We start from the raw sequence: 288,358 nt of genomic DNA on the forward strand, positions 1-288,358 counted from the left end.
ACACAAACTTGCCATACAGGCAAAAGTTAATAATAAAACCATTTTCATTAAAAGCAAGAAGTCAGTGGGGCCATTAGATGAGCATTGGGTAAGGCGATCAGAGAACCTAAGGCCATAGGTGAAATACTAAATATATTTTTTGCTTCAGCCTTTATTGAAGAGAATACTGGGGAAATATCCCTGACTGAACCATTCTTTAGAAGATGATGATTCAGAGGAACTGCCCTATTAGTCCTTTCTAGATATTTAAAACAATCAGGTTCTGAAAGCAATGAGGTGGTATTTTTCAGATAGAATCCCTCAGGCCAAAAATTCTGCTCAGGAAATGTTTAAAATTGTGAATATTGTTTGCAGTCTTTTGTGGAGCCTGAGAATTTGCCTCCCTCAATATTAAACTGAGAGAGACTGGTGATTCATTTTTCTGATAAAGTGGTCTTAATTAGTTCAGCACTTGAGTCTTCAGTGATGTGACGTCTCCCACTTTTGTGTCACCAAAGGAAATGAATGAATTTCAGGTTGTTGCAAAGAATACCCTAAGGGAGATGATTAAGAATTAAAATCCTTCCACCTCTCTGTTACATCCTTGCCCCTCATTATTGATTAAAGGAATGAGAAAGGATGTATGGAACTGGTTGAAGTGAATTATTAACACAGAGTGAGAATATTTTACCAGAGCCCTTTAAAGAAGCATTTGTGTGGCCTTTATTGAAGAAACCTTCTTTGGACTTGTAGGAGCTAAATAATTTACAACCAGTTTCCAATCTCCCATTCCTGTCTAAGATAATTGAGAAGGCTATAGTACTCCAAATGACGAAGCATGTTGCCTTAGTTTATTATCTTGATCATCAGCAGACATGTTTTAGGAAGAAATATAATACAGAGAGATTAGTATTGGCATGGATGATGACTTGAGAACATTTATTTATCAATCTTACATTCTGTAAATCTAGTATAACTAATCAGTATGGATTCCAAATAATGTAATATAACTAATACAATTCAATAAAACAAAAAACATAACATAAGAACATACATATAATATCACTAGTTGACAAACTTTGCCCATATACTTGCTTAAATAAAATCACTTTTACTTTTTCCTAAAATGCAGGTAGCCTCTTTCATCCCATAATTCTTTGTCAGTGTCTAATGAGTTCCATAACTTTGAACCTGCAATTGCAAAGCTCTATTACTTGTTTCCTCCAGTTTTCGGAGCGGCCTCGGAGGGAACTCTCTTTCGCCCTCCCCTCACCTTCCCCTCCCTTCCTCTACCTAACCCACCCCCCGGCCCTATCTAAACCCCCCCTTACCTTTGTGCGTAGATTTACGCCTGCGAGAAGCAGACGTAAATCTAAAGCAGACGCTCCCGGGCCGGCGCCACGCCCCTGGTCCTGCCCCCGAAACGCCGCGCCCCACCCCCGAAACGCCGCATCATTGGGTCACGCCCCCGACACGCCCCTTCCAAAAACCCCAGGACCTACGCGCGTCCCGGGGCTCTGCACGCGCCGTCGGCCTATGGAAAATAGGCACGCCAGCGCACAAGGCCCTGCTCGCATAAATCCGGGCGGATTTACATGAGCAGGGCTTTTAAAATCCGCCCGTATATGATCACAATAGATCAGCTTCTGAAATATATGCATTATATGATCACAATAGATCACACCATTCACCCTTCACCAACATACTGACCACATTTTGGACCAATTGGAATGCTTGAATTAAACCTTTAGGTAACCCGAGTTGCAAGGCATTTCAATAGTCTATGACAAAACACACTTTTGTACTACTGGTCTAAGATTTGATCTTGGGATAAAGGATATCTGCACTGGTGATTTTTCTTGATTTAAATTCTTCCTTTAATATGGATGATCTTTCCATTTTGGGATTGGGATGAACTATGCTCAAGTGGTGTTAGTCTGTCCTTTAGAATCAGGTTCAGAAAGTAGCTCTTGGTGATTTTTGATCAATAACGCATCTGCTTCAATATGGGGCCCTTAGGGAGGAGTACATTCTGTCTTACCTGTTGTTCAATCTGCACCTGAATGCTTAGTGGATTTGTTAAGAAGTTATGGCCATACATTTATGCAGATAATAATCGATTATTTATTTCATTAGATGCCACAGTGAAGGAAGATTGAACCAACAAAGGTTTAGGTCTCTCATTTTGGATGGTTTGTAACGTACTATTATTGACCCCCTTGCAAAATGGTGGTGCTTCTTTTAGGAAAGAATGTTGAAATTTCCCTTCAGCTGGATGGTGTTCCATCACCTTTAAGCCACAAGATAAAAGCCTGGGAGTGCTGTTGATGAGAAACTCTCAATGGTGCTATATATCTCAGGAGTCTGTAATGGTATCTTTTATATTCTAAAAGCAAAATGCAGATGAGGAGCAGTTAAAGAAAAGCTGCTACATGAGGCAAAGCACGAAATGGTGCTCCTTTCTCCCCCAAGCTGCAATGTAGGGCAAATAATCATGAAGGCCAAGGAGGGGGAAGGGGTCCACCTTCCAGTCTGGTCCTTTGGATGATTTGTAATGGGGGAAGTAGGGATGACGATTCTCAGAAGAGTGGCAGATAGAACGTTAGTGGTAATATTTCTAGGAAGCTGGCAACCTTGCCACACTTTCAGGAACCCTACCACCTGCTTCCTACACTTTCCCCCAACATCTGCCCCCTGGGGATATGGGAAACAGGTGAATGGTGAGAATCTGTGTGTGATGCACTCTCTTAGGGCCAGTGCAAGGGAATTAGATGAACCTTACAGCTTTCCCATCCTCTCTCCCTGGACTCTCCCCACACACAATTAAAAGTTATGCATTTAAGTGAAATGCCTTGACAAATATCATCTATATGTATTTTTTCTATCTTCAGTTTAGGAAGAAGCTCAAAGCATTTGTATTTTTAGAAGGCTTCAAAACAAGTTGATATAGTACATGGTTCTTTTGCATGTTTTTATTATTTATGTGCTGTGTATTTCTCTTTTGATTTCTCTTTTACTGTAATCCACTTAGCACATGAGTTTTTGTTATAAGCGGGATATAAATGTTTTAAATAAATATATTTATTTTCATTTTAAAATATCTTAACCACTTCCCCAAACCCTAAAGGGAGATTTTGCATGTAAAAGTACAGTCTTCTGAGGTAATAATATTCCAAGCCTTTATGAATGACCTCTTCCGATATTTATGTGTTCACGTGTCATATTCTACACAGACAACATCCTAATCTGCTCTCCATCTCTCTTTATGCACTGCAGCCATGTGACAATAGTCCTTAAATGATTAAGAGACCACGGTGTTTAAATATATGCACTGTTCTGGCACCAACCAGAAAGCCCTGTAAAAAAAGATACTTGAGATCCGTATGGTATTAAACCTATCATAAAATGCATTGGATGTGTGCTTGGCTGGCCTTCGGAAAGCTATGAATAAACTGAACTACAATTACAAATAATAAATCTTGCATGCCATAACTGTCATCACTCAAACAGTAACAACTCTACCTGTGAAAAAGCAACACTGCAAATATTACACCAGGCCCTACACCAATAAACCCCCTATTAGGAAAATAGAACAAGCCAGGCTGCTATAGAACACTAAACTGAAACTAGTGGTGTACAGAATACAAATTATTGTTTCAGTTCATTCTTTCATTTTGTAGGTCACAGTCATTCACAGGTTAATCTCAAATGAAAAAAAAAAATGTTTGTTTCATTCAATTTTTTTGTTTTACATTGAAATCAGTGTGGGAAGCAATTTATAGGACCCATTGTTTTCACAGTAAAAGAAAAAGTGGTCTGGGGCAGGGTCCTGTCGCTAAGGCCCAGACCTGATGTAGGGACCCTCCCTTTATGGAGACACAGGACACGACCAAATATGGATCCCCTTGCCAAGGCTTAGGCCTGGTTTTATGGTACTGGGGGGAAGGTGAGCCCTTGTGCCATTGTTCAGTTGGCACACCCTGAGCCGTACGGGTCAGGCCAGAACAGGCTTCAGTGGATGGGAAGGACTGAAAGCTGGAGCACTTAGAGAGCGAGATCTGGCAGAGATCAGGGCAGGAGGTAGCAGGCCAGGTCACGGTAGGCAGTGTTCAGGTGAAATCTAGGTAACAGGCACAGGTCAGGGAATGCAGTGTTCAGGTGAAATCTAGGTAACAGGCACAGGTCAAGACAGGCCAGGTTTAGGCGAAATACAGGAGTGAGCAAACGTCAGAACCAATAGCATATAGGCAAACTGATACAACTCTATGACAAGGCAAAAGGAGACCTATTGTAAAGGTGCTGGCTCTGTGCAGAGAGCTTCCTTATATATCCAGGCAGTGATGATAGCTACTGACACAGGAATTCCTAGATCCAAGGCCTATATAAAGGCTCAGGAATTGCAATGTTGCTTTCCTGGAAGCAGTGTTGTGCTAGGAGCTGAGTCAGAGGATCCTGTGGTCTGAGGGCACAGTTGGAGCACAGGAGAGGTAGGGTGTTTAAAAGTACCCCTCCTCCTATGCCCTCCATAGGGCTGTCCCCTCTGGGCTTATAAGGAAAGAGGCAATGGAATTTTATGAGCAAGAAAGGAGGAGTATGAAGATTAGAGGCAGGTTGCTATGATCTTTCTTCAAGTCCGAAGCCCTTCCGATCTATGAGCTAATATAATGTACTCATCAACTTGGAATCAATAATGTTCTGGATCTCAAATTCAGCATCAGGATCATTATCCATAACGATGGGCTTCTAGACCTTTTTTGTTCATTTCCCCAGACTTAAAGATTTCAAGAAGGATACGTGAAAGGAATTACAGATCAGAAGGTATGCTAGTAATTTGAGCTGGTATATTATCAGTTTGAATTGCTTCAGAACAGGGTAAGGTCCAATATACCTGAGTGCAAGCTTAGCTGATGGTTCTTTTAATTGGATGTGTTTGGTTCTCAGCTACACTTTGTCACTGGGAACAAATTGTGGAGCTGGCCGATGTCTTCAGTCGATGCTCTGCTTGTATCAATCGGTGGCCCATTTTAGGGGTTCCTGGGTCTTCCTCTATGGACAGCTGTTTGGCTTCTGTGGCTTATGTTGATAGCCAGAGTGGCAATGGCACTTTAGGATGTTGGCTGAATACAATGAAGAATGGGAAAGCCCCTGCAGATTCATTGGTGAGGTTATTATAGCTGAATTCAGCTCAAGGGAGTAGTTGGGCCCGATCATTATGTTGGGAGAAAACAAAGGCCCATAAGAAGCTCTCAAGGATTTAATTATTTCTCTCCCTCTGGCCGTTGGTCTGTGGTTGGTACACAAGAGAAATCCAAGTTGACTTCTACTTTAATGCAAAGGCTCTGCCAAACCTGGAGGTAAATTGTACTTCCCATCACTTACTTTGGATTTGGGGAGACCATGCAGAAGGAACATCTCCTGAAAGAAGTGGTGAGTCAGACATAAGGCCTTAGGTAATGCTTTGAATGGTATAAAACATGCCTTCTTAGAAAATCTATCCACCATGACCCAGGTCACTGTGATAAAGTCCATCACTTAGTTTCTCAGGTATACGTAATGAGGAAGGAGGTCAATGAGGGGTCTTATTGCAGGTGCATTTGATGCAAGATACAATATAGAGGCATATGTTACTTACATTGGCCAACCATGTTTATTAAAGAGGATGTTGGGGAGATAACCTTCTCCAGAATGGGTTTCATGGGTAATCATTCAGATGGACTGAACCAAATCACGGTAAACCTAGAAGATGTGGTAGGCCTTATTGACAAATTGAAGAGTAGTAAATCACCTGGACCAGATGGTGTACACCCCAGGGTTCTGAAGGAACTAAAAAATGAAATTTCAGATCTATTAGTAATAATTTGTAATCTATCATTAAAATCATCCATTGTACCTGAAGACTGGAGGGTGGCTAATATAACCCCAATATTTAAAAAGGGCTCCAGGGGCGATCCAGGATAATACAGGCCAGTTAGCCTGACTTCAGTGCCAGGAGAAATAGTGGAAAGTGTTCTAAAGATCAAACTCACAGGCATGGTTTAATGGAACAAAGTCAGCATGGCTTTACCCAAGGCAAGTCTTGCCTCTCAAATCTGCTTCACTTTTTTGAAGGTGTTAATAAACATGTAGATAAAGATGAACCGGTAGATGTAGTGTATTTGGTTTTTCAGAAGACATTTGACAAAGTTCCTCATGAGAGGTAAGTGACGGAAAGTCAAATTCAGTGAAGAATAGAGCCCCTGGCTTGATGGGAGCTTAGGCGTTTGGTGGTCTGTAAATATAGGAGGTTTTTATGATCTGTAAAAATGGTGACAAGATGAACCACCTCTCCACTGGGTGATGCCATTCTTCGAGGGCTTATTTGATGGTAAGAAGTTCCCTATCTCTGCTGTTGAAAATGTTTTGGAGAAATAAATCACTGGTAGTAACCTGCCATAAATAGAAATGAGGAGTAAATTAGGATGTTGTCTAAGTAGACTATGAAACACAAATACATAGCTATCAGAAGACTTCATTCATAAAGGCTTGGAATACTGCTGGAGCTTTACACAAGCTGAAGGGCATAACGAGGAACTCGTAGTATAACATCCCTCGTGCTGAATGCTGTTTTCTACTTGTCCTCTTCTTTGATTTGAATCAGGATATATGCCCCACTAAGATCCAATTTAGTGAATAAGAAGGCAACCTGAAGCCTGTTGTAAAGCTTGGATATCAAGGACAGCTCTCGATAATCTATATAGGGATATAGGGAGTCATCCTTCTTCCCTATGAAAAAGAAGCCTGCACTAGCAGGGGATTATAAAGGCTTAATTAAACCCTGTTTGAAGTTTTTCTGGATGTATTTTGTCATGGCTTGTGTCTCCAGGATGGGCAAGGGGCAGATTGTCACTAGCAGTGTCATCTTCCTGGGACTTCCTGCCTGCTCTACCAAACCCCTCCAGATGGTGCTGAATGCCACAGCAAGAATTCTCACCAACGCCAAAAAACGAGACCACATCACCCCGATCCTCCAGCACCTTCACTGGCTCCCCATTAAATACAGGATACAGTTCAAAAGCAGCATGATGATGCATAAGGCCCTTCATAACATATCCCCACTCAACTTAACCTTCAAGCTGCAACTACATACTTCGGACAAGCCGACTAGAAGTGCATACCAAAACAGAATGATTACTCAGCCCACAAAATCCTCACTGAGAAAACGCGCGCTATCAACCGCGGGCCCGTCCCTCTGGAACTCCCTACCACCAGACCTCCACCTGGAGCCGTGCCACACCACTTTTAAGGCGAAATTAAAAACTTGGCTCTTCCTGCAAGCATTCCCAGAGAGCTAAGAACTAACTGATATAACAACCCTTAATTACCCTGATCCATTGGTTCTAATGTATTTTTTCTCTGCACTACTTAGCTAAGACTAAATTGCCTTACTTATATGTTTAAAGTTTGAAACTAGTTAGTTGGTTTGCTTATTCTTCTCATATCAAGTTCTGATTTGTTCCAATGCAAAAAAAAAAAAAGGGGTTCCATGTAAACTGCCACACGGCAGTAGTTATTACCGTTTAACTGTGAACCGGAGTGATATGTATTGTATACAGGAACTCCCGGTATATAAATCCATAAATAAATAAATAAATAAATAAATAAATAAATAGCACAGTCATATGGGCAATGCAGAGGCAGTGTCTCAGAATGGTTTTTAACAGAACACAGCAGCAAAGGGCACATAGCTTAGGGTAGTCCAGGTACTGTAGGGAGACTGGCTAGAACAAGGTGAACCAGAGGGGAGAGAGTCTGCAAACATTCCTGAAAACAGTATGTGCCCCTGGAATTAATGTCTCTGTTTTACAAATTAATGATGGGGTCATGCTACTATAGCCAGAGAAATCCAAGAAGTACTAGTTTCACAGCCTTCCAGAGTACATGGAACAAGACTCGCTCTTCAAGCAGGAGTCCTACTCTCAGGGTCATGGGTTCCATGATGAGTCAAATGGATCCTGGCAGGATTTCCCAGAGACAGAAGAGATACAAATGGGCCTCTCAAGGGGCACCATGTAAGCGGAATGTCTAGACAAGGGCTTCTTAATAAAGTTGCCTGCAGCCCAGGAGTCCACAAAAGCCTTGAAAAAGAAACCCTTCAAGCTGGTGCTGAGGAAAACTATTAGGACAATATTTTGCAGAGGAGAGGTTCAGGTGGTGCCTAGAATCACCTCTCCTATTGTCCCTAGGCTTGGGAGTTTCTAAATTTCTCCGGGCAGCCTGAAACACAGTGGACCGAAACTGCATAGTATAGGCATAAGTTCAGTGTACATTATTGAAGCTTCTCTTTCTTGGGTATTTTGGACCTGCTGAGTTGCATAGGCTCCTCCTTGGAAAATGCCCATGGCAGTGACTCGGTTAGAAGCAGTAGGGGCCTATGAAACTTGGGGGCCAAATGCATGGTTCCTTGACATGGGTTCCATTCCTGAGTTCTCTCCTGAAAGCAGATGTCCATCTTGATGCACAGGGAAATAAGATCGTCCAAGGTGGTGAGAGTTTTGGAGTCCACTCAGGAAATTTCAAAATGTTGACTAAATAACTTTTGAAGAGATCTTTAGAGGATACTAATCTTGATTTAGGGAAATTCAAAAAACCTCAAGTTAGGCCTTCTCATCTCATTTTCAATAGACTCCATTTTATTCATATATAAACTCTGATTTTATGAGATTATTTTGCACCTCTTTAACACTCTTTATTTCAAGATCCATTTCCTTCAAAGTTGTTTCCATACAGATAATTTTATTACCTAGAGTTTGTACCTTACTTGCATTTTCCTTTAACATCATTGTTAAGGTATTTATAGATTTGTCTATAGATGTTAAGACTTTCCAAATTTCTTCCAATGTGATTTTAGGAGGTCTGGTCAAAGTATTTTACATTGCAAGTATAACTGGAACTTTTACTCCTACCTCCAGAAGGTCTCTCCCTCCGTCATCTTCATCAAGCCTTGCCTCCTCCCTCAGGCCCGTGGAGCCCTGAATCGAGCTCTCTGAAGAAAACAGCATTCCGTCATCTCTTCTCGGGGCCTCAGAAGTCTTTAAGGCAGCTTGTCTCACCGGCGTTTTAGTTGGTTCTTCCTCCTCCGATCTTCTAGGAGTTCCAAACGGCGGATTTGGAGTTGTTGGTGCTCCGGAACTGAGGGATGTTTCCTCTGCCAAGGCGTTCAGTGTCAGCACCTCACCGAGATTGCCAGCAGCTCCTCCTTCTGGCATCAAATAGGTGGGCCACGCAAACACTTCTTCAATCTGCTGTTGTTTTGCATCGAAGATCAGGGAAGAAGTAATGTTTTCTCTAACTTTTGCCTTTCTTTTTGTGTGAGGCATCTTTAAAAAAGGAAATTACACAGTAAAGAAAAAGAAAAAGGCTTAAGTCAGAGATTCTCCCGCGGAGCCGAGGTGCTTGCGTGGAGTCTATGCAGCGGCCATCTTGGTCTCTCCAACAACCTCCGATTTTATGTGTGGAACCATTTGAAAATGAACCCCCTAACGACGTTACTAGTTTTATGATATAGACTTACCATAAAATGTTATTACAAAGATGTTATATTTCCATCTGAATTGTAAAGTATAAGTTTCAATCACTGGTCCAGATGAAAAAGATCAAAACTTTCACACTTTTTACAAAGTCAGAAGGTAACAAAATTCACAGCAGCTTGTAGCTTTAAAATGATGGAAACTTCAAGTGATGAAACAGTCTGTGATTTGGCATACAACAATGCAATTGCAGCTGAGTGTCAGGCTGTGTTTTCCATTTCCAATCTGCATTAGGAGATACAACTCTGAGTCAGTGAAAATTTCATCATTAATCTCTCATCTAAAAAAGGATTAGTGAACAGTATAGGAAGGATAAATTTAGATCCCATTATTTTCATAATATATGCCAACTTTGAGAAATAATCCCAAAGATCCCACACATTAATGTAACTCAGCCCAGGTCTGTATTTTTTAGTGAAATAGCAGATGTGCATATGTTATTGTAGAAAAAAAAAGGAGAAAAAGGCATTAATTATTCAGCACTCCTATTTTTTGATTTAAGGCAAAAAAAAAAAAAAAATACCCATCCCAACATTATTGAGTGAATCAATCCTAGCAATGTCAGTCCATTTAAAATGTCCAGCTATTTCTGCAGAATCAGTAAAAAATCTAGCATTTCTGCTTTAAATATTTAATTCTCAGCTTGCTATAAACTTTTATAGTGGTTGACAGATGTTCATGTACATTTCCAGCTCTGAAGCAGTCAAAAAGCCCCTGTCAAAAGGAAACCTGAAAAGGAAATGACAAAAATGCCAAGTCCAAATTTTAATATCTGAGTAAAATGTAAAATTTAGTTAAAATTTATAATAGTTGTGGATGTTGTGATATATTTAACCAGGGCATCAAAGTGCTTCCAAGTTTTAATAATCATTAGGGCCGGCTTTTGGGGTCTTCTACCTGTGTGGTCACATGGAGCATCAAGCACTGGGGGGGGAGGGGCACCAATGCCACCTCCTGATGTGACTGCTGGGCCAAAAAAGAGTGGTGGTCTCTCTTTCAATAGGGCCTTTTTGGTGGCCCCTTCCCTTGTAGTCCATGGGGTTGAAGTGCTCCTAATGCTGACCCTGCTAAAAGGAGAGCAGCACTGGGGCCCAGCCCTTCTAATTGTTGCTTCCTGCCACCAGTGCTTCTTTGTCCCACATGGCACGCTCTTTGCAGGAGAGACAGAGAGTCGCTGCTAAGATATAGAAGTGCTAAGCCCTCAGCACTGCTTTCCTGTCAGTAGGGGCAGCAGTTTCAGCACTTTGGCCTTGTGGGCCACAGCAGGAGGGTAGATATGTGGCAGCAACTCTTCTTGACCTCATGGGATCTATCAGAAGGGGAACCTCAGCTCTTTTTCATCAGGATCTGGGTTGGGAGAAGCAATGGAGGGTAAGAACGAGAAAGGGAAGATGGAGAATGTGGGGGGAGAAGAAGGGATGGAATATGAGGGGCAGAGAAAGATGGCAAGAGTAGGGATGGATGGTTCCAGAGGCAGGGATGGAAGAAGGGCAGGGAAGAAAGGTGTAGGCAGATGGAAATGGAAGTTAAGACCAAAATGAGGAGGATGGAAATTAAGAACAAGGCTATAGGTGATGGAATGAGTAAAGCTGATATTTGTCAATGGGGCGAGGATGCCAATTTCACTTTTTGCATATTATACCAGTTAGCTTACAGACAGTCCTGGTAATCATGGCTTTATTGTATTTAAAGTTAGTTTGATGTTGATTTTGTGATCCACAGATCAGAAACCTTGAATCCCTTGCTTAGTGGATTGTTTGCAGATTGGAATCACTACTAAAATAAAAAATCATTTTTGGAGATGTATATTGAGGGAATAATATTGTATTATTATTTTTTAAAATAGGTTTAATTATTTTAATGTGTTTTGAAATTTTATAATTTTATTGTATGCTATTATTGTTATGTTTGAAGCCACCAAGTCTTTGAGAGAAGAGCAGCATATACATTTAAAATAGAATTTAAATTAGAAATAAAATATCACAGAGTACTTACTTCACCCACAATCATTTTGATCTCTGGCAGGCAAACAGTGGGAAAAAATATGAATAGCAACTCAGGAGACTCAATTATTCAGGAAATATTCAGCAAAGGAAAGAAAATATTCATCACAAAGCACAGAGGAAACGACACCATAGATGTTGTATTTGGTCTCCTGCACTAATTTCCTCCTGCCTCTTTCTGGATTTGTGAGCATGTTCTGTTAAAGGAAAAGAAGAAAATAAGCATAGGTATTGTGGCTAGTGCCAGTGGAAAGCTGTTTAGCTGCCCTAGGCGGTGGTGGCATCACGTGATCTCTCTCACTCTCTCAAATCACAAATGACCCCAGGTCCTCAAAGAAATACATACTCAAAACCAGAAAATGCCCTTCAGTTCCATGCCTCACCCACACCTGTTCTCATCTTGTCTGTCCTTTCAAAACTGCCACCTTTACTGGCTACTCTGCTGTCACACCCACTTCCAGCATCCTAGGCCATTGCCTATCCTGCCTAATGCTTCCACCAGCCCTGGTTGTGGCACATACATGCCATGCAAGTGCCATGCATTTGGCTGGCACTTGCATACTCCTTTCAATATTGTTCATCTCCAGGAGTATGAGGCCACTATGACCTGCTCCCCACCCAGGTGAATAGGACCACCTCAACCTTCCAACAAGCACAATGAGTATCCAAGGTTAACATCTTGATTAGAGATGGGAGCTCTGATGGAATTTGTAAATTGTTTACTGGCCTGCTGCTTGTCATGCATTTGTGTAGTGGGATCCCTTCCATCAGGCCAAAGATGGCTCCTGGTCGATAATGCCATAGAGTCTTTCCTCCACTCTGCTCAGTCACGGGCTGATACAGTAAAAATTGCGGGAGAGCGGGCGAGCGCCCGCTCTACTGGTGCGTGCACAGGACACTCTCCTGTGAGCATGATACAGTAAATAAATGTATTTAAATTAGGCCCGGTGGTAAAAAGAGGCGCGAGGACACTAGCGCCTCTTCGGACAGGAGCGGCGGCTGTCAGCGGGTTTGACAGCCGACGCTCAATTTTGCCGGCATCGGTTCTCAAACCCGCTGACAACCATGGGTTCGGAAACTGGATGCCGGCAAAATTGAGCGTCCGGTTTTCAACCCGCGAGCCGCGGGCCTATTTCAAAATTTTTTTTTTACTTTTCTGTGCACTTTCCTGGTGCCCGGCTTGGCTGCCCATTTTACTTACCAAATCGCGCAGGAATACCTAATAGGGCCATCAACATGCATTTGCATTATTAGGTTTGGGGGGGTTGGTCATGCATTTTAGACACGCTATTACCCCTTACTGAATAAGGGGTAAAGCTAGCGCATTGAAAACGTGCATCCAAACGCCGGCTAACAGTGTGCTCCATCGGAGCGCACTGTACTGTATCGGCCTGTCAATTTGGCCAAGGATTGCCACCTCCTATTTTGCTTTGATGTTGCTGTATCTTGACAGCTTTTAGAGATGGAAGATAAGGCCATCGTGGAAAGATTAAACAATTTATTTCCTTCTGTGTTTACTGAAGAGGATGTTGGAGAGATTCCCGATCTGGAGATGGTTTTCAAGGATAATGTTTTAGAAGAACTGAACCAAATCTCGGTGAACCTGGAAGATGTGGTAGGCCAGATTGACAAACTGAAGAGTAGTAAATCATTTGGACCAGATGGTATACACCCTAAGTACTTGTGACCTAGATTGGCCACTGTTGGAAACAGGATACTGGGCTTGATTGACCCTTGGTCTGACGTAGTATGGCATATCTTATGTTCTTATCTTCAGCTGGAAAAGATTGGGATTTTTTTCAGTTTACTTCATTTTTGTTATTTGTTTGGGTGGTAATTTTCTTTTGTTTTAGTGCACACTAAAAACAAACAAACAAAAATGGAACATCCGTAACAGCCTTCTCCCAGATGGCAAGCTTCCCGTACTGGTATTGGGGAAGGCAATATTAAAAAAAAAGAATTTAAGCACCTAATTTAGATGCCTAAGGGGGTCATTCATCATTTTGCTATAGGCTATTATTGCGTGCATTATGGCATTATCGCACGTGATAACACCATGATAATAGCCTATTGTAAGTCACGTATGCAAATTAAAAATGTATTATTAAACAGGGAGGAGTTTGGGTGGGGTTTAGGGAGATTAGGGGCTCTAAGCACTGTGTGCAATAAACTATCGCACACTAGCAGAGCAATTTTATGGGAAATAACTACACCTTTTCCCGGGGAGCTACAGGGGTGACAATGATTAGCGCGGCCAATATCACCACATATAATAATGCAACGCCTTGTGCCTTTCCATACACTGTGATGCAGCTGGCTGCTCATTTGCCTCCCCACACCCCTTTTTCTACTGTGGGTGATCATTTCGCTATAATTATAGTGAAATTTTGAATCTAGGCCTGAGTTAGGTGCCTATTTTCAGCTGAAATTAGGAGACTTGGTTGAAAATTCATAAGCATTTAGGAGCCTAGTGATTTTAGGATCTAAAATTTACGTGATCAGCCCTGGTCGATTTTCAAAAGGACCAATTTAGGTGCTTAACTCCAAAGGTTAGGAGCCTAAATCATTAGAAGATTGACCCCACTGGTGTTTAATATGCTTGATTGTCATGAGAGCCACTCCTAAACTGCAGACTTCTGCTGCTATTTCTTTCTAGTTGTGTTTGTTCACAACCAGGGGCTTCTGTAATCTTGCAAATGCATTCCAGGTTCTGGTCATTTTGCTCTTCGCTGTATTAGAGTATCTGCAACTGCGTCATTAATTCATAATTATGACCTCTCCCTTGTGCTTGTCTCACCCTTCTCCCTCAGCTTATAATTCATCCTCAGCATTCCTATCATGTCCATATTTGTAGGCAGTCAAGCGCACCTGCACTGCTCCATTCTCTTCACTCTCACACAAGCTGTTACTTCTTTTTTGAAAACCTAACACAAAGACTTACATCATTTAACACTAGCAGAGAACAACACAAACTCTGATCCTCACTAACAGAGTAGAAGACAGTGATCAAACAATAAGATGGAAAGAAGCAAAAGAAAACTAGGGGTGGGCATTCGTTTGAAACAAAATAGGAAATACCAATGAAAAGACCAAGAACCTGCCCAACCCTTTCCCTTAATAGAATATTGAGCCTCCCCCCCCCCCCCCCCCATGAGCAGAAAACCCTAGCCCACCCTCCCAACCCACCCAGGAATCATCAGTACTGCCCTGGTAATCTAGCAGGGAGCCCGAGAGTAATCTCCCATTCCCAGGCTGGCAGCTGCTATTAGTCAAAATGACGCCAGCCGCCTTTTGCCCCTATCTTGTGAAAGGAGCAATGGGCAGACCATGCCATTTTGAAAAAAGGCAGCTAGCAGCCCAGAAGTGGGAGAACGCTCCTGGGCCCCCTGCTAGACTACCAGGGAAGTATTGATGAGTCCCTGGGGAGTTGGTAAGGTGGGCTAGGGTTTTCAGCCGGTGGGAGGGCACAATATTCCTCTAAAAGGGAAGGACTGGGGCAGGTTTGAGGGTTTTTGTTTTTAAAACAATTTAGGAGTGGATCTGAAATGGCCCACCCCCAAAACGAAAATAAAAAAACAATGACATTTTTTGGGGGCTACCAACCCTAGAGTAAATAAGAAGCACAAAACTGCATACATCAATCTTCTGCAATATCTGAACCCCTCCCGACTCCCATCCCTACTCTACTGAAACTCACCAAAATCTCCAAACCAAGCCAGGAGGTGGTAGAGTCTTACCATACTTTTGGCATTCAGCACTACCCTGATAGCATTGTTGTTGATAGAGTATACTACTAGTGTTACTGTCAGAACAATGCTGGACACCATCAGAAGGATATCAACCTACAACCCTCCTGGGAGTGTATAGTGTTAATCTGAGAACAACACTGAACTTTGGAAATGCAGTAAGAATCTCAGGGCTGCATGTTGAGTTGTGCGACCTATGTAGTTGCACAGGGTGCCGTACTCAAGGGGGCATCACTGCCCCATTCCTCCTGCAGGCAGAAGACTCAGGAATGCTGTGCAGGAAAAAGGAGGCTTCTCTCTGTGGTGGTAGGTGAAGAATCAGCCTGCTGGGAGGAAGAGATGAAAAAAGAATGCGTTACTGATGGACAGGAAAGGAAGAAGAGAGAAGAGTATGCTCAGGAGGAGGGGGAGGGAGGATGTTGCTGGGCACTGTGGACAGGGGAAAAGGAAGTAGGGTGGAGAGGAGTCTGGTGCTGCTTAGAAGGTAGGGGGAGTAGGGGGGAGGAGAAAGTGGTGACTGGGACCACCATCAGCTCCAGCTCAGAACTTCCAAGGGAGTTCTGAGCTGGAGCTGCTGCAAAGGAGACCCAACAATTTCAGCTTTAACACAGTTATCCTAAATCCAGCTTTGAAGACTCTACCACTTCCTGGCTTAAGTTGGAGGATTCTGGATGGGGAGGAGAAGTCCCTTGTGATTTTATTTAAATATCTAGTAAATGAGGTTTGGATGGGGGGATTCAGGCACAAGTTTTTACTTTAACTAAGGAGATCTGGGTGGAACAAAGGAGGAATCCGGCACAACACATTTTGCTTTATCTTTTCGCTGGAAAATAAGGGGGAGCCTGCAGTGGGCTGAAATACCCCCTCCCTCTGAAGTAAGCTTTTATTATTTAACCAGATTATTCAACTAACCTTAGGCCTGAGATTTCCCCAACCACATTTAGCTGGATAACTGTACCCACCTAGTGCTAAATATCAACACTAGCTGGATACATTTAAGCCACACCTCCAAAACAATTCTGCCCTGCCTCTTTTTTATCTGGCTAGATTTTAGCCAGGTAACGATTTACCTGGCTATATCGTAACCACTCAGCACAGTGGGATATTTAAAACACAAGGTTTATCTGGCTAAGTCCCAAACTTAGCTGGACAAACTCTTTTGTCTATCTAAGTCTGCATGTCATTGCATTAATGAATAGGACGCTAAATGCAATTTTAGGGTGCATGCTAAAAAAAAAATGTACCTCAATGCTAAAATATTTAGTGTGAACTTTAATGAATCAACTTCTCTATCTCAAATTCTTCTAATTGATTTCTCATTCATTCCCTGGAAACCGTATCAATATCAAGAAGGAAATGTGAAGACCTTGAAACTATCACTCACTTTGTATCTAGGTTTTAATAAAATGGAGAATCTCATAATGCCTCTGTAAGTATCACTCCATGGTAAGACCGCACCTTGAGTAATGTGTGCAATTCTGGTCACCACATCTCAAAAACAATATAGATGCACTGGAGAAGGTACAGAGGGGATGGAACAGCTCCCCTATGAGGAAAGGCTAAAGAGGTTAGGGCTGTTCATCTTGAAGAAGAGACGGCTGAGGGGGGATATGATGGAGGTCTACAAAAGCATGACAGGTTTAGAACAGGTAAATGTAAATCTGTTGTTTACTCCTTCAGATAATAGAAGGACTAAGTACTCCATCAAGTTAACATGTAACACATTTAAAACAAATCGGAGACAATTACGGTATTTTATACTCAATGCACAATTAAGCTCTGGAATTCATTGCCAGAGGATGTGGTTAGGGCAGTTAAGTTAGTGTAGCTGGGTTTAAAAAATGTTTGGAGGAGAAGACTATAAACTGAATTGACTTTGGGAATAGCCACTGCTTATTACCAGCATTAGTAGCATGGGTTCTATTTAATGTTTTGGGTACTTGCCAGGTACTTGTAACCTGGATTGGCCACTGTTGGAAACAGGATGCTGGACTTGATAGACCCTTAGTCTGACCCAGTATGGCAACTTCTTATGTTCTTAATTGTTCTATTTATCAATAAATTAGTTTATTTTATCATTATTATTTGGTAAAGTTATTTTCATGGGAAATATCTGGGCTGTGATTTTTCTTTTTACTTTATTTATTTATTTATTTATTTATAGATTCTTTTATACCGCGGTACATATAGACATACATCACCTCGGTTTACAGTGAAACAATAAATTAGCAACAGGCTTTACATGTAACAGTTTAAAAAAAAACAGTAAAACATTTAACTTTAATAAATCCTATGATTTTAGCAGTAATAATTACAAATGGGGGCCTTCTTGCCTGGAGTTTTCTATTTTTCAAATACCCAAGTAACCTTTTCCATTTTTTTTTTTTTTTACCTTTGGATCTAAAGCAACACCAAGTTAAAATAAATACAAGAAATCTAGTCAATGAAAGTGCAAGAAGGAAATTGGATATCTTTAAATCTTTTAATATAAACATTAAGCATAGCACTTATGTTAATTTACAGAATATCAATCAGAAATAGAAATTTACAGACTATCAATCACTAATGAAATCACTACTTCATTTCTAGAAGCTCTAAGATATAGTAAATATGCATCCAGTAGTCTAATTAAGGCCAGTGTAATGCAGATTTTCTTAACAAGCAACAGTATTGACATCATGAACTTAATGAAGCTTAACCATCCTTCAGGAATGAAAAACATTTCAAAGACGAGTCACTGAAAATCTTGCCTTCTTTATCACTCAAAAGTCCCTATAGACTCTGCTAGGCATGAGGAAGAAATTACAATCCATGCCCTGCAATCAAGACAGTAGAAGCTTTGCAGATAGCATATAAAATTTTGGAAGATAAAAACAAGAGTTGCAGAATTCCTTTATCAAAACTGTGACCTACAGAAATTCAAATTGAGTCCTACAGTGATAGATAGATAGATAGACAGATAGATAGATAGATAACCTGATCAGAACAGACAAACCATAACATTTTTTCTGAACATTATCACACAGCAATAATTCTGTCTATACTCTTTCAACATTTTGTTGCCTCTATGATTCATTTTTACTGCTGCCCAATCAAAATACCTTTAAGGGATATCCTGGCATTTATAGAGTAATCATCAAGCAGGCCCAGATTTTCCACCAGTTGTGGTGAATGAGATGCCTTCTTCTTTGACCCAGTAGCGCTTTCAAGTGCCAGTTCAACATGAGCATAAAATTCCTATCATAACTGCCCCCTTCATAGTGCAGGGGCTGCCAAGTTGATAACATTCAGAGCCTTGTTAAAGAGAATCATTACTGGCCCACCTGTGCACTTTTATGGAGTCTAATACAGGATGTTATCATATAAGTTAAACATTGAGGGCCACTGGGATGCAGGAGTTGGTGCCCATTTCATCATGGAGCATCCTTCCCACTTTTGCACCTAGAAGTACTTAAGACATAAATCCTGCTCTCCCATCAAACCTCATGTCAAGAAAACTCTGTAGTCTGCTTTACAGAGTGGTACAGTTGCAGCAGAAGTAAAAGCATATCTACTGAATGATTTTCATACCAGTACACTGTATTTGAATTATAGACAGTACCTGAAGCCTGCAAGAGTAATCTCATTTAGTGAAACCACATTTGAAACTATATAGGGGACTATTTACTAAAGGTATTTATCTTTAACACCCTTATTTAAATGTGAATTAACACAGGTGTTAAACTCATGCTTATATATTAAGCATGTTAATTTGCACCACTTGACCTACTGTCAATGAATGGGCAGTAATGCTAATGTGCTTGAATTCATGATATATTATAACTAAACATACTATCCAATGTTATTATCTATGAGGAGTAATATGGCCGAGCTAATGCTGGAAAGTTAGCTACAGTTCAAGATATGATGTTTGCAGTCTTAGGCCTGGATTTATCAAAATGCAGTAAATATCACATGTGATAAGAAAAGGGGTGTGTTTTATGGTAATAGCCTGTTTATTGCAAAGTGTGCTATCTTAGCACAGAGAGAGAGCGAGAGTGAGAGAGAGAGCGAGAGAGAGAGTAACATCAACCTAGGTAGAGAGTCCATCAAGCTAGGTTGAGAGAACATTGGACAAATCTCATCTTTGGGTGAGTTTCCTCACTCTGAAGGACATCAAATCTTCGCAAGAGTGTACTGTTCTGTTCATATGTCTCACTCTGAAGGGTCAAAATGGCCCTTAACCCCTACACTATTCCTAAACCTCACCTCGAGGTACTAGGTGGGCCTCATATAGAGGTATAAATACCTACATACTATAAGGGCCTTATAGTTAGGCACTTTCTCTCTCTCTCTCTCACTCCCTCCCAGCAGTTTAAAATAGTGAAAATGCTGTTTGTGAAAACATTGCGAAGTGTGATGAAGCCATATCACACAGCTTAATGCAAATAAAAAAGGTGTAGTTAATTCCCACATTAAAACTGTGCAATATGGATTTGCAAAGCAAGCCCACTTGGCCAGAAATTCCACCCCAAACGTTCCCCTTTTCCTAATTTGCATCGCGCCATGCATTATGGTGCTTTTTGCATGTGTTATGGCGTTTTTGCATGTGTTAACGCATGCGAAAACGCCAGAAAGCACTTTGATAAATGACCCCCTTAGTAGGCCATGTTAACTCAGCTCTCCAGGGCCCAAAGCCCTCACACTCCAAAGCATCAAATTGGGTCTCTAGGCCCCCATACTAAAACACATGGTCCATTGGGTCCCCCTCACCCCTTTATATATCATGTAGGCCTACTTTCCCCCATTAGAATAGTCAAAGCTGTTCCATGTGTCCATTACCTTTTCATAACAGAAATTGTCCAATGTCGTCAAACTGATGCCTTTCATGTGAAGCAAGTACAATAAAATATATATATATATATATATTTCTTTTTTTTAAGTAACAGAACTAGACCTTTGCTGGTATAACAGACTCCTGGGAAACATCCTCTGGAATCTTTGCTAGTCTGCCCTAGTTCCTATGTACTTTCATCTCTACAGTCTAATCTATTATTCCTGCCCTGCAACCAGCCCTGCTGTCCTGCTCCAGTGTTCCTGCTCCATGCCTTTTCCCAGGGTTCTTGATCCTGAGCTTGTTCCAGTGTTACAGCTTCATGCCCAGATGCTTCTGAAGCTAGGCACCTGAGCATGAAGCTAGGCATTAAGAACATAAGAACATAAGAAAATGCCATACTGGGTCAGACCAAGGGTCCATCAAGCCCAGCATCCTGTTTCCAACAGTGGCCAATCCAGGCCATAAGAACCTGGCAAGTACCCAAAAACTAAGTCTATTCCATGTAACCATTGCTAATGGCAGTGGCTATTCTCTAAGTGAACTTAATAGCAGGTAATGGACTTCTCCTCCAAGAACTTATCCAATCCTTTTTTAAACACAGCTATACTAACTGCACGAACCACATTCTCTGGCAACAAATTCCAGAGTTTAATTGTGCGTTGAGTAAAAAAGAACTTTCTCCGATTAGTTTTAAATGTGCCCCATGCTAACTTCATGGAGTGTCCCCTAGTCTTTCTACTATCCATTCACTAATTACCAAGCATAACCCTAAGAGTCCCCTCTTCCCCGAAAGTGGATATAGGCCTTTGGGCCTATATCCACTTCCCTCTCCTTCCCTGATCATCAACAGGACCATCCCATCCACCCATCCTTTCTAAACATTAAAGGGGGCCTCTGGGACTCCCTTAAATACAATTCATCCCTCTAAATCAGGGGTGGGCACTTCCGGTCCTCGAGGGCCACAAACCAGTTTGGTTTTCAGGATATCCCTAAGGAATATGCATGAGAGAGATTTGCATGCACTCTGCCTCAGTTGTATGCAAATCTATGTCATGTATATTCATTAGGATATCCTAAAACCTCAACAGGTTTGTGGCCCTCGAGGACTGGAATTGCCTACCCCTGCTCTAAATTCTTTTTGGAATCTTATCTGGCAGAAGGGAGTTAGGCTCCCTACAGCTTATGAAGATTCCAACTTTTTGGAAGGATGAATGGAAATGGGAAGGGCTGAAGGCCTCATGTGTATCAAAGATAGTTGGGGCAGGGGTGGCACAATAATTTCTTAGAAGACTTCTTTGCTGTTAGTGGGTGGGGTATTTATTGTTAAAATGTATTAATCGCTTGTAATGCCTGTATGATATACAGTGAGATAGAAGTTAGGAGTTATTAGCCACTAGAGTTGCCAACTGACTCCAGATTTGTGCAACAAGGTTGATCCAGTCCTAGGCTTACCCCATTGAATGCAGAGGTTTGTAGTCTGTTTTTTTTTTTTAAGGACCAATAGAGAGATCAGAAGTATAACTCCCTGCATGCAATAGGATAAACTCAGGGTTGGATCAACCCTTGCAGACTAATATGGAGCCAGTTGTCAAACTTAGGGTCCACAAACCTCCTGTGATATTTTGAGGGAGTATCAGATTCAGGAAGAGGGTGTTTGGATGGATTTGGCTTCATAATCCTTAGGGCCGGATTTTAAAAACTTATGCGCGTAAAACCCCGGGGTTTACACGCGTAGCCGGGCCTTACGTGTTTTGGGGCAATTTTCATGGTTGCTGCTGTGCTGGGTGTCGCGTGCCAGCGCGTGCATATTATAAAATCACGCGTCCATGTGTGCGCACCGGGTAGTGCATGCACATGGACGCGCGTGTGTAACGTTTGAAAATCTACCCCTAAATGTTTATTTTAAGGGGAGCAGAAAGCCACTACTTTGCCAAGAAATCCCTCACTTCATGCTGGGTCCTCTGCAACCTGCAGAATTCTGCCAGATTTCACAAGAGTCAGATAATGTAGACTGCCAAGAACACACAGAATGTGGAAGTGTTAAAGTGACTACATTAAGTATATGCAGCCATTGCACTCATATTAACAAGCTGGATTTAACATAGCATAGTACAGGGGCAGCCAACTCTTGTAATCAAGAGCCAAAAGCAGGCCTCATTTTCAGGATATTTACAATGAATATATATGAGATGGATTTCCATGCACTGTCTCCATTGTATGCATAACTATCTCATGCATTTTCATGTTGGATATCATGAAAATCAGGCCGTTTGTGGTTCTTGAGGACTGGAGTTTGCCACCCTTGGTATAGTGGATAAACCCATTAGTAGTTTGTCAGTGAAAGTCCCTTCTCATTGTTTTAATTTATTATTCTTGCCATCCAAACTGTTAATCACTTACTTATATCTCCTCTGCATTATTGATAGATTAATGATTTTTTACATTTACTACCAAAAGGAGTGAACTACATTCTTGGGGAGGTAAAGAGAGATTAGTTAGGTAGAAGTTTGGGTTCTGCTATCCCATGTGGGAAATAGCTGGATTTACATGCACAGGGGGGTTACACGCGCCGAGCCTATTTTGCATAGGCCCAGCTACGCGCGCAAGCCCCGGGACGCGCGTATGTCCCGGGGCTTTAAAGAAGGGGAGGGGTGTGGGTGGGGTGGGGGCATGGCCAGAGGCCTTCCTAGGGCTGCTAGGCTGGGGGATCGCGCACCAGCACTCGGCCGGCGTGCGCAAGCTACACTAGTCCGGAGACAGGAGCAACTTATAAAATAAAGGTATGGGGGGTTTTTAGGTAGGGCTGGGGGGCGGGTTAGGTAGGGGAAGGGAGGGGAAGGTGGGGGGTGGAAGGAAAGTTCCCTCCGAGGCTGCTCAGATTTCAGAGCTGCCTCGGAGGGAATGGGGAAAGCCATCGGGGCTCCCCTAGGGCTCGGCAAGTTGCACTAGTGTGCACCCCACTGCGTGCGCAGACCCCGGATTTTATAATCTGCGTGCGGCTGCGCACACATGTTATAAAATCGGGTGTACATTTGAGTGCGCCTGGTTGCGTGCACAAATGTACGCCCGCGCGTATGTCTTAAAATCCGGCCCATAGCCATTATGCCCTGTCCCAGGGAAGCGTGCTGGCAGCCGGCAGGCATGTGTAACTTACTTCTACTCCTAAGGAGCAGGTAAATTACAAAAGAAAACAAAAAAAAAAAAATCAAATTAGAGTTAGTATAGGGGTTGGGGAAAAGAGGGGGAAAAGGGAGGAAAGGTAGATAGCAGTAAAGGAAAGTTCTCTCCCAGTCCGCACCTTAATTGGAAGAGACTGGAAGGGAACAGGACAAAGGCCCAATTGTGTCGCCATGCATAGATTACAAACTCCCCCCCCCTGCACACGTGAGTTGTGGGTCACAGGCAAATGCACGCGCAGATTTTAAAATTGTGTGTGCAGCCAACAGATTTTATAACATGCGCAAGCCAGCACGCGTCCATGTGCACGTGCCAAGAACCACGCATACATGGACACACATGCCGACTTTTTAAAATCAACCCATAAGTAACTTATTGTAGGAATATTTCATTTTCAATAGTGCAAATAAGTCATATGGGCATGCATGGGTTATATGTGCAGCCTCCAGCTGCAATAAATGTGTTGCTCATTATTGTGGTGTGAACTGAGTATTGGCGGGACGGCGATTTTGAGTCTCAAAATGGCGCCGATCACCTTTGACCTCACTATGACGGCGATCGGCGCCATTTTGAGACTCAAAATCGCCGTCCCGCCAATACTCAAAATGGCGCCGATCGCCGTCATAGTGAGGGCAAAGGCGATCGGCGCCATTTTGAGTATTGGGATCGGACGGCCAGCGTGCAAGGAGGTCGCTCCCGGACCCCCGCTGGACTTTTGGCAAGTCTTGTGGGGGTCAGGAGGCCCCCCCAAGCTGGCCAAAAGTCCCTGTGGGTCCAACGGGGGTCCCGGAGTGACCTGCCGTCCGACACCAGTACTCAAAATGGCGCCGATAGCCTTTGCCCATACTATGTCACAGGGGCTATCGGTGCCATTGGTCAGCCCCTGTCACATGGTAGGAGCACAAGATGGCGCCGATGGCCATGTGACAGGGGCTGACCAATGGCACCGGTAGCCCCTGTGACAAAGGCTATCGGCGCCATGATGAAACTAGCACCGGGTCTGAGTGAGTTCCCGGACCCCACCGCTGGACCACCAGGGAGTTTTGGTAAGTCTTGGGGTGGGTCAGGAGGGTGGGGGGTTGTAGTTAATTTAGTAGTAACGTATTTACAGATCGACAACTTATTGAATTCTCCATACTTCCGCATGAAATGGAATTGACCCCCCACGAATACGTATCGCGTACGCATCGAAAACTTTTTGCCTGCACATCCCTAGTTGCCTCTTCATATGATGCATCATTCCAAAATTAGACAGATGTCCCATTTGCTTGCCTCTGCTAATAGCCCTGCCACAGTAATTACACCGAGCAAAATGCGGGTCCTCTGTCACTTTAAAATGGCTCCAGATCACAGATTTCTTTCATGATCCTCCCTTCTGTATAGCCTTGGGAGTGGATGCTGGCACTGGAGCCGAATTAGTGGGTACACCCTGAGAAGCAATGCAAGGGGCATCAATCACACTCTGTACCTGCACTGACTGCTCTTCCTCCTCATCATTATCAGTTTCATCTCTCCCCTGCTGCACTGAAATGGAGGCTAAGACAGGACTAACAAATCCTCCTAAAACTTCGTTAGCTATTACTTCTTCCATTTCTGATGAGAATCCCACACAAGATGATTCTTCATCGGAATCAGAAGCAAACAGTGCCTGTGCTACATTGTCAATGCTAAGTAGAGACTGCTGTCCCACTGCTGCTTTTGGGTGTCGACATTTTGTCTGGCATGACTCAGCCTCCCCTTCCCTCACCTCCAAAACTACAGGGTCAGAAACAGGTGGTGGCAATGCATCATGTTTAGATTTCATTTTTTTCCGGATGGAACTGCCTGCCCCTCCAAAGAGTTTAGATTGTAATAGTTCCCTTTTTAACTTTAATGGGGGACTGGCACTAGTGCCTTTTGAAGTGCCTCCTCTGCCAGTCCCAATCACTCGACCACATCTAGCTTTCCCTGACATTATGGATTTAATGTCACTGCCTATTAGGGATTTCAATTAAAAGAATTATTTCCAAAGGAGGCCCACTGGGGATTTGGCTTCACAGACCACTGCTGTCCCAATATACTTGATTCTGCTAAACTGCCTGCCCACGGGCACAGTTCCTTGATGTGCACTAATGTAATGTGTGTGCAAACAACAAAGTGGTAACTACAAAAGAGTCCCACTGGGGATTTGGCTTCACAGACCACTGCTGTCCCAATATACTTGAGTCTGCAAAACTGGATGCCCATGGACACAGTGCCTTGATGTGCACTAATGTAATGTGTGTGCACACAACAAAGTGGTAACTACAAAAAAGGCCCACTGCGGATTTGGCTTCACAGACCACTGCTGTCCCAATATACTTGAGTCTGCAAAACTGGCTGCCTACAGGCGCAGTGCCTTGATGTGCACTAATGTAATGTGTGTGCACACAACAAAGTGGTAACTACAAAAGAGGTCCCTGGCAGAGAAAACAAGATAGCGCCCTGAGAGGAAGTAACTCCATTTGCTCCGGTATCTCAGATTTCTGAAATTTAAGCTAACGCACTTTTCCTTAAAAAAAAAAAAAAAGCCTTATAAAAGAAAAGGCAAAGTCCAGGTTTATCCACCTGACCCGGACAATGCCACGGGACAACGACTAATATCCAAGTTCACCTCAGCCCTACCTGTTCTGAGGGCTTCTACCCCTGCTGGAGAGTCGGCGAGAGGAGAGCCATATTCTCCTGGGGAACTTTCGCTGAGCCCTCCTGACTTGAAAACGCCAAGGGAGAGCATTGCAACAATCTGTCGATGGAGGAGCTGGGGCGCGGAACGATGATGTCATTGAGTCTGCCCAGCTGGGTAGCCCAGAAGCCGACGGGCTGGTTGGAGCGCTTGGAGGAATTCTGGAATCCCAAGTGACTGTGTTGCTGAGTGGAGAAGGAGAGGAAGCACCAGATACCCCCAAGTCACCAGGAGAAGGTTGTGATCACACCGAACTCGGGGTAAGACCTCCCCCCATGCAATTAATTAAACCCCAGGTTGTGACCCTCGATATAATCTGGGACCTCATGATGAGGATGTCTTCTAAAATAGACATTCAAACCCTGAAACTGGATGATATAGCCGCTAAAGTCAGGGTTTTGGAACAGGACACACAAGAAAAATTCATGGAATATGACAATTCATTAAAAAAGATAAATGAGGATATAAAAAGCCTCCAAAATGTAAATGCCACGATGACATCGGAAAAGGTTTCCTCTTTGAGAAGACTTAAGTCAATTGAAAACTATAAGAGGCATTTCAATTTAAGACTTCTTAATTTCCCCATTGTTATGGGAGAAATACCCTTGATAACTTTTAAGAAATATGTTTTGGAGACTTTAAAAATTCCCCAGGAGGAGATACCAGCAGTTAAGAAACTCTTTTTTCTTCCTAAAAGAACCAAACACCCCTTCAGTGTTTCCTAGTGTTCAAAGTGTAGATTTTCAAAATCTCACCGAATATTTAGAAAATTCTAATGCAGAGATTATAGATCATGCTGTGCTCCTTGTTACTTTTTTTGATGAATCTGGCATCTCAAAAATTATGAAAAATTACTTCAAATATATAAATGTATTGTATTGTGGTGGTCTTGTACGTATATACCCTGACTTAGCTAAATCTACGCAACAGCGTAGAAAGGATTTTCTACAGATGAGATCTGAGACCTTAGCACTAGGGGGTAGCTTTGTTTTGCGCATTCTTAAACTGGTCAGGAATACTTATATTTTCTTTTTACCAGACCAGTTGAGGGGTTTTTTGTCTGGGAGGTGACAACCTGGCGAGGCTATAAGGGAAGAAATAAATTAGGTGGGCAATTGGGTGCCAAATATGTTTATGTTTCTATTAATATACTCCTCTTTATGTTTCCTTTCTCTCCAAGTTTCCTATGATTTAAGAGAAATAAGCGGTTTCAAATATAAACTCCTTAAGGTATAAAGGGTTATTTACTTTGCTTAAATTTTCTTTTTTCTATCTCTGAAATTTCCAATGCAAAGATTATTTTGTATATATGTTAAAAGATGATAAATAAACAATTAAAAAAAAAAAAAGAGGCCCACTGGGGATTTGACTTCACAGACCACTGCTGTCCCAATATACATGAGTCTGCTAAACTTGCTGCCCATGGGCACAGTGCCTTGATGTGCACTAATGTAATGTGTGTGCACTAGGGATGTGCAGAGGGACGCCATACGTTGCATTCGTGATTCGGATTCGTCGGGGAGCAGATACGTTGCATTCGACCGTATGGCGCCCCGATGCGTTAATACGGCAATTTCTATTCATGTGCCAGCTAAAATTCAAATTAACTACAACCCCCCACCCTCCTGACCCCCCCCCCCTCCCAAGACTTACCAAACCTCCCTGGTGGTCCAGCGGGGGGTCCGGGAGCCATCCCCTGCACTCACACCCTCGGTGCCGGTTTCATCATGGCGGCGATAGCCTTTGTCACAGGGGCTACCGGTGCCATTGGTCAGCCCCTGTCACATGGCCATCGGTGCCATCTTGTGCTCCTACCATGTGACAGGGGCTGACCAATGGCACCGGTAGCCCCTGTGACATAGTATGGGCAAAGGCGATCGGCGCCATTTTGAGTAGTGGCATCGGACGGCCGGAGTGAAGGAGGTTGCTCCGAGACCCCCAGGGACTTTTGGCCAGCTTGGGGGGGGCCTCCTGACCCCCACAAGACTTGCCAAAAGTCCAGCGGGGGTCCGGGAGCGACCTCCTGCACGCCGGCTGTCCGATGCCAGTACTCAAAATGGCGCCGATCGCCATTGCCCTCACTATGTCACAGGTACCGACTGTCGGCCTCTGTGACATAGTGAGGGCAAAGGCGATCTGCTGCCAGTATTCAAAATGGCGCCGATCACCTTTGCCCTCACTATGTCACAGGTACTGACTAGCTAGAAATTTAATATATCTCTCCCACCCACAACACCCAAATGGCACTTGCAACCTACCCCAGGGGGTGAATTAAGCAGCAAAATGACACTGCTAACAGCTTCTCTCCGTGGCACAGAGATACCACTTCAGATCAACTAAAAAAAGTGCTTTAAAAAAAACAGGGGTAGCTGGCACTGCAGCCAAATGCAGAACAAAAATCTTTTTCTACCTAAGTAGCTAGCCTAGCTAGCAATTGAATACAGATTTGAGAACTTGGACTAGCTCTGAGTACAGCCACCTTCCGCAGAGACCACTTCCCAAGATCACTCCTGCAAAGAAAGTGTGTGGCACGCTGCGTTCTTGAGTATATATAGTGCTGGGTCATCAGCAAAAGCGTCACCGACCACTGAGTGAGAGCGTGATTGGCTGCATTGCAAAAATTCTTATCGCTGATACATTGCATTCTGGTCTCCTTGCCAACCTGTCCGACCCACTCTGACAGGGCTGTGAGGTCACTGATGACTCACAGGAAAGGGCTGGTTTTTGGCTATGGATACACCTAAATGGCGGTCTTCTATTTGAAATGGCCACTAAGAAATCACTGAGAGTGCGTGGTGCCAAACGTATGGAATGGATGATATGTTATATTCGTGGGGAATTGCGATATGTTTCGCCACCCCATGAACACAACAAATATGGACATATATGTTGCGGATTGCCAATTCATTGCAAATGATTGCACACACCTAGTATTACTATTAACCGCTGTAATAAGCAGCTACCCCCACAATTGTTTACCCAGATTGTGAAGTTCAGTCCTTGTTGGTTGTTGCCTGAAAGTAAATCCTGTTTTCCACTTTTCCCCCTGCCGTAGAAGCAGAGAACAATACTGTATATGTATTCAAAGTGATGTATCAGGCTTAATTGGTTTAGGGTAGTAACCGCCATAATAAGCAAGCTACACCAATGCTTATTTGTTTACCCAGATTATGAAGTTTAGTCCTTGTTGGTTGTTGCAAGCACAAGGAGGGGATTTAAAATACACGCACAGCAATGCATTTGGCCCTTTGCCCAGTTCCCTCCCAGTCTGCTCAATTAAAGGAGCGGACTGGGAAGGAACTCTCCTAACCCCCTACCTATCCTTCCTCCATTTTCCCCTCTCCTTCCCGACCCCTAAACCCATTCTAATTCAGCTAATTTTTTTTTGTTTTGGAACTTACTTCATCTGAAGAGATGAAGTAAGTTCTGGTTTACCAGGACAGTGCCTAATGGCTGGCCCTGCTCCGGCCAACCCCTTTTCAAAACCCCAACTCTTCCACACCTACTGAGAGATGCGTGCGTGGCCGGGCCGTTTTGAAAATGTGCTTGGCGCACGCTTGGCCCGGCCACACACATATCTCCCGGGATTTCTGTGCACAGAGTTTTAAAAATGTACTTGTTATTTAGAGTGATTTTTTTATCTTTATATTCTTGTTTTTAAATTTTTATAAAAATTCTTCAAAATAAGGACTAAACACATAGCAATATTTAGAGATGCATAGAAACATGAAAGGGAAAACCTCAGACAGTCCCCACAGAATAAAATATGTGATTATACATTCTTGTGTTACTCAGCTATTTAAGCTACCATCACGGGGAAAAATACCCTTTTTATAATTTATCACATTGCCTGAAATGCTCCATGCATTGCATCAATTTTTTTTCTTTAATAAACTTCACATTATCAAAAGTGCATGAGCATAAAGTCCTTTAACTAGTACTTATCTCTAAAAAAAAAAATAAAGCCAGCATGGCCATGTTTCGCAGATACATCTGCTGTTTCAAGGTGATCTTTTCAAAGCAAAGAGTTAAAGCGACTAACATCTGCTTCCACTTCCGTGGCTATCTTGAATGATCTAAAAAAACAAGAGACACTTTTAAAGACCTCTATGGTCTTGTAGATTAGCCAATCAGAAGACACAAAGATGCACACTCCACCACCAATGAGATTATGTCTTCTTAATCTGACTATGCTTCCCAAGAAGGCTACTCAATTTAAAAAAATAATGCCTGTCTATTGAGAGATTTAAACCCTGTGGTACCAGAGAACCCAGTCAATAAATCCATTACTGCTCCCACTGTAAGATCTGAAGTCCTTGCTCCCCACCTCGAATGTGTGCTTTCACCGTTTCCAACAGACAACATTGAATATCAATGAATGAATGACTCTTTTTGGATACAATAATAAATACAGGGGCTTCAAGGCATCGATTTAAAAGGCAACTTTTATTTTCAGCCAAATGGGATTTTTAATTTTTGTGTAGTTTTGCCCACATAATCAAGTCTACAGGGAAGATGTAATAAGACATGCCTTGATAACAGGCACTTGTATTGAGCACACATTTTCTTAATGCACATGCAGTTACATCCCCTGGGCACTGAATGCAGTATTTAAATGAGGGGCTGCATAAAAAAAGACATGCTAGGGGAGAATTGTGCAACCCTAGCACTCAAATGCATCAGGTACCTACAATTGCAATGGGCGCTCAATAGGACTGTTCGTTTTTATTCCACTTCTTCTGGCCAATTTTGCTGAGGTTGCTGACGACCCCCATAGCTAAGTGCCATTGCTATGGGCTTCTAAATTGTTCAACCAGAATTTATTTTTTTTTATCAAGTCAATATACATTTATTTTTCAACACCACAAGCAGTAAATTTCAGTGTCACAACAATACTAAGTAGAGGAACCACAGAGGACTGTATTTCTTAATTTTTCATGAACTGTTGACTCATAGATTGACTTTGTGCCACTTCTGGGGCTGGAGTTAAATTAGCCATGTTAAAAAGTATGCATTGGGTGCCCAGTGATTTTCTGCATTGGGGCATAATAACTAATAGCCTCATCTACATGGAATGTACATGTGATGGGCGTTATCAGCTAGGCTTTAGTTTGTGTGCATACTTTGGATCCACTAATCTCTTTATTGCATCAAGTGCTAGTCTAGAACATCCAAAATATGCATCCAACCACATGTAAATCTGTGCACTAGACTGGGCACAGTTTATTGCATCGGCCCCTACATAGACAAATCAAGGCGGTCTGGAGAATAGGGAGGGGTGGGGCTGGAGGCGGCCAGTACAGCAACAAAACAAAAATAACAAAAGGAAGGAGAAAGGGTTTAGGGAGTGGGGAGGAGAGGGGAAGATGGACAGAGTATGGGTAGGGGGGTAGGGAAGTTCCCTCCCAGTCCGCTTCTTAATTAGAACAGACTGGGAGGGAACTCGGGGAGGCCCGATTGCATTGCCGTGCATAATCTTATAAAATAGGCCACCCCTGTGCGTGCCGCCTGCACATGTGCACGCGGAATTTAAAATCCTGCATGTATGTGCGCATGGCCATGGGATTTTATAACATGTGTGCGCCGGTGCACGTATGTTATAAAATCAGGATCTCCATGTGTGCGTCGGGAAGCGCGCACACCTTTTAAAATCTACCTCTAAATGTTTCCCTGCTAAAGTGGCTCTGCATTGTCCTGTAACAGCTAATACCTTTGTTTACATGCGATTTGCATGCACCCATGCTAAGCTTACCATGAGTTTGGCAAGTAGCACATTTTAAACAAATTGAATAAAATTATTTTTCACCAATACACACTTAAGCTTTGGAATTCATTGGCAGAGGATGTGGTTAAGGCAGGTAGCATAGCTGTGTTTAAGAAAGGTTTGGACAAGTTCCTGGTGGAGAAAGATGTCCATCACCACCTCTTAATACTGGCATTAGTAGGATGGGATTTATTTACGTTTTGGGTATTTGGCAGGTAGTTGCATCCTGGATTGGTCACTGTTAGACTAGTAGCAAAATCACAGGGGGTACTCAAATTACATCAAATATCCTTACAAAAAGTTTTTATTACCAAAATTGTAATCTTTACAAAAAGTTAAAGACTATAAAATAGTCATAACATACATATAACAAGTAACAAGTCATGTATATATTCTCATATATATTGATAAGGTGCACACTTATCAACTATATCTTTTTCTAAACATCTTTCTAATTAACAATTTAATATATCACTTCATCCAAAAATCACTCATAACATATCAATCTATCATACCTTCAATCATACTCATGTGTCCACATACATAATAAAATAGGTCTTATATAAAATCACCCACAATTTGCTAATCACCCAAAATTTTCTCCACACAAAACGTTCCCAACAAGGTCCCTTGTTTCACCCATTTGGGCTTCTTCAGGGGAATGTATCACTCAAATTCTCAAACTGCTTCACAATATCAGGCCAATTTTTAAAGGCCCATTCGTGTAAACATTGGGGGTCGCCTGCGTGGCCGGGCCCTCTGCGTGCACCATGTGCATTTTCAAAGGTAATTTGTCTACCCCCTGTGTTTTTGCTATTAGTGTACATAAATCTATAGAGGGTAAAATATACTTTATGTGTTTGTTCCTGATTGGTCGCTGTTAGAAAAAGGATGCTGGGCTTGATGGACTCTTGGTCTGATGTATGGCAACTTCTTATGCTCTTATGATATTCTTAACATGTTTTTTTCAGTGCTAAAACCCATATTACATATGTACCCATACTAGAACAGGAGTAAAAACCTGTGGTTGCTCAATGCTGCTTATTACATAAGCCCTATAGAGTGACAAAGAAAAATGCTTCTCATTACAATGCATTACCAGTAAACCCTTTTACATGGATACAGTAATGCATGATAGAAGAGAGTAATCTTTCCAGGCTATCACAAAAAATATACTATGTGTCTCATTGTTGTATTGAAAAAAGGATGTATGTGATCTCAAAAGCTTATGCATTACCACTTCTTATTTGCTGGATCAAGAAAAGATATCACAAACTTCAAATATTCCAAGATTGTAAATATATATGTAACACTTGGGTGGGAAAATCTAGACAATGGAGCCAAAGACTCGTCATCTTAACTGTGTAATGTTCTCAAAAAGTGTTCAAACAAATCTGAGTGTCCAGAGCCTCTTCTGGGAGGGAGCTTAACTTCAAGGTCCTTTTGCATTGGTTATTATTATGCAGCTCCTTCAGTCCCTCTGTAAAGAGCACCAATAAGATCCAAAGTCTATAGCAGCAAGAAGTGATTTCCAACTTCTTTGTACTGATAGCTGATAAGATAAATGAAAAATTCTTTATAAATCTTTGATGTTAAATCCAATTGATGAAAATGTAATAATTTTGCAATCTTACTCTTCCAGCAAAAGTCTTTAGAATTTATGAAAGCCAATTTCTTAATAATTTAATGCCTTGGACTCTCTAATTAATCAGATTGAAGAAAATGTAAATCTTCTCCTAAATTTTCAAATGTTCTAGTAGATTCTTCCCATGGTGGAAGGTTTAGCATTTTAATCCCAGTTACTTAGCAGAGGTTCTCATACCTCTCCTCTAGTCTTCACTATTCTCCTTGCTCTCCTCCTGGCAGAACCAAATTGCCACTCTCCTCCCAAGTGTATGCAGCACATCTGGGTCAGCAGTAAAAATAATATTCAATGATACTTTCATAACTCCTCTCTGGCAATGGATGTGAATCCTTTCCTTTTTGATGACACAGCTTCTCCTCGGGTCCTTTCTAGTGAAAGACTCCTCTTTCTCTATATAACCAAAAGTTTGAGCACCTGGCCCCAGTGTTCTTGGCCCATAAAAGCACAGACAGAAAAGTCATACTCAAAAGGGAACCAAATGAAAGAAAGGGTAGAAAAACTTACTTCTCCAGAAACTAAAGGCTATCCAAAAATAACAGTGCATAAGTTCATAATAAATACATAAAACCAGAAACAAAACAAACAAAACCCTAGCAAACCAAATTAAAACAACCTGAACACTAGATATGTACATTCGTTGTTGCCGAATTGGAAAATTTCAACAAAATTGTCCAATTCAGCATGTTTTGGGGAGCCCGAAAAATGATTGGAATTTTCCTATTTTTTCATGAAAATTCATTTAGCGGATTGGTGCACACTAACGGGAGTTAGTGTGTGCTAACTCCCCGTTAGCGCGCACTAACAAAAACTAACAAAAAGTAACAAAAAATAACAAAATCTAACGGTTTTTGTTAGTGCGCACTAATAGGGAGTTAGCGTGCACTAATGGGAGTTAGCACGCACTAACAGGGAGTTAGCGCGCACTAACCCAAAAAATGATTTTTCGTGAAAAAAAAGACCTGAACCAAAAAAAAACGACATTTCCAGTGGCGGCCGAAAAACGAAGAACGATACAAACACAAAAAATGATTCACATCTCTACTGAACACATGCACCAAAAAGAAGACAAAACAAATGAATGAACTAAACCAAAACATTTTTAGGGCTAAAACAAATGGAAGAAGCAAAATTAATTTTTGTTATATGTGTTGTCCTAGTCAGAAAAGTCTTATACAATTTGTAAACAAAGGCCCATTAGAAAGATCATTTCAAGGTGTATCACTACCAGTCTTTAATAAAAATCTGTTCACACTAGTGTCCCGATATTTTGTTCTAATAGTAAGTAGAAAATGCTAAAGAAACAAAGTATCTGTACCCTGTTCTAACTAGAGTACTTACTTATGACTGAAGGTATTGCTAAGCAAACTCCCTCTAAATAACTAATATTTCCTCTGGAGATTAGTGTCAGGAATAATTGGGATAATTAACCACACTGAAGCCAATATTAAAAACAAAAAAGAATGGGTAACCTCAGCTAAATTTATCCAGAGAAGTTATCCTGGGCTTTCTATGAGATAAAGAAACTGCTGAATATCCCTGATTAAATTTATTCAGCTTTCTTTAACTAGATAATTCTAAACTAACTGGCTATTTTTTTTAATATTATCAGGTTTGGTTTACAGTTATCCAGCATTGTGTGGCTGGATAACTAGCTTTACCAGCTATATTCAAAAGAATATAGCCAGTTAAGCAGCACTGATTTTTAAAATAAAGTAGCCCATGGGCCTAGTGGTCCAATCACTGACCCCCTTCCCCTAAGCTCTAATTCATGGGCCCTGCTGGGCCAAGCCTCCCCTCTGTTAGGATTTAAATTGGCAAAGTTGATGGGGCCTGGGACCAGGTCTCCTTTCCCCCACCCACTCCCTGATTCATGATAATGCTGCACAAACTAGTCCTCCAATGCTTCCTGCCTTCCCCACCCCAACCATATTCTTCCCACCCTCCCAGTACTTTGCAAATATAAATCTTCAGCCCAGATCTCAGTTCACTGCTACTGTGATCCATCCTCTAAGCCTTTAGTGCTGCCCCAAGTATGCTATCAAAACACTTTTGAATATAGCAGATTAAGGCTAAAGTTGTCCGGGAACATATTCTCAAACAGTGGTGGAAAGCAGGAAAATATCAGTCCAGGAGATTTTTTCAAAACCAGTCCATGGGGTATCTGACTCACTCATATGTTTACCTCACCTCAGCCTGATACAGGCCCTCATCAAATACAGTATAAATGTTGCACTCGGGGGTGGACCCTTGTCCTGGAGCAGTGTAGAATGGCTCCCTGGTAGGGGCCAGGAAGCACCTGCCCCCAGGGGGTGGAGCACTGGAGGAGACAGAGGCTTCGGAAAGCTTCATTACTGGAAGCCCGTGGTCCCCCAGGTGGAGCCCGTAGGGACCCGGGCCACTTGGACTTAGGTGGGCCTCGCAGGGTCTACTGGAAAAGTAGTAGACAGGCGTGCCCACAGACAACAAGGGAGTGTGGTCAGACTCGAAGATGTAGGTCAGATGGAGGAAGGAGGACCAGAACAGCGTCGGCAATGACAAGGCAAGGAAAAGAGCCAGAATCAGGAGATGTAGTCAATCACGCAAAGATCAGAATCCGAGGGTCAGTCCGAGGAGTAGTCAACAAGGCAGAGGTCAGAATCCGAGGGTCAGTCCGTGGAGTAGTCAACAAGGCAGAGGTCAAGTTCCAGAGGTCAGACAAGGTCACAAGGCAGGCAGAGGTCAGAAGGCAGGCAGCAGGCAGAGTGGTCAAGGAATAGGCCGAGGTCAGACGAACACTGGAACAGAAGGACGCTGGAACAGTAGGACGCAGGAACAAGGCTGGAACAGTAGGATCCTGGAACGAGGCTGGAACAAGACTTGAACAAGACTGAAACGAGACTGGAACAAGGCTTAGAACACAGTGACAATCTTGCACACAGAACAATGCCGACCCGATTGCCAAGGCAAAGAAGTGCAGGCAGGAACTTCCTTAAGTAGTTCCTTCAATCAGGGTGTGCTGCAGAGCTAGGACCCGCCCCTGGCCCTACAAGAGGCTGGGCGGTCTGCGTGTGCACGCACCTAGGGGTGTGGCCAATGCCACGGACGACGCCAAACTCCGGCATGAGGCCTGGTGCGCAGTGGAAGGCTCGGCGACCACTGCCACGGGATGCCGAGGCCTGGAAGAGCTTGTGGCTGCCGCTGGGGAGGCCGACCCGGGACCTGCAGAGAAGCCAGAGATATGTGCAGGCCCGTGCGCGGGCCGGACGGGGATGGGGCGCACAACAATCAAGACACCATAAAGAATAAGCAGAAATGTGCAGACAAAAACTAAACTGTAAACTGCAACAAGCCAGATTCTGCATGAAGTGCAACAATGGATAAAAAGTAACCATTCCACATATAACATCAAATAAAATCAAGAAATATAAAATATATTAGTAAACCATACTAATCAAATGAATGAATATTTCAAAACAGCTACTAAATAGAACTTCTAATAAATAAAAACTTATTAGGAAATGTTTAAAATATTTCCCAAACACCAATAAAATATTTCAAAACAGCAGACAAATCAAACAACTAATAAAAATTTAAAAAATTCACCACTCTCCACATCTGAGAATTTTTATTCTAGTCACCAAAAAATGTAAATATATGTGCAGACTAAAAGTGAGCTGGAAACCCGCCACAAGACAGATACTGTTATATGAAAAACAAAAACATTAGGCATCAAACCCCTACAGATGGTACAAAATGCCGCAGCCAGAATCCTAACTAACACTAATAGAAGAGACCATATTACCCCCATCTTGAGCAACCTCCACTGGCTACCCATCAAACAGAGAATCCTATATAAAACCTTAACCATCATTCATAAAGCAATTCATAACGTCGCACCTATATCTCTACAAACCCAACTTCGTCCACACTTATCTTCCAGACCCATCAGAAACGCCTACAAAGGCACATTAGTCGCAGCTCCTGCCAAATCAACACTAAGAAAAAGAGCACTCTCCACTGCGGGACCACACCAATGGAATGCGCTACCACCAGACCTACGACTCGAACCCAATCTACCAGAGTTCAAAAAAAGGTTAAAAACCTGGCTCTTCAGGCAAGCGTTCCAATTCCCAGAGTGTAACTAGGCACCCTCCTGACTTTCAGATCCAACCTATGCAGGGTGTCACTAACACCTTGACACTTAATTTCATACCCGTACTTGCTTATTCGCATGTCTATTTAACAGTCATTAGTCTCCTTTATATTACCGCTTACTGCAGACCATTTACGCTACTAAAGTTCCTTGTAAAAAATGTGAACACACACATACTATTCAAACCACGAATAAGGTTATTTTGTTATTTGATAATATTTGTTAAATATTATTGTTACTTTCAATGTTCCTTGTAATAATATTCAATGGTTGATTAGTTATTGTTCAATGTTCTATGTAAAATTACCCCGGTCTAACCTCCCAGACCAGGGCAACCTTTTCGTTACTTGTAAACCGGATTGATTTGTATTGCATACAGGAATTCCGGTATATAAAAATTAAAAAGAAATAAAGAAATAAATAAATAAAACATCAAACAATAAAACTAAGAAATATAAAATACAATTGTTGCGCATCCTGGCCGCATTGGTGCTGCGATCGGGCCTGCTCACCTCACGCTCCCTTCCGCCAGCTCTGGCTCCTTGTCTCTAGCAGGCATGGCCAGCTCCCACCGTCCGCAGTGCTTCCAGGGGTCCCCAGGCCTGCCGGGGCCTGACTTTCAGTGCTCCTCACACCGGGGCTCGGGGTCCTCCACAGCATCGACCCCACTCCTAGGCGCGCGCGCACGGACCGTGCGTCCCTTTAAAGGGCCCAGGGCGGGAACCCAGTCCGCAGCGCCCGATGATGACATCGCATAGTCCCTGCATAAAAGGCAAGGCCCCATCCCCAGAACCTCGCCTTGGCAATCGGGTGGACACCTTGGTGTAGCTAGTTTGCTGTTCCTTGTTTCTGTGCCTCCTTGATCCAGTCTCGTTCCAGTGCTCCTGCATTTCTGTGTTCCTGTCGTGTTCCAGTGCTCCTGTGTTCCAGTGCTCCTGCATTCTCGTGGGCCTCCTTGTGTTCCAGCGTCTCTCCTGATTCTTGCTCTTCATTCCTTCTCTTGTTGTACCTTCTCGGACTAATTCACGGTACTGACCTCTGCTTGCCTAACTACGTTTGACTGCTGCCTGGAACTGACCACTGCCTGCCTACTGACTACATTTGATCGCTGCCTGTAACCCATGAAAGGACTTCATCTCCTATCTCATCACTTTTTAATTTTCTTGGAAACCTCTCATGAGGGACTTTGTTAAACACCTTCTCAAAATCCAAATACTATATCTATTGTTTTACCTTTATCCACTTGTTTATTAACCCCTTCAAAAAAATGAAGCAGATTTGTGAGGCACAATTGTACACAGTACTCCTGTGTACAATTCTGGTCGCCGCATCTCAAAAAAGATATAGTTGCAGTGAAGAAAGTACAGAGAAGGGCAACCAAAAATGATAAAGGGGTTAGAACAGCTCCTCTATGAGGAAAGACTACAGAGGTTAGGGCTGTTCAGCTTGGAGAAGAAATGGTTGAGGGGGGATATGATAGAGGTCTTTAAAATCATGAGAGTTCTAGAATGGGTAAATGGGTAAATGTGAATCGGGTATTTACTCTTTTGGATAATAGAAGGAAGTTAGCAAGTAGCACATTTAAAACTAATCAGAGAAAATTCTTTTTCACTCAATGTACAATGAAGCTCTGGAATTTGCTGCAGAGGATGTGGTTAGTGTAGTTAGTGTAGCTGGGTTTAAAAAAGGTTTGGATAAGTTCTTGGAGGAGAAGACCATTAACTGCTGTTAATCAGTTGACTTAGGGATTAGCCACTGTTATTACTGACATCAGTAGCATGGGATCTTCTTAAGTGTTTGGGTACTTGCTGGGTACTTGTAGCCTGCATTGGCCACTGTTGGAAACAGGATGTTGGGCTTGATGGACCCTTGGTCTGACCCAGTATGGTAATTCCTTATGTTCTTATGAGTACTAGGGATATTCAAAATTCACCATTTAATGGGATAACCTGTGAATTTTCTGGATAAATGGCTTCAAATATTGGTATTACAATTGCCTACACTGTAATTAAAATGAACAACAGAGAATTAAGGCATTCTAGATGAAGTAATTTTATTATACTGGATACTTTAATGCTAGAAAATGGAGTGTAAGCATTCAAATGTTTAATTTACATATTGCACATTCTTAAAATATGTTAATCTTAAAAATAAGATATGGTTAATATATAGTAAAAGAGTAATTAAGTTATAAAAAAATACCTATATTAAAAATATATTTCAATTAAAATTCACTCCATGTTCAAAAAGTGCTGTTTTGATGCAGCAGTGTCACTGCAGAAAGGTCATGCTCTTATATCCGAAAGCCCAAGATTCTCATCCAGGCATCCTCTTCTTCAGCTTGCCAATGATTTGCTCCTGTTCTCAAAAGCCTGGTTGTTGAAAGGAGATTTTTCTTTCAGACACAATATTTGTTAGATCTGGATACTTGTATTGAATTTGTATTCTTATTTAAGAAAGAACCCAAGAAATGCATGTGACTTTAAATTTGTTTTATCTAAATATTAATACTCCTGGAGGTACTAAGGGTTCCTTACACATTTCCTTCCTGACCACATTATTTCTCCCTTTGACCTCAGTTTCTACCCACAAAACTAGCACACCCTAGAATGACTATCCTTTAATGGACTAAAGAATATATATGTAATATTTATTTAAAACAGCTTCAGTTGAAATGGACTGCAATGTAAACCAGTGGAAAGCCAATACAAGCCTACGGAGAGCCTTCGAAACCTGGGCAGGCTTCATGCTGCACACCAGCCCTCTAATTTAGGTCACCTTTTTTTCATTTTAACAGACATGTTAAAACGAAATGTCTCATTAGATTTCCCTGGCAACAGAGGTGGATATTAAAACGTCTGCCGAAATAAACGGGATTTTTTGATTTAGACAAATTCTAAACATACAGATAGAGTACAGATCCAAGACCAGCATTATGAAAAAGAGCAGGCTTTTCTGTTTAAAATAACAGACATGTCATGTAAAACCTCAGGATTGTCAAGTCTCTTTACAGGTTTTTCTAATCCCATGGACATCAATAGGGCCAATTTAAATGGGGATCCCATTTAAAAATAACAAAACAAAACAAGCTTACATTATGAACACTTAAAACTATAGATTAAAGGGATTTTCTGTCAAATCATACTGTTTTGGTGACTTTAATTTAAAATGGCTCACCATCACAAGTTTTTATTTATTTCTAGTCATTCCAGTGCTCTCTGGATTCCTTTCTTTACCTAAAATATGTAGGCCAGTGTGATTATGTCATCACACCCACAGAGAAGCCGATGCCATTTGAAACTGGAGGCTGAGAAATGATTGCAGTATTCTTGGTGCTGTAAATCCTGCAGCCCAAAATGTGAGGCTCCCTCTGCAACATCTTGCCTCTGCTGCAAGATGCAGCTGTGACCTATGATCTCTCAGCTCACAAACAGGCTGACCCACTGTACCCACACAATCATGAGTAGCCAGAGATAAAAAAAAAATAGTAATTAAAGGCTGGATGGCCACACTGCAGAGTGAGCCTCACATTTTGGGCTGTAGGATTTGTAGCACCCAGAGAAATGCAATCATTTCTCTACCTCATTATACTGATATCATCACCCTGACCTAAGTAGTTTGGATAATGAAAGGAATCCTGGGAATGGCCATGAATAAATAAATATTTGTGATGGTAAGCCTTTCTTAATTAAAGTCACCAAAACAGAATGATTTGATAGAGAATCCCTTTAATCAACTCTAAAACACAAACATGATTTCTATGCTATGAAAATCCATGATTACAGATTCAATCCCAAAGCGCTTTTCTTGTATGTCTCAAGTCTCACTAAGTCCATCCCTCCCACTATACCTGACTCTGATGCAGCTTCCAAATGCGAAAAACTTGCTACCTACTTCAGAGCAAAATAACAAACCTCCTCTCCAGATTCCCCGCCTCCCCCAACCCACCCACCCCTTCTCCCTCTCCACCTACCCTGCACCCTCCCAGCCTGCAAAGACTGCCCTCAACTATACTTCTCCCAAAGAAGTAGAAACCATCCTCAAAAAACTCAAACCTGTCTCCCACCCCAATGACACCATCCCCCCTAAAGCACTATTGGCTGTCCCTAACGCCATAGCCCAAGCCCTAACAGACATCATTAACTGCTCACTCTCCCATGGGACTGTCCCTGACATACTCAAACATGTGGTAGTCAAACCTCTCCTCAAGAAGCCCTCCCTAGACCCGAAAGACCCTTCCAATTTCTGCCCTATCTCAAACCTCCCATTTATTGCCAAGCTTATTGAAAGAGTTGTTAATACACAACTTATGAACTATCTTGAAAATCACTCGATCCTCCACGTCTCGCAATTCGGCTTTCGGAAACATTTCAACTCTGAATCGCTACTTCTCACCCTATCTGACCACCTCCTGAGAGGAATGGACCAAGGTCAGAGCTACCTCCTCGCCCTCCTTGATATCTCTGCGGCTTTCGACACCATCTGCCATAATCACCTCCTTACCCGTCTAGAAAGCATTGGCATCTCAGGCCTAGCCCTTGCCTGGTTCAAATCCTACCTCTCGAACAGAAAGTTCTCTGCTAAAATTGGTAATGCCTTATCCATCCCCCATCCTCTACAACAAGGAGTCCCACAAGGTTCATCACTCTCATCCACCCTTTTCAACATCTACCTCACCCCACTCTGCCAGCTCCTCTCTGAACTCAAACAAAGTTCTATCTATATGCAGATGATGTCCAGATCATCATACCTATTCAAAACTCTATCTCTGACACCCTGAGGTACTGGGAAAACTGCCTCACGGCCATCAACTCTCTACTCACCAACCTCCACCTCTCACTCAACACCAACAAAACTGAACTTCTACTTATTTCCCCCACTCTCCCCCTTCCCCCCCCCCCTGTCTAATGACCCCAATCTCAACATCACCACAGGCCAACCCTTCGTAAGGGACCTTGGAGTTCTCCTTGATCAACAACTCAGCATGAAGAAATACGTCAGCTTCATACTTTTTATTTATTTATTGTTTTTGTTATACCGAGTTTCATGATAGGCATCACATCAACCCGGTTTACAAATAACAAGGAGTGTAAAGCATAACGTAACGTAAAAAACAATATTTTCAATAAGAACCTTGAACTTTAAATACAGTGAATCAGAAAAAGGGAGAGGGAAAGTTACAAAAAACATCTGTTGTTACTTAAAGAAGGTTTCTTCAAACTCAATGTCCTAAAAAAACTTAAACCACTACTTTACACCCAAGACTTCCGCACAGTGATCCAAGCCACTATCTCCTCTAAATTGGACTACTGTAACTCACTCTTCCTAGGGCTCCCCTACTCCACAATAAAACCCCTACAAATGTTACAAAATGTGACTGCTAGAATCATCTCAAATACCCGTAAATCTGAACACATCACCCCTATCCTTAAAGACTTACACTGGCTCCCTATCCCCTCCCGAATTCACTACAAAACCCTGACCATTGTACATAAATCCACTCATGCTCACAATTCCAACTGGCTAGACATTCCTTTTAATACTCATCAGCCTACCCGGCCCACCAGAACTGCCAACAAAGACGCTCTACTAGTACCCTCCCTTAAAACAGCCCACCTCTCCTCCACATGCAACCATGCCCTCTCAATTGCTGGCCCTTCTCTCTGGAACTCCCTCCCTCCAAACATGCCTTGAACCATGCACCATCAAATTTAAAAAGAAGTTAAAAACATGGTTATTTAAACAAGCCTATCCAGATTAGCCCTCCCCCTCCCTCCTACATTGCTATACTATCTCCCATATAGACTATCCTATATTCCTTATATTAAGGAGCTCTATGTTCGCCTGTTGTTAAGCTTTTATGTTCATCTGTTGTTAAGCTACATTTCTACGCTGCTCTTGTGTTATCCCCCTCCCAGTTCTTTCTCCCTGTTAATATGTACTTTCAAACCTGCTGTTCAAATGTGAACCGGTATGATCACCCTACTAATACTGGTATATTAAAGTCTCTAAATAAATAAATAAATAAATAAATAGTTTGAAATGTATTGTTCATAATATAACAGTGTGATTTGACAGAGATCTCTTTAATCCACAACAGGATGTGTTTGAAGTGTTAATACGTGTTTCTTTAGAATCTGAAGTGGATTGGAGTCGATGAAGAATGGAGGTTGCCTACCCCTGTTTACAAAGGCCTCTATTTTTTTTATTTTTTTTTAGTTAATTTTTCCTTAGCGGTTCTCCTTATCTTTCAGTTTCTCATCCAAATATTATTGGGCCAGATAAAGTTTTACTTCAAGATAGAAGCTGTTCCAGATGTATGAATAGAAATATCCCCATACATTCAATGGGAAAACATTTGTGCAAAACTAGAATTGTTTGCATTGGTGCAAAACTTTAATTAATTTACCAAACTGTATATAAAAACTTTCACCTGGGTCTTTATTCCAAAAAGGACTTTTCCTCATTCTGTGCCTATAGGAAAAAATGTATTTATTGAATAATGTCCTAGTAACTTTAGCACTTATGTTCAGGTCTCTCACAGAAATACTGATCATTACCATAAGCTAGCAAAATTGTATCTAGTTTTGCCATCTAGAAAGTCAATAAGTAGAAAAATGCATGGTGCTCCAAAACTGTCTGATTGCCCTTTATGAACCACTATGCTAGAATAAAAGCCACAGTTACTCCCTGGAAAGTAGAACAAGCATGCAAGGAAACAATATGCTGCATTTTAAGCTTTTAGCTTTCTGTCAATGCAAGCCATTGTGCTATTTTCTTACATACAATAAGTGCCACTGTAGGTGGGAATTAAAGGTTGGAGTTGGAGATAGACTACCATAGGGCTCTATGAACTATTTCCCAACCTCGACTCATGAAGTACTTTGCCAGGATGTCCACCTCCTGATGACTGCTGCTTTGAGAATCACAGGTTCTTGAGAACTGCTGTGACACAATAACAGTGATTCCAAGGAATCATCATTTTAACTAACCAAGTGAAACATTTTTTTGCTACCTGTGCATTCCATGAGCGGTCTGCAGACAAATCAGACTGTTTGGAAGGCAGGTGAGGAGAAGTCCAGCCTGCCCTTTATGAACATGGTGCTGGGCTGCTGTCCTCCTCCCCTTAAAACCCCTTCACCCCGGCCCCTTCTATGATAGTGATTTTTACCCCTGCCCTCTTTTCACATGGGTGTCAGCATAGGTTTAAAAATTAAAAAAAAAAATAAAAAATAGAAGGAAACTAGCAGGATCCATTTCCAAGGGGATGTAACACCCATGTGCAGATTGGAACCAAGCCAGGATTTGCTTGTTACTGAGTTGGTCAGTTTGCATAAAAACTGAATCCTGGTTAAGTCTCCAAGGGTATATATATTCAGGATACTCTCCTCCCTCTCCATCAGGATTTCTCTTCCCATTATTTCCCTCCTGTTTGTTCTTCCCCTCTCCCCCTCCCACCCATTTTTTCACCTTGTTTTGTTCTTATCTTTGGCATTGTTCATTGCAGTTCTTGCTTTTTGCAGTGGGTGGTAACCCAAGCCATGATTGACTATTTATGTACACTTTGTATTGATGCTATGTTAACAAAGTTTAGGGGCGGGGCTGGGGAGCTTGGAGAAGCTTAAAACCCTGGAGCAGACATAGTGTGGTGGCGTCAAATATGTTGCAGGTCCTTCCCGGCTGGACCATGGCAAGGAGGGACTGTTGAGGTGGAGGAACGCTGGCTGGATGGCAAGAGGGGGGAGGGTAGCTTTGGAAGCTGGGTAAGGTTGTTGACGTTACTGCTCTTCAGTGTCAGGCCTCCCCAAAACTTGGCCAGATGTAGGATAGGGCTATAGATGAAGTTGGCATAGATGTATTGTAATGACTTGCCCATCGGGCTCGGATTGAGTTGTGAAGTTGTCAAACTGTGGCCTTTTTAAACCCAATATGCGATTGGCTTCATCTGACTCATTTGTCATAGGTGAGAGGATCCGGAGGCAGACAGCGAGTCCGACATACCCATATTATTGTATCCATATTAATTTAGTAGTAATTATACTCAAATGTGATTTCTTTTCTCATGTGGAGAAAACAGAACCATTTATTTTGGAAATAAAATAACTTTATCATTTTGCAAACCTGTTTTTATTAAATAGTTAAGTATAAACATCTAACAAGAAAATATTCCTGCAGAAACGAAACCCATTTTTCTGAAGTAAACTATAGTATAGCAGACAGTGAACTTTTATAATATGAAACCTAAGTATATAACTTGTTTGACTTTTCATTTTTGGCATTTTAAAATCATTGGGTTTACCATGTTTTTGTTTTTTTTCTTTATGTATAAAAAAATGCCACGTTTAGGTGGCAGCTAGCCAAGCCCTGTGCTCAGATGGTGCTGGCAATGGGCACCACGTGTCTCTGCTGGTGCATTCCCTCCACACACACATCGTGTCACCAGCCGGGCTCCTTCCATTCCATTTCCTCCCCTCCCCTTTTGCCCTGGAACTCACCCACCCCATCCCCGGTGTCTCTGGAGGGGAGGGGTAAATACGTGCCCCAGCAGGGGCCCAGGTCCCCCCACAGACCGCATGGCGTTGGGCCTCTTGGCAGTGCGTGGCTTCCTTCTGGGAGGGATCCCATTGGACCACGCAGTGCATGACGACATGGGCGGCCAGCCCAACGTGTCCCTCCATTAGCCAGTTTTTCGGGGGGAAGGGGTACAATCTTTGGAGTACAGGTATATCTTTCCAATGGTACACTTAGAAGCCCAGCAGGGTTCCCTTTTTTTCTTATTTCTCTTTTTCTTTTTTCTTTCTTTTTCCTGTTTTTTCTTTTTTTTAATATTAATTAATATTGCACATTTGCTTTGCACAGTCGCTAGAAGTACTATTGCCATGAATTATTCTACAATTTGAGAGGCATCAAACATTAACCACAGCTGGCAAGACGTTTTTACTAGAATGACATTCTAGTAAATTAAAAGTTTTTTCAAATGGTCAATTTAAGCCAGTCTGGTCATGCCATTTACTTGAGGTTCAGTGCTTCCTATAGATTACTGGCAACAGTTACTAAGTGCTAGCCTCATTTCTTTCTTTTGTTTTACTAAGTTTTATAGCGTTGTCTTTTACAAGCAATCATAATGCTGCCGATGAATACATACATGTCTAAGACATTCAATTGTATGAGAGGCGTTTCTCAGTCTCCTTGATTCTTTTTCTTTATTTTCTTCTTTTCAGTTTTAGTTTAATTTATTAGTTATTTCTACTGCTGTACATTATAGCTGTTAGTGAGCAAGATGTGAGGACATTTGTTATTTTTTGTGTCCCCTTTTTGTAGTTGTATGATGAATCTCTTAAAATTTTGACACTTAATTTAATTTTTGTTTATTGTTTTTGTATTTACAGCTCTAACTGGTTTATTTAGCCGTGCAGCAATCTAAGCTTAGTTATACTTTCATCTCCCCCTGTGGTTGTTGTGCGCCCCGGCCATGCTAGGGTTGTGACCGGCCCTGCTCACCTTCCAGATCCAGCCTCCACTGCTCCTCCGGTCTCCCCCATGGTCGTAGCTAGTCGTCTGCGCCCTCGGGCTCCGAGCATGTCGGCCTCCTCAACTCCGGACCCGGTTCCCTCCTGCTCCGGTGCTCCGTGACCCTTGCAGCGTGGAGAGGCCCGCGCCATACCTTCCTGCAGTCGGCCCCTACGCACATGCGTGTGCGTACAGGGCCAACCTTTAAAGGTGCTGCGGCAGGAAACTGCTTTGTGGTGCCCTGCAATGATGTCACCTGAGTCCTGCATAAAAGGCAGGGCTCAGCCCTCCATTTCTTGCCTTGGCAAACAGGTTGTCACATTGTGTGAGCTAGTTGCAGTCCTCATTCCTGTGTTAGAAACATAGAAACATAGAAATGACGGCAGAAGAAGACAAAACGGCCCATCTAGTCTGCCCAGCAAGCTACGCACTTTATCCATTTTTTCCCCTTTTTTTCTCTCCCACCTGTTACTATTGGATTCCAGTACCCTCCAGCCCTAATTCCCCTCCACCCCACCACCAATTTAGAGAGCAGCGCCGTATCTGCATCCAAGTGAACGTCCAGCTCAATTAGGGGTAGCAACCGCTGTAACAAGCAGGCCACACCCTTACCCCATACTCTTACCCACCCCTGTTTTTATTTTTGTTTGTTTTTTTGTTTTTTGTTTTTTGTTTTTTTTTTTGGAGATAGCAGCCCTCCATCCTTCCGCTCCGTGAAGGTGGAACACCAACTACTGGCCACTGGCATCCCGCTCCGTGAATGCCTCTGTGGCTACTGCCGCTCCGTGCAGTGTTTGAATGCCTCTGTGGCTACTGCCGCTCCGTGAAGTGTTTTGCTGCCTCCTCTTTATTCACGCCCTCTAGACTTGATGGATCCACAGTGTTTATCCCATGCCCTTTTGAAGTCGTTCACAGTTTTAGACTTCACCTCTTCCTCTGGAAGGGCATTCCAGGCATCCACTACCCTTTCCGTGAAGAAATACTTCCTGACATTGGTTCTTAGTCTTCCTCCCTGGAGCCTCAGCTCGTGACCTCTGGTTCTGCTGATTTTTTTCTGACGGAAAAGGTTTGTCGTTGTCTTTGGATCGTTAAAGTTTTTCAAGTATCTGAAAGTCTGAATCATATCACCCCTGCTCCTCCTTTCTCCAGGGAGTACATATTTAGATTGTTCAATCTCTCCTCGTATGTCATCCGATGAAGACCCTCCACCTTCCTGGTCGCCCTTCTCTGTACCGCTTCCATCTTGTCCTTGTCTCTTTGTAGATACGGTCTCCAGAACTGAACACAGTACTCCAGGTGAGGCCTCACCAAGGACCTGTACAAGGGGATAATCACTTCCCTTTTCTTACTCGATATTCCTCTTGTTCCAGTGTTCCCGTGTTCCTGTGCTTGTTCCAGTGTTCCTGAGTTCCTGTGCTTGTTCCAGTGTTCCTGCATCTGTTCCTGTGTTCCTGTTCTCACTCCAGTGTTCCTGCATTGTTCCTGTGTTCCCATGGTCCTTCCTGTGTTCCAGCACCAGTTCCTGTGTTCCTTCGTTCCTGAGTTTGTTCCACGTTGTGCAACACAGGTTGTACCCTCTCGGACTGATACTCGGTACTGACCTCTAGAGATGTGAATAGTGTCCTCGATCGTCTTAACGATCGATTTCGGCTGGGAGGGGGAGGGAATCGTATTGTTGCCGTTTGGGTGTTTGAAGTATCGTGAAAATCGTGAAAATCGTGAGCCGGCACACTAAAACCCCCTAAAACCCACCCCGACCCTTTAAATTAAATCCCCCTCCCTCCTGAACCCCCCCCCCCCCAAATGCCTTAAATTACCTGGGGGTCCAGCGGCAGTCCGGAACGGCAGCGGTCCGGAACGGCCTCCTGCAATTGAATTGTGTTGTCTTCAGCCGGCACCATTTTTCAAAATGGCGGCGAAAAATGGCGGCGGCCATAGACCAACACGATTCGACTGCAGGAGGTCGTTCTGGACCCCCGCTGGACTTTTGGCAAGTCTTGTGGGGGTCAGGAGGCCCCCCCAAGCTGGCCAAAAGTCCCTGGGGGTCCAGCGGGGGTCCGGAAAACGATCTCCTGCCGCAAATCGTTTTCCGTACGGAAAATGGCGCCGGACTTGCCAAAAGTCCAGCGGGGGTCCAGAACGACCTCCTGCAGTCGAATCGTGTTGGTCTATGGCCGCCGCCATTTTTCGCCGCCATTTTGAAAAATGGCGCCGGCTGAAGACAACACAATTCAATTGCAGGAGGCCGTTCCGGACCGCTGCCGTTCCGGACTGCCGCTGGACCCCCAGGTAATTTAAGGCATTTGGGGGGGTTAGGGAGGGTGGGGGATTTAATTTAAACGGTTGGGGGTGGGTTTTAGGGGGTTTTAGTTTGCCGGTTTTCCTGCCCTCCCCCCTTCCCCCGATTTACGATTTTTTGACGATAAATCGGGGGAATTGGTATTGTATCGTGGCCCTAAAGATTTTTGACGATTTAAAATATATCGTTCAGCGGCGGTCCGGAACCCCCGCTGAACGACCTCCTGCAGTTGATCTCCTGCCGGCGCCATTTTCCGTACGGAAAACGATTTGCGGCAGGAGATCATTTTCCGGACCCCCGCTGGACCCCCAGGGACTTTTGGCCAGCTTGGGGGGGCCTCCTGACCCCCACAAGACTTGCCAAAAGTCCAGCGGGGGTCCGGAACGACCTCCTGCAGTCGAATCGTGTTGGTCTATGGCCGCCGCCATTTTTCGCCGCCATTTTCAAAAAATGGCGCCGGCTGAAGACAACACAATTCAATTGCAGGAGGCCGTTCCGGACCGCTGCCATTCCAGACCGCCGCTGGACCCCCAGGTAATTTAAGGCATTTGGGGGGGGGGGGGGTTCGGGAGGGTGGGGGGATTTAATTTAAAGGGTCGGGGTGGGTTTTAGGGGGTTTTAGTTTGCCGGTTTTCCTGCCCTCCCCCTTCCCCCGATTTACGATTTTTTGACGATACATCGGGGGAATTGGTATTGTATCGTGGCCCTAAAGATTTTTGACGATTTAAAATATATCGGACGATATTTTAAATCGTCAAAAAACGATTCACATCCCTACTGACCTCTGCTTGCCCTCTGACTATGCTTGGACTGATACCTGGAACTGTCCTCTGCTTGCCCCTGACCACGCTCAGACTGTTACCTGGAACTGAATCTTGCTTTGGCTGACCTTCCTCGGACTGATACCCTGGCTTTGACCCTTGCGCTCCATTCAGACACTCTCTTTGCTTCCCCTGAGACCACCAGGCCCACCTGCCTTGACACTGTCTGTGGCCTTCCTCGAGCTAGACCACTAGGCGCTGCGTAACCTGCCCAGAGAACCTTCAGTTCCTGCCTTGTACCCGTGATCTCGGTACTCTCTGTTCCTGTCTAGCTCGTCTGTTCACTGTCAGCTGTGCACCTCTACTCCTTGAGGGCACACCTCTCCACCATCTCTCCGGGAGAACCAGAGGCCCACCTAAGCCCAGACAGCCTGGGAATCCAAGGGCTCAACCCATGGAGCCCCTGGCCCATTATTGGTGAAGCTCCAGCTTGCCTCTGTCTCCTTGTGTGCTCTGCCTCCTGGCAGCAGGCTCTCTCTGGGATCCCTCAGAGGGCCGTACCAATCCTGCACCAGGCCAAGGGTCCACTTCCAGTGCAACAGTGGTGGAATTGAGGGAGGTTGATGAGGTAATTTTTCTTAGATGTATTCATTTTAAGGATTTCCTAATTATTTTTTAGTATAGTATTATCTAGTTTGTCTTTTTAGATGGTAATTTTAGAAAAGATTAGTCAGTTTTGTATTAAGCTAATAAGATTACACAGAGGGCCGGATTTTAAAAGCCCTGCATGCGTAAATGCGGCCGGATTTATGCGCACAGGGCACTCGCGTGCCGGCACGCGCACAGCCCCGGGACGCGCGTAAGTCCCGGGGCTTCGTAAAAGGGGTGGGGAGGGGGTGTGTCCGGGGGCATGTCCGGGGTCAGGGGGCGGTCTGGGGCGGGACCAGAGGTGTGGCGCCGGCCCGGGGCATGGTCGAGGCCGGGTGATGGCACCATCTTGTGCTCCTACCATGTGACAGGGGCTGACCAATGGCACCGGTAGCCCCTGTGACATTGTAAGGGCAAAGGCTATCAGTGCCATTTTGATTACTGGCAGCTGACGGTGCCATCTTGTGCCGAGTGGCAGCCGACGGCACAAGATGGCACCGGCCAGCCATTGCTCCTACCATGTGACAGGGACTTCTGTGACTCCTGTGACATAGTAGGTCAAAGGCTATCAGCGCCATTTTGAAATCGGCAGCCGAGGGTGTGAGTGCAGGAGATGGCTCCCGGACCCCACGATGGACCACCAGGGAGTTTTGGTAAGTCTTGGTGGGGTCAGGAGGGTGGGGGTTTTGTTTAAATTGACTCCTTTAGATGGCCGAATAATTCGGCAAAGATTTGTTGTATTCGTGGGGAATCTCGATACATTTTGCTTCCCCACGAATACAACAAATATGTCCCTATACGTTGCAGATTGCCAATTCGTAGGGAACAAATGCACATCCCTAACTAACACTAGCACTGGGAACTTCACTCCACTTTGGGCCAGGAGGTAAGTTTCCAATGCTAAGATAGCATGAGGTAAGTCAGTGCAACTCTGCAATGGGTGGTAATAGCTAATGTTATCATTAGTATGGCATTTGCATGAGAGGATTCTAACCTGTATACATCAACTGTAACATTTGCACACAATAAATGTGCGTACAACTGCATATTAAAATGTGAACGCCTTGTTACATCAGCCCCTGAGGTTGTGTGTTTAAATGAGGATGTCCTGCATTTAAGTCTCTGTTAATGAGCACATATGAGGCTCAGTGAAGGAAGTGGCTGCCAAGAAACAGGCAAGTTGGTATTTTCCATAATATAGTTAGTATTGCTGCTTTAATATGATATTTTTCAGATTAGTTTATTGAATTTTACCTGCCATTGTAATGTCTTATCCCTATTTTCATTGTTATTTCATTAATATGAATTTTCTATTTCCTATTGGACAATCATATGTACTCCACTTGAGTTAGACAACATATTCGGTCAGTATGTTCTTGAATGGAATAAATTCTAAGCTATTTTTTTTGTCCTGGTTCACTTTCTTCCACACTGGATCTTCTAGTCAAGCCAGAATATGCCTCAGCCTGGGGGATGGTCTAAAACTGGGGTGTATCCATGGGCCTTCATTTTTGGCAACCATATATTCTCTCTAGTTAAAATGCACCCTTTATTTACTATAGTCCAGCTAATGCAGCAAAAGTTCTCAGTAGAGGACCAAAGAATACCACTCCCTTTGGAACCTGGTCATGTATACTCTGAATTTCACTCAAAGTTGACACCACTGTACAATAATGAGAACTCTCCCCTTTTCCACTGGGAACTGTAAACACTGTCTCCACTCTCAGTCCTTGCCAGTCCAATGATCAGGGGTTAGATCTGGGTCAAACCTGTGTTTTCTGTCATTGTTCTAGGACCAGACCAAATAAACAAAATATATTCTTGCTGTTTGGCAACAAGAGCTTTCTTTTATACAACTCTAGACAAAACTATTCAACCTTCTAGTCTTTTATCTTCATATTAATAGATTTTCTATACTTCCCAACTTTGAAGATAAAATAATTCATAGCCATAAAATATTTTCCAATTATGATGTGTTTAGTCAAAATTCTCTCTTAACTATAAATGTTTCATTTGAAGAAATGATTAAGCAGCCTGTGTTATGTCTAATCTCCTTCCAAATCTTGCTACCTGTTATTTCTTACATTGGTTTTCCTCTTAGTAAAAGAGCTATGCCTAATTAGTTTTTAGATAATTATGGGGTAAAAGGGGCACTAGGGGAGGAAAGGGCCATAGTAGAGAGATTAAATTATTTTTTTGCTATGGTCTTTACTGAGGAAGATGTAAGGAAGATATCAAAGCCAGAAGTGATATTTAAAGGTGATGATTCAGAGGAACTGAAACAAATCTCAGTGAACCTAGAAGATATAATAGGGCACATTAACAAACTAAAGAGTAAGAAATCTGGACCAAATGGTATATATCCCAGAGTGCTGAAAGAACTAAAAATGAAATTGCAGACCTATTATTAGTAATCTGTAAACTATCATTAAAATCAACTATGGTACCTGAAGATTGGTGGGTGGTCAACATAACACGAGTTTTTAAAAAGGGTTCCAGAGGTGATCCAAAAACTACAGACCTGTGAGCCTGATTTCAGAGCTGGGAAAAATGGCTGAAACTATTATAAAGAACAAAATTATTGAACATATAGTTATAGTTTAATGAGACAAAGCCAATATGGATTTAGCCAAGGCAAATCTTGCCTCAGAAATCTTTTACATTTTTTTTGAAGGTGTGAATAAACGTGGTAAAGGTGAGCCAGTTGGATTTTCAGAGAAGTTTGACAAGTACATCATGAGAGACTTTTGAGAAAATTAAAAAGTCATGGGGTAGGAAGCAATGTTCTATTATGGAATGAGAACTGGTTATATAAAATAGAGAATAGTAGGGATGTGAATCGTTTTTTGACGATTTAAAATATTGTCCGATATATTTTAAATCGTCAAAAATCGTTACAGCCGCGATACAATAACAATTCCCCCGATTTATCGTCAAAAAATCATAAATCGGGGGAAGGGGGAGGGCGGAAAAACCGGCACACTAAAACAACCCTAAAACCCACCCCAACCCTTTAAAATAAATCCCCCACCCTCCCGAACCCCCCAAAAATGCCTTAAATTACCTGGGGTCCAGAGGAAGGGTCCCGGTGTGATCTTTTACTCTCGGACCTCCTGTGCGTTGTAGAAATGGCGCCGGCGCTACCTTTGCCCTGTCATATGACAGGGCAAAGGTAGCGCCGGCGCCATTTTGTTTTTTTGTCCCCAGACGGCAGGAGCATAGGAGATCGCTCCCGGACCCCCGCTGGACCCCCAGGGACTTTTGGCCAGCTTGGGGGGGGGGCCTCCTGACCCCCACAAGACTTGCCAAAAGTCCTGGGGGTCCGGGAATGACTTCCTGCACGCGAATCGTTTTTTCCGTACGGAAAAACGATTCACGGCAGGAGATCGCTCCCAGACCCCCGCTGGACCCCCAGGGACTTTTGGCCAGCTTGGGGGGGCCTCCTGACCCCCACAAGACTTGCCAAAAGTCCAGTGGGGGTCCGGAACGACCTCCTGCAGTCGAATCGTGTTGCCGTACGGCCGGCGCCATTTTGCGCCATTTTGCGCAAAATGGCGCCGGCCATACGGCAACACGATTCGACTGCAGGAGGTCGTTCCGGACCCCCGCTGGACTTTTGGCAAGTCTTGTGGGGGTCAGGAGGCCCCCCAAGCTGGCCAAAAGTCCCTGGGGGTCCAGCAGGGGTCCGGGAGCGAACTCCTACGCTCCTGCCGTCGGGGGACAAAAAAAACAAAATGGCGCCGGCGGCTACCTTTGCCCTGTCATATGACAGGTCAAAGGTAGCGCCGGCGCCATTTCTACAATGCACAGGAGGTCCGAGAGTAAAAGATCACACCGGGACCCTTCCTCTGGACCCCAGGTAATTTAAGGCATTTTGGTGGGGTTCGGGAGGGTGGGGGATTTATTTTAAAGGGTCGGGTGGGTTTTAGGGTTGTTTTAGTGTGCCGGTTTTCCCGCCCTCCCCCTTCCCCTCCCCCCACTGGACCCCAGGTAATTTAAGGCATTTTGGGGGGGTTCGGGAGGGTGGGGGATTTATTTTAAAGGGTCGGGGTGGGTTTTAGGGATGTTTTAGTGTGCCGGTTTTCGATTTACACGATATTTAAAAAACCCAAACTGCGACAATCCGATTCCCTCCCCCTCCCAGCTGAAATCGATCATTAAGACGATCGATCACACGATTCACATCTCTAGAGAATAGATATAAATGATCAATTTTCCAATGGAGAAAGGTGAATAGGGGAGTTTCCCAGGATTTGTATTGGGACCATTGCTTTTTAACATAGAAACATATAGAAACATAGAAATGACGGCAGAAGAGAACCAAACGGTCCATCCAGTCTGCCCAGTAAGTTTCACACTTATTTTTTAATACTTATCTGTTACTCTTGTCCCTTTTAAGTAACTTTTTGGTTCTATTTCCCTTCCACCCCCACCATCAATGTAGATAGCAGTGCTGGAGCTGCATCTATGTGTAATATCTAGCTAATTGGTTTCGGGTAGTAACCACCGTAATAAGCAAGCTACTCCCACGCTTGTTTACCCAGCCTGTGCAATTCAGTCCTTGTTTGGATATAAATCCTCTTTTCTTCATTCCCCCTGCCGTTGAAGCAGTGAGCTGTGCTGGCTATGTATTCCAAGTGAAGTATCAGGCTTGATTTGGGGTAGTAACTGCCGTAACAAGCAAGCTAAACCCATGATTATTTGTTTTACCCAGACTATGTAATTCAGTACTTGTTGGTAGTTGTCTGAATATAAATAATCTTTTCTTCATTCCCCCTGCTGCTGAAGCAGAGAGCTATGCTGGATATGCATTGAAAGTGAAGTATCAGGCTTATTTGGTTTGGGGTAGTAATCGCCATAACAAGCAAGCTACTCCCCTGGCTCCCCTGCTTTTTTGTGGATGCAAATCCTTTTTTTTCACATTTCCTCTTGCCATTGAAGCATAGAGCAAGGTTGGAGTCACATTAACCGTGTGTATGTTTATTGAATAAGGGCATTAACCATGTGTATATTTATTGAATAAGGGTATTAATCTCCAGGTAGTAGCTGTCATTCCCGCAAGCCACCCCCATGCCTCTTCTCTTCATTCACATCCTCTAGACTTATGGATCCACAGTATTTCTCCCACACCCCTTTGAAATCCTTCACAGTTTTGGTCTTCACCACTTCCTCCGGAAGGGCGTTCCAGGCATCCACCACCCTTTCCATGAAGAAATACTTCCTGACATTGGTTCTGAGTCTTCCTCCCTGGAGTTTTAAATTGTGACCTCTGGTTCTGCTGATTTTTTTGCAACAGAAAAGGTTTGTTGTTGTCTTTGGATCATTAAAACCTTTCAAGTATCTGAAAGTCTGTATCATATCACCCCTGCTCCTCCTTTCCTCCAGGGTGTACATATTTAGATTTTTCAATGTCTCCTCATAAGTCATTCGATGAAGACCATCCACCTTTTTGGTCGCCATTCTCTGGACATCCTCCATCCTGTGTCTGTCCCTTCGGAGATACGGTCTCCATAACTGAAAACAGTACTCCAGGTGATGCCTCACCAAGGACCTGTACAAGGGGATAATCACAATCAGGTCTGATTTTCAGAATATTCACAATGAATATGCATGAGATAGATTTGCATGCATGATCTATACATTATGCAAATATTTATAATATATTTTCTTTATAGATATTCTAAAAGCCAGATCCATTTGTGACTCTTGAAGACTGGAGTTGGCCTCACAGAATAATGTTTACATACCACTTCTAGCTACAGTTTTTCCTATCTTCCTTCAATGGGAAGCTATTTATTTAGAGATGTGCAAATGTCCTTAAAATAGGTCAGTAAACCATTTGATGAGCATGGAAAAATTTTAAAGTTTAGTCTAGTTTTTCAAACCTTCTGAACATATAGAAAATTTGCTTCAGATTTTCAAAATATTTAAATTGTATTTCAACAAAACTAAAAAATGGATTTCAAATTATCCCTCAGTCATTTTAATTTATTGCAACTTTTCCGCAAATCTACCAATAAAAATCTATTAGACTTTCCCAGCAGATCTGGGCAAAATCTAAAATTTCTATCTAATTTAAAACAGGCTGAAAATTGTTTTGCTTGATTTTAAATTGTTCATACATCTCTAAGTTATACCACAATCAATTACTGGAAGTAACGATTACTGTGTTATCATTTGCCTTGAGGCTGTATCTGTTTAGACTCTTGATCTATATAATGTTATTTTTTCACCAGTTCAATAATATGGTAAACTGTTAAAGGCTTGGTCAATCCTGATTGTCAAGATATTCAAAAGCTATAATTGATTCAAACTGGGACCCATCCTTATCTCTTTTGAAACTTCATTCATTTTATTTCTGTCACCCAAGATTCTTACTTTAGAATGCTTCATATTAAGGTTATCATTTAGCCAGTCTTGTATGTTCTTACATTCAAATTGCAATGTAAGCAGTAAATCAGTGGTATGCATGCATCTTTTTATAGTTTAAAAATATTAAATCTACAAAAATGAGACAAAAACTAATGGAAACAGAAAAAGAACCCACAGGGAAAGCTGATGTTTTGAAGATCTGAGTAAGTTCTGCAACTGCAGCTTTAAGAATTACTTTTTTTCCTGAACTTATCTTATTGGCCCACTTCCAGAACTATCTTTGCAGTTTGCTCACAAACTTAGATGGAAACTTGATATCTCAAGGGACTGAAGTATTAGAAGTTTAATTATTGTGGCTGTTGTCTTGAATTATGACAAGGTTTGCTGGTATTCTTCAATCGAGAGCATTTTATTTTTTATTGGTTTGACTGTTCGAGTCTTCCCACAGGGGAATAGGAAGGAATGCAAGAAGGGAAGCAGTTTTTCTGAAGTAGTAAGAAATGAGACTTTTAGAAAGATGAAATACATATGTTAATCAGTAAATCAGGAAGAAAGAGACGGTTTAAGTTTCTGATGCAAATTTGCAATCTGTGTTATAATATTTATTATCTAACATTCTTGGAATTTAAAGACAGGCTTCTCAATGAACAGAGCATCTTCTGCTATTATCCAGAGCCGATGGAAAAGTACTATAACTTACAGCAATATATCAAGCAATAAAATTCTCGGATACCTCCATATCTTGACATCTTGGTGACAAGTTGGGTTTTTTTTTTGTTTTTTTTTTTTTTTTTTTTAGCAAATACAAATTGGAACAAAGTAATTTACTTTCATGAGAAGCATGGTAATAAAACCAGGAGATGGTCAAAATGAAGCCATTTCAACACAATCTTCAAGCTCAAATGTCATGGTCACTCTGCACAGACATAAAATGGGTTTTGCTGACCTGCAAATTCTGTTTGGACCTGAAGAAGAGAATGTTATCTCTGGAAAGTAAGTTGAGAAATGTGTTGTTAGTCCAATAAAAAGATATCACCTTATTTATTTATTTTTTATTGACCTTTATTTCCATTCACTCAAGTGTACAAACACAGATACCATACTGCTCTATCACAAAATAATCTACATGAATAAAAGTAGCAGGAAAGAAAGAATGATTTTGATGTCTTAAAGAAAGAGTGACTAGTATGCTTTCCGATGTTGTTATCAATGTGTACTTTTTCATATATTTATTTATTTGCTGATTTAGATTTTTATATTCTGCTTTTCACACTTTTTTCAGCACTTCAAAGCAGATTACATTCAGGTACTGTAGGTATCGGGTTTGTGTTCCATATTTATGTCTTTCACCAAAAAGTCATTGAATTCTTTAGATTATTTTTTAAATTGTATTAGAATATCGTGTATTATGCAGTACATGAATTTAACTCTTGTATCCTTCATGAGGTTAATATTCAAAGCACATACAGTGCTATTTAGCCAAATAAGTGGGACTTATGCAACTAAGTAGCGGCCGCTGGATATGCATGCACATTCAGCAGCTGCTGCTTAGCTGTGTAAGTCCCTTATATGGCTAAAAAGTTAGTCACATAAATTATGGGTGGGCAGTGGGGAATCAGGGTGGGGCGAGTTCGGCTAACTGCTGATATTTGGACTTAGCCACAGAAGTCATTTGGCTACGCTAGATGTGCAATAGAGCAGGTCTTAGCTGATTAGACTTCTATGGCTAAGCACTCAGTTATAGGCGTATATTCAGTAGGGATGTGAATCGTGTCCTCGATCGTCTTAACGATCGATTTCGGCTGGGAGGGGGAGGGAATCGTATTGTTGCCGTTTGGGGGGGTAAAATATCGTGAAAAATCGTTAAAAATCGTTAAAAATCGAAAAATATCGAAAAATCGAAAAACCGGCACATTAAAACCCCCTAAAACCCACCCCCGACCCTTTAAATTAAATCCCCCACCAGATAACTTAAATAACCTGCGGGTCCAGCGGCGGTCCGGAACGGCAGCGGTCCGGAACGGGCTCCTGCTCTGAATCTTGTCGTCTTCAGCCGGCGCCATTTTCCAAAATGGCGCCGAAAATGGCGGCGGCCATAGACGAAAAAGATTGGATGGCAGGAGGTCCTTCCGGACCTTTTCGTACGGAAAATGGCGCCGGCAGGAGATCGACTGCAGGAGGTTCGTTCAGCGAGGCGCCGGAACCCTCGCTGAACGACCTCCTGCAGTCGATCTCCTGCCGGCGCCATTTTCCGTACGAAAACGATTCGCGGCGGGAAATCGCTCCCTGACCCCCGCTGGACCTCCAGGAACTTTTGGCCAGCTTGTGGGGGGCCTCCTGACCCCCACGAGACTTGCCAAAAGTCCAGCGGGGGTCCGGAAGGACCTCCTGCCGTCCAATCTTTTTCGTCTATGGCCGCCGCCATTTTCGGCGCCATTTTGGAAAATGGCGCCGGCTGAAGACGACAAGATTCAGAGCAGGAGCCCGTTCCGGACCGCTGCCGTTCCGGACCGCCGCTGGACCCGCAGGTTATTTAAGTTATTTGGGGGGGGGGTTCGGGAGGGTGGGGGATTTAATTTAAAGGGTCGGGGGTGGGTTTTAGGGGGTTTTAGTGTGCCGGCTCACGATTCTAACGATTTATAACGATAAATCGTTAGAATCTGTATTGTATTGTGTTCCATAACGGTTTAAGACGATATTAAAATTATCGGACGATAATTTTAATCGTCCTAAAACGATTCACATCCCTAATATTCAGCACTCCTGCCCTCATCCTCCCTCCTCCTCCTCTTCTCCCTCCTCCCCATCCTCTCCTCATGCGTCTTTTCTTGCCTCTCACTCTCCATCCTCACCACTCCTGCACAGCACCATGCCTCACCATTCCTCCTCTGCTTCACCACCATGCCTCACTACCACTCTTCACCACTTCTCATCCGCCAAACCACTACTATACTTCACCACTCCTCCTCTGCCTCACCACCATGCCTCACCAATCCTCCACTTTCTCACTACCATGCCTCTCCACTCCTCCTTGCCACTCCTCCTCTGCCTCACCACCTCGCCTCAGCACTCCTCCTCCACCTTTCCCAAACACAAAGACAGACAAATAAATAGGACAAGCTAACAAAACCTTTCACACACACAGATCAGAACAATAGACAAACTACAACTACCACCTACTCTTCTCTCCTCTCTTCAAACGCCTTATACACCCTCAAGGAGGCAGCTGCAGGAAGCTGGTATATATAATCTAGAAAATAACTGTCCACGCACTAATCTATGCATGGCAAGTAAAATGACGCGTGACGTGCTGACACAATGCAGTACACACTGACACAATGCGCGACGTGATAACACAACATGCCATGCGTAATTGCCTATGTGATGCGATAAACAGGAAATTAGTCTAACCACGCCCTTTTTTTAATCATAGGGGCTATTTCTGCTATATTTATGGCAACTTGATGAATCTAGGTCTTAGCTAGTTAGAACCTATCCGGCTAAGTTACAAAGTATATTCAATGGCACAGCTATGCTGGGGAAGGTACAGTTGGAGGCTTGGACATGCATTGTAAGATCTGAGTAAACATGCTGGTCATGTTGTTGAATGATGTCACTACCATTGTCAGAGCTTATGAGTGTCCTGCCATCTGATCACACAGTGCCTGGGTTTGATTGTTGACAACCCATCTCAGGCGCACTAGCATAGGGCAGTATATGGTATGCCTCCTTTCCAGCTGCTCAAGCATTAAGGTCAATGTTGGTGCTAGTGTTAGTGATGGTGTTGGTGCTGGTGCTGTTGCTGGTACTGGAGGCAGTGCTGGTGTCAGTACTGTATTGCTTGTGGCATGAACTGATGTACTGGCCTCCAAAAGTGGCATGAGGGGGGGCTGGTGGCCTGCTTCTGCTGAGAACCTGCTGCCTCATGCTGGCAACATGGTGTGCTCGAGAGAGGTTGCAATAGCTCAGTTGGCTCCCACTGCAGGCTGTGCTTCTCCATGAAGGCTCACATTGAATGGGCTTGCTGAGCCAAGGAGTTATAGCATCTGCCTGTGCTCAGGAGGCTGATGCTAATGCTCCTCTTCCTCCTCCTCGCTCAACTGTGTCTGTGCATCCATTAGCAAGGGGGCATGAAAATTGCTGCTGCGCTGCTGGTACCTGGGAGTTGATGGCTGGGAGAGCTGTGGAAAGAAAGAAGAAGTTGCAAGTACCAAAGCCAAGAAGTTACCATGTACCGTTTGACATGAGATCTGCACTTTGCATCTCAATCAATGTGAGTATCTTAAGCCAAAAGATGCGGACAACAGTAGCAGCCTTGCCATTTACAAGTGAGGTGAACTTACCGGCTCTGTTTCGCTTGGTGTCCAACCACTCAGCCATGCCCTCAAACACAACTGGTCCCAGCCATTGAGCGAGATACTCCTCCTTCAGTATCAGTACTATCAGAGAAGGAGCTTCTCCTCCAGTCTGCTGTATATATATTTGTTCCTGATTTCAGGTGGTCTTTTATATCACAGTATTGGTAGGCCACCTGCTCCCCACTCTGCTTCATGCCGCTGTGCCTGGATATAGCCTGGACAATAGTATGCCAGATCTGGCCCTTGGATGCTCTCGATGACCTGGCTGCATGGTTACCGAAGAGTATGGTGTAATGTTTGAGGACCCCTGCAATAATCATTTTATTGCCCTCCACGCTGATCTGCAAAGCCCTCAGATGAGCATGCCCTGCTGCTTGGCTGCCAGATCGGGGAGCCACTTCAGCTTCCAGAGAGGTTTCCTCCCTTTCCTCTCTCTTGCTATCACTCCCACTCTCCTGTCCCCTCCCTTCCTCACCCTGCCCCTGCCCTACAAGCTCCCTTCACCTCTTCCCTCTGTCTATCTCTAGCTAACTGTTCTTCTTCCTCCATATTTGCCTACCTATCTTCTTCCCCTTCCACTTCCTATCCCTTCCCTCCTGCTTATCTCTACTCCTGTCCCTGATCCTACTGCTACCCCTTCATCTAGCACTCCTCCCCCTTGCCTCCCTCCTCACTCCTCTCCTGATGCCTGTCCACTGCTCTCTCTCCATGCCTCTCATGCTCCATCCTCTCCACTCCTCAACACCACCACACCGCACCACTCCTCCTCCACCTCACCCTACACCTCACCAACATGCCTCACCACCATGCCTCACCACTCCTCCTCTGCCTCACTACTTCTCCACCTCAACACCACAACTCACCACACACAAAGACAGACAGATAAACAGGACAAACTAACAAAAATGTCACTTCAATAAACACAAAAGATCAAGGGAAAGGGTAACAGATCACAACAGAAGACAAGACAAATCATTCAGGTAATCAGAAAAAAGCTACTCCACTAAACCACTAGACCACTCACCTACTCTCCTCTCTTCCCTCCTCATGCCTGACACACCTTCAAAAAGGCAGCTGTAGGAAGCCAGTATATATAAACCTGAAAAATAACACACTATTCATAAATCAACACATGCCACATAAAATGATGCATGACGTGCTGATGCCACACATGGTGTGCTAACGCAATGCGATAATATATCACACTTTGTGAAAATTGCCTATGCAATGTGGTACACAGGAAATTAGCCTAATCACGTCCATTTTTTTTTTAAATCACGGGTGCTATTTCTGCTACATTTATAGCAATTTGATGAAACTAGGCCCAGGAGAGATCAAGACAGGAAGAGATCTCCAATTCTCCATTCTATTACTAAAAGGTGAATTTTATAAGTCCAGCACGCACCAAAACCAGAAGATATGTGAATATGTTGGGCTGGCACATGCGGAGTGAATTTTAAAATGCTCTCATATATGCATATGTCTCCCACTATGTGCACAAATGAAAAGTCCCAAAAAAGAGGTGGGGTGTGGGCGTCATATGGGTGGGGTATGTACGTTCCTGGATTTCAACTTCAAATTGTATATAAACACTTTTGCGTACAGGCATGCACCAGGAAGCCCTGCCATGTAACTTTACTTCTGCTATGGAGGACGTGTAAGTAAAAAAAAAAAAAGAAAGTAAGAAAAATGCAGATTGGCAGGATTTTAAAAGTAGGGCTAACGTAAAATGGGAGGCTATTAAACTATGGGGCTTTGGAAGTCCAGTCCCTTACCTGGGTGAACTGGGAAAACTGAAAATGACATTGGTGCAGGGGGTCCTACTAAAATCTCCCTTTTACGTGGTAGAAACAGTATTTGCACACATAGGCACGCACTTACTTAAACTTGTGCCCAAATGAGTGCACAGTCAGTCTATTTTATGACATGCATGCTTATATGCGCATATGTTGTAAAATGGCCTTGGCACTGGATGCGGGCCAACGAATGCCCGCACATGTGCACTCGCAAGTCTGTTTAAAAGTTATCATCCCTGGTCCTTAAGTATAAGTGTACTATTATAGTCATACTATACTTGTGGGTTTCTATGCATGTGACCCATAAGGTACTAAATCAGATCTCCCACCCATTGTAAAGCAAAATCTCTTCACTCCCAAAACATCTAATGCTTCTGATTTCTCAAGATTCAATTTAAAACAAGGGACTAGGGTCAGTATAAATAAGGAGGATAGGGGACACCATTGTTGGGTTCTTTTAGTTCAATTCCACCTTGCAATGTAAATACAAAAAATGGGCCAAATGAGGAACACTGTCCTCCTGAATAATCATAGGTACATAATCAGTGGACTCAAAATATTATAATTACAAAACAAGTCCAAAGATCCCACAAAATTAATTAGTACCACTGTCATATTTTATATACATGAAAAACATACTCTAAAAATATTAAGGGAAAAACAATGCACTCATACCTAGGCCAATATCTGTCTGTACATTCTTACAACAGTGTTGGGCTATTTGTTTCAATCATAGCACATTGAAAAACACTTTGCAATCAATTGCAAAAAAAATCCCATTCCTCTCCCTATTCAGTCAAATATCTTTCTGGCTTTTACCATCACTTTATCCATCTGTTTGGCCATTTTAAGATCATAAGATATAATCACCCCCAGATCCCTCTCTTCCTTTGTGCTTAGAAGAATTTCACCTCCAATACTGTAGCTTTCCCCTGGGTTTTTGCATCCAAAATGCTTTACTCTGCATTTTTTAGCATTACATTTTAGCTGCCAGACCTTAGACCATTTCTCGAGATTCACTAGATCCCTCCTCATGTTTTCCACACTTTCCTGGCTGTTAAACCCTGTTACAGATTTTGGTATCGTTGGGAAAAAAGACAAACCTTTCCCCGACAATCTTTCCATTATGTTACTCATAAAAATGTTGAAAAGAATCAGTCCAAGAACCAATCTCTGAGACACACCATTAGTAACTAGGGTTGCCAACTGGCTCCAAATTCTCAGGACAGGTTGATCCAGTCCTGGTTTTAACCCATTGCATGCTGGGACTTATTCTGATTTCCCTATTACATTCTCCAAGAAAAGCAAGACTATAAGTACCTGCATGCAGGGGAGTAAAACCAGGACTGGATCGACCTGTCCTGAAAATATGGAGCCAGTTGGCAACTGTATTAGTAACAATACCCTCCTCAGAGAAACTCCATCTACCACTAGCCTTTGTCACCTCCCACTCAACCAGCTTCTAAATCAGTCAGTTACTCTAGGTTCCATACCTAGGGTGCTCAATTTATTTATAAGTCTTCTCAGTGGAACCATGTCAAAGGCCTTGCTGAAATCCAAGTTCAGTCTTAACATTTTCCCAATGCAGGATGCCAGCATAATGTAAGCTCAGGGGAATAGGAACCCAAATTATGGAACCTTGTCACATCTATGTAATATTTTATTATTATTATTATTATTATTATTATTATTATTATTATTATTATTTAGTTTTATAGTCTAACTTATCCACTTAATCAATCAAATAACATTCTTGGTGGGGTAGACAAAATACCCATTGGGATCCACAATCATAATAAAAAAACAGCAGTATTTGTAATCAATAAAAATACAAAGTGAATCACCACACCAACAGCACAAATGTAAAATGAGCAAAGACAGCATAACAATATAACATCCCAACATCCCATGAAACAGCCATCCCCCAAAATAATAGTGCAAAAGAATCACCTCCCTGTAACAGTCTTGAAAAACAATCTGATCAGAACTAATCAGGAGAAGACCAGTTGTATGTTTCCAAAACTGTAGATAATCTGTATGCTGTCTGGCCTCCAAAAGATGGCTATTTGAGGTAGCTGGAGTCTCAAATCTAAATGCTCTTTGGCATGTGGCACAAAGACAAGCCATTTGCAGAAGTGGTGTTAGCAGCATTTCACACTGTGATGAATGTATTTTTGAATGGAGAGATGACACAACTGAATAGGCAAGTAGGCTGGCCCCAGTCCAGGCAGCACCTTATAGGTTATACAAGCTTTAAAAATGATCTGGTAAATAACCAGCAACTGGTGCTGATCAGAAAGAACAACAGTTATATGGTATCTGTATATTGTGTCTGTGATCACACAAGCAGCAGCATTTTTTACCAATGGTAGAGGGTGTAAATGCTGCTTCAGCAAATCAAATAATAGGCTGTTGCAATATTTAAGTCTGGCAAATACTAATGAGACCATCACTGTCTACAGCTGTGCAGTAAACCTTTTGTGTGTGAGTGAGAGAAAGAGAGAGACTGACTATCTATAAAGCCTTTATAGTAGCCAGGTATAGGAGGGCCATCTAATAGCTCGAGATGAGGTGGCGGTTTAAGGTTTAGGGGTCAGTTTTTCATGCAGAGTGAGATGCGAACAGCACAGTACACTTTGGTGAAGATTTGATGTCATTTGAAGTGAGGAAAGTCTCATAAAGATGACCTTTCTACTAGAGTGCCAGAATTAGTATTGCATTTCTGTATATAGCACAAAGAAACATTTATATGAGTGACCATGTAAAACCTGTGAACAATGCTCTGAAATGTACGAGCAATCACTCACACACTCAATTAAGAGGGAACTATGCTCTCAGGTACTGCCAGTGCTGTCTGTAGTGCCTCAGGGCTCTGTAATCTCTTGATTTATGTTTCATTTGTACATATCACCCCTCTGCCAGCTGATAAAAAGTTTTAATATAAAATAATTTTATGCAGACAAAATTTGACTATGCATCCCTTTGGGACACAATGTTAATTGTACCCCTGATTTTCATAAATCCTACCCAAACTCCTCCCTAATTCTGCCCTTCCCAAAATTTGCATTTGCACCATGTGCTACCGTTACTATCACACGTGTTATGGTGTTAACACATGCGTTAATGCATTATGGCGTGCATTAACGCCATAACACATTTTGATGAATGACCCTGTTAAGTTTAGGTGGAGAAAATTACTGTAGATCCAAGGAGTTTGGTGGGGTGGGGGGGGGGATTTATTTTGTACTATGTTATCTCACCCCAGCTTGATGGTCCCCTTTATAGAGTCCATCAAGCTAGGGTGAGAGAACATAGTAGAAAGTAGAGATGTGCATTTGTTTTTGCAGAATTGGAAAATTTCAAAGAAATTGTCCAATTCGGCATGGATAGGAGGACCCGAATCCCGAGATGGATTTTCCCTGAACTTCGGGGAAAATTTGTTGTTCGGGTTAGTGTGGGGGGGGGGGGGGGGGGGAGGGGCACCTTATTAAAAAAAAAAAAAAACCACCCCACCCCTTAAAATTTAGTTTATTACAACCCCTCACCCTCCAGAAACCCCCCCCCCCCCAAAAAAAAAAAAACGTGTCTAAGATCCGTGGTGGTCTAGCAGGGGTTCCCGGGAGCGATCTCCTGCTCTCGGGCCATTGGCTGCCAGTAAATAAAATGGTGCCAGTGGCCCTTTGCCCTTACCATGTGACAGGGGCTACCGGTGCCATTGGTTGACCCCTGTCACATGGAAGGAGCAATGGATGGCCCGTGCCATTTTCTAAGGTGGACCAACTGCTGGACCACCACAGAATTTAGGCAAGTTTTGTGTGCGATACCAAGATGGGGGCGGAGTCGGGGCGGCATCAGCCCAGGAAGAGGAGGAGTTGTTGCGCCAAATAACTACACCTTTTAGGGTGTAGTTATTTGGCACAATGCCAGCTGTGATCGCACCGCAGAGGTGCGATCGCTGCCGGCTATCGCACGACCGCCCCCCCGTTTCGCCCCACCCCCACCCCCCATTACCGCGGGATTCACTATGCCTTCCGGCATTAGTAAATCCAGCCCTTAGTCCCTCCTTGGAGGGATCATTGGCTGAGAGCAAATGGACTGTATGGACACAAATTAGGTCTGAGTGGATTAGAAAATCTTAAACCAGCTATAGACTTTACCTCCATCCCTAAAGTTCTTAGTCTCACAAGCAAGACTGAATGGTCAAAGGTATCAAAAGCAGATCTGAGGTCCAGGATCATCAGTAAGCTATCTTCAGTCTTCACCCCTGGCACTACTCAAAAAAAGATCATCAATCAGAACCAGTCCAATTGAATCCCAATTGATATGGGTCAAGACAGCCACTCTCTTCTAGGAGTGCTACAGTTCTCTCAATTTTCCCCAAGTAGGGCATGTTAGCCATTGGTTGAAAATTATTACAATCTTTAATATCTAGGTTTGGCTTTTTCAATAAAGCCATATCATGGCTATCCTAAAAGTCACAGGGATTATACCTTGATCCACTGAGAAATTGACCAGTTGAGCTAGTGGCTTGCTGAGGTCATCCCTTGTCATTTGCCTTAAAGAGGAAGGACAAGGATGCAGAGAGCAAGTGATAGGCAGCATACTTGCTAGGAGAACTTCAACATCATACTAAATGACATTTTTCCCAGCTAATCTTACCAGTAAACACTGGCTAATCAAATGCTTTCTAAGATTAATCACCTTTTCATTTAAAAAGTGCATAAAGGCCTCAAAGCACTCAAATCATGGCATAGACACACTGTCAGATTTCTGTACATTCAGCTATGATCTGAGGACATGAAAAGCCCCCTTAAGCCTATTAATGATACAATCAATCTCAACGGTAAAGAAGACCTTTTATCATTTTTTTTTAATAAACTTTTTATAGGATTCTAGCTAACTTCTATTCCTTCCTGGTGGACTTATTCTGAGCTTTGCACCAGCCTTGCTCCATCTTTCTGTTCTGCTGTTTCTCTTGTGAGCCATGGTGCTTTACAGGAAACTGGGGTGGAGCATGTTCTTCTTACTGGGGCTGGTGTCCATATGCTAATAAATTCATCAATTGTTCAGTTCCATTTCCATATTCATTAGTTGGTTTTAAAAAACAATCTAATAGTTGACACATTAGAGATGAAAACCTTTAAATGGAAAAGCATTCGTAGAAAAGAGATAAAGATCCTTATTTACTAAGACTTTTCTCTCATTCTTAGTCTATGTGAAAATGGCTTAATGACTAGTCCCAAAAAGAAACTATGCTGACATTGCACTTATCTCAGGACAAGAGGAGAGGAAAACTAATCTGACTTTGTGTTGCTTTATTTCACTTTAAAATACTATGAAGTGAAATTGCCTTTAATAATCAAATTTGAATTGTAACAACAAACAAGCCCGTTTTAAAATTTTCAGCTGTTAATTATGCTATCAACCATACAAAGACATGCTAATTTGCTATTATAAGTAGGAAGAGAGCTAAAAGTAATCTAAGATCACTGAACTTCTTTCATATTTTTTTTTCATCCTCATTTATTTATCCAAAGTTAAAGGTGAAGTGCTAACATTTTCCCTTGAGGACGATTCTGCTGAATTTGCATGAGTTGTCTAAATGATAAATAAAGATTACTTGAAATATAACACTGGTGATCTTTGATCATATTCAGGTCAGAAAGGCTAAGGGGATTTCAAGGTGGTGCCAACGGAAGACCTGCTATAAATTATCTGAGAGGCAGAAAGGGAGGATATTGCAGTTCAAAGTGAGTAGAGATTGTCCCTATCAGTGATCTCACATTTGGCCTAGAGAAAGAGAACCTTTCTTATAAGCAGAGGCGAACTTGGCCCCATGCTTAGCTAATGCTGGGCCTCCCCTTAGATATCTTTTAATATACCCAGACAACTGGCTGTTTGACAGGTACTAGCATTTGGTGCAAAAGTGAAAAAAAAAAAAGCTAAAGAAATGCAAATACTTAAACCCAAAGCTCAAAAGTGCTAAGGAAATGTTTACATTTTTAAATGGTCCTTTATTTTATATAGGATTTTAACAAGGTATCCTTATTGAAGTCATGTAAAAGCTAAGTCTTTGCTAAGAATGCTACCTTCACATCTTTTTTCCTCTCATGATTTGTGACAAGCGGATGTGTTTAACAATGAAAACAACTGAAGCAAGTCACTGGACTTTAATATTATAGACTTTTACTTTGCATACCAAACTCAGGAAAGCAACTTCAATATGCAATCACAACTACTCAAATAAATGCCTCAAGAGGATAACAGCTCACATAAGTTATGGGTTGTTACATGCATAAATTACACCAATATTCAAACGGACCTTATGCACATAAGTTTGCTTTGATGTTATTCCCGAAAAGTTACCACACAAGTTACACCTGCCAATTTGTGTGGGGAGGTTTCCCCCAAAAGCTTGCATGCATACTTTTTGAAGTTGAAATCCAAGCCCTGCCCAGACTCAGTGCCTAGATGGGCTTTTTACCAGAAGGGTAATTTTATAACAGTCTGCATTGGACTAAAGTCTGTATAATGAATGTACAGACAGACTATAGCCCAAATTTTCAAAGTGGACTTACGCATATAACTAGCTAGAGCACACATACTGTGGTATGTAGCCGCGCGTATCTTATAAAATCTGGGGTCGGCGCGCACAAGGGGGTGCACATTTGTGCAACTTGCGCGCGCCGAGCCCGGCGCCCACTGCCTGTTCCCTCCGAGGCCGCTCCGAAATTGGAGCGGCCTCGGAGGGAACTTTCTTTCCTCCACCCCCCCCCCCCCCGCACCTTCCCCTCCCTTCCCCTACCTAACCCACCCCCCCAGCCCTATCTAAACCCCCCCCTTACCTTTGTTGGCAGATTTACGCCTGCCAAAAGCAGGCGTAAATCTGCATGCGCCAGTGGGCTGCTGGCATGCCATTACCCGACCTGGGGACTGGTCCGGAGGCCTCAACCACGCCCCTGGGCCGGTGCCACACCCCCGGTCCTGCCCTGAACCGCCCCCTGACCCCGGACATGCCCCCTCCCCCGCCCCTTTTACAAAGCCCCAGGACTTACGCGCGTCCCGGGGCTGTGCGCGTGCCGGCGGCCTATGCAAAATAGACGCTCCGGCGCGCAGGGCATTTAAAATCCGGCCCATAATTTTACTTTTGCATTGGCCAGGACATTTTCAAAAGGGCTATTTCTGCAGGTAACGCTGTGTTTTACCTGCAGAAGTCCCTCTGAAGGTAATTTTATTGCTGTGCAGGCAGTCTGCATTTCACTTGTACTCACAGACTTTAACCAGCAATTTGAAAGGAAATTCATGTGCAGACATTTGCTTTTTAAACACTTATGTAATTGGCCCGGTAAATGCATACATTAACTTGATATAATTATACCTGTTTGAATTGATAACTTATGCAAATTAACATATGCACATGCTTTTCAAAATTAAAAAGAATGAGTGTAAATTCCAACTCTGCCCCAACTTGCCCCTAGACCTGGAATGCCTTGCTGTGCTGTGGTTCACATAAAAATACACTCATAATCCGATTACACTTATACTTTTATTCTTGTAGATCCCCAGTCTATTATGTCATTTATAGTATGCACATAAAACTGAGCTTTATCCATATAAATGGCTTTGAAAATCAGGTCTTTAAAGATCAGAGAAAAAGTTGTTAAAATCAATAATTCAAAATCTATTAAAAACAGCTGAACTAATTGACAGTACAGTACATACAGCTTTACTCCAAAAGGTCTCAAAAACTGGAGCATTAAAAATATAAACATATTTGGATAAAAAGAGTCCAAATCTCATCATGGTACAGACCCATTGTGCATTTTTATTCCAACATGAGTCTCCATTAGTAGAGAGTTTACCTCCATATAACCATTATGTTGAGCTCAACTTGGCATCCATGTGACAGCAACAGAGAATATCTGATAAGGAGCCAATTAGTTCCTTACCAGTTAAGAAATGTTTAATATACTGTATAATCGCAGCAATATCTTTTATTGTTTTTCAAAAGGATTTTCCAAATCCTAGGCAGCTAACGAAAACTCAAATCCTAGACTAGATTGTATCCCATTGCAGTCCAGCCAACATGCAAAATGAACATCAAAAGTCAATCCCTGCAATTACAATCATAGTAATGATAGCAGATAAAGACCAATTGGTCCATCCAGTCTTCCCAAGAATTTACTTATGGTAGTAACTGCCGTCCCTTGAAGATTATCCCCATGTGTTCCATTAAGGTTAGTAACTGCCATTCCATGCATGTTACCCCCATGAGAAATGTTACACCATCTCTTTCTTCATGCCTTTAGGGATCAGCAGTGTTTGTCTCATGCTCTTATGAATTGATTAACTGTTCTTATCTTCACCACCCCTTCTGGGAGGTCATTCCATGCATCCACCACTCGCTCCATGAAAAAATATTTCCTGGCATTGGTTTTGAGTCATCCCCTCTGGCGTTTCATTTTGTGACTTCTAGTTCTACTGTTTCCTTTCCAACAGAAATGGTTTTAAGTTTGTGCATCATTAAAATCGTTCAGGTATCTGAAAGTCTGTGTCATATCTCCCCTGCCCTCCTCTCTTCCAGGGTATACATATTTAACTCCTTCAGCTTCTCCTCATAAGTCTTCTTATAGACTCCCACACCGTTTAGGTCACCTCTCTCTGGACTGCCTCCATCCTGTCTCTATCCTTTTTGAGGTACAGTCTCCAGAACTGAACACAGTACTCCAGCATTCTTCTGGCTTTAGCTATCGCCTTGTCAAATTGTTTCTCCACCTTCAGATCACCAGACACTATCACTCGAAGGTCCCTCTCTTGGTCCTTACTAGGGATGTGACTCGGGCTTCGGATGATTGAAAATATCGTCGATATTTTCAAAATCGTCAGAAATCGGGGGCTCCCCCAAAACGATAGGAAAACCCCACGATATTGTTCCTGGGGGTTCTCTTATCATTTTGGGGAGGGCGGGAAAAACGGCACACAAAAATAACCCCTAAACCCTCCCTGACCCTTTAAAACTAATCCCTTAGCTTCCCCCACCCTCCCGACCCCCCAAAAAACATTTTTACAGGTACCTGGTGGTCCAGTGGGGGTCCCGGGAGTGATCTCCTGCTCCCGGGCTGTTGGCTGCCAGTAAAAAAAATGGCGCCGATGGCCCTTTGCCCTTACCATGTGACAGGGTATCCGTGCCATTGGCCGGCCCATGTCACATGGTAGGAGCACTGGATGGCCCGTGCCATTTTTAAAGATGCAAAGATGCATTTTGATTAGTGGCAGCCGACGGCCCGGGAGCGGGAGATCGCTCCCGGGACCCCCACTGGACCACCAGGTACCTGTAAAATGTTTTTGGGGGGAGGTCGGGAGGGTGGGGGAAGCAAAGGGATTCGTTTTAAAGGGTTGGGGTGGGTTTTTTGTTTATCGGCTCAGGCGCAGCCGATAAACAAAACCGCGATCGGGCCGGACGAAAAAAAAACACGATGTGAATCGGAACTGGAATCCAAACCGATTCCGGTTCTGTTTCACATCTCTAGTCCTTACACATCAATCTTTCTCCCTTCATCACATACACCACATCCCAGATGCCTGATTCTGCATTTCTTGGCACTGAATCCCAGCTGTCTAGCAGCACACCTAAATGAACTGTATTATTCAATTTCAACAAAATAAAATACATCAGTGGCAGAACATTGAAGATGCTTTCTTGACTTGGTCATGTTACTGTAAAGAGGGCTTCACCTCTTTATCAATTATTTCCCTATTTTCTGGATTTTAAAGCAAAGACTCAATAAGAAAGTGTATTTTTCAAACCAGTGACCACTTTCTTAGCAATAAAATGAGGTTGACAGTTTCAAATCAAAACAATGTCTTTGGTAATCACATTCTGCAAGGACAAGATAGCAAATAGCACATAAAATTGTAAATAAACTGAACAGCACATTCAGGGCCTCATTTACTAAGCATTTTTCCCATAGACACAGAATGGGTGGAAAGCCTTAGTAAATCAGGCCTTCATTGTAGACCTATACATACTTGTAGGCTGATGCAATACTGTGCGCTGGCTGCAGTGCACAGCTCAACCCATGATTGGATGCACATTTTGGACACAAGCCCATAATCCCCAATGAAAAACCACAACCACCACTCCTCCTCACTCCTCCTCACCACAACTACCACACCTCTTCACTTCTCCACTCCTCCTCAACACAAAAAGACAAGCAATAGCTTTTTTACACATAAAAAGACAAAAGAAACCAAGGAAAAGGGAAACAGATGAGAACATCAAACAGGACAGCTCATTAAGTAATCTCAAGAACCTCCTAATCTCCACTATCCACTAACCAGCAAATCCTACTTCTGCTCTCTCCAACTCCCGTCACATCCTCAAAGAGGCAGCTGCAGGAAGCCAGTATATATAAACCAATAATACTTCTGGTCTGAGTTTCCAAGTTGGTATTTTTAAACAATATCCATTTCTGATATAAACTTTTGCAGTTTGGGTAGTTTTTTCTGTTTTCCTCATGTTGTCAAAGTATCACTTTTGAAAGTTAAATGGAAGAGCAGTAGATTTACTAAATGTTCTCCCTCCAGTCATTAACTCTAATTTTATCACATTATGAGCACTGTCACCGAGCACACCAAATCCTGTGTTCCACTACGAATTAGGTCTAAAATGACTCCCCCTCTCATCAGTTCTAGGACCACTACTCCATGAAGCTGTTGTGTTCCGTGGCCCCAGACGGCAGCGGCCACGGCCCCCTACCTGACTCCTGACGGCGGGCCTCCACGGCAGCATCGGAAGAAACTGCTGGAATCTGGTGCCCATCGTTCTCACTCGTCGGCTGCCGCCATCTTAGACGCGAGGCCGCTCCTCCTCACAGGATTTAAAGGGACCTCGTCCCTTTAATTGCCTACACCTGATTCCAATGAGCCAGAGCAGAGGAAGTATATAAGGAGACTTCCTCTGCTCATTCCTTGACTTGGCAACGGCTTCCAGCATTGTTCGAGTCTGCTTGCTTCGGTGAGTCTTCTTGTGCTTTGGATCCTTGCTTCCTGGTTCCTGTCTTGTCTCAGTGATTCTCTGGTTCCTGACTTCGGATTGGCTAGCAGTGATTCTTGGTGTGTGACTTCGGACTGGCAAGCGGTGATTCCTGGTGTGTGACTTCAGACTAGCAAGCAGCGATCCCTTGGTGTGTGACCTCGGACTGGTAAGTGACGACCCTCTGGCACTTGACCTTGGACTTCTTCTGGACCATCATCTCCACGGGCCCACCTAAGTCCCAGCGGCCCGGGTCCCTACGGGCTCCTCCCAGGGGGACCGCAGGCTTCCAGTGGCAGAGACACAGTTGGCTTCCTCTATGTCACAACTCTTCCTCTGCCTCCACGGTTACCTCAATCTCCAGTGCCGAGGGTCAGCCAGTCACATCTTCTGTTCCACCTCGCCACCTGACGGGAGAACCTAAGGATCCACCTCTTAAGGTATACCATCCTCCCTTCGGCCCAAGGGTTCACAAGCCTGAGTATAACAGAAGCAGTCATTCATTTCGAATAGAAACTTTACCTTTCTAGCATATCTTGATGTGGCATTCATCCAGTCAATAATGGGTAATTGAAATATCCCATTATAACTGTGCTGCCAAATTTGTTTGCTTACCTAATTTCTGTTAGCATTCCATTGTAGGGAATTGAATCGGGCTTCGGACGATTGAAAATATCGTACGATATTTTCAAAATCGTCAGAAATCGATGGCTCCCCCAAAACGATAGGAAAACCCCACGATATTGTTCGTGGGGGTTCTCTTATCATTTTGGGGGAGGGCAGGAAAAACGGCACACAAAAGTAACCCCTAAACCCACCCCGAACCTTTAAAACTAATCCCTTAGCTTTCCCCACCCTCCCGACCCCCCCAAAACTTTTTATAGGTACCTGGTGGTCCAGTGGGGGCCCTGGGAGCGATCTCCTGCTCTCGGGCCTTCGGCTGCCACTAATAAAAATGGCGCCGATGGCCTTTGCCCTTACCATGTGACAGGGTATCCGTGCCATTGGCCGGCCCCTGTCACATGGAGGGAGCACTGGATGGCCGGCGCCATCTTTAAAAATGGCGTGGGCCATCCAGTACTCCTACCATGTGACAGGGGCCGGCCAATGGCATGGATACCCTGTCATATGGTAAGGGCAAAGGCCATCGGCGCCATTTTGATTAGTGGCAGCCGACGGCCCGGGAGTGGGAGATCGCTCCCGGAACCCCCATTGGACCACCAGGTATTTGTAAAAAGTTTTTTGGGGGGTCGGGTGGGTGGGGGAAGCTAAGGGATTAGCTTTAAAGGGTCGGGGTGGGTTTTTTGTTTATCGGCTCGGGCACAGCCGATAAACAAAACCGCGATCGGGCCGGTCGAAAAAAAAAACACGATGTGATTCGGAACCGGAATCCGAACCGATTCCGGTTCCGATTCTCATCTCTATTCCATTGTCTGTCTGTTCATTTTGGCCAGGTGGATGGTAGTATAACCCAGTGACTATCAGGACAAATACTTCTATCCCCTGGCTCTCTTCTTACTCAGATGGAATAAAAAATAATCACATATAAGTTTGCTGCAGTAAGTACCTTGCTCTTTTATTGGCAATGGGTACACAGAGAAGTGCCACAAAGAAAAGTATCATAGCTCTAATTAATAACAGAAACCGAGCATCATTTTTTTATCTTTACAAAGTTAGTGTATGTGATTCCCTTACCATAGCATTTTATTTCAGTGCAACCAATCACATTCTCATCTTTCCATTTTATTTCAGCAATATATTTCGCACATCATTATATCCATCATACGAATAATACTTTTTCTACAGTTACATACTTTTTTCTGTGATGCTAAGCATTATTAAAAGTCAGCACCTTTCCTGCTACCTTGACCTAATGATCTCCTTCTCCTCTGCAATATCTATGATGTCAAATTCTGAAAGAGAAGCCTTAAGCATTTTCAGCAGCTTCAGGTAAACTAGAAATTTCCATTATACATATCTATTAATAGTTAGATTCTTCCTCGCAATCTCTACATTTGGCCTGCTTTGATAGTTAAACTGTATAGGTACACAAAAAGCCTTCTAAGTTCCCACACCCCCACTTTTATACTCTTCCTCATCATATATGGAATTTCTACCCATAACAATTATGCTGTGCATTTGGTTTCTTGCAGATCTTTATCCTGTTGAACTCTATGCCATCCCTAACAAAAAGCACCACACCCCGACCAAGCTGATCCACCCTATCATTGTGATATAATTTGTACCCTGGTATAGCTGTGTCCCTTTATTTATCCTTCTTCCACCAGATCTCTGTGATGCTATCTCTTCATTCAGCCAAAAAGGTTTCTGACCCCTGGTCTAGATGATGGTGATCCTCCTCCAATGTGGTACATGAGATGCCAGAATGGAGTTGGGGGCTTGGCTACTATGTCCCTGAACATCTCCTCAATATACCTCTCTGTCTACCTTGGCTCTTCTAGGTCTGCTACTTTAGCCTCCAGAGATCAGATTCATTCTCTGAGAGTCAGGAGCTCTTTGTACCAGGTGCACTGGAAAATAATCATGGGAGGCCACTATAGTAAGATGCAGACCACTGCTGGACTGTGGTCTGCATCTTACTATAGTTGTGTTCTTAATTTAAGTTGCTAAGGAAGTACTTTAAACTATAAGGTGTATTTAATGTTAAATTTGACAATGGCCTGCAAGGGGAAAATAATTAATCTATTGATAAGGGCTGGGTCACTCCCTAATTGAATTTTGGTGTGAAAATGTCTCTTGTCCTCTTAAATGGAATAAGAGTTTATAAATCAAATAATATACTTAGCTGTGGATGAGAGGTGGTGTGGGTGGGAAGGAAAGAAAGATACATATTTACCTAAATTTCCTTTCTTTCTGTCAAGCACAACACACAATAACCTGCCTTTCTGTTCTTTTTCTCAGACACACACATTTACAATTATTTACCCTTCCGTTCTGTCTGTCAGGCACACACACACTTCCTTTCTAATGAAGCACACAAACAAAGATTTACCTCACATTTTCACGCTCCCCTAAACTTTAATCTCTAAATTACCCAGTAAAGTAATACTCTATCAGAGTCTGATTAAGACACAGGCACAATAGGCTCACTTCATGAGCAGTTATAATGAAAAGAACATAGTCATACAGACACTGTGCTTTCTGTCTTACAATAATACGGTTGAATAAACAGAATTGTCAAAAGGCTTCCCTTACCAGGCATCCCATGAGTGAGGTCCAAACAGCTTGAAAGTTCAGTACAGCCCTCTTCGGACCCAACCCTAAGGATAGGGAAAAATGTGCCAGCAAAGAACTCTCTGTTGACTAGAGCTTAATACAGCTGAGCTACACAGTTGGGTCTACCTTTGAGCCAATAAGCCTTTGGCTGGGCATAACCCAGCCCACAATACCTGAAAGGTAATAGCACTACTGCTGCTGAAGCTTTCTACCATAAACATAGCTCACTTGGAAGGGCTTCAGCCTACTATTCCTAGGGTCAATAGTTCAACAGCTTGTGGGTTTTTACAAAATTCCTCCCTCCCAAAAGGGACCCCCATGCACTTTTAAGTTTCATCCCTTAGAGATCAAAATTACTTTTAGACTTTTTGTCGTATCAAGCCTTCCATACCCGACCTTCCAACTCACCAAGTCTTCCTACAGCCGAGGAAAGTACTATTTGCAGATATCCATTAAAATCTGAGTCAATTTCTTTTTCTTTTCATAGCCTAAGCCTTAGCAGCCATCACCATGGAGGGATGTGATGGTGGCTCTGTTGACCATGTGGCACAATTGATGTGAGGGAGGATCTGGATCGGCTCCGATAGGGTGAGCCTTGATGCTGAGTCTGTATACCTCAAGTCCTCCTCACTGATGTTTTGATCAGAGGAGTCTTGCAAAGATTCCATACTTGGAGCCCTCCTTTTCTGTGCCTTTTATTTTCTGTCAATGGCCAGATTAGTCCTTTGTTGTCGGCTTCTTCCTCTTTTGTAGTGAAAGCCCCCCACAAAAACAGGGCCCTGAGGATTTTATGCCGATGCTCGCAGGACCAGTACTTCTGTTAGGCAAAGTAGGGGGGTCACCTAGAGCACCAAAGTTCGGGGGGCAGCACAATCCTTCCAGAACGAGGCCCGGAGGGGTGCTGTGCCAGAGCAAATACTGCGTAAAAGGGAGGGCTGTTCTGGAGTCATTGCCTAGTAGGAGGGAGTGCTGTGCTAAAGGTAAGTTGGGGGAGGGGGGTGCATCACTAAATGTTTGCCTAGGGTACCAAATACACTTGGACCCTGCCCTGGGTACCTTGGCCTCTGCTGCAATCTCCTCAGGCTCTATAGGCATCAATCCTTGTTGAAGTCCTTGGAATTCAGCCCAAAGATCTTTTTTACATGTAGTAAACTACTTCATCCAATTGGGTTACAGCAGACTGGACCACTGCATCCAGCTTGTCAAGCTTGTCCAACTTGGACATAAGGCCTCACTATTTCCCCCATTTCTATCATGCAGCCTCTCATGGGTTTGTTCCACTAATTCAGAGTTTTGGAGGAGATCCCTTTGCCTGGCTTTTGCTACTTGAGACTGCACTGTATAGGCAAATCCTTTTCCCCTTGTCCCTTGTTCTGTTTCTGGGACAACCTTGGTCTCATATGTCCCTAATAGCTCAAAATCCCTCTACATGGGGTGGCATGTTACTTTGCAGTGCTACTTTGCAGAGGGGGCACCGGTCCATAAAACGTCCCAAGCCTTCGCACTATAGGCACTGAGTATTGCTTCCTGAATTTGGCTCCCAGGAGGGGGCAGTGCAGACTTGCATAGGTTTGGAAATGCCTTGTTCATCAGTTGCAGGTGAAGAATTCAGTAAAAGGGGGGCACGGCTATCCAAATACCCCTCTTCGTTCCTCTTGACATTCACCTAGGTTTATGTCTATTCGGACACAGCTGTTAATCAGGTCTTCCAGTGAGGGAGGAAATTCAATTCAGACCAATTCATCTTTAATTTCTTCTCTTAGACTCAGACAGAACTGATGCTACGAAAGTTCCTTGCTCTATTTCACGCCCGCTTGTAATTGGTGGAAGTGAGCTACATTAGAGAGGACAGAGCCTATACTTTGCCACAGCTGTAATAAGCCTCTCTTCACAGTGTGCTTTTGATGCGGATCAGAAAACATTTTTTTAAAGCCTTGAAAGAAATGTATTCCAGTTTATAACTGGTTCTCCTTCCATCTGGGAGGTGGCCCATTTCAGGGCATCCCCTGTGAATAGGATTTCTACCCAGCACAGCTTCTTAACTTCATTATTAAAATATTCTGGATACAACTTGAAGTGCATTTCATACTGGTGCAAAAATCCAAATAGCGCCCACTATTTCAGATTCCATCAAATCGCTCTTGAGTCAATGGGCTGGATCATTCTCTTTTATTGCAGCCTCTAATTCTAGGCACTTTTGTTCATTTGTGTGCATGCACAGCTTCCCGCTGCTGACACTTATTTATGTATTTATTTATTCATTCTTATAGACCGCTCATGCAGAGAAACCCTGATCGGTGCGGTGTACAACATATCAAAAGCCTGACAATAAAACAAATCTTAAAAAAACAAATTACATAATCTTCAAATATAAAAAAATCAATAAAATTATTAAAATAATAAAACCTATTACATTCAAATGTAAAATGTGAAAAGCCAAGATTTCATCCTTTTTCTGGAACAATAGGTAATTTAACTCCATCCGCAACTCTTTTGGTGCTGAGTTCCACAGTTCTGATCCTATAACAGAGAAAAACTGCATCCTGATTGCCTTTCTTGATATTTCCTTCACTGTTGGTACTCTAAACAAAATCTCTGATGCAGCGCAAAGGCATCTCCTGGCTGTGCAGATTTCAACCAGCCTCTGTAAGTACTTTGCTCCCTGGCCTTTAGACACTTTAAAACATTACATTCTTAATTTTAAATTGTACTTTTTGCTGAACTGGAAGCCAGTGCAGCTGCCTCAATAAGGAAGCAGCATTGACCTTTCGAGGGCATCCATAAATCAACCTTGCTGCCATATTTTGCACAACCTGCAACCTGTGAACACTCTGCTGGTAGTCCCACTAACAACCCATTACAATAATCGATCTGAGGCAATACAATAGTCTGAACCACCAGCCAAAATATAGCCAAAGAAAGAAACATTCAAATCCTTTTCAATAATTTGAACTTAAAATATCTGCTGGACTGCCAACGAAATATGAAATTCAAATCCTATTGATCATCACGTCACCCCCAAATTCTTTACTTCTGTTGCCATAATTGGGATACCTCCTCATATTGTCCGAACCTGTTATAGCAGGAAATGAATCTGTTGTTGCTGATTTTCCTCCTTATATCAGGTGATGTACGGAGGAAAAAAAATCCTATAACTTTTAGGCAGCAAAGTTAAATTATGTTTTTTTATTAAAACCTGGAGCTGGAGTTTCATGGATCAGCAGGCAAGCAAAATGCAAAATGTGGTTCACTTGTTGGCAAGCATTGCAGTTGTGGTAAGATTCTCACTGCCTTCAACTAATCAAAAGAAAACTATGGAAACAAACACCTAACTCAGCTGGGCTCTTATTTAACTGGATTTATTTTCCTCTCTACTCAGGCAGGAATAAGTCATTTAGCCTGTATAGGAAAAGGTAAAGAAACTGCAGCCAGAGTTAACCAGAAAGTAAAAAAAAAAAAATGTCCTTCTAAAATCTTGGATCTGTAGGAAGGGCTGGCACAATCTATCAGTCTGATTAAGACACAGGCACAATAGGTTCATTTCACCAGTAGTTTTAATGACAAGAACATAATCAAACATAATCAGAACATAATCAAAAAGCTTCCCTTACTGGCCAAACCACAAGTGAGGACCTAACAGCTTGAAAAAGTTCAGTACAGCCCTCTTCAGACCCATTCCTAAGGATAGGGAAAAACGGTGTGCCTACAAGGGTGCATCTACCTTTGGGCCAATGAGCCTCTGGCTGGGTGTAACTCAGCCCACATTACCTAGAATGTAACAGCACTACTGCTTCGCCAGCTTTCCACCATAAACATAGCTCACCTGGAAGGGTTTTACCCTACCATTCCCAAGATCAGCAACTCAAGGCTCTGTGGGTCCTAACAGATGTGTCGATCCTCTTCAGCCATCAGTAAAAAGTTAGCTCTCAGTGGTCCTTCAGACAAATGACTGTAAGATTTTACTGTCACGTGGCTTACTTGATCTTTGGTCTTCTCCCTCCCTTCCCTGCTAAGGTCCCTTTAAGTCTATCCTATCCTATGCATGCTTGAATTCTGTCACTGTTTCAGCTGTCATAACTTCCACCACAAATCTGTTCCAGGTGTTCACCTCCCTCTCAATAAAAATGTATCGCTCATATTCCTTTTGAGCATCCCTCCTTTCTGATTCAGATGATGACTCCTTGCCCTTGAACTTTTTCATTAGATGGAAAATGCTTTCTTCTGTTAATCCATTGAAACCTGCAAGATATATTAATGCTTGAATTATATCTCCCTTTTCCTTTCTTTCTTTGAGAAAGAAGATATTTAACCCCTTCGATCTCTCTGTGTATGACATACACTACAAATAATGAACCATTTTAATGGACTTCCTTTGAATTGCCTGTATATCCTTTTGCAGATACGGTCAGGGAACCCGTTTCTTGCAGCAGAATTTTCAAGACTCGGCAGAAAGAGTTAGCAAATTCTGCAGCAGATTTTTCAATGCTCTGTGGCAAATATGTGGAGAATTTGCATAATACTGCATAAAGATTTATACCTCTGACTATCCTCCACGAGCCCTAACTCTGTCCCCTACTGATGTCATCCTTGCGGAGGGGGTCAAGAGTCGGCAGTAGATGCAGGAGGCGCCATGTGCATGAAGGAGAACAACAAAGCAGCTCCTTTGTGCACTCCTTCATGCACACCAAGTGGCGCCATGGATTCCTGTATCTCCCCTTGTTCTTCTTATCAATTCTCTTCGACCATACAGATCCCTGTCATCATAGAGAAAGGAAGGTACCGTGACATTATGTTTCATAACCGTTCTAGAAATTTGCATGCTTCTCCATGTCTTGTTCCTATTAGACATCAAGCTTCAGTGGGTTTCCCACCTCATAATCAGTCCATTAACAGGAAAACACCAGTGTTATTGTACTTCCTTATTGACCACCAACCAACCTTTTTTTGTATCACAGAATTCTGACTGTTGGACAGTGACTTAACAGTGATTAATAAAAGCTGTCCTGTTGGTTATACAGCTGTTTCTCTATCTAGAAAATAGCAACATGGTGGAGACTTTCAATTATCTATAAAGACGGCTTAAAGAGGTCAGCTGATAGGCCCAGTCAGGCTTCTCCTTATGAGATGATAATTTTAACTTCTAAAGAGTTTAGTTTATGTTTAGTTTACTTCTCTTCAGGTTTGCTGTGATTAAACTAGACCCTTCTACTGGAAATGCTAATGGAATCAAATGTTTACATCTATTAACTATAACACAATTGTATTAGGTGATTTAAGTCTTCATATGGATGCAGTACCTTTGGCCATTCCGACTGCTCAATTTATTAAGGCATTTCAATATCTTGGCTAGAAGCAGATAGTCCATGAATCTACATATATGATGGGCCCTATATTGGACCTTGTTTTCATTAATCATTCTGCATTATCTTAAATTCTCCTCAGTTAGTTGGGTTCCATGGTCTAAACATTTTTAAATTTAATTTAACTACTATATTAACAGAGATCATGTTGTTGCATCCTCATCTGTAAAGATTGTTGAGAAAAAGGGACATAGTGATCCTGACCTAATAAAGCAATAATTGGCATCTGGATTGGAATCCTTGCCTCTTGATAACATTGGTAAAGCTGTCAAAGATTGGGATTCCCTACTATCTGACATTCTGGACATCCTATCCCCTATTAAAACTTTTAAGTTCAAGTTGCGTAGAAAGAAATTTGCTAAATGGTTTAAAGAAGAACTTCGAATGTCAGATACTAAAGCAGAATAAAAGACTCTGGAGGCGCCATCTTGTTCCTGATATGCTTGCTACTTATAAAACAGATAATTATAAAACAAATGGCAAACCCCAAATAAATGATATAAATAAAACCTTTATTGAATACAATATATCCACCAATATACAGAAATATATATATGCATTTAAAAATATAAAAATGTATCAGTCACTCACAGATAAATACAAAAAACATATCCCACTCATACACACAAAGATAAAATTTACCAAATCACAAACACAAGTAATACTGAAAACATATGCATTCCCAACCTGATATTTACCAAGCTGACAGGGTCATTCCTCAAATCGTGATGGGCCATTATCGCGTCTTTAAATTTAAATGAGGGAAAGAAGAGGGGTTTGGGTGGGGTTTAAAAAATTTAGGGCCCGGCAGACTGTGGGCGATAATGTTATACACATATTATCGCCGGCAGTACCGCTGGAAATAACTATACCTTTCCCATTGGCAGTACAGGAGCAAACGTGTGCGGGAGAAAATGCACAGCCACAATGCGGCCCCCTGCTCAATATCGCCCAGCCCCTTTTTTTCCTGTGGCTCATCATTCCGCTATATGAATCCAGGGGTAAATGTGATACCATTAAGAAAGCTTATTACTCAGGGGGAGGTGGAGCTAAGATGGCGACGGGCATGTAGCAGCAGAGCGGAGCTGACCATTTTCCTTTTTTTCTTTGCTGTTGGAATCCCCTGAAAGAATGCCTCCCAAAAGGAAAGGCAGAGTCAGGGTGTATCCCTCGATGCCCTTAACACTGCCCGGTCAGAAAACGATCCCTGAACTGACCGCAATTTATCCAGTTGGGGGAGCGAGCTCCACTGATGGAAAGCCGGTGGGAGCGGCAAATCTATCTGGGGAGACATCCTTAAGCCCCCCAGATCTGAGAACTCCGGTAGCGCCAGGACCCCACCAACTCCCTGAGCTGACGCCGAGCGAAGCGGCACCAAAGAGTATCATGAGCAACACCAAGGGAGCAGCTATGGAGCTAGAGGGCCCTGGATCAACAATGGCGCTGAGCGAGTCTGACCAAACAGGAGCAGGCTTTAGTAAAGCTGAGATCATGCTATAGCGTTATACTACGGGACAGACTTTAGAAATACACCGTAACAATGTTGTACCCCTGAAGAAGCCCACGAAACACGGATCGTGTCTGGTCAGGCCGGTGTTGGGTAAAAGCTGTCACTACTTACGCTACGCAAAACGATAAGTGTCCTGTCTCTAGAAATAACATAACATAAAAATGAAAAAAATGAAAAAATGCAAAACCTAGAATGTGGATACCAAAGATTATAAATAAGGTCAATTGCGTTAAACCAGTCTTTTAATATACTGGTTAACGGTGTGTATGTTTGACACATTTGTTGTAAGCATTCTCTGATAAATATTGAGAGGCTCAATTGTTATATAAGGTATCACATTCTTGATATTTTCAAAAAAATTTTCTTGGTTCAGCTTGTATTTATAATGTTGCATGAAATATTAATCTATTGATACATCATAATCGTACAGTTCTTATTTTCAATTTGCGTTAGAAGAATCAGCAGAGTCAACTCAGAATGTTTGTGCAAAGTTAATTCAGGACAAACAAACTATGTCTAGAAAGCTGGAAATCATGGAGAATAAAATGAGAAGATTAAACCTAAGAGTTTTAAACTTCCCAAGAGTCATTGGTGAATTACCACTTGTAACTTTAAAAAAGTACCTAATAGAAGTATTAAAAATACCTAGTGAGAGTATACCATCTTTCAACAAAGTGTACTTTTTACTATTTAAGAGAGTAGGGGAGGTTAGTCAGCCATAGCTAGATATTGGAAATCTGACAGAGTTCTTAGAGTCCTCACTTGAAATAATAGAAAGATCGACTTTACTTGTTTCTTTAATCATTAAAAGTGATGTAAGTCTGATTATGAGATACTACTTTCAACATTTAGGTGAAAATTTTCTGGGACAACCTGTCCAAATATTCCCCGATATGGCTAAAATAACACAGAAGAGGAGAAAAGCCTTTTTTGCTGATGAGACAGGAATGTAATTCAATTGGGGCTAAGTTTCTTCTAAGGTACCCGTGTAAATGCGTGGTAACATATAACAAAGATGTCTTTATTTTTTTTTGCCCTAGAGCAATTAAGAATGTTTCTTGATACTTGAAAAAGGAGTTTGTTAACATCTTCCCCTAGAGATTGCCCATTGAATGTCTCAGACAATGGTAATGAAGGATAAATAATTATCATGCCTGTAAAGCTAATTACTGATATTTGATTTTCTTATCTTGTATTTTTCTCCCTTTAAATCTATATGTACCCCCACCAAACACAGATTGTGGTTAAATTTTATTTATATTTGAAATTTCCTTTTGAAGTAAGATGTAATACTGGCAAGTTTGCTGAGTTTCTGTCCAAAGTTTTTGTTTGCTTTGTATTTGCTAAAGATTAATAAAGAGAGAGAAAAAAAAAGAAAGCTTATTATGCAGCTTAATTTGAGAAATCTGATCACAATCCTTGACAGTTGTTCTGCACGGTTAGAAGGCTTGTTTTCCAGATTCTGTAATCTAGATCAGTGTGAACAGTTTTCTGTTTATTTTTCACATAAAATATCTATTTTCTCTTCATTTTCAAATATTTGGAATTGTTATCCTGACCCACCAAAGGGTGTTTAGGAGATATGGATGCAATTCCTTAGAGATTGCGCAAATTATGTAAGAACATAAGAACATGCCATACTGGGTCAGACCAAGGGTCCATCAAGCCCAGCATCCTGTTTCCAACAGTGGCCAATCCAGGCTATAAAAATCTGGCAAGTATCCAAAAACTAAGTCTATCCCATGCTACTGATGCTAGAAATAGTAGTGGCTATTTTCTAAGTCAACTTGATTAATAGCAGATAATGGACTTCTCCTCCAAGAACTTATCCAAACCTTTTTTATACCCAGCTACACTAACTGCACTAACCACATCCCCTGGCAACAAATTCCAGAATTTAATTGTGCATTGAGTAAAAAATAACTTTCTCAATTAGTTTTAAATGTGCTACATGCTAAGTTCATGGAGTGCCCCCTAGTCCTTCTATTATTAGAAAGAGTAAATAACTGATTCAGATTTACCCATTGTAGATCTCGCATGATTTTAAACACCTCTATCACCTCCCCCCTCAGCTATCTCTTCTCCAAGCTGAACAGTCCTAACCTCTTTAGTCTTTCCTCATAGGGGAGCAGTTCCATCACCTTTATCATTTTGGTCACCCTTCTCTGTACTTTCCCCATCGCAACTATATCTTTTTTGAGATGTGCCGACCAGAATTGTACACAGTCTTCAAGGTGCGGTCTCAAAATGGAACGATACAGAGACATTATGAAATGTTTTGTTTTATTCGCTATTCCCTTCCTAATAATTCCTAACATTCTGTTTGCTTTTTTGACTGCTGCAGCATACTGAACTGACAATTTCAATGTATTATCCACTATAATGCCTAGATCTCTTTCCTGGGTGGTAGCTCCTAATATGAAACCTAACATTGTGTAATTATAGCATGGGTTATTTTTCCCTATATGCATCACCTTGCACTTATCCACATTAAATTTCATCTGCCATTTGGATGTCCAATTTTCCAGTCTCACAAGGTACTCCTGAATTTTATCACAATCCGCTTGTGATTTAACTACTTTGAATAATTTTGAATCATCTGCAAATTTGATTACCTCACACGTCATATTCCTTTCCATTATAAATATATTGAAAAGCACAGGTCCCAGTACAGATCCCTGATGCACTCCACTGCCCACTCCCTTCCACTAAGAAAATTGTCCATTTAATCCTACTCTCTGATTCCTGTCTTTTAACAAGTTTGTAATTCACAAAAGGACATCGCCACCTATCCCATGACTTTTTACTTTTCCTAGAAGCCTCTCATGAGGAACTTTGTCACATGTTTTCTGAAAATTCAAATATACTACATTTACTGGTTCACCTTTATCTACATGTTTATTAACCCCTTCTGTTGTGTTCTGTGCTCGTGGAAGGCCACGAGCACGGTCCCCTACCTTGCCCGTGACGGCGACCTGCCACGGGAACTCCGGGGGAGACCCCTGACCCGATGCCCGTCACTTCGGTGCGGGCCCCCGCTCTGGCCACCGGGTAGGGAGCCGTCCCTGCTCCTCCCTCGCGGCTTCCTGCAGCATTTCCTCCGCGGAGGAAATCTAAGATGGCCACCACCATCTTTAGGCGCGAGGACGCACCTCCTCATTAGATTTAAAGGGACCTGATCCCTTTAACCAGGTCCAGCTGTTCCCTATGAGCCAGAGCAGAGGAAGTATAAAAGGAGACTTCCTCTGCTCATTCCTCGACTTGGCAACTTTTGGGTTAGTCAGGTCTGCTTGCTTCAGTGAGTTCTTCTACTTCGGATCCTGGTTCCTGTCTTGTCTTGGTGTTCCTGGTTCCTGACTTCAGATCGGCTAGCGGTGATTCCTGGTGTTTGACTTCGGATTGGCAAGCGGTGATTCACTGGTGTGTGACTTCGGACTGGCAAGTGGTGATCCCTTGGTGTGTGACCTCAGACTGGTAAGCAACGACCCTCTGGCACTTGACCTTGGACTTTCTCTTGACCATCAGCCACCTAAGTCCCAGCGGCCCGGGTCCCTACGGGCTCCTCCCGGGGGGAACGCGGGCTTCCAGGGGTGAAGCTTCAGTCAGCCCTTGCACCGAACTTCTTGACCTCTCAAAGGTCCACCTAAGTACCAGCGGTCCGGGTCCCTACGGGCTCCTCCTGGATGGACCATGGACTTCCATTGGCAAAGTCACACATCCTTCCTCGACATCTCGACACTTTGTCTGCCTCCACAGTCACCTCTAACTTCAGTGCCGAGGGTCAGCTGGTCACGTCTTCTGTTCCTGCCTCGCCACCCAACAAAGAACCTATGGATCTTCCTCCTAAGGTATACCATCCTCCCGTCGGCCCAAGGGTTCACAAGCCTGAGCATAACAGATTGCCAAGTCCATGGACCTGGCGGAGGTATCTGCCCGCCAGGCCATTCCTGGAATGGCCCAGCGCCTGAAGGATCAGCAACAGACCCTGGATGCCCTTGTCTCTGCTGTGGAGGGCCTGACCCAGCACCTCGAGGCGTTAGGGCCCATGAACCCCACGCTGCCATCCCCGCCCATGTCTCAAAGAGGCCGCCCTACTCAGCAAGGTGCCATCCAGGCCTCCACGGGCGATCTTGGACACGGAATCTCCATGCAACTCCCGGCACCCTCTCGATATGCCGGAGACACGAAGTTGTGTTGGGGATTCCTTAGCCAGTGCCAGGTCCGTTTTTCCTTGCTGCATGTGCAGTTTCCTAGTGACCTGGTCAAAACCAGTTATATTATGTCCCTGCTCGATGGAAAGCCCTTGATCTGGGTCTCTCATCTATGGGAGAGAAGAGACCCGGTGTTTGGAAACTTGAACCAGTTTCTATCCGCTTTCAGACAGATATTTGATGAGTCTGTCTGTAAACCCACTGCCGTCTCAGAATTGCTTTGGTTGCGACAGGGTACTCGGACAGTGGCCGAATACACAACAGAATTCCGCACTCTAGCCGCAGAGCTAAATTGGAGAGAAGATTGCCTCCAGGGGATCTTCTTGGAAGGGCTAGCCTCGCGCTTCCAAAATGAACTAGCAGCGAAGGAACTGCCGGACGACCTCAATGGCATGATAGAATTAGCCAACCGAGTGGACCGTCGTATGCAGTTTCGCCTTCCAGAGGTAAAGGCAGTGAGAAGGCTCTCACCTCCCCCTAGGAGTGCATCAGGAGTCCTGCGAGCACCTGCCGAGGAGCCCATGGAGATGGGTCATGGGAGAGTCTTTCCACAGGAGTGCCGGCGGCGAATGAAGGAGGGACTCTGTTTCTACTGCGGAGCAGCAGGCTATCAGATAGCCGTTTGCCCAACATGGGCGGGAAACTCTCGGGCCTAGGACCTGAAGGAGGTCTCTTCCTGGGCCATATTTCACCTGCACCTCCACTAATGCTGCCAGTGGCATTAACCTTGGTGGATGGGGAGTTCCACACGCTGGCTCTTTGTCTTCAGTGCCGAGGGTCAGCTGGTCACGTCTTCTGTTCCTGCCTTGCCACCCGACGGGAGAACCTACGGATCTTCCTCCTAAGGTATGCCATCCTCCCATCGGCCCAAGGGTTTCCCAAGCCTGAGCATAACACCTTCAAAAAAGTGAAGCAGATTTGTGAAGCAAGACTTGCCTTGCGTAAAGCCATGCTGACTTTGTTCCATTAAACCATGTCTTTCTCTATATGTTCTCTGATTTTGATGTTTAGAACACGTTCCACTATTTTTCCTGGCACTGAAGTCAGGCTAACTGGTTTGTAGTTTCCTGGATCACACCTGGAGCCCTTTTTAAATATTGGGGTTACATTAGCCACCCTCCAGTCTTCAGGTATAATGGATGATTTTAATGATAGATTACACAATTTTACTAATAGATCGGAGATTTCATTTTTTAGTTCCTTCAGAACCCTGAAGTATATACCAACCAGTCTAGGTGATCTACTACTCTTCAAGCCTACTACATCTTCTAGATCCACAGTGATTTGGTTCCATCCATCTGAATCATTACCCATGAAAACCTTCTCCAGAACTGGTATCTCCCCCACATCATCTTCAGTAAACACCGAAGCAAAGAAATTGTTTAATGTTTCCGCAATGGTCTTATCTTCTCTAAGTACCCCTTTAACTCCTCGATCATCTAATGGCCCAACTGACTCCCTTGCAGGCTTTCTGCTTTATGAGATATATTTTTAAAAGTTTCTACTGAGAGTTTTTGCCTCTATGGCCAACTTCTTTTCAAAGTCTTTCTTAGCCTGTCTTATCAATGTCTTATTCTTAACTTGCCAATGCTTATGCTTTATCCTAAGAACAAAAGAACGTGCCATACTGGGTCAGACTGAGGGTCCATCAAGCCCAGCATCCTGTCCCCAACAGTGGCCAATCCTATTTTCTTCCGTTGGATCCTTCTTCCAAATTTTGAATGAAGATCTTTTGAATAAAATAGCCTCTTTCACTTCACCTTTTAACCATGCCGGTAATCGTTTTGCCTTCATTCCACCTTCCTTAATGTGTGGAATACATTTGGACTGTGCTTCAAGTATGGTATTTTTTAACAATGTCCATGCCTCTTGCATACTTTTTACCTTTGTAGCTGCTCCTTTCAGTTTTTTTCTAACTATTTTTCTCATTTTATCAAAGTTTCTCTTTTGAAAGTTTAGCACTAGAGCCATGGATTTTCTTACTGTCCCCCTTCTAGTCATTAATTCAAATTTAATCATATTATGATCACTATTGCCAAGCAGCCCCACCACCATTACATCTTTCACCAAATCCTGTGCTCCACTGAGAATTAGATCTAAAATTGCTCCCTCTCTCATCGGTTCCTGAACCAATTGCTCCCTTAAACCGTCATTAATTCCATCCAGGAACTTTATCTCTCTAGCATGTCCCGATGATAGATTTACCCAGTCAATATTGGGGTAATTGAAATCTCCCATTATTACTGCACTAACAATTTGGTTAGCTTCCCTAATTTCTCTTAGCATTTCACTGTCCGTCTCACCATCTGGCCAGGTAGACAGGAGTATACTCCTGTCGCTATACTCTTCTCCAACACACAAGCAATTTCTACCCATAAAGATTAGATTGTGCATTTAGTCTCATCCAGGATTTTTATCCTGTTGGACTCTATGTCCTCCTGGACATAAAGCACCACCCCACCGCCCAGATGCTCCTCTCTGTCATCACGATATAATTTGTACCCTGGTATCGCACTGTCCCATTGGTTATCCTCCTTCCACCATGTCTCTGAGATGCCATTTAAGTCTATGTCATCATACACTGCTATACATTCTAATTCTCCCATATTATACTTAATCTAGATACGCCTTTCCACCCGCTCCCCATCCCCTCTTTCCCATACCCCCTCCCCCACCGCTCCCTCCCCCCTTCCTCCCCCCGCCATCCTTGCCCCTTTTGGTTCTTTTTGTATTCTGATTTTTGGTTCTGTTATTAATGTTATATTGTTATATTGTTATATTGTTACATTGTTTCATTGTATTTCCCGCCTGAGTTCTTTGTAAACCGGCATGATGTGCTTCACGAATGTCGGTAAATAAAAGTTAATAAATAAATAAATAAATAAATATTACTTCTTAGACTTCTAGCATTAGCATACAAACATGTCAAAGTGTGTTTTTTGTTTGTATTTTCATTCTGCTTTTTAATTGGTAGGGATAAATTGGAATTTTTTTGTTCAAATGAGTTTTTAGTTATAGGCACTTGGACTAATTTTCTTATTATTGGAATCTCACTGTCGGAATGCCTTAATTCTAATGCATCATTAGTATCCTTTGAAGATACCTCCCTCCAAACCATGTGCTGCTGAGCCACTGTTGGCTTTCCCCTTTGTTCTAGTTTAAAAGCTAGTTAGCGTCAGCAGTCTAGTTCCACCCTGGTTAAGGTGGAGCCCATCCCGTCGGAAGAGACTCCCCCTTCCTCAAAAGGCTCCCCAGTTCTTACAAAACTGAATCTCTCTTTCTTGCACCATTGTCTCATCCACGCATTGAGACTCCGGAGTTCTGTCTGCCTCTGGGGACCTGCGTGTGGAACATTTCAGAGAATTCTACCCTGGAGGTTCTGGACTTCAGCTTTCTACCTAAGAGCCTAAATTTGGCTTCCAGAACCTCCCTCCCACATTTTCCTATGTCGTTGGTGCCCACATGTACCACGACAGCCGGCTCCTCCCCATCACTGTCTAAAATCCTATCTAGGTGACACGTGAGGTCCGCCACCTTTGCACCAGCTAGGTATGTTACTCGGGTGATCCTCATGCCCACCAGCCACCCGGCTGGCTTCATTCCTAATATTCAAATTACTAACTATGATGACTGACCTAACCTTTCCTTCCTGGGCAGTAGCCCTGGGAGACACATCCTCGCTGCAAAATGACAATGCACCACCTGGAGCGCAGGTCCTTGCTACAGGATCCTTTCCTGCTGTACCAGGTTGATGCTTTCCAATCATGAGACCTTCTTCCTCCAAGGCAGCACCAGGGCTGCCAGTCTGAAATTGGGCCTTGGCTACTATGTCCCTGAAGGTCTCATCTATATACCTCTCTGTCTGCCTCAGCATCTCCAGTCTGCCACTCTAGCTTCCAGAGATTGGACTTGTTCTCTGAGAGACAGGAGCTCTTTGCATCAGATGCACACATACAACTACTCACTGGCGGGTAAAAAATCATAATTGTAACACTTGATGCAAAAGACTGGGAGGCCCCTCTCTTGCTACTGGACTGCTGCCTTCATCTCAAATTTGTTCAGTTCCTAGTTGTTTTAGGTTGCTATGGGAGTAGGAATGTGTCTAATTATCGTCTTTTAAATGTATTAGTGTATTCACTGTATGTCTGGTAGTTTCCTACAGGGGAATGATCAAACTTTCAATAAGGTGTGGGGAATTCATGATGTGAAGATTAAAAGGCTGATTTTATTTTTTATTGTGAAAGTGGCACCTGCCTATAAATTAAAGGATGAGCTAGGGGTGGGTGGGAGGGTTGGTAAATACAAACACACTAACTTCTGTTTATTAGCTGCCTTACTTACTATTAAAAGCACAAATACACTAATTAATATAGCCCAATAGCTTACTTCAATACATTTGGAAAACATTTCCCAAGCAAAACTTACTGATTCCTTTCAGCCACCAGCAAGGTGATCCTCTCCTCTCAGTGCTCCCACTGAGACTTAAGGTACTAGAGCAGATAACTGTACTACCACTCCAGAACAGTAGAAACAAGGAGGAAATAGAATACTACAGACCTGTTTATTTAACATCATTAACGAGGAAGGTGATATATTCACTATTGAAGAATAGAATATTTTATTTATTTATTTATTTAACACTTTTCTATACCGACCTTCATGTGTTAGGAGCCGCGCACGCGGCGAGCCGCGACCGAAAACCGCCGCTTACCAGCGCGGCAGACCGCCGCGTTTACCTTGAAGATGTGCTGGGTCTTGGGTCCGGGGCTGCGGACCGCGGCACAACATGGCCGCGGCGTTTCAGCTCCTCTTCCGGGTTGCTGGCTCCGCCCCTCTACAGGGGCTTACATCGCTGCCTCTGATTGGCTGCAGGATGCCTCCTGCTTCAGGATTGGCTCTCCCCTGGTGTGCCAGCTGGTGGGAGCTATTTAAAGGCAGTTCCTGCACCTCAGACCTTGCCTTGACTTCATCTTGGCTCCTGGCTTGTTGCTGTTGTGGTTCCTGATCCTCGGTAGTGACTTCTGACTGGCTGTGGCATCTTCTCTGGCTCCTGACCCCTGGATCGGCTGTGACGTATTCTCTGGTTCCTGATTCCTGGATCGGCTTTGGCGTATTCTCTGGCATCTGACCCCTTGACCGGCTGCGGCATCTTCTCTGGCTTCCGACCTCTGGACTGGCTTTGGCGTATTCTCTGGCATCTGACCCCTGGATCGGCTGCGACATCTTCTCTGGCTTCCGACCTCTGGACTGGCTTTGGCGTATTCTCTGGCATCTGACCCCTGGACCGGCTGCGAGGTACTCTTTGGCTCTCGACACTTGGACTGGCTGTGGAACTCCCTCAAACTCTCATTGCCTGAACTATTTTACCTATTGAGTCCACGACCTGCTGGAGGTGCCAGTACAGCGTTACTTTCCACGACCTGCTGAGGACATCCACCTCTGAGTCCACGACCTGCTGGAGGCGCCAGCTCAGCTTTACTTTCCACGACCTGCTGAGGACATCCACCTTCGAGTCCACGACCTGCTGGAGGCGCCAGCTCAGCTTTACTTTCCACGACCTGCTGAGGACATCCACCTTCGAGTCTACGACCTGCTGGAGGCGCCAGCTCAGCTTTACTTTCCACGACCTGCTGAGGACATCCACCTTCGAGTCCACGACCTGCTGGAGGCGCCAGCTCAGCTTTACTTTCCACGACCTGCTGAGGACATCCACCTTCGAGTCCACGACCTGCTGGAGGCGCCAGCTCAGCTTTACTTTCCACGACCTGCTGAGGACATCCACCTTTGAGTCCATGACCTGCTGGAGGCACCAGCTCAGCTTTACTGTCCACGACCTGCTGGAGGCGCCAGCTCAGCTTTATACCTCGCCCTGCTGGAGGTGCCTGCATCCAGATCTCCGTGATAGTCCGAGTCAAGGTTTCGCCAATCAGCGACTGAACATTCGTTCTTCGCTGGACCAAGGGTTCACACCCCGGAAGCATAACAGTAAGTCAAGGCCATGGACCCGGCAGAGACCTCGGCACTACGAGCAATTCCCGGCCTAGCACAGAGGGTAGTCAAACAACAGAATATGTTAGAAGCCATGGCCGCCTCCATCGAACGACTTAATGCCCGTCTAGACGCTGTGGTCGCTACGCAAGCTACTCCACCCGCAGTCAGCCCACCAACTGCACCTGCTACACCTACACTGCAAGGACTTCCTCGTCCGGTGGTACCTTTACCGGTCCCACCTCGGTATGCTGGAGATCCACGCTTATGTTTGGGATTTCTGGACCAATGCAATATGCATTTTCGTCTACAATCCTCTCTCTTCCCGGACGATGTAACCAGAACTACTTACATATTATCGCTGTTGGATGGCAAAGCCCTAGCATGGGGTTCGGCCCTGTGGCAGAGTGCTGATCCAGTACTACAGGACTTCTCTCGCTTCACGGAGTTGTTACGTTTGGTATTTGAAGAACCAGGGAAAAAAGCAGCAGCTGGATCCACCATCCTACACCTTCGTCAAGGAGGGCGCGCCCTCATGGACTACAATATTGAATTCCGAACACTGGCAACAGAGCTTCAGTGGGAGGAGGCCACCCTGCGAACAATTTATTTGGAGGGTCTCTCTACTAAAATCAAGGATGAACTAGCAGCCAGGGAACTTCCTGCCTCTTTAAATTCACTTATTGAATTAGCCACCAGAATTGACCGGTGAATTCAGGAAAGAGTTCGGGAGGGCCTGGGAGTTAGACGACGCCCGCCCAATTCCTACTCTCAATCTCCACCTCCCACAAATACCTGAGAAGTACATTCCAGTAAATCCACTACTGAAGAACCCATGCAACTCGGCAGAGGACCTCTGTCTCCTGCTGAACGTCAGAGACGACGTAGAGAAGGATTTTGTTTATATTGTGGAGGCTCCGGTCATCGGATTGCAGGTTGTCCTATCCGACCGGGAAACTCCAAAGCCTAGGGTCCATGGGGGGAGTAACCCTAGGTCTTACATCTCCAGCTCCCCCACTGACGCTACCTGTCACCCTCACAGTTAAAGGACATGCATTTACCACCTTGGCCCTAGTGGATTCCGGTGCCGGTGGAGAATTTATCTTGCAAGAAATAATCGAACAACTACGAATTCCTACTCGACCCTGTCCTAAACCTTTAGTCATCTCATCTATCCACGGGGATCCTTTACCAAGGACCATTACACATCAGACGGAACCTCTGGATTGTCATATTGCACCAGATCACCGGGAACAAATTACGTTTTACGTACTCAAAAAAGCCATTCATCCAGTGGTTCTGGGCATTCCGTGGCTACAGGGTCATAATCCCCAATTTGATTGGACTACTCTAAAACTGAAGCAGTGGGGATCTAATTGTCTGGGAGCATGTTTAAATAAGACTTCAAGCACACAGAGTTTCATTTGTACCTCTGACCTAGGGAAATTACCCTCTCAATATGAACAATTTGCGGATGTATTCTCCAAAGAGGCCGCGGACATCTTGCCTCCTCACCGGGAGTTCGACTGTGCTATCAATTTGATTCCGGGATCCACACCACCTCGAGGGAGAACGTATCCCTTATCCGTTTCAGAGACTCTAGCCATGTCCGAATATATCCAGGATAACCTGCAGAAAGGATTCATACGAAGATCTACCTCCCCGGCGGGAGCTGGATTTTTTTTTGTCAAGAAAAAAGATGGGACATTACGACCTTGCATTGATTTTAGGGGGCTCAATGCTATAACCGTCAAGGATAGATACCCGCTACCCCTCATCGCAGAGTTATTTGACCGGTTACAAGGAGCTCAAATTTTTTCTAAACTGGACTTACGTGGAGCCTATAATCTAGTTCGGATTCGTGAGGGTGACGAGTGGAAGACGGCTTTTAATATCAGGGACGGACACTATGAATATTTAGTTATGCCGTTTGGCTTAACTAATGCTCCAGCCGTCTTCCAACACTTCATCAATGAAATCTTCAGGGATCTACTCTACATCTGTGTGGTGGTTTATTTAGATGATATATTAATTTTCTCTAACGATTTACCAGCTCACCATCAACATGTTCTACAGATTTTGCAACGTTTACGGGAGAATCATTTATATGCTAAATTAGAAAAATGTGTTTTCGAGACTGAATCTGTCCCCTTCTTAGGATATATCATCTCTCAACGAGGATTTCAGATGGATCCGGCTAAATTACAATGTATACAGCACTGGCCTCAACCAACTGGTCTCCACGCACTGCAGCGGTTCCTTGGATTCGCCAACTATTACCGCAGTTTCATCAAGGATTTTTCTAAGCTCGCGGCACCACTTACTGCACTCACTCGTAATGGAGCGAATGCTAAATCCTGGCCAGTGGAAGCTATTGAGGCATTCCAAACCCTTAAAGACTCCTTTTTATGACAGCCCTGCCTGCATCACCCGGATCCCAGACGTCCCTTCATTGTCGAAGTTGATGCGTCCACTGTAGGAGTAGGTGCGGTATTGAGCCAAATTTCTGTCTCTGGCAAGTCTCATCCCTGCTCTTACTTTTCGAAGAAATTCTCACCCGCTGAGCGCAATTATTCTATAGGCGACCAAGAGTTGCTCGCCATTAAACTTGCTTTCGAGGAATGGCGACAGTGGCTGGAGGGGTCTCAACATACGATCACGGATTTTACGGACCACAAAAACCTAATCTATTTACAGCAAGCTCAAAAGCTCAATCCACGTCAAGCCCACTGGGCACTTTTTTTTACCCGTTTTGATTTTGAAATCCGATATCGACCCGCCAGCAAAAACATTAAAGCTGATGCATTATCCCGATCTTTTGTCAGCGAGGATATCTTAGAGCCCATTCAAAACATCATTGATCCTGCTCGCATCATTCTCTCTGCATCCTTCACGGTTCCTGTTGGCAAGACGGTGGTACCTCAAAGACTCCGCAACAAAGTATTGAAATGGGGACATGATTCCCAGGTAGCTGGGCATTCTGGGCAGAGACGAACGCTTGCCCTTCTGCAGAATCACTATTGGTGGCCAGGAATGCGTAAGGACATTTGCGCCTACGTAAATTCTTGTCCTACATGCGCTCAACATAAGGATCCTACAGGAAAGTCTTGGGGGCTATTGCAACCTCTTCCGGTACCTACTAAACCTTGGTCTCACATCTCCACGGACTTTATTGTTGATCTGCCGCCCTCTGAAGGTCATACGGTCATTTGGGTTGTGGTAGACTGCTTCTCGAAGATGGCTCATTTTATACCTCTACCCGCCCTTCCATCTGCTCCACGTCTGGCTCAACTCTTCATGTTACACATTTTTCATCTCCATGGTATTCCACAGCACATTACCTCTGACCGTGGATCTCAGTTCAGTGCAAAATACTGGCGGACTCTTTGCACTAAATTTCACATTGCTCTAGATTTCACCACGGCGTTCCACCCTCAGGCCAATGGGCAGTCCGAAAGGACCAACCGTTCCTTAAAACAATTTCTATGAACTTACGTTAATTCTCGACAAGACGACTGGTCGGCCCTGCTGCCCTGGGCTGAGTTCTCCCACAATTTTCACACTTGCACGTCTACGGGGGCTTCTCCTTTTACAATCGTTTATGGACAGCAACCCGCTCCACCGATACCATTACCCTTGCCAGTTGCCTCTCCAGCGGCCCAGTTTACGGCTCTACAATTAAGGCAACTATGGATCCATACGCAACAAATGTTAAGAAGGGCAGCCAACACTGCCAAGAAATTTGCGGATCGGCACAGACGGCCGGCGCCACGATTCCTTCCAGGAGACAAAGTGTGGCTAAGTACCAGACACATTCGTTTACGGGTTCCCTCCATGAGATTGGCTCCTCGATACATTGGTCCCTTTCCAGTGATCAGACAAGTGGGTCCTGTGACTTATCTATTACGCCTACCTTCCACACTTCGTATTCATAATTCATTTCATGTATCCCTTTTTAAGCCCGTACTTCTCACTTGGCCCTCTCGTAAGACACCTGTTTCTCCGTTGGTAAGGGCCGAAGAGGATACCATTTACCAAGTTCGTGAAGTCCTGGATGTGCACAAACGAGGACGTAAATGGGAGTACCTTCTTGCCTGGGAGGGTTTTGGACCGGAGGAGAATTCTTGGGAACCAGCTACTAATATCATGGATAAAGATCTTCTCAAGACCTTTCATGCTTTTCATCCCGAGAAGCCCAAGCCTTCTAGAGGGAGGCCTAAAGGAGGGGGTACTGTTAGGAGCCACGCACGCGGCGAGCCGCAACCGAAAACCGCCGCTTACCAGCGCGGCAGACCGCCGCGTTTACCTTGAAGATGTGCTGCGTCTTGGGTCCGGGGCCGCGGACCGCGGCACAACATGGCCGCGGCGTTTCAGCTCCTCTTCCAGGTTGCTGGCTCCGCCCCTCTTCAGGGGCTTACATCGCTGCCTCTGATTGGCTGCAGGATGCCTCCTGCTTCAGGATTGGCTCTCCCCTGGTGTGCCAGCTGGTGGGAGCTATTTAAAGGCAGTTCCTGCACCTCAGACCTTGCCTTGACTTCATCTTGGCTCCTGGCTTGTTCCTGTTGTGGTTCCTGATCTTCGGTAGTGACTTCTGACTGGCTGTGGCTTCTTCTCTGGCTCCTGACCCCTGTATCGGCTGTGACGTATTCTCTGGTTCCGGATTCCTGGATCGGCTTTGGCGTATTCTCTGGCATCTGACCCCTGGACCGGCTGCGGCATCTTCTCTGGCTTCCGACCTCTGGACTGGCTTTGGCGTATTCTCTGGCATCTGACCCCTGGACCGGCTGCGAGGTACTCTTTGGCTCTCGACCCTTGGACTGGCTGTGGAACTCCCTCAAACTCTCATTGCCTGAACTATTTTACCTATTGAGTCCACGACCTGCTGGAGGCGCCAGCTCAGCTTTACTTTCCACGACCTGCTGAGGACATCCACCTTCGAGTCCACGACCTGCTGGAGGCGCCAGCTCAGCTTTACTTTCCACGACCTGCTGAGGACATCCACCTTCGAGTCCACGACCTGCTGGAGGTGCCAGTTCAGCTTTACTTTCCACGACCTGCTGAGGACATCCACCTTTGAGTCCACGACCTGCTGGAGGCGCCAGCTCAGCTTTACTGTCCACGACCTGCTGGAGACGCCAGCTCAGCTTTATACCTCGCCCTGCTGGAGGTGCCTGCATCCAGATCTCCGTGATAGTCCGAGTCGAGGTTTCGCCAATCAGCGACTGAACATTCGTTCTTCGCTGGACCAAGAGTTCACACCCCGGAAGCCTAACATCATGGTTGAAGAACATATCAGATCGGTTTACATCGAACAGGGGAACTGTAACAAAAAACAGAAAAAGTAGTAAATAGCGCAGGAAGAATAAAGTTACATTTAACAAGGTTGGTAAACTTGGAGGCATAGACCGCCGGAAGGAAAAGGCTTAAGAACGCAGTAAACCAGGAGTGTAAACAATATGATAAAAGGTCTTATTAAGTAATGGAGGAGGTACAGTGATCCATAGTTCATGATGATGTTCGGTCGTCTAGTGTGTATCCGGGGGGTCTGAGAAGGCTTGGCGGAAAAGCCAGGTCTAATATTGAATACTGTGTGCAATTCGTTGAATAGTGCAATACGTTGAAGTCAGTGTGTTACAGGGTTATAGCCAATTATATTTTCATAAGAATAAAATCCAACAAGCCCAGTATCCTATCTCCAACAATGGCCAATCCAAGTCACAAACAACTGGCAAGTACCCAAACATTAAATCGGTCCCATGCTACTATTTCCAGCATTAAGCAGTGATTAATAGTAGTTTACAGACTTCTCCAGGAACTTATCCAAACCTATTTTAAACCTAGCTATATTAGCTGCCTTAACCACATCCTCTAGCAATGAATTCCAGAGCTTAATTGTGTTTTGAGTGAAAAAGAATTTTCTCTTATTTGTTTTAAATGTACTATTTGCTAACTTCATGGAGTGCCCCCTAGTCCTTGTATTATCTGAAAGAGTAAATAACTGATTCACATTTACCCATTCATGTCTGTTCATGATTCTGTAGACCTCTCTCATATGCCCCATATGAACAGCTTTTACCTCTTTAGCCTTTCCTCGTAGGGAAGCCATTCCATCCCCTTTATCAATTTGGTTGCCCTTCTCTGTAATTTCTCCAGTGCAACTATATCTTTTTTGAGAGGTGGTGAACAGAATTGCACACAGTATTCAAGGTGCAGTCTATCCACTGAGCGCACAGAGGCATTATGACATCCTCTGTTTTATTTGCCATTCCCTTGCTAATAATTCTTAACATTCTGTTTGCTTTTTTGACCAACACAGCACATTCAGTCAACAATTTCAATGTAATATCAACTATGATGCCCCAATCATAAGAACATAAGATATGCCATACTGGGTCAGACCAATGGTCCATCAAGCTCAGCATCCTGTTTCCTAATAATTCTTAACATTCTGTTTCTTTTTTAATCACCACAGCACACTGAGCCAATGATTTCAATGTATTATCCACTTTGATGCCTAGATCTGTTTCCTGAGTGGTAACTCCTAAGGTAGAACCTAACAATGTGTAACTACAGTAAGGGTTATTTTGTCCACCTTGCACTTGTCCACATTAAATTTCATCTGCCATTTGGAAGCCCAATCTTCCAGTCTTGCAAGGTCCTCCTGCAATTCATTACAATCTGCTTGGGATTTAATTACTCTGCATAATTTTGTGTCTTTCGCAAATTTGATCACCTCACTCATTGTACCCCTTTCCAGATCATTTATTTATTTATTTATTTATTTATTTATTTATAGATTCTTTTATACTGCGGTACGTATAGACATACATCACCTCGGTTTACAGTGAAACAATAAATTAGCAACAGGCTTTACATGTAACAGTTTAAAAAACAGTAAAACATTTAACAGCAACAGGCTTTACAGAAACAAGGGTTTTAAAGATAATATGCATACATCATTAAATATCAAACAATAAAATATAAATAACCATGTATTCGCAGGAGCAAATTAACTGTCAGCAGCGAGACCAATTTATAAATATATTAAAAAGCACTGGTCCAAATATTCCAGTGAGGCACTCCACTGTTTACCTTTTTCCACTGAGAAAACTGACTATTTAATCCTACTCTCTGTTTCCTGACTTTTAACCAACTTGCAATCCAGAAAAGCATATCTCCTCCTATCTCATGAATGTTTCATTTTCTTAGAAGCCTCTCATGCGGGACATTGTTGAATACCTTCTGAAAATCAAAATAAGCCACATCGACTAATGTACCTTTGTCCACATGTTTATTCACCCTTTCAAAAAAAATATAGGAGATTTGTATCGCAAGACTTCCCTTAGGAAAATCCATGCTGTGTCCCATTAAATCATATGTATTTATGTGTTCTGTGATTTTATTGTTTATAATAGTTTTCATGATTTTTCCTGGCACTGAAGTCAGGATCATCAGTCTATAATTTCCAGGATCACCTCTGGAGCCCTTTTTAAATATCAGGATCAAATTGGCCATCTTCTAGTCTTCAGGTACAAATTACTTGTAATAGGTCTGAAATTTCATTTTTTAGTTCTTTCAGAACATACCCACACCTAAAATATTCTTTAATGGTGGAGATTATAAGCAACTAAAACAAATATCTATGACAATGGAGGATGTAATAAATCAGATTGACAAACAGTAACAAATCACTGAAACCAGATGACATCCACACCAGGGTTCTAAAAAAAAGAAACATGAAATTGCTAACCTGTTACTAGTAATCTGTAACCTATCATTTAAAACAATCACATTTCCTGAAGACTGGGAGGTTGAATATGTAATACCAATTTTTAAAAAGGGCTCTAGGGTTGATCCTAAAAACTACAGAACAGTAAGCCTGATGGTACCAGCAAAATGGTAAAAACCATTGTTAAAAACAAAATCATTGGCTATATAGATATAGACAAGGTTTTATGGGGGAGAGTCAACATGGTTTTAGCAAGGGGAACTCTTTTCTTACCAATCTTTTAGAATTTTATGAAAGTGTAAATATGCAAGTAGCTAAAGATGAGCACATTGATATAGTGTATTTGGATTTTTCAAAGACATTAGATAAAGTTCCCCATGAGAAACTTCTCAGTAAATTAAAAAGTCATGGAATAGGAGGAAGTGTTTGATGTATTTATTTATTTATTTTAGTTGTAAAATTTCTATTCTGCCCATAGCTGAATAACTGTTCTGGATGGATCACAATAAAACATTCAGAAAATCATGAAATAAAAAACAAATGCACCACCACAAAACAAATATAAAGCTAATTTAAGCTGCAATAATTGCAAAAACAACTATATCATGTAAATGCTTCTTGAAATAAATGAGCATTTTAACTGTTTATGGAATGCTATCAAATCAGAAATCAAATGAAAATGTAATGACAAAACATTCCATAAAACCAAATAGGGCCCTGACTCAGGTTTCATGTAAATGAGCCTGTTTTAAAGAAGGTATAACTAACAGACATTTATTAGCTAAATAAAGAGAAACTAAAGGATCATAATTTGCAAGCAAAGTGGCCAAATCAAATGATGCCCTCTTATATTTAGACTTAAAAATTAAAACTAAAAGTTTAAACTGACTGCAGTGGGCAGTCAGTGCAATTCCTTCATCAGTGTGGTATCATGCTCCCAATGAGAGCCCCACAAAACTAATCTGGTGATTGAATTTTACAGTATTTGAAGTGCTTTCATTTGTAGGGTAAGACCTAAGAAAAGGGAAGATCAATAATATAGGAATGTTAATAAAATGGCTTGCACCAAAACACAAAAGTCTCTTTGAGATAAAATATGTTTAACGTGTCTAAACAACCAGAATTTTAAAAACCTGCTGTTATATTGTTAATCAGGTCTTAAATGAAAGAGGCTCATCAAAATAAAACCCTAAATTTCTTACTGGATCTATAAATGGAATAAGAACCCTATTCAACATTGGATCAAAAGTACAAGGCCGAATAGACTTAGAGAATCATATGGCTTCTGTTTTAGCAGGGTTTATAATTAATTTATTAGCACACATCTACCTACTAATGTCCTGTAGACAATTATTAATTTGCTTCCAGTCCAAACAATGATCTTGTGAGAAGGGTCAAAAAAGCCGAATGTCATCAGCATAAAGTTTTAAAAATATTCCATGAGCTTCAATGATTGATTATAAAGGACATACGTAAATGTTAAACAGGAATGATGAGAACACCAAACCCTGTGGAAGACCAGATTTCAGCTCATACCAGGCAGAATCATTATTCCCACATTTAACTCTCTGTTTTCTTTCTGAAAGACAGGACTTATTGCCATCTAGTCCAAAGCTCATCAGCTTATCGATGAAAAATTGTATGAGTCACCGTATCAAAGGAAACTGAGAAGGCCAAAAAAATTGCTAACACAGCTATGCCTTATCCAGTTCTTCTAATAAATAATCTAACACCAACGCTAAAAGAGTCTCTGACCTATAGAGTATTTTCAAAAACCACACTGTTATGGATGAAGAATACCATTTTCTACCATAAAATCACTTAATTGACCAATCATTGTTTTCTCTAAGACCTTCCTTAATGTGGATAAAGTGGAAATGGGTCTATAATTTTATAGCAAAATTTGTGGCGTCAGCTTTTTTTAAATATTGGCCTAACTATTGTGCTTTTTAAGATCTTTCGCACCTCTTGTTTGGAAAGGGATAAATTTACTAGTTCCTGAAACAATTTGAAAAACAGCCCTTTAACTGCATATAAAATAGAAAAAAAACATGGATCTAACTGACAGAACAAATTTTTCAGTTTTGATACCATAGTTCCAAAATCTGTCACTGAAACAAACTGGAAGGTCTCCCAAGTAACTCTAGCAGCCACAGATTCTAATACCAGCTCCAAATGGCGGCTTCTGGACAAAGATCCCTGGAATAACTGGGATGCTGCTATCCCCAAATCAGCTGCTTTCGTCATCCAAAAATTTGCAAATAATTTTGGATCAAAGGAACAGATAGCCCCTTTTCTGGCAGCTTTAAAATTCTATTAACAATTGTAAAAAGATCATGAGGATGAGTTAAAGAAGGCTGGAGATGAAAACTAAAATAAGCCTTCCTAGCCTTCTCATTAACAATTTTATAGTCCAAATGAGCTATAACAGTGAGAACTATCATCAGGGAATAATTTTTGCGACACCTTCTTTCTGCCTTCCACATAATTCTTTTTTTTACTTGTTAAAGCCAAATTAAACCAGGGGACTCTATAGTGACAATAAATTTGTGACTTAACTCTCATCGGGGCAATCTTGCTAACTGTAGATTCTAACTTTTCTAACAAAGAATTAACCAAAGCTTCCTATTATCTGTAATAAAGTTATCCTTTACGTTAGCCAATTTTAATTTAAACGTCTCTAAGTCAATGGGATCACAACCTCGTACCTGATCCCTTTTACTTTTTGATCTAATAGGACCTAAGGCAACAAAATAGTAAAAGTAATAAAATAGTAGTCGGACCATTGGACTAGTGCCACTGCAAGATTGCTAATCCTTCCATTATTAACCACTGAATGAGAAATTAAAAGCTGATCTAATATATGACCCACTCTATGAGTAGGTACTGAAATCATTTGTTGTAAATTAGGTAAGGATAATAAATCCTGGAAGGTATCAAAACACTACTGGATCTACTGTCCACATGAATATTCTGCATTGTTATTGGCACCTACATCACTCACCATGGTGCAAAACTTTTACTTTTCCCAAGGTAAAAGATTAGCAGTGTCAACCCTGCCACTCAGGGCTCTGAAGGAGAAATTCTTTTTCCCCACCAGTAAAAGTACCAGCCCTGGAGTCCAAGAGACTAGGAGCTTTTGGAATTGGAGGCAGCCCTGAGAAATACAAATTCTTTTATGACCCCATTGGTAGGTAGCTGCCACCCTAAAGGAGGGTTATGCACATAAAAACCAATAAGGCATTTGGACAACCAGAATATCACAACCATTGCCAAGGGCAAAGTTCATTTTCTAAAAGGACAAAACATCTTTAAAAACAATAACAACTCCACCTCCCCTTTTTATACCCAGATGCACAATGAAAGTAGGTTTGGCCTACAGGCACAAAACACTTAAAAACTAGGGGTATGCAGGGATGAAAAATTCATTTACGTTTTTCTGATAATTTTCTGGAGGGTTTTTTTTTCCCCATGAATTTCAGTTCGTGGAATGTTTGATTCATTTTATTTGTGTGAAAAAAAAAAATCAAACAAAAAAAAAATACCCAAAAAAAAAGAAAATGAAATTCTCCAAGTCTCTTTTGCCCTGTATATTTTTGTCATAATTAAATTGTAAGCTCCACTGAGAAGGGAAACTATCTGTATAGTTTCTCTTTGAAAATTAGTTTAAAGGTCCATAGGTAAAAAATGACCAGCTCTGCCAGCAATTGCCCCTGAAAGGACCAAATTCAATCATAGTTCTGACAAAGTTACTGCTACTGATAAGATTGGCAGCTCATTTTAAGAAGTCTTATAATTTCAAATCAAGGAAACCTGGTGAAATTCAGAGAAAATATATTACACAATGAAATTGCACCTTCAGTTTACAAGGACACTTCAACATAAATAAAATTCCTATCTTGTGTATACATTTTATTTTTTGTTGTTGACTGGCTCAAGCAACATGTAGAATTATCCTAACTTTCATCCCTAAAAAAAAAAAAGAAATCACACTTTTTCTGGAACAGTCTATGGACTGAATTCTTATCTAGCTCCAACAGAAAAACTACAAAGTAGCCATACCCACAATTGTTTCCTCAAGGTTTACTAAATCTTGTGTTAAATTAGGACCTAAATCAATTTCAGTGGAACTTTTGTTTGAATTGTATTAGAAATTCTCAAATTGCTTGTCAGAAGATAAAAGCTTTTAAAAGAGGTAGTGATGCCTTCTTAGAAATTAAAAGTATTGTCAGAGGTCCATTCAATCACTGGCCAGCTAGCAAATTTAGGCCAGGATTCATCAAACTATTGCATGTGATAGGAAGAGGAGGGGGGGGGGGTGTGTTTTATGGTAATAGCCTATTTATCACAAAGGCCTGGATTTATCAAAATGCACTAAATATCACATGCGATAGGAAAAGGAGCTTGTTTTATGGTAATAGGCAGTTTATCACAAAGTGTGCTATGTCAGCATAAGTATTACTGCAAACTGGAATAACTTTTTCACACTTTGCAGTAAGTGCCAGAATTGTTATAATTCCTACCTACAACCACTAGGGGGAGGAGAGAGAGAGAGAGAGAGAATGAGCACCTAGCTATAAGGCTCTTATAGTAGTTAGGTATTTATACCTCTATATGAGGCCCATCTAGCAACTCAAGGTGAGGTTTAGGTAGGTGTGTAGGGGTTAGGGGCCACTTTGACATTCAGAGTGAAACATATGAACAGAACAGTGCTCTCTTGTGAAGATTTTCTGTTCGAATGTCTCACTCCCCTTTTTCTGATTTGCATCGCACCATGCGTTATGGTGCTTTCACATGCGTTAAAGGCATTTTCGCATGTGTTAAAGGTGCTTACACATGCGAAAACGCCATATAGCACTTTGATAAATGACCCCCTTAGTGCTTTGCATAAGTGTTATCACAGAGTGTGATAACTTTTTCACACTTTGTGGTAAATGCCACAATTATTGCAATTCCTACCTAAAACCACTGGGAGGGAGAGAGAGAGAGAGCACCTAGCTATAAGGCCCTTATAGTAGTTAGGTATTTATAACCTAGCAACTCAAGTTGAGGTTAGGTAGTAGGTTAGGGGTCAGGGACCACTTTGACAATCAGAGTGAGATGTACGAACAGAACAGTACACTCTTGTGAAGATTTGATGTCCTTCGGAGTGAGAAAACTCACACAAAGATGAGATTTGGAGAATGTTCTCTCAACCTAGCTTGATGTTACCCAGGTTGAAAGTCCATCAAGCTAGGTTGAGAGAACATTGTACAGATCTCATCTTTGTGTGAGTTTCCTCACTCTGAAGGACCTCAAATCTTCACAAGAGTGTACTGTTCTGTTCATACGTCTCACTCTGAATGTCAAAGTGGCCCCTAACCCTAACTATACCTCACCTCGAGTAACTAGGTAGGCCTCATATAAAGGTATAAATATGGCTTCGCAAAATGCGAAGCCAGCCCACTTGGATAGAATTCCTTCCCCAACCTCCTCCCCTTTTTCAAATTAGCATCGCACCATGCAATAAGGCATTTTTCGCGTGTGAAAAGGCCATAACGCGGCTTGGAAAATAACCCCCTTAGGGACCTATTTACTAAATATTTTTCTCATAGACACAATTTAGAAAATAGGCCCCTTAGCCAGATAAATTTATCCAGCTAACTTTGCAGGGATATTTAGCGGATTGGACGCACCACTGAATGTACCCTATGAGGAAGGACTAAAGAGCTTAGGACTTTTCAGCTTGGAGAAGAGACAGCTGAGGCGGGATATGATAGAGGTGTTTAAAATCATGAGAGGTCTAGAATGGGTAGATGTGAATCAGTTATTTACTCTTTCAGATAATAGAAAGACTAGAGGGCACTCAATGAAGTTAGCATATGGCACATTTAAAACTAATCAGAGAAAGTTCTTTTTCACTCAACACACAATTAAACTCTGGAATTTGTTGCCAGAGGATGTGGTTAATACAGTTAATATAGCTGTGTTTAAAAAAAGATTGGATAAGTTCTTGGAGGAGAAGTCCATTACCTGCTATTAATTAAGTTGACTTAGAAAATAGTCACTGCTATTACTAGCAACGGTAACATGGAATAAATTTAGTTTTTGGGTACTTGCCAGGTTCTTATGGCCTGGATTGGCCACTGTTGGAAACAGGATGCTGGGCTTGATGGACGCTTGGTCTGACCCAGTATGGCATGTTCTTATGCTCTTATGTTCTTACCCAGCTATGTTAAGGTTAGTCAGACAGGATTAACAAGAAGCCAGATCTGCCTCACCCCCATGCTAGCCAAATAACTTTTTAGCCAGGTAAACAATTAGCTGGCTATCTCTGGAAAGAGAGCATGGTGGAGTTTTCAAATCTCACCATTTGTCTAAGTTAGAACATACACTGTGGAAATCTATATTTCTATATATATATTCAATGTTTTTCTCTCCTATTTCATAATAGTTTGTTCAGATTTTAATAGCCTACACGTCAAGTGGAATTAAAATGTCTCAGCACTCGGAAAGAGATTTATTTTGGTGGTAGGTTGGGGTTTCATATAATCGTGTAGGCAACCCTGCCTCTTTTGAGCATGTTATAATCATAAACTTGCCAACCTTCTCCCGTTTTTTTTATGTATATATGTGTTCATGCAAACAAAGCTTTTTTAGTGAATAATTTAAAAAACAATTTCTTCATTCAAAATACATGGGACATCCAGCGAAATGTATGGACCTAGAAAGGTCTTTAATGGTGCTCCAAAAATGTTTTTTTAAAATGTCACTTCACCACCGCTCTCACACTGTTGGGTATAATGTGATTCTCTTATGTGTACTTGAAGTCACACTCTTTCGACATAATGAAAACTCTCTATCCGTTCTATCACACCTCAGAATATATTATAATCCCAACATGTACATGTTTCAGATGACCAGCTTCCTTCTTCAGGGGGTGTACCAGCAAGTGGTGTCTAATGCTCTATATGTGAAAATTGCAATTTTAATTATTGCAATTTGTTTCTTCCCTTGAAGTTGCACGACCAAAGTCTCTATCACGAAATAATTTTCCATAGTTGATTCGTATTTTTCTTGGGTAACTTCAAAATATGCCACGGTGAGTTGCTGTTGTCTTCACCTTTACCTCATCTGGATGTTGACTGAACCTGTGTCTGAAAGAACTCCTTTATATCCAATGCATTGTACGCAAGTAAAAACCAATCGGGTAAGATTTGCAAGTTCTTCTGTCCTATAGGAGATCACTAGATTCCCCAGTGGTTTTCTTGAAAAGTGTGTGACCACTCCCACTTGTACGTGCTGTTGTACGTACTCCGGACTTGATAGAAAACTGCCAAAGGCATTTGATGATAAATGCAATCCAATGTTCGGACCTTACTGAAACAATCCAAAAAGAGTTTTGATTTTAATTTTAGTATTAATAAATAAAGGAAGGGAGGGGAGTGTAAATTTTTAGTCTGATGGTAAACCCCTATTGCATGAACACATATATACATAAAAAAAAAAACAGGAGGAGGTTGGCAGGTTTATGATTATAACATGCTCGAAAGAGGCAGGGTGGAAGCTCAGCCGGACCCAGTGTCCGGCCGAGCAAGGTAATGTGGGCCCCGGGCCCACCGCGAGCCAGGGAGGGGGGGGGAGCCGGGGCGTGTAGGCGAGGAGGTCAGCGCGCGGTGAAGGAGGGGGGGGGGGGGGAGTAAGGACACCAGAGGGGGCCGAGGGATTGGCTGCCTAGGGCGCGTTGCGATAGCAACGAGAGGCCTGGGGCGGCGCGTAAAGGGGGGGTCACGTGGGGGCAGGCAGAGCGCGAGCACGGGCTAGGGATTCGCGCGTCGGCGGAGCGTTGGGAGGAAGGGTTTTCCTCGTTGTCCCTAGTGCTCTTGGTTGGGGTCGGCAGCGGCGGCGGACGGGCGGTGCGGCGGTTCGTGTGTCCGGTGGTGTCGGCGGTGCGGGGGGCGCGAATGGCGGACTGGGAGCGTGAGGCGGAGGACCCGAGCGGCGCGGAGTCCGAGGAGGCGGCATGGTTGCCGGGACTGGAGGCGGAGGACAGCGCGGAATCGGAGGTGGACAGGAGCGGCCTGGCGGTCTACCGCAGGGGACTGGCGGTGATGGCCGGGGTGAGTTGGGAGGCTGTGTCGGCGGGGGTCTCGGGGTCTCAGGGCGGGCTCGGGGGGAGTCTGGGGGAGCATGGGGGCGGCGGGGTGGCAGGCCGGGAAGGCATAGAGCCGCGGTGTGTGGAGGAGCCCGAGCGGCTGGGACGAGGACGAGGGTCGAGGACCATGCGCGGGCGGGGGCGGGGAAAGGGGGCGGGGCGGATGAGATCCCTGGCGTCACCGGTGGCAGTGCGGGCCCGAGAGCGTGGCAGCAGTGTGGGGGAAGTGCGGCGTGAGGGGGAGAGCAGGCCGCGTGTGGCAGTGGGGGTTGAGGTGGGGGGGGGCTGTGGGGCGCGGCGTGCCGCGGAGTCGGGGACCGAGGCAGGGGGGCCTGGAAAGGGTGGATGGGTCCGGGCTGCCTGCTAGCTGGGGGCGGCCGGCGGGGGGAGCCGCCAGTGGGCAGGGGGCGGGGGGGGGGGGGGGGGGGGGGTCCCGGGGCAGCCGGGTGGTGAGGGGCGGGGCGCCGGACTCTGGGATTCCAGCTTTGGTAGCCGTTGGCCGGGGCGCGGGGGGGGGCAGGCGGTAGGCCGGTAGGGGGGCCCAGCGGGCGGCGGCGGAGGGGGGAGTGGTCTGAGTAGGAGGGGGGTTGGCGACAGGGACCGGGGGGGCCTGGGGTGGCTGGAGGTACATGGGGAGGCAGCCTGGGGGGCTTGGGGGGGATCCAGTGGGGGTTGGGCCTCTCGGCACGGGACGGGGGAGAGCCGGGGGGCGCCGGCGGCGGTCGGGGCTGAAGGGGCGGGCTGGGTGCCTTCTCCGTCGCTTGCTGTGATGTTGTTGCAGGAGGCGGCGACGGCGGAGGACCTTGATGAGGCGGGCTCGTCCAGGCAAGAGGCGTGGCGGAATGTGGAGCCGGGGACTGGTCGGTCGGGCCGGACGGCCTGGACGCCGAGGCCTGAGGCTGTGCGGGGTGATCTGATGGCGGCAGGTGAGTTGCTCGTCTTCCCGCGACCGGTAGTGGGGGTGTCGGCTGGGGCGGCGGGGCCCGGTCCCGGGGTGGTAGGGGTCGGCGGGGTTTCGGAGTCCGCCCGGGGTGCCGACGGGGTGCGGGAGGCAGACGCGACGGCGGGGGGGGGGCCAAAGAAAAGCGAGGCGGGAGGAGAAAAAGCCGGAGGCGGCGGAAACGGGACAGGGGGAGTTCATCTGACTCCTCGTCGTCTACTTCTTCCTCGTCCTCTTCGTCTTCCTCTTCCGAATCGGTGGGGGCGGCGATGGCGGCGCCGGTTAAGGGGTCGGCGGCTCAGGGGTCCCCGGCGCTGGTGGCCCTGACGGAACTTTGGGAGGAGGTGCCGCGGTCGCTGCGGCGGCGGATTCGGCGCCGCCAGTTTATTGACATCTTCCAGCTGCTCGAGGGGCGCAGGGGGCGGCGAAAGGGGAAGAAGCGGCGCAAGAAAAGCGAGGGGGTGGGGGGCGCCCCACAGAAGGTGGCACGCACGATCCATAATTGGATGCGTGCGTTCCTGCGTCTGGCTAGCGTAGTGGGGCACAGGGACTCGTCGCAGTATGGGCCTTTATTGGCTTATGCGGACGCGATATTGGCGGCAAGTAAGACGTACGAGGGTTGGTCGTGGTTAAACTACGACGAGCGTTTCCGCGACCGCATGGAGGAAAACCGGTTCATGTCCTGGGGTTCCCAGGATGTGGGGCTATGGTTAACTCAAATGGCTGCCAAGGTGTCGACGGGGGCGGCCGGACTGGGGGCGCCGGGCTTGGGGGCGACAGGGGGGGGGGGCCGCGGCCCTTTCGAGGCAGGACACCCGCGGGGGGAGCAGTTAAAGCGGGTGCGGGACGCAGTGACGTCTGTTGGCGGTATAATCGCAACACCTGCATTTTCCCCGATTGCAAGTTTCGCCACGCCTGCTCCATCTGTAGCGCGAATCACCCCGCTGTGCGATGTGGGAAGCAGCAGGCGGAGGGTGCGGGAGCCACCCCGGCGGTCAAAGCCCCCGGCAAATAGGGGGCCGAGCCTAGCTGCTACGCCGGTACGATTGTCGGCCATGCGGCCCTGGCTGCAGGGGTATCCGGAGGGGCAGGTGTCGGAGCTGTTGTTGGGGGGGTTTACGGAGGGTTTCCGAATACCGTGTCAGGCGGGGGGTGTCGTGGGGGGGGGGATAATTGCCCCTCGGTGCGGCGCCTCGTAACGGTGGTGTGGGACAAATTGCGGGGGGAGGTTGCGTTGGGCCGGATTGCGGGCCCGTTCACGGTTCCCCCGTTTCCGAATTTAGTGCTTTCCCCGCTGGCGGTGATCCCGAAGAAGGAGGCGGGGAAATTTCGTCTTATTCACAATCTGTCGTATCCGGAGGGGCAGTCGGTGAATGACGGGATTCCCCGGGAATTGTGCGCGGTGAGGTACGCGTCGTTTGACTCAGCGGTGCAGGTGGTGCGGCGCTGTGGCCGTGGGGTGTTGATGGCCAAGGCGGACGTGGAGGCAGCATTCCGGCTGTTGCCAGTGCATCCGGACAGCTTTCCGCTGTTAGGTTTCCGTTTCGAGGAGGAGTTCTATTACGATAAGTGTATGCCCATGGGCTGCTCGATCGCGTGCGCGTATTTTAAAGCGTTCAGCACCTTCCTGCACTGGGTGGTGGCGCAGCGGTCGGGATCAGCGGATATTGTGCACTATCTGGACGATTTCCTTTTCGTGGGCTGAGCATCGTCCGGAGCGTGCCAGCAGAGTCTGGGTTGTTTTCAGGAGGTGGCGGCGGAGTTCGGGGTTCCATTGTCCGCTGAGAAGACGGAGGGGCCGCGTACCAAACTGGTCTTCCTTGGGATAGAGCTGGATTCGGTGGATATGATGTCGCGGTTGCCCCGGGACAAGGTGGAGAGGCTGCGCAGTGCGGTGGCGGCAGCGCATTTGCGGCCCAAGTTGACCCTGGTGGAATTACAATCCTTAGTCGGGAGCCTCAACTTTGCGTGCCGGGTGGTCCCGATGGTGCGAGCGTTCCTACGCCGCTTGTCCCACGCGATGGCGGGGGTTCGTAGATGGCACCATTGGATACGGATCACTGCGCCGATGCGTGCAGATTTGCGGCTCTGGGACATGTTTCTGCAGGACTTCAACGGGGAAGCCCTATGGCAATCGAGCCCCCTGGCCAATCACGACTTAGAGTTGTGGACGGACGCGGCGGGGTCGGTGGGTTTCGGGGCGTATTTGCAGGGGGCCTGGTGTGCTGCGAGGTGGCCGGAGGACTGGGTGACGGCGGGGGACACCAGTAATATCACGTTCTTGGAACTGTTTCCGATCGTGGTGGCTCTGCATGTCTGGGGGGAGCGGTTGAGGGGCACGTGAATGGTGTTCTAGTGCGATAATCAGGGAGTCGTGGGGGTCATTAACAAAAGGGCGGCTCGGTGCTTGCTGGTCTCGGAATTGTTGCGGGAACTCATCTTACGTTGTATGCTGATGAATGTAACTATTTGGGCCCGGCATGTGCCGGGGGTTGACAATAGTGTGGCTGACTCCCTTTCTCGTTTCAAGTGGGAGTTGTTTCGAGAACTGGTGCCGGAGGCGGACCTGTGTGGAGCTCCTGTACCGCCTTCCCTATGGAAGTTCGGTGCCCTGAAGCATGGAACTTGCTGCGGGCCTCGCTAGCCCCATCTACTTGGTCAGGTTACATTGGGGGCGCCAGGACAGTGGCAGCGTTTTTTGCTGAGCGAGGGTGGTTGGGGGGCCCAGTATCGGACGCGGCATTGGCGTCGTACATGGTGTGGGCTAAGGGTGAGGGCCGCTCTAGGGCGGCGGTGGGGAGGCAGTTGGCGGGCTTCTCATTTTTTATGCGGGCCCACGGGTGGGGTTTCCCCTCGGGCCGTTTCGTGGTGCGGCGTATGCTTGCAGGATGGCTGCGCATGGCGGGGCGGCCTAGGGACTGGCGCTTACCAATCACGCATGATGTTTTGTTGCAGCTTTGGGATGTGTTGGCGGGGTTGTGTTCGTCGGCGTATGAAACATCGCTGTTCCGCGTGGCGTTCGTGTTTGCTTTTTTTGGCGCCTTTCGGGTTGGCGAATTGGTGGCGCGTTCGGTTAGGAGTGCGGACAGTCCGGGGTTGCTGGCGTGTCATGTGGTGGTCACCAGTAGGTCCGTGATGATTTGGATCCCGCGGTCGAAGACGGATCAGTTGGGCAGGGGGTTGGTAGTGGCACTTACGGCGGTCCCGGGGTTGCGGTCTTGCCCGGTGGCCAACGCGGTCCGGTACTGCCTGGAGCGACCGTGTTCCCCATCAGCGTTCCTGGTTCACAGGGATCAGCGGCCGCTTACTCGCTACCAATTCGGGATGATCTTGCGACGGGCTTTGGTGGCGGTGGGATTGGATGCGAGGGATTTTGGGACTCATTCCTTCCGGATCGGGGCGGCGACTGCGGCAGCGGATGCCGGGCTGGCGGCGGGGGTCATTCAGAGGATCGGGAGGTGGCGGTCGCAGGCGTTCTGGGGGTATATTCGCCTGGGGCCTGGGGGTTCCTGGTGAAAGACTAACGCTTGTTTCCTTGCAGGTGCGGCGGCCGAAGGGAAGTCCGTATGGATCGTGGGCATTCATATGTGCACTGGGCCTACAGACACGCCTGCGGACGACCTTACGGGCCAAACCTGGATTTGACTTGCAGAGGGGTGCGAGTGTACTGGTTGGGGCGGCGGGGCATGGGCTGGGATGAATTGATCCCGTGCGTCCGCAGGGAACGTGAGCGGTTGGGGCCGCCACGGGCCCTAGTGGTCCACTTGGGGGGCAATGATTGGGGTACAATGCCGGGAAAGCATTTCATTAGTATAGTCCGTAAGGACTTCATGACTGTCTCTATCCTATTGCCGACCACGGTGTTGTGTTGGTCGGACATCATTGTCCGACCAGCGGCGGGTGAGCGGGTCATCTGGCGCAGGAGCCGGTCGAAGGCCAAACAACAGATTGGGGCATGGTTGGCCCGATTGGGTGGCCGGCATATCAAGTACGACTGGTCTTGGGGGCAGACCATGGGATTGTTCGGGACGGATGGGGTTCACCTCTCCTTTTTGGGGATGGACCTATTCCTGAATTCAATTCAGGAGGTCCTGGAGGAACTATTCCCGCGTTAGCGGGGGCCGCATCTTTGGGGGGGCACGGGCATAGGTTGCCCGTGTCTATGGCGGTTGGCCCGAGCCATAATGTTGTGTTATAGTTAGACCAATGGGGGTTTCAGTTGGTAATGGACGGAGGTTGACAGCTGGGGGCTGCTGTCAGCGATGGGGGCTCCTTGCTGGCAAGGCGGCGGGAGACTTTGGGGCCCGGCTCCTTGCAGGTTGGCGGCGGGAGCCCACCCGGGTTCGGCTCCTTGCAGGCAGGTGGCGGGAGTCAGACACTAGGGTGTGAGGCCGGATCTTCGAGCCGGACGGCTGGTATGGACTATCCTGCCGGGCGGCGGCGGATGGTAAAGGGGGCTGGATGCTGAAACCGTGTTATATTGTATTGTATCAAATGATGGCTCGGGCCTCTATGTTAATAAAAGCTGCGGCCTATGTTCATCCAAATAATGTCTGCGGGTCTTTATTGAGGGGTGATGGAGGGGGGCGAGTGGGTAGTCACGGGTGCCCATATTATTGCCTACACGATTATATGAAACCCCAACCTACCACCTAAAAAAATGTCTTTCCGAGTGCTGAGACATTTTAATTCCACTAGATGTGTAGGCTATTAAAATCTGAACAAACTATTATGAAATAGGAGAGAAAAACATCGAATATATATATAGAAATATAGATTTCCACAGTGAATGAACCTGCAGGTTCTCTTTTTGGATAAATTTTTGATTATACATCACTGTGTAAGTGGCCAGATTTTTATAAGTTAGAACATAGCCAGACAAATGTTATTGAATATAGACTTCCATGTGTATATCTTTCAAATAGATCAACAGCATATATATTGTAACAAATCTGAAAACTAATATACCTTGAATTTTTTTCATTTTAGAAAATCCTGCCATTTTTTTTTTGATACTTCAAAGCAGATTATATACCAGTATTTCCCTGTCCAGAGAGGCTTACAATCTTAAGACCTGATTTATTAAGCATTTTCCCTATAGACACAGGATGATGAAAAGCCTTAGTAAACCAGGTCCTAACAGGGTCATTTATCAAAATGTGTCAGGGAGTTATCGCACACGTTAGGGCCCTAATGCCCGTGATAACGCCGTAATGCACAAGATAAATATTACATCGCAAAATGCGTTCGCAAATTTAATTTAGTATTTGAGTGGAAGGAGTTTGGAGTAAATGGAAATGAGGGTCAGTTAATGTGGAATGCGATAATGAAACGTATGCTATTATAGGATTTAACACCAGAAATAACTACACCTATTTTCTCTGTTATCAACTGAAACTGTATTCATCACAAATGCCAGAGAAGGAGAAGGAGAGGAAGAGGGAGAGAGAGAGCCTCTGTGGAAACTCCCTTATATTTGAACTTTTTATACCACTGTAAGAGGGGGCATTATGAACTCAGGGTGAGGTTTGTAGAGCTGGGATGGGTTTTGGGGGAGCAGTTTTACATGTTCAGTTATATGTATGAACAGCACAGTTGCCATCAATGAAGATTTAATGAAGATTTGGAGTGATAACAGGTGAAAAAAGAATAGATTTGTATCATGTTCTCTCTACCTAGCTTGATGCACTCTCTACCTAGCTGCAATCAAGCTAGGTAGAGAGTAAATGGTTCAGATCTACTCTTCTTTCACCTTCCTTGCCTTTTAGCAATTTGTTTGACTGTATTGCACAACGCTGGATGACTCCCGGCAGCTCACTGATTCCCGGTGGTTTGCTTACTTACACAAGTCTCGAACTATTTCTAAGTATGTCATTGTTTAAGCTCCTTTGTCCTGTAGGGGACTTCCCTGCCTGGCTCGTTTATTATTATCTAATCCATCTTTAGACTTCTGAGATGTGGTCACTTTTCATTCCTGACACACCCCGCCTATCAGGTTTTGGCAGTTTGTCGCTTGAACTGTTCTACTCTCCTTCCTAAGGTATGTCTACATGTCATATTACTACTTATGTTCTCAACTTTTCCACATTTCTTGTTCTGCTCCACCACCTTGTTAGCCTTCTCCGATTGGAAATCCTTTCTCAGTCCTGCTCAGTCCAGTCTGGAGTCTTTGTAGTTGTAGTCTCCTCTTATAAAATTATTTTTAACAATTTTCAGCAATTTTTGCCCTTATGACTGTTGCCTAAAACCCTCTCCCATTGTTTTGAGCAACTTTTGTGCCATTATAAACCTTTTGCCTTATGGTCTGTCCTCTCATATCAATTCCTTATGTTTTGCCTATGAATATGTGTCCTTATTAATAATCTTTTTCTTTGAGTTTAATTGTTTCCTTTTCTTTTTGTAATCCCATGAATTAGCCCGAGTTTAACCTTTTTAAATGTAATTTTTTTATGTTTAAATCTTTGTGAATATTATTATTTTTTGTCATTTATTTCTATTTTAGTTTAAATGTACCCTTATCTTTGTATTCCCGTGAATTAGCATGAACTTCACTTCTTACATGTTATTTATATATATTTTTGAATGCTTAACTTTTGTGATTGCTTTCTTCTTCTTTATTATTATTTTTTTGTCATTTATTTCTATTTTAGTTTAACTGTACCCTTTCTCTTTGTATCCCTGTGAATTAGCCTTTTAAAATGTTATTATATCTTTCTGAATCTTTTACTTTTTGAACGTTAGATTTCATTTACTTTTATTTTAATTTTCACTTTTGTAACTGGTTTATAGCCATACATTTTTGCTCCTGTTCTTTGATTTCAACTGTCTATATTTTATATTTTATTTTCAGATATTGTTTTGGGTTCCTCCCGACACAGACCTTCTGGCAAAATACAGCCATGTAGGGGGACTGTACTATATGTTGTATATCATATCTTGTGTTACAATTAAACTTCTTAGGTGGTTTCTGAAGTTTGCAATTATTTATTTGAGATGTGAACAGGTCACACCTTATTTCACACATTTCCTTTCTGTCTTGTTGATTTATACGTGAATTATTTACCCAACCTATATTTCTTGCATACTACCTATTCAACACCATCTTGATGCATTTATCTTCAGTGACATTGGCTGGCAAGTTCTAATGAACTAAAATACACAGGGGAAACATCTGTACTTTGCCATCACCCTCCTTCCTTCTCTCCCTTTTTGATTTAGCATATTTTAACTGCTAAATGAATTATCTTCAAAAACTGTTTTACTAGTAAAGTAGTTTTTATCCTTTTTGTCAGGTTTCATAGTATCCTTATCATGTCTCACAGTGTAAACAATCCAAAGGTCACAATGACTCTTACTTTTTACCAGCTCTCAGTGCTCTATTATTTCTAATATTTTATGATGAGGCATATTTTTAGAATGCTGAATATAAAAAATAGTGGTAAATCTATAATTGACAAAAAAACAGACTTTAAAAGAAAACCTTAAAGGTAGTAAGTATAATAGTTTAGATAATTTTGTAGTTGCAATTTTTAAGTATAATATAACCATTTTGATTCAGATTCACACAGACAATGTGAGTGCTGTTTGTCAAACATAGCTTTGGAAATAATGAACTGGATTAGGCCATACTATATACCCAGACAAAAAAACTAACAAGAAAAGTATACAAACTATAATTTGGACTGATTGATCCAGAGTAGGAAAATCCATAAATATAGATTTATTATGCTATATTTCTTTAAAAGAATATGAAGCTCCTGTTCTTTCAGAAATATGTTTTCATATAAAACCATCTAAGGAAGTCAAAGACTTAATAATACTGTTCTATAAATACACATGAAGCTCTACATGCCAACTTTTATGTCTAGATATCTGACATGAGTATTGATATTATAAGTATGTTATGATATATATATTTTTACTAGGTGTGTGCTTATGGCATCTGGAAAGGAATTACATTTTCTGCAATTCAGTAACCAAGACTAACTAGAAAGCTAAATCACAGGTCAGGAAAATAAATGGCTTCCAATGCCAGACCAGTGTATTGCAAAGGGATATGCACACTAATATTTTTTTCAACTTCATTGCTTTTTTTTCTTTTTCAGAGATTTGTTGTTCATTTTTCAATTGGGTTTTTTTTTTTATTTTTGTTGCTATTTTAAGGGTGGATTGTGTGTTTTGGGGAAATGAGCAATATTTGCAAATAGATTTCACTATTAGCAAATAGTATGCCCTATTTGCAAATAGGGGAAATTATTTGCTAATAGGGCAAACTATTAGAATATAAGGTGCACTATTTCCAAACACTGATGAAATATTTTTGTGTTTTCTTAATGTTTCATTCCATTTGGAATGCACACATGGACGCTCCATGCACATGCATGCCGGATTTTATTATCCTTGCACACATGGGGGGTAAAATTCTGCAAATTCATGTGGTGACACATCACAGCCTTCCCCAGTTCCCTCCCAGTCTACTCCAATTAAGGGGCGGACTGGGAGGAAACGTCCCTACCCCCTATCCTAACCTCCCTTCCCCTTCCCCTCTCCTCCCCAACCCCTAAGTCCGACTGATTTATTGGGTTTTTTTGTTTGTTTCAATACTTACTTCAGGGCCCAAGCTGAAATAAGTTGTGTGCGCCGGCAGCTGGCTGGCGCGTGAGGGTCCGGTACAGCGATGAATGGTGCTGTCCCGGACCGCCCCTCCTCGCCCCCGGGACCGCCCCTTGGAAGAAGCCTGGCTCTTGTGTGCATAATGGGGGTTACACACACAGCTGGGTCTCTTCTACAATGCGTGCAGCACGCGCAAGGCCCAGCCACGTGCGTAACCCCAGTTTTTCTTGCGCGCAGGGGATTAAAAATCAGGCCTTAAGGATTTAAGCCCTAGATACATCAAAATGCTATAAATATAGTGGAAATACACCCGCAAGAAACATGGGCATGGTTAGGCAAATTGCAGAATATCATATCACACATTATTTGTTTTTAACACATGCAGGAGAAAGAGAGAGAGAGAGAGAGATAACAACTCTGTATAGAGTCAATGTGAATTGCTATGTATATACTATTATAAGAGGGTACACTTTTGACTCAGGGTGGGTTTGGGGGGTGCTTTTACCTATACAGTGAGAGGAATTAACTGCAAATTAGATATGACTGATGAATTTCTTTCAATTGAATCAATGAAAGGTGCCAACAAGAGGAAATGATTACTACAAAGGGCATTGAAGTGCAGCCAAGAGGACCTGGAAATGATCATCGCTGGGGTCCTTGAAAATTATGCCATGCTGTTCAGCAACCATGCAGCCAAGACCTCGAGGGAAGCCAAGGGCCAGGCAATCTCAAGGCACAACAGATGGAGTGGGGAGCAGGTGGTCCACAGATACAAGGACATAAAGGTCCAATTAAAGACCAAGGTGGCAAACCACATGTTCATTCAGCAGACCAGCAGAGGAGCCCCTTGTCTGAGTATGTTGATGCCCATGGAGGAGTGCTCATCCAACGGCTGGGACTGAATGTGTTCAAGGGCATGGCTGAGCGGCAGGACACCAAGTGAACCAGAGCCAGTAAGTTTACCTCACCTGTAAATGGCAAGGCTGCTACAGTTGTGCACATCATTTGGCATAAGATGCTCACATTAATTGACATGCAAAGTGTGCATCTCATGCCAAACAGTCTATGTGTGTACCTCTTGGCTTTGGTACTTAGGTCTTCTTCTTTGTTTCCACAGCTCTCACCCAGGACTCTACCAGTCACAATCGTGCAGCCCCAGAGACCAGCAGTGAAATCCAGGGACAAGCAGTGAGGAACCAGGGACCAGCAATGCAGCATCATTTTTCCATGACCCCTTGCTTATGGATGCTTAGACACAGTTCAGCGAGGAGGAGGAGGAAGAGCAGCAGCAGCAGCCTCCTGAGTACAGCCAGATTCTGTAAGCCCTTGGTTCAGCAAGCCCACTGAATGTGAGACTAAATCTTTCCAGCTTCAAAGAAGAAGCCCATGCTGTAGTGGTACACAATAGAGGCAGTACAACCTTGCTCTAGCACAGCACATGGAAGCTCGAGGCAGCACTGACCAAGATGGAGCAGCCCACCAGCCTCCTCATGCCACTTTTAGGGGCTCAAACCTCCACTCCGCCCATGACCAGCAGAGCACCAGCACCAGCTCTGCAGCCAGCTCAGGCATCATCACTGACACTAAGCAAGGCTTCAATGCACTAGCAGCTGGACTGGCTGGAAAGGAGCCATGGTGTCCACCTGTACCACATACGGACAGAGCTAGTGTGTCTCAAGAAGACTGTCAACAGGCAGACCCAGTCCATGCATGACTAGATGGCAGCTCACACTCAAGAACCTTAGTGAACCGGTATTATATAGCTCCACATGCCAGGCCAGTACTGGAGAGGCAGCCAGCCTGTGGACGACTGCCTGCTACCAAGCAACATCAGGCCTCCTAGCTATCTGGTCTTGGCCTGTGGGATTTTTCCAACTACACAACTCCCTCAACCTTCTTCAGTTGTCACACAGCTGCTGTCACAGAGTTGGAACAGCCAGAAAGTAGAAGACATATTGTTTAGTGAGGAACCTCAGAAGGGTTTTGTCCAGATTGCCTTTTAGGTGGAGTGAGGACCTAAGTAAGAGTCCCAGTGTTACATCTTGTGGGGTAATTTGCCCTTAACACTACACAGCCTTTACATGTACACTGTGTACTCTCTGTCCCAGATACTTGCAGCTGCAGATTTATGCTCACTAGAGATAAAACCCACCTAGGGCTTTATGTAATTTTCAAGAAGCCTTCTGACTGAAGACTTAGGTTCCATATTAGGTGCTACTATCCAAGAAAGAGATCTAGGCGTCATAGTGGATAATACATTGAAATTGTCGGTTCAGTGTGCTGCGGCAGTCAAAAAAGCAAACAGAATGTTGGGAATTATTAGAAAGGGAATGGTGAATAAAATGGAAAATGTCATAATGCCTCTGTATCGCTCCATGGTGAGACCGCACCTTGAATATTGTGTACAATTCCAGTCGCTGCATCTCAAAAAAGATATAATTGTGATGGAGAAGGTACAGAGAAGGGCATCCAAAATGATAAAGGGAATGGAACAGCTCCCCTATGCGGAAAGACTAAAGAGGTTAAGACTTTTCAGCTTAGAGAAAAGACGGCTGAGGGGGGATATGATAGAGGAGTTTAAAATCATGAGAGTTCTAGAATGGGTAGATATGAATCGGTTTTTTACTCTTTCGGATAACAGAAAGACTAGGGGGCACTCCATGAAGTTAGCATGTGACACATTTAAAACTAATCGGAGAAAATTCTTTTTCACTCAATGCACAATTAAACTCTGGAATTTGTTGCCAGAAGATGTGGTTAGTGCAGTTAGTATAGCTGTGTTTATAAAAAGATCAGATAAGTTCTTGGAGGAGAAGTCCATTACCTGCTATTAATTAAGTTGACTTAGATAATAACCACCGCTATTACTAGTAATGGTAACATGGAATAGACGTAGTTTTTGGGTACTTGCCAGGTTCTTATGGCCTGGATTGGCCACTGTTGGAAACGGGATACTGAGCTTGATGGACCCTTGGTCTGACCCAGTATGGCATGTTCTTATGTTCTTATGTTAGCATGTATTAACTCTACAATTACTACAGTTATCCAAATAACCAATAGAACCATAACTAATTTAATAGCCATTCACAGTATCATTGCACTAGACATATCTACTTAAGATGTACATGGCTTAATCTTTTACAGAAACATTTGCTATTAGTAGGATCAATCAGGTAGCCATGCTTCTGACTGGCTGTCTTTGAGGTTCTTTTCAAATCCCCTTCCCTTATGGAACATGCCAACACTTGATCTTAGCCTGTTCATTCATTGCTTTGCTCATTTTCTGCACCACTCCTCTGGCTTTTGTTACTTTTCTTCCTCCCACCTCAGTCCTCTAGGCACACCTTTGAGGTTTTTTAGCCACTCTTCTTCCTGCATTGCTCTGCTTCCACTGTTTCTATTTTTAAACGCCAACACCACTGCTGCTACCATTGCTCCAAGCCAGTCTTGATACCTTAGGGTGCTTCCTCCTTGGCTCTTGTTGTCTTCTTTGTTCTTTCCATATTCCCTTCCCCTATGGTACTTGATGACTGTTGGTCTTACCCTGGCCATCCAATGCATTACATTGGTCTTACCCACCCAATTATCTTTTAATGTTTTCATTCCCTCTTGGACATTTTATTCAAATTCCATTCCCTTACAGATTTAGTGAGCATTGGTGTCTCTAGTCAGTAACATCTTAATCTCCAGTGAAGACCAACTCCAAGCCTGAACAGCTAGCTCCTTCACATAATGATGCCAAATGAAAATGATATGTCTCCCTCAGGGATTTCCTCTAGGATTTCCTGCCTAGGCCTTTCTACCAATTTGGTTGTTGCCCTTTGCCACTCATTTGGAGCCTTGTGCCATTCTTGACATTTTGGGTGGTTGCTTTGCATCTCTCAAAATGCTTTGAGGTCTTCAAACCATTCTTTCAGTTGTTTGACCTTCTATCACTGTCTTAGGAGGGGATGTTTTGCCTTTTTTAGTGCTTTGTTCCCACCTTCATGGTCACTTGAGCTCTTCATGGCACCTTTGATGCTGCTTTGCATCTCTCTTGCAGCCTTCAGGGTTTCATTCCACTGTTGCTGGTGTCTTTTACTCCACTTTTGCAACCTTGGGATGTTCTTGATGCAACTTTGCTCCTTTGATAGTGTCTTGGAGAACTTCTGCCATTGTCATAGTAACATAGTAACATAGTAATGATGGCAGAAAAAGTTGAAAATGGTCCATCTAGTCTGCCCAGCAAGCTTCCCAAGGTAGTAACTGCCGCTCCGTGCCGGTTACCCCCATGTTTCTCTTAAGGGTAGTAACTGCTGCTCCGTGCCGGTTAAGCTTTTTTATTTATTCCCATCCTCTAGCCTTTCAGGGATCCACAGTGTTTATCCCATGCCCTTTGAAATCCTTCACAGTTTTAGCCTTCACCACTTCCTCCGGAAGGGCATTCCAGACATCCACCACCCTCTCAGTGAAGAAATATTTCCTGACATTGGTTCTAAGTCTTCCACCCTGGAATTTCAAATCAGGACCCCTAGTTCTACTAAATTGTCATACAGTTCCCTCAGCTCTTCATGCCACTTTTGGTGCCACATTGACACTTTTGATGCATTGGCATGTATTCACCTTTCTGATTATATCTACCTACCAGTTTCATTAGAAATGATTAGAATAGCTCAATTTGGGAGCCCAAAATATGCTGCATTGCTTCTCCGATTGACTGTAATGGTAAACCAACGAACAAATAAAATGAACATATGATTTTTTTTTTTTTTTGAATGAGCCAAACTGAACGAATGACTGTGACCTATGACACAAATGATCAAACTGAAAAGAAATCTGTGAATCCCCTAGTTTCATTTGTTCACAGGAAAGCCTTCTAGAACACTCCTCACTCTTTTCCAACTTCTATATGCCGCTAGGATTCCTCATAGTGCCTCACGGGCACATACCTCAAAAGCATATTGGAACAGGAGTGCATGAAGCAAAGGCAGTAGCCGCAGTACCAATTCTGGTTGAGAGCATACATTTAAACATAAATTTAAAGAGCCCCAAATGGGCCTTACATCTTTTAATTTAAAAATAAATAAATACACTATAATTATTCCAGGTAAACTGAACAAAAACATATGGGATATTTCAGAATACATTCAAGTGCCACTTTTGAAAGAGTGAATACTTTTGTATAAAAATACTGGATATTTCTATGCTCCTCTGCTACTTTTATTTTCTTGATCTAGATTAATGAGAAAAAGCTTTACCAAATCTCAATTGCTGCTCCTTTAATTGGACAGAAAATTATTTATACTGTGACGAAGATGGCAGTAATCCAACAGCTAAGTGCATTGCCTTTCTAACACATTCAGTCTTTACTGGCTATTGCCAATCCTAAAAATGCCTCTAATTGCAGGAAATAATTCTTTAGTCCTTTAAACACCTGATGTTTATTTAGCAATAGATTACCTTTAAAACTACAATTCATTTGCACCTTGAAAGTTTTTTAATTTAGTAAAAAAAAAAACCAACTTGTTTTAGAAATGTACATTTCAGGAGTAACTAATCTACGTAAAGTAAAAATACTGAGTTTTGGAGATGCCACAAACAAATCTGTTTAAAAGACAACAGATAGGTAAAATTGGTATGTGAGATCTTTGCAAACTGATGAAGCAAATTATTATCCTTATAAACCATACTGGACTTCAACATTACCTGAATTTAAAAAGTAGCTTAATTTGATCAGCCTGCACCTCAGAGATACTATTGATGGTATTTTTTTTTTCAACCTGGATAATGGTGGAAGAATGATGTTGTCTAACGCAAAGATAGCAACTGAGCCAATGTTTGTAATGGAGTACTTGCAAGGAGATGCTAACTTTAGGACAGCCCTATGGGCCAACCTGAGTTAGCTGCATTAATCAAGTGGCTGAGCCGCAAAACTTATGTGGCTAACTGTGGCCCACCCTGAAAGGCCTCCCACCCGCCCCCATCTCAAAGGGCGTGTAGAATTTAGGCACTCATGGCAATGAATATCCCCAGCTAGCCATTTAGATGGATACATTTTCAGTTATCTGTCTAAATGGCTTTTGAATATCGACCTCCAAATTACTGACACTATCTGCCTCAGCTCTACACCCATGGGAACCCTGACTACGGTCTCCTGCCTTCCCTCCTGCCCAGCATTTGAATTCACCAAAAGGCTCAGGCATGGGCCCCCTCTACTCGAACTCTTCTCAGCAAACAACTCAAAGGTGCTCCCTCCCTCCCTCCACTTCACTTACCACCCCCCCCCCCCCCCCCCCCCCCCACCACCGAGGCTCAGCAAACTCTGAGAAGGTCCCACCACCACCATTGCCCCTGGCCTTCTTGGCGATTTGAAAAATTCTTTCTTGCCCTTCTCTTTGAAAAGTTTAGGAACCTCAGCTCTGAACTGTTCTAAAGACTGCCATCATCATTATCATCATCATGAGAAAAACATAGGCATAGGCAAGAAATAATAAATAATATGCACATTCTGCTTAGATCAAAATCCCTGATGAGTTACGCAGGTGCACTGGATTTGACTGCATTATTTAAACATTAAATCAATGCCAAGGTCAGTTTTGCCCCAACTTCGTGATGGGAAATAAAAGGAGAATTTCTCCAGTCCCTTTGAGGTAAAGCTAGCACCACTACTACCAGCTGCGTCAAGAAGCAAATCCTTCTCTCCCTCATGTGTCCACTTTGCCAAGAAGCCTGGGTGGCAGCTCATCATCAGCCTGACAGTGATAGAACTTAAATCAAATTGTTTTTGACAGAACCTCCTGAGGCCAGAAAAGCAGCAAAATCCTATTGTAACAGGCACAGCAGCAAAAGCTCAGGAAGGCCATGAAATTTAAAGGAAAGAATGGGAGGAGAAAATGATAACGCAGGCTCTGCTCCTGCAGTTGTGATACAGTGAGGATGTTGCTGTCTGATATTGTTCCTGTGCTGTTGGGAGAGAATTATACAATATACACCAGGGCCTAGATTCATCAAAATGCTATAAATATAGCACCTGTGATATATATGCGAGAAAGAGAGAGAGAGAGGGAGAGGAAAAGAGAGCCTTTGCATAAGGTCGGACTGACACTCTATTTATAGGCACCACTGTAGAGGGGCACTTTGAATCGGGATGGGTTTTCGGGAGGTGGGTTGGAGTTAGGGTGATCGGTGTTACAGACACATTCAGAAGTATTGATTGCAAAATTACTATCACTAAAGAACTTTATTCCTTAAAAAGCGATGAAAAGAAGTTAATTTGTACAATGCAGCTAGCAGAGACTGCAGTGTACTAATCATCTCCTCTTGTTAGACTTTTCACTGCATATAAAGACTAAAATTATTTAGTAATGTCAATTTTACAATGAATACCTCTGACTGCGTCTGCAATACCACCCCCCCCCCTGACCCCAACTCACCTTCCATAAACTACCCCAATTCAAAGTGCCCCTCTGCAGTGGTGCCTATAAATAGAGTGTCAGACTGACCCTATGCAGAGGCTCCCTCTTCCCCTCCCCCCACCTGCGTGAGCAAATAAGATATTTGTGTAAAGGCTGTCGACTTATGCACGTACTTTATTAAAAGCATATATTTGCTTGCGTTGCAATACACAAATTTCTTTTAAAACAACAGTTAATGAGGGAATAACATAAGGTATTTCAAATGCCTCACGTTATTTGAGCCCCAGCACCCTGCGTATTTAAATAAACACATTCATTTCGTGTTTAGCTTTAGTTTTATAAAAAAAAATGTGCAGCCCGCTACATCACAAGTTTTGAAGCGGATAAATATTATACATACATAATTTTTAAACACAAAGACACAACAAGAACAAAATAAAACAGGCAACGACATTAATTCCATACCTTCTGCAGATTTAACAATTATCTCTTTCTGCCAACAGAAGAACTTCTAAGAATGCAAAGGCCTCCATAAAAAGCACTAAGATACACTAATACTAGGGATGTGAATCGTTTTAGGACGATTAAAATTATCGTCCGATAATTTTAATATCGTCTTAAACCGTTATGGAACACAATACAATACAGATTCTAACGATTTATCGTTATAAATCGTTAAAATCGTGAGCCGGCACACTAAAACCCCCTAAAACCCACCCCCGACCCTTTAAATTAAATCCCCCACCCTCCCGAACCCCCCCCAAATAACTTAAATAACCTGCGGGTCCAGCGGCGGTCCGGAACGGCAGCGGTCCGGAACGGGCTCCTGCTCTGAATCTTGTCGTCTTCAGCCGGCGCCATTTTCCAAAATGGCGCCGAAAAATGGCGGCGGCCATAGACGAAAAAGATTGGACGGCAGGAGGTCCTTCCGGACCCCCGCTGGACTTTTGGCAAGTCTCGTGGGGGTCAGGAGGCCCCCCACAAGCTGGCCAAAAGTTCCTGAAGGTCCAGCGGGGGTCAGGGAGCGATTTCCCGCCGCGAATCGTTTTCGTACGGAAAATGGCGCCGGCAGGAGATCGACTGCAGGAGGTCGTTCAGCGAGGGTTCCGGCGCCTCGCTGAACGACCTCCTGCAGTCGATCTCCTGCCGGCGCCATTTTCCGTACGGAAACGATTCGCGGCGGGAAATCGCTCCCTGACCCCCGCTGGACCTCCAGGAACTTTTGGCCAGCTTGTGGGGGGCCTCCTGACCCCCACGAGACTTGCCAAAAGTCCAGCGGGGGTCCGGAAGGACCTCCTGCCGTCCAATCTTTTTCGTCTATGGCCGCCGCCATTTTTCGGCGCCATTTTGGAAAATGGCGCCGGCTGAAGACGACAAGATTCAGAGCAGGAGCCCGTTCCGGACCGCTGCCGTTCCGGACCGCCGCTGGACCCGCAGGTTATTTAAGTTATTTGGGGGGGTTCGGGAGGGTGGGGGATTTAATTTAAAGGGTCGGGGGTGGGTTTTAGGGGGTTTTAATGTGCCGGTTTTTCGATTTTTCGATTTTTCGATTTTTCACGATTTTTAACGATTTTTCACGATATTTTACCCCCCCAAACGGCAACAATACGATTCCCTCCCCCTCCCAGCCGAAATCGATCGTTAAGACGATCGAGGACACGATTCACATCCCTAACTAATACGTCATAACTAAGACACACTAATACGTCATAACGACATTGGCTCCTTTGCCTCCCTCCCACACCCTCACCTGTATATAGTACACTATCTCTGTTCTCCCCCCTTTATTTTCCTATCCCCAGTTTTTGCTCCCTTGTTATAATGTAACTTTATGCTTCATCAAATTTTGTCTTTTGTTAATTGGTTATGGTTAACTGCTTGTTCGATGTAAACCGAGTTGATTTGATTTGTATCAAGAAAGTCGGTATATAAAAGCCTTAAATAAATAAATAAATAAATAAATAAAAAGAAGGGTTATGAAACCCTTTTTAGAGGTGTAGCTGAACTATCATGAGTTGTAGCTAACTTCTCCTGAGATGTTCAGAACACGAATGCACATCCCACAGCTCCTGAACCCCCTTTGTTAAAGCAGCTGATGGCCCCGAATCAGCCCCCTGCAAAAGAACTCAAAATCCTGGGAATCTGCTGAGTCCCTCATCCCAACCCCCTCCCCCCAACTGCCCCTGGAGGCGGCCATAGTTAATAAAAAATTGTTTCGCCAATTTTAAGTGTGGCACAGGCTCCACCACCCAAGCTCCAACTCCTCCCCTTCCTAAAAAAAAATCTCTACTCCCACCCTAGATTGCGTGATGGGGCAAAAACATGGGTGGCTCCATTTTGAAAACTGGCGGCCATAGGGCCCAGAGCTTAGGGAGTGCCCCAAGCCTCCGGGCCACCAATGTGACTTTTGTGAGTTTGGAGTCTGGGTTGAGGTCCAGGCCCGCGGTGGCAGGATATTATTGTTGAAAGGGAGAGGTTGGGATGGCGCTTGCATTGCACTTAAAATTTACTCAAAATGATTTTTTAAACTATGGCCGCCTCCAGGGTTGATTGAGAGAGTTGGTGGTATGGGCAGGATTTTTGAGTATTTTTGGGAGAGGGGATTACTCAGACCCATGGACCCTAAGACAGGTCCTCAAAAGCTTCAGTATGTCAGTTATTGTCCCAAAGCTCCTGTGGGGAAGTCAGTTAAACTTTTTTATTTGTAGCTAACTTCTAATCAAATAATGCAGCATGCAATATTTTCTGTAAACCTCATTATTTGATTTGCATTGTTTAGGATATTTATGATCTCATTATCATGCATTTGCATGCTAAAGTGCTCATTGAAATACACACAGTGCTAGGGCTCAAGTATTGAGAGATATTTGAAATATCTCACATTTTCCCTGTATATCCCCTGGTCAGGATGGATCCTCTGCTTGGCAATCAGGGGAACATAGAAAGAAAATGTAGAGATGGACCCTTTCTGCACAACTCCTTTCAGTTTCTATACAACTCCTTCTCCTGACCGGATAGTTTTCATCTGAGTCCAAGAGTTCCAATATTTGGGAATGAACCATACCGCTTAAACCCTGCTTTTTTTTGCAGTTAAATCCATTTCTGTCCTTAGTTATTAGCATCAACAATTATACAGTCTTAACATCCAATAAATACACAGCAGAGGAATGGTGGATTCCAACTTCTTTACTGACAGTTTCATCAGATGATTGAATAATATCTATACTTCTCTAATTTGACTGATTAGCAGCACTAAATAATGACAACAGACAGAATAAACTTGTGACTCCACTTCTTCTAGTAAAGTCCCTACTTCTAGTGAAAGCTCTATATTTACACAGAATTTCTCCTTGCATCCAATTCCCTACTTTTGTTTATTTTTTTTTAATTTTTAATTTTATGAATTTTCAATATGCATTACAGGAAATAACAATCTTGTCATATGTAATATTATGAAAACATATATAAAGGTAATAAATACATACAATCACCTTTTTTTTTTGTTTTGTAATTGTATAATAATATTATCTCATATGCAAGTCTTTTACCAAAACCGAAGATAAATCTAAGTGATAACCACAATATAGAGCGATTTATATTTAATATATGGATATCATTTGTAAGAAAAAATGTACAATTTACTTCTACTTTACTATCTAACCGGAGTTAATCTACAAGAAGACCCTTAAGATGGTCAGGATCAGTAAAGAGATATTTTTCCCTTTATAATCTATGGCACACCTGGGGCCTCATTTTCCAAGCAGTTTACCGCGTGCGATAAATTCGCAAATCGCGCTAACAGCCGTTAACGTGATTTGCGAATGCAAATTAGTAATTTGGTAGTCAGGGGGCGGAGCATATGTAAAACGGGAACCAGTTTTCCAATATCGCATTGGTAACGCATTAGGGGGCGTTTCCAATGCAAATGAGGCTTCTTTCGTGCAGCGGGGAAACATCGCGTGCGGTGATGTTTTCGCCGTTTATGGCGCTAATGTTTTCGCAAACGGCGAAAACATCACCGCACGTGATGTTTCCCCGCTGCACGAAAGAAGCCTCATTTGCATTGGAAACGCCCCCTAATGCGTTACCAATGCGATATTGGAAAACTGGTTCCCGTTTTACATATGCTCCGCCCCCTGACTACCAAATTACTAATTTGCATTCGCAAATCGCGTTAACGGCTGTTAGCGCGATTTGCGAATTTACAGGAAAATTAGTAACTCTTAAGTTTAAAGCTCTTAGGGGTGGATTTTCAGAGCCCTGCTCGCGTAAATCCGCCCAAAACCGGGCGGATTTACGCGAGCAGGGCCCTGCGCGCCGGGAACCCTATTTTACATAGGCCTACCGGCGCGCACAGAGCCCCGGGACTCGCGTAAGTCCCGGGGTTTTCAGAGGGGGCGTGTGGGGGGGCGTGTCGGGGGCGGGCCCGAACCGCGCGGCGTTTTCGGGGCGTGTCGGGAGCATTCCGGGGGCGTGGCTACGGCCCAAGGCGGCCCAGGGGCGTGGCCGCGCCCTCCGGACCCGCCCCCAGGTCGCGTCCCGGCGCGCAGGAGGCCCACTGACGCGCGGGGATTTACGCCTCCCTCCGGGAGGCGTAAATCCCCCGACAAAGGTAAGGGGGGGGTTTAGACAGGGCCGGGCGGGTGGGTTAGGTAGGGGAAGGGAGGGGAAGGTGAGGGGAGGGCAAAGGAAAGTTCCCTCCGAGGCCGCTCCGATTTCGGAGCGGCCTTGGAGGGAACGGGGGTAGGCTGCACGGCTCGGCGCGCGCCGGCTATACGAAATCGATAGCCTTGCACGCGCCGATCCAGGATTTTAGCGGATACGCGCGGCTCCGCGCGTATCTACTAAAATCCAGCGTACTTTTGTTTGCGCCTGGAGCGCAAACAAAAGTAGGCTATTTGCGCTCGTTTTAAAATCCGCCCCTTATTGAATTTTCTAGATTTACAAATCTTTTCTGGTACTCTATTTCTGTTTTTAACTGCTGGCTCTGAATTTTTTCAACTTGTGTTATACGATTTTCCATCTCTCGCATTTCTTTTTGTTGATATTCTAACTTTCCAGAATTTTCCTTTACAGAATTATTAGTTACCAGAGCAGCTTCAGTTAAATTTGTGGTTGCGGAATCCAATTTTGCTATATAATTCCACAAGGATTCTAATGTTATATTTGCTGGTTTTCGAATAGCCACTTTAATAGTGGTAGGTTTTGAAGCTAACACTAAGGGGTAGATTTTACATAATTACGCACACGTGTACCTTTGTTCGCGCACCAGGCGCAAACAAGAGTACGCAGGATTTTAATAGATACGCACGTAGCCACGCGTATCTGTTAAAATCCGGGATCGGTGCGTGCAAGGCTGAGCAAAATCAGCAGCCTGCACACGCCAAGCTGCACAGTCGGCCTCCGTTCCCTCCGCCTCCCTCCACCTTCCTCTCCCTTCCCCTACTTAACCCACCCCCCCAGCCCTATCTAAACACCCCTACTTTTATTCGGGGGGGGGGAGGGGGAGAATTTGGCTGGGGACACCATTTGCGCACACACTTTCGATTTTTGAACGTACGCGCATAAAACTACACGCACATGTTTACACTTCCCGAGATGCAGGTATAACTGTGTGTGCCAGAGTTCCATGCACAGTCACTAACTTTCAAAGAGGGCTTATGGTCCTAAATCCGTTTTGAAATTCAGGCTAAAGTCTGCATGTTACTTCAACCTGCAGTCTTTAGTACGATGCATGTGTTATAAAATTCCCCTCCTACATCTCAGATGGACTAAGAAATATACATGCAATGGATTTTATGATAAAGTGATTGGAATTTGGTAATGATTCTGTGCTGTGGTCCTAAATAGTTATATAAAAGTGGTGGCTACATTTGGTTACAGTTTAAAGCTACATAAACTCAGATACAAGCAAGTGGCCTGGGATTGAGTTGGAAAAATGTGGTGCACTCTTTAACAGTGATCCATTCAAATCAATGGTTAGTAAAGAGCTGTCAAAAGCAATGTCATTACATCTAATAAGAATGGATGAGCCAGTTCATATTAAATCTAAACTCTGTCCAGCAAAAATAGGAATTGGATAAGGGTTTCTAGGGTTGAGCTTTCATTTAAAATGAAATATAAAATGTCGATCACATAGTCCTATTTAGTTTCATTTTTTTTTGTAAACAAAAAAGAAAAAACAAATTATGTATTTCATGTTTCTTTTGTTTAATTGAGTTCCTGCAGCAACCCATCTCTCCCATTGATTAAAACCACTGCCAAAGGGAACAGGAGTAAATCATCCTTAACAATAAATGATCAAATTATTCCCAAATCAGATTTACATTTGACTATATTGCATTTCAGGAGGTCTTGCATGAGAGACTCTAGACAACAGTCCATCCCTACCTGTGGATGGATTTAACATTTTTTGACCATGAAAATGATTTCTACACATCAAAATATATGCTTATTTAAATCAGGATGAGTGAAACAGGATCATGGTTATATGCATTATTAATTACTATCTATGGATTATGCATAAAAAGCTATTAATTATGACGGAAAATGTCATAATGCCTCTGTATCGCTCCATGGTGAGACCGCACCTTGAATACTGTGTACAATTCTGGTCGCCGCATCTCAAAAAAGATATAATTGCGATGTAGAAAGAACAGAGAAGGGCTACCAAAATGATAAGGGGAATGGAAAAGCTCTCCTATGAGGAAAGACTAAAGAGGTTAGGACTTTTCCGCTTGGAGAAGAGTCAGCTGAGGGGGGGATATGATAGAGGTGTTTAAAATCATGAATGGGTAGATGTGAATCGGTTATTTACTCTTTCAGATAATAGAAAGACTAGGGGGCACTCCATGAAGTTAGCATGGGGCACATTTAAAACTAATCGGAGAAAGTTCATTTTTACTCCATACAATTAAACTCTGGAATTTGTTGCCAGAGGATGTGGTTAGTGCAGTTAATATAGCTGTGTTTAAAAAAGGATTGGATAAGTTCTTGGAGGAGAAGTCCATAACCTGCTATTAATTAAGTTGACTTAGAAAATAGCCACTGCTATTACTAGCAATGGTAACATGGAATAGACTTAGTTTTTGGGTACTTGCCAGGTTCTTTTGGCCTGGATTGGCCACTGTTGGAAACAGGATGCTGGGCCTGACCCAGTATATCATGTTCTTATGTCTTATGTGTGTGTGATTGTAAGCGAAGATGCGTGATTCTGTCTATGTAAGTGTATGAGATAGAGAAGGTGCATGGTCCTGACTGTCTGCATTTGTATGTGAGAGAGGGTGCCTGGTTCTGTGTGTGTGCAGGTGTGAGAGAGGGAGTATGATTCTGTCTGTGCATGTGTGTGAGAGAGAAGAGGCATGTTCTGTCTGCATGTGTGTTTATGTGAGAGAGGGAGCATGGTTCTGTCTGCATGTGTGAGTGAGAGAGAGGAGAAGGTTTGTGCACCTCCCTCTCCTCTGCGAATCCATGACAGTCTTAGGATGAATGGAAATCAAAGGAATATAGAGCATATGATTTTTTTATCTTTACTATTTTAATTTATTGGATATTATTTGCTGTGTCTCACATACATCAAAAACATAATAATAATTGTTTTTAATTAGTGAATATTCTATTCATCAGCTGTTTTGAAATATTTATTATATAATATTTATTATATAATATTTTACTATTATATTTTACATTTCTTGATTTTGTTTGCTTTTTTTTATGAGGAATGATGATGTTTGTTTATCTATTGTTGCACTGTATACAGAGTTGGCTTGTTGTGGTTTCCAGTTCAGTTTGTGTCTGTACATTTCTAATTATAGTTAATGTCTTTTTATTCTGTATTTGCTGAGGATCTGTGTTCTACCTGTCAGACCAAAGTGAGATTCCTTTAGCATGTAGTTTCTGTCCTGGGGTCTATAGCAGTTTGGCTTGTTCTGTTTTCCTAATTGGAATTGTATTGCTGCTTCAGGGTCTGGTGTAATATTTGCAATGTTTCCTTTTCTTAGGTAGGGTTGTTACAGTTTGAGTGTTGGAAGTTACTGCTTTTTTGTTATATGGGAATTCTACTATATTGTAATTCAATTAGTTTACTCATGGCTTTCTGCAGGCTAAGCCCACACCTAATGTATTTTACAGTAGGCCTAATACCATATGGGTTCCATGTATCTTTTTATTTTTTGAAGGGTTTTCTGGTTGGCACCACAGCAGTGCATGTAAATATAGTAAGCATGTTGTGATATTTATATTTCAGAAGACTCTTCTAGGAATGCACATTTTTCATGTAAAATCTTATTACAAATGTACAATTTTTTATTGTGTATGTGGAAGATGGGGTTGGGACTAGAGGGTGCGAGTCTGTAAGGTTTTGCTAGGGTTCCTGAAGCCCTGGCAGCACTGGTTCCATAAGTGAAAGCAGAATTCCACCTGGAACTGTACTGTCATGGGCCAGGCTCTCCCTAGTCTCAGCTGTAGCGGTGATGCACATGGTCTTGGCCAGGGCTTAATTTTTCTTTCTCGTAAGCCCTGGAAGAAGCTGGCAATATGGATACCCCCACCTCTCAACCAGGAGTAGGTAGGCAGAGCAGAGCCTAGGGCAGTATTTCTCAAATAGTGTGCCTTCAGTCCTGATCAGGTATACCACAGAACAGTAGGGATGTGCATTCATCCTGGTTCAGGGAGCCCAAAACCCGAAGGAATTTTTCCCGAAATTTCGGGAAAATGAGTTTTCGGGTTTAGTGTGCACTAACTACCCTTAGTGCGCGCTATTGAAAAAATGTCAGTGTGCACTAGCGGGCGTTAGTGCGCACTAAAATGAAATTCGGGCCTCTCCAATTTTAAAGGCCCGAACCATGGGAAATATGAAATTTCCCACGGCGGGCCGAAAACAAAGCTCGAACCGATAGGTTCGGGCTTCACATTTGATCTCAGCACCTTGCAGCAACAAGAGGCACCAGCAGTGGTTCTTAAACTGGTAAGAACTCCTTTATGAAAACATGGGTAATTATGCATGCCTCTTTCTACCTACAGCACAAGTACTGGCAATTAATGAGCAGCATGCAGGGCAGAGATAGCTGAGACCTGCTTTGCACAGTGCACTCTCATGCCGATGCAATAAATGTGTGCAGAAGGAGCTCTCAGGGGTGGTTCTATCATGAGGCAGAGTGAGGCGGCAAACTTTTAGAGCAGTAAATAATGCTTCTCAAAACACCCCTGTGATGGATGCCTCACCCTGCATCCACACCCAGACAGAAAAAATTCACCAGCTGTCCCAAATAATGGCACTCCCGTGGGGATCCCGCGCCTCATGGACAGAAAGACAAACCTAGCACCAGCAACATAGACGTCAGACATGTTGCGACCAGAAGTATGAATTGCCCATGGGGACCCTAAGCCCCGTGGGCAAAAATTCAATAACTACAGTGGCATGGGTTTATGATGAGCCCAACAGGATCCTAGGTCCCAAGCAGAAAGAGACACCTACGAGCTGGAGGCGCAAGATTTTGATGTTCTCACGAGGATTCCAAGCCCTGTGGACAGGAATAAAGAGAAATGGTGATAGAATGCAAGGGAAGAGATGGGGTGTGAATGGGGGAGAGCTGATTGAGAGAGAATGGCATGGGGGAAGGGGGATGAGGTTAAGTAAATGATATGGGATGGAAGGGAAGCCAAGGAGGCTGAGTGAGTAAGGGAGGATAAAAAGAAAAGTAGGCTAAGTGAATGAGGAGGAAGGGAAGAGAAGGGGTTGAGTGACAAGGAATAGAAGGGAAGGTGGAACATGTGGGAGAATTCAAATGATTGCACGTGTGTGTGAGCATGTACAGGATGAGCAAGCATGTGTACGTAAGCATGTAAGAAAGTGTAAGCGAGCAAGTGTTTGTGTGAGAATTTGAGAAGTGTGAGGGAGAATGTGTGTGAGCATGTGAAAGAGTATGAGTGAGTCAGTGTGTATGTGTGTGGGTATGAACGTAGGAGAGAGTATGAGAGAGTGCATTTATTTGAATATGTGAGCATGTGATAAAGTGTGAGCAATAGAGTGTGAGCGAGCATGTGTATGTGTGTGAGTGAGTGTACATTTTGAAAATGAACATATGTGTGTTAGAAAGTGTGTGTATTTGAGAGAGAGTTGACAAATTTTTGGATAGATTTTCAAAGGCCTACACGCGTAAATCCCGGGGTTTACGTGCGTGGCCAGGCCTTGTGCGTGACGGGTGAATTTTCAAAGAGGCCCAGCCACGTGCATAAACACCGGTACACGTACAACTGCTGGGCTTCTTCAAAGGGGTAGGCTGGAGGCAGGGTCTGGACTGGGACAGTGGCATTGAATGCTGTCTTGAAAACTTGTGCGCCAGCAGCCAGCCACCACGCACAACTTACTTCAGCCTGAGGACATGAAGTAAGTTCTAAAACAAACAAACAAAAAAAGATAGGTGGGGTTTAGGGGGTGGGGAGGAGAGGAGAGGAGAGGAGAAGGGGGAGGCAGTTTAGGTAGGGGGGGTAGGGAAGTTCCCTCCCAGACCGTTCCTTAATTGGAGCAGACTGGGAGGGAACTGGGGAAGGCCCTTAATGCGTTGCTGCGCAGAGTTTGCAAGAATTCTCCCTCCCTTTCGCATGCCACCCACACATATGAGCGTGGATTATAAAATTTGGCACGCATTTGCTCGCAGCCATTAGATTTTATAACATGCATCTGCCACAAAGACAAACCTAGCACCAGCAAAGCAGAAGCCAGCACATGCATATTATAAAATTGGGCCCAGAAAACAGAGAGAAAGGCAGTCAAGAAAAGCTGTGAGGAACAAAAAAGAAGGTGACCGGAGGTCCTTCAAAAGTTCTTTATTAGTTGCCCGACTCTAGGCCTGAGTTTCGCCTAAAAAGGCTGCTTCAGGGGCTACAATAATAAATAACAATAAATATTATTCAAACAATCAAATAACAAACACACATATTCAAGAAAATTAAAACATAAAAAATTTTTAAAAAATTATTAAAAACATGAATAAAACAGACGCATAAAATGTTCTAAACATGCATAAAGCTGTGCACTCATAATTAATTGAAATTGCAATGATAAGACAAGGCAGAGGAAGGACCTAGAGCAAGAATGTTAAACACAAATGGTCATAGAACAGGTGTTTAAAATACTAATTGAACATTAAAATTAATTTATAAATCATACAAATTTAAAATGACTTAATAAGCGTAATCAATTGGGTGATAGCAAAGGCAAAATATAAAGAAACCAATAAATATGAACTGATATTGAAATTATAAAAATTCTTATCATAACAAATTATGATTACCTTCTTTAAATATCTCCAATAGATTTAGAGATATGTTCTTTAGTGCAAGCAGGTATTATTTATCCTTCCATCAATCGGGATTTCCTTGATTGTGGTCAAGAGCAGTTTAAAATTCAACTGAAAAAAGGTTTGTAAAAAATATATCTTTAATGCAAAAATCCCTTCATTTGTGAACCTAAAATCTAATATGTCTTCAAAATCATAACGGTATGAAAGAATATGTAACACAACAAACTATTGAAAGCATATGTAATTAAAAGAAAAAAGTGATAAAATTGCAACAAGCGTGTATGAATTAAAGGTCAAGTGAAACACATAACAAGTGTACAAGTGTGATTTATCTAATATATTCTTATTAATTGTGATTGCTGCACATATGAATTATGGAAAAAAAAATTTTTGTGATGAATATTTGTGCATAAAAAAATAAGTATTTCTTATTAATAAAATTATAACGGAACACAAGGCAGAACATCTATGCTCACATCTCGATCACAGATAATAAGTATTAATCAATTAATTTTTGCTACAATGATAACGATGAAAATTTAAATTAAGTGACAGAATGAAAAGGAAAAATACTTTCAAACCAACTGAGTAATCATCATTATAATATGTGGCCGCAGTTAATCGTAGCAAATCAAAATGAAATATTACCTTTGAGGAACGTCAAAAATGAAACAGACTAATGAATATATTTATGAAACACTGTAATTATGAATATTTAGGTTCTGCCTTAGAGAGGCAAACACACCATGTTAATTATACCAAAAACGGTGACATTTAAACTCAAAAAAATGATGTGTTCTGCGCCAAAACAAATATCAAAACACAGAGTGGACAATCAACAAAAGTGAAACACATTTAATGTAATTAAAAATGTGGGCAAAAATGAGTTGCACCAAAGATAACTAAGATAAACGTAACAAAAAGTTGTTAAGCTCATGTCTGCATGGTTTGCCTAGAATAAAAATCAACTCATGAGACCGTGGTTTTTAGAATGTAAAAATTGCCTGTCGTATTCTTTTCTTTTTTGTGCTCGCAAAATATCTTAGCGAATTAACTCGTGCATTACTTGAGTTAGTTATCGAGACTGCTACTGCATTACTCATGCGTTGCTAATTGCCCAACAAATTTTTTTCTTTTTTGTGCTATGTAGTCGCAGAGCCTCTTAGCGATTTAACTCGTGCATTGCTTTAGTTAGTTATCGAGACTGCTACGGCAACATACACAAAAGAGCCATCAGAAAAAGCGGACTAATGAATGCATACTTAAAGAACAGTATAAATATACCCATTTAAATAATACACACGAAAAAGAACTTTCGTCGTACTTACTGCGCGTCTGGGGTCACTCAAACATCGGGAGCATTCAAACAAGAAAGCTTATATATTTGTATTTGGCGCGAAAAAAGCTGTCAATCAACCAAAAGGGGAGTGGGCAGTCAGCGAACATAAAATCATTTTCCAATATCACATTGGTAACGCATTAGGGGGTGTTTCCAATGCAAATGAGGCTTCTTTCGTGCAGCGGGGAAACATCGCGTGCGGTGATGTGTTTGCGAAAACATGAGAGAGAGAGTGAGAGAGAGAGAGAGAGAACCTTACTATAGTGCCTATGCCCTAGACAGGTATTTTAATCCCTATGGGAGGGCCACCTACTAACTCGGGGTGGGGATTAGGTATGAGCGTCGGGGGTTGGGGGCCACTTTCGCATTCCACATGAGACCTACGAAAAGAACAGTGGTCTCTAGTGAAGATTTGCTGGCCGTCAGAGTGAGGAAACTCACTCCAAGAGGAGATTTGGGCAACGTTCTCTCCACCTAGCTTGTTGTTGCCCAGGTAGAGTGTCCAGCAAGCTAGGTGGAGAGAACGTTGCCCAAATCTCCTCTTGGAGTGAGTTTCCTCACTCCGACGGCCAGCAAATCTTCACTAGAGATCACTGTTCTTTCCGTAGGTCTCATGTGGAATGCGAAAGTGGCCCCCAACCCCCGACGCTCATACCTAATCCCCACCCCGAGTTAGTAGGTGGCCCTCCCATAGGGATTAAAAATACCTGTCTAGGGCATAGGCACTATAGTAAGGTTCTCTCTCTCTCTCTCTCTCTCTCTCTCTCTCTCTCTCAGTCCTCCTCTCCTCTCTCTCTCTCTCTCTCTCTCTCTCTCTCTCTCTCTCTCTCTCTCTCTCTCTCTCTCTCTCTCTCTCTCTGGAACTATTGTGGCCTGTAATGCAAATTCAGCCGTGCTAACACTGTGGCTGTTTCACTGTACACAGTAAACTGCTTGGAAAATGAGGCCCTAAATCAAATGTTCCCAGGTATGGAAAGCTGAGAAGTGATGTATCTGCTGTTTTTAAATATTTTATTAATTATATATTTGGTCCATAATGCAGTATGCCTTTGAAACTTATTTGAAGAAGAGTTGAATAAGGACTATATTAAATTTTAACCAGAATGAAAGATTATTTTCTTTTTCTCTATTTTGTTCATGATAATATACACTTGCATATTTTTTCTCGGGGTTACCTGTTTTAATGATGTTCAACCATTATCTTTCAGAAAAGCATTTTAATGGTAACACAAGTTATAACATCTAATATTTGTATATTATCTTTTAAATCTTAAAGTTCAAATACTTTGTATGTGCTATCTTAAAATAACATTATAAGAACAAGAACAAATGTGAGCAGTTCAGATGGCAGTTGAAGCAAATCATATCATTGGGTTCCTATTCGTTCTATTTCTGAAGATAATCATGATATAAAGTTTTCTTGAGAACTTCTCCTACATAGACTTTACCACCAAACATCTAGAGAAATTAGGATACCAGTGTGCTAGGTTTTATTAGATTTCCAAGAGGTATCACACTACTGCAGGGATCTAACTTTCTAACATTTTATTCACCATTCCCTTTCTAATAATTCCCAACATTCTGTTTGCTTTCTTGACTGCTGCAGCACACTGAACCGATGATTTCAATGTGTTATCCACTATGACGCCTAGATCTCTTTCTTGGGTTGTAGCACCTAATATGGAACTTAACATTGTGTAACTATAGCATGGGTTATTTTTCCCTATATGCATCACCTTGCACTTATCCACATTAAATTTCATCTTCCATTTGGATGCCCAATTTTCCAGTCTCATAAGGTCTTCCTGCAATTCTGGGAGACTGGTTTAACCATACCTCTATGTATACTGATGGAGATTTGATTGCTAACATCTGTGGATTTTCACATTTTTCTACAAAAGTAGGGCATGCAGCAATGACAAAAGGTATACATCTCTGATACAAAAAAATGATAAAATGTAAGAAATAAATTATACTATAGTAAAAAGAAAACAGACCTATATACAGGACCAAAAATGGAGAAATAGAATGGAAAAAAGTTAACTGGTCAATTTTCCAAACATTTACCAGCTAACTTCGGAAGTTAGCCACTTACCCAATAGGGTCATTTTCCAAGCCTTTTATACGTATAAAGCACAGGTTTGTGTGCATAAATGATTTGTTATAAAATTGTGCAGGGATTGTGGGCATTAAAATATACATATTACCCAATTTGGAGCATACTTTTATGCAGACAAGAAATAGGTGTTCTGGAGCAGAATTGGGACTTTTGTGCAGTCTTTTGATTGTAAAAAGTATGCATATAAATTAACATGCACAAGTTATGCTGCTCTGCAAAGAGTAAGTATAACTTTGTGTGTGTTCTTAGGGATAATTTTCAACGTGAACTCATACGTGTAAATTTACACTGAAAATCAGTGGAACTTAAGTGTTAAAAAATTACCTTCCATGTAGATATTTTTGAGGATTTTACCTTGTACTGCTGCTTTAAAAATTCTGTTATAAGAAGAATCTTAGACGGCATCAAAATTGTCCCTATTTGCCTGACATTTTTGGCTTGGTTATGGACTTTTCTTTTTCACCTGCTGCACCATGATTTTGTCGCATGATGCTAGTGGCCCCAGTGACTCCAACTTTTCTTGTGTACTCCAACTGCCACTTGCTGCTGTGAATGGTTTGTCTTCTTTCCAGATTTAAAGGTCCTTATTGTGTTAAATGTCTTAGGCCCAGATTTATCAAAATGTGGTAAGTACCGCATGTGATAGCAAAAGGGGTGTGGTTTATTGAAATTTGCTAAGTTAGTGCTCATTGTGGTAACATTATCTGAATTTGTGATAGGTGTCAGACCTGTTGTATTTCCTGCATATGACCACTGGGTGGACCATTTTAGAGAGAGAGAGAGATTGAGAGATTGACCATAATATCATCCCCAGAGGTAGGTATTTGTATCCCTATGGTAGGCCCACCTAGTAACTCGAGGTGGGGTTTAGGTATGGGTGTAAGGGGTTAGGGGCCACTTTGACATTCTATGTGACACATACGAACAGAATAGTGGTCTCTTGTGAAGATTTGATGACCTTCGGAGTGAGGAAACTCACTCCAAGATGAGTTTTGGGCAGTGTTCTCTCAACCTAGCTTGATGGAATCTCTACCTGGGTAACATCAAGCTAGGTGGTAGTCTCTCTCTCTCTCTCTCTCTCTCTCTCTCTCCTTAGCACACAGTCACGGCAGCTATTGCACAGCCTAACACAATTCAAATCGGTGTTACGGCTGTTCAATAGCTCTTCGCAGACAGACTAACCCAGTCCACTCTCCACCCCTAACTCCTCCTATTTTCTGAATTTGCATCGCACCATATGATATGCTGCTATCGCATGCGTTAAACACATTTTCGCATGCATTAAACACGTTTTCGCATGCGGTAAGGGCCTATCGCATGCGTTAACGGGGCTTTTCACATGCGATAAGCCCTTAACGCATGTGAAAATGCCTTATTGCATTTTGATAAATGACCCCCTTAGCTAGAGGTAATTTATATACCATCATTAGTGATATCACAGGGGCTAGCCAGTCAATATATTGAACAGTTTCTAAATTATATTCTATTCTAAATATATTTTGTACATTCATTTATTTTTCTGTGTTTTGCATTGTCTTTATTTGGGCTGTAGTAATTCCTATAGAGGAAGTTTTTATATTGCACTATGCTTGGAACAGTATATTTGTTTTCTTAGGAAAGAAATAGGCTCCTATACAAAATTAAGAGACAATTTTTACAAGACAGCAAATTTCTCATAAATTTTGGAGCCAACAGATTATACTTGTTTCTCCAAACCATCATCAGCTGCTGAGACAAATTTCAAGAATAGAAAATCTTTCCATACTCTCAATATGCAGGTGGTATACAATACAAACCACCTCATTACTCAATAATTCCACTCAGGAAATATAGTTTTTTTCGGTCTGGGCTCTAATATCCTTTTGAAAGTAGCAAAGTTAGACAAGGATAACTTTTAATCAAGTACATGATTCTGTATGATTCTAAAAAATTACATATTTTCTCTTCTTAACACTAAAGCCAATGTGAAAACCTTTCTCCTTTATTGGTGGGGTGAAAAGGGGTAAACAGACTGAGGTGAAATATAAGGAAGTACTATTTTTTTACATAAAAGGTGCTGCATGCATGGAATAGCCACCCATTGAAGGAGGTAAAGATTTGTCTCTGATGAAATGGTAGGGATTATACATCTGAGCAGTTATGCACTTGGTACTATATTTTGTGATTTCAAAATACATATTTGTGTGAGTTGGCTTTTAATTATGCTCTTCTCAGAGTACTATGGGTAACCTGTACCAATCCGAGCTATAGATGGTCACATTATCAATTGATGACTGCTGTTAAGTCATCAACTGTTGAAATGTTGTCAGTATTGCACAGAGATCAAATGGCAACAATGTGAGTTGGAACAACCCATTGTGCACTGCATTCCTTTATCAGGTCAAACGTAAACACAAATTTGACCTGGGTTCACCTTTCAATGAAATGTTTTATTTGCAACATGTGATAAACATCAACTTACCGTTCTGAAATTAATACAAAACCATAAGATCCATCATATTTTGTTATTTGGGGGAGGGGTTATTTGCATTTTGAAATATATATATATATAAATCAAGATAAACTTGATATGAGAAAAAGAGTAATTGAGCCGGTATTAATAATGCTAGCAACAGAACATCCATAACCTTATCCACTGGCTTCAACAGACTCCATGTATTTATTTATTTATTTATTCATCCATTCATTTATAAAATTTCTATTCCACTCATTGCAGAAACCTGTGCTGAGCGGATTCCAAAACTGCAGTCATAAAACCATTAAAACAAGTAAACAAACAGAAAAAAATTCCATGTTCCTGACATCTCATTCCATCCCAATACAGAGCGTTTTGGGGCCCTGACCACACTCTGATCATTAGACTCTAACAGGAAACACAATTGTGAAGACTTATAGAAAATATTGCATCTATCACCCAGAATTAATTTACATTTACAAGCTAATCTAATACATAATTTCATACATAACAAGGTATCCCCTTGCACATCTCAAGAAAGTTCTTGCATTGCCTAGGACATGTCCAGAAATATCCACACTTTTTTGCAATGAAATAACTCCTGCTACTTAATGAAAAAATAGGCACCGGCATCAAGCTCTCTCCTGGGGAAAGACAAGGGACAACAGCAAAGTAGCACATTTGATCATCACTTTACATAAACCCTCTTAAAAACCATTAAATCCAGGCTATCAAGGGATAACTCTCCTTTATCTTGTATATTATTCCCCCATTCATTGTCTTCACTTTTCCCAGATACAAAAAGATGAGCTCTACTAATAGAAAGAATTTTCTAGTAGGATATTGCTTATATAAGTTAATTGCAGCCCCCATCAGCTTTAGCTAACTCTGCATGGCTTTGGAACTCAGAAGACAAACTCAAGATGCCATCAGCAGTGTTGCAAGCAGGAGCTAGGGACATTACTCACACATCCAGGTTTAGCAAGGTCCCAGTTTCCAGTGGGGTGGCTGGGCCCCCTGCTTTCCCTGCAATAGATCCACTACATGTAACAGGACACAAGTGTAACATGAAGCCAGAAATCAAAATGTGCTGTGCGGTCATTAGGGATGTGCAGAGGGACCACACACGTTGCATTCAGAATTCATATTGGTCGGGGGGCAGATATGTTGCATTCGGCAAGGGGGGGCCATGATCCGTTCATGCGCTCATTCTTATTCGTTTCCCGGCTAAAATTTAATTTACAACACCCCCCCCACCCTCCTGACCCCCCCCCCCCCAAGACTTACCAAAACTCCCTGGTGCTCCAGCAGGGAGTCCGGGAGACATCTACAGCACTCACACCATCGGCTGCCAGTATTCAAAATGGTGCCGATAGCCTTTGACCTTACTATGTAACAGGGGCTACCGGTGCCATTGGTTGGCCCCTGTCACATGGTAGGAGCACTGGACGGCCGGCGTCGACCAATGGCAACGGTAGCCCCTGTGACATAGTAAGGGCAAAGGCTATCGGCGCCATTTTGAATACTGGCAGCCGACGGCCCGAGTGCAGGAGGTCGCTCCCGGACCCCCGCTGGACCACCAGGGACTTTTGGTAAGACTTGGGGGGGGGGGGGGTCAGTAGGGTGGGGGGTTTGTTTAAATTTGCTACTTTACAGCCGAATAATTCGGTGAAGATTCGTTGTATTCGTGGCAATCATGATACGTTTTGCTTCCCCACGAATACAATGAATATGGCCCTATACATTGCGGATTGCCAATATGTTGCAAACGAATGCACACCCCTAGCGGTCATCTTCAGAGTTTCTCAGGGAAGCAACTGTGTTCTGCCATTATGTTTTTCCATGAAAGAAAACTAAAATCTTAGTAATACTCTGCAGGCACTGTTTAGAACAGAGATCAATAACATTTTTGTAGTATTGTGCATGCAAAATGTTATTTAAATTCATAGTTAATGAGCTGCTGTGATGCCAAATCATGCAAAGCAGCTAATTAACGATGAATGCAGAACACAGCTGCACATGAAATTGGCTTTGCAGATCAGATTTCACAAAATAAATAACTACACCAAATATTTTCTGCCAAAACTTTCCATGATATTTTTCTACCAGCCTCATTTGCTTTTGTAGAAAAATTGCAAACAGAATAGTGAACACAAAAACACAAAGTTTAGTTAGTTTATAAACCTCAAGGTTTGTTCCTCCTGAGGTGTCTCCATTTTTGTTAGATCATCAATGTATTTTTAAACAATATTTGGTATAAAATCTTGTTTTACCTTGAGCCAGAAGGATATTTGCTGTTAATTGTTTTTCCTTGCCCATCTGGGAAAAGGCACAGCATTGGTAAAATTAAATAATTAATTTCACAAGAGGAGATTAGTTCTCTTTCTTCTAGTCATCATTTTTCAGAAGGTCTATTCTATACATGATATTGGTATTCCATTGTGAAAATTTAGTAGGCCATAACTTAAAAACAGACATCACTAAGAAAAGTCTTAAAGTTGCTTAGAAAAATAAAATAGCCATCTGTTATGTGCATAAAAGTAAATTGTTTTAACATATGCATTTTCATCTGTGTAGACAACTATCAATTTTCTGAAGATTCAAGCTGATTTTCGTGTGTCCAGGAATAAACAAATACAATGGGGTAGATTTTCAAAGGGTTAAGCGCGTAAGATATGCGCATAACCCCCAAAAACCTACCCTTGCGCGTGCCGAGCCTATTTTGCATAGGTTCGGTGGCGCGCAAAAGCCCCGGGACATGCTTATGTCCTGGGGCTTTGAAAAAGGGGAGGTCTGGGGGCGTGACCAGGGAGGCGTGGTGGAGGGCCGGGGGTGGGCCGGGGGCATGGCAGCAGTCCGGGGGGAGGGCTGGGGGCAGTGCCGAGTGCTCCGGTACAGCGGCCTGTGTTGGGGCATGGCACGCCAGCAGCTGGCCGGCGCGCGCAAGTTACGCCTGCCAGACGCAGGCGTAACTCAACAAAATAAGGTAGAGGAGGATTTAGGTAGGGCTGGGGGGTGGGTTAGATAGGGGAAGGGTGGGAAAGGTGGGGGGACCAAAAAAAAAAAGTTCCCTCCAAGGCCGCCCCGATTTCGGAGCGGCCTTGGAGGGAACGGGGAAAGCCATCGGGCCTCCCCTAGGGCTCGGCGCGTGCAAGGTGCACAAGTGTACACCCCCTTGTACGCACCGACCCCGGATTTTATAACATGCGTGCGCAGCAGCGCGTGCATGTTATAAAAATGAGTGTACATTTGTGAGCGCCGGGTGGCGCGCACACATGTACCCCGCGTGCGTAACTTTTTAAATCGGCCCCGGTATGAATTTAGACACACAAGTGCACATATGGAAATCTTTTGCTCATAAAGGGCTTTAAGTTAGAAAAAAAAGTTATCATTAAAGCATAAAACAAGTAGAAATTGAATGTCATAAATAAGAGCATAGGCCAAAAAGTAGAAACAATGACCATGAATTAGAAAAAGCATAATATAAAAGAAGCAAATAATCAAGCCAGGGAAAACCAAATGAAAATGATAGGGACACAAGATGTGATATCTGAGCATAGGACTCACTGTCACGGGGTCAAGGTACGATGCGTCAGATCAGGCTAACTCCTCGATGTCTCTTCCTGTTGTCTGCTCTAAGACCTCCAATTCCACATCAACTGCTTGGTGGGGGGGGGGGGGGGGGGTTTGAGGAGTCTAATTCACAGGACTGGGTTAGTCTCTGTGTCCTGACTCCAGAGATTTCCACAAAGTCTCCTCCAGTTCCAATCTAGCTTCCTGAAACCCTGAAGTTCCCCTTCCCCACCATTGCTCTGGGATTCCTCTAAATTTTGTTTGATTCTTTTGCCTGGTTTGTGATTTTTTTAAAGAACTGAGAGGACTGTGGCCTGCAGCACAACTCAGGGGAGAAGGGGAGTGTTGTGCTACTGCCTAGCAGGGTGGTTTGCTGGCCAGAAGGTTAATCTCATTTGTCTCCCCCTATGAACTGAGGGGCTCTGGAAACTTGTGTAGTTTTTTTCATTCTTGAACTGTAAAAGTGTGGTGGACACAAATCTCTCTTTTTGTTCTTGCATTGCTGTGGGACGGAGCTAGAGAACCTTAATGTGGTGCATGGAGTCCTGCAGGGTGAAACTGCCTGGAGGAGTCTGACCTGCTGACAGCCGAGCTGGGGATATTCCTTGACCAGCAAGTGTCACTGCAGGCAACACTGCTACTGAAGTGGGGCCTGCAGCCTGCCTACTCCATGCCTCCTAGGTTTCCTGTTCTGTTCCCTGCCCTAGCGGCTGCCCTGCCTTGCCCCAGTCAGACTGCATAGGGTGTGAGTGTGTGTGTGAGCTGCTGGCCTGCTGCTGCCTTAAAATTGGCTCTACTGCAGGCAATGTTCCCTCTAAGCGTGCACAGGTGCACATGTGCATGCGCACACGGCCTGTGAAGGCCGCGCACATGGTACAAAGTTTAGAGTTTTTCCAAAAACTAGGCAAATTATTAGGCATAAAATCATAATACTTGCACAGCAATGATGGGAGATACCTAACGTGCGCTACATAATGTCTGTGCCACTCTGTGGGTTAAGAGATCTCTGACTCATCTCTACACAGTCCATAGTATTGGTTTAAACACTTGCTCCAAAGTGGATGGGATGCTAGCATTGCTAGGCTACACAATACACACGTGTACCCTGTCTGGTCCCGAGTCCCGCTCTGTAGCCCGACTGGTCCGGCGCGAGCATGTAAACCCAGCACGATCCATTCTCTCGGGCGTATGCAAGCTCGTGTCCCCACCCCCAGCTCATCCCTTTCCATCCCCCAGATATTCTCCTTGGCCAGTGATGATCCCCCGCAGCCTCTGCTGATCTCTACCCGCGCCACGAACAGGACGCAATAAATGGCCGTAGCGGGTCAGACTGAGGGTCCGTTGAGCCCCAAGGCATCCAATACAGGCCGTAAGCGCCCGGCGAGCACCCAAAAACTAAGTCTGTCCTGTGCCACTGATGCTAGCAACACGTACAAGAATCTATGCTCTGCATCAGCAGCTAGATGACTGAGTGTATATGACGCCGTGTGGTAATATAAATTATTTATAAAGAACATTAGAAAAAGATAGTGTCAACTAGTTAAGTTTAAATAAGTTGATAATATTTAAGTTAATTACAATTAAGATAATAAGATTTGAACGCATAAAAACCAAAATGACTAAAGGTGTTAAACGCAAGAGAACAGCTACATCATTTAAATCCGAATGGCTAGATGAGACTGTTGAAACTAATACTGCAAAGTCACACAGCCTAACTCGTATAGCCCTGCGTGAAATTTCTTTCATATGATGAAGATAAAGGAGTCATTTTCTCATCTGCACTGAAGCAAAAGTTGTAGGAGAGTTTTCTATGGGTAAAAGTTGAAACAAGGTCTGGAAACTGGATTTCCTCAAAATATATCTACTAAGTAAATCTCACATTGACAGTGTAACAAAATTGAAAAATATGAATCCACTATTTTGCGGTGGGTTGAAGAACCTGTTACTAGAGACTCTAGAAGAAAAGCAAAGGAGGCAAATCATTGTAGAATGGAAACGTTCAAATCCAGATGAGATAAAGGTCCTGATTGACAGCGTCTTGCTATCTATCAAATTGAACTCCTCTATGCTGGCTGTTACAGATACAAATGAACACATGGACAAATTTGTAAAGCTGCCAGATAGTTGGAGAAGTAAAAATTACGCATTTGAATTTCTTGAAGTCATCAACAGCGTTGTTCAAATTCATATAATGCAAAACATTTCTTTGGCATTGTTCCACACTTTAACCGTTGATGAAAGCACTGACATATCTTTGACCAAATGCTTAATACTTTACTTTAAGTATCGGCCTAGCAATGCTTTGGACTACAAAGTATCATTTGGTGGCATTTTGCATTTAGAACATTGCGATGCTGCTTTAATCGTATCTGCCATCAAACTCTTTTATACAGCAAATAAGCTTGTTTTAAGGAAGATGGTTATGTTTACGTCAGACAGAGCCTCTGTTATGTTAGGAAGAAAAAATGGAGTAGCAGCACAGTTGTAAAAAGAAATACCACACCTAACTCAGCAACACTGTGTAGCACATCATGAAGATTTAGGAATATCTGATACATGGAAAGAAGTCAAACTGATGCAAGACATTGAAACTCTTATCAGAACTGTGTACTCAATGTTTAGTAGATCTATTTCAAAAAGAGTTAAATTTCAAGAAATTGTTGAGCCTCAGAGCATGATTCAGTGGCATTCAGACCTTTAAATGAAGTGCGATGGCTGTCGAGGCATTTTGCTGTGCAAGCTATAGTTCGAAACTATGCTGTTTCGTTACAATATTTCGAGGAACAGCGGAGAAAAGACCCAATTGCCAAATACTGTTTCAAGAAGCTGAGCACTTCTGAGTTTAGGGTAGCTCTGGAAATTTTGAATGATGTTCTATCAGATTTGGCTTCATTGACTCTTCTTCAGAAGAAGAAGGGTTTAACAACTCTAGAAGCTCACCATCTAGCTCGAGGCAAACTGAACAAGATCAGAAGTCAATATCTAACAAGCTCACCTCAGTGGAGTCAAAGTGTTAAAGCACTATTACAGGTACCAACCAATAGTGCAGTCAACACAAGCTTGCTGATCACATTTATCAATCTCTTGTGTGTCAATCTGGATGAAAGGTTTCCAGAAGAGGAAGTACAGGCATGGGCTGCATTTGATATTGGGTCACTTGTCAATTGTGACTTCAATTTCGGAATTGATAACATAAAATCACTTTGTGCTCAATATAAAGAGTTTCTGCCTGAGGCGTTAACAGTAGTTGATCAATACAACGACTTCAAATTCATTGTTGCTGAGAAAATCAAAGACAAAGTTGTTTCAAATTTGTCATCTATGTTGTTGTTTGTAACACAAAATGAACAATTCAAAGACCTCGCTGTGTTGATGGATATTGGAGGAACATTCATAGCATCCAGTGTAGACTGTGAATGTGGCTTCTGTTTAATGAACGCTATGAAAAACAAATTGTGGAATCAGTTACAGACGGAGCATTTGGATATGATCATGCGTGTGAAGAACTATCAACTAGATGGCGGAAATAAAGATCTTGACAGTATCTATAATGAAAGGACAAATGTCAAAGACCGCAGGGAAAAAATGTAAATATTATGGACTGTGAAGTTGTGAACTGAGTTATGAGGCACAGTCGCCCAGTGTATATGGTATAAAACAAATAAACTGTTACGCTTTCTACTTGCTATACCTTAGTAGCCTCTTTAGTTAAGAAATATATAAACATGTTAACATTTCACTTGGTCTTCACTTCTTTTTTAACTCCAGTAGGCTGAGTTGTAAGTTTGGACGCACAACATTAAGTTAAATTTCGGAAAAGTTGCACACAACAAAATGTTTGCGCACATAGCATGTCAGAAATTAGAGGGAACAATGACTGCACGCTACAGCTGTCCTGTTCTACCTTGCAGCACGCTTACTGACATCCCAGACCCTTGGCAAACTCAGCTTTTTTTTTCCACAGCATCAGTCCCCGCCTGGCCGCCTTCTCTCCCGTGCGCCGCTGAGACGAGTGGCCAAGCAGGCAGCAGCAAAGGGGACACAGGTATGGGAATCAAGGCTCAGCGTTGCTTGCTGGCATTTTTTTGGGGTCTCATTTTGAGAGGTATGGCTCTGTTTTTGGTATAATATTTGTTGTTGGGGTTTTTTTTACATGCTTGCTAGCAGATTGTTTTTTTTCTTTTACATACTTTAATTTGGAGGCAGGAATCATGGCGGCTGCATGGGAATGAAAAGCCACAAAACAGAAAGCAGCTGAGCTCTGCATATGCACCACTGAAGAGTGCAACTGGTGGAACCTTGCTCAAGCAGACACCAAAGCACAAGGGAGGCAAAAGAAAATGCTGAGCCTTCCCCGCAGAGACATGAAACGCTGCACTTTTTTTTTTTTTTCAGATCACTAGATGTGTGCGAGTCTGTAAACACAGAGAGCAGTGTGATTGTGAGGCAGTGGCAGCCATGGCAGGGGCAGGCTGTGTGAGGCAGATGATGCAGGGGTGTTTTGAGAAGAGCATTTTTTTTTTGCCACCTCCAAATTCTGCCACTTGAAGCAACTGCCTCACCCTGCCTCATTATAGAACCACCCCTGGCAGTGCTTATTCCAGTTCTTAGTCAAGTCTGAACATCATTTTACCTGTAGCTGTAGAGTCCCTGTACAGCAACCCTCTCTTTTCTGGTTATCCTTCTTTCTGGTTACACTGCTCTCCTCCTCCCTATGGCTCCTCCTTCTCCTTAATTAGGTCGGCACCTCGGTTCTATCCCCATCACTTTCCTTTGACTCATAATACAGGAATTTGTCAGTATCCCCTCCCCCAGCAGTTTCCTGCCCTTTCTTTGACTTTCTCAGCTCCTTGCCCCCTAACAGGCTCCAGGAATGGGATGTTCTTCCCATTACAGAATGTAAATATGAATTGTAAAATTTTACAGCTAAACTTGGTCAAAAGTATCTGAATCAGACAAGTATGAATATTTGAATCAAATCATGAATCATCCACATTTACCCAAACTGAGACAAAAATGTCTTAGTATATTCTGGTGATTAGAGCAGCAGGCTGACAAGGGAAGCCAGGGTTCAAATTCTGCTGACACTCCTTGTGACCTTGAGAGCAAGTTATTTCACCTTCCATTGCCTCAGGTGCAAACCTAGGGGGTGACTCATAAACTGCAGTATTTTTCCCTGAGAAAAATATATCACTGGAAATACAAAGTGGCAGAAAATGACCCCGCTGCTATTACGGCTATGGCTGCTGTGCAACCGCCTCACCACCAGGGGTCCCTCTAGGGCTGGCTCTCCTGAGAGGCCCAGTCCATCTCCCTTGTTCACTCTATGTTCGGGTCTTCCCTTTATAACCCTGCCTGACAGTTCCCTCGGTGCTTCGGCATCGAGCTCGCCTGGGCTCCCTGCTCTAGCCTTCCTTGCTTGCCTTGCGCTGTGTGTGCCTTCGGGCCTTCTACCCTGCTTTGCCTTGCCTTGCGCTGTGTGTGCCTTCGGGCCTTCTACCCTGCTTTGCCTTGCCTTGTGCTGTGTGTGCCTTCGGGCCTTCTACCCTGCTTTGCCTTGCCTTGCGCTGTGTGTGCCTTCGGGCCTTCTACCTTGCTTTGCCTTGCCTTGTGCTGTGTGTGCCTTCAGGTCTTCTACCCTGCTTTGCCTTGCCTTGCGCTGTGTGTGCCTTCGGGCCTTCTACCCTGCTTTGCCTTGCCTTGCGCCGTGTGTGTGTGTGAGGCCTTCGGGCCCTCAACCCTGTGTTCGTGTTTGGCCTACGGGCCCTCTGCCCTGCCGTGTGTGTGTGTGAGGCCTTCGGGTTCTCAGCCCTGTGTCAGTGTGTGGTCTACGGGCCCTCTTCCCTGCCGTGTGTGTGTGTGAGTCCTTCGGGCTCTCAGCCCTGTGTCAGTGTGTGGCCTACGGGCCCTCTTCCCTTACGTGTGTGTGTGTGAGGCCTTCGGGCTCTCAGCCCTGTGTCAGTGTGTGGCCTATGGGCCCCGTGTCCGTGTGTGGCCTACGGGCCCTCTGCCCTGCCGTATGTGCGTGTGTGGCCTTCGGGCTCTCTGCTCTGCCATACGTGTGTGTGTGTGGCCTTCGGGTTCTTTGTCTTACTACTAGGTACCCTGACCCAGCCTGGACTCTGACACTGTTACCTGCTGCCTGCCCTGACCCAGCCTGGACTCTGACACTGTTACTTGCCGCCTGCCCTGACCCAGCCTGGACTCTGACACTGTTACCTGCTGCCTGCCCTGACCCAGCCTGGACTCTGACACTGTTACCTGCTGCCTGCCCTGACCCAGCCTGGACTCTGACACTGTTACCTGCTGCCTGCCCTGACCCAGCCTGGACTCTGACACTGTTACCTGCCGCCTGCCCTGACCCAGCCTGGACTCTGACACTGTTACCTGCTGCCTGCCCTGACCCAGCCTGGACTCTGACACTGTTTCCAGCCATCCCTGTCTCTCTCCACCTGGAGCCACCCTTCTGGGTGGTGTTCACAACACCAGAATACAGCCCGAGTGTAACAGAATGCCGAAGCCATCAATTTCCAGGGGAAGAGATAGGTCTTTGTGCTAAACCGGTGAGTCAACTTTTTTTTTTTTTTCCCACTATTACAAAATGCCTCAGTCTTCAAGATTCTATATCTGTGCTCGTTTCCAGACCTTAAACTATCCCAGTTTCCAGGACTGTCTTGCTTGTCAGCTCTCAGATCAAGAACACTGGGTATGTAGCAGTTGTCACAAGAGGAACGTCTCTGTTTACCAGGAGTGTTTAAATTGTGGTACTTCTAGACCAGGATGGTGGACCTGCCCTTGCCTTCCGTGCCTTTTGCCTCCAGGCGAACCCTGCCCCCGCTGCAAAGCTAACGGGCCATCTGTTTCTCCAAAAATCTCAGCTAGTTCTACTACACTATATCATGCTTCTGGTCCTACTGAGAAGGTTTTCACTGTTGGCAGTTTGCAAACTAAGAATTCCAGTACATCTTTTCATAAAACATCTCACCAAGAAGTAAGGGACATTTCAGAAAAACTCAAGACTCACCTGGTTAAGAAGGCTTCTATAACTTCCACGCTAGAGCCTCAGAAACTAAAGCTGAGAGAAGTAATTAACTCTAGCAGGGCTCTGCTTCCCACAGCTGCTGTTGAGACACTAAGGAGCACCTTCCCTAGACGTCCTAGAACTGCCTGTGCCCTCTCTAAATTGCTCCTCCAGAAACAAAAGCAGGAGCTTCAGACTCTGTCTCGAGGTATCAAGCCCACAACAGCAGTACAATCTTTGTCCTCCCTGCGCATTACTTCTAACCTTGTTGCTCTGCCATCCAAGTCTGCTGCATCACCACGAGAGGGGCCTGAACCTGTTGCATTACCCCGAGAGGGGTCCAAGCCTGCTGCATCACCCCGAGAGGGGTCCAAGCCTGTTGCATCACCCCGAGAGGGGCCTGAACCTGTTGCATCACCCCAAGAGGGGTCCAAGCCTGCTGCATCACCCCAAGAAGGGCTTGAACCTGTTGCATCACCCCGAGAGGGGTCCAAGCCCGCTGCATCGCCTTGAGAGGGGTCCGAGCCCACTGCATCACCTCGAGAGGGGTCCGAGCCCGCTGCATTGCCTCAAGTGGGGTCCGAACCAGTCCTGCTGCCGCTCCCGGAGGGGTCCGAACCAGTCCTGCTGCCGCTCCTGGAGGGGTCTGAACCAATCCTGCTGCTGTCCCCAGAGGGGCTCGAACCGATCCTGCTGCTGTCCCCAGAGGGGCTCGAACCAGTCCTGGAGCTGGCCCCGGAAGGGTCCGAACCGGTCCTACTGACAGACTGTGTTTCTCAGCCGTCTGAAACTGCCAAACCGGTCCTGCTGCCGTCCCCAGAGGGGTCCGAACCGGTCCTGCTGCCATCGCTGGAGGGGTCCAAACTGGTCCTACTGAGAGACTGTGTTTCTCAGCCGTCTGAAACTGCCAAACCGGTCCTGCTGCCGTCCCCGGAGGGGTCCGAACTGGTCCTGCTGCCGACCCCGGAGAGGTCCGAACCGGTCCTACTGACAGGCTTTCTTACTCAGCCATCTGAGCCTGCTAAACCGGTCCTGCTGCCGCCCCCGGAGGGGTTCGAACCAGTTCTGCTGCCGCCCCAGGAGGGGCTCGAACCGGTCCTGCTGCCGCCCCTGGAGGGATCCGTACTGGTCCAGCTACCGCCGACCCTGGAGGGGTCCATACTGGTCCAGCTGCCGCCGACCCTGGAGGGGTCCGTACCGGCCCAACTGCCGCCGACCCTGGAGGGGTCCGTACCAGTCCTGCTGTCGCCGACCCTGGAGGGGTCCGTACTGGTCCTGATGCCGACCCTGGAGGGGTTCGGACCGGCCCTGCTGTCGTCCCAAAGGGGTTATGGACTATTTTGCTGCCCCAGGTGGGGTTTTTGTTCCCCTTGTCACCCCAAGAGGGGTTATGGACTGTTTTGCTGCCTCAGGAAGGGGTTGAACCTGCCGCTTTATCCCAGAAGGAGTCTAAACCTGCTGCCTTGCCCCAGGAAGGGTTATGGAAATCTGCACCGCCTCTGCTGCCCCAGGAGGGGTCTAACCCTGCCGCCTTGTCCCAGAAGGGGTTATGGACTATTTTGCTGCCCCAGGTTGGGGTTGTGTCTGCCTTATCACCCCAGGAGGGGTTATGGACTGCCTTGCTGCCTTGGGAAGGAGTGGAACCTGCTGCATCGCCCCAGGAGGGGTCTGACTTTATTATTGAGTACCCCCTGCAAAGATGGGACCCAGGAGGAGGGGGAGGCCTTGAGGTGGGGGTACTGTTACAGCTATGGCTGCTGTGCAACTGCCTCACCACCAGGGGTCCCTCTAGGGCTGGCTCTATTGACAGGCCCAGTCCATCTCCTTTGTTCACTCTATGTTCGGGTCTTCTCTTTAAAACCCTGCCTGACAGTTCCCTCGGTGCTTCGGCATCGAGCTCGCCTGGGCTCCCTGCTCTAGCCTTCCTTGCTTGCCTTGCGCTGTGTGTGTCTTCGGGCCTTCTACCCTGCTTTGCCTTGCCTTGCGCTGTGTGTGCCTTTGGGCCTTCTACCCTGCTTTGCCTTGCCTTGTGCCATGTGTGTGTGTGAGGCCTTCGGGCCCTCAGCCCTGTGTTCGTGTGGGCCTACGGGCCCTCTGTCCTGCTGTGTGTGTGTGTGTGTGAGGCCTTCGGGCCCTCAGCCCTGTGTTCGTGTGGGCCTACGGGCCCTCTGCCCTGCCGTGTGTGTGTGTGAGGCCTTCGGGCTCTCAGCCCTGTGTCAGTGTTGGCCTACGGGCCCTCTTCCCTGCTGTGTGTGTGTGTGTGAGGCCTTCGGGCTCTCAGCCCTGTGTCAGTGTGTGGCCTTCCGGCCCCGTGTCCATGTGTGGCCTACGGGCCCTCTGCCCTGCCGTGTGTGCGTGTGTGTCCTTCGGGCTTTCTGCTCTGCTGTACGTGTGTGTGTGGCCTTCGGGTTCTTTGCCTTACTACTAGGTACCCTGACCCAGCCTGGACTCTGACACTGTTACTTGCCGCCTGCCCTGACGCAGCCTGGACTCTGACACTGTTACCTGCTGCCTGCCCTGACTCAGCCTGGACTCTGACACTGTTAACTGCCATCCCTGTCTCTCTCCACCTGGAGCCACCCTTCTGGGTGGTGTTCACAACACCAGAATACAGCCCGAGCGTAACAGCTGCTTTGTGACCCTCGTGGTAAAATACAATGAGGAAAAATACCAAGGTGGTAAATGTGCCCTTTAAATGCACAATGCCAGCACTGGGACACTTAAAGGGGCCAATAGCTTTGAGTCAAGCCCCTCCCCAAAAGAAAATAAAACAGCCCAAGGGTTTGCATAGATCCCCTGTCCCACACTCCACTCCTGCAAGCAGCAGTGATTTAAAAAAATGTGTAAATATAAATTCAGGTGCAAGCCTTGTCTCCCATTCCTTCTCCTGCAATAAGCTTTCCCAATCATGTGATGGGGCAAAGGCCAGGTCTGGCCATCAGCATTTTGAAAAATGACCGGCAGAGGACATGGAGCCTAAGGGGAGCTCCAGGTTCCCACTGGACCACCAGGCATGGAATTGTGAGTAAGGGGGGTCCAGAGAGTGTTCTAGGGCGGGGGAATCCTGACCTCTTGGTACCAAATTGTATTTATTGAAGGGGAGGCGTTGAGTGTTGGGGGTGAGGGTTGTGCCAGAATTTATATTTGAACAAAACTTTTTTATTTAAACTATGGCCACCTGCAGAGGTGGCAGGGGGTGGGAGATGGGGTCTATGCAGATTCCTAGGGTTTTTCTTTACTTTAGGATCATTGGACCCTTTAAGGCTAGGCCACAGGAGCATCAGGACATGCTTTTGCATCCTGGTGCTCCTGGGGAAAGATAGCTGCAACTCAAGAGTTGTAGCTAACTTCAAATGAAATGACGTGGCTTGCACATTTTTTGGCAAGCTGCATTATTTGATTTGCATAATATAAAGTAATAATGCACTGATTAGCATCCATTTGCATGATAATCAGCTATTTTACATAGGTGTAGTACTGGGGCCAAAATAAGATAAGGTATTATCTTATCTTATTTGCATTATTCACCATTTTAAGCCATTTACCGTATGGTAAATAGCCTAACGCAGCTTTTTGAATGAGCTCCTTAGATTGTAAGCCCACTGGGAACAGGGAAACACTTACTGTACTTTAATGTAACTCACTAATGAAAAGCTGTGAGCTAAAGAAATAACAATTAAAATAACTCCCAGTTTTACTCTGATTATATGAACTCTGATGTTGGACTGGAGGTTAGATTTAATCTAACCATATTTTCTCTTACACACCCAGAAAGATAGCTATGTAAGATATGCTGCATTATTTTACCCTTTTCAATATCTATCACCATAGAATTTATACTAGTATTGCTAAAATAGCTAACAATAGCTTTCATTAAAAACACATTATTTAGTTGTTAAATACAGATTGTTATTGTTTTCTCATAGAAAACCCCAGTGAAATGATTTGATGCTGCCATAAATATTTTCTAATTAACAGTACCATTGGATTATTGCTATTTGTTTGTTTTAAACTTAAAATTATGAAGTAAAAAGTCCTAGGGACACTATGTTTACCATTGTGACTTTGCTTTTCCCCATTCATCAAATTATCACTAAATCAACATAAAAGGCAAAAGCTTCCATAGTCTGCAGGTGTGCTACTTCTGCAAAATCTCCACATACATTAATAAATTCAGTAAAAGAAAGTAAGCAAAAAATTTACTGAGGGATGGCAACTCTTAAACCAGCACACGGGACACAAGTGCGCGTGTTCGTCTGCCCGCACCCAAGGGAGCAGTCATTTTATAACATATGCATGTATATGTGTGCTTATGATCAAATAGTCTGACTGTGCACACATGTGCATGCAATTTTACGTGGATGTGTGCCTGTGCGCACAATTGACACGACTACCACATAAGGGGGGGAATTTTAAAACCCATGCATGCCGAAGCCATTGACAGTTTTCCCAGTTCATTCTCAGTTTGCCCAGTTAAGGGATTGGACTTCCAACCCCCCCCCCCCCATATTTTAATAGACTCCCTTTTCCCCTGTTAGCCCTGACCTTTAAAACCCCCATGATCTGCCTAGAATTTTTTGTTTTACTACTTACACGTCATCCATAACAAAAGTAAAGTTACGCAGCAGGGGACCCAGGCGTGCACCAGTGTGTGCACGTATTTACATGCAACTTTCATGGTGACATGCAGGAATGCCCAGAGCACGCCCATGCCCCTCCCCCTTTTGGAAACTTTTTATTTGTGCACACAGTGGCATGTACACATATATCCCAGCGGATTTTAAAATCCACTCAGCGTGCGACGGCCCAACATAATTGTGCATCCCTTAATTTCGGCACGCATCAAGCTTTTAAAATTGACCTTTAAGAATGCAATTTCACAGTTTGCCTGTGGACCTTGCAGGCCTGAGTGTACTTTATACCTGAGGGCCTGTACATTTATCTTCCGAGGGAAACTCCTTGCAAGGGAGTATGGATTCATAAGACTTACAAAGTTTCTAGGTGCAAACTCCCCTCTTGGAAAAGAAAAATTCTGTGCACTTACTTTGCCAGGGTGGCCCCAACCAGGGTGACCTAAAGGGGGGGGGTAGTTTTCAGAAGGCACATTACCATGGGTATACACCTGTTTAGCCACAAAAAAAAAAAAAACAACTGAAGGATTTAATACCAGCTTTTGATAACAAAATCCATGGTTTGAACAAAAGAGAATGGCTAGACGTCACTAGATGGCACAATTAAAAATTAAGTTGCTTATTTAATTGTTAGAATCAGATTCACAAATAGCACAAAGAATGCAAAAAGCAGAAGAGAACTAGCCTACAGTTCACTTCACAAACCTGTCTGTATCAAAACAAATCCTAACCTAAAAATAAATGATGCATGAAAAGGATAAGCTAAACTGAAATCCCAATATTTCAAGAAGATCAACAAAACAGCAGAGTTAAAGAAAAGATTATTTATTTATTTATTTATTTATTTATTTATTTAAAGATTTTTATATACCGCGGCACATGTGGCACATCACCTCGGTTTACAGATAACAATAACTCAGCAAAGCGCTTTACAGTACAACAGATAATCTGATAAAACGATAAACAAAGTATAAAATCAACTAGGAGAATAACGATCGATGATATAAGGGAGTCAAGGGGTCTGGTGTAATAGTTATTAACATATAAGATAACTTGACAAAAGGAAGTTCATTTACATCGACAAAATTAACGGAGGGGAGTGTTTCTGGGGGGGGAGGGAGTAGGGGGGGAGGGGGGAAACCAAGAGCAACTGTGAAAGAGATGTAAGATTAAACAGTAGCTTCAAACCAAACAATGTTGAGGACAACAGAAATAGAATTTGACTACAGATAAAATAATTGCATAAAGGAAGCAGCAAAATCAATTTAATGAAATAGATTCAAACCAAATGATCTTTGGGAACAACTCAAATAGAATTTGGCTTCATATAGAAGAATTGCATAGGGGAAGCAGCAGAATCTACTTGTGGAAAATGTAGGAAAACAGAAACAAGCAGGGCCAACCATTGAAATAATAACTTGTCGAAAAGCAAGAATCTTAAATAGTTGAGTGATACAAAAAACAAACCTAGAAATATAAGGGAAGCAAATACAGAAATTCAAAACAATTATAGAGAGGCAAATCACAGATAATTCCTATAGAAATTTGAGGAATTCCAAGAACCAGTTATATCATAGCCTTTTACAGTTGTAAAAATGTTTTAACATACCTCGGGAAATGGCTGTTTACCTAATGAAAAGGATTTTTGAAAGTTGCCCTCTCTTCTCACAAGTAAATGTGCATGTGTTGTTCTACAATGAGCGTACATTTGACCACATTGAGTAGAAGTATTACCAGGAGCAGGGATAGGGCATGGAATGCAACAGGGATGTTCATTTCTTTGAAACAAATAGATAATCCAAACTGAAAAGTCCATTTTTGGTTTGTTTCATTTCAAATGAAACAAATGGCCAAGGGTTCACAAACTAATGAAAATTATCATTTCATTTATTTTTAGATCCTTGGAGTATATGGAGCAAGCAAATCTGGGTGCAGGTTTTATTTTTATATTCAGGCAAGATAGATCATAGTCTGGATGAGGAGGAACAAGGAAGGAGCTGGCAACTGCATGGATTGAAAATGACTCACTTTTTTAAATCAACATTTTGAAACACGATTGTTGGTGCTTTTTGTACCTCTTTTCCTGCCTTGGGGGACTTCATACCTCTATTGTTGGCATCCTTTGGCTCTCTCATGGTTCCTTGGGATATTAATTTCGCTATTGGTTTGCTTTGTTCATCTTTTGGTTTATTGGGCTGTTTGTACCTCTGTTGTTGGTGCTGTGGAGCATTAATGTAATTGTTCTTCCTTCTATACCCTTCACTCTATGGCAGGGGTGGCCATCTCCAGTTCTTGAGAGCCACAAACAGGCCTGGTTTTCAGGATATCCACAATGGATATGCATGAGATAGATTTACATATAATGGAGGCAATGCATACAAATCTTTCACATGCATATTCATTGTGGATATCCTGAAAACTGGGCCTTTTTATGGCTTTCAAGGACCAGCATTGGCCATCTCTGTTCTATGTGTAACCCCTGGGAGGGATAGAACCTTTAACTGGCATCCCGGGGCACATAGAAAAAAACAGAGACAGACCCTTTTTGCACAACCACTCCAATATCTCCATGAAAGTGCTTTCCTCATACCAGATAGCTTCCCTCTGAGTCCAAGAGGTTCACTGTATAGGCACGAGCAATAGTTCTTATACTCTGCTTCTTTGCATTTCAAGCCCTCTTTCCATCCTCGGTATACAAGGGGTGTGCATTCGTTTCCTACATATTGGTAATCCGCAATTTATAGGGCCATATTTGTTGTATTCGTGGGGAAGCGAAATGTATCGTGATTACCCACGAATACAACGAATCTTCGTCGAATTATTCGGCTGTCTAAACAACCCCCCACCCTCATGATCCCCCCCAAGACTTATCAAAACTCCCTGGTGGTCCAGCGGGGTGTCCAGGAGCTATCTCCTGCACTCATACCCTCGGCTGCCGGTATTCAAAATGGCGCCGATAGCCTTTGAACTTATGTCACAGGGGCTACCGTTGCCATTGGTCAGCCCCTGACACATGGTAGGAGAAATGGATGGCCGGCGCCAACTCCACCAGGGAGTTTTGATAAGTCTTGGGGGGTCAGGAGGGTGGGGAGTTTGTTTAAACTCGCTCCTTTAGATGGCCGAATAATTTGGCGAAGATTCCCGAATGCGAATACGAATCCTGAATGTAACGTATGGCATCCCTCTGCACATCCCTACAGTATACCACAATAAGCTGTACACTGTCTCTGCATTCCAAATAACACACAATTGAAGAATGGAGGTTTCCAACTTCTTTACTGATAGCTGATTAGATGCTATTTACAATTAAACTCTCTTCGTAGTTCAAGTAAATAAATAATAAGATAGCAAGAAGATATAATAAACTAATGACTCCAATTCTTCATCAAACTTTCTATTCTCAACTAGAAGCTCATAGGTTGAACTTGTAATATCCCTTTATATCTTTCTGGATGAAAGACTTCAATCTTGCAAAGGTTTAGTATATTGACTCCCAGGTAACATGGGTTATCAGCTTCAAGTGGAAAGAAAATATTAGATGAACCCAAAAGGGGAAAAATCAAACAACAAGCAGGAAGGGTGGAATTAAAACTTCCTTGACTCCAAACAGAGGAGATAGATAAAAAGACAGTTAATTAAAAAATATTTTTCCTCTGTATCAGATTATTATCAGTTCTATACTCTGAAGGAGATATAGCACACTGCAGGTCTTCTTTATCCCAAATTCAGCCTCGAATACATGGATGTCCCAATTCACTGCAAACAGGGGGATTGTTCTCACAGGGAATTCTTAAAAATTGTCTTAAATGAGTCCAAAGCAATACTTAAAAGGCTGAATTGTCAAGTCAACGGAAGGCCAAATCCTACATAGGGACTCTTCCTTACTCCTTTCCCATAACTGTTGGTGCTACATCAGTGCTACAGTAGAGCAAACTGTGCTTCTGTGCAGACTATTTTGCCTCTGTCATGGTCCCTTGGGGTATTCATATGCCACATCTTGATCCCACTTTGCCTCACTCTTGGTGTTGAGTGCTCTGCCTTCTGCTGCTGAGGACTGACTACAAGTTTCACTAAACTTTAGAGTCCAAAATAGAATACATTGATTCCCCCATTAACTGTAATGGAAAATAACCAATGACACCAATAAACAAAAATATTTTTGAGGCCTAAACTGAACAAAATGAATCATTGAACCAAATGAATTGACAATTTTTTTTTCTGTGTACATCCATAGGATGCATTTTCAAAACAATGTGCATTGTTAAGAAGGGAAAAAGTATCTGCAGGAAAAGCAGGAGTAAATCTCTGTAGGCACATTTTCATGGGAAAGCACATGCAAAGTTCCTGGGGCAAAAAAGGTATGTAAAAGGTATCACTTACAGTTTGTTTGTTGACCCTTAATTCATCATGAATCAGAGGTAATACTGCTTTGAATTCTTTTATATTTTGTACATTATTATTCACATATTGTTGTAAGTTGGTTTCAGAAAGGCAGAGAAAGGCAGAAGTATAAATCCAAGAACAGAAGAGAATCACTGGAAAATTCCAAGATACTTCCTTGTCAATATCTTTTTTTTTTCAATCCCCCCAAATCAACAAAGCACTGGAGTGTAGACATTACAGGACAATAAATTTGATGTCACCTAAAATACTTTTTGCAGGTCATTAAACACATAATCATACCATTTGTCAGACATCATCTAGAGGAGCCACAAGTAAAATTTAGAAAAGGCAGAGCAAAAAGAGTTGATAGGGAATGATGAGTGAAGTTAACACATTTGCAAATAATACAAAAATATTCAAAGTAGTTAAAATACAGGCAACTGCAGCAAAATCTTGTGTTACTGGAGAGAACTGGGTATCTAAATGGCAGATGAAATTTAATGTGGTTAACAAATGCAACGTGATATACATAGAAAAAATAATTCCAATTTCAAATACACAATTCTGGGTTATGCATTAGGAGCAACCACCAAAAAGAATCTTGGTGTCATCATGAACAATACATTGAAATCCTCAACTCAGTGTGTGGTAGCAGTCAAATACGCTAACAGAATGGTTGTAATTATTTAGAAAGGAATGGCGAATAAAACAGAGAACATGTCAATGGCTCTGTATAGGTCTATGGTGTGACCGCATCTTAAGTAAGATGGATTTTTCTCTGCTTGTCTGGAACCTGTTCTGGCCCAGTCTGCTTATTCAGAGTCAGAACTAGGTGATTGTGTGCAACAGATACCTCATGGGCTCCAGGAAAAACACTTAGGGGCGGATTTTAAAACCCCTGCGCGCGTAAATCCTTCCAGATTGGCTTTGCAGATCAGATTTCACAAAATAAATAACTACACCAAATATTTTCTGCCAAAACTTTCCATGATATTTTTCTACCAGCCTCATTTGCTTTTGTAGAAAAATTGCAAACAGAATAGTGAACACAAAAACACAAATGAGTGTATGTGTGGGTGAGAATGGGAATTTAAATGTGTGTATGTGTCTGCAGAGAATGTGAGCTTGTGTGTGTGTGGGGGGGAGAGCATATGAGAGTGAGAGCATGAGTATGTGAGGAGGAGTCTGTGAGAGAAAGCGTGTATGTGTGTGTGTGTCTGTGTGTATGTGTGTGTGTGTGTGTGTGTGTGTGGAAGGGAAGAAGACAGTAATAGAAGAAAGACACTGAAAAGGAATTAGGAAATGAGCGACATGGGAAAAATGGGAAAAAGAGACCAGGACCAACTGATTAGAAAAATAAAAAGATCAGACAAAAAAAGGTAAAAAAAAAATTATTTTGAGATGTTAGCAATTTAAATATAAGCAACACAACCGCTCTCTCAAAATTTATGGACAGGTAGTAGCCGTGTATAAAATCATAATAATAAGAAGGCTAAAGTACCACAAATCACCGTGAATTATGTTTGTATCATTAAGTAGACCTCATACTTAAGCGTAGATGTGAATGCTATTCTGCATATCGTTTTACACCAGTAGTATAATCATGGGTCAGAAAAGAATTTTATATACTTAGTGAGTCCATTGTTGCAGAATTTCTTAACGCATCATAGTAATGACAACATTCAATTTCTTAAGATAATGTAGCTACTTAGCTTTTTTTGCATGTGAAGAAACGCCTGAGAGTTAAAGATGTTACAAGGCTCGAGGTGTACAAGCCCGATACGGATCCTGTTTCGGCGTCTGCCTTCATCAAGGAGCCGAAAGTATGTGAGGTGATTTTCATGGCATTTTCACCAACATGGAAGTAATGCGTTTCTTCACATTCCTACATTATCTTAAGAAATTGAATGTTGTCATTACTATGATGCGTTAAGAAATTCTGCAACAATGGACTCACTAAGCATATAAAATTATTTTCTGACCCATGATTATACTACTGGTGTAAAACGTTATGCTGAATAGCATTCACATCTACGCCTATGTATGAGGTCTACTTAATGATACAAAAAAACGTAATTCACTGTGATTTGTTTTGTTGATAATCTGTGGTACTTTAGCCTTATTATTATGAGCAATTTAAATGTGTCATCTTTGGGAATGTATATTTCTTATATTTTTGTATTTTGTTCTTTCTTAAGTATTTCACTGTTCAGAAATGTTAGTTTCTCAGGCTTTCTATTTTGGTTTTATCTGCATGTTTCTGTTTCTAATTTATAGTCTCTTATTTCTATATTAGGTAAGGGTCAGTCTCAGTTTTGCCTGTGTGTGACAGAAATGCAGTATTTCTGCTAGTGTGTAGTTTCTCTGTAGTACTAGTCCAGCTTGTTCTGTTATTCCTGTAGGTGATGTATTAATGTTCTAGGGCCTGGTGTAGTATTTGCATTGCTGCTTTTTCATAAGGTTGCTATTATTTGAGTCCTGAGAGTCAGTGCTGTGACTGTATGGCAAGGTTCTAGATGCCTCTTTCTTTGCAAGAGTTTGTGTTACTTCACAAAATAGCAGTGGAGGGTTATCTTTTGCTGAGGTGACACCAGAATTTGAATTTTTTTTTCATGTTATCTGTAATGTGAATTGCCCTAGCTCTGTGCTGCACCTGTTCTGATGATTAATTATTATTTTATTGTATTTATGAAGATTTCTGGTTTTCTGCAAAGATGGTTCATGAAAGAATACATTAATTTTTGTTTTATTACATGATTGGATCTGATTGTTTTCTATACTTGTGCATTTATAAACTGCAATAAATATAAAATAAATTCTGATTAATAAGGAATTTTTAATGCTGGTAAGTGCTAGAAATAATTGAAGTAAATTATTTTAAAGTTTCATACATGATGCATAATGGCTGTTGCAAATTACTTAGAAAGCCATTCTAGGGTGCAGTATATGGTATTATTTATCAGTAAAAAAAACAACTAGTAGACCTGCATGCCTACAGCCCACCCATGTTAACCTTGTCCCCACCCAAAAAATCAATTCTGGCTACGCCACTGGTAATATCGTCCCTCTTTCCTTTCCCCTGCCCAAACAGAACCCAGTGATCTCATTCTTACTCCGCCTGCTCAGAACCAGCAGTCTCATTCTCCTTAACCGTTGTTCTAGCTGCCAAACACGACTCCGTTTCCTTGTGAAGCTGACAATACTCTCGACTCAGACTCTGGCAGCAGAGTGCAGGTGCCTACTTGATGTACAATTAGGTGGGTACATGGGTACCTTCCCAGCTATGCATCTATGCTCCTCCATGGCTAGTGCAGGGGTAGGCAACTTCTGTCCTTGAGTGCCACAAACAGATCTGGTTTCCAGGATATTCACAATGAATATGCATGAGATGCACTGTATTTGCAAGTAAATGTATCTCTTGCACATTCATTGTGGATATCTAAAAAAACTAGACCTGTTTGCAGCATTTGAGAACTGGAGTTGCCCATCCCTGGGCTAGCGGGATGTGCACATGTGCTGGCACCCACAGCACCCTAATGTCTCTGACAGACAGATACCATTGCTGCACTAAGTACCTTATATATATTGATGGTAAATAGATCACAAAGAAAATGTATGCATTTTAAATGCAGTGTTGTAGAAAAAGACCAAGGATTAGCTGTAAGGACATGACAGTAAATGAAAGGGTGCATGAAAAGAAGGGAGATAGAAACCTGGTAGAAAACTTGCACAATAGGCATTTACTTTATTCTCTCTTTATATATATATATAGATCTCATATGTATACACATACTTGATCTCTCATATATACACATACACACATAGACATGCCCCGTCTTTCATACATGCACACACATGCCCTCTCATACATGCACGCAAATACCCTCTCCCATACACACCCGCACCAACGAACATGCTCTCTCATTTACTTCCCCTCCCCCAGCAGCAGAAGGCCAACAGCAACAGCTTCATCTTTCAGCACCCACAGCCCACAGTACTCTACCTCTTTCTTCAGGCCTGCAGCTGAGCAGGAACCAGGGCTGATGTTATGGCTTCTTGAGTGGGCGAGACCATGCTGGTCAGCTGCTGCTGCTCTCCCTGCTCTTCATTGCACCATGGCCCGAGCCAGTACTGCATCTTCTTGTGGCAGGGACGCACTCTTCTTCCAGGCTACGTTGGCTTCAGTGTGGGCTCTGTCTCTTCCCGCCTGCGTGGTTCCGCGCCATGGCGGGAAGAGGGAGGGCCCATGCTGATGCCATCCCCTGACCAGTGGTGCCCTGAGCAGTCGCCCAGTCCGCCTAGAGCTTCCACCAGCCCTAACTGCAAGTCAGTATAAAAGCATCTCAGAAGCTGCTGAAGGAAGTTCTACAGTGGAGAAATTGAGTTTTTTTTTACTCTCATTGTTGAAATGCTCTAGAGGAGAATGTGAGCAACCTCCCAGGCTCCCACACTCCCTTACTGCCACACACACACACACACAGCCTCCCTTGCTCTCTCAAGCAAGCCTTTCTCTTGTGTTCAGCCAGGGATGGGATGGGATCCCCCTTGGCCCTTTCTCTTCCTTGTCTTCGGCTGTGTGTGGAACGGGCTCTTCTCCCTGACCCGTGGGCAGGGCGGGCCCCTCTCTTGGCCCTCCTGACCTTTTCTCTTTCATTTTTTTCAGCCATGAGCTGGATGAGATTGGCCTATGGCCCTCACTTCTTCTTATCTTCGGCCGCAGGAGGGATAGGCTCTGCCCACAGCCCTCCCGAGCCTTTACCTTCCTTGTCTTCAGCCGCAGTCGGGATGGGCTCTACCTGCAGCTCTGCTGGGCTTTTCATCTTGTCTTCAGCCATGGGCACAAAGGACTCCATGCATGAACTCTCCAGGCCTCTCTCTATCTTGGGCGTATGCCCAGGGACTAATACTGACCATTTTTCCATCCCTTAATGGTCAGCGCTCTAGGCGACAATCTAGTTTACCTAATGGAAGCGCCAGCCCTAATACTCACAGTAAACCTATTCTTTGTCTGCTATTTGCCTCCCCGAGCCTAAAACTTGTTGGGGTGAATCAATAACCCCATATTGTGATTGATTGCTGTATATATTTCCAAAGAGGCCAATTTATGTCTTTCTATTTGGGTTGACAAATTGAAGGAAAATTTCAAATGCCAAGCTGATTAAAAAGCTTACATGAATAAGAAAGTATATATATTGTTATTGTTATTTCAAAAATGTATAAAAATGTTGAAAGTACATATAGATTAGCTTTAAGACTCAACTGGCATTGTGGTAATGAAATTATCAGTGAAAATTTGTTGTTTAAAAATATGTAAACATTTCAGAAAACTATACATTATATGATCCCTGTAAAATGGTTAGCTCAGCATACAAAGGCTATGGGTTTATCTCACTGTCCCTGACTGAATTTACTGTGGGTCTGGAACTGAAAGCCTGGGCAATAAATTTCTTTATTGATTTGCTACTATGTAAAGTGGAAACCCATCAAAATACAGTTGCATGTAGCAAAAAATGAAATATTCCCCAAGAAAACCTCTGATTTATTTAGCAATCGCATGCAATTACGTTCTGTATATTACATAGTTTTTGCTACCACCATTGTTGATGCTGTTGAAGATAATTCTCAAAAACTGAAGATACAATTTCTGCATAATTCATGTATCTGAGTGCTTCTGACAACAAAGTAAGCATTTGCAAAGGGCAAGAATAAGCAGAAAGTAGGTTAATTAATGATATTTTATTCTTCTATATCATTGCCATAAATATTGAACTAATCTGTGGAAGCCAGAATTCTTGTACTGTTCTAAGACAATCATTTTAAATGACAATCAAATGAAAATGCTATTGTAAGTGAAAGACTGAGACATGGGCGTCCTTCCATGGGCCAGCAGAATTTTATCACAGTATAGATAATATCACCTAGGCTTATGCTATGCTGCAGATCTATGATGCAACACTGGTCTATGTCTAAACTCATTAGTGGGAGGATAAAGGACATGTACTTGAAAATGTTACACACATTGTGCAAAGAAAACAAAAACAAGTGAAAAGAATTATAATAAAAGAGGCCTACTGAGGCCAGTTTTCAAAAATTAAGAAAATGGATAACTTACCCAGCTAAAGTTAGCTGGGTAAGTTATCTGAGATATTCAGTGAAATAATCATCCTACTGAATATTGATAAAGTTATCTGGCTATTTTTAGCAGGATAACTTTAAATCTAACTGACTTTGTTTGAATGTAACCAGTTAACTTTAAAGTTATCTGGATACATGTACCAGGCAACTTTAAATTTTTGTGCTTATATTTAAAGAATATAGCCAAACAAAAGCCAAAAGAATTAAAAAAAAAAAAGTCGGGGCTGGTGACCAGGGCCCCCAGAGCTGTATATAAGTGCAGGCCTGAGTGCCCATGACCCCCACCCCCAAGCTCCCGAAATTAGTTCACCCAGAGTGATCAGAAAGATCCAAGGAGGCAAAGCAGTCCTCTCTCAGAGATTCCAAGTATAATATAATGTACAAGAGCCCCCACCTCTCTCCCTATCCCATCTCATATACTCCTCAACCTCCCACCACTCTCCCACTTCCCCAAGTCACCTCCAACCTTCCTGCCCCGCCACCACCTACTAAATGACCAAGGCCCCCAGGCCAAAGTATAAGATAACACTCCCGGCCGTATTATGCATTGCTGTACTCTTATAGCAACACCAGTAACTTAACTTATGCTACCAGAATTGCTATCAAGGCAAAGTATAATGCCATTATGAGCTGTATACTTATAACATGATCATGATGGCTTTGGAAATTTACTTTATTTTACTTTAATAAATTTATATCCTGTTCGAGATACAGCTCTCAGTGGTTTGCAATAAAAGCATATATAAGAGGGCCATACCACGGGATCCAAGATGGCGGCAGTGTAGGAGTCGGCGTCGGGTGTCTGTTAGTTTTTCTCCTATTACACTTGTTTCCTGATCTACCATGCCTCCCAAGAGGAAGGGAAAAGTCCGAGTATATCCCTTGACGCCCCCACCATCTTCGGCGGTTCTTCAAGAGATTACCCGATTCCTTACCTCCGCAGCAACAGCAACCCCAGGAGTCGAGGAACCCTTGGCGAGGTCTCAGCAGGGAGAGGAAGCCTCGCCGGAGGAGACGAGCCTGAGCCCCGAACTTAGGACTGCACCATCACAAGGAATGGTAGCTGTGTTCCAGCCCGGACCATTGGAGGAAGGGACCTCTTCCGGGCTCCAGGCAGAGGCAGAAACGTCGAGTATGGCGTCTTCAGTGCGAAACATCGAACCTGCAGCCACGGGTGTGGGAACTGCCAATGAGGGACTAACTATCGGACCGGGACTAGGGGAACCTGGGGTAAGTCCTGTGGACATATTTTTGCCTCTGCCACAGATAAATCCCCAGGTAGATACCTCTTTCAAAATCCCGGAGTGACCTGAAAATGTGACTAATGCAGCGTTATGGGATTTGATGGTGGGGGTAGCAACAATGTTAAATAGAGTGAATGAGAAGGTTGAAACCTTAGCTTCACAAGGAACCCAAAATTCTTTGGATTATAAGCAGAAATATGAAGCGGTACTTAAGAAAGTAGAGAAGCTAGAAGAAAAAGAACATGAAAATCATAGTTTCAAAGCAGCAGTTGTAAAAGACAATTTATTTATGGTGCGACGAATTGAAACTTTAGAAAATGCCTCCAGACACCTGAATATGCGGTTTCTAAATTTTCCACGAATTTTGGGGGAAAACCCATATGCTTCTGTGAAGAGATATCTGATAGAGGCCCTTGGTTTCGATGAAGAGCATATGCCGTCAATAAATAAATGTTTCTTTTTACCAAAACCAAGAACTACTGCAAATATTAATATTCAAGAAAATCTGACCCAATTCTTAGAAGATTCTGCTGCAGAAGTGTTAGATAGGGCTACTTTACTGGTGTCTGTAATAACATATATGGATCTCCAATCTATAATGAAAAATTATTTTAAAAAGTTTCCTACTAATTTCTATGGAGAGACAGTTAAAGTTTTTCCAGATATATCACCAATCACTCAGAGCAGGCGAAGAGAGTTTTTAGCTCTTCGCCAGCGGGTGATTGATTTGGGTTATGCTTATAATTTAAAATTTCCATGTAAATGTGTTTTGAAAAAAAAGGAGCTGAGATTAATATCTTCTTCACTCCTCAGCAATTAGATGATTTTCTTAAATTGAAGTCCCCCTTAACATCAACACCTAGTAATTGAATGGATTTGCTGTTAACATGCCGCAATGTTATATATTTTTATTTCTTTGATTCTCTGTATAATTCGGATCCCCTTTTTGTTCAGAATGGTATATTGATTTATAACACTAGACAAAATGGAGATCTTTTGTTAGACCTAGTATTTAAGTGATTGGAAATTGTTTCTGTTGAACTCCACTTTGTCTGATTTTTCTATTTACAAAATTTGTGTGGTTTTGTAATGAGAAATGAATAAATAAATAATTTTAAAAAAAGCATATATAAAATGCACAACATATTTAAATCCAGTTGACATAATGCATGATACAGAATTAAAGATAAAGGGGCCCATATTCAGCCACTGAATGACTAGTTAAGTTAGCTGAATATCTTAAAGTTAGCCAGATAGGTGTATCCGGCTAACTTTAGACCAGCCCTATGATGCAGCTAGAGTTAGCCACTTAGGTTAACCCGATAACTCTGAATAAGAACATAAGAACATAAGAAAATGCCATACTGGGTCAGACCAAGGGTCCATCAAGCCCAGCATCCTGTTTCCAACAGTGGCCAATCCAGGCCATAAGAACCTGGCAAGTACCCAAAAACTAAGTCTATTCCATGTAACCATTGCTAATGGCAGTGGCTATTCTCTAAGTGAACTTAATAGCAGGTAATAGACTTCTCCTCCAAGAACTTATCCAATCCTTTTTTAAACACAGCTATACTAACTGCACTAACCACATTCTCTGGCAACAAATTCCAGAGTTTAATTGTGCGTTGAGTAAAAAAGAACTTTCTCCGATTAGTTTTAAATGTGCCCCATGCTAACTTCATGGAGTGCCCCCTAGTCTTTCTACTATCCGAAAGAGTAAATAACCGATTCACATCTACCCATTCTAGACCTCTCATGATTTTAAACACCTCTAACATATCCCCCCTCAGTCGTCTCTTCTCCATCGGAGTTATCCAATTAACCTTACCAGCTAACTCCACTCCTCCCACTCCTCTCACTCCTCTCAATTATCCATCTAAATGGCTTTTGAATATCTACCCCAAAATAATTATGTGCAACCATGTGATTCAGGCAGTGAAAATACAACAAATGTAACAGGATAGTAATAGTGGCCTAATGACTATGCTGTCATTCTTATGTGACCTATCTATGGGCAATTAAGCCCACTTATTTGCACAATTAAAAAAAGATCAAAAGACAGAATGCATGGCCACTTTAGATAAGGAAACTAAACCTTGAATGCCTGATTGAACAAGTAGACTATGAGTTGCTTCCTGAAGCTAGCAAATGGCGATTCATTCTTAAGGTCCCCCAGAAAGTAATTCCAGAGGAGAGAGTTTGCAAGCCCAAGCATTCATTCACATGACTCTGCAAACCAGACCATTTTGACCAAGGGAAGGTCTAACTAATTCCAAAAAGGTGAGCAAAATGTGTGGCAAGGGTGATACATTTTCAATACAGTATCAAAACACCAGGGGACTATGCAATTAAGAGCTATAAATATCAAGGGTAGTACTTTATACTTAATTCATCACTCGACAAGGAACCAATGCAAACTAACCAAGACAGGGGTGATATGTTCTCTGAGAGGTACCCCAGTAATTGAACGGCTGCATTCTGTATCAGTTGGCATGTTCTCAATGTAGAGTAAAGTAAGCCCAAGCATAAGGCATTGTAATAATTGATAGGCACAATAATCAAGGCTTGAATTATGATCCTCAAATCACTGTCATTATGGAAAGATTTCAGGTCCTGTAAAAGGCGAAACTTCCAAAATGAATCATTTACTACATTCTTAATGTGTGTGCATACCAATAAGGAAGAATAAATGATGTTTCCCAGATTCCAGGTGTGACATGTAGTGGGTTCTGGCAGGGGTGATAGGGTTGGGGTTGACTTAATGTTAGGTGGGCTGGGAGGTTGAGGGGGGTAGGAGGGATCTGAGTGGGAGAGGGGGGTTTTCATACATTATATTACACATGGAATCACCAAGGTGGTGGCCTGGCCAGCCTTCTTGGCCTTTTGACCTGCCACCATGTGAACTAATTTCAGTGAGTTTGAGGGTGTGGGGGCATAGGTCCACTGACTTGAAATGCATCACCTGGGTGGAGGGGATCCTTTTAACTTGTCAGTCCTTATACAGCTACATTCTTTGAATATGACAACATAAGCTTAAAGTTATCTGGAAACCTGTTCCTGGATAACTTTAACCCTGCTCCTCCAGGCATCTATAGTTAGCCGAATAACTTATTTGATTGGATCCAAATATCATAGATAACAGAATCAGTTATCTGGCTAACTCATCCTTGCCTCTGAAAGCCCTCCCACTCTCCCTGAAATACCCCCAAGTCATCAAGATAAATTTTACCTGAAAAATGACTTACCCAGATAACATGTAGCCAGATAAGTGCTGGCAACATTCACAAATTGGCATCTATCTAGATAACTTAAAAGTGATTCTGATACATGTCTTTGAATATTGAATTAATTACCACTGTGATGGGGCAATAATCTAGACCCTGTGTCACTGGAATATTGCATTTGAAGAAATTCTGATGGAGGAAGTCCCTTCTTTACCTCTACTTGTGGTTTTGAAGATGGAATTAGAAGTGCTTGGTGGTACTGTGATGTGTTAAGAAGATCCTTCTCTGTCATCTCTGCCCAACTGCCTTACAAGCTGTTTTACCTCAATGTTGTGTGCCTTGTCAGTTATATAAGACACTACCAGAGAATACATCAGGATTGCCATTACCTGTGAAATTTTCCTGAAAAGATGAAGTTGGGCAGATTATTGATATTTCTGAATATCTGATTTTAAAAGGTTTGGCTGTATAAAAATAAGGATTGATAGTTACCCTGAAATTATGGGGACCCATCCCCAAATGAAATATCAAATGATAATATTCAGCTAGAACATGAAATAGCTCTGTTGGAGATGATGAAATAATCAGCATATCACCCAAATCATTAGGAAGTGAGTTAAGCAAGTTGTTGGATAACATCCAAAATAATGCTTTAGTAGGTTGGAATTATATTATTGGAAGAATGGGCAGGACTGTTCTTAGTGTTTGGGTAATTGCCAGGTTCTTGTGGCCTGGTTTTGGCCTCTGTTGGAAACAGGATGCTGGGCTTGATGGACCTTTGGTCTGACCCAGCATGGCAATTTCTTATGGTCTTATGTTCTTATAAGAGGATCAGATACTATGGTGTATCAAGGAAAAATGTTTGGACTATCACCTACCCATGTGTATATATGAATATAACCAATAGGAGGGTCTACCTAATGTATGATAGGTACATTAGGTGGTTTACTGTGCGTCACCTTTAAGTATCAATGGGAATAGGCAGATCCATATAAGCATGTGAAAGAGAGATCCATGGTTAGTCAATAGGAGGATGGGGGCATCCAGAGTACCTCTTCTCATAGAGAAGGCTCTGCAGGAGCTTTCTCCCTCAAGGGGAAAGGTCAAGAGGCTGGAAGAGTATCTCTCCCTCAAGGGGAAACAATTAAGCAATGTGCACTTGGTCCTGAAGATTGAATTGATGCTCCACAGTCCATTGGGAGTAGGAGTATGGTAGTCAAAGCTTTGGAGCTGCTGATGACCTAAGGAGCATTTCTATGATGTTTTGGGTGGATACTGTAATACTTTCATCACAGGAGTAACCTAGTGGTTTGAGCAGTGTGTTATGACCCAGGGAAACCAGGGTTGCTTCTTGTGACCTTGGGTAAGTCACTTTACTCTCTGTTGCCTTAGGTACAAAATTAGGTTGTAAGCTCTGTGAAGAGAGGGAAATACCTATAGTATCTGAATGCAGTCTGCTTTGATGTACTAAAATGCAAACCAAAAATAAATAACAAAAGAGTTACATGGCCATTATTAAGAGGTCAATGATGAATAAACTATGCTTGAAGAGAGCTCTGAGGTATAAGTGAGCAATTTATTCTACTAACATGAAGAGTTGGGGAGCAATTCTGTTTTTTTTTTCTCTAAAGCATATGAATTACAGATTTGTTTCTGGTGTTGCTGATGCTGCTACATGAAAGCATGTGTACCCTAATTAAATCAGTAGTTTTTAAGAATTTTGTAAGCTGACTAATGGGGAACACCCAGAAGTTACAATAAAAGTTGTGTTGCTTGAAGGTACAAATTGAGTGGGAGCCTTTTTCAATTTAGATGGGGAAGGGGTACTTAACTTTCTGGATTAGAACAAGAAAGCAATTGGGGCGACGTCAGAAGGGTCTTTGAGGGATAATAATTGTGAAGGTTTCCCTATCCAGCAGGGCAAAATATAACCCATGCCTCTGAGCCTGCTCCACTCAACTATGTTTTATTGATAAGCCCATTTTTTTTCTTGATTTGGTATGCTGTGTTTGTAAACTATGGGGCAGATTTTCAAAGGGGTACGCGCGTAAGATACGCCCGAAAAGCTGCCCCTTCCACCCCTGCACGCGCTAAGCCTATGTTACATAGACTTGGCGGTGCACGCAAGCCCTGGGATGCATGTAAGTCCCGGGGCTTTCCTGGTGGGGTGTGTCGGGGGCGTGTCGTGGCCGGCACGTCATCTGGGGGTGCTCCGGGGGCAGGGTTGTGGGTGTGGTTATGGCCTGGGGGCATTTCGGGGGCGTGGCCGAGGCCTCTGAAACTGTTCCCGGGCCAGGGAATCGCGCGCCGGCAGCCGGCCGGTGCACACGAGATACGCCTGTCTCAGGCAGGCGTAACTTTTATAATAAAGGTGGGGGGGTTTAGATATGGCTGGGGGGTGGGTTAGGTAGGGGAAAGGAGGAGAAGGTGGGGGGAGGCAGAAGGAAAGTTCCCTCTGATTTCAGAGCAGCCTCAGAGGGAACGGGCAGCGCGTGCAGGGCTCAGCGTGCCCAAGGTGCACAAATGTTCACCCCCTTGCGCGCGCCGACCCCAGCTTTTAAAAGATACGCGCATATCTATTAAAATCCAGCGTACTCTTGTTTGTGCAGGGTTGCGTGAACAAAAGTACGCCTGCACGCTTCTATTAGGATCTGCCGCTATGTGTATATAGTAGGGATATGCAAGGGAAAAAATTATTTTGTTTTTAATTTCGATATTGTTTTTTTTTCCACTAATTTAATTTCGTTTAATGTTTATTTCATTTTCCAAAAGTTGCAAAAAAAAAAAAAATTTAAGAAAAGGAAATTTAAAAAAGAATGGGGTCTCCCAAGGCCTCCCAAATGCCCATCCCAACTACACAGAAAAATTGCTGGTGCCAGGATCCTCCCCAGGTCCCATTTACTCTATCCGGGGAAAATCTGATATCGAGGGTTAGGCCCTGGCAGAAGCCTTGGCCTTGCATAACTCTCAGCTCTGGGAGGATGGTGTAAACTCACCTAGGCCCTATGCTAAGGCCCAGCATAGAGACTTGATCCTGATGCCGAGGCCCAATCCCAATGCTGGGGCCTCAGCCTCAGCCTAGGACCAGGCTCAAAGCAGGGACCCATCCCGGAGACCCGGTCCTGATGCTAGAGCCTCAGCCTGGACCCAGCCACTTTCCTCCCGAGCCGATGGCACAATTTTGTTGTACGGCCATACAAACAGATGGTCATAAAACTAAATTGTGCCATCCGATCTAGAGGAAGGCTCCACAGTGGCTTCTCTGCAGCATGTCCTCTAGGCTGAGAATGTCATCGTAAGTCATCGTAAGAAGAAAGGGACCCAGGTAACAGGACCCAGCCTAGGCGATAGGGCATTGGTTTTGAACATGGGCCTAGGCCTCAGTGACTGGAATCTGGCCTTAGCACGAGACTTGGCATTGGCCCTAGGTCTAGCCCAGGTCAGGAGGCCCCCCACAAGCTGGCCAAAAGTTCCTGGAGGTCCAGCGGGGGTCAGGGAGCGATTTCCCGCCGCGAATCGTTTTCGTACGGAAAATGGCGCCGGCAGGAGATCGACTGCAGGAGGTCGTTCAGCGAGGCGCCGGAACCCTCGCTGAACGACCTCCTGCAGTCGATCTCCTGCCGGCGCCATTTTCCGTACGAAAACGATTCGCGGCGGGAAATCGCTCCCTGACCCCCGCTGGACCTCCAGGAACTTTTGGCCAGCTTGTGGGGGGCCTCCTGACCCCCACGAGACTTGCCAAAAGTCCAGCGGGGGTCCGGAAGGACCTCCTGCCATCCAATCGTGTTCGTCTATGGCCGCCGCCATTTTTCGGCGCCATTTTGGAAAATGGCGCCGGCTGAAGACAACAAGATTCAGGAGCAGGAGCCCGTTCCGGACCGCAGCCGTTCCGGACCGCCGCTGGACCCGCAGGTTATTTAACTCATTTGGGGGGGGTTCGGGAGGGTGGGGGATTTAATTTAAAGGGTCGGGGGTGGGTTTTAGGGGGTTTTAGTGTGCCGGCTCACGATTCTAACGATTTATAACGATAAATCGTTAGAATCTCTATTGTATTGTGTTCCATAACGGTTTAAGACGATATTAAAATTATCGGACGATAATTTTAATCGTCCTAAAACGATTCACATCCCTACTCTGCACATACTTACAGTTTAGAAGAAAAGTAACTCTTGATACAGAGGATCAACAACTATTCTTTTTGATAAGTAGACTATGAAGAGGTCCATTGCTCATAAAAACAATCTCTGAATAACATAACCAAGAGCCTCAGAGGTCAATATTCAAAAGATTTATGTCAGTAAAATTGTCTTTTACCAACATAAATGTGGTACTTTAAAAAGATATAACTCTTTTGTCCAAATAAGTTTATTCGCATTGTTTGGGCAAAGTTATTTGGACAAAAGGGGTGAGGCGAACTATTTTGTGGACAGGCTCAAATATATATATATATTTTTTTTTATATTTACTCTTTATTAATTGTTTAAATTGACAAAGCATTATTACACGCCTTGAATTAGGCAGGACTTACAAATTTTTCCAAAGCACAATAAATCAAACTATTATATAATCAAACCAAAATTTACCAAGTTTTTCATACTTCGTTAGCAGGCAATAACAATTCTCACATTTCCTTGCCTTTTACTATGCAATTGGGGGAACAAAACTTAAAATTAGGAGCTATTCTCTTATACACTTAAATATTAACAAGAAAGAGAGGGTAGCAGGATTATTTAAACTACGCCAGTATTAATAACTGGAGCAGTTTCGTCTTGACTTCTTGAATTCAGGAAAAATAAAAGTTGATCAGGCTCAGTAAATACAAACCTATCATTACCCATATTTAGTATACATTTACATGGATACTTTATCATTATTTTTGCTCCTAATTGGCGAGCTCTAGTACCTAAAGAGAGAAATTCTTTCCTACGCAGTTGCGTTGTTCTAACAATGTCTGGATAAATCCAAATTTTTCCCCCTAAGTAGAGCTTAGCTCTGTTATGGAAGAAACTCTTTAACACCATATCTCTTTCAGCAGATATCAAAAATTTAACCAGTAGAACACCTCTCTTTTCAATTTGCTCCTCTTGGGTAGTCTCGAGAAATCCAGACAGATTTTCAAGTGGGGATAATGATTCTGGACTCCCCTCTGATTTTCAATCACCTCCGTCTCTCCTCCACTTCTCCATTCTGGCCCAGATAAAAAATCAGCATTCAGAATCATAGGCAGTTCACGGCTGGAGAAATTGAATATCTCCTGGAAATATTTTTTAAACTGTTCCTTTGGGGATATTAATTTTCATTTAGGAAAATTGATTATTCTCAGATTGTTGTATCTGAGATTATTTTCCAGACTTTCCACTCTCTTTTCTAATCTAGAATCCCCCTGCATCAGGCCCGTTTGTATTTCTTTTATTTGATGTATTTGAGTATCCATTTCCTGAATTTTAGTAGTATTTGCAAGGACTACCGGATTTACCAAATTAAATTGTTCTTGAGAAACATTTATGGCTGCAGTGAGGGAAATAATTGTGTTTTCTAAAGTAGATTGTCCATTCCATAAGGCTTCTAAAGTTACTTTTTCAGGCATTTTTAAAAGTTTTAAGTTGGGTAAATTTACCAGTGTACTCTGCGATGTACTCTCCAGGACTCTCTGCTCTGTTTGGCTTCTTTCACGAGCGGTCACAGCCGGCAGCAATCTGCCCACACCGCTCATTGACCCGTTGTTCATTTCCCTCAAGGCAACTAAGGACTCTTAGCCTTGGGTCTGCCCCGTCGCGCCTGCAACAAAGCCCACCTCGATTGCTTCCTCCACTCGATGCAACTTCGGCACTGGGGATTCCACCGGCTCGTGCATTCTGACATGGGCTGGTGGAGTCTCCGGCACTCCAGGACTTAAGATGTTTCGTCGTAAAGCACAGAGGTTTGCTCCCCCTCTCGTGCTACAGCCGACCCTCCTGGAGGCTCATCTGCTGAGGAGAAAAACTCCCGAATCTTCGTTTGCACTGGGGTAGGTTTAAGGGGGGTCGAGGTTCCCTCCTTTAACTTCCCCTTTCTTTTAGTATGAGGCATCTATAGATTTTAGCAATAGAAAAACAAAGACTACTCAGGAGCTCAACTAAACATGTCCTCTCTTGTCGATGCCATTTTGTTCCCCCAGGCTCAAATATTTAACCAGATAGTTTCGTATTGAATGCTATTCATCTATATTTGCATTGATAAGTCTGTCCACATAAACAGGCCTAAAATAAGCTGGATAATTATATCCAAATATTTAATGAAAAACTTATGCAGGTAAGTTCAGCTGAATATATGGATAACTTTCCCACTTGTTGGTTTACTGAATATGGACCTTTCAGCAGCTTCGGAAGCACCTGAGTGAGGATCAGTGGATAATTTGAGGCAGTAGAAGAAAAGATTGCCAAGATTACAAAGTTATATATTTTTGCTTTTTTTTTTTTTTTATTGGTTTGTAATATACCACTTTGGACTGTCTTCTGAAAAAGTGGTCAATATTTCAATACAGTAAATTAAAACGTCCATGCATCCAAGACAGGAGGAGGTTTGCCATCTTCTTTGTGGTAGCTATGAAGGCCCACCTGAAAGCCATCTTGGGACGTGAGCAGGTCATGTGTTTCTCTGGGGACCTGGATATGGCTGCAGTACAGATTGACAAGGAAGTAGGTGAGAAAACTCACATTAGCAGCACCCAAACACATACTTGAAGTAGGATATCTTAGAGATTGCACTAATGGTATGGTAATCTTTACTTCAGAGATCAAAGGGACTTTTCCAAACTGACACAATGCACTAATACCATACATTTCTCTCAGGCTTACCTGATGACTGTATAGATTATTTCATAGAGAGAGACATTGCATACATTTCTATAGATTCTATAGATTCATGCACAATATATAGTAATGCTAAAGATATATTGCACAACCCCAATAATTTTTTTTACTACTTTCAAACACATTTTTCAAATGAAAATGCTTTAATTAAATTCCTTATAAATATATTACACATATTAATAGACCATCAACAATCATTGATACTTCAGTCATACCAATCATACTGCACCCTACTTAAAAAATCAGCACCCCACATCATATTATAACAACAATGCTCTTCTATGCATAATAATTCTCAATAATCCTTTTTCATGTTATTAGGATAAACAGGACCATTGAGCAACAACTTAAAGTTCTGATTAAGAGTTTTTCTTATAGATGCTTTTTCTTCTTACCAACATAGGCCTAGGTTTCACTAACAAAAGGCTTCATCAGGGGAACATTATGAAAACCTCATTGTAGGCATGTGAATACACGCTGACTGGCAGCACAGAAAACCTTATGTCCTTTTATGAAGAATCCAACATCACTGTTCAAGAAATAATAGGTCAAACTGACCTGCTTGAAACTGACCTGCTTCTTCCCAACAATACAATACTATCTTCCAAATATAGTATATTTTATATTAATGAAATTTTTGTAATTTTATATTCTTTATATGCTATTTTACTCCTAATTAATCCTTAATTTATTTTAGTTCTATTTTTATTTGATATTTGTAAACCGTTTTGATTAAACATTGTTTGTAAAGACGGTATAGAAATACTTTTAAATAAAAAAATAAAAAAATATCTTTTTTTTAAACCATAAATTTCAAATGGTGTATTAGCCCCAGGGTTTTTCCAATGCTATCCATTGCTCATTGCATTCACTCGAGGTGGTCGCATGTTGCATCTATAATTCAAGCATACCAAGATTTCACTTCTTACTAAAAAGTAGAAACTGACTTAATTACTACTTAAATTAAACATCTTTAACCTCTATATTCAGAATGTGGCTACAGACCTTACAGAGACACATCAGACGAGCCATTCACAGAAACCAATAACTTTAAATCCCTCTCTTCAACCTAAATACAAACATAACAAATGTTCTAAAAATATATTTCTCCACAAATTGTACAGCTTTAGCCCCTGTATCTAGAAAGTTTTGTTGTCACATTACCTTTCAAAAGCATGCTTGTCTTTCAAACTCCAAACACGCCATTTTGAAATACAACGGGTTTGCAGAAGAACCCGATGGCATACTAACAAACACCGAACATCTGGGTTAGAAAGCCTAAACTGTTGAACTTCACAACTTTATTGAAATGCCTTCTGTCATAGATGCCCTAGTCACGGAATACAAATATCCCTGTGCATACCTATGCTTTATTCAAAACCTTTTCTATCCTGAATGTAACAGCCCAAATTCATCTGAAATGTGTTTTATTGTCCTTATATGAAAGGTTTTATTTTATTACTCCCTAGCACAAAGAAGCAATTCAGAAGAATCTTTACTGAGGGAGGGCTATCAAACCTGAATTGTTGAATTGTCTAACTTTATTAGACCTCCTTCAGACATCCCTATACTGGAAAATCTAAGGACATCCCTATATTGAAAAACCTATGGAACCCATATACATACACACTAGGGATGTGCAGCTGGAAAGTATATGTTGGATTCGGGATACATATTCGTTGGGGCCCAGATACGTTGCATTCGTTCAAGGGGGGGGGAAGCCTTATCCGTTAATTCATTGAATTCAGCATTCGTTCCCTTTAAATTTAATTAACTACAATCCCCCACCCTCCTGACCCCCCCAAGACTTGCCTAAAGTCCCTGGTGGTCCAGAGGGGGTCCTGGATAATCTCCTGCACTCGCGCTGTCGACTGTCGGTATACAAAATGGCGCCGATAGCCTTTGACCTTACTATGTCACAGGGGCTACCGGTGCCATTGGTCAGCCCCTGTCACATGGTAGGAGTAATGGATGGCCGGTGCCATCTTGTGAATGAATGCGCAATCTGCAACGTATAGGTCCCTATTTGTTGCATTCGTGGTTTGCGAAACGTATGATGAACCCCCACGAATGCAATGAATCCTGAACGAATAAACCCCCCACCCTCCTGACCTCCCCAAGACTTGCCAAAAGTCCCTGGTGGTCCAGCGGGGGTCCGGGAGCAATCTCCTGCACTTGGGCCGTTGGCTACCAGTATTCAAAATGGCGCTGATAGCCTTTGCCCTTACTATGTCACAGGGGCTACCTGTGCCATTGGTTGGCCCCTGTCGCATGGTAGGAGCACAAGATGGAACAGTTCTGGTTATTATCAGGCTGATGTTATCAGCTACATTGTTAAAAATCTGATCCCAAGAATTAAAAGCAAAAGATATATTTTCTGAGTTTAAAGCAGAAAGTTCATTCATTTTTCCATGAGCACCTACCTATCTAACTTTTTCTGAAAGGAAAATGTATAATTTTGATCAGAAATTTTAAAAGAATTGGAAAAGGTAACTTTGGCCTTAATTAATTGGAGATCGGACCAGGGAAAAATAGTATGTGAAATATCAATCGAACAATTATCTTTATTAGCAAAAATGTGATCTAAAATATGTCCTGCATTATGAGTGGCATTAGAGACAAAATAGGTCCACCCCAAGGAATGCATAGCTTCCAAAAAAGTTTCACAGGCTAAAGTTTTAGGTAATTTATCCACATGAAGATTAAAATCTCCTACAATTAAAGTAGAATCTGGCATAGGAAAGCAGTTGTTAAATAGCTCAATCATTGGTGAACAGTAGAGATGTGAATCGGAACCGGAATTGGAGTGGCTTCAGGGACTAAATTAATGGCACAGTCAAATTCTCAATGCGGAGGCAAAATGTGAGTGGGTTTCTTGGAAAATACATCCGCAAACTGATTGTAGTAAGCTGGCAATCCCTCCAGGATAGAGGTGCACAAATAGCTACACGAAGAGGCTGTTCCTTTAAAGCAGGTTTCGTGGTGTGCGGCACCCCAATGAGTTAATTTCAAAGATGTCCAGTCGAAATGTGGGTTATGGCATTGCAGCCAGGGAATACCGAGAACGACTGGGTGGATAGCTTTCTGGATGACATATAGAGAAATTTGTTCAGTGTGGTTAGGTGCAATGAAGCAATCCAGAGGAACCGTTTGGTGTGTAATTCTTCTTGGTAAGGGGTCTCCGTAGATAGAAGAGATAGTCATCGGTCTCGAGCACGGACGAATAGGCATGAGCAATTGTTTCACAATATCTTGCAAGATGAAATTTCCTCCAGCCCCAGAATCTACTAGAGCCAGCATGGTTAATTTCTGACCTCCGAGGCAAAAGGTAACCGGCAAGGTAGTGGAGGGGACTGGAGAAGTGATGCCTAGGGTTATTCCCCCGGAGGTCCCTAAACTTTGTAATTTCCTGGGATGTAAAGGACAGCCAGCAATGAAATGACCCGAACTTCCTCAATATAGGCAAAGGCCGGCCTTGCGACGCCTTTGTCATTCTTCTGGGGAGAGAGGACCACGTCCTATCTGCCTAGGATCTTCAGTAGTTCCTTCAGAGAAGGATGAAGTATGGGGAACTGAAGAAGAAGAAGAGTGTGGAGGACAAGGAACTGTCATATGCCTGCTCAAACCCAGAGTCTCACGAGCCCTTTCTTGCAGACGGCAGTTAATCTTAGTTGCTAGTTCAATGAGGGAGTTCAATGAAGAAGGGAGTTCCCGAGCTGCCAGCTCATCCTTAATTTTAACTGATAGTCCTTCAAGAAAGATGGTCCAAAGAACGTGTTCCTCACAATGGAGTTCAGAGGCTAAAGTTCTGAATTCAATTGTTTAGTCGGTGAGCGTACATCCTCCTTGACGGATATGAAGCAGATCGGCCCCCGCAGCTGCTTCTTTACCGGGTTCCTCAAACACAGTTTTAAATAACTCCAAAAAATGAGGAAAATCCTGTAGAACTGGATCTGAACGATACCACAGCGGAGAGCCCCAAGCTAATGCCTTGCCTTCTAACAGGGACAAGATGTAAGTTGTCTTCATCAAATCATCTGGAAAGAGATTAGCTTGAAGACGGAAGTGCATGTTGCATTGTTCGAGAAACCGCAGACACAAACGAGGTTCGCTGGAGTAACGTGGTGGCGCAGGTAGAGGAATTACCAGATGGGGGTATGTCGGTATTACAGATGCTGTCGATGTTGGTGGAGGACTGGCTTGAGCTGCGACCACTGCATCCAAGCAAGCGTGGAGTTGACTGATGGAAAATGCCAAGGACTCCGATATCCGCTGTTGCTCCAACATCCTTTGGGTGAGACCTGGATGGACTTGCAGATCAGATGCCTCTACCAGGTCCATGGCCTTTGTATACTGCTATAGTTCTGGCAGTGGACCCTTGGTCCGAGGTAGAGTCAGCGCTACCTAGGAGAGTAAACCCTTTTAGGTCCCTACCGTCGGAAGGCGAGGCCTGGTGATGTAGACGTGGAATGAAGACTTCACCCTGGAAGCTCACGATTCCCCCAGGAGGAGCCCTTGGACCCCGGCTGCTGGGACATAGGAGACTCCCTGGAGATCGAAGAAGATCTGGATGCAGGCGCCTCCTACAGGTCATATAATCCAGATAGCTGGCGCCTCCAGCAGGTCAAAGTCGATTCAAGTGAAGATCTCCAGAGCAAGGTCCGATGTCGGTCCAAGGGACTAAGCCAGAAGAATGGTCGGAAGCCGGTCCAGGGGTCAAAGCCAGAGATTGGTCGGAAGCCGATCCAGGGGTCGAAGCCAGAGAATGGTCGGAAGCCGGTCCAGGGGTCAAAGCCAGAGGATGGTCAGAAGCCGGTCCAGGGGTCGAAGCCAGAGAATGGTCAGAACCTGGTCCAGGGGTCGAAGCCAGAGGATGGTCGGAAACTGGTCCAGGGGTCGAAGCCAGAAGAAATCCATCCAACGAGGGGAGAACCAGGAACAAGGATCAAGAGGAACAGGAACCAGATGAGCAGGCTGCGGAATAAGAACTCAAGGCACAGGAACACACAGGACAAGAGCCAAGATACCAAGGCAAGGTCTGAGAAGCAGACCTTGCCTTAAATACAGGGCACAAGGAAGAAGTCCCAAAGAGGAGCCATGACCATTTCCTGTCATGGCCCCTTTAAATCACCTCAGCAGCTGTGCGCGTGGCTCTAGGAGGCCCGGCGGGGGCGGAGTCAGCAGAATGGCCGCCATCTTGGAATCGGCACAGCCGCAAAGAGAATCTCAGCAGCGGCTGCCGGCTCCTGCGGGTGTCCCAGGAAGGGCCCGACGCCGCAGGTGAGTGACCGGCCCCAGTCGCGGACCGCCACAGCCGGCGGTCATAACATTAATAATTTAATTAATATTTCTTTATCAGAAGGACTTATTGCATCTGGTTTAAAACAAGCTGTGATAAAGCTTATTCTTAAGACTAAATTGGGAAGGATTAATAACTGGAATAATTATAAACCAATTTTCCATTTGTCCTTTTTATCCAATTCTTAAAAAAGCTGTGCTGCCTCAACTAGTGAATCATCTGGAAGTCCAAGATATTCTTTTCCCAAACCAATTTGGATTTAGGTAACATCAATCCACTGAAAATCATCTTCTTTCCTTAATGAATTCTGTTTTTCAAGGTTTTGATTCTAGAGAATCTTACTTCCTCGTTATATTGATCTAATCGCAGCTTTTAATACCACTTTTTGGTATCCATTATGTTATATGTCTTCATATATATTGAAATAAAGGTCAACAAGGGCCACCTCATAGCTCAGAGGCAAATGCTATGGACTGCCATGGGAAGACCTGGATTTTTTTCCTGAGATGTGGATGCTGCAGAAATAGGATCATTCCTAATTGGTGGTACCTACTGATTGAAACTAGGGTGAGCACATACTGAACTCCAGAGGAAATAGCAGACTGTGGTTCCCAGCCAAGAGCAATTATGGCAAGAGTAGGTCTGGAGAAAGTTATGAAAACAAGGGAAATAGCTCAGGTAGTTGTAAATGAAGGCTTTTTGATACAGCTGCCTAAATAGAAAACATTCTTATTGAAGAATCCAAAAGGAACAAGTGTTAACTGCCAAGCCAAATATACAATAAAAAAAAGAAAGAAAGGTCAAATAAAATAAATTGTAGATGACACGTTTCTACTGGACTAACTTAATACATTTATGGCAAGTTTTCAAAAGCTATGTTTCCTTTCTCAGGTCAATGTGAAATGAACTAGAGGAGATGTTGTCAGAACATACAAATCAATTGCAGGTTGGTGGTAGTGGCATTTCTTTATAAAGATGGTGTAGTGGTTTTTGTTTTCTAAGCTTTAAAGTTATAAAAGATGAGGGATAATGTATTTTCAGAGAGATGAAAAAGCTAAGGGAGGCAGAAAACAGATTTACAGCTATAGGAGGGCTATGGCTGGTAATGGGTAGAGAAAATCAATGTCTATTAAATCTCTTTGTATTTGTTTCAAACTGTTTGATCATTTCAATTTTAAATGTCTTACATTCTTGACTAGTTTTAGAATTCCTTTTTAGTATCCTAATAAGGCATGCTTAGCATTCATCCCAACATTTGTAAACATAACCAGAGCAAGGTAATTATATTTATATAAATTTGTTTTGTTGGAACATTCTACTACTTTCATCAAAGAAATGTACTTAAGGAAGCCAGACGAGTATACAGTTCATGCTTATCATTTCATCAAGAAGGTGGTGAATGCAATGAAGAGGAGAAAAGATAAAAACAGCCAGCATTCTGCGAAGAAACACAATCAAATTAGAAAACTTGGCACATTTTACTTTTCAGGCTATAAGTATATATATCAGTCTCAGAGCACTTGGGAAGCTCTTTAGGGTAGGGGTCCAATCAAGTAAGGAGCTGAGATGCAGTGGAATGGGAGTTTCAGCCTGCACTGAGTCCCTTATTAATCTAGGCTGAGGGCTGGATCACAGAGGACCTTCCTTAAACACTGGGGGACAGGGGGAATCAGAGATAGGATACGGTATCAGCAGGTACACTAGTCTTCCAATACTTTCAAAAAAGTCAACTACACCCCTTGAGGCAAGGCTAATTTTCAACAATCCATTTTAATATTAATAAGCTATGTTACATGAATTTGCATGTGAAACAGCTCGTTAAAATATTTTATGCATTAGGAGGGGGTGTGGCTTGACTAACTGCAAGCCTGGCAGGAGGAAGCTGGGGTAACTTCCCTAAATGCCCATTCTGGATTTGTCAACCTGTCCAGTCTATTTCTAGCTTCCTTCATAGGCTCCCTATTCCCTTGCCAATATACAAAATCCTGCCTTTACCTACATCAGTAACAATCCCTCAAGCACATTAATGTCTTCTTTATAAAATCTCTGTGTCATGGGCATCACTATCATGATGCAGTCCTTTTAATGGACTCACAGGCCTACTTTAGAAGTAACTAGGGAGTTAGAACCTAGTCCTTATACCCTTACCAGTGAATGACAATACGTCCCTTCCAGCAAGGGCTCATTGACTTGTGGCTGCATCATGACCGTTGCCAGCTTGGAATGCAAGGATCACTCCAACACATATCTCTCTGCCATTGGGGCCGCATCAGAAGCTACGCACCATGCTGTAAAGGACCACTCATCAGAAGGCAACTTATTTCAGGGAACCTATATATGGCCTTGCAACCCCCTACAACTGATGGTGTCCCACATATAAGATCACCTTCCATTGCTTCCATCTCTCCCACAAATGAAATGCACTCTGTTTCTATGCTACTGTGTATCATAGCCCTGAGGACATCAGTAGATTATTTGATACACATTTTGGTATCTGCTCACAGAAAACAGCAGCTCAGAAGAGAAGGAGAATGATGAAGAGTGCCTGGCCTTTTCTGCTACTGTAGCAGCTGTGCCACCTGAAGGGGACCAGCTGCTACCACCACCACCACCACCATTAGATCCTGCAGTAGCAAAGCAGCCACTTCCCCTCTCCTCCCCATCTGGTGGCCCTGAGCCAGAGTCTGCTTGGCTACCACTTCCTCTCCCCTCCCTGGTAGGACCTCCTCCTCATTTTGTCTCGAGATCTTGCTGGACAAGGGAGGTGACCAGCTCATTGGAGAACTTCCTTCTTATTCAGGACTCATCCCTTGGCATCAGAGGCAGGATTTGTGGCTAGACCACCCACTCTTAGCCCTGATGCCTGGGCTGTAATGGTTAGAGTGGAGGCTGTTCAGAGGATAGGGGAGGATATTTATGGCCTGCAAGTTGACCTCAAGAGGCTGGTGGAAATAGTGGAGCATCTCACTCATACTCAAGAGGACTTCATGGCAATACTTGAGTTGGTGACATGAAGTGACCACCACAGCTGCAAGCTCCATGGGCCTATCAGGACCTTCTCTCCAGAGGTATCTGGGTCATTTCTTTTTATGCAAATAGTTTTATACCTAGTTTTTACCACCTCTACTTCCTTTCCTTCTTTTAAAATTGTACATAATTTTAACATTTTTTAATGTTGTTTATAATAATTAAATTTCAGTGTATTATTCTGTGTGTGTCTTTTTCTTATGCATGCTCAAGACTATGTCCTCTTATAATCTAGCCCCTTTCAGGACACCCCATTGCACTTACTGTCTCCCTCACACACTGGCATGGAGGGATGCATAAGGGTAAAAATTTTGTTTCATTTTTTAATTTCATTATCGGGGTGTTTTTCCCATGAAGTTTGTTTCATTTAATGTTTATTTCATTTTCTTTAGTTTAAAAAATGAAATATTTTTTTTTTAAACTACCCAAAACCACATTAAAAAAAAGAAATGGGGCCTCCTGAGAATGCCCATCCCCACCATCCTTCCCTCCCACCCAAGAAAATACCGGGGCTAGGATCTTCCCCTGCCCACACTTAACCAGTGCTGGGAAAATCTACAGACTAGACCTAGGCCTAGGCCGAACCCTCGGCCTTGCATAGACCTCTGTCATTTATTTATTTATTTATTTATTTATAATTTTTATATACCGACATTCTTACATTAAAATGCAAATCATACCGGTTTACAGAAAACAGAAAAAGCAGGAAAAAATATTTCCATAGTCAAATACAGAGAACATATATAATAAAATTGTTAACAAAGGCATAAGGTAGGAACTTGAAAAAAAGGTTATTTAACAGAAAACATTAAAGAAAAAATATTAAATGAAGCACAAAGGGTTGCACGAAGGGGTGCACAAAGGGGAGAGCACCTTTGTCGCGCCCCTTCGGCGCGCGGCGCCTGATGGTGAGGCGCTTTTCAACCGCCGCCGGAGCTCACAGTGACGTCGGGGGAGGGGCGTGGTCACACATCGCAGTCACCCATTTCCCTCACCTCCTGATGATAGTTCTGTTTCTTTTTTTTAAATTTTTTTAATGTCATGGAAGGTCAACATGACCTCAGCCTAGGCCCTATACAAAACTCAGGCTTCAACACTTGGTCCAATGCCTCGGCCTGGTCCCAACACCTTGCCCCTAGGTCTGACACTGAGGCATAGACTGGATGACAGGGCCTCGAATAGTAAAGGATTTCAAAGGGGCATGGGATAAACACTGTGAATCCCTTAAGGTGAGAGAATAGGAATGAAGAAAAGAGTACATGGGGGTAACTTGCTGGTGTGGCGGTTACTACCCTTAACCAAATAGCCTTTATGCTGTTGATGCAACTCCATTCTTGCTCTCTGCTTCAACAGCAAGGGGAAAATAGGAACAGGGGAATTAAATTTAGACAGCAACCAACAAGGACATTGAATTGTACAGTCTGGGAAAACAAATAATCATGGGGTAACTTGCTGATGCGACTATTACTACCTTTAACCAAGAAGCCTAATATTTTTTATGCAATTCTAACATTGCTCTCTGCTTCAGTGGCAAGAGGTAATGGGGAATTGGATTCAAACAGCAACCAACAAGGGCCCTGACTTTGACGGTCTGGGAAACTGATAATTATAAAGGTGACTTGTATGGAACTGTAGTTACTACCATAAGCTTGCTGGGCAGACTGGATGGACCATTTGGTCCTTTTCTGCCATCATTTCTATGTTCCTATATTTCTATGTTTCTATGAATTTGGCATAGACTGTACAACAAAATAAAGAGGGATGCACCAAAGATAATTAACTCTGGCATGTACCAAGCAAATGCCATTATTTTAAAAAAGAAGAAAGAAGAGGACAGCGTTATGAGGCCTGGGCCAAGGCCAAGGCCCCAGCATTGGGCCTGGGTCTGGGCTGAAGCCCCAGCATCAGGACCCAGCCTTCAAACCAGGCCTTGCATTGAGCCTGGGTCTGGGCCAAGGTCCCGAAGTTGGGACCCAGCCTCTGAACTGGGCCCTGCATTGGGCCTGGGTCTGGGCCAGGGCTCCAATGTCAGGACCCAGCCTTCAAACCAGGCCTTGCATTGAGCCTGGGTCTGGGCCAAGGTCCCGAAGTTGGGACCCAGCCTCTGAACTGGGCCCTGCATTGGGCCTGGGTCTGGGCCAGGGCTCCAATGTCAGGACCCAGACTCTGGACCGGGCCCCAGAATTAGGCCTGTGCCTCTGCCTCAGCCTAGGTCGAAGCCCAGGCATCGGGGCCTGGCTTCTGGACTAAGCTCCGGCATTGGGACCCAGCTCCGGCGCCAGGCCCGCATCAGAACCCAGACTCCTGGCTGGGCCCCGGTGTCATGTCTGCAACTGATAAGCAGGAGCTGGGAAGTTTCCCAGCCCTGACAACATTTTTGGGGTCTCATTCATGACCTCAGCTTTGGGCCTGGGCCCAGGCCCTATAGGTAAATTTTTTTTGTTTTTTTTCAAAATGAAACGTGAAAACCAGCAAAACTTTGTCAGATTTTCAATTGTTTTGTTTTGAGAACAAAATGAATCAAAATTGGAAATGTTGTTGTTATTTTCTGTTTCATTTCTCCCACATGCGCATCTCTTCTGGCATGTATGTACCTTGCCATGTAGCTCTATGTTCTAACTTCTGTCCTCCAATCATCTACCCTTACAGTTACCTCTGTTTAACTCACGGTTATTTGGGTCTGCATTCTATATTTACCTCTTCCGATTGATCTGACAATAATGGGCACAATATATTGGGAGTGGTAAGTCAGCACTTAGCACTCAGCACTCAAAGTTCAAGAGATGGCAAACCACACTAACGGGCCGATACAGTAAAATTGTGCCCGCTCTCTTGTGCGTGTGATACAGTATTTTAATTTATTAAAATTAGGGCCGGCGGTAAAAAGAGGCGCTAGGGACACTAGTGCGTCCCTAGCGCCTCTTTTTTGACAGGAGCGGTGGCTGTCAGCGGGTTTCACAGCCGACGCTCAATTTTGCCGGTGTCGGTTCTCGAACCCGCTGACAGCCACGGGTTCGGAAACCGGATGCCGGCAAAATTGAGCGTCCGGTTTTCGACCCGCGAGCCGCGGGCTTATTTCAAATTTTTTTTTCTATTTTTTTACTTTTTTTAACTTTCGGGACCTCCGACTTAATATCTCCATGATATTAAGTCGGAGGGTGCACAGAAAAGCAGTTTTTACTGCATTTCTGTGCACTTTCCCGGTGCCCGGAGAAATTAGCGCCTACCTTTGGGTAGGCGCTAATTTCTGAAAGTAAAATGTACGGCTTGGCTGCACATTTTAATTTCTGTATCGCGCGAGAATACCTAATAGGGCGATCAACATGCATTTGCATGTTGTGGGCGCTATTAGGTTCGGGGGGTTGGACGCGTGTTTTAGACGCTCTATTACCCCTTACTGAATAAGGGGTAAAGCTAGTGTGTCAAACACGTGTCCAATCGCGGGTTAACAGTGCGCTCCGCTGGAGCGCACTGTACTGTATCGGCCTGTAACTGGGATAGTCTATAGAGGTAAACATCTTGTCTGCTTCCCTACTACTAACACAACTGCATGGGGAAAGAAGAAGCAGGCATTTATGACCTTTTCACCAACAGGAAACCTTCTATCAGAGAAAAGACATCATATAGATGTGCCGGTAAATGTTCCTTTCACTAAAAACTTTCTGCAAATAATTTTAATCATTTACCTCTATCACCAAAAAGCTGGTGATGTCAATGAGAGGAAAAAGAAACAAAGTCATTCCCATCCCAAAATGATGAAGGCCAAACTGGATTACCACAAGTGTCTGATGTCACTACAAGAACCATCCTCACCTTCTCCCTGCTTATACTAGCTATCAGCCCTCGTAGATGCCAGCTTACCTCCACAAGGCTCCCAGCATTGAGCAGCAAAATCCTTACATCATCATGCAAACACAAGATCAACATGCCAGTGGAGGGCTGCTCACCAGAACACAGAACATGTCGGCTAAAGAGTATTTGAGAGCAGTCACATTAAAGCTGTGAGTTATCAGGAACTCCTTGGTGTTTCCATTACCTAGTTGCTTCTTATATTGTACCTGCACCACTTATAATTCATTCGGCCCAGACAAAGCAAGCCTTCAGAGCTAGAGGGCGATTACCTGAAGCAGGTTCAGAACTGTCAGTTCCCTTAGCTACTTCCCATCCAGACATCGATTATACTAGAGTATAGAGTAGATACAGCAAATGAGACCCAGTTGAAATTAGCACCCAGATGTTGTAACCCCAAAGTGCTGTTTCATGCTGCCAAGAGACTCACTAATTCTGTCACTTCTCAAAAGTCGCTACTCAATGCTCCTTCTCAAAATCTTTTTACATCTTTTTTATTATTTATTTATTTATTTATTTATCTATTTATTTCAAGGCTTTTATATAACGAAGTATAGCAGATTGCCTTCACTCTGGTTTACATGGTAACAACATAGTACAATATAATAACATTGGAACAACTTATTATACTAGGAACGATGTTCGGGTCATAGGTTTAAAGAGAGCAACAATTACAAACTGGAAATGAACATTTTTACAACAGACGAAAATATCATTTAAAAAGGGGGAGAACTTAAGCAGAGTTCATTGTTAGGTGAGGGGTACAAGAAGACTTGTATCGGAGTGGCTGATCTGAGGGGTGGGACAAGGGGAGATGAGGATCAGAATTGAGAGGGAAGGGATGGCGAGGTGGAGGGGGTGGGGGAGGACATTCGAGGAGGTTAAAGCGTGATATGCATAGGAGAGGAATGAAATAGGAAGTTGCGGGCGGCTTAACCGACGCCATCACGGAAAGTTAGGTTGAAATACCAAGTTTTGAGTTCCTTTTTATTGATGTCACTAAGTGAACTTGGGTAGTGTGGTAAGGTGTTCCATAATTTGGGTCCTGCGATGGAGAAGGCTTTGTTCCTCGTGTTGGTCAGTTTAGCTGTACTGAGGGAAGGTATGTCTAGATTCATTTTGCATGCTGTTCTGGTAGTCCGTTGCGCTTTGTGAAGGTGAATCATGTCATTGAGGGCGGAATTGGCTTCTTTGAATATTGCGTTGTGGACAATTGTCAAAGCTTTGAATTCAATTCTTTGTGCTATTGGTAGCCAGTGGAGACTTTTCAGAATGGGGGTGATATGATCTGATTTCTTCTTCGGGAGGCCCACTTTTTAATTTGCAGCTTTTTTGGGAGGATTTCTTCTTCGGGAGGCCCATTTTTTAATTTGAAAATTGAAAAGCTAGGTGCTTCCTTTTCCAAAGTACCCAATTGGCATACTCATCCTTCTCCTCAAATCTCTTCTCTGAGGGAAAACTTTGAGCTTGTTTCCTCCACTGAGGTCGAGAATCTTATAGCCAAATCCAACCGCACACTGGGGTAGATTTTCAGACGAGCGCGAATAGCCTACTTTTGTTTGCGCTCCAGGCGCAAACAAAAGTACGCTGGATTTTAGTAGATACGCGCGTAGTCGCGCGTATCGGCTAAAATCCTGGATCGGCGCGCGCAAGGCTATCAATTTCGTATAGCCTGCGCGCGCCGAGCCGCGCAGCCTACCCCCGTTCCCTCCTAGGCCGCTCCGAAATCGGAGCGGCCTAGAAGGGAACTTTCCTTTGCCCTCCCCTCACCTTCCCCTCCCTTCCCCTACCTAACCCACCCGCCCGGCCCTGTCTAAACCCCCATCCTACCTTTGTCGGGTGATTTACGCCTCCCAGAGGGAGGCGTAAATCCCCGCGCGCGAGCGGGACTCCTGCGCGCCAGGCCGCGACCTGGGGGTGGGTACGGAGGGCGCGGCCACGCCCCCGGACCGCCCCGGGCCGTAGCCACGCCCCCGTACCCGCCCCCAAAACGCTGCCGACACGCCCCCGCAACGCCGCGCGCTCCGGCCCCGCCCCCCGACACGCCTCCCGACACGCCCACTCCGAAAACCCCGGGACTTACGCGAGTCCCGGGGTTCTGCGCGCGCCGGTGAGCCTTTGTAAAATAGGCTCACCGGCGCGCAGGGCCCTGCTCGCGTAAATCCGCCCGGTTTTGGGCGGATTTACGCGAGCAGGGCTCTGAAAATCCGCCCCACTGTGTTCTCACTCACTCTGCTCTTTCTCTCTTTTTAAATCTTCTCATACATCTTAGCCCCAATTTTTCCCAAACTCATTGATCTGTCTCTCAGTGAAGATTCCGAGCATTGTTCCCTAAAAAAAAAAAAAAAAGGCTGTGGTACGTCCTTTGTTGAAAAAACCAATCTTGATCCTTCTGACCCAGGTAACTACAGACCGATCTCTGCTCTACCTTTTATCCTGAGCAGTGCTCAGCCTAGTGAACAGTTTACCTCTGTGGTGCTGGGAAGGAAATCTCAGATTAGTAATAGACAGTCAGAATATAAACCCGCACCTGCTTAGCAGGGAAAAAGTGCTATGGAGTATCTGTGATGGATTTTATTAGCTATTTTCTGGCGTGTGCCAACAGAGAAACAAGTCTCTGTGAGGTCCATAATCAAATACCATTTAAACTGATAACATACTACTTACCTGTCTAAATATACTTGCTAGTTGTGTTAATTAATTTTATTGCACAGAACTTTTAGAATTTGGTTTTAATTTTGTATGATAGACTTATAAAACAGGAGATAAGAAATGTTCATAAGGATGCTAATTAATTTTCTTTAGAATAATGAATAATGCATATTTAAAAGCCGACAATAGTTTTATTTGTTTAAAGAATAATTCAATTCAAGTAAGAATATATTGCCAGATACTAAACTAGAAAAAGTTTTCAATCTTTCCTACTATTTGCTCATTTACTATCAAATTAGATACTAAGGGGTGAATTTTAAAAGCACTATTCTCATTAAAAGGTATACATATGTGAGTATACGGACCGAGCGTGAGCAATGCATATTTTAAAAGCTGCAAATTACACACACATATGCTCGGTCACCAGTCAAAAAATCAGGGCACAGTTAGGGCGTGTCAGGGGTGTTCTGAGATGGGCCCAACAATTATGTGCATAAATCCATATTTTAAATTCAGTGGTTGCAGCACAGTAGGCTGTTAGTCATTCATATTTACTTCTACTCTTGATGTGGTATAAGTCTGTATAAATCTCTGTTCAGGACTTAAATGACTGGGTGAGAGGTCTGAGTCAACTTGGGAGGGTACAAGCTGAAGAACCAGAGGGGTCAGGATGACCTCAAAATGGACTGTGCAAACTGGTAGACTAATTGGTTAAAATGGGAATGTCCTTAACGTGAGCCTGTTTTAAAATCCTCTTTCCTGTGCACGTTAAAAATGACAAAGTCCTAAGGAAGATCGCACAATATATTTGTTTGAGTAACAACTTAAAATTAGGAGCACACATATATGCGGTAGGTGTATTTCAAATCATATACTTACAACTTGCAACCATCACTTAAAATTTCAGTGTATGTCCGCTCACATATCCATACATGCATGTATGGTGCCCCCGCACTTGTTTTAAGTTACCATCTAAGAATTTTTCCCAGTTTATCTGAGATCCTGCTCCAAATTCCATTCCATATTTTCTTTCATGCTGATTGTCAGTTTTGTCAGATATCTCTCTTGTGTGAATCCACAGGGGTAGATTTTTAAAAACTGCGCGATCGCGTACTTTTGTTTGCGCAGCAGGCGCAAACAAAAGTACGCTGGATTTTATAAGATACGCGCATAGCCGCGTGTATCCTCTAAAATCCTGGATCGGCGCGCGCAAGGCTGCCGATTTTGGGCAGCCGGCGCGCGCCGAGCCGCGCAGCCTGCCTCCGTTCCCTCCGAGGCCGCTCTGAAATCGGAGCGGCCTCGGAGGGAACTCTCTTTCGCCCTCCCCTCACCTTCCCCTCCCTTCCTCTACCTAGCCCACCCCCCCCCCCCCCCCGGCCCTATCTAAACCCCCCTCCCTACCTTTATCCATGGATTTACACCTCCTGGAGGGAGACGTAAATCCACGTGCGCCAGCGGGCTGCTGGCGCGCCGAGACCCGACCCGGGGGCGGTTCCGGAGGGCGTGGCCATGCCCCTGGAACGCCCCAGCCCGAAACCATGCCCCCAGGCCTGCCCCCGAAACGCCGCGTCCCGCCCCCGACACACCCCCTTCCAAAAACCCCAGGACCTACGCACGTCCCGGGGTTCTGCGCGCACCGGTGGCCTATGGAAAATAGGCGCACCGGCGTGCAAGGCCCTGCTCGCGTAAATCCGGGCGGATTTACGCGAGCAGGGCTTTTAAAATCCGCCCGTAAGTGTTGCAATATGTTGATGATCTTTTTCTGTGTTTTCTTTATATTACAACTGTGTTCTAAAAACTGTTATCTATTTGGAGTATGTTTCTAAAGATCTATGCATCCTGACCAGGTAATAATAACCACTCCTTAGCTCCTTTGTCCTACCACTGTAAACAGATGCACTCAGCACTGTGACTTTTTATTTCTTTGCCCTTGATCAGCTCTCAGCTGTGCAGTTTTTTATTAGTATCCTAGCTGTGGATTTCCCTAATTATAATTTTTCCTTTAGGGATAAGGGGTAATTCTGTGAATGAATATAAGAATTTTGATTTAAATTATTAAATATATTTTCTGCAACAAATAAGTGAATGAATAATTAAAATGTACATGTGTACAGAAATATATTTGAATATAATTTATAAATGTCAAGATGGCGCCTGAAAAGAATAGTACCCATCCCCTCTAAAGAATTTGTCTCACAGACCTTGTAGAAGACAATAAAATGCTGCTTAGCTCCTACCTCTTTTTTTAATCATAAAAAATCTTTTGCATTACACTGCAGTAGTGAAATGTTATGAATAATTACATTTTTAAAAGTTGCATGTTAACATCTTTAACTTCTTTTAAACAAAAAGAGAAAAACTGGAACAGGAATTAAACTATGCATTCTATTTCTATTTTGTCTTTTAGTTAAGATACTGGAAAGGGTTACAAGAAAAAAATGAATTCTTTGTACATTGAATGGAATATAGAAAGTTATGAATTAAAGTCCATTAATTTAATTTATTTGTTTTATTTAATGTTGCTTTTATTGTCTCACAGCAATAGCTTAAGTGGAGGATCTAAAAAGAAAATGCTCACATCTTGATTCTTCTATTTACAGAATATGGCTGTGTGACAAACATTCCATGTAGTCATAAATTGCTTTTATTAAAATACAGATTGCACAATGCTGAAAAATGGATAAATGTAGAGCTTGGTAACAGGGTTCAAACTATATTTTAAAAATTAGCATTTAAGCAAAAGATTTATGGATATTACATCAACATTCATCAATATGCAAATTTATACCATACTGTATGCTTTTAAGAAAGCCTTATATTCACAAACAGGTACTTTACATGGCTGTCTCTTGTAGTTCTTATTGGACCTTGTGGTATTAAGTCAGACCCACAGGGAGATGCTTGAAATATTAAAGAAAATCATTTACTTACCTTTATGTCCATATACATTTTTTAATACATTATTGGTGACAATCCATCCCTGGTTAAGGGAGGGAGGCCACAACTGGGGAGGTGCTTTGCCTCCAGAGCAAAAAAAGGGGGTCAAAGCTGGAGGGTGGGTAGGCAAGCACAATTTCAAGACAGTCTAGCCTACCCACCAGCCTCTTCCTTTGGCAGTTTTGTTTAAGTAAAGATCTGCATCCTTTGTTTTGCCTTCCCTCCCACACATTCCCCCTCTCTGCAGCCTACCTTTGCTCTGTCAAGGCCTCTTGGTGCATCTCCAGATAGCAGGGTCAAGAGCAACTTAAGAACATAAGAACATAAGAAATTGCCACACTGGGTCAGACCAAGGGTCCATCAAGCCCAGCATCCTGTCTCTAATAGTGGCCAATCCAGGCCATAAGAACCTGGCAAGTTCCCAAAAACTAAGTCTATCCCATATTACTGTTGCTAGTAATAGCAGTGGCTATTTTCTAAGTCAACTTAATTAATAGCAGGTAATGAACCTCTCCTCCAAGAACTTATCTAATCCTTTTTTAAACCCAGCTACACTTACTGCATTAACCACATCCCCTGCCAACAAATTCCAGAGTTTAATTGTGTATTAGTGAAAAAGAACTTTCTCCGATTAGTTTTAAATGTGCCACATGCTAACTTCATGGAGTGCCCCCTAATCCTTCTATTATCCGAAAGAGTAGATAACCGATTCACATTTACCCGTTCTAGTCCGCTCATGATTTTAAACACCTCGATCATATACCCCCTCAACCATCTCTTCTCCAAGCTGAAAAGTCCTAACCTGTTCCATCCCCTTTATCATTTTGGTGGCCCTTCCCTGTACCTTCTCCATCGCAACTATATCCCGGAGGGAAGATAGGAAGAGACACAGTGTATCTTGTTCTGGGTTGCATGGTGGGTGAGGGCTTTGGTACATGCTTCTTCCCCCCCCCCCCCCCACAGGTCATTGTGTACCCAGTGTTAGGGTCTGGAATTTGGTCAGGGCACTTGTACCCCTTCCATGATCATTAGGCAGGTATGTGAACCCTCTCGATGGATGAGTGGCATTCTGCTGATCCATATTGTGCAGGTTTGTCTTGTGCTTGGCCAATCCCCTACCCCACTCCCTTACCCCTATCCTGGGTTTGCATTTATTGGCAATGGTCTTCAGCATGCTACACATAGCTGTATAATTTCTGGGGTTGGGGGACCCTTCAGTGATCAGGCCATCAGCCATCTTGGACTTTGAGTGACAGCCATTCTGTGGCAGTATGAGTCGGCCTTTTATATCAAGCAGAGGGGAAAAACCCAAACTGCAGTCTGGGATGGAAGAGATCTCTGACCTGGATGCTGATGGCTAAGCTTAGGGTAAGGTGGCCATGTGTGGGTGGTGGCAGCCAAGTATAGCCTACTAGGAACATCATTCATATTTTGTGCAATTATATTTGTCAGTTTATGCAGGAGAATGATTTTCCTAAACAGAACCATCAATGGACTAGACATAGATGCCAGTCTCACAGAAAAAAAAGTTTTGGTGGTGGTCAACATCCCACCCCCTATTGCAGCCATATTCAGTCCACCATAGCTACCATGAGTATAAAAGGACCATGATGCCCTTCAGTTCATATAGACAAATATTGGACTCCTATTTTGTTGTTTTCCTTTTACGCCAAGTTCACATCAAGGTAGGAGTGACATGATTTTCCTTGGGATTTACGGAATATGTTTCAGGAGCTCCAATGATGCAATTGATTGCTGCAAAGTACTTATAAAGCAGTATTTACTATGGGTATGCTGAGTTTGTACCATACCTGTAGCATTCCTTGGGAGTGTGTTTTCCTATCCTGGGTGTGGACATGGACTGCCTGGCCCATTACTGTCCAATACCAAACCCCACCATCTTACCATGCTGGCAGTCATAGGTCCCTGCCTGTCAACCTTTTAATGCATGGATTACATTGTGCACTTTTGCCAATTCTCCAGTCTTATTCTCAAACTTCTCCAGTCTTATTCTCCAGTCTTATTCTCAAACTTCTGATATCCGCATGAAGACATTTTACAGTATGTTTTTTATTTGTATTTCTATTCTTATGTGTATCTACCAGCCATCTATTATCAAATGATATAGGCAGATTATGGTCATTTTATCTGTTGCACTGTTTTATGTGTTATGCTCAGGCTTGTGAACCCTTGGGCCGACGGGAGGATGAAATACCTTAGGAGGAAGATCCATAGGTTCTCCCGTCAGGTGGCGAGGCAGAACAGAAGATGCGACGAGCTGACCCTCAGCACTGGAGACTGAGGCGACTGTGGAAGTGAATGAAGAGTCATGATGTCAAGGAGAGGAATGGAGTCTTCGCCACTGGAAGTCCATGGTCCCCCCAGGAGGAGCCCGTAGGGACCCGGACCGCTGGGACTTAGGTGGACCTTTGAGAGGTCAAGGAGTCGAGAGTTCGGTGCAAGGGCTAACTGGAGCTTCACCCCTGGAAGCCCGCGGTCCCCCCAGGAGGAGCCCGTAGGGACCCGGGCCGCTGGGACTTAGGTGGGCCCTTGGAGACGATGGTCCAGAAGAAGTCCAAGGTCAAGTGCCAGAGAGTCGTCGCCTACCAGTCCGAGGTCTTATACCAAGGGATCGCCACTTGTCAGTCCGAAGTCACACACCAGGAATCACCGCTAGCCAATCCAAAGTCAGGAACCAGGAATCACCGCTAGCCAATCCGAAGTCAGGAACCAGGAACACCAAGACAAGACAGGAACAAGGATCCGAAGTAAAAGAACTCACCGAAGCAAGCAGACCTGACTACGTGGGATGTTGCCAAGTCAAGGAATGAGCAGAGGAAACCTCCTTTTATACTTCCTCTGCTCTGACTCATAGGGAACAGCAGTGGGTAGTTTAAAGGGATCAGATCCCTTTAAATCTGATGAGGAGGCGCAGCCTCGTGCCTAAAGATGGCAGTGGCCATCTTGGATTTCCTCCACAGAGGAAACGCTGCTGGACGCCGCGAGGGAGGAGCAGGGAAGGGAGCCAATGCGGTAGACTGGCCTGCCCAAGCCTGCCAAGCCTTCAAAGATCTGAAAAGATCTTTCCTACAAGACACATGCCTCCACCATCCTGATCCCAGTTGGCCATTCATGGTTGAGACAGCACTCATACACGGGACAGCTTCTCCCGTGTTCCTATTACTCAAGGAGGTTCTCCCTGGCTGAGAGTAATTACGGGGTCGGCGACGGCCGTGAAACTCGCTCTAGAAGAATGGAGGCAGTGGTTGGAGGGAGCCAATCACCCCTTCACCATTTACATGGATCATAAGAATCTCTCTTTCCTACGCCAAGCCCAGCACCTGAACCCGAGACAAGCCCAGTGGTCTTTGTTCTTTGACCGGTTTGACTTCACTCTGCGATATCGCCCTGGCTCAAAAAATGTGCCTTGTCACGGTCCACTGAGGTTGAGTAGACTCCTGAGACGCCCCTGTACATTCTAGATCCCGGGAAGGTGTGTCTTGCCGCCACCTCCGTGTCTTCCGAAGAAAAGACTGTAGTCCCACGCCGCTCTCGAAGGGCCGTGCTGGCATGGGCCCATGAATCCCTTACGGGAGGGCATGCGGGCCGTACTGGGACCCTAGACCTCCTCAACCGGTACTACTGGTGGCCAACGATAAGACAAGATGTTCATCTCTTTGTAGACTCCTGCCCCACCTGCGCATTGCAGAAACCGCTTGGCGGGAAACCCAGAGGTTGTTACACCCTTTGCTTATCCCGGTGGAGCCCTGGACACACATCTCCACTGATTTTGTGGTGGATCTCTCAGCATCAGACGGGAACACGGTCATCTAGGTCATTGTGGACCGGTTCTCCAAAATGACACATTTTGTCCCCCTGTCGAAATTGCCTTCAGCGCCTGACTTGGCTAATTTGTTTGTTCAACATGTGTTCCGACTTCATGGTCTTCCCCAGGACATCATATCAGACCGAGGACCACAATTCACCACCTGCTACTGGAAGGCATTATGTAAATGCTTCAAGGTCCAGTTGAGTCTCTCATTAGCCTTCCACCCTCAGAGTAACGGGCAGCCTGAACGTACGAACCAGACCATGAAAACCTTCCTGCGTTCCTTTGTAAACGAAAGACAAGACGATTGGGCCAAACTTCTCCCATGGGCGGAATTTTCATACAACAATCATACATACTCCGCTACAGGAAGTTCTCCCTTCCTAGCTTCGGCCGTCCTTGCCCTCGCCTGAACCTAGCGCACTGCCAGCAGTGCAACTCTCTGCCCGCCAGCTACTTGCCCTCTGGACGTCTATCCAAAAGAAGATGCAAAGAGCCTCCCGCGCTGCCAAAAAGTGGGCAGACAGCCACCGTCAGCCAGCATCAGTCTACCTCCCAGGGGACCGGGTTTGGCTGAGTACAACTTTGGATTCCCTCTCTCAGCACCGATCTACAGAATCCTAGGGAACTCCACTGTTTACTTTTTTCCACTATGAAAACAGACCATTTAATCCTACTTTCTGTTTCCTGTATTTTAAGCAGTTTGCAATCCACTAAAGGATATTGCCTCCTAACCCATGACTTTTTAGTTTTCTTAGAAGCCTCTCATGAGGGACTTTGCCAAACACCTTCTGAAAATCTAAATACACTACATCTACTGGTTCACATTTGTCCACATATTTATTCTCCCCTTCAAAAAAATGTAGGAGATTTGTGAGGCAAGATTTCCCTTGGGTAAATCCATGCTGGCTGTGTCCCATTAAACCATGTCTATGTAAATGTTTTGAGATTTTAATCTTTATAACAATTTCCATGATTTTTCCCAGTACTGAAGATAGGCTCACTGGTCTATGGTTTCCTGGATCACCCATGGAGCCCTTTTTAAACATCGGGGTTACATTGGCCTCTAGAGATGTGAATCATTATCAGCCCGCCATGGGAAATTTTGTTTTCCCATGGTTTGGGCCGATTTTTTTCGGCCACCCCAAATTTCGGGGTTAGTGCGCACTAAATCCCCATCAGTGCACACTCACATTTCAATGTGCGCACTAACCCCCAAAAATGAATTTTCCCAAAATTTTGGGAAAATCCACTTTGTTTTTCTGGGTAGCCACCTTCCAGTCTTCAGGTACGAAGAATGATTTTAATGATGTTAAAAATTAATTGTAATAGGTTTTACATTTCATTTTTTTAGTTCTTTCAGAACCCTGGGTGAATTCCATTCAGTCCAGGTGATTTATTACTCTTCAGTTTGTCAATCTGACCTACTACATCTTCCAGGTTCACCATGATTCAGTTCATCTGAATTATTACTTTTGAAAACTGTCTCCAGAATGGGTATCTCCACAACATCCTCTTTAGTAAAAACCAAAGGAAAGAATTCATTTAGTCTTTCCACAATGGCATCTTCCCTAAGTGCCCCTGTCATCCCTCGATCATCTAACAGTCCAACTGACTCCCTCACAGGCTTTCTGCTTTGGATATATTTTAAAAAGTTTTTATTGTGAGTTTTTGTCTCCATGGCCAACTTCTTTTCAAATTTTCTCTTATCCTGTCTTATCAATGTTTTTATTTAACTTGCCAATGCTTATGCTTTATCCTATTTTCTTCTGAAGGATCCTTCTTCCAATTTTTGAATGAAGATCTTTTGGCTAAAATAGCCCCTTTCACCTCACTTTTTAACCAAGCCGGCAATTGTTTGGCCTTCCTTCCACCTTTTTTAATGTGTGGAATACATCTGGACTGTGCTTTTAAGATGGTATTTTTTTTAACAACGACCATGCCTGTTACACAGACTTAACCTTTGTAGCTGCACCTTTCAGTTTTGTTTAACTATTTTTCTTATTTTATCAAAGATTATCTTTTGAAAGTTTAGTGCTAGATCTGTGGATTTACTTACTGTCCCCCTTCCAGTCATTAATTCAAATTTGATCACATTATGATCACTATTGCCAAGTGGCCCCACCATCGTTACCTCTCTCACCAAAGCCTGAATGCCACTGAGAATTAGATCTACAATTGCCCCCTCTCTCATCAGTTTCTGAACCAATTGCTCCATAATACAGTCATTTAGTTCATCCAGGAAATTTATCTCTCTTGCATGTTCTGATCTTATACTTAGACAGTCAATATGGGGGTGATTGAAATCTCCCATTATTACTGCTCTATCAATTTGGTTAGCTTTCCTAATCTCCTGGTTTTTACCTGCCTTCTGACTAGCTGTTTAATACAAACACACAAACTCCTGGGGTTTTGCCTTCCTTCTTACTAGCTATTTAATACAGACACACAAACACACTAAAGAATATAACCCAATAGTTTAATTCTCCCAAAACTTGTAAGTTCTAAAATTTCCCCAAGCAGTATTTACCAATTCTCTTCAGCTACCTTCAAGGTGATCCTCTCCTCTCAGTGCTCCCTCTGGATTGTGATTTTATTTACTACCACAAAGTCTATTGACTCATCACTCTTCTTTTCGGGAGTGCTATTTCTTGTACATCTCTTAATTGATGCGTGATCAGCTCAGTTTATGCACTCCTGATAAGGCTTTGTTTTTGACTTGGGGTTTGCTACTACTTGATATGAGACCATTGATCAGGAGGTCTGACTGGGCTTTTTCCCCCTGCTGTAGAATCTGTTCAATAAGCATAAAACTTGAGACTCTATAGCACTGTTGTTGCTCTTGTGCTCCACCCCACATTGTTTTGCCAGATGTCTCGGGTCATGGGTCTTAGCACAGAAAGGAAAAAGCAGTCAATCTGTGTTATGGGTTTTTTCATACCTTAAAAGGGGGGGGGGGGGGGGGGGAGCAGCTTATATCAGACATAAGTGTGAAATTCAAGGTTCATTATGTGGATGTGAAGTTATTGTGGTGATTATTGGATGGGTTCTTGATAGGGCTTGTAGCATTAAATAGCATGCATTACCATTACTGAATGGGGTGAAACTGCATGTATTGTTTCCAACCAGCAATACCCTTTCAGGTTTCGGATGGGCCTTTTGATCTCAGCAGCAATATACAGTTTGTTTACAGCAATATAATTGCTTTAACATGGTCTTTACAGTCATAGACAGCATGTAACGATTTGTATGTAGCTGCCAGCTATGTTGCTGGGGAGCCTATGGCAAGCAGGGTGTCACTTCTGTGGGCTTGTGGCATGATTGACCTTGTCCTGGGATGCAGAGCAAGTGCAATTTTTGAAAGTTGGCTTGGCAGAAAATACCAAGTAACTGTGTATTCCTGCTCTTATGTTGCATTGAAAGCTAAGAGCAAGTTGAGTTGCCTCTCAAATAGGCACTACATTGCTGTAGCATGATATTTATTGAGTATTGGTGAATTGAAATTCAGCAGGAGAGTGTATGGTCACCCATAGGTATTGAGAATATTGTTATGTTTTGAGGTGTGGGCCCTTGGTCTCTGCAAGAGATGGCACCTTCCTCAGGGTGGAGCCCTGTGGGGACTTGCAGTGATAGGCTAGCTCCAAGCAGAGATGGACACAGAGAAAGGTAGTCTCTATTATACTGCAACGTAGATGGTAAGCCGAGGAACGGGCAATGATCCCAGTCAGAAGAGGAGATCTGTGATGGCAATGTTCCAGCTGAAAGCTGCAGAGTGGCAAGGCAGTCACACAGTCTCACCAGGGTCCCGAGAGGGAGATGGGTCCGGTAGTGGTCCGCGAAGCGGGGTAGGCCGAGAACCCAGGCCTAGATGGAAGGCCAGTGAGAGTAGATCTGGTAGTGGTCTGCAGTGTGGTGTAGGCTGAGGATCTAGGTAGAGAGAGAGATGAGCAATGCAGAGACAGAACTGGAGCGATAGTACTCACTCTGATGCTGGCAGTTGTAGTAGGAGAGAACCCCCGAGGAGTGGAGGTCCTGGACAAAATAAGGCCCCCGAGGAGTGGGTACCTTAAGCGTCCTTGAAGGTGGTAGGCAACCCCAGAGGGTAGACAGGAGGGAGGCCCCCGAGGCCCCTGAGGAGCGGATACCTTAGGCGTCCTTGTTGGTAGCAGGTAACCCCAGAGGGTGTAGAGGAGAAAGGCAAGGCCCCCAAGAAGCAGGTACCTAAGTCGTTCTGGAGCAGGAGTACACAGAGCAGTAGTGTCTGGTAACATAGAGAGATCAGCATGGAGGATTCCTTGCTAACTCGTACTAGGAATCGTGAACGAAGTTTAAATACCAGAGCTCGTGATGTCATGCGGTGGGGACACCCCCGAGGTTCCTGCCATGACACACGTAAAGGATGGGGCTGCACGCATGCACGTGCCCTAGGTGACTCCAGGAGAAAGATGGCGAACGCAATCGCCCATGCCGGACTGGGGCCGCTGGAGGGGTCAGCGTGGAGAAGCGGAGGCAACCATCTTCCCAAAAGGAACCGAGTCAGGCAGGAAAAAGGTGAGCAATAGAGGGCGCAGCTGTCTGCGACCAACGGGAGCAACAAATATGTTTAGTAATTGAATTGTTGTATGTAATTAACCTATGCTTTATCTATTCAATGAGGATCTTCTTTTCAAATAATGGTGCAACATAAGTTGTCTCTTACAAATGCGATAGTTAAAAAGTGGAATAGTGAGTTGGGGTGTTAGCAATTATAGACAGGCGAGAGGAGGCAGTCACACTTGAGATGATTGAGACATATGTATTTTTGTTCATTAATATATATGGATAAAGAAGCATTCAGTTGTTAATGGCACTCACTTAGAAGTGGTATGCAAAATTCCAATTGGCTTAAATCTTATTTTACAGGGTGTAAAATCTTGGAAAGTGAACAAATGTATTGAATCTTGTATAATTATGATGCAATCTTTCAAACTATCATTTATTGGACTGCTGGACATTTTTGGTTTAATTTTGATTATTCCACTCTTTTATTTCACACACATAGTATTCCTGGAATTTACAACTTCTTTTGTTTTGTTACTTGCTTTTGTTGCTGTCTATAATATCAAACGAGGTGGCTATGCTGATTCAAACACCTCCGCAGATATTAATTATCTTGTTTACTATTTGAGATGTTATCATCCTTCAAGATATAAACTACGTTATGATTGCCACCCTAATCTCTTTTGCCTTTTGGTGAAATGGCACATGACACATATGGCTGAAGGGAGAAAAGGCTTTTCCATAAGGTTTGGGAAAGCAAGCAGTAGTAAAATTTGAAATTTATTTTTTTATTTAAAAACCTTTATATACCGACATTCACAGACATATCACATCGGTTTACAGGTAACAGGGGAGTAATATTTGAACTGAGAGGGAAAGATAAAGTTACATGTAACAGGGATATAGATGAACTTGGGAGAGTAGGAGAAAATAAAGGGTCAAGTGACCTAGGAGAGGATTTTTCAAGAGAGAGAACAATAACTATATTACAATTGCTTGTAAATTTTGGGGGGAGGAGGAGTTAGAAGGGGAATGTGACCTGGCAGAGGGAGATAATTCAAGTGTAGGCTTGTTCAAACAGCCAGTTCTTTAGCTTTTTTTTGAAGGTGGCAGTGCAGTGTTCCTGGCGGAGTTCAGATGGCATAGAGTTCCATATTTATTTATTTATTTATCTTAACAGATTCCATGATGTCATATTGCAAAATCTTAACTGAAGCTATTTTTAAGACATCCTAACAGGTCAATATTTCACTGCGAAAACATTGAATCGATGTTGCACATGGAATAGAATGAAACTGCCAGGAAGAACCAAATATACTATTTCAAAATGAGTTGAAAACTGAACAAGAAAGGAGAAATAGCAAAATGTCTAGCAATAAATAATATTTATTTGTATACAACAAAACGGTTTCATTGCAGTTACAAATGGACTCTATGAATATGACAAAAGTTCAGGACCACCAATATTGTTTGGTAATAGTGGACAGAGGCCACTTCTGCCACAGTGACAAAATCTTATTGCTCAAGGAATACATTCTTCACCCCAATGTACCTGTGTATTAACAGAGATCAAAAACTCTCATATGAAATATAGATTTCACTAGCCAAACTGAAAGGATACACTAAATCATTAAAACAACTAGACTGACTAAAGCCATAGAAGAAACTGGGTTACCCTAATAAAAAATGCTAAAAATGGTCTAGTTTGATATTAGGAGTACTGCAGCCAGAACTGTCAGTCTAAGTCATTTAATTGCGCGGTGCCCCATGCCAATATTCCTAGCTTCACGAGTGAACCTGATTGAATGTGACTTGTCTTAACAGATTCCATGATGTCATATTGCAAACTCTTAACTGAAGCTATTTTTAAGACATCCTAACAGGTCAATATTTCACTGCCAAAACCTTGAATCGATGTTGCACATGGAATAGAATGAAACTGCCAGGAAGAACCAAATATACTATTTCAAAATGAGTTGAAAACTGAACAAGAAAGGAGAAATAGCAAAAAGTCTAGCAATAAATAGGCAGTGCTCAACATCAGTATAAAGTAAAACGTGGGTGTCAACAAGCCAGGATATTTTAAAGCTACAATATGACCACTAAGGGTCAAAAACAAGCTTCCTGGTCCTCTCTATCATGCACCCGTAAAGTAAGAAAGTTAAGGCACTATACCCTTTTTTACCAATATTTTCCAATTGCAATTTAAATAGAGTTCTGTCCCAAAATGGTCACACAGTAGCAAATCAGCAGTTCTATCCAGCAGCAGGTCAGCAGCAAGAGGGGGGCTTCCCAGTCTTTTGCATCGAGTGTCACATGTATGATTTTTTACCCCCAGTGAGAAATTGTATATGTGTATGCGATGCAAAGAACTCCTGGCACTCAGAGAACAAGTCCAATCTCTGGAGGCTAGACTGGCAGACCTGGAGGAGCTGAGGCAGACAGAGAGGTATATAGATGAGATCTTCAGGGACATAGTAGCCAAGTCCCAACTTCAGATTGGCAGCCCTGGTGCTGCCTTGAAGGAAGAAGATCTCATGACTGGAGAGCATCAACCTGGTACAGCAGGAAAGAATCCTGTAGCAAGGACCTGCTCTCCAGATGATGCATTGTCCTTTCGCACCAAGGATATCTCCCCAAGGCCTACTGCCCAGGATGGAAGGGTTAGGTCGGCCGTCATAGTTGGTGATTTGATTATTAGGAATGTAGACAGCTGGGTGGCTGGTGGGCATGAGGATCGCCTGGTAACATGCCTACCTGGTGCGAAGGTGGTGGGCCTCACATGTCACGTAGATAGGATTTTAGACAGTGCTGGGGAAGAGCCAGCTGTCGTGGTACATGTGGGCACCAATGACATAGGAAAATGTGGGAGGGAGGTTCCGGAAACCAAATTTAGGTTCTTAGGTAGAAAGCTTAAATCCAGAACCTCCAGGGTAGCATACTCTGAAATGCTCCCTGTTCCACGCGCAGGTCACCAGAGGCAGGAAAAGCTCCGGAGTCTCAATGCGTGGATGAGACGATGGTGCAAGGAAGAGGGATTCAGTTTTTTTAGGAACTGGGGAACCTTTGGGGGAAGGGGGAGTCTCTTCCAAAGGGATGGGCTCCACCTTAACCAGGGTGGAACCAGACTGCTGGCGCTAACCTTTAAAAAGGAGATAGAGCAGCTTTTAAACTAGAACAAAGGGGAAAGCCGACAGTCGCTCAGCAGTGCATGTTTCGGAGAGAGGTATCTTCAAAGGATACTAATGATGCATTAGAATTAGGGCATCCTGACAGTGAGGTTCCAATAATAAGAAAAGTAGTCCAAGTGCCTGTAACTAAAAACTCACCTGAGCTAAAAACCTCTATCTTATCCCTATCAATTAAAAAGCAGAATAAAAATACAAACAAAAAACAAACTTTATTTATTTATTTATTATTTATTTAAAATTTTTATATACCGACATTCATCCAGGATATCACATCGGTTCACAGTATAACGCAAACAGACGCCAGGCAGGGCGCTTTACATTGAACAAATAAAATAAGTTAACAAGGGATTAAAGAGGGAGTGAGATAACATGGGAAAAATTTGCATTGAATTATAAACTTTGAAATGTTTGTATGCTAATGCCAGGAGTCTAAGAAGAAAGATGGGAGAATTAGAATGTATAGCAGTGAATGATTGCAAGTGTTAATCTTCGCTAAGGTAAGACCAAAAAATCACACTCTTAAATCCTAGTAGAATCTCAGCCTTAATATATTTATCAACTTTAATTTATTTATTGTGAAGAAATTTTTGAAAGAGTATTTTTGGAAAAAATAATTTTAAAAAAATGTATAATTTTGGAAAAATTTTTTTTGCAGGTTTGGGTAAGTTTCATATATTTTGATACATGCCTCCGCGGCCTTGCTTCAATTTTTTTGTTATAATCATCAACTTACCACCCTCCCACTCTCTATTTTATTCAACAATTTTTAGCAAACTTTTTTTATTATTTAAGTAAAAAGATGTTTATATATCATTCAATAAACCCTCGTAACCATGTCTCGATGTCCACTTATTAAATGTCTCCATCAAAATGTATGGTTCTTACAATTTCCATTGTTCTTCCTTACTTCTTTTTTTATTTTTTTGTAAGGTTCAAACTGTGATGTCTTCCGATCTTCCTCCAGCTCTGTTTAATGTTCTTACTCCAACAAGATAGAATTTTTTTCTTTATCCGTTATTAAATTATTCAAACTGAATGAGTCCTTATTATTCTAAAGACTTTATATCTACATCAATTTGTTCGAACTAAATAAACCTTCATTTATTCTGAAGACATTATTTGTATATCATTCTCAAATAAGCTTTTACTGCCGCCTAAAGCTGTTTGAAATATATGCGGTTTCTATATCCCATTAGCATAACATGGTGGGGTTATAACTCTCCTTTTCAATTACTGACACCAAACAAATTTTCATGGCTCACAAACACTTATCTCTCATGTTCTCCCTCCTCCTTTTCTTCATCAGGGGAGTCCGCGTTAGTTCTTCACTCCTCACTCTCAGGTAATCAAACTCTGAATGATGGTGTTCTTATCTCAGGTAATCAAACTCTGAATGATGGCATTCTTCTACCAACTCGCTTCCGAGTTGTACTTTTTAAATTGGTCAGCAGATCTTATATCAACCAATGGAAAGTGATACGTCTTACGTCATTCTTTCTAACGCCATTGGCTTAAAAATTGCCTCAATTCTCAGAGGGATTAGATTAGTGATGCCCACTCTATTTCCTTGTTCAACCCAACTGGGACTACCGTGTTGAGTTTAAAAATCCAGTGCTGTTCGCTATAATTTAAATTTCTCTTCTGGTCTCCACCTCGTGGGTTAATCTCCACTGTGTCTATAATTGTCCATCTTAGTTGTTCAAACTGATGTTCATGTTTGACACAATGATCAACTAGTGGAGCTTCCAGTTTTGGTTTTCAATTTTGACCTGTGCTCGATCAATCTGGTCTTAATAGTTCTTGATGTTCTACCGACGTAATTTTTTGGACAAGGACATTGGATTAAGTAAATGACATTTTTTGAAGTACAATTAGAATCTTTCCTCCTTCTAATACGGTATCCTGTTATCGGATCCTGCCAGTCCATGCCCTCAATCGTTGTGGCACACATGTCACAATGTTGACAGGCTCTGTGCTGTCCCCCTTGGGGTTCTTGTTCGATGTTCCTCAATATATCTGCATGAACTACCATGTCTCTGATATTTGAACCTCTTGTGGTGGCAATAAGGGGTAACTCCTCGAATTCATTGTGTATGGACAATATATGCCAGTGTCTACGGATTGAGGCTATGATGGACGCCGTCGCCGTGCTCTGCGGTATTATGCAGGTCAATCTACCCTGTTCCTTCTTACCCTGATAATGTAAAAGCTGATTCCGGTCAGAAAATTTAGCTCTTTTGTAAGCTCTATTAATAATTTTCTTTGGATAGCCCCTCTCTTTGAATTTCTTTTTAAACAGATCTGCCTGTCTCTCAAATTCCTCTTTGGTGGAACAAATTCTCTTATATCTGAAAAATTGGCTTACTGGTAGTCCCTGTTTCAATGATAAAGCATGGTGGCTATGATATTTCAAAAGGGTATTCCTTTCAATATTTTTGTGATGTACAGTCGTTTCCAACTTATGCCCCGTCCTCTGTATTTCTACATCAAGGTAAGCTATTTTCCTTTGGTCACTAACTGCAATAAACTGTAAATTGGTATCAACGGTGTTGATCCATTGTAAAAAGCCTTCCAATTCACTTTTTGTTGATGTCCATATTAAAAAGACGTCGTCTATGTACCAACGCCAATATTTAATTTTAGACCACCACGGTGAGGTTTAAATATACTGTTCTTCAAAGTTTGCAACGTAAATGTTAGCCACCGAAGGGGCTAGTGATGACCCCATGGCTATACCATGCGATTGATGATAAAATTTGTCACCAAACCAAAAATAATTATTAGTGAGCACTAATTCAAGAAGTTGCTGTGAAAACTGTATCGGTATCCGATGTTTACCTTTCTCCTTTACCAAACAATCCATAACCACATGAATAGCTTGATGTTGTGGGATCTGCATGTACAGGGATTGAATATCCATAGTTACTAACCAGTATCCATCATAATCTAAATGAAAATCTTTGATTTCTTTCAAAAACTGTATCGTATCTTTCAGGTAGGAATTGGCTCTAATTACAATAGGTTGCAGAATTTTATCCAGCAAAATCCTGGAGGTTCCAACACTGTATTACGAAGGGAAACTATCGGTCTTATTGGTGGCATAACATTCTTATGCACCTTAGGGACCGAATATATAAGCGGTATGTTGGGGTGCTTACACTGCAAGAATCTCTTTTCTTTCATAGTCAAAAATGGAAGACAACAAAAGGGATGCCACAAAGAAGCCTTTTTCAATTCTTTATTGGAGGAGATATAAAAAACTGCCCGACTCTGGCCAAATGTACATTGTACCGTTGATGAACGGAATCGATAGCAATTTAAGCATGTCTGACGCTTATTGAGCCCCTGAGGCAGCCACTTTTTGTGGCGAAACTCGGCCAGAGTCAGGCAGTTTTTTACGTCTCCTCCAATAAAGAATTGAAAAAGGCTTCTTTGTGGCATCCCTTTTGTTGTCTTCCTTCGGTTCTACTGGATCGCCTACCTTGCTGTTTCTATAGTCAAAAATGGGACATCGTCTGTCAGGTCTCGGAGTCTTTCCACTAAATCATTTGTTGGATCTTGTTCCAGCACCCGATAATATTTGGAATCTTCCAAGGGTTGTAACATTGTTGTTCGATATGTGATAGTGTCTTGCACCACTATCGCCCCCCCCCCCCCCCCTTTGTCAGCAGGTTTAATAACTAACTGATGTACTTTTGATAATTGGGTAAGGGCTTTCCTTGAACTTTTTGTTAAGTTGTAATATCTCGGGGTCTCTTTCTTTTCCATAACTTCCAGATCCCTAAGGATCATATGCTTAAATGTGGTAATATGTGGATCTACTGGACCCTGTGGCAGCCAGTGTGATTTAGGGCGTACTATTTAAACAGCTGACCCTTCTTCCTGAGAGCTAAAAAATAATTTAATTTGTAATTTTCTTATGAACCGGTGTATCCAAATTTGAGTATCAAAGGGTTTGTGAAACTGTGTTGGAACGAACGAAAGTCCGTTCTCCAGCACCCGTGTCTGTTCTTCTGTTAATGCTATCCTTGATAAATTAATTATGGCTGCAAAAAAATTTTTTTCCAAAATTATAAATTTTTTAAAATTTGTTTTTTCCAAAAATACTCTTTCAAAAATGTCTTCACAATAAATAAATTAAAGTTGATAAATATATTAAGGGTGAGATTCTACTAGGATTTAGCAATGAATGATGACATAGACTTAATTGGCATCTCAGAGACATGGTGGAAGGAGGACAACCAATGGGACAGTGCTATACCGGGGTACAAATTATATCTCAATGACAGAGAGGAGCACCCGGGAGGCGGAGTCCAACAGGATAAACATTCTGCATGAGATTAAATGCACAATTACATCTTTATGGGTAGAAATCCCTTGTATATTGGGGAAGACTATAGTGATAGGAGTATACTACTGTCCACTGGTCAAGATGGTGAGACTGACAATGAAATGCTAAGAAAAATTAGGGGAAGCTAACCAAATTTATAGTGCGGTAATAATGGGAGACTTCAATTACCCCAATATTGACTGGGTAAATGTATCATAAGAACATAAGAAATTGCCATGCTGGGTCAGACCAAGGGTCCATCCAGCCCAGAATCCTGTTTCCAACAGAGGCCAAACCAGGCCACAAGAACCTAGCAATTATCCAAACACTAAGTAGATCCCATGCTACTGATGCAATTAATAGCAATGGCTATTCCTTAAGTAAACTTGATTAATAGCCGTTAATGGACTTCTCCTCCAAAAACTTATCCAAACCTTTTTTGAACCCAGCTACACTAACTGCACTAACCACATCCTCTGGCAACAAATTCCAGAGCTTTATTGTGTTGAGTGAAAAATAATTTTCTCCGATTAGTCTTAAATGTGCTACTTGCTAACTTCATGGAATGCCCCCTAGTCCTTCTATTATTCAAAAGTGTAAATAACCGAGTCATATCTACTCGTTCAAGACCTCTCATGATCTTAAAGACCTCTATCATATCCCCCCTCAGCCATCTCTTCTCCAAGCTGAACAGCCCTAACCTCTTCAGCCTTTCCTCATAGGGGAGACTAAGGGCCTCATTTTCCAAAGCTATCGCAGGCTTGCGCTGTTAGCGCAAGCCTGCGATAGCTAGCGAAAGTAGCGCAGGTCTGCGCTACTGAAATCGGGGCGGAGTCGGCCCCGGAAGAGGAGGAGTCGGGGGCGTCACCGGGGTCGACTTCGCGAGGACAGCGCGCCAAGCAGACCGCCCCCCCGCTTCAGCCCCCGCCCCCCCGTTAGCGCGATTTTCTAAAGTATCGCAGGCCTGCGATACTTTAGAAAATGAGGCCCTAAATCGGTACATGCTAGAGATATAAAGTTCCTGAATGGAATAAATGACATTTTTATGGAGCAATTGGTTCAGGAACCGACAAGACAGGGAACAATTTTAGATCTAATTCTCAGTGGAGCACAGGATTTGGTGAGAGAGGTAACAATGGTGGGGCCGCTTTGCAATAGTGATCATAATATGATAAAATTTGAATTAATGACTGGAAGGGGGACAGTAAACAAATCCATGGCTCTCGTGCTAAACTTTCAAAAGGGAAACTTTGATAAAATGAGAAAAATTGTTAGACAAAAACTGAAAGCAGCAGCTACAAAGGTAAAAAGTGTGCAAGAGGCATGGACATTGTGAAAAATACCATCCTAGAAGCACAGTCCACATGTATTCCACACATTAAGAAAGGTGGAAAGAAGGCAAAACCATCACCGGCATGGTTAAAAAGGGAGGTGAAAGAAGCTATTTTAGCCACAATTTCTTCATTCAAAAATTGGAAGAAGGATCCAACAGCGGAAAATAGGAAAATGCATAAGCATTGGCAAGTTAAATGTAAGACATTGATAAGACAGGCTAAGAGAGAATTTGAAAAGAAGTTGGCCATAGAGGCAAAAACTCAGCGTAAAAACTTTTTAAAATACATCTGAAGCAGAAAGCCTGTGAATGAGTCAGTTGGACCATTAGATGATCGAGGGGTTAAGAGAAGATAAGGCCATTGTGGAAAGATTAAATGATTTCTTTGCTTCAGTGTTTACTGAAGAGGATGTTGTGGAGGTACACGTACTGGAAAATATGGAGAAGGTATAGAGAAGGGTGACCAAAATGATAAGGGGAATGGAACAGCTCCTCTATGAGGAAAGACTAAAGAGGTTAGGACTTTTCAGCTTGGAGAAGAGAGGCTGAGGGGGGATATGATTATAGGTATTTAAAATCATGAGAGGTCTAGAATGGGTAGATGTGAATCGGTTATTTACTCTTTCAGATAATAGAAAGACTAGGGGGCATTCCATGAAGTTAGCATGTGGCACATTTAAAACTAATCGAAGAAAGTTCTTTTTCACTCAAAGCACAATTAAACTCTGGAATTTGTTGCCAGAGAATGTGGTTAGTTCAGTTAGTATAGCTGTGTTTAAAAAAGGATTGGATAAGTTCTTGGAGGAGAAGTCCATTACCTGCTATTAATTAAGTTGACAGCCACTGCTATTACTTGCAACAGTAACATGAATAGACTTAGTTTTTGAGTACTTGCCAGGTTCTTATGGCCTGGATTGGCCACTGTTGGAAACAGGATGCTGGGCTTGATGGACTCTTGGTCTGACCCAGTATGGCATGTTCTTATATTCTTAAGTGTTTGGCTTTTCTTGACATAGGGACTATTCAAATCATCAGCTTATGTTGGGGTATTTTTACATGAAGTTCATGTTGGGATTATCTTTGTTATGAAGTTAACAAATTTTGCAGCTGTGGCACCCCTGCTTCAGATGCGAGCATGTGTATGCAATGGGGGAGAACATAGGCAGACATGCTCTCTAGGGGTGTGCATTCGTTTTCGCCGTATTGGCGATCCACAACGTATACTGCACTATTCGTAATATTCGTGGGGAAGTGAAATGTATCGCGATTCCCCACGAATACACGAATATTCGCCGAATTATACGGCCACCTAAGTAAAAATTTAAACAAACCCCCCACCCTCCTGAACCCCCCCAAGACTTACCAAATCTCCCTGGTGGTCCAACGGGGGGAGTCCGGGAACCATCCCCTACACTCACACCCTCGGTGCCGGTTTCATCATGGCGCCGATAGCCTTTGTCACAGGGGCTACCAGTGCCATTGGTCAGCTCCTGCCACATGGCCATCGGCGCCATCTTGTGCTCCTACCATGTGTCAAGGGCTGACCAATGGCACCGGTAGCCCCTTTGACATAGTATGGGCAAAGGCTATCGGCGCCATTTTGAGTACTGGCATCGGACGTCCGGAGTGCAGGAGGTCGCTCCGGGACCTCCGTTGGACCCCCAGGGACTTTTGGCCAGCTTGGGGGGGCCTCCTGACCCCCACAAGACTTGCCAAAAGTCCAGCAGGGGTCCGGGAGTGACCTCCTGCACGTCGGTCGTCCGATGCCAATACTCAAAATGGTGCCGATCGCTATGTCACAGGTACCGACGGTCGGCCCCTGGACCACCAGGGAGTTTTGGTAAGTTTTTTTGGGGGGGGGTCAGGAGGGTGGGGGGTTGTAGTTAATTTTAATTTTAGCTGAGACACGAATAGAAATCACCGTATTAACGCATCGGGGTGCCATACGGCCGAATGCAACGTATCTGCTCCCCGACAAATCCGAATCACGAATACAATGCATGGCGTCCCTCTGCACATCCCTAATGCTCTCCATTGGACTTAACTGTTATGATATATCCTTACCTGCTAGTACCAGGTGCCCAGAATATGGAATTGTTTAAACTGTTTCAGTAATGATACCACACCCACATATATGTGTTCCTTTAACCATACTGATTACGTTCATCTTACTAACAGTTCAACCCCTGTCTATAACTGTGTATAAGTAAAGAGGAAATGCGGCTTCTATCCCTTACTTTTCGAGGGTGAATGAAAGTAACAAACAGAAGAAGGTGACAATCTTCAATGGGTTTACAAACTATATCTCCTGGTGTTTATTTTCTGGGAACAGATAGGGGAGCAAATGCATGATCAGAATGAACAGAATTGGTACTGTAACCCTGGAATTCATAAGACCCCAATTCCCAGCACTTACTTGGTCCCCGTTTCCACTTAGGCAGCAACAACCTTGTTACACGCCCACATCGCATTGCCAGTCCTTGTGCTGGAATATCCACAGGATTCCATAGTTTTGTGAGAGCCTCATTTCCCCAATTAGATAGAGGTAAACTAGAGCTGCCAAACATAATATCTGAACCACAGTAGAATACCTTACTATTGAAACTACTAAAGGAGTAGGGAGTTTACAAACAGAAATACAGTCCCTAGCAAGAGTAGTCTGACAAAACCTAGGCCCTTGTTATGAACTAGTACTAGAGGCCTATACCCTTCTAAAAATATGCTTACATTAAACTTTGAACCATACTAATTGTATTCGGTGTGGACAAAAGACAATTGCCCATTTCCTGCCTTCTTCCCACTAGAGGGGACCACTTTGTCTTCAGAGTTACAAAAGATTTGTAATGTCAATATTTCTTATTGCAACTCCCTATTTCAAGTGTTGACACATGTGTGAAGGGCCAAGGGGAAGCATGAAGGAGCATACATAAAAAGCCCTCAGAACTCTCGGAGGAACTGGTCCCATCTATCTGGTCCTGGTCCATTTTCAGGTAGAGCATTATGGGTACCGGATGGCTCCCTGAGCAGGATATAAGGTAGGCTCAGAAGTGAGCAGGGGAGAGGCCCAGGAACCTAAGAGGAAGACAGTAAGTGTGAATAGAGATGGAAAGCAGCTCCTGGAAAGTAAGAGTATTAAATGTTTGTGGTTATGAAAGGTTATATGAAATGAGGATTTGAAGCACTGTAAATAAAAAGCAATGTTAATAGACTTGACTGCTCAAGTGTTGTGCAATAAGACTTTGTATTCTGATAGTCCAAGGTTTGAAACTGCTTTGATTGTCTTAGTCCCACTGTACCTTCTTATATTTACCATTTGAATCAAATTCATTATGTTCATTTTTCCAAATATTTTCTATTCCTTCAACTAGCTGCAGCTTATCCAAATAAAATAGGACTAAGACTTCTAAGACTTCCTAAGTACTGGCACACAAACTGGTTTAGAGGTTTCAGAAACAAACTGATGTACCTAATTGTCATTACTACACTTATATTAATTTTCTTTATTGTCTTATACCTTCACTACCAATATGTGATAAATACCTACTATAAGTCCACCACCAATGTAATAATTTTTGCAATGGTATCAACGCCACTTCCCATTGCTACTGATCTTTCTGATCTCCATTCAAATAAAAGACTGTCAGCCTCTTTTTATATCTCCCCCAAAGAAATAAGATTCCAGTAGCAACAGGAAGTGGAGTTCAGTTGAGACTAGTTAAATTGAGACCTGCCAGAGCCTCCATCTTTATGATGGGTAAGAGTTCTAACCTAACCCATTGCTCAATTGGCTGGGCCTGCATGGGACCATCGTTAGTCATACGAACATGCATACTGGATCAGACCAAGGGGCCATCAAGCCCAGCATCCTGTTTCCAACAGTGGCCAATCCAGGCCATAAGAACCTGGCAAGTACTCAAAAACTAAGTCTATTTCATGTTACCACTGCTAGTAATAGCAGTGGCTATTTTCTAAGTCAACTTAATTAATAGCAGGTAATGGACTTCTCCTCTAAGAACTTATCCAATCATTTTTTAAACACAGCTATACTAACTGAACTAACCAAATCCTCTGGCAAAAAATTCCAGAGTTTAATTGTGCATTGAGTGAAGAAGAACTTTCTCCGATTAGTTGTAAATGTGTCACATGATAAATTCATGGAGTGCCCCCTAGTCTTTCTATTATCTGAAAGACTAAATAACCGATTCACATCTACCTGTTCTAGACCTCTCATGATTTTAAACATCTCTATCATATCCCCCCTCAGCCGTCTCTTCTCCAAGCTGAAAATTCTAACCTCTGTAGTCTTTCCTCAAAGGGGAGCTGTTCCATTCCCCTTACCATTTTGGTCGCCCTTCTCTGTACCTTCTCCATCGCAATTATATCTTTTTTGAGATGCGGCAACCAGATGGGGTCTCACCATGGAGCGATACAGAGGCATTATGACATTTTCCGTTTTATTCACCATTCCCTTCCTAATAATTCCCAACATTCTGTTGGCTTTTTTGACTGCCGCAGCACACTGAACTAACAATTTCAATGTGTTATCCACTAAGACGCCTAGATCTCTTTCTTGGGTGGTAGCATTGTGTAACTATAGCATGGGTTAGGGATGTGCAGAGGGACGCCATACGTTACATTCAGGATTCGTATTCGTTGGAGGCAGATACGTTGCATTTGGCAAAGGGGCACCCCGATACATTTATACATTAATTCCTATTCGTTTCCCCGCTAAAATTAAATTAACTACAAACCCCCCCACACACACACACACACACACACACACACCTACCCTCCTGACCCCCCCAAGACTTACAAAAACTCCCTGGTGGTCCAGTGGGGGGTCCGGGAGTCATTTTGATTACTGGCAGCCGACGGCCCGAGTGCAGGAGATCACTCCTGGACCCCGCTGGACCACCAGGGACTTTTGGCAAGTCTTGGGGGTCCCTCCTGACCCCCACGAGACTTGCCAAAAGTCCAGCGGGGGTCCAGGAGCCACCTCCTGCACGCCGGCCATCGGCTGCCAGTATTCAAAATGGCGCCGATAGCCTTTGCCCTCACTATGTCTCAGGGGCCGACGGTATCTGCCTCTGACTTGCTGACAGTTTTTACTGTGAGTTTTTTACCTCTGCAGCCAACTTCTTTTCAAGTTCTTACATTTAACTTGCCAATGCTTATGCATTATCCTATTTTCTTTTGATGGATCCTTCTTCCAATTTTTGAATGAAGATCTTTTAGCTAAAATAGCTTCTTTCACCTCACCTTTTAAACATGCCGTTAATCGATTTGTGCTCATTTGGGTAATATAATGTTATAATTACTCTATATATTATTTGTAAGAAAATGTATTTTATTTCATTATATATGCATGTGTTAGGAGTATTGAATCATCTGTATAATTATACATTTTTTTGTGTAAGATTATCGAAAATGCAAAAATTAAAAATTTAAAAAAAAAATAGCTTCTTTCACCTCCCCTTTTAACCATGCCAGTAATCGTTTTGCCTTTTTTCCACCTTTTTTAATGTGCGGAATACATCTGGACTGTGCTTCTAGGATGGTATTTTTTAACAATGACCTACGCCTCTTGCACACTTTTTACCTTTGTAGCTGTTCCTTTCAGTTTTTTTCTAACAATTTTTCTCATTTTATCAAAGTTTCCCTTTTGAAAGTTTAGCATGAAAGCCATGGATTTGCTTACTGTCCCCTTCCAGTCATGGGATGGAGACCAGTGATATTAGAGCTTGGAACATATATCACATGAAATATGACACAAGGGGGCATGTGCTTTGAGAAGGATCTCTATGAAGCCAAACTAGTTTGGTGGCTGTGAAGAAGTAAAGATTAGTACAGCAAAATAAGATTGTACTAATCAGATTTGTAGGAACGCTGCCAGCACATCATCACCTGGCATTGATTTATAGGTTCTTTTAATGCTGGTGGAACCACCATGTAGGTCCTCCTCTTGCTGGTGGGTTGTGGGAACTGTGCGGGCTTTTCATCTAATTACCGCTATTGCACTGGCATTTGGATGCAGGCCACAAGGCAGTGAGGCAGCCACTGTGGGAGTGTTTTGGAAGGCACTTTATACTGCTGCCCTAAACTTTTGCCACCTGAGGTGGGCACCTCACCCTGCCTAATTAAAGAACCACCCCTATAACTGAGGTCTATTCGACAGGTAGGACTTAAACCAATATTAAACATGACACTTAATCCAAAATACTTTAATTGCTGCAGTAATGAGTTATGATCTAACATGTCAAACATGACAGACAGATCAAATAGACAAATAGACAATAGACAGTAGACAATAGACAAATAGACAAGTATGTCCTCCTGAACATACAAACAGTTCACCAAATCTGAGAGTACAGCCTCAGTGCAGCACTCTGCATGGAACCCAGATTGACAGTGATCAAGAGTGCCAGCTTTCATCTAAAAAGTTCATCAGTGGCAAGTATACAGCTTTCTCAATTATCTTCCCATAGAAGGGAAGATTAGCAATCAGGTGAAAATGATCCAAAGAATTTGGATCAAAGCCTTATTTTTTAAGGACTGCTCTAATAATTGCTTCTTTCAAGGAGGAGGGAAAATTTCCCTGGCCCAGTGCTGCATTGACAATGGCCAAAAGCCATGATGATAAATCACCTAATGCAGCCTTAATCAAACCAGAGGGAACAGGATCTTGACTAGAGGAGGTACAAATTAAGGACCGCACCACCAAAACCAACTCACTGGCTGACAGAGCACAAAAGACACCAAAATCAACAATTGTACTTGTACTGTTCAGGTCATACAATGTCAGAAGGTATTAGGGAGATTACATCTCCTGACAACAGACCTCCTATATCAAGTAGTGGACCACTACTTGATATAGGTGGCTTGACACAGTAGTTGGGACATCCACTGGTTGATTAGTATCTGTAATGTTAACAGTATCTATTCTTTTTGAATATTTCAGAACAAACCAAAGTGATTTAGCCTCAAAAGTCTCAGAGAACATATCTGGGGTAAGGGTCCCTTGGATATTCCTGACAGTATGAGATGAATCAGAGAGGTCATTAACAATGCCAAAACACTCTCTAGGGCAATAAAATGAGGAAGCCAGCCAGACAGGGAAATGATTTCTCTTTGCTTGTTTGACTTCCTCTCTTTCTTTGGTTTTCTTCAGATTTTTTCCATTAGCTATTAATTTTAGGCCATGACATGGTAACATATTACACATGAAACACACAGTTTTATGTCATAAAATATTGTGCGATAAGTTCTTAGTATCTGATGTAATAGCTTTACTACAAAAGTTGATTTATTGCTTCCTAACAATATCATACTTCAGTATACAGATCCCTTATATGTCTGTGGAAAACCCTTTTTGAAAACAGGGCTCTGTTCCTGTGCCATTTGAACAGCATTATAGGCAGCAGTAAAACATTTTCTAAAGCAACAAGTGGGGAAAAACATGCAGAGGCAAGGCATCAGGGATGCTTTCCAGCACGGCTTTGTAGAATGGAGTTAGAGGGGTGAGTGTGAGGGGAGGGGGGCTTAGGTAGAATCAGGGTGCTTATGAGATGCAGTTAGAAACTGAAGAGTGTTGGCAAGTTCTTCATTGTAAATCCTCCTCCTCCTTCCCACGAGCTGCATCCCGTGTGCTCTGTTATCACAAAACATTCTGATGTAACTTCAAATTTTAGAAAGCAAGAAAGGAAAAGTTGGCTATATACACAGACACATAGACAAACACACACACACTACATACACATAGATACATGCAGGCACAAGAACAGTGATAAATCTCAGATCTCTCTGTGTGTGTGTATACTGTGTATAATACATACACATGTGTCTGGGAATGTGTATGAGGATTTAAGGGAATTGTATATGTGTGGTGAGGAGTGCATGGGGGATGTGTGTGAGGGCTTTGTATGTATGTAGGGGCGCGTGTGTTTATATGTGGGTTTGTATGGGGCTATATAGGGTAATTGTGGAGATGGGAGGGTAGGGTGTGCTGTTTTGATTTTTCATTCAATTTATTTAATTTCAAATGAAACAAAACACACTAAGCCACCAACAAAATGAAATGATAAAAATAAACAAAACAAAAAACTTTAAGTCCACACCCTTAGAGAGCATGTGTTTTTAGAGGGGTGCAGATTGAAGGGTTTGTGTGTGCATGTTGTGAGATGGGTGTGCCATCCTTTACCTGCTGCCCCAGGGCTCTCTTCCCTGTCTGCTTCTGCCTTTCTTGCTCTGGGCAAAGTTCCTGCAGGGGAATGGGGACATTTGGAATGGATCAGTCACCAACGTTTTGCAGCCTCTAACTGCTACCATAGTAAAACAATAGGTATTTTTTGTGAGGATTCATTCTCCAAAAGTACAGATTCAATGTTTCTGGTATTTGAATGTCTCCAAAGATATTCCAATTTTTCCAGCAGACCATGAGGGTCATTTTTCAAATCGCGTTAGGGCATTATCGTCGCGGGCGTTAGGGCCTTAACACCCACGATAGCGCCATAACACATGTGATAAATATCACGAGATGCGTATACAAATTTGAAAAATTTAGTCAAGTGGGAGGAATTTATGAAAATGAGGGGTGCTTAACATTGCATGCGATAGCGTAACACATGCGATCGCAGGAGGGAGAGAGACTCTGGGAAGCACATATGTTAGCAACTTTTCATACCATTGTAAAAGGGCCATTCTGAACTCAGGGTGAGGTTTTGATGATGGCCTAGGTTTTGGGGGGCAGTTTTGCATGCACAGTCAGAAATATGAACAGCACAGTAGACATCAGTGAAGATTTTATGTGATTTGGAGTGATGAAAGTTTGACCCTTTTATAGTGGTATAGTTTACTTAATATGAGAGCCTTAAAAAGAGATGTTCTCTCTCTCTCTCTCTCCCCCCATCATGTGATAAAAGCCTGCCTGGGCACTTCTCAGTGGGATTGTGCAATGTGAATGTCATGTGGTATCAGGAAAATTACCCTAACCATGCCTCTTTTTTTTTATCGCGGATGCCATTTTTTGCAATTTTATAGCAAAATTATAAATCTAGGGGAAAATTTGGCAACTTTACATCCCAATTTTGGATAGTTATTTTGCCACAAACAGATAGACAGACAGACATAAAAATGGCTAGGATACCTGAACATTACTTTGTTTTTATTTAACACTAACTTCAACCATCCAATTAATTTTATAAACATAGACAAATATCTTTTTGGCCATCAATTTGGTTATAAATAGATCAAGGTTCCATTAATAGCACTATGGGCCTCATTTTCCAATATCGCATTGGTAACGCATTAGGGGGCGTTACCAATGCAAATGAGGCTTCTTTCGTGAAGTGGGGAAACATCGCGTGCGGCGATGTTTTCGCCATTCGCGAAAACATTAGCGCAATTCGCGGTGTTTTCCCAGTGTGTGATGACCCTATGGGAGGGCCACCTACTAACTCGGGGTGGGGATTAGGTATGAGCGTCGGGGGTTGGGGGCCACTTTCGCATTCCACATGAGACCTACGGAAAGAACAGTGGTCTCTAGTGAAGATTTGCTGGCCGTCGGAGTGAGGACGCTCACTCCAAGAGGAGATTTGGGCAACATTCTCTCCACCTAGCTTGTTGTTGCCCAGGTAGAGTGTCCAGCAAGCTAGGTGGAGAGAACGTTGCCCAAATCTCCTCTTGGAGTGAGTTTCCTCACTCCGACGGCCAGCAAATCTTCACTAGAGACCACTGTTCTTTCCGTAGGTCTCATGTGGAATGCGAAAGTGGCCCCCAACCCCCGACGCTCATACCTAATCCCCACCCCGAGTTAGTAGGTGGCCCTCCCATAGGGATTAAAATACCTGTCTAGGGCATAGGCACTATAGTAAGGTGTTCTCTCTCTCTCTCTCTCTCTCTCTCTCTCTCTCTCTCTCTCTCTCTCTCTCTCTCTCTCTCTCTCTCTCTCTCTCTCTCTCTCTCTCTCTCTCTCTCTCTCTCTCTCTCTCTCTCTCTCTCCTTCCTGGTTCCTGCTTTACATATACTTTGCCCCCTGAATACCAAATTACTAATTCGCGTTAACGTGAATTTATTGCAGGTGGTAAACTGCTTAGAAAATGAGGCCCTATATGACCATTGGAATCAAATACAATGTGGAGACAGTCTTTTATTTTATTTGGAAAATGAGGCCCTATATGACCATTGGAATCAAATACAATGTGGAGACAGTCTTTTATTTTAATTATTTAATGCCCCAGATGGTTAAAAGTTCAAAATTAGTAAATTTGGGCTTTGCTAAACAGTTGTTTTCATATGCATAAACTACTAACCATTTAAGTGCTTTTCACAACTTTAAAGCTGCATGGTGTTTGCCAGTTAGCATAGTATATTGTTTAAGCATCAAAGTGCTTCCAGAAAGCCATTTCACTGCACCATCTTATGCACCTGCTGTTGTTTAGCTGTACTTAATGAATAGCAAGGGTTATTGAACACAAACAGTGGTGCTTATCAATTAAGTGTCGTCAGCCTATGATTAGAAAACATATGAGAGTGTTAACCCATGAAGTCCTAGTTAACTGATAGTTATTGAAACATTTTAGACAAAATAGGTTCATATATTCAATTGGAAATATCTCTTAGTTTGTCAGAGGATCACAAACAGGGTTTAACCTCTAAAGAACAAGCATGAGTAATGCACTTGGATGAGGAGTAACCTATATTTGACAGAAGTATTAGCTTAATTCAGAACAAGAAGCGGACCTTAGAAAATCCGGCGGTAACGGGGGGGGCGGGCCTGCGAAAGCCGTTAGCGATCGCACCTCCACGGTGCGCGAAACTGGCAGCGATAAGGAATCTTACCTTTCGCCATCAGCGAAGTCGTCGCGGAGTCCGCCCCGATGCCACCCCAACTCCTCCCCTTCTGGTGCGGACTCCGCCCCACTCCTCCCCTTACGGTGCGGACTCTGCCCCTATTTAGCTATCACGCGCGAAAAGGACTTTTCGCGTGCGAAAGCTTTCGAAAATGACCCCCTAAGTGTCCTTAAGTTCTTTCTCGCCTTAAGCATCAATTCTTGTACACTGAGGCTTGTGGAAGGAACGCAAGTAATTCTAGGTGCTCCATGATTCTCGGGTTCCATCAATCTGACACAAGATTATTTATTCTGTCCACATTGCTGCAAAGTCAACTACCCATGGAATTTACACTGATTTTTAAGCACACTTATTATATAAAGTTTGCTTTGAAAGAAATCCCAGGAAAACTACCTGCACACATTCGCACCTAATTTCTGCAGATAACTTTTTCAAAGAAAAACATAAATATATGCATCTTTTGAAAATTAAAAAAAAGTACACTCATAAGTGCAAACCCCTCCCCAGTGCCATCCCCAGGAACGCCCCTGCTCACTGAAAATAAAAGTTCGTACATACAGACCCAAGTTTACCCTCTAGGACATTTCCGTGGATAAAGCACTTTTTTACCAGCAGAAATGGCTTTCTAAATTATCCTCCCTATATTTCTATATTTCTTATTAGATATGAGAAAATTATGACCAAATAAAGATCATAAAACTGATACTCAAGAAGAAATGAGATAATATAGAACAAGAAAAGAATGCATTTTTTAAGATCTTGTTTGTTTACTTATAACTATATGTTCCAAATGTCAATATGCGATCTGTATTCTTTTTTTTTTCCAGTTAGAATTTACTATCTGATGTAATATTAGATCTGAGAAAATACAATAAAGAATTTATTTTTATTAAATGGAGAACTTTGATAGGTAATGATTTTCAGTTTGATGGGATCATAGAGAAGAGAAAAGTGATTAGATACATAGGTTCATTAAAGAAGTTATTGTATAGCTTGATTCAAATTTTTTTTGTTTTGTTCTTTTTGTATTATTTGTTAGTGGTCTCCTCTCTATAATGTTGACTGATCACAAATAATGTTGGATGGGGTACTTTCAACCTTATTACTTTTTATAAAGAAAACAGTAATATTATTTCTGTAATAATTATGTGAATTCTTATTGCTTAATTTAATGTTTATTTTTGAAATAAAAAAGAAAAATGTGATTTCTAGGTGCATAATATTTTATTATAGTGAATATCATTATTTAATAAAGAAGTTTATATAAATGAATTGTCTTTAATTGGACAGCTTTATAGAGAATTGTTCAAAAATTAATTTATTTCTACAGGAAGGAATACAGTGCTGTCTTGGGGTTAGTGGTAATCAGTGGCATACCTAAAGTATTTGGCAACCGGGATGGATCATTCCTTTGGCACCCCCAACCTATATATAAATTTAAAATTTTCCAAAACATCAATAACAGTAAACATATCAAATAACACCCAATAATTAAATCTAATAAGGATTTTAAAAATACCCTACTCTCCAAATCTGTCACCCTAAGATTATCGTAGACTGGGGGCATGCTCACACACTTGCACACACTTCCTCTGTCTCTTGCTCTCTCTCACACACACAGACAAAAACTGAACCAGAAACCACAACAAGCCAGATTCTGTATGCAATGTAACAATGGAAAAGTAGAACATCACTATTCCTCAAAACAAGACAATCAAAAAATATAAATCAATCAGAATAGTAAAACCATACTAAAAAATATACATATCAAAACAGATGTTGTATAGAATAACGTCCAATAATAAGAAGCAGCTGTACAAATTTTTAAAAATTTCTTAAACATCAATAAAATATTTCAAAACATATTATGTTATATGTCTCACAAACTTTAATGTTATGGTTTGAAATAATATTTGCCTTAAGGAATCTGTGATACATATTTGTAAATGTTTTTCATGATATAATCATTGAAAAAATAATAAAGATTAAATTGTAAAAAAAAAATATTTCAAAACAGCAGGCATATCAAATAACATCCAGTAATCAAAACTAATAAGGATAAAAACATTTCCCCCACATCATACCTGGAAACTTTTGATTTCCAGTATCCCTGAGATTGTCATGGATTAGTGGCAGGCACATACAAATTTTCTCTGCTCTTTACATTGTCACTCTTCTCTTCCTTCAATCTCCTTTCCCCTCCCTCTCACTCACTTTTCAGTCTTTCATCCCACTTCCCCAACTCTCACCTCCCTTCCTTGTCTTTCATCCCTCACTCCCAGTCACTCAAACCCCCTTCCCTCACTTTCACTCACCCTCGTCCTCCACTGCCTCCCTTCCCCCTTCCTTCTCAGTCACTCACTCCCTCATTCTCACTCCCACTCCCTCCATTCCCTCTCAGTCACTTACCACCCTCTCCCTTTCTCTTCCCTCATTCTCACCCCTCCTTTTCTCTCTCAGTCACAATGCCATGTGACTGACCTCTGCCCCAAGGTGGTCCTCCTTCCTGCTAGCGAAGTGCAAGAAGCTCGCTGGAGGATACCACAGTGCCACCATGCTGGGAGCCTCTAATCTTTGGCAGGGGATGGGAATCCTCGGCAGTGTGTTACAAATCGACACCATACAGGGTTTCTAATTGCTTGCTATGGGGTTGGAATCTCTCCCTGCCTATCACAAATCTGGGCCTCTAATTGTTGGCCACAACAAGGGAGGAGCCAGGAGAGGGACAGAATGGGAGCCAGTGAGCACAGCAGAGCTGGTGTAAGAAGCATGCGCTCAGGGCAGGCAAATCATGCTTTTTCTTTTCTCTTCTGCAGCTGTGCCACCAGATTATACATAAAATCAGCTGATTGGTGCTTCTTGCACTTCGCTAGCAGGAAGGAGGACCACCTTGGGGCAGAGGTGAGTCACATGGCATTGTGAATGAGAGAGAAAAGGAGGGGTGAGAATGAGGGAAGGGAAGGAGAGAGGGTGGTAAGTGACTGAGAGGGAAGGGAGGGAGTGGGAGTGAGAATGGCACCCCTCCGCCTGTTGTCACCTCAACCCCCCCCCTCCCCCCCAGTACACCACTGATGGTAATGAGTGGAAGTAAATGATTAGGCCAATATTGCACAATATTCCAGCACTACTTAGCTGGATAAGTAGGACTTATCCATCGAAATGGCAATCACTAAATATCTGGCTACATTCAGTAGTTGCAACTTAGCTGCCTACAGGCCAGATCCATTAAAACCTTCCTTCCATTTTGTGTCTAAGGGAAAAGCCCTTAATGAATCAGGTACTAAGTCATTTATCTGACTAAGTAGTTAGCTGGATAACTCAAGGGTGGGGAATGGGCATATTGGAATGGCACTACTTATTTGGCTAACTTAGGGCCTCATTTTTCAAGCACTTTACCGCGTGTGATAAATTCGCAAATCACGTTAACAGCTGTTAACGAGATTTGCGAATTAGTAATTTGGTATTCAGGGGGCGGAGTATATGTAAAGCGGGAACCTGTTTATCGTGTGCAGCGAAACAGCCGCAATGTTAGCGCGGCTGCTAATAACTACAACTCCAAATATGCGTTATGGACTGCGCTACGGGCCAGAAAAGGATTATCACCATCCATGATAGTCCCAGACAGCCTGTTAGAGAGAGAGAGAGAGAGAGAGAGAGAGAGAGAGAGAGAGAGAGAGAGAGAGAGAGAGAGAGAGAGAGAGAGAGAACCTTACTATAGTACCTATGCCCTACATAGGTATTTGAATCCCTATGGGAGGGCTACCTACTAACTCGGGGTGGGGATTAGGTATGAGCGTCGGGGGTTGGGGGCCACTTTCGCATTCCACATGAGACCTACGGACAGAACAGTGGTCTCTAGTGCAGATTTGCTGGCCGTCGGAGTGAGGACCCTCACTCCAAGAGGAGATTTGGGCAACATTCTCTCCACCTAGCATGTTGTTGCCCAGGTAGAGTGTCCATCAAGCTAGGTAGAGAGAACGTTGCCCAAACCACTTCTTGGAGTGAGCGTCCTCACTCAGACGGCCAGCAAATCTGCACTAGAGACCACTGTTCTGTCCGTAGGTCTCATGTGGAATGCGAAAGTGGCCCCCAACCCCCGATGCTCATACCTAATCCCCACCCCGAGTTATTAGGTAGCCCTCCCATAGGGATTCAAATACCTATGTAGGGCATAGGCACTATAGTAAGGTTCTCTCTCTCTCTCTCTCTCTCTCTCTCTCTCTCTCTCTCTCTCTCTCTCTCTCTCTCTCTCTCTCTCTCTCTCTCTCTCTCTCTCTCTCTCTCTCATATGATTGAAGTCCAAAAACTGGCAAATATTGTGCACTGCAATAACAGACTGAAAGAATCATCGCACACTGGGAAAAGATTGTGTGCAGCACTAATGTTTTCACGATAAGTGCTGATATTCAGACTTATTCAGTTAATGGTTAAATAATGTTCTTATTTACTTAACCCTATTCTGTAGACGTAAACTTTTCATGAAGACTGTAATCTGTAAGCACCTGTATTTATTATAAGAATTTGTATTTACTATTTATATTTATTATTTAGCTATTAACATTGTTCTGTTACCACTTGGTACTATTTCTCTCCTTTACCTCAAACTCTAAGTTCCTACTAAGTTAGCCATGTCATTTATACCCAATCGTTGGATGTAATTGTATATTTGTTTAATTGTTCAATCTGTTTGATGTAATTTTCTGTTCCTTGTTCTGTGTAAACCGAAGTGGTATGCACTAGTGCATGAACTCCGGTATATAAAAGCCTTTAAATAAATAATAAATAAATAATGGGATGAGTTAGACCTGCTCTGGCTAAGTAGCAGCAAATATGGGATATTCAGCAGCATAGCCATGCTGCTGAATATCCCATATAAGTTAGTCAAATCTGTCTTATCTGTCTAACTTACATAAATGTTCCATTTTGAATATTGACCTTGATGTATCTACATCTAGCCATTTAGATATTTTATGAATGTGTCACTATCTATATTTATATATCTATCTATATCTATCTATATACTGTGTAGATAGATTTTATTTTATTTTTTAAGAAAGTTTCTAAATGCAAAATATATAAAAAGATGAATTTATTCCCATTCAAATGAACAATGTCCTTATATGGGGATTTCAAAAAGAAAGTGGTGCAACTGAAGAAACACATTAATCTGAGCTTGGATACAGCTTGGATACAGCTTGGATACAGCATTCCCTATCAGGAAAAATCCTTGCTTCTTGACCTCAAAAAGCTATTTCCTTATACTTAAATATAGCTTAAGCATCAAGTCCTTATCCTCTTCTGAACTAAAGGATACCAATACGTTGGAAGGATTTCAAAAATGCAGAAAGATCTAAACTGTCTGTTGTGATGATCACTGTATCCATACATCCTCCTTCTTTATTCTCCAGACATATTCAGTTGGTACATGTCTGTATCTTGGAGACTGGAACCACAGTTTCAAGTGAGATTTTAAACATCTCTCTCATGTATCTTTAAGCAACTATCATGGAGATAACAATCCAGTCTTTCTAGCATTTTCCAATGATTCCAATTTGCTGTGGATAGACAAACTAAAACTATCCTTAATGTTAGCCACTCCTGAGGTCTGCAAAACAACCAGAGTACCCTTATTGACTATTTATATTTCAGGCACCCCCTCTCTTTTCTCACTGAACTTGATGGACACCTCTTGAAAAAATAAAGCATATAATTATTAATTGTTTAACTGAATCTAAAAGAAAACTATCTGTCTGGGAAACTACAGCCCAACATCTTCTAAACTGATACCTTTGGAACAGTCTTGGGTGCTCTAGCAAGTTTGCAGTTGATAGCACATAGGAAAGAAACCACCACTGGTATTGGGACCTCTCTCAACCCTGAAGGAAAACAACTAGCTTTAGCCTGACTAGCTCCAGGGGAATGACCAGACCTTCCTGCTTGGAACATGCACTACCACCAACATATAGATCGTTCACCTTTCCTCCAGTCATGTTTGCAGGCAGTCCCAACATTGCTCTGTCTTCCTCAGCATTCACTAATTGACTTGTCTGAAAACTCCAGAGAACCTATGTCAGCAAAACAGCATCACTCGGAGCAAAGAGTGGAAATTGAGCAGTTCTACTGCCAGAGATCCAGGAGGCATTCACCTCTGGGGAGGAGTGTTCCTCTGCTCATCTAAAGAGCAGCATCTGCAGGTTGGTGCTGCATCCCCAAGCCAATATTGTCCATCAGCCCCTGGATACTCGGGTAAACTTCTTCAGGGTTTGATTTAAATCTTTCCTTTTCTTTTGACCATATTGTCACCAAAAAGGGAGAAAAAAGTAAAACTTGTTTTTTTTTTAAAGTACAAATAATGCTCCAAATCCAGGAGCCCCCAAGGTCAGCATCCATCATGGTGGCCATATCGAGTCTCCCCTCATCCTTGAAACCATATAGTGAAACACTAGCACTATTCCTATATATCATAGAATGGAAAAAATAGGTCAACAAAAAGTAGAGAAAGAATTTATGCTGCACATGACTATTGTATTGCAAAATATGTACTGAAATCTGTCTGTATAGGTCAGGCACATCTGCTATTGTTTGATTTCCTGTCCAACGTAATCTATGTTCCTAGGAAATAAATTAAGCTTTGTCTTTCTGTTTCTTTCTTTGCAGAAACCAGTTTTGTCCAAGCAAATCAGATGTGCTCTTATAAACTAGGTCAGGCACTTACAACCAAAACAGAAAGCATAGAATAACCTACATGAACCCTAATGGAGGGCATAGAGCACTTTGCACAGAGCAGCAGTTTTCATACCTAAACGCCTTGCTGGGCAGACTGGATGGGACCTATTGATCTTTATCTGCTGTCATTTACCATGTCACATCTGCTATTGTGTTACATCTTGTTTGTCTTAGTGAACTTTTAATTTTTATGTTTGTTTGTTCAAAAACATATGACGTGCTTCTTATGAAATATAATACTGTTTTACTTTGCAAACAGTAAACCCTCAGTCTGCCTATTTGTCTAAGCAAATGAGATGTATCCAAAAACAATTTTAGAAACATCGTCTATTGTCTGTTTGTAATCTACAATCTCTGTTAGTGCAGCTTGTCCCTCTGTTCAAAGAAATAAGATATGCTTTTAAACAATGTAATCACAATACTTGTGCAGCTCAAGATTGTTCAATTTGCTGCAGTGGAAAATTAGATTGTAATTGGAACACAAGTATACAGACAAGCTGTAAACTGATGTTATCCTGCATGGCTTAATCCAGGTGACAAAGTCCCTGATACTGCAAGAGGAGAAAGTGTCTAGTGTCTTACTACCTTAGGGGCTGATGCAATACCTAAACCCCTACCACTGCCACATCCCCTTCCCTTACCCTTTTAATCTGTTGATGCATCATATGGAATTGCTGATTTTGTAAATTTGTTAATTTTTATACTGTTTTTAACACAGTTCCTATCAATTTCTCTCTCTCCTAACACTTCACTACCTTTCTCCTTCCCGCAACTTCTGCGCTTGCTGTCACCTGGCCCCCATCCTCTCCTTTTTCCTTTCCTGCTCCACCTCCCCCCTCCCTGTTATTTGTAATTTTCCTCTTCCGCCTTTCCAATGTTGATTGTGAACCGGCATGATATGTCCTATGAATGTCGGTATATTTTAAAAGCATTTAAATAAAAGCATTTAAATAAATAAATAAAATACACTGCGTTTAGCCGAGCGCACTCTATAAATCGCAGTCGGACGCGGGATAAATAGGCGCTAATCCACCCCCTAATGCAATAGGGGGATTAGCGCCTATTTAATATGCGTCCGACGTGGAGTGAATGAGATAGCGCTCATCACATGCAAATGCATGTGAATGAGCCTATTACTCATTCACTCCAAATGCAAAAAGATAAATGTGCGTCTCAGATGCTCATTTATCGCTCAGATATTAATGCCTGCCTGGAACAGGCATTAATAGCTGAGCGCATTGAAAGAAGTACAGAAAAGCAGAAAAAACTGCTTTTCTGTACTTCTTTTTTAAAGTAAAAATAATAAAATAAAATAACTCAGCAGACCTCCGAGTTATGAAGACCCGCCGTCTGCCAGTAATGAAAAAGGCTGCCGATAAACTCGCATTAGGCCACATTAGGCCGCGGCGGGTTGCGCCTCCTTCCTAGCGCGACCCCCTAATTTCCAGCTGAAAAGTCAGCACCCGCTTTCAGCGCACATAATTGCATCGGGCCCCTTAGATCTGAGACTGCACAGTTTGCAAAAAGATATTTAGGATTGCAGGAGGCAAAGCCACTCCACCTGCTCTATTAATGCCCTCTGGTCCATTACCAAACTGATTGGGCATTCTGCTTTACACTGCAGTATAAGCGAGCAGCATTGGTAGTTTGTATAAAGTGGGCTGTAAGACAGTATAACAGAATGCACTGATAGAAAAAAATGTTGCGATGAGTACTAGTTTTTATGGTTTTAAAAGAAATTTGGATAAATAAAGTAAATGTATATATTGATCATTTTTGCAGTATTCAGTTCAAGAAAATGGTAAATTATTAGACAATGAGTGCTGGCATCTGAAGCCTGTTTGAAGCCCATTGCAGGTATGAGACAGGAGACTATCCTTGTAGCACATGTCTCGATTCTGATACCATTTTCTGTTAAACTTTCTAAAATGTATTTATATTTTTCACATTTCCACTAAGTGGTTATTTAGTCTCTAACTGAAGTTACATTTTTGCAATAATTTGAGAGACAGCTTACAGTTTTGTTGTTTAGTATGAAAAAAGTGTCATGATATTATTCTCAAAAGAAAACTACAAATCCATGAATACTGCAGGAGAAAAAAAAAAAAGGACTGGATCAATAACTTAACTTGGGGTGAGGTGGCAATCGTACTTACCGTACCGTAAGCGTAGGGACTGAGAAGGCCTGATTGACCACCTGTCCATGGAAGCTTTAATCCCGAGCTGATGTTATCAAAGCTCACAAGGCAGGTAGGATCTGTGAAGGATCCAATATTAGCTCCTCTGCTACTTCCTCCCCAGAAGTGTGAGAAGGGATGCTCCATCCATCACCACACCTCTGAAACTGAAAACCGGGAATGGTAACTTTTAAAAAGCAGCGCAGGCGCACATAAAAGTGCATATGCCAGCTTGTGCAAATGGATGCAGCCATTTTATAACATACTCGCATATATGCGTGCATGGTATAAAATAGGCTGAATGCGCGTACATGTATGCACAATTTTATATAGATGCATGCATGCGCGCACAAATGCTGCCTGCCCTCTACCACGCAAGTGGGGGGATTTTAGTAGATATGCGTGCCGATGCAATTCCAGTTTCCTGAGTTCATTCCCAGCTCGCCCAGGTAAAGAATAGGACTTTCTAACCCCCCCCCTTGTTAAATAGCCTCTCCTTTACCCTGTTAGCCCCAACTCTTAAAACCCCACTGACTACCCCAAGTTTCTTTTGATTCTTGACTTACACACCATCCATAGCAGAGGTAATGTTACGCGGTAAGGGGCTCCGGCATGCGCTTGTGCACGTAAACACTTACACCCTGGTTTAATTCAAAAACCCAGGATTGCCCATGCCCCATCATGGCCTCACCCATGCCCTGCCCCTTTTTTCGAAAAAGGTTTTGCGTGCGTACCGGGAGATATGCACGTACCCACGCGCCTTTTAAAATCGGCATGGCACATGCCGGCCTGACTTCAGCTTTGGCGCATAGGGCTTTTAAAATTTGCCTTCAGGCTTGGAGGCCTAATGGGGCAGAGTGTACATGACAGAAGGCAGTTTAAGTTCCTGCTATGCTTCTCTTCCGTTCCAGGACTATTACCGAGGTCTCCTGCCTGCTGGTTATCACTCCTCTCGAGCCTTAATTGTGAGCCATGGTCCTGAGATCTGTGTGGTCAGAGTTCACAAGAAGCGAGATGACAGTTAAGGAGCTGCTCTGCTACTCTCCTGAAGTCATATTATTTTTATATTTATTGTGTAATTTTATAACCTGCCAAACCACAGAGCATGCCCCTAGCAGCTTACATAAAAAGAGAACAGAGCATACAAGTTGAATACATTTTTATAAAACATTCATAATAATACAATCTAACATTTGAAAAGTGCAAAAGCAGCCTGAACAAGTAATACTGTAAACCTCTGTGACACACATTAATATCGAAGGCCTTCACCTTCATCCTAAAACACAAAATGTCAGTTTCCCGACGGGCTCTAAAGTTGGACTTTTCAAACTTTCATCCAAAAAAACGTTTAGCATTTGAAAATTTTCATAACCTCAGAGGATGTCGAAAACCAATTAGCATGGTTGTTTCCCCTCCTCTAACAATCATTCCACCCTCATCCTCCCCACACTTAAGCTGATCCCCTTTTTCAATTTCCCCTCTCTCCGGTTGATCCTTTTTCTCAACTTACAGCCCCTCTCTTAACCTCCTTCCCTTCAGCGAAGCTCCCCTCTCCTTCTCCACCCCTTCAGCAGATCTCCCTTTACATCCCACAGCACCTCTCATCTCCCCAGCCATCCCTTCACTCTCACCCCTTTTTACATCCCTCCAGCTGATCCTCCCTCACCCCCACTCTCTTCTTATAAACCTAAACTGATGCTTTGTCATTCTCTACCTCTCACCCTATCCCCCATTCACTTTTCATTCTCATCCCCATCCCTCCAACCCTTCTCAGACACGCCAGCTGATCTTTTATGCCCCCCTGCTCCTTTCTTACAGGCTCCTGTTGACCTTCTACCATTCCTTCTCGCTCACCCTCCATAGCCAATCCCTCTCAACCTGCATCCAACCCTCAAGCCTCTCCCTTCAAAGAACCGTGCCTCCAAACGGCCCCCAGTCAGGGTCAGTGGCAATATTTTCCTTTGGACCCTGGGCCAAAGGTGGATGACAATAGATGAGGGCAGGCTGCAGATGGAGCTACATTTTTCTCTTGGGTAGGTTCAGTGGTGAATGAAAGAGAGAAGCAGTGGCAATCTCCACTATTCTATGCACACTCAGCCTTGGATGTCCCAAGCTCAACAGCGATTTGCAAGTGGCAGCAGTATTAGTAATGAAAGCCACTACAGGGCCTTGAGCTATTGCCAGCTCACAGGTTCCCACGGCAGCCCCTGACCCCTCCTCATGCAGAGCTTCCTGTTACCACAGAAACTCATGTAAGGGCAGGGCTGCTGCTGCAGGGCCTTTGCGTGCATGCTGGGCTGGCTCGCAGGCGCTATGATGATTTTCATTACTAATGCTGATGCTGGTGCCTGAAGAGTGCAGCCAGTTGAGGCACTTGAGACCCCAGCTGAAGGTTTAGTGACCCCCCATTTGAGGTCCCGATCCACAATTTGGGAAGCCCTGCTCAAAAGGCTCGGCGTGTACCACTGAGATCCGAGACTCACACGCTCTCTGCTAAGGTGAACAGCACAGCAGTCTGGCCCCTAATGAGTGGGTCCCAGCTGCTATTTGTGAATGTTCATGCATAATTGTGCTTGCCCTGACTACATAACTATTTTAATATCTACTTTACTGCAATATGAATTTGAATTTAGCTCAAGCATCATCTGGGAAACAGGAGAGAATCACAAAATTAAAATTAGTTACCCTAGCATAGACTATAAGCAAAATTGCCAAAGTACTGTGTAATGCTTTCAAAAATAAAAATCAGCAACATATCTTGGCTGCAGCAACGAATAAAAATGAAAAGATCCGGGAATGGAGTATTGATTTACCGAGTTTGCTTTGCTCAGTCACTAATGTTAGCTACCAAAATAGGTTTTTATGTGCCTCATGTTATAAGTGAGACAGGATCCACTCCAAGTTCAAGACACTGGTGTCCATTCTAAAGTTTCGCATAAATATTCTAGTCTTCTGGGTTGTCTGCACCCCATTTTGATTGCAGCCCCAGGTACTCTGGTTTGAGCCCCCTCCCTGGCCTACCCCCTTTACTTTATTGGCTGAGCTTTTCAGAGTCTCTGGCCAATCTCTTAGTTCCCTTTTCCCCCTTTTTCTTCCCCTCCCAATGCCTCCCTCTGTGTTTATACTTCCCTTTTTTGGTCATTTCCCTGTTCTATAACTATTCTGTCCAGGTGCTGCTCAGCTGGTGCCAAGCCTTATCTCTCTGACTCCTTCTGTTTATACAAAGCCCATGCTGAAGCCCGATACAAGCTGTCTACCCTAGTTTTTCTCTCTCTACACTTGGTACTGAAAAAGCAACATTTTATATTGCTACAGGACATTAACAATGGGGCTGCAAGCAGTCATATACCTCTACTCTGTCTTTCCTTGAGAATTAGCATCAATAGTGCAAGAACAAATAGAAATGTGAATGCTCGCAGTCCCTGTACTCTCTTCCTCCCCATGGAAGTGCCTGGAGAAGAAGTGGGGCAGTACAAGGACCATGAGCATATGCATCAAAACTTGTCTACACACTTGCAATGCTATTGCTACTTCAATAAAAGATACTAGGGATGTGAATCGTTTTTCAACGATTAAAATTATCGTCCGATAATGTTAATATCGTCTTAAATCGTTATAGAACACGATACAATAGAAATTCTAACGATTTATCGTTAAAAATCGTTAAATCGTGTTAGTGCGCACTAACGGGAGTTAGTGCGCACTAACTCGATTTAGTGCGCACTAACTGAAAATGATACAAATAAACACTTTCCAGGTCATTGAAGGTCAGTTAGGAATGAATATGTGTTCCTATTGGCTGGCTGCCCTCTTATCTATTGATGTTACCAAGGTTACCACTGAGGTGATGGTTGGGGGGATGGGAAATGGAACTGGAAACTAACGAACACCAACAGAAAATGAAACAAAGTGTTCACACTTCCCAGGTCAGTAAAGGTCACTTAGGAATGAATATGTATGTATGTATTCCTATTGGCTGGCTGTGCTCTTATCTATTGATGTTACCAAGGCTAACACTGAGGTAATGGTTGGGGGGATGTGAAATGGAAACAGTTGGAAGCTTGACAAAAAAAGTAATGTAATGACCAGCACTCACGTGACTAGAACTTGTTTGTTTATTATTTTTGTTAGCAGGCACCTGAAATGCTAGTGCATGTTGAATTTGCCAATCACTGTGCATTTTAGAAAGGTGGTCCTGGCTGGAACTGTACACAGTTCAAATATATGTAATTGATTGTTGGTAAGTGTATTTTTTAAGTAGCCACACTGGCACAAGTATGTTTACTTTTCCTCCTACTTAACTCACTAGCTCAGCTTTGTAAGAAGGGCTTCTCTGCTTGTGTGTTGTTTTTGTTTGGTGTGAGGAGATCAGAAACATCAGATCTTTATTCATTCTACTACAGTCATCTCTTACAGTGCCCTATCCCTATTAATACCAGGAGTGTTGTGATCTTCCTGCACACAGTGCCCTAACCCTGATACCAGTCTGAGACAGCTCCCTCCCTGCATTACTAGTGAGAGGCTGGCTTCACAGACAGGGGGGAGCTGCCTGACCCTCACTCCTGACTTCCCCCATGTCCCAGCTAGTGAATGGTGTGTGGGTGAGGGGGGGTGGGAGGAGGATGGTGAAGTCTGAGACAGCTCCCTCCCTGCATTACTAGTGAGAGGCTGGCTTCACAGACAGGGGGGAGCTGCCTGACCCTCACTCCTGACTTCCCCCATGTCCCAGCTAGTGAATGGTGTGTGGGTGAGGGGGGGGGGGAGGATGGTGAAGTCTGAGACAGCTCCCTCCCTGCATTACTAGTGAGAGGCTGGCTTCACAGACAGGGGGGAGCTGCCTGACCCTCACTCCTGACTTCCCCCATGTCCCAGCTAGTGAATGGTGTGTGGGTGAGGGGGGGGGAGGATGGTGAAGTCTGAGACAGCTCCCTCCCTGCATTACTAGTGAGAGGCTGGCTTCACAGACAGGGGGGAGCTGCCTGACCCTCCCTCCTGACTTCCCCCATGTCCCAGCTAGTGAATGGTGTGTGGGTGAGGGGGGGGGGAGGAGGATGGTGAAGTCTGAGACAGCTCCCTCCCTGCATTACTAGTGAGAGGCTGGCTTCACAGACAGGGGGGAGCTGCCTGACCCTCACTCCTGACTTCCCCCATGTCCCAGCTAGTGAATGGTGTGTGGGTGAGGGGGGGGGGGAGGATGGTGAAGTCTGAGACAGCTCCCTCCCTGCATTACTAGTGAGAGGCTGGCTTCACAGACAGGGGGGAGCTGCCTGACCCTCACTCCTGACTTCCCCCATGTCCCAGCTAGTGAATGGTGTGTGGGTGAGGGGGGGGGAGAGGATGGTGAAGTCTGAGACAGCTCCCTCCCTGCATTACTAGTGAGAGGCTGGTTTCACAGACAGGGGGGAGCTGCCTGACCCTCACTCCTGACTTCCCCCATGTCCCAGCTAGTGAATGGTGTGTGGGTGAGGGGGGGGGGAGGAGGATTGTGAAGTCTGAGACAGCTCCCTCCCTGCATTACTAGTGAGAGGCTGGCTTCATAGACAGGGGGGAGCTGCCTGACCCTCACTCCTGACTTCCCCCATGTCCCAGCTAGTGAATGGTGTGTGGGTGAGGGGGGGGGGGAGGATGGTGAAGTCTGAGACAGCTCCCTCCCTGCATTACTAGTGAGAGGCTGGCTTCACAGACAGGGGGGAGCTGCCTGACCCTCACTCCTGACTTCACCATGTCCCAGCTAGTGAATGGTGTGTGGGTGAGATGGGGGGGAGGATGGTGAAGTCTGAGACAGCTCCCTCCCTGCATTACTAGTGAGAGGCTGGCTTCACAGACAGGGGGGAGCTGCCTGACCCTCACTCCTGACTTCCCCCATGTCCCAGCTAGTGAATGGTGTGTGGGTGAGGGGGGGGGGAGGAGGATGGTGAAGTCTGAGACAGCTCCCTCCCTGCATTACTAGTGAGAGGCTGGCTTCACAGACAGGGGGGAGCTGCCTGACCCTCACTCCTGACTTCCCCCATGTCCCAGCTAGTGAATGGTGTGTGGGGTGAGGGGGGGGGGAGGATGGTGAAGTCTGAGACAGCTCCCTCCCTGCATTACTAGTGAGAGGCTGGCTTCACAGACAGGGGGGAGCTGCCTGACCCTCACTCCTGACTTCCCCCATGTCCCAGCTAGTGAATGGTGTGTGGGTGAGGGTGGGGGGAGGAGGATGGTGAAGTCTGAGACAGCTCCCTCCCTGCATTACTAGTGAGAGGCTGGCTTCACAGACAGGGGGGAGCTGCCTGACCCTCACTCCTGACTTCCCCCATGTCCCAGCTAGTGAATGGTGTGTGGGTGAGGGGGGGGGGGGGAGGAGGATGGTGAAGTCTGAGACAGCTCCCTCCCTGCATTACTAGTGAGAGGCTGGCTTCACAGACAGGGGGGAGCTGCCTGACCCTCACTCCTGACTTCCCCCATGTCCCAGCTAGTGAATGGTGTGTGGGTGAGGGGGGGGGGAGGATGGTGAAGTCTGAGACAGCTCCCTCCCTGCATTACTAGTGAGAGGCTGGCTTCACAGACAGGGGGGAGCTGCCTGACCCTCACTCCTGACTTCCCCCATGTCCCAGCTAGTGAATGGTGTGTGGGTGAGGGGGGGGGGGGGTGGATGGTGAAGTCTGAGACAGCTCCCTCCCTGCTTTACTAGTGAGAGGCTGGCTTCACAGACAGGGGGGAGCTGCCTGACCCTCACTCCTGACTTCCCCCATGTCCCAGCTAGTGAATGGTGTGTGGGTGAGGGAGGGGGGGAGGATGGTGAAGTCTGAGACAGCTCCCTCCCTGCATTACTAGTGAGAGGCTGGCTTCACAGACAGGGGGGAGCTGCCTGACCCTCACTCCTGACTTCCCCCATGTCCCAGCTAGTGAATGGTGGGTGGGTGAGGGGGGGGGGGGAGGATGGTGAAGTCCTGAGACAGCTCCCTCCCTGCATTACTAGTGAGAGGCTGGCTTCACAGACAGGGGGGAGCTGCCTGACCCTCACTCCTGACTTCCCCCATGTCCCAGCTAGTGAATGGTGTGTGGGTGAGGGGGGGGGGGGAGGAGGATGGTGAAGTCTGAGACAGCTCCCTCCCTGCATTACTAGTGAGAGGCTGGCTTCACAGACAGGGGGGAGCTGCCTGACCCTCACTCCTGACTTCCCCCATGTCCCAGCTAGTGAATGGTGTGTGGGTGAGGGGAGGGGGGAGGATGGTGAAGTCTGAGACAGCTCCCTCCCTGCATTACTAGTGAGAGGCTGGCTTCACAGACAGGGGGGAGCTGCCTGACCCTCACTCAAGCAGAGAAGCCCTTCTTACAAAGCTGAGCTAGTGAGTTAAGTAGGAGGAAAAGTAAACATACTTGTGCCAGTGTGGCTACTTAAAAAATACACTTACCAACAATCAATTACATATATTTGAACTGTGTACAGTTCCAGCCAGGACCACCTTTCTAAAATGCACAGTGATTGGCAAATTCAACATGCACGTGTCTGCTAACAAAAATAATTTATTTATTTATTTAAATGATTTATATACCGGAGGTTCCTGTATAGTATACATATCACCCCGGTTTACAAAGAACAGTAACTATCGCTAAAAAAAATATAGCGGTTTACATAGAACATAGAACATAATAAAAGAAGTTTTACATTGAACAAATCTAAGTAAGTAAAGTTTTTACATTGAATAAATTAATTGAAGCAAATAGTGTATGATATTTAACCGTTAATAAACAAGCAGTTAATAAATCAATGAATAACATGGAAAAATATGAAGTCAATATGAGTATATGTATGTAGTATGTATGAATTCAGCATGTGTAAATTTCTGATTGAATAAAATAATAGATCTGAATAAAAACGTTGTGGGCTTGAAAATACTTTTCTTCGTGTTCTTGGCTCTAGGGGAAAGCTTGTTTGAACAGCCAAGTCTTAAGTTTCTTTTTAAATGTAGGGTGGCATGTTTCCAAACGAAGGTCTGGAGGGAGCGAGTTCCAAAGTGATGGGCCAGCTGTGGATAATGCACGTTTCCTCAAAATGGATTTCGCCGGTTGTGTGATTAGTCTGTTTTGATAGGCGCTTCTGGTTGGTTTCACGGATGTGTGTAATCGAATTTGAAATGTTAGGTTGAGAGGTGCGATGTTGTGTAAGGCCTTATGAATCATCATTAAAGATTTGAACTGGATCCTGTATTTAATCGGAAGCCAGTGGAGATGGTGGAGAATAGGGGTGATATGATCTCTTTTTTTAGCATTTGAAAGAATTCTTGCAGAGGCATTCAGGACCATCTGAAGTGGTTTGATGGTACATGCTGGAAGGCCTAGGAGGAGGGAGTTACAGTAATCCAGCTTTGGGAGAATGATGGCTTGTAAGACCATGCGGAAGTCTCTGTAAAGGAGGAGAGGTTTGAGTTTCTTTAATGTTTGAAGTTTAAAGAAATATTCTTTTGTTGTGTTGTTGACGAATTTGTTGAGGCAGAGTTTGCTGTCTAAGATGACTCCCAGGTCTCTAACTTGTTGCGAGGTGGAGAGCCCTGCGGTGTCCGGATGTTGGTTAGTGGTAGAAAGTGGGGAGAGGGTATAGTTTTCCGGTGAAATGATGAGGATTTCAGTTTTGTTTTTGTTTAGAACCAAGTTGATGCTGGTGAGTAGATTGTTGATAGCTAACAGACATTTATTCCAGAATGATATGGCTTTGTGTAGGGAATCTTCTATAGGGATGAGGATTTGAATATCATCCGCGTATAGGTAATGTCTTAGCTTAAGGTTATTAAGAAGTTGACAGAGTGGGAGCAGATAAATATTGAAAAGGGTCGGGGAGAGGGATGATCCTTGTGGTACCCCACTTTTGGATTCGATGGTGTGGGACTCTTTGTTATTTATCTTGACCTTGTATGATCTGTTCTCCAAAAATGATTTGAACCAGTTAAAAGCTACTCCTGTAATACCGATGTCTATTAGGCGTTGCAAGAGGCATGAGTGGTTAACAGTATCAAACGCTGATGAGAGATCCAGGAGAGCGAGAAGGCAAGGTTGGCCCTTTTCTAGGTTGAAAATAATAGTGTCTGATAATGATGTTAATAATGATTCGGTATTCATAGTCTTACGAAAGCCAAATTGGTTTGAGGTGAGGATATTGTTTTCGTCAAGATATTCTGTAAGTTGTTTGTTAACAACTTTCTCCATAACTTTGGCAATCAAAGGGAGGTTTGCTATGGGTCTAAAGTTAGCTGGGTCTGAGGTGGGTAAGTTGGGTTTTTTGAGGAGCGGCTTGAGCATGGCTAACTTGAGTTGGTTCGGGACATGTCCTTGGTTGAAAGAGCAGTTAATAATGTCTGCTAAAGGTTTGGCTATGGTGTTGGTGATAAGACTAAGTTTGTTGGATGGAATATGGTCTGATGGATGGGAGGATGGTTTTATCTTCTTGAGAATGTTCTCTATTTCTAGAGTGGATGTGAGCTCAAAAGTGTTGAGCACTGTTAGTGAAGTGTTGTGATGATTGACATTTGGGTGCGATGGTTGTTGATCTGTTGGGAGTGGAGGTTGTTGAGTGGTTGAGAGTGGTGTTTGTTGAGCGGGTGAACTCGAAGATTGAGGGGTGAGGTTGATTACGTGTTTTGGATGTGTAGATGGTCCCTTGAGGGGGGCTAGGAGTGAGGTGATTTTGTTGTCGAAGAAGTCTGCCAGTTCATTTGCTTTATTGAGTGCTTGATCGTCTGGAATGATGGGTGCCGGGGGTTTTGTGAGGGTTGATACATAGGAGAAAAGAGCTCTTGAATCAAAAATGAGGTGGTGGATTTTTTTGGAGAAGAATAGTCTCTTTGTTGTGTTGATGTTGTTTCTGTAAGAGTTAAGGCATGAATTGTAGGTGAGGAGGGTGGTTGAAGATGGGTTTTTTCGCCAATTTTGTTCCTTGCATCTCAGTTCGTGTTTAAGATTTTTTAGCTCCTGTGTGAACCAGGGTCTCCTGTTGTCTTTATTTGGATTTATAGATTTAATTGTCATGGGGCAAATTTGATCTGCAACCTTTTTAGTGATGTTGGTTCATGATGAAGTTGCTGAGTTTATGTCGGATAGGTCAAGGTGCTCAAGTTCCTTGGCCAAGTGTTCACTGAGTTGGTCTCCAGAGCACTGTTTCCTAAGTGATATAGTTATTGGTAGTATGGATTGTGGTGGAAGATCTTTAATTTTTAAAACTGATGATATAATTCTATGGTCTGACCAAGGTATTGGAGTGCAAAGAAGTTCTAGTCACGTGAGTGCTGATCATCACATGTCAAGCTTCCAACTGTTTCCATTTCACATCCCCCCAACCATTACCTCAGTGGTAACCTTGGTAACATCAATAGATAAGAGCACAGCCAGCCAATAGGAATACATATTCATTCCTAAGTGACCTTTACTGACCTGGGAAGTGTGAACACTTTGTTTCATTTTCTGCTGGTGTTCATGAGTTTCCAGTTCCATTTCCCATCCCCCCAACCATCACCTCAGTGGTAACCTTGGTAACATCAATAGATAAGAGGGCTGCCAGCCAATAGGAACACATATTCATTCCTAACTGACCTTCAGTGACCTGGAAAGTGTCTATTTGTATCATTTTGAGTTAGTGCGCACTAACTCGAGTTAGTGCGCACTAATCAGAAAAAACGATTTTTAACGATTTTTCAACGAAATAATCGTGCCAAACACGATTTTCTTCTCCTGCCACACGATTTCTATCGTTAAGACGATATGGAAAACGATTCACATCTCTAAAAGATACAGCTAGGTCTGTGGCCATCTGCAGCCTCAGTGTCTGGGTCTAAGCTGACCCAGAAGACCTCGGGTTATACAAAAATTGGAGAGAAAAAAAGAGTCAGAGTCAGACGTGGGATTTTGCGATGGAGAATGAGAGAAAAAGAGGTAGACATAGTGGAGATAATGAGGGATGAGAAAGCCTGAAAATAAAAGATGGGAGAGAGAGTTATTAATTATTACTTCAAATTATTATTGATTTATATTCTACTTTTTCAGGCACTTCAAAGCAGATTACATTCAGGAGAATAAATATTGGGGAGAAAAAGTAAGAGTGCGAGGATGATGAGGGTGAATGAAAGAAAAGAAGGAAGGTCCAGAGGGAGAATGATTGCTGGAGGGATTGGGGCAGTCTAATAGGATTGGGGCAGTCTAATAGGAGAAGATCAAGAGGAGGAAACCAGAGAGAGGGTGACAGTTGGAGAGAGCAAGAAAGGAAGTCATATGATGGGGGTAGAGGGGAAGGAGAAGAGGAAAATTGAAGAGAGTAACCATTAACCAAACGGGGAAGAGACATTCAGTGAGGAGGAGGGTGCTCTCCTGCCTCCTGATCCACCCGAGGCTACTACTAATCACTGTTTGCCTTCCCTTCTCTTATTTTCAGGTTTATTTTCTCTCCCACAGGTCTTCCAGCGATCCTGACACCCCCTCGGTGTTCGGGCCGTGCTCCGCCCCCTCGGCGACGTGACTGACATCAGAGGAAGCGCGTCGAGGATAAAAAGTGTGCCAGAATCCTGGGGGTACGTGCTCTCCTGCCTCCCGATCCACCCAAGGCTACTACTAAACTCTGTTTGCCTTCCCTTCTCTTATTTTCAGGGTTTTTTTCTCTCCCACTGGTCTCCCAGCAATCCTGACACCCCCTCAGTGTTCAGGCCGTGTTCCGCCCCCCTCGGCGATGCGACTGACGTCAGCGGAAGCACGTCGAGGATAAAAAGCGCGCTAGAATCCCGGGGGGATGTGCTCTCCTGCCTCCCTATCCACCCGAGGCTACTACTAATCACTGTTTGCCTTCCCTTCTCTTATTTTCAGGTTTTTTTTCTCTCCCACAGGTCTCCCAGTGATCCTGACACCCCCTCGGTGTTCGGGCCATGCTCTGCCCCCTCAGCAACGCGACTGACATCAGCGGAAGCAAGCGCGCCGAGGATAAAAAGTGTGCCAGAATCCCGAGGCGCCGCAAGCCGGCGTTGCACACCAAAGGAGCGCATCAAAGGGACATGCCCCTTTGTACGCCCCTTCGTACAGCCCTTCATGCAACCCGAGACAATATTAATGGACCATGAACATCGCTCGCCAAACGCTGGAACCATGCCAAGAAACGAAAATTCAACATTCCCCACACAAGTATGCACAGGAAATGGTAAGTATGGAAATAACACAACGAGAAAACAATGCAAAAACCATTATATTAAAAAAGTAATTAGCAATCCAAACACAAATAACCTAATTCCAATAAAGCAAACCAACAGTACCAAATTAAATAGACTACTAATGATCACCTTCCTGCTAGTTAACACACAATCAGTGACAAAAAAATTTCCCATCATCACAGACCTGCTATACGACATAAAACCTAACTTTATAGCAATAACTGAATCATGGCTAAAGAAATCAGATGTAGTCTTAAAAAATCAGCTACTTAACAAATACTACGAGGTCTTCTCGATCCCTAGAATAAATAAAAGAGGGGGCGGATTAATACTAATCATTGAAAAGCAATTCAAAACTAAACTGCTCGCAATCACGACGCCAGCAAATCATGAAATTGCCGTTTTTGACATCGACTATTTACAAATCTGTGTGATCTACTGCCTACCCAACCTCTTCGAGCTAAACATCTCCCCACTAATAGAATTTTTTACAACACATCAAAACCCATCTAAACCGACCATAATATTAGGTGACTTTAACCTTCACATGGACGTGCATCCCCTATCAAATACCTGTCAAACATTAATTGACATAATGAATGCACTAGGTTTCAAACTTATCACAGACAAACCTACTCATAAAGCAGGCCACTCATTAGACCTAACATTCATAAACAGTAATCTTCTAGAAAGCATAAAAACTGAATACACTCAAATCCCATGGTCAAATCATGTCCTGATCAGTTCGCAGATCAAACATAAAGGCCCAACAAAAAAACAAAGCATTGAACCAGCTGAATTCATATACCGCCCACCCTTTAACACAGAAACTCTAAAAGAAAAATTACAAAATGAACTAACTGAGAATTTAACAAAATACAGAAAACAACTAGCCTACTACAAAAAAATAACTCTTGAATCTAAAAATAAATATTTCAGCTCAAAAATAGAAAAGTTTGCAAATAATGCTAGAACCCTATTTAACATAGTTCACATCCTCACCAGTGACAATACAAACAATCAACAGACCCTACTAGAAAATCAATGCAATGAAGCAGCTCAATTCTTTAAAGATAAAATTGAAAACTTAAGAACAAAACTCCCTAACACAAATAAACAAGAGATTAAAATGCCCACAAGAGATGTCAACATATGGTCAGAATTTGAAGAGATATCACACAATGAAGTCGAGAACATGATAAAAAAACTGAACCTAACTCCTCACTCAATTGACATCATACCCATAATGGAATTTAAAAAACTAGCCAACATAGTAGCTCCAACGTTAACTAAAATCATCAACCTTTCCCTTAATGAAGGATCAATGCCAGATACCCTGAAAGAAGCGATAATCAAACCGATCATTAAGAAAAAGAACCTAGACCACCTAAATCTGAATAACTGTAGACCAGTTTCCAACCTACCACTAATAGCCAAACTAATTGAAAAAACAGTCCAAAAACAATTATCAAACCACTTAGAAAGCAATAACATATTATATCCTGCACAACATGGATTCCGCAAACATTACAGTACTGAGACACTACTACTAGCTCTATCTGACAATATCTTAAGAGGCTTTGATACAGGAACACATTACATTCTGGTACTACTGGATCTCTCTGCAGCTTTTGACACTGTAAACCACAAAATACTAATCAATAGACTAATAGAAATAGGACTCAATAACAAAACAATAAACTGGTTCAAGTCATACTTAAGTAATAGATGTTTCCAAGTACAAATCAAAAACTCACTATCAGACAAAATCAAATTACAAACTGGGGTCCTGCAGGGTTCAGCCCTGTCCGCAACACTATTCAATATTTACCTCCTCCCAGTATGTCACCTCCTCACAGGACTTGGAATAATACATTACATATATGCAGACAATATACAACTACTGTTACCCATCGTAAACAATATTGAGGAAACAATGAAGCTAGCCAATATGTACCATGAAATAATCAAACAACTACTAAATCAAATGGAACTCATAATAAACATTGATAAAACTGAATTCTTACACCTAGAATGAAAAAATATACACCTTATACAACCTACAATTGCAATAAAAAATAATCTAGCCATAGAGTTGGCAACAAAAGTACTAAATCTAGGGGTAATAATTGACCCAGAGCTAAACATGAAACAACACATTTCACAGAAATTCAAAAAGCTTATGCCAAACTAATGGTACTCAGAAGACTAAAACCCCTACTAATGCTGAACAATTTTCGCACAGTGCTACAAGCAATGATATTCGCGAGCACAGACTACTGTAACTCTCTACTATTAGGGCTACCTCAAGTTACCATTAGAATTTTGACAGGCAAAAAGAAAAGAGACCGCATCACAGGAACACTTGCAGAACTACACTGGCTTCCAATCGAACAAAGAATACAATACAAGGCACTGTGTATAATTCACAAACTAATCCATGATGAAAAGGCTGTCTGGCTTAACACTGAACTGTGCGTACATGTCCCACACAGAAACCTGAGATCTGCTAATAAGGCCCTACTAACTGCTCCTTCTGTTAAATCAGCATGCCTCACTCAAGTAAGGGAGAGAGCACTCTCACTGGCTGGACCTGTACTATGGAACTCCATGCCACCCGAAATAAGGCTGCAAACAAATTTGAAACTATTTAAATCTAAGCTGAAAACATGGCTTTTTGAACAAGCTTTCTTGAAAAACAAAGAGAAAGAGGAAAACAGTTGATAGATAAGGATGCACCGAGCAATCAGCTTTATTCCCTTATATCTCCCAATACATTTAACCTGTATTCAACACATAGTCGCTATTATTAAAATGTGTTACTGTTCTATGTTGGCACATGTTTAAATTTATAATCTAAAGCAATCATACTATTTTTATTGTGCCTTTCTGTAAACCATTGTGATGGTGAATTAACTTAACGACGGTATAGAAGAGTTTTTAAATAAATAAAGAAAGAAAGAAAGAAAGAAAGAAAGTGTATGAAGATGGCCAATGGAGGTAGGAGGCAGGGAGGTGCAGTGTTGGATGAGAGATAAAGAAGGTAGATTTTCAAAGCAGAGCACGGGCGTCTATGTGCTCATGCTACCTGGCACGCACACATGTACACCGGATTTTATAACTTGTGCATGCAGAAGCATGCAAGTTATAAAATCAAGGGTCGGCACGCAAGGGGGTGCACACTCAGAAATGCAGATCTGGTAGTGGCCCGTGGAGCGGGTACACCGAGGATGTCTGTACTGAAGATGGTGCTAGTGAGGTAGTCAGAGGTGCAGGAACCTGGAAATGGATCTTGTAGCTGGAACGGCACTACCGTGCATCACAGGGTATACAGGAACAACTTCTACTGAAGAGGGAACGGTAGTGGCCCGGAGTACAGGGTACACCGTAGAGAAGCTTCAGAAGCTGGTATCCTTGAAGTCTGTAGAATGTACTGACAAGAGGAAAGTTCCAGGAGAGTGTCCCGAGATGCGGGACAGGTAGAAGTCCAAGACAGGAAGGCCCTCCAAGGAGCGGTTAGCCAGGAACACAGAAGGGCCCCCGAGGAGCGGGTACTCAGAGTGTCCACACGTCAAGAGAGAAACTGGAACTGAAGTTCAAGAATGGAGCAGATTCAGCAAGAGGGATCTCCTTGCTAACCCATAGTAGCAGAGGGCCGGTCAGCTTAAGTACAGCAGCGAGTTGACATCATCCGCAGGGGATGCCCCTGAGGTTCCCACCATGACGTGTACAAAGGAGGCCCTTGCGCGTGCGCATGTGTGCATCTAGGTGATTCTGGAAACAAGATGGCAGTCGGCAGCGCCCATGCCATCCTGGGGACACCAGGGAGGTCGGTGTTGGCTGGCGGAGGACACCATTCTTCCTCGGATTGTCAGTGCAGGGAAAAAGGAGGTGAGCATGAGAGGTTGTAGCCGTCTGCGACCAACGGGCATAACATTAAGTAATGGTGTTAATAAAGTAAAGGAAAGAGCACATATTACAGCAGAACTCAAGAATCACAAAGACTGGAGAACATTTAAAAGAGCCTGTGAGAAAGAGAAAAGAGTATCCAAAAACATACAGGTAGATAAACAAAGAAATACACATTGTCTTTACCTATCTGAAATTCCATCTGAAATCAGTGCTCATCTGCACCTGAAAGACAAAAATGTAACACAGAGACTTGTATTTCTTAAGAAACATTAAGTAGTGTTCCAGTTACAAGTAAAGCACCACAGATTGTAGTAAAACTGCACTTACCTGATTGGTTATAGAATAGTTGAAAGAATGAGTTCTCTTCTTGGTCAGGTTTTTATTGTTACCTATATCAGCAAAGGGAAAAGTGTAAATGTTGATTTCGAAACTGTTAATACATATTTATTGATAACTCTGCCAATATTTTCAGAATGTTAAAAAAAACAAATAAAACTGAACAACTAAAGTTATTTTAAATGCAATTGTAATCCCTCTGATTATTGCTTGCAAGACTCTGTCTTCCCTCTCTGTCCCTGGGAGTCTCCCTGTGTGGGTTCAGTCCCATGTTTCCTTTAAGAAGACCCAGCAGAAAGAAGGGCATCATTTTTTCTCTACCAGACTTCACGTTGGGTAACATCTTACAGTGACTCACTTCCTACCAACAGAAACCCCATTACTATTGCCACTGTACCACTGAAGTGGAAGTGTCTTTACCCCAAAGTGTCTGATTGGTTAGAAACAGAAGCACCTGTAGCACTTCAAGGCCATTTGCTCTGCTTCCTATATAAATCCCTGAGCCCCCTTTTGCCCATCACCTGCAACTTCTGCTAATCACGCTGGACCCCATGAATCTTCCGGATCATCCAAAATCTCAACTGGGAGTATGGTTGTGTCTTACCCGCTCCTGTCTAATTCCAGCGTTGCTCTGAAAGTAACATTATTGTTGTATGCTTCTGGTGTCACTGTCAGAGCAACGCTGGAAGTGGCAGGCAGTGGGAAAGACACTGTTACACCCCTGGCTGGGTTGGGGGAGCAAGTGGAGTCAGGGCATGGGAGATTGGCATAAGTTATGCATGAGTGACAGGAGTGGGCTTAGTGATTTCTCTAAAAATATTGGAAGGAGGGGGACCAGCCTCTAGGGCAGGGGTGGGCACTTCCGGTCCTCGAGGGCCACAAACCAGTCTAGTTTTCAGGATATCCCTAATGAATATGCATGAGAGAGATTTGCATGCACTCTGCCTCAGTTGTATGCAAATCTATGTCATGCATATTCATTAGGATATCCTAAAACCTCGACAGGTTTGTGGCCCTCGAGGACTGGAATTGCCCACCCCTGCTCTAGGGGCTACATCTATTTTTTTTTTGTTTGTTTAAATGTGGTAGGTTAGAGAGTAGAGGTGAGATTGAGTATTAGCCTACACTTATTTGAAAGTGTTTTGTGGAATGGGGGTTGCAGGATTGGGCTTGAAGGACTGCAAACCTTTTTATTAAATTTCTTTTTTCAGCACTTAACCAGTTATATCATTTGAATATAGCCGCTTAAACTAAAGATATCTGAATTCAAGTACCTGGATAACTTTAACCCTGCTCTGAGGCACATCAAAGTTATCTAGATAAGTTTTCAGCTATGTTAACTCTTCCTCATAACACCTTCTATTTATCTAGGGAAGTTTTATCCTGTTAATCACTTAGTCAGATAAAGCTTATCCAGTTAAAGGGGCCAGATATTCAAATTTCAAGATATTTCCTGTCAATAAGCAGACTGAATGAGCTATGATCTGTGGGTGACAACATCTGGCAGTACCGAATGGACTTGTCTCTCCAATCTAGTAGAGCTATGAGCTCTACTGAGCATGTTCAGGAGTTCCCATGCAGGCATTGCCTCAGAGCCTCCTCAATTTGTTTTGTCCGAGCTAGAGCACAGATGGTTTCTCTTCACTTTTTTCTATAAATTATTGCCTTTATCTTTTCTTGTTTCCTCACTGCCTTCATGACATACCACAATAGCACTTTTAAGTGCTATTAAAAAAAAAAAGAGCAACAAAATCAAGATACACAGAAGAAGAGAACTTCAGAACTTTCTAGAAGATGACAATGTCTACCAAAAAAAAGGACACACTAAGTGGTTTCAAATCATATACCTGTAGACAGACAGGGGCAGATTTAAAACATATGCGCGGGCGTAGATTTGTTCGCGCAACCTGGTGCAAACAAATCTACGTCCGATTTTATAACAGGCGCATGCTGCCACGCGCATGTTATAAAATACAGGGTCGGCACGCACAGGGGGGTGAATAATTGTGCAACCTACGCACGCCGAGCCGAGGAGCCTGCCTCGGAGGGACCTTTTTTTCCGGCCCCCCCCCCACCTTCCCCTCCCTTCCCCTACCTAACCCCACCCCCCAGTCCCTAACCTAAATCCCCCCCCTACCTTTGTTGAGAAAGTTATGACTGCCCGAGGCAGGCGTAACTTGCGCGCGCTGGCTGGCCAGGCACCGAAACACAGGCCTCTGTGTCGGGGCACTCAGCCATGCCCATGGACCGCCCCCGGACCGCAGTTATGCATGGACACGCCCCTGGACTGCAGCCCTGCCCACGGCCCCAACCCTGGATCCACCCAATTTTTCGAAGCCCCGGGACATACGCACGTCCCGGGGCTTGCGCGCGCCGCCGAACCTATGCAAGATAGGCTCGGCGCACGCAGGGGGAGGCAGGGGTAGGTTTTCAGGGGTTGCACGCATATCTTACGCATGCAACCCTTTGAAAATCTACTCCATAATGTCCATTACAAATAGTCATGACTTCTGTCATTGCTGCCTAGGTCTGGAGAATGCCCAGCCAAATTGTCCATAGTTGAATGTCCCCACAATCCCAGAGTTTATGGCCTACAGAGATTAAGGGACAATGTCAGTCTAGCAGAGGCAGTAAATCCTCCTCCCAAAACGCAACCTCCTCTACCTCCCAGGTCAACATCTCAACCATTCTTCCAAAATGCCCCCTTTGACCCAGCAGGCCACCTTGGAGCTAGAGGACTGCAAGCAAAGTGGAAGCAGTGATAGATCTGTTGCGACAGCTGGCCATGGAGGCACATGACCAGCTTCACTAACCATACACCGAGCTGGCCACATTCCAGCCTTGTTCGAGGCATTGGGGAGCTGCCACCACTTCTTCCCAGTGTGGTGGGGAGCCGCCACAGTGCAGCTATCAATCACTGTCCTTAGGCACGTGCGCAGCTTCCTCTCAGATTTAAAGGGGCCATGGTGATAAAATTCCCTATGGCCCAGGATAATGACATCAACCCCTGGACTATTTAAGGACAGTCCCTGCTGCTAAACCTTTGCCTCAGCAACATGTCAAACTCTCTCAAATGATGAGTTGCTTCTCCGTGTCCTGCTTCTGGTTCCATGTGCCTCTTCCTGTTCCTGCTCCTGGCCCCAGGTTCCTGTTCCTGGCTCTTCGCTCCTGTTACTTGGACTGACTTGCTGGCTTGACATCTGTATATTCTCTTGACTTCTGCTTGTCTGCTGCCTGCCCAACCATCTTCCTGCCTCTTGGACTCCTTTCTCTTCGCCACCAACCAAGACCTCTGGCCTCCTCTTGGATTCGTCTGCTTGCTGCCAGCCCCAATCTTTTGCCTATCTCTTGGACTCTGCCTCACCTATCATCATCATCAGATTCATCGCCCAAAGACCAGCTGGCCCCGGTACCCAAGGGCTCAACCTGTGGGGAACAAAGGCTGGTATTGATGAAGGTCCAGTTGGGTCTCTGCATCACCCAGTTCTGCCTGCCAATGACGAGGACCTGCAGGAGGCCCTCCTTCTGCAGGTAGCATCAACCTCATCTCAGTCTAAGGGTCTACCTCTCAACAAGATCATCCTCCTGCATTAAAGAAGCATCAAGAGGCTTTGATAGCATCGGTGCTTGCTCTGCAAGCAAAGCAAGGTGCATTGAAGTTTGAAACATTGTACCCAATTGATGCATCAAAGTGCCCCCTGACACATGATGCATCAAAGTAGTCGAGGCACAGCACATCATAGTTCTCAACACATGGCACATTTATTTATTTTTTATTTGCAAGAATGTATATTCATCTATAACAGAAGAAGTACTAGGCTGATTACACATTGTAGTGTCCAATGCATGGTGCATCACAATGCACAGTGCATCAGCGTGACCCCAGTGCATCAGATCACCTGGGACACAGTGTATTGGAGTGCCCAGTGTATTGAAGCACCCAATGCAAAACAATGAGCATCTCGATGCATTCCAGAACATAGAAGTGCATGGCCCAGAATGCATCAAAGCATCTGAAGAATGGAGCACTAAGACACTCCAATGGTGCATCTGCATTGTTGTTGACACATTCAAGAAATGGTTTGACACATTCTGGGGGTACCTCAATTCATCTATAGATGCAAAAGCAAGGTCCTCAATCTTCCTTGACTCATTCTGCTCATCATCTTCCCATCACAGCTGAAAGAGCTCTGCAAATCAAAAACATCTTGCACAGCTTCCTTCTATGGAGCCTCAAGACTGACAGTTGACATCCACAGGTCTAACAGACTTTTAACATTCTGAGAGCAGCATTGCATGCTCATCTTTTAGCCAGAAGGCTGCTCAATCCCTCTTCTGCCATCCCCACCCCCCAATGGCACTACCAGTCTCTCAATTGCTTGCTCATGAGCTACATCTTGAAACCCCTGATTCAGTCTGGTTGCTATTTTTTTGGCATCCAATAGACCTCTTATAGCTCCTCAGGAACTCATCTTAGTACCGGAGAAAGATTTTCCTCCTCCAACTCCTGCTCAGAGAATCCTAGGTTTGCTTGAGCAACTTTTAGAAATAGTTCAGTGCTTTTTTACAATCTTTTCAGCAGAATCATTCTCCCGGTATCTGCTGCTGCCGCCTCCACATTTGACTCTTTAGTTGCATTCATTGGCTCTGAATGTGGTCTTGGGAACTCCTCCACTTCCTACTCCCCCCAATTCATCACAAGCAGCAGATTCTTCCCATTCAGAAGACAGTTCTTGGATTTAGCCATTCCTGTTCCAGCCACACTTTCCATTCCATTCACCTCAATCATCTTTGCCTCCCTCCGGACAGCCTATTCCTGGGGAGTGTCCAGGCAGCTCTACATGCATTCCTTCTGACCTGCCACCAACTTTGCCAGATAATAATTCTACTCCAGAGGACTTGACATATTCCATGTTTATTAAAAAGATGATGCAGGCACTCTGCATCCATGTTCTAAAGGACCTGGATCTACAAACAGAAGTCATGGTACTCTTGTGAATCTTGGACATCCTCTCTGAGCCAGCTGCCTGCTGACTCAAGCATTCCTAGATGCTTTTCAACTGAAAATAAGGGAAATGCCCAGCTCTGGTACCACTGCAGCCAGAAAGCTGGATTTAAAATTTTGGCTATGGTATAGTCTAACTACCTCATTAATCTGTAGTAGTGGATTTTATGCTTAAGAAAGCTAAGAAGACAAGAATACACTTCAATTCTCCTTCTGGCAAAGATTATTGCCTTCTGGATAACTTTGGAAACAAATTTTTTCAAGGCACTATGTTAGGCTCCCAAATAGTGCACCACAAGTTCTACATGGTCCAGTATGTACCTAACTGTATTCAGGATCTTAAACCCTTTATTCGCTCTGATGCCAGAGAAGTTTTCTCACCTTAGCTTCTCTTGCACTTGGAGGAAGCAATTAGACACCTCCTCAGGGCAGTCTGTGAGTCCTTTTATACCTTGGCCAGGACTTCAGCTTCTTCCAATGGGGCACTACACAGGGCTTGGCTACAAGCAAGAACTGTTTGTGAAGATGTCCACATCAAAACTGACTGACCTACCTTGCCTTGGTGACAATCTCTTTGATGAGAAAACCACAAGAGTCTATTTCCCAGATTAAGTAACAAAACTTGGCTGTCCAATCTCTTTCACCACAATGGATCCTCATCCTTCACACAAGAAAGAAACCTTTTTACTTCTACAAAAGGCCTTACTACAACAGGCATGGATATTGCTGCCTATGGCATTATTGTCTCCCTCCTCTTAAGCCTCACAGACAGCAGTCCAAGCAGTTGCCGGCACCAGGAAATGACACCAGCTGAAAGTGGCTCAGTAGATTCAATCAAAGTCTACTTCCAATTTTTGATTTCCCCAGTTCTGAGTATAGAATTCAGTATTTTCTGGATACTTGCTGAGTAATCACAACCGACCAATGGGTCTTTCAGATAGTCTAACATAGGTACTGGTTGCATTTTTCCCAGTTACCAATTTTACTTCATCCCATCAACTCTTTGGTAGATTCCTCACTACTTCCTATGGCGATCCTATATCTCTCCTGCAAAGGGCAATAGAGCAAATCTCTCCCTCAGAAATCAACAATGGCTTTTATTCCAAGTATTTTTTAATACTAAAGAAATCAGGAGATCTGAGACCCATCTTAGATCTTTGCAACTTGAATATGTATTTATATTGGGAGGAGTTCAAAATGAATTCCCTCAGCACCATTTTTCGTTTCATCCAGCAAGGAGAACAGATGTCTCTCTGGACCTCAAGGATGTATATGAATACATCCCCATTCATTGTGCTTTTTGGCACTACCTTCAATTCCAGATAGATTTTTTTCACTACTAATACAAGGTTTTTCTGTTGGGTTTCTTGGTGCCTTCAGAGTTTTCACTAAGTGACATGCACTGGCAGCAACTCATCTCTGAAGATGGGAGATCCAACTCTTTAAATATCTGGATGACTGGCTCATAACAGCCTCTACTCATGAGAAAACCCTTCCCTCTACAACAAATGGTTGAGCTTCTCTAGAGCCTTGGTTTTCTCATCAACTCTGAGAAAACCATTCTTCTTCCAACACAATGCCTTCAATTCATTGGAGCCTTGATCAAATCCTTCCAAGACAGGGCATAATCTTTCTTCTGATCAAGCAAGTCTCATAAATTCCTTAGTCAGCAACCTTCTCTCAACTCCATTCTCTATGACATGATAAGTACTTATAGTCCTTGGACAGTTGGTAGCAGCAATACATGTGGTTCTGTTAACATGCCTGTATGTGCATTGTCTACAGTGGGGACTCTTAAATCAATGGAAATCAATGGAACCAGCTACTTCAGCTGAAACATACTTTAATCACCATCACATCGGAAATGAAGGGAGAACTTTGGTGGTGGTTTTAGCTGTATGTTTTTATGGATGGTTGCATAATATTTCACTTGTCCTGTTTATATAACACTTTAAAAATTAAATCAACAAAAGGATTACAGAAATAAAATTAACTGAAACAAAAGGCCAAAAACTATTATGTGTGTGTGTGTGTATATATATATATATATATATATATATATATATATGTGTGTGTGTGTGTGTGTGTGTGTGTACTTTAGCCCTTATTCAGTGGCTACTCAGCTCTTCTTGGCTTGTCTCTTACATTCATTAAATGGGACATCTCTTGTAACTGTCCAGTAACAGTCTGCAAGGATTGATGGACTCCATTTGTCTTGATACTGTTTTTCCATTGCTGCAATGTCCAGGTAAAATTGCTTGCCATAGTTATTGCTCTTTGCTCCACAGTTTGGTGGAAAAATATCTAGCAAGAGTGCAAAAAATGTCTTTTTCGTGACATGCTGCAGTCAAGGCTTTTGTATGCCTTGGGGAGGTTTTCCACCAATTCCTTGTAGTTGTCTGCCTTTTTCTTTCTGAGAAAATTTGTTATCACTAACTGGAAGGTGTTATACACTGTCTTTTCCTTGCCACCCAATGCATAGTTAAATACATCATCTCAAATCTGAGGGCCATCAAAGACATCTTCTTTATCTTAGCTTCACTTAACCTTGGGAATTTACCATTGAGGTACTTGAAGGCTGCTTTAGTTTTGTCCATGGCCTTGCCAAAGTTCTTCATCAGACCCAGCTTGATGTGTAAGGGGAATAACAAAATCTTCCTGGATTCAACAAGTTCTGGATGCTCTACACTTTTCCTCCCAGGTTCCAATGACTGTCAGAGTGACCAGTCTCTCTTGATGTAATGAGAATCTCTTGCCCTACTATCCCATTCACAGAGGATATTGACCCAGTAGCATATCTTGAAAACTAAAGCCAATCAACAATTATAATCATCATTTTTGCTCTCAGTGACCCAGATTTAGTAAAACTTGACTACATTCATTTCAGAAGCATGATGGTTGTAGACCAGTGTAATTTGTTCAGAAAAGAAGGGATGGATTTTGGTGATGTTATAAAGAAACAGCACATTTTAGCAGTTTTTTCGGATATGTGGAGAGAGAGGAGCTGAAGATGATCCCATGGTTATGGGCTGAGGGGACTGGGAGGATTACATTGTTATCCACAGAAAAAGAGAAAGGAGGAAGAAGGTACGTGGTCTTGGGGCAAAGATAAGGAGCTCTGTCTTGGCCATGTTGAGTTTAAGGTGGCGGTGGACATCCAGGCAGCAATATCAGACAAGCAGGGTGAGATTGGATTCCTGATGAAATTTCTTGTGTAGAAAGTTAAATCTGGGAATCATTAGCATAAAGGTAGTATTGAAAGCCATGAGAGGCAATCAGAGCACCAAGGGAATTAGTATACAGAGAGAGGAGAAAAGGGCCCAGGACCGAAACCTGAGGCACCAGTTGATAGTGATGTGCCTCTTTGGGGCAACCATGCTCCCTCCCATTCCAGACACCTCTTTTCTGGAGGATCCCAAATGAATATCCTTCTGAAATGGATATTTACCATTTCAGAGACAGCTGGTATGGCTGTCTAACTGGAAAGTACTGCTCTGCTGTTCATCATCAAAAATGTATTTTAGCACACGCAAAGTTAAAGGCTAACCTCAGGGGTAGATTTTCAAACCGCGCGATTTGGCGTACTTTTGCTGGCGCATCAGGCGCAAGCAAAAGTACCCGGGATTTTAGTAGATACGCGCGTAGCCGCGTGTATCCGCTAAAATCCTGGATCGGCGCGCGCAAGGCTATCGATTCCGTATAGCCGGCGCGCGCCGAGCCGCGCAGCCTACCCCCGTTCCCTCCGAGGCCGCTCCGAAATCGGAGCGGCCTCGGAGGGAACTTTCTTTTGCCCTCCCCTCACCTTCCCCTCCCTTCCCCTACCTAACCCACCCGCCCAGCCCTGTCTAAACCCCCCCCTCCGGACCCGCCTCCAGGTCGCGTGTCCGGAGGGCGCGACCACGCCCCCGGACCGCCCTGGGCCGTAACCACGCCCCGGGCCCGCCCCGAAACGCCCCCGACATGCCCCCCTCAGAAAACCCCGGGACTTACGCGAGTCCCGGGGCTCTGCGCGAGCCGGTAGGCCTATGTAAAATAGGCGCACCGGCGCGCAGGGCCCTGCTCGCCTAAATCCGCCCAGATTTAGGCGAGCAGGGCTCTTAAAATCCGCCCCTCAGAGTATGTGATTTTTAAAGACTGAGATGATCACAGTACTGAAAAAGGGCAAAATTTGTTCCAAAACACAAGAAATAAGATATGGCTAGTATTTTTTTCTGCTTTTATACAGTAACTAGTAATCTAGAACTAATGCAAAAAATCATTCTGCATCAGCTATTTGCTTATACTAATAGCTAAGAAGAACTGCTGTTTTGTGGGTGATTCCACCTACAGTTCTATATGAAGATAGGTTTACTAAATACATAAACCAGAGATCTATTAATCACTAACAGAGGTGTCTACTTGGAAAACAAAATGAAGCAGATCTGATTAATGATTAATAGTTTTATTAGAACAAAAGCTCTTTTGGCCCAATCTATACTACATTTTGCAAGTTTCGGGTGATATATCATCATATTGTGGGCAGAATTAACCTACACAGGTTCACTTCACATCACTGTATTAGTGATGTATTAAAATGTGACCTTTCACCAAATGTGATTTTAAAAATCCCATGCTTTTAGAAAATGTATCTGTTTTTGTTGTAAAAATAAACAAACAAAAAAAACAGGTATTTAGCGATGTGTCAGAAGATCAGTCTTTAAAAGTAAAACAAAATCAGATTTACGTGGAGGACCTTGTGGAGTAACTCATTAAATGTCAAAGTGGCCCCTAACCCCTACACTAATACCTAAACCTCACCTCAAGTTACTAGGTGGGCCTGCCATAGAGATATAAATACCTATCTAGTGTGAACACACTATGGCTACTCACTCTCTCACATAGCTAGGCTGGCTCTCCAGGAGCTTAAAACAGCATGTGTGGCAACTTGCAATAAAGCCATATTGCACAGCTTTATGCAAATGAAAAAGGTGTAGCTAAAGCCATGCAAAACTGTGAGCTTGGCCAAAAATTCTCTCATTTGCATTGCACCATGTGTTATGGTGCTTTTACATGCAAAAATGCCATATAGCACTTTCATAAATGACCCCCTAAATTTGTGTCCCTTTTTAACAGAATGTTCTACTAGAGGTTTAGATAAAATAGACCAATTGATATTGCTTCTATGCTCGATGATCCTTTTATTGAACTCTCTGATTGTTTTGCCAATATATATCTTGTTACATGGACAGATTGCTGTGTATATGACCCCTTTACTTTTACAATTTGTGAAGGACTTAAATTTAAAATTTCTCTGTTGACCAGGTATCTTTAGAGTTTAGATGGTCTGCTTTTATGTTTACATTACATACGGAGCATCTACCACAGGGGCAATGACCCGGTGGTCTGCTGTCATGAGCCATATTCTGTGGCAATGCTGATGGTGACACAAGGTCTTACAAATTCTTGTCACATTTAGTTGCAATTAACAACTCTTTATCTTTGAAAATGGATAGTACTTGTACTATAGGCCAATATTTTTTCAAAATTGTTACAATACTGTGTGACATCTGAGTATAAGTGATGGGGCTTACAATGCGGTCGACAGTTTTTTTTTTCTCTTTCCTCTTAAGGAAGTCTCTCCTATTCTGTTTCGATGCTCTTAGATAACCAGTTTCTATGGGTTCAGCTGGATATTCCATATCAATGAACCTTTGTTTCATCTCAATAGACCTTGCATGGAAAATTGTCTCATCTGTGCGCAATCTTCTAAGTCTTAAAAACTGTGAGTATGGTAGATTCTTCAGTAATAATTTATTGTGGAAACTTTTATAATGCAATAATTTGTTTGTGTCTGTGGGCCTTCTATAGATATCTGTGCTAAAAGATCCTTCTTTAAAACTGATTAAAATGTCTAAGAATGAAATACTTGTTCTATTAAAATTCATGGTGAATTTCAAATTGTTGTCTAATGTGTTTAACCAGTTAAAAAATGTCTTCAACGTGTCAACATCACCCTTCCACAATAAAAAAAATGTCATCAATGTATCTTTTCCACAATAAAATATTATTTCTGAATTTGTGGTCTGTTAAAAAATTGTTTTCAAATTTTGCAGCATATAGGTTAGCCACTGAGGGAGCCATGGTGCACCCCATAGCTACCCCCTTAATCTGTTGGAAAATATTTTTATTGAAATTCAAAAAATTCTTCGTTACTGCAATCTTGGCCAAATCGATTTGAAACCGGTTGGGAATGCATTTATGCACAACGCGTTGCTGGAGTTGATGTGCAATAATGTCCAATGCAGCAAGCTGTGGGATATAGGTATATAATGATTCTATTATATAATGTCATCATTAATATTTCTTCATTGAGATTCTTAAATTGTTCTAATATAGAGATAAAGGGTGATGAACCTCTAATAAAAGATGGGATCTCTGAGATTTGTGGTTTTAAAAACGTGTCTATGAACTTGGAGAGGGGTTCAAGTAGGGAACCTATGGCAGAGACTATTGGTCTGCCAGGCGGATCTTCAATAGATTTGTGAATTTTAGGTAATGCATAGAGACTGGGCATAATTGGATTGTCAACTTTTAGGAATCCCAACTCTTTATTTGTTAAAAAGCCATTGTCACCGGCAATCTTTAATAAATGGTCTATTTCTTGTTTAATTTTGTTTGTCGGATTATGATTTAATTTTTGATAAAAGGATTGGTCTGACAGCTGTCATTCAATTTCATTTATATACTTCTTACTGTCCATAATCACGATTGAGCCACACTTATCTGCGATTTGATGACTATGGGAGTCATTTTCTATTGCTTATCGTGTGTGATAGCTTGCTGGGGGTGGAGTCGGGGTGGAGTCGGGGCAGCGAGGAGGCAGACACTGCAATGCCTTTGCTGGCGGCGATAAGGTAAGCACCGTTATCGTCATCTGTAGCGCGCCCAATAGCACCACCTTTCACGGTGGCGCTATTGGATGTGAAAGCCGGCAGTGATAACACCGCAGTGGTGCGAAGGCTGTCAGCTTTCATGGGCCCGCCCCCACCCCCCGTTTTCGCTGGATTCACCATTCTGCATTACAATGGTGAATCCAGACCTATATTTGAGTCTTTCCTCAAAGTATCTATTGCTTGCTTATCACTTTTTATGAAATTGTAAAACACTCTCTGGGAGCCTTTATTCTCAATTTTGTTTAAATCTTGCAAAATCAGGGTTTCATAGTTGTGAATTACTGGATAAACCACTCCTGGAGGGTTCCACTTGCTGGGTCTTTTCACTATTGATATATCATGAAATTGTGCTCCGGTTTTTGAAATGCACTTAGGGAAGAGTAACCTAAATTATAGCTACACAATACTAAAGTTCCTTATTATGAGTCGCCAATCAGGAAAAGGATCTAGGCATTACCACTGATAATATTTTGAAATCTTCTGCTCAGTGTGCAGCAGCAGCCATGAAAGCAAATAGGACTTATTAGGAAAGAAATGGAGAATAAAACAAAGAATATCATAATGCCTCTTGTATCACTCCATGGTGCGACCTCATCTTGAATATTGTGGGCAGTTCTGGTCATCACATCTCAAAAATGAGATAGCAGAATTAGAAAAGGTACAGAGAAGGGCAACCAAATTGATAAAAAGGATGGAACAATTCCCCTATGAAGAAAGACTAAAGAGGTTAGGACTCTTCAGCTTGGAGAAGAGGCAGCTGGGGGGGGGGGATATGATAGAGGGCTAATGAGTGGAGTGGAACGAGTAAGCGTTAATTCATAGTTTACTCTTTCAAAGAGTACAAAGACTAGGGGACACACAATGAAGTTACTAGGTGATTCATTTAAAACTAATAGGAGAACATTTTTTTTATTCATTGCATAATTAAGCACTGGAATTTGTTGCCAAAGAATGTGATAAAAGCTAATAGTGTAGCTGCATTTAAAAATCATTTGAGCAAATTCCTGGAGGAAAGGTCCATAAGCTATTATTAAGGTAGAGTTGCAGAAATCCACATCTTATCCCTGGGATAAGCAGCATGAACTCTTTCTAACCCTTGGGATCCTGCCAGGTACTTGGGACCTGGATTGCTCGCTGTTGGAAACAGGATACTGGGCTTGATGAACCTTTCGTCTGACCTAGTATTGCAAATCTTATGTACTTATATACTCACAGCTATAATTACAAGAAAAGACAGTACATACATACATACAATATTTTATTTATTTATTTGAAAATTATAAAGCCTGCTAATCCACAATTCTTAGCAGGCTACATCCACAATCAAAGAAAATTTACATGGGGTGAGCAAGAAGGAAGACCTACCAATGCTGCTGAGCTGCCCCCCAGTCCAGAGGCTTCTTCCTGCAACATCATTGGGAGGAGCCAATTTGGGCTTAAAATACCTGTGCCTCTGTGCTGGTTAAGGCAGGGTGAGCAGGAAGGAAGACCCACCAATACTGCTGAGCTGCTGCCCCCACCCATTCCAGAGAATCCCAGCGACATCATCGGGAGGAACCAATTTGGGATAACAAATCTGTGCCTCTGTGGCATGCAGCCACCAGCAAACTACCGAAGCCATGCACAAAAGAGACACACTCCTTGGTGAGATTTTGCTTTTTTTAAGATGCTTGGGTATTATGGGCCTCGATGGGCAGAAAGCAAAAGAGCAAGATGTTAATTTCATCTTTATATGTGAATACAGTTAGTGGCGTGATGGATTTACATGTGCAGCATTTTACTGGTTTTTCCCAGGCTGATTTGGTTAGTGGAGCTTCAATTTCTGGGCCTTTCTTGAGTCCAGGACCATGTTCTCCGCCTATCCAGCCAGCTATTAAATCTATGAATGGGGATGCTATTGAATTAGATCCTCTAAATACAGCCAGTGATGTTAGTATCCTCATTGATGGTGTGATTGAGGGGTCTCAAGGTATGGAGTGAATAGAATCTTCTGTGACTTCTTCTAGCCCTATCAATGTTTCTTATCCTTTGGGTGAGGCCTCCAATATTAAGATCTCAAGTCCCGATTTCTTCTTGTGCATCTCCTCCTTATGGAGCAATGGATGATACAAAAGAACCTGGTAGTGTCATCCTCCTTGATATATGGAGGGTGGTAAATAAACTAGATAAGACTCTGTCTAGCTCTATAATACAATTATATAACTTTACTGAAGGACAAGTACTCACTTTAAATTAGAAGAGAACATAGGAACATAAGGTTTGCCATACTGGGTCAGACCAAAGGTCCATCAAGCCAAGTATCCTGTTTCCAACAATGGCCAATCCGGGCCATAAGTACCTGGCAGAATCTCTAAAGGTCAATAGATTCCATGCTGTTTATTCCAGGCATAAGAGTATGATGTAAGAGTTAATGCTCTTTAAAAGTCTATTTCTCTAATGAACACTAGAATTGCTTTTTTTTTCCAGAATCTTAATGTTAATTATATTAAATATAGTTTAACTGTTCATAGACAACTGGAAGCTATAGCAAATCGTCAGACATGTAAGAATTTATGATTATTACATTTTCTTGTATCTAGACTCCTCTCTCCACAACAACTGTATATAAAACAGTTGTATATGAAAATTTGAGCTTTTTAGAAGGGAAATTACCTATGTTATTTCAGATTTATTATGTCTCTCAGTCTAAAATTGTAGTAGATGTGGAAGAGAGGGTAATAATGTTTTACAGTTGGATAATCCTAAATTGTCTACTTTTGCTTGGAATGAAAGAGCTAGTATTTCAAAAATATTTTAAAAATACAGAGTTTCTTTTTTGTGGCCATAAGGTATAGATATTTCCTGATGTGGTTCCAATGACACACACTCAGAGGAAGCAGTTCCTCCAGTTAAGGCAAAGAGTAATGGTTCTTGGAGCCACATTTTTCCTTAAATATCCATATAATATGTTGTTATTTTTCAGAAGAATAAATGCATTTTTATTTAATTGCTACATTTGGAAACATTTCTATTAGATAAGCATGTTAAGACTTAGGTATTGAGTCATATCCATCAAAATAGTAAGTAAGGCCAGTTGGTATTCCTTTTGCTTGATGTCTTTTTCTTTTAGATTTCTTCTGCTAATTTCACCCTTTCCCTTCTTTTTTTTAGTTTTGATGTTTGGGGACTAGTATTTGAATTGTATTGATTGTTTCCTTTATTCTTTTGATTATTGCTGTACTTCAAATAATGCTTGTAAGTTTATCATTTTGTAATGATTTAAACTTGAATAAAAGTTAATTAAAAAAAATAAAACAGATACAATAAAACAGATAAAAACAAAAATAAAGATAAAATAACATATACATAAAATCTTGATAACCAAAAGACACAACTCTGCATGCTTAGACAAGATATATAGCAACCAAACCTGTCAAGGTGCTTAGGTAGACACAATCCATAAAACAAAATTACATACAGATTAGATAAAACAGTACAAATATAAAAACCATAACAACCAAAGGTGCTGAACTGCATGCCTAGACAAAATAGATACAACCAGGCATCACTGAACCAACCACACCTGAATCATTTAATAAAGCCTGAAATTGTTTTTTAAGTTACTGAAAAATAATCTGCTATAATAAATAGACTTACAAATATTTCTCCTTTCCAGAGTTGTTGGCTTCTCTTTGGAGCATCTGGATCCTCTTGGAATCCCATGGGTTACTGACTTTCTTCCTCTTGCCTGGGGTCTCCAGTTCCTCTCCTATCTAGTTCTCCAGCCAGAGAAGTAGCAAATGATGGTGCATATGAAAGAGACAGATGCATTTCAGTGCCCCACAGACAAAACAGAGCCCCAGAACAGGAAATCAAGATAGTATACAACACATAGAACTCCACATCAAAACAAACCAATATTTATTAGATTCATATTCCACATTTCAGACACTTCAAAGCTAATTTGATTCAGGTACTGTAGGTAGTTTACTGTTCCCAAAGGGAATCTAACCCCTAGATTCATCAAAAAGTGTTAATAATGCATTGATATCGCCTGTGTTAAGAAAAAGGGGCATGTTTAGGGAAATTTTACAATTACCGCTTCACATTGCTAGTATTGAGTGGTGCAGTAAACTTAGCACACCCTGCAATAATCCCTATTTTCACTGAGAGAGAGAGAGAGAGAGAAAGAGAAAAAGAGAGCCTCTGGGGAGGGCCTTACTGTATGCACCTATTTATATGTATTTATTTATTTTTAATTTTTATATACCGGAATTCCTGTATACAATACAAATCAATCTGGTTTACATGAAACAATAAGTTACCCTGGTCTGTGCGGACCGACCGGGGCTTATTACAAGGAACATTGAACAGTAACAATAAACCATTTAACGTTTTCATATTTTGAAACAATACACGGATTAAACTTTTTACAAGGAACGTTGAACAGTGACAATGAACCATTAAATGTTTTCGTATTTTAAAGATAATTAGCGGGTTAAACATTGCAAATTAACTGGTGGTCAAAGATAATCCAAGTTCTGTGGTTTGACTAGGTTAAAACCAAGTGCATAATAATTGCAGGGAGATAGGAACAAACTAAAACAATTTACTCTTAGGGGTACAAAGGAATAATAATAAATAAGTATACAAATATATAGTATATGTATTAAATGAGTATTAAATAACTTGAGAGAAAATAAGTGTAGAAATTAAATATATATAGACATGGTGTTAGTGACAAAATACAATGAAAGGAACTGAAAAGAAGTCAGTAAAAAGGCGCCTAGTTACATTCTGGAGATTGGAACGCTTGCCTGAAGAGCCAGGTTTTTAACTTTTTCTTGAACTCTGGTAGACTGGGTTTGAGGCGTAGGTCTGGTGGGAGAGCATTCCATTGGTGTGGTCCCGCAGTTGAGAGTGCTCTTTTTCTTAGTATTGATTTTGCTGGAGATGCGACTAATGTGCCTTTGTAAGCGCTTCTGATGGGTCTGGAGGATAGGTGTGGACGAAGTTGGGTTTGGAGTGATATAAGGCCTTTTAATGGCCTTTTATCTCTATAGGAGGGCCTTCTAATAGGTTGAGGTGAGGTGTTGATGGTGGTTTAGGGTTTAGGGGCCAGTTTTACATGTAGAGTGAGACGTACGAACTGCACAGTACACCTCGGTGAAGATTTGACATTATTTGGAGTGAGGAAAGTCTCACAAAGATGAAATTTCTACTATGTTCTCTTACTCTACCTTGATGAACTAGGGTGAGAGAACAAAGTACAAAATTTCATCTTTGTGAGACTTTCCTCACTCCAAATAATGCCAAATTTTCACCGAGGTGTACTGTGCTGTTTGTTCGACTCACTCTAAATGCAAAACTGGCCCCTAAACCCTAAACCACCACCACCACCACCTCACCTCGGCCTATTAGATGGCTCTCCTATAGAGATATAAATAGGTGCAAATAGTGAGGACCTTCCTAGAGTCTCTCTCTCTCTCTCTCTCCCTCCCTCCACCCCCCCCCCCCCCCCAAGAAATGGCTGATGTAGTTATTTCTGGTGTTAAAAATGTACAATAGCATATGTTATGCTATCACATGGTGCAATATTGCCCCTCATTTAACTAAATCCCGTCCCTCACAAAAAAATTGCATTAAAGCCATAATGCATTTTGATGAATGACCCAGTAAGTTTGCAATGGAGGGTGAAATTATCTGCCCATGGTCACTAGAAGCAGCAGCAGGATTTGCACCTGGTTCACAAACTACTCCTCCATTCCTAGCATTAGCTGCATTCCTTGCTATTTCTCAGTGTATGTATGGATGCATACACTGTTAGAAATTCTGTACCAGAATACATAGGGCCAGATTTTAAGATTCACGCGTGGGCGTAGATTTGTGCGTGCAACCCAGTGCGCACAAATCTACGCCCAATTTTATAACATGCGTACAGCCGCGCGCATGTTATAAAATCCGAGGTTGGTGCATTCAAGGGAGTGCACACTTGTGCACCTTGTGTGTGCCGAGCCACGCAGCCTTCCTCCGTTCCCTCCGAGGCCGCTTCGAAATCGGAGCAGTCTCGGAGGGAACTTTCCTTCTGCCCCCCCACCTTCCCCTCCCTTCCCCTACCTAACCCGTCCCCCAGCCCTACCTAAAACCCACCCTCACCTTTATCTGATAAGTTGCACCTGACTCCGGGTATGCGTAGGTTACGCACGCTGGCCAACGGCCGGCCCGCGATCCCTGACACAGCGGCAAATGGCGCGCGCAGGAGCGGATTCTCGGGGTTACGCGCGTAACCCTTTGAAAATCCGCCCCTTAAGACTTTAGAGTGGCAGCTGCATGGTTTCCCTACACTTAAAAGTGTACACTTAAAAGTTCATAAATAAATAAATAAATAAAATAAATAAACTTCAGTAAAGACATTACAGAATAAGAGGAAAAGGCAAGTGGAAAAAGGTTTAAAACCATCACACATAATCATATACGGAAACAGGAAAGCTAGAAGCCACAGAAAGTAAAAGAAAGACAATATGACAAAAGAGAGGACAGGTTTTAGTCATTTCAGGAGTGGCATGCTGCTCAAAAACAGCATCCACCTTATCACTGCATGCAGAAGCAAACCAAGTCCAAAGCACAGAATTGAAAATACAGTATAAAAACACACACACACAAAGATGCACAAGCAGCATTCATGCACTGTGTCAAAGCCTGAAGAGTGGTGCACACAAACAGTTATGGCACAGCATCTGCCAGAATACATGCTAGAAAATACTATATGAAAGTAAACTTGTATACATAGACACAAGACACAACGCTGGTCAACAATACAGAACAAAAATAAATTCTCAAAGGTGGCTGTATAAGATGGTCCAAAACTGACATCTCATGTTCTTCCCCCTTTTGGTAGCCAGAAGGGAATGCCCCACACAGATCCCCATAACAGGTCAAGGGCATTAAGTCCTGCTCAGTCTAAAGAAAAGGAAAGCAAAATAGCATTAAAGTCATGACCTAGATAAGATCCTTGCAAACTTTAAAAACACTATTACTGCTCATTCTCACCATCACTGCATATATTAGACACATCAACAGTGTGTGAGAATCCTAAACTTCATACACAATAATATGGGAAAATTATATATAAATAGTTACTGAAACTGCCAGAAGGACTATTTAGGGGTACTCCTTGGAGTCCCAGTACTAATCCAGGAACCAAAACCAGAGATAGCAGCTGCAAATAGGGCCATGAGGTCCCTGTTACCTTCCATCATCATGTTCATGATCAATCAGAAATAGCAGCAACAGAGGATCCCTGCAGAGTAGGCACTGTAGAGCTATTTAAAGGGACTACTTCTATTTGTGTTTACTTAGTACACCTGAAAGAAATCTTGTGCTGTTTTCCTACAGACTTTATCAAAGGAGCTGGGGAGAGTGGGTGGCAGTAGTAGTTTCACTTCTGCCTCCATATATGTCAACTACATGTATATATATAGGGAATTTAAACACTTTTTACCGAAATATATTCAATAAAGAGTTAGAAATTTTTAGTAACATAAACATACATCATGATATAATCATACTTTATCTTTTTTATTAAGCTTATGTGTGCCAATAAAGCTGGATTGTTTGAATGATGAGTATATTTAAAGTGAGCTTCCATTGTTTGAGTTGCTTGGCTTTGGGTGTGTAACTGCAGTCAACAATTAACTCATATTACAATAAGATAGAGGTAGACAGTCTTTGGTCAGGGCCCTGTGCATTTAAGGTAGATTATAATAAGAAATAGTATAATTTAGTAAATATATGAGTTTCCTTTGTAGCATCAACATATGCTTTAAGGATTGAAAATGTCTGCTTTAGATGACTTGCTATAAAGAACACTGTAAAGTCTATTTTGATATCTCTGCATTCCATCATTGAGGTTTGTATATTTTAAGCAATTTACAATGTGCCAAATTATAAAAGAGTGTAATATTTTATTTGTTGGTAATTTTACAGCTTGTGATTGAGACTGTTGAATCACCTAATTGACAATGTGAATTTCTTAAGGAGACAATCTTATCCATTTTGAATTCCATGATGTTGCGCTCGGGGGTGGACCCCTGGCCTGTGGCAGTGCGGGAACCAACCACAGGGAGCAGAACACGAGAGGAGACAGAGGCAGTGTTGATCTTCACCACTGGAAGCCTGCAGTCCCCCCCCCCCCCCGGGAGGAGCCTGTATGGACCCAGGCCGCTGGGACTTAGGTGGGCCTCCTGGAAATGTCAGAATCCGGCGTGCCCACAGAGGCAGGAAGAGCACTATCGGGTTCGAGGTTGGAAACAGGTGAACCAGAAGAGCGTTGGTGATGACAAGGCTAGGGACAGAGCCAGAATCAAGCAAGGTCAGATGGGCAAGGTCAAAGTCCAAGAAGTGGTCAACAAAGCAAGGATCAAGATCCAGAGGTCAGGCAAGGTCAAGAACAGTCTGAGGTCAAAAGAAGGCAGGTCAGGAACAAGCTGAGGTTTTGGCAGGCAGGCGAGTCAGGAACAAGCTGGGGTCTTTGGCAGGTAGGTCAGGAACAAGTTGAGGTCTTTACCAGTAAGTCAGTCCAGGGAGACAAACACTGGAACAAGGAAGCAGGAACAGAACAATCCTGGAACAAGCAAGCAAGGGCAATCTCAGGAACAAACTGACCCAACATGTAGATGCTCTTGGAATTCTTGAAGTGGGAGCTTGAAAACAAGTGTTTTTGGAATCAAGGATACATGGGCTGGGACCCACAATCAATTCTAAGAAGCACCAAGCATGGGACTTGAACCCATAACCTTCGGATCAAGGTCTCTTCACCTTTGGCATTGCACCACATGCCAAGGAAAGGAAGTGAGGCCAGGAACTTCCTTTTAACATCCATTCAATCAGGGTGTGCCGCGGAACTAGGACCCACCCTCAAACCCATATCAGGGCGGCTGGTCCGCGCGCACGCGCGTATGGGCATGGCTAGCTGTTGAGATGCCGAGGCCCGGCATGGGCCTGGCGTGCGAGCAAGGCCTGGCGACAGCCGCTGCAGGACACCGGGGCCTAGCCAGGCTTGCGAGGGTCACGAGGGAGACAGGGCCGGGACCAGCTGGGTGACCCTGAAGGTGAGCGTTCCCGCGGACGGGATGACCGCGGGCAGGGTGCGTAACACATGATGCCTTAGTTTTGAAAAATCCCCTGAAGAAGCCTGTATATGGGTGAGATAGTGGCCTTTGTTGGGACTTGGACTAGAACTAAAGATTTTGGACAGGTTTAAAACAATGTGTAATTTGTACTCAGGGCTTTGAGCTTCATTTTCAACGGGTTTGAATCACATTTTTCCAATTCTGCAAGAAAACAGGTTTTTTGTAATAGAATCAGATATTTTGTACTGTTTTGTAACTAATTACCTTTTTGTATACGATTTTTTTTTAACAGAAATGTTTTGTATGTGTACCTATAGTAATCATGAGTATTTACAATGTAAAACTGCCTATGAAAATAAGCTTGTCTCGTTTACTAGGTAGATATACATTTTTTATGATTGTAAGGATGTTTGTGCATGCGTGTTGTGCTACTATGGATTTTTGTAAATGTTTTGCTACAAATGCCCAGTTTGGTAATTAATATTTGCTTTAATGTTTAGCTACAATAAAACTATTTCTATATATAATATTAAACGTATACTTCAGTTCTGTGTTCACTAAAGAGGACCCTGGAGAAGGACCATCGCTAGTTAACAAGAAACTGGAGGGGAATAGAGTAGATGTAACTCCATTTACAGTAGAGAATGTATGGGAAAACTGTGGAAATTGAAAGTGGAAAAAGCCATGGGGCCTGATGAGGTTCATCCCAGGATACTGAGGGAGCTCAGAGATGTGCTGGCGGGTCCGCTGTGTGACCTGTTCAATAGATCCCTGGAAACGGGAATGGTGCCGAGTGATTGGAGAAGAGCAGTGGTGGTCCCGCTTCACAAGAGTAGGAACAGAGAAGAGGCTGGTAACTACAGACCGGTTAGCCTCACCTCGGTGGTGGGAAAAGTAATGGAGTCGCTGTTGAAAGAAAGAATAGTGAACTAAGGGCTGATGTGCACGGAGCAGGAGAGAGACCTTGGGGTGATAGTGTCTAATGATCTGAAGTCGGTGAAATAATGTGACAAGGCAATAGCTAAAGCCAGTAGAATACTGGGCTGCATAGAGAGGAATATCGAGTAAGAAAAGGGAAGTGATTATCCTCCTTGGTGAGGTCTCACCTGGAGTACTGTGTTCAGTTCTGGAGACCGTATCTCTGAAGGGACAGAGACAGGATGGAGGCAGTTCAGAGAAGGGTGACCAAAAATTGGATGGTCTTCATCGAATGACTTATGAGGAGAGATTGAAGAATCTAAATATGTACACCCTGGAGGAAAGGAGGAGCAGGTGTGATATGATACAGACTTTCAGATACTTGAAAGGTTTTAATGATCCAAAGACAATGACAAACCTTTTCCGTTGCAAAAAAATCATCAGATCCAGGGGTCATGATTTAAAACTCCAGGAGGATGACTCAGAACCAATGTCAGGAAGTATTTCTTCAAGGAGAGGTGACGGCCGTCCACTGCTCCTACCATGTGACAGGGGCCGGCCAATGGCATGGTTACCCTGTCACATGGTAAGGGCAAAGGGCCATCTGCGCCATTTTTATTAGTGGCAGCCGATGGCCCGAGAGCGGGAAATTGCTCCCGGAGCCCACTGGACCACCAGGTAATTTTAAAACTTTTTTTTTTTGGGGGGGGGGGGGTCGGGAGGGTGATGGAGGCTAAGGGAGTGGTTTTAAAGGGTCGGGGTGGGTTTTTAGGTTGTGTCCTAACTCCCGTTAGTGTGCACTAACCCGATTAACGATTTTTTCACGATAAATCGGTAGAATTTCTATTGTATCGCACTCTTTAATGATTAATGACAATTTAAAAAACATCAGACGATTCACATCCCTAATATGCACATATACATGCATAGATAGATATATGAAAGTAGAGCCCCATGGATAGGTATATTTGTGGTACAATGCCATGCAGGGTGGGTGGTTAGGGATGGACTTTTTATGTGAGGTGGATGAGGTTCCATTTCTAACATCCTTTAGCCTGTGTTGATGTGTTGAATACTATTATGAGCTCTCAGGCCAAAGGCACATTGCAGGGGTTGAGTATTGAATGTTCTTAATAAGCAAAAGCTGTTCTTATCTTCTGCACTTCTAGTGTGTCACCTTAATGGGCAAGAAAGATGTTCATCAGTTAAGGGGCAGGTAGAGTGCTGCCAAAGGGGAAAAGAGTTGTTTAGAGGATTTTATACTTTTACTTTTTAAATCTGCACCTAAGATATTGCCATTTCATTTTTTTTACTCTTTTCTATCTATGTCTTGATGCTGTTCCTTCCTATCCTCACTGTTTTCTATTGAACCAGCCCATGTAAGTGATACATAGCTCAAGTTATCACAAGATTTGGATTGGAATGCTATTTGCTAACAATGTTCAAATTTTGACACTTATAGGAAGTGATCATGAAAGGGTTATAGGGAATTTGAATGTATCTTTTGGAACTGTCTCATGCTGATTGATGGCTAGGAGTCTGAAGCTTAATCCAGATGTAAGGATCCTGTTAGACCGCTACTAGAGTTAGGTAGCATATTATAACAAATTGGTATGGGGAGAGAACTAGGGATAACATTGTGGGTTGCAGCTCCCCCATGTGAAAGCTGGTGAATCGAATGTCCCTATAGAATTTAGAACCCAGGCACCATTTTGCCTTGTGGATTCCACTTTTGATTTTGAAGAAGCAGCATGTTCTGTGCTGTGCTCTAATTTTTCTATTTGTTAATTCTGTCTCCAGGGAGTTTATTTCCACCCTTCCAATCTACCTTTTGTTCAAGATTGGAGTGCACAATCTTTTGGGACTCAGTTAAACATACTTAATTTTTCTCATCTATCAGCTGAGGGAAGTTCCCTTCCAACAAGAGGAATCTGAGTTCACCAAGATCCAAGGAGAGGATGACTCCCAGCCATTCCTGAGTGGAAGAAGGAAAAATGGGAGAGGAGCAGAGGAGATGGACCACATGAATGAAGATTGGAAGATGAGAAGACAAAGGTATCACCCTTGGTACTACAAGAGGAGGTAGGAGATAAGAGACAACAATTTTAAAATACATCTTTGGTACTCAGGAGCGGTGCAAGGGGATTGGGCGCCCTAAGCACCTTCAGACTCCCTCCCCCCCCCCCCCCCCGTCATGTCCCCCCCCAGCCCCATCCCCGGTCGCAATCCCAACTCCAGGGACAGAGACCACATGCCACCACTCCCCCACCCTCACTCCCTCCACCCCCATAAAAACCTCAAAAAACACCTGGTCCAGTGGGGAGCCCAGGAGCGATCTGCTGCTCCCAGGTCATCGGCTGCCACTAATCGAAATGGCGCTGGTGACCTTCAGCCCCTACCATGTGACAGGAGCTACCAATGACATTGGTTGGCCCCTGTCACATGGTAGGGGGCTAAAGACCACCGGCGCCATTTTGGTTAGTGGCAGCTGAGGCCCTGGGAGTGTTGGGAGGGTGGCACAATGGGAGAGGGGGGGGGAAGCAGGGTGAGGCAGTGGCTGGGCAGAATTTTGAAGGGGTACTTTTTACCCTTTCAAAATTCTGCCGCCTGAAATGGCCGCAAGCGGTGGTGGCGTCCCCTAAATCTCGGCGCCCTAGGCACAGGCATAACTCACCTAGTGTTTCCTCCAGCCCTGTTGGTACTTCAAACTTCCATAGAAGAAAAGCACAAAAGCTTTGCCCAGAACCCAATGGGGGGGGGGGAAGAGATCAAATAACTAAAAGAATTACATCAACTGAAGTAATATCTGAATTTAAAAGAGACTGTAAGAAGTCACAAACTTATTAAAAGCCTTTCTATCACCTTGAAAATGTAGTACACAACTGTAAAGACTTTAAATCATCATTTGTACCTTATCAGTAAAAGAGAAATGTTGGAAACCACCAAATAACTCTCCAATTGCTTATTAACTGGTAGCTTTGCTGATCATTTATGCTGTGATTAATAGTGCTGTGTATGAAAGATTTAAAAGTGAGAGACTTAAAAGCAATGTGAGGATCTTAGAAGAAAACTTTCTCCCCTTGCAGGAAACCCTGGAAATACATTTAATGGCATAATAACAGTGTCCACAGTTCAGTCATCACAGGAGTTACACAAAAAAAACAGAAGCTCTTTGGATTAGCTGCCAGGGTGGACCACTTTTAGTTAAACCCAATATTTTAGGGGTAAATATTCAACTGAGAGAAACAATGACCAGCCTAGGGGTTCAGTTAGATGGTGCCTCCCCAGTTTGCTTCCGGGATAATGACACTTTTTTTTATTATCTAACACAGATCAGACAGTTGCAGCCTATCTGACAAAGATACTTACATCAAGTAACACTATAGAAATGTGGAGTAGTAGTAGTAGTAGTAGTAAATTAAGAGTGATTTAGAAACAGTTGTCAATGCTTTTATTACATGATGGATAGAATATTGTAATTCCTTCTATCATAGTTTGACACTGAATTCTTTAAAGCAACTTCAGTTTCAATTCTTTAAAGTGACTTCAGTTTCAAAACACTGCTGCAAGTTTAATTGTCAGTGCTAAGAGATATCATCATGTTTTATCTATTTTACCAGAATTTCATTGGTTACCTATGAATGCCAGAGTTAGATTTAAGATTCTTGTTTTAGTTTTTAGTAGAGATGTGAATCGTTTTCCATATCGTCTTAACGATAGAAATCGTGTGGCAGGGCAAGAAAATCGTGTTAGGCACGATTTTTTAGTTAAAAAATCGTTAAAAATCGTTTTTTCCGATTAGTGCGCACTAACTGAAAATGATACAATTTGACACTTTTCAGGTCAGTTAAGGTCAGTTTAGGAATGAATATGTATTCCTATTGGCTGCCCTCTTATTTATTCATGTTACCAAGCTTCCCACTGACAGTATATGGGGGATGGGAAATGGAAACAGTTGGTAGCTTGACAAAACAAGTAATGTGATCAGTTAATGTGACTAGAACTTGTGCCCTAACCCTGATACCAGGGGTATTGTGATCTTCCTGCACACAGTGCCCTATCCCTATTAATACCAGGAGTGTTGTGATCTTCCTGCACACAGTGCCCTAACCCTGGCACCAGGGGTGTTGTGATCTTCCTGCACACAGTGCCCTATCCCTATTAATACCAGGAGTGTTGTGATCTTCCTGCACACAGTGCCCTAACCCTGGCACCAGGGGTGTTGTGATCTTCCTGCACACAGTGCCCTATTAATACCAGGAGTGTTGTGATCTTCCTGCACACAGTGCCCTATCCCTATTAATACCAGGAGTGTTGTGATCTTCCTGCACACAGTGCCCTAACCCTGGCACCAGGGGTGTTGTGATCTTCCTGCACACAGTGCCCTATCCCTATTAATACCAGGAGTGTTGTGATCTTCCTGCACACAGTGCCCTAACCCTGGCACCAGGGGTGTTGTGATCTTCCCGCACACAGTGTCCTATCCCTATTAATACCAGGAGTGTTGTGATCTTCCTGCACACAGTGCCCTAACCCTGGCACCAGGGGTGTTGTGATCTTCCTGCACACAGTGCCCTATCCCTATTAATACCAGGAGTGTTGTGATATTCCTGCACACAGTGCCCTAACCCTGGCACCAGGGGTGTTGTGATCTTCCTGCACACAGTGCCCTATCCCTATTAATACCAGGAGTGTTGTGATCTTCCTGCACACAGTGCCCTAACCCTGGCACCAGGGGTGTTGTGATCTTCCTGCACACAGTGCCCTATTCCTGATACCGGGGGTGTTGGGATCTTCTTGCACACATCCCGGTATCAGGGATAGGGCACTGCATGCAGGAAGATCACAACACTCCTGGTATCAGGAATAGGGCACTGTGTGCAGGAAAATCACAACACCCCTGGTATTAGGGATAGGGCACTGCATGCAGGAAGATCACAACACTCCTGGTATTAATAGGGATAGGGCACTGCATGCAGGAAGATCACAACACCACTGGTATCAGGGATAGGGCACTGTGTGCAGGAAGATCACAATACCCCAGAGGAGTGAGGGTCAGGCAGCTCCCCCCTGTCCGTGAAGCCAGCCTCTCACTAGTAATGCAGGGAGGGAGCTGTCTCAGACTTCACCATCCTCCCCCCCCCCCCTCACCCACACACCATTCACTAGCTGGGACATGGGGAAAGTCAGGAGTGAGGGTCAGGCAGCTCCCCCCTGTCTGTGAAGCCAGCCTCTCACTAGTAATGCAGGGAGAGAGCTGTCTCAGACTTCACCATCCTCTCCCCCCCCCCCCCTCACCCACACACCATTCACTAGCTGGGACATGGGGAAAGTCAGGAGTGAGGGCCAGGCAGCTCCCCCCTGTCTGTGAAGCCAGCCTCTCACTAGTAATGCAGGGAGGGAGCTGTCTCAGACTTCACCATCCTCCCCCCCCCCCCCCACTCACCCACACACCATTCACTAGCTGGGACATGGGGGAAGTCAGGAGTGAGGGTCAGGCAGCTCCCCCCTGTCTGTGAAGCCAGCCTCTCACTAGTAATGCAGGGAGGGAGTTATCTCAGACTTCACCATCCTCCCCCCCCCTCACCCACACACCATTCACTAGCTGGGACATGGGGAAAGTCAGGAGTGAGGGTCAGGCAGCTCCCCCCTGTCTGTGAAGCCAGCCTCTCACTAGTAATGCAGGGAGGGAGCTGTCTCAGACTTCACCATCCTCCCCCCCCCCCCCTCACCCACACACCATTCACTAGCTGGGACATGGGGAAAGTCAGGAGTGAGGGTCAGGCAGCTCCCCCCTGTCTGTGAAGCCAGCCTCTCACTAGTAATGCAGGGAGGGAGCTGTCTCAGACTTCACCATCCTCCCCCCCCCCCCTCACCCACACACCATTCACTAGCTGGGACATGGGGAAAGTCAGGAGTGAGGGTCAGGCAGCTCCCCCCTGTCTGTGAAGCCAGCCTCTCACTAGTAATGCAGGGAGGGAGCTGTCTCAGACTTCACCATCCCTCCCCCCCCCCCCTCACCCACACACCATTCACTAGCTGGGACATGGGGGAAGTCAGGAGTGAGGGTCAGGCAGCTCCCCCCTGTCTGTGAAGCCAGCCTCTCACTAGTAATGCAGGGAGAGAGCTGTCTCAGACTTCACCATCCTCTCCCCCCCCCCCCCCTCACCCACACACCATTCACTAGCTGGGACATGGGGAAAGTCAGGAGTGAGGGCCAGGCAGCTCCCCCCTGTCTCTGAAGCCAGCCTCTCACTAGTAATGCAGGGAGGGAGCTGTCTCAGACTTCACCATCCTCCCCCCCCCCCCACTCACCCACACACCATTCACTAGCTGGGACATGGGGGAAGTCAGGAGTGAGGGTCAGGCAGCTCCCCCCTGTCTGTGAAGCCAGCCTCTCACTAGTAATGCAGGGAGGGAGTTATCTCAGACTTCACCATCCTCCCCCCCCCCTCACCCACACACCATTCAGTAGCTGGGACATGGGGGAAGTCAGGAGTGAGGGTCAGGCAGCTCCCCCCTGTCTGTGAAGCCAGCCTCTCACTAGTAATGCAGGGAGGGAGCTGTCTCAGACTTCACCATCCTCTCTCCCCCCTCACCCACACACCATTCACTAGCTGGGACATGGGGGAAGTCAGGAGTGAGGGTCAGGCAGCTCCCCCCTGTCTGTGAAGCCAGCCTCTCACTAGTAATGCAGGGAGGGAGCTGTCTCAGACTTCACCATCCTCTCCCCCCCCCCCCCCCCTCACCCACACACCATTCACTAGCTGGGACATGGGGAAAGTCAGGAGTGAGGGTCAGGCAGCTCCCCCCTGTCTGTGAAGCCAGCCTCTCACTAGTAATGCAGGGAGGGAGCTGTCTCAGACTTCACCATCCTCCCCCCCCCCCTCACCCACACCACCATTCACTAGCTGGGACATGGGGGAAGTCAGGAGTGAGGGTCAGGCAGCTCCCCCCTGTCTGTGAAGCCAGCCTCTCACTAGTAATGCAGGGAGGGAACTATCTCAGACTTCACCATCCTCCCCCCCCCCCTCACCCACACACCATTCACTAGCTGGGACATGGGGGAAGTCAGGAGTGAGGGTCAGGCAGCTCCCCCCTGTCTGTGAAGCCAGCCTCTCACTAGTAATGCAGGGAGGGAGCTGTCTCAGACTTCACCATCCTCCCCCCCCCCCTCACCCACACACCATTCACTAGCTGGGACATGGGGGAAGTCAGGAGTGAGGGTCAGGCAGCTCCCCCCTGTCTGTGAAGCCAGCCTCTCACTAGTAATGCAGGGAGGGAGCTATCTCAGACTTCACCATCCTCCCCCCCCCCCCTCACCCACACACCATTCACTAGCTGGGACATGGGGGAAGTCAGGAGTGAGGGTCAGGCAGCTCCCCCCTGTCTGTGAAGCCAGCCTCTCACTAGTAATGCAGGGAGGGAGCTGTCTCAGACTTCACCATCCTCTCTCCCCCCTCACCCACACACCATTCACTAGCTGGGACATGGGGGAAGTCAGGAGTGAGGGTCAGGCAGCTCCCCCCTGTCTGTGAAGCCAGCCTCTCACTAGTAATGCAGGGAGGGAGCTGTCTCAGACTTCACCATCCTCTCCCCCCCCCCCTCACCCACACACCATTCACTAGCTGGGACATGGGGAAAGTCAGGAGTGAGAGTCAGGCAGCTCCCCCCTGTCTGTGAAGCCAGCCTCTCACTAGTAATGCAGGGAGGGAGCTGTCTCAGACTTCACCATCCTCCCCCCCCCCCCCCTCACCCACACACCATTCACTAGCTGGGACATGGGGGAAGTCAGGAGTGAGGGTCAGGCAGCTCCCCCCTGTCTGTGAAGCCAGCCTCTCACTAGTAATGCAGGGAGGGAGCTATCTCAGACTTCACCATCCTCCCCCCCACCCCTCACCCACACACCATTCACTAGCTGGGACATGGGGGAAGTCAGGAGTGAGGGTCAGGCAGCTCCCCCCTGTCTGTGAAGCCAGCCTCTCACTAGTAATGCAGCGAGGGAGCTGTCTCAGACTTCACCATCCTCTCCCCCCCCCCCCCCCTCACCCACACACCATTCACTAGCTGGGACATGGGGAAAGTCAGGAGTGAGGGTCAGGCAGCTCCCCCCTGTCTGTGAAGCCAGCCTCTCACTAGTAATGCAGGGAGGGAGCTGTCTCAGACTTCACCATCCTCCCCCCCCCCCTCACCCACACCACCATTCACTAGCTGGGACATGGGGGAAGTCAGGAGTGAGGGTCAGGCAGCTCCCCCCTGTCTGTGAAGCCAGCCTCTCACTAGTAATGCAGGGAGGGAGCTGTCTCAGACTTCACCATCCTCCCCCCCCCCTCACCCACACACCATTCACTAGCTGGGACATGGGGGAAGTCAGGAGTGAGGGTCAGGCAGCTCCCCCCTGTCTGTGAAGCCAGCCTCTCACTAGTAATGCAGGGAGGGAGCTGTCTCAGACTTCACCATCCTCCCCCCCCCCCCTCACCCACACACCATTCACTAGCTGGGACATGGGGGAAGTCAGGAGTGAGGGTCAGGCAGCTCCCCCCTGTCTGTGAAGCCAGCCTCTCACTAGTAATGCAGGGAGGGAGCTGTCTCAGACTTCACCATCCTCCCCCCCCCCCCTCACCCACACACCATTCACTAGCTGGGACATGGGGGAAGTCAGGAGTGAGGGTCAGGCAGCTCCCCCCTGTCTGTGAAGCCAGCCTCTCACTAGTAATGCAGGGAGGGAGCTGTCTCAGACTTCACCATCCCCCCCCCCTCACCCACACACCATTCACTAGCTGGGACATGGGGGAAGTCAGGAGTGAGGGTCAGGCAGCTCCCCCCTGTCTGTGAAGCCTGCCTCTCACTAGTAATGCAGGGAGGGAGCTGTCTCAGACTGGTATCAGGGATAGGGCACTGAGTGCAGGAAGATCACAACACCCCTGGTATCAGGAATAGGGCACAGGTTCTAGTCATATTGACTGATCACATTACTTTTTTTTGTCAACTACCAACAGTTTTCATTTCCCATCCCCCCAACCATCACTTCAGTTGGAACCTTGGTAACATCAATAGATAAGAGGGCAGCCAGCCAATAGGAATACATATTCATTCCTAACTGACCTTTACTGACCTGGATAGTGTCAATAATTTGTATCATTTTCTGTTAGTGTTCCTGAATTTCCATTTCCATTTCCCATCCCCCCAACCATCACCTCAGTGGGAACCTGGTTAACATCAATAGATAAGAGGGCAGCCAGCCAATAGGAACACATATTCATTCCTAACTGACCTTTACTGACCTGGAAAGTGTCAATTTGTATCATTTTCAGTTAGTGCGCACTAACTCGGAGTTAGTGCGCACTAACTCCCGTTAGTGCGCACTAACACGATTTAACAATTTTTAACGATAAATCGTTAGAATTTCTATTGTATCGTGTTCTATAACGATTTAAGACGATATTAAAATTATCGGACGATAATTTTAATCGTTAAAAAACGATTCACATCCCTAGTTTTTAGGTGTGCACTGGGGATGGTCTAAATACCTGGAAGAGGTGTTGGTAAAATATGAGTTATTAACGGTCTTCTCGACAGGCATTGTTGAACATTTCAGGCTTGGCAGATTTAAAGTTAACATTTACTTGTCACACAGCCTTAGTTATCAATGGGTCGCTGCTGTACAATAGGCTATCTTTGGAGATTCTGTTGAACATCATTTATTATAGTTATTTTAGGATGTTTGTACTTTAATAGTGTACCAAGCTCTGATGATGTACGAGTAAGGTATATAATCAAGTTCTGCGTAAATAAACAAATAAATACATTTAAAATAAAACCAAATGGTACTTGAAATATGGGCAAGCAAGTTTGCCTCTTGCCCATATTTTGTGCTGATGTTATGTCATGCACATGTGCCAGGTGAAGCTGCCATCTCATTTTCCCCCGCTGCTTCTCTTCTTCCTCATTTACTTCTTCACAAAAATGAAACTGAATTTAAATGTACACCTTTATTTTAAGTAGCTAAATCTGATGTTATTTGAGAAGGCGGAAATTTTGGAGCTGAGAGTTCTCTCATCCCATAGCATGGATCATAAATTGAACCATTTATCAAGTTTATTGCTTTGACAAGTATAATACTAATGATATTTCACTGCTTGGCACATACAGTTTACCAGATTGAACAGTGTCTGTAAGCTTTCATAATAAATTTATTTAAAAGCTCTATTGTTCTTCACATACAGTCATGAGTATATATTTCATGCAATCCAATTTTATTTTTTTAGTTAGGCAACATTTCTTTTGTATTTAGCAATTAGTTACGTGAGCTTCATGTGATTTCAGATATTTCAACTTCCAAAGCTATTATCTATTCCCCTTGCCAGACAGTTTGCTATCCACCTGTCATCCCATTAATGACAACTGCTCATCATTCATGAGTTCATTAAATAAATATACCTCAAGGTCGTGCTGCAAGTCTGCTGCAGCCTTTAAAAATCCAGCCTGAGAGTTGTAGCCCAAGTCACTTATGCTCAGGTATGAAAGGAGAAGCCAATTTCAATGCTTGCTCTTCTGAGCTCTGGATTTTGCAATGCATTTGATTTATTGTTTCTTTCTCACTGAATTTTCCTAAACCTGAAAGCCTGAAAGGTTGGTTGGCCATTGCCTTAATGGATCAGTTTTGAATTTACTTTAGATATGGATGGAGAAAGGAAAAGTAGAAATGGTTCACTAGAAAGTGTCCAACAAAATACAATGATGCATATGGCATGACGGGTGTGGTGATTATCATCCTGATATGGACAAGGAAACTTAATGTGTCAATGATTTCTTTTGAAATCCAGAGGAGGAAAAAAACATTGTAAGAATATAGCAAATATACTGTTGTTGAAATGTATAATGTTCAGAAGAATTTGAGTCTATGAATGTAAAAAAAATAATCTCTTTTAAGCACAACTGAGTTATTAATTTTTGTACTCAAGTCCCTGTGAAACTCAGTCCTAATCATCACTATTATAATTTACTTTAAGTAAAGAGCTATATCTTTCTTTTGCATTATTAGGGCATGATCTACACAAATTCCCCCTTTGTGGCAAATACAAGGTGTTCCTCAAATATCAACCATCAGTAGAAGAGGACTGGAAGGCTCATCTGCATACTGTTCCCAGCATCCTCCGGGAAAGGACTCCAGAGGTCACAGCGAGTGATCCAGGCTTCGAACCACAGTCCCAGCTTCCAGAGGCCCTGCATCCTTTGCAGTAGAAGAGGATCAGAAGGCTCATCTGCATACTCTTCCCAGCATCTCCCGGGAGAGTACTCCAGAGGTCACAGCAAACTCCACAGCACCAGCTTCCAGAGGCACCATATCCTTTGCAGTAGAAGAGGACCAGACCTTTCAATCCTTTAAGTGAAGATCAACTTAATGGTGGTTGAAGAGTATTGGTAAGTATAGCTTTGGGAAATCTTAGGAATTAAAAAAAGTTTGGAGAGAGGTGAAATAATGGGATATGTTCTTTAGGGTTTGTGTGTGTCTGAGATAATAAGTAAGCCAGAGGGAGCTTCTGTCTTTCCCTCCCACCAACACCAGCTAAACCCTTGATTATTAGGCAAGAGATATTTTCTCATTAAAAATCAATCAGGCTCTTATCTAAATCATACTATTGCACCAGCTCTTATTGAGAATTTAATCATCCCCATGTAGGTCACTAGCAGATTAATTAGTGAATACACCTATAGATTTAAAGTACTCTAATTCCAACTCCCTTAGCAACATAAACTTAATGAAGAATTCAACAAAATTAAGATGAAGGCAGCAGTCCAGCAGCAAGAGGGGGGGGGGGGGGTGGGCTTTCCAGTATTATGAATCGAGTGTCACATATATTATTTTTTACCCACTGGTGAGAGATCATATGTGTGCACCCAGTGCAAAGAGCTCCTGGTGCTAAGAGAACAAGTCCGATCTCTGGATTGATGAGACCTTCAGGGTCACAGTAGCCAAGTCCCAAATCCAGTCTGGCAGCCCCTATGCTGCCTTGGATCAGAAAGGTCTCCCGGTTGGAGATCATCACCCTGGTGTAGCAGAAAGTGATCCTGTAGCAAAAACCTGCTCTCCAGGTGATGCACTGTCCTCTCGTACTGAGGACAAGTCTACCAGGGCTACTGCCCAAGAAGGAAGGGATAGGCCAGCCATCATATTTGGTGATTTGATTATTAGAAATGTAGATAGCTGGTTGACTGGTGGACATGAGAACTGCCTAGTAACTTGCCTGCCTGGTGCAAAGGTGGTGGACCTCATGCATCACCTAGATAGGATGGGATGTGCAGAAGGAAAAAATTGAGTTCATTTCATTTTTTATTTCGCCGGGACCCAAATTCATTTCATTAGTTTCATAGGGGGAAAACCCAATTCGTTTATTAGTGTCATTCATTTTTTGTTTCCCATTAAAGTCAATGAGGGAAGTATTTGCCTATTTTTGGCTGCAGAATTGGGGTTTTCTCATCAATTCTGATGAAATTTCTGGGGAGCAATCATCAGAATGAGAAAAGAGCTCTAAGCTACTTAGACTGTGCAAAGTGGCACCAAAGTGGCATGAATAGCCTAAGGCACTGAAAAGGGGCAAAGGGGTAACAGGAGTGGCAAAAGTGCTTTAACAGAGGTACAAAGCAGCAGCAAGAGTGTCAAAAACACACCACAGCTTCAAAAGAGAGCACTGATAACAGTTGCATGTACCCTTGAAGGCAGCACGACAGGCAAAGTGGCAAGACAAGTGGCATCAACATCCTACAGCACAGTGAAGGGGGAACATAGCAAGCAGAAAGAGTGTCAGAAAAAAACACAAGATGCCGATAAAGGGACCAAGCAGCAGAAAGACTAGCACCAACACACTGAGGAACCATGATAGTGGCAAGAACACCACAAGGAGTTGAGTGAGTCATCTGGTGTATGGCAGCAAGGCAGAGTCACAGAAAGTTGATGGGGCAAGACAGGCTGGCAGAGCGGAGGTAGTCTGGTCCCTGTTGTTTTGATAGGGGCAAGACAGGTTGGACCCAGGGAGAGTTCCCTTTCCTTTGTGCAGAAAAGGGCTCCCTAGAATGGGTTCACCCCTAGAGTGGGGTGGTTCCGTTGGTGTCTAGTGAGTTCTAGATGGTCTTCTAAAATCTGGTGGACATAGCAGATATACAAACGAGAATTTTGAAGGCTGAGGCGGAGGAGTTTTCCATGTGAACAGCAGTTCTGGTTCAACTTGTGTTAGCGGGTGTTAAGAGATAGACTACACTCAGGGAGAGTTCCTTTTCCTTTCGCAGAAAACAGCTCCCTGAAATGGGTTGGTCCCTAGAGTGGGGCACAAGCCTTCAAAGTGTGGCGACATGGAGGAGGTTTCCATGTCAAAAGTAGCTCTGGTTCAACATGGGTCGGCGGGTACTAAGAGAAAGGCTAAACTCAGGGAGAGATCCCTTTCCTTTACGCAGGAAAGGGCTCCCTGAAATGGGTTGGCCCCTAGAGTGGGGCCCGAGCCTGAGCAAGTATGACGACGTGGAGGAGGTTTCCATGTCAACAGC

The sequence above is a fragment of the Rhinatrema bivittatum genome, chromosome 1 (genome assembly GCF_901001135.1).
Source record: "Rhinatrema bivittatum chromosome 1, aRhiBiv1.1, whole genome shotgun sequence".
Lineage (NCBI taxonomy): Eukaryota > Metazoa > Chordata > Amphibia > Gymnophiona > Rhinatrematidae > Rhinatrema > Rhinatrema bivittatum.